Source organism: Ischnura elegans, chromosome 2 (genome assembly GCF_921293095.1).
Source record: "Ischnura elegans chromosome 2, ioIscEleg1.1, whole genome shotgun sequence".
NCBI classification, from domain to species: domain Eukaryota; kingdom Metazoa; phylum Arthropoda; class Insecta; order Odonata; family Coenagrionidae; genus Ischnura; species Ischnura elegans.
Genome location: NC_060247.1, coordinates 106,974,009 through 107,262,366, shown reverse-complemented (window position 1 = coordinate 107,262,366; position 288,358 = coordinate 106,974,009). Strand labels below are relative to the sequence as shown.

At 38.3% G+C, this 288,358-nt stretch overlaps 5 protein-coding genes across 10 annotated transcripts in view; 2 read left to right on the top strand and 3 right to left on the bottom strand.

Moving 5' to 3' along the window:
• LOC124154317 (homeobox protein PKNOX2-like) overlaps positions 1-42,753 on the bottom strand; it is a 559,395-nt gene extending 516,642 nt beyond the window's left edge. Inside the window, exon 1 of one of the 2 annotated variants that reach the window (XM_046527977.1) lies at positions 42,342-42,753. The gene's annotated coding sequence lies outside the window, so the exon portion shown is untranslated. Of the gene's footprint in view, positions 1-36,783; positions 36,958-42,341 lie in introns of those variants that run through there. The other variant, XM_046527978.1, reaches the window with a different exon arrangement.
• Positions 42,754-42,861: 108 nt separating this feature from the next.
• On the top strand, positions 42,862-48,509 carry LOC124154318 (platelet-activating factor acetylhydrolase IB subunit alpha1). The gene is made up of 4 exons (XM_046527979.1): positions 42,862-43,276; positions 45,152-45,358; positions 45,786-45,908; positions 46,769-48,509. The coding sequence occupies exons 1-4, from the start codon at positions 43,211-43,213 to the stop codon at positions 47,132-47,134; spliced, it is 762 nt and encodes a 253-aa protein (XP_046383935.1). The 5' UTR covers positions 42,862-43,210; the 3' UTR covers positions 47,135-48,509.
• Positions 48,510-87,366: 38,857 nt separating this feature from the next.
• LOC124154316 (39S ribosomal protein L9, mitochondrial) lies at positions 87,367-90,948 on the bottom strand. The gene is made up of 5 exons (XM_046527976.1): positions 90,742-90,948; positions 90,377-90,533; positions 89,717-89,883; positions 89,436-89,636; positions 87,367-88,721 (listed from the first exon to the last, which is right to left on the bottom strand). The coding sequence occupies exons 1-5, from the start codon at positions 90,844-90,846 to the stop codon at positions 88,536-88,538; spliced, it is 816 nt and encodes a 271-aa protein (XP_046383932.1). The 5' UTR covers positions 90,847-90,948; the 3' UTR covers positions 87,367-88,535.
• Positions 90,949-91,019: 71 nt separating this feature from the next.
• LOC124154315 (ADP-ribose pyrophosphatase, mitochondrial) lies at positions 91,020-97,040 on the top strand. 5 transcript variants are annotated; one of them, XM_046527970.1, is made up of 5 exons: positions 91,020-91,187; positions 91,265-91,456; positions 91,525-91,767; positions 91,851-92,073; positions 96,725-97,040. In XM_046527970.1, the coding sequence occupies exons 1-5, from the start codon at positions 91,181-91,183 to the stop codon at positions 96,987-96,989; spliced, it is 930 nt and encodes a 309-aa protein (XP_046383926.1). In that variant the 5' UTR covers positions 91,020-91,180; the 3' UTR covers positions 96,990-97,040. The 5 variants fall into 5 exon arrangements, with proteins under 5 accessions (XP_046383926.1, XP_046383927.1, XP_046383929.1 ...); XM_046527971.1 differs by having other exon boundaries at positions 91,021-91,140; XM_046527973.1 differs by having other exon boundaries at positions 91,021-91,140; positions 91,241-91,456.
• Positions 97,041-98,217: 1,177 nt separating this feature from the next.
• On the bottom strand, positions 98,218-243,059 carry LOC124153231 (dopamine D2-like receptor; the record flags this gene model as incomplete). The annotated part of the gene is made up of 8 exons (XM_046526329.1): positions 98,218-102,601; positions 105,017-105,326; positions 118,802-118,981; positions 121,161-121,389; positions 125,520-125,728; positions 136,261-136,530; positions 188,113-188,365; positions 242,944-243,059. Coding segments are annotated over 8 exons (1,782 nt in total), but the record flags the coding sequence as incomplete, so codon positions are not given.
• Between the last annotated feature and the right edge of the window lie 45,299 nt (positions 243,060-288,358).

Genomic DNA, 288,358 nt, shown 5'->3' with positions numbered 1-288,358 from the left:
GGGATGAATGAATTAACCGTTAAAGTTAGGCTGAAGAGCAACCATGTGAAGTTAATACTGTCACTTTAAATAATGACAATTTTATTCTTTTACTTGACTTGCTCATGCACTCCTCCGCAATATATGCGCAATTAATACGCACCCGAAATAGAGATTGTGATTTAAGATATCTTGCATTGTCGCAATAATTAGAAAATGGCAATAGATGAAGATTCCAAAATGATTCCGATTCGATTGGATTTTTCAGTTTTTCTTCGGCCCACACTTCCAGCAATGAAATGCTCCATATTTCATTTCATAACGAAAATGAAACCGAAACAAACAGCCTAACTTTACAGTCACATATGCTCAAAAAATGAAAAAGAGAATGGGTACAGTCCAGGACAATTGTACCTCCTTCGTTTCGCAAACTCGTCACAACAACACCTAACCAAAACCCACTACCGACAAGCGAGACGCATTGCAGAACTACTCAAGTTTTACACGGAGCACAATTCGAACCATTTTACGAGTTTAATCAATGTCACCCTCAACGGGAGCAACATGTCACAACAATAATGTTCTTCCCGATGAAAATATTTTTGGAAAACATTTACGCCCAAGAGAACTGACGAAACCACCTCTCTCCCTCCGCTCCGCCGACAACCCATTCTTTCGCAACCCTTCCGTGCGTGATAGGGCGGAAGAGCGCCGTCAGCTCAACCCGGGGACAATGAGATTACAGACGTCACATTAACCGTAAATATTCCGCAGCGACAACGATCCGGTCGCAGGGGGGACGGACGCTCGGTGAAAAATCTTATTGCCGCCGTGAAATCGTAACCAACCGTGGAAAAAAAACCTCGACAGCGACACCTGGACGCATTCGTTCAGACGGAGGTTGAAAATAGGGGAAACAGTGGGGGGGAAACAAAAGGAGGAAACGAGAGCGATAGAGAGGAGATGGCCAAGAGTTGGAGAAAGGGCAAGACGATTAACGTCACAAAAACTAGCGTCCTTTTTTTAAGAATTTACACGACCAGATTTTGAAGTAGCGGGGCCCGAATACTACTAGTCCGACTATAAAGGAGTTAGAATTATAATAAAGTCTGTACATACTGCACACATTGGATGAAGGGAATATTTTCACTATAACTCACCATATGAACTGAAACCAAAGAGAGAAAAATGCCTCTTTGGCATAGCAAACTTTACGCCCACCATAACCAGTCGCTACATGAAAAAAATTCGCCTCGGCATCGCGTTGCAATTCGCAATTTCAGTAATAAAAATAATTTATACACAAGGCATTGCCAATTATATGAAGTGCAACCTCTCAGTACAATCTCAGAGAGTAATACTGCCTAAAACACAGAAACGAGAGCTGCGAGAAACACGCAAGTCACAGCTTCCGCGTCTAAGCATTGAAGCTCTGATCTCAAAAGGTTTCTGGGAACAGGAGTTAACCATATATTTGAAAGCAATTAATTTCAATTATTCGCTCAAAGTCAAAAGGAACTAGAGTGATAGGAAACAAAAGTAGAACGTGAAATGGGATAGGAGGAGGACAGGCCCAAGTTATAGACACTAAAGGGAGACAAAGGGAGAAGAATTCAGATTGGTACCAGGAGATACAGGAGGGATGACCAGCTGTGCAAAGAGTGGGGGAGTATCTGTAGTATCCCATTTTAAAAAATACCCGCCTCGTATATTTCAGGAGTCCAGGGACTGGAAACCCACCCCACACGAGACTTTAAACGTGGACCATAACATTGAATCAGTGAATGCGAAGCCGCCGCCGCCACCACAATCGACGAAGATTGGAAGGCATCCCGTGTTTTCGAGAGTTAAATGGGAAGTGAAATCTTTCAATCCAGGTTAGACCATTCAATTGAATAACATCCTGCCGAGCATGCTAATTGGCGGATTCAAAACCCATTCAAGGTGTTACGAAGAAAATTGAGTCATAAATATTGCTCAAGGATATTTTATCTCTTAATTTTCAATGCGAATGTTTCTTATTTTATTTTAGACATACCCACATCCCTGTGATCAATGGATTTGATCGACGGAAATATCAATGGGGCAAGACAGAATACCCATTTTTAATACAAACAGGAGTTATAATATAATCTCAAACAATACTCCTAGCGAAGAAAACAATAACTGATACACCAATAGATCAAAAAATATTTAGCCTTCACCACAAAGCTACGAGCCATCGATTAATAAAATAGGTTTATATAATTGATGAAGATTAAATAATATTTATTTTTCATTTATGTTTCTTTTTATATCTATTCAACAGGCGATTGTTTCCGAAGGAATTTGTGCGCCTAAATTCCAAAAAACGTCGCCTACTTCTGCAAAAAAGAGCGAAAACTTTCGCGTTTTTTTATTTCATAACTATAGGAGACTGGCAAAATGGGAGAGAAGAATTTTTAAATCGTCGCAACTTATCTTTTTCTTCCATCTAACGAACTCATTTGATTAATTATGATTTCGGGGAGGGTTGACGACAATGAGCACGACATTTGCTGAGCAATCACGTAAATGAAAAAGCAGGCGTGAGATTAAAAATCCAAAACTATGTATTCCGTGATATATACAAGAAATTCAGGTGAAATAAGTGTACAGGTTTAGAAGAACAATATCAGTAGGTGATAAAAATATACAGCGATTAAACGTTAAATAACCACATGAGTAGATAGTTGATGGAATTAGACAGCAATACGCGGAAGCTGGTACAGACTCGGTACAGATTTGAATATTTATTTAGGGTATATAATAATAATAATAATAATTATACATTTATTGTTCTAGGACCTTGTCCTATGGAACATACCAAATATTACAGTTAAATCTCAGCAGTGAACAACATAGAGAAAGTGAAAATACAATTTAACAGTATTAATGACAAATATATTACAGTATTTTAATTACAATCATATTTTTCGAGTAAATAAACAAACATTTTCATTTTGAATTGATTAACAGTTTTACAATTAACAATATCGTCCGGTATTTCATTCCAAAATCTTATAGCAGAGTTTAAAGTGGACATTTGGAACACCGTAGTTCGGCAATTTGGTATTTTAAAACGCCTTCTAGCTCTTACCATTCTACTGGTTTCACTCTGATTACATATAATCATATTGTAAAGATAGTCAGGTGTTTTGGATGACAATATTTTATAAACAAAAACAGATAGCAGGAATTTAGTTTTCTGTTGGGGTTTCAACCACTGCAGCTTTATGTAGTAAGGAGTGACATGCTCCCGGATATTTATATCATATATATATCTGATCGCAGAATTTAACAGTGTTTGTAACTTCTGATATAATTCACCAGTTAGGTCGGAAAAAACAAGGGAACAATAGTCCATATGTGGGACCAGCAAGGTATTCGCCAATTTTTTTCGTACTTCTATTGGGATTAGGCGTTTGAAATGTTTGATCTGTGCCAATATTTTATGTACCTTGTTAGAAATAGTGGATACATGTTCGTTCCACGTTAGCGTATCGTTCATAATGACCCCTAAGTTTTTTACCGTGCTTGAATAGCCAATATCAACGCCTTCAACTTTTATTTTCGGTATTCTGTCATAGTTGAGTTTCCTGACATACATTGGAGTACCAATAATAATAGCTTGAGTTTTATGGGGATTAAGTTTTAATAAATTCATTCTGGCCCAATCACAAACGTGATTAACATCTTCATTTAATTTTTCAATGGCGTTATCAATGTTTGTTGGGTGACAGTCAAGGTAGATTTGTAAATCATCTGCGTAGAGGTGATATTTCGAATGGGTAATTGAAAGTGGTAGATCTTTTATGAAAATTGAGAATAAGAGGGGACCTAATATTGAACCCTGGGGCACACCACATGATACTACCGAGAAGCTAGACAGGACTCCGTCATCTCCCTTTACTGCTTGAGTTCTCTGGAACAAGTAAGAACGGAACCAATTAATCACTGGGGTGGAAAATCCTAATTGGTTCATTTTATCCAGCAACAAATCGTGATTAACACAATCAAAAGCCTTCGAAAAATCAAAAAGTACAAGAATAGTAACTCTCTTTTGATCTATTGAGAAGCGAATGTTTTCGGTAACCCTAATGAGGGTCGTTTGTGTACTATGTCCCTTACGAAAACCTGACTGATAGTTATCCAGCAAATTATTAACGGATAGGAAATCTAACACAGAGTTGTAGACGAATCTCTCTAGTGGTTTAGAGGCGATAGGCAGCAGTGAAATAGGGCGATAATCAGAGAGTTGTGTAGGGTTTTGGATTTTCTTAATAGGCTTTACAATGGCTCTCTTCCAAGCAACGGGGAAAACAGAGTAGTTCAGTGAGCAATTATAAATATCAAGCAATGCCGGAAATATCACACTCATAACCACTTTCAGTGTTTTATTATTAATCCCATCATTTCCAGCAGCATTAGACTTGATGCATTGGAAACATTTTAGCATGATCTCGGGAGTTAGATTCGGAAAGTAAAACATATCATTTCCAAATTCATTAACTTTGTGCAGGTTGACTCCTAATGCACTATTACGACCTGTGGCTGGACTTACTGTTGTCCCGGGGGTGATAATGGCTGATAAACTGATAAAATAATCATTTAATGTGTCAATTGGAACATCAAGTGTTGTACCCTGATTTCGAGACTTAATCAGTCCAAGTCTTCGAATTTCGTTCCATATTGTTTTAGAATCCCACTTGTCCATAAAACATTGGTTATAATAGTCTTCCTTAACCTTTTTCATAATACTTTGGGCCTCATTTCTCAGTTTTTTATACTCCAGAAAAAGTTTTTTAGATTTACTCCTTGTGTAACTGCGGCGAATTATGTCCCTTTTATTGATAATATTTTTTATTTCCGGGGTTATCCATGGAAGTTGGTTTCGTTTCGGAGTAAAACTTTTTAGTGGCGCATGAATATCTAATAATTGATTTAAATTAATCATAAGGGTTGATACCTTGGTATCTACAGAATTGGTGGACATGAAGTCTGCCCATGGCATATTATCAAATTCTTCTTGAAAATTACGGAGAACAAATTTACTGAAATCGCGGTAGCAAATTACCTTCTCTTTCATTTTTGGCACCTTAAGATTAAATTTTATGTATATTAAATCATGGTCGGATAAGAAAGGAACTGGATATTGGCCATGTTCCTTTATTTTAGAAAGGTCATCTATAATAAATATATCTAATAGAGTACTTGATGTGAGCCGATGATGAGTTGAATGAGATGGTACTAAAGACAGATTGAACCTGAAACATAGGTCTCTTATGTAGTTACTGTCATGCGTAATCTTTAAAAGATCCGAGTTAAAGTCACCACATATAAGTATGTTATTATATGACGGAAGGAAGCCTGCCAGCGTACATTCAAAACATTCACTCAAGTAACCAACCTTAGGAGGTCTGTATACAACACCGAGTAAAATCTTTCCAAGGGGACATGTTATTTCAACAAACATAAATTCAGGCTTGAAGTTTTCATTGACACAGGACAGTATCTTTCCATTGAGATTCTCTTTTATATATACACACACACCTCCACCACTTCGTTCCAACCTGTCGTTTCGTAACAATATATAATTATCCAAATTAACATATTCAGTGGGCACAGATGGTTTCAACCAGGATTCAGAAATTGCTATCACATGATAATCACCACAAGCAAAGTGGTTACGAAATTCATCAATATGAGCTGGTAACGACTGTGCATTAACATGACATATATTCAGGGTTTGGTATACGATATTACCATGAGTATTAGAGGATACAGGAGTCGAGTTGGAATTGTCAACATTATTGCATGCGGGCGCTCTACCTCCTGAACCTTCAATTTTATGTCATTGAAGGGCATGGAGATCGCCTTCGGTGCGTAAAAGAAGTCGCTCACTCCCATCGCATTCTCTTGCAAATATTTTCCCCCCTCTTATCCATAAGTATTTAAGTTTACCGTTCTTTTTGAGCTCTCTCGCCTTAGCATACACTTTACGATTCAAAGCACTGAGTGATTCATTGACATAGATGGGGTAGTTAGGGAAATCACTCAATCCAATATCTCTTGTTGAGAAACTTCTTTTTGCTTTTCGAGCTTCCAGTATTTCTCGTGCTAAATTCGATCTCATGAACCGAACCCGGATGGAAGGGGGTCTGTTGTTAGGTAAGTTTGAACGGGCCTTCAGTCTATATGCATAATCGACATCACTGGCATCTAACTTGACCTCAAGGCCCAGCCCAACTTGACAGACAAGGGTCTCCAATACCTCACCAGACTTAAATGGGATCCCGTGAATTTCTACGACATTCCGTAGAGAGTCCTGCTCCCATGTGTTCAACTGAGCTTCAAGGTTAGCGACTCGCTTCAACAAAATTTCATTTTCAGCCACCATACCGTCGAATTTACCACTTATATTTGATAGTGACTCGCTAATTAGAGAAATAGTTTTGCTATGTTCGTTGATTAAGCTTTCCCAGGTTGATATAACTTTCTTTAGTTCACTTATGTCGTTTTTTATAGAATTCACAAACTCACTTTGGTTTTCTTGGATTACCTTGACACGATCCAATAACTCCTTTAATATGGGATTGGAAACCTCACGTTGACTCTTGTCATAGAGAGATCCAGGGTCCAGGGCTTTGATCGGGGTGTCATCACCGCGGGTGGAGCGACACTTCGCTATGCATGTGGCGCAGTTCCAGGCACGACTAGTGTCCTCCAGCAGCTGCAAATCCGCGTCGTTGAGCGAGGCGCAAGCAGGGTGGAACACTTTTTCACAAGTGCGGCAGGTTACAGTTTTCTGCGTGCGCTTAAGAACTTGGCTGCATTGCGAACAGGCAGGCATGATGAAGATCACCAAATAATACCACCAAAACCACCAGATGAAGATCACCAACAACACCACCTTAAAACCGTCGGCTGGCACCACCTTACACTCAGGCAAATATTCAAGACTTAGAGGCACGACCAAGGCCGGGGAAACGCGTCCGTTCACTGCGAGAGCGCGAAGCAGAATCCAAGCTGGTCAGAGAAAGAACATAATCTTTTGGTTATTTTTTGTTATTATTGATTATAAATACGACGCGTATTAACGCCAATGAATTATAATCAGGTACAAGTACATTCAGGCGCACCAGAATGTGATGCATTGGCAATGAAACGCAACGTACGTAAAAAAAAATAACTGTACAAAACATGCTTTTTGCTCAAACCACATGAGTAGAGATTCAAGAGAGAGCTGTAAGGACTAAAAGCGAACGAGAACAAGTTTGCGAAAGGGCATGATGTACAACAGCTCACACCAACTCCGCTCCGACTCTCGTTACGAAAGGAAACACTCGACTTTGGGGAGAGAAATGGACCCAGTAAGCAAGGTGAAGAGGTGGGGAGGGGAACAGCTGACCGGGGAGCCGGGGAGAGGGATCAATGGTGAGAGGGGCTAGTGCAACTCCCGGCTGCATTCTCAAGCACGCCCGGCAATCCATCAAGGAGATAGCTGGCGCGGTAATGGGGCGATGAACACCGGGGCGCTGGATGCTGCCGTGACGGTGGGGAGGGGGATGGGAAGAGTAGGTCCGCATTTGGTAGGGTTCCACGAGGTCTAAGGAGGTGAGCAGAGGCAGTGGAGGGAATACGGTGATGACCCAGTGGGCAAACCTTCCCCTGACTTACTCCTTTTCCAAGGTCCCCTCTCCACTAGTGGCAAAATCTGCACCCAAACCGCTACTGACAAGAATGGACTTGATACTGAATGGCGAGCGACGCAAAATGGTAGATTTCTAGTTCAAAAATTACTGAAACTTAGTTTGATACACACATTTTTAAATAATAAAGAACTTAATCCTAAATGGCTGGCAACGTAACATGGCAGTCTTCCATTTAAAAGAAATAACGAAAAAATTCCACTTTACACATTTTTTGTATCACCAGTTTCGTTAAACACGATAATTATGAGGGTTGAAATGCTTTACCTATTCACTCGACTGGGGTCACTTTTTCTCGCAGACATTTAGAGTGATGACTTTCAACAACGAAACCAGGGTGATTTGAGTACATACCTTTTGCTGTGGTTTGTACAACTTACAATTAAATAAATCTAATTAAGAGGCATAAGAAGCAGAGAAATAAATAAATTAACTTCTAAACTAACAATTTATCCCAAAGTTTGGGCCTATTTTTTCCTCTAAAAAGTATACCTCAATTTTCTATCCTTCACATTCTATTCATATGAAGTAACCTATATATTCGTGGATGCTTTTACTCACAATTTTTGCCAGATCTTTAGCACGGGATAATGTGAACCATACGCGAGGGATGATTGATTACACTTACCTGAAAATAGAAAGAAAGTATATTAATTACTCAATATAATTGCAATCAGCACATATGATTTACGGATAATAATCACAACAGACAGTGGAGAGAGGAAAAAATACGTCTTAGAGCTCATTTCATTTTCTTAAGAAAACTTAAAATATAAAATACAATAGCGACCTAATTATCATACCTGGAAAGTTCGTGATTTCAAATAATTTCAATTTATAAATTCACCGTAGAATAATCCGAACAAAGTCATTCAGATGAATTGAAAAATGGAGGAGGTATCTACTTCACGCAACCGTATTGAAATAGGCGTCCAATTGTAATCACGAGACGAATCTTAAACAGCATAAGCAAAAGGATTATTGGACCATAGAGGAGTTGTGCGACCGAGCTAACTGACTGCAAAATCCTTCGAAGAATGCCGCTAATTGCGCTTTCGTGCTTTAAGGAAATTCAAAAGCCGAATTTTTGGGTTACTTTAAATCATACTCCGTCTAATAAAAACCATAATTAGGGAAAAAATGAAATACAGAACCCGGGAAAAAGATTTTACATGATAAAGTCAAAGATGAACACCCCAGTAAAGGTATTTTCAAATAATTGCGGAAATTTGCAATACTTTTTTCACGGTTGGCAAATGAAAAATGAAGATATTTTTACGAAATACATATCATATGAACAATTGAAAATAGACGTGGTAACATTTTCTAGAGAATTCGATAAAAGAAATATATTTCCCCATACTCAATCACCAGATTTTTTTAGCAATAGACGAGTCGTTTTCTTGAGGTAAGAATGATATGTTTAGCAACATGAAGGAAACGATTTATCGCCTACAAACTGAGCAACACTAAAACCTGATATTAAATCGAGCTCTTTACGCAGCGTAAACAGATTCAACCTATTCATACGTCACCCACGATTATGATGAAGTGAGCTGCCTACAACCCTAAAAATCACATGCCGCAAACCTCAACAGCCATCGTAAATCACAAAACTGGCTGCAAATCCAAACAGTTCTTTCCGTGTTCCTTTTTCATCCATTCTTTATTGAACAGCGTGCGCTAATGCAGAATTTACTAGGGAATTTGAGGCAATTTTACCAGCTAAGTATGTACTTACCTCGGCGGGGCCAAAGTTAGGGGAAAAAATAACTCAGTACACCACCAATCCTACACTCCATGAGCATTAAATTTTTCTCACACGAGGAATTTTTATTTCAGGATGGATTCACGGCGAAGCGTGACAACAACCTTGCCAGCTAATTCCCCACAGCAGATCATTAAAAGTTATAACCCTCCGTGGCTGCCAAATTATGATAAGCTTTTGATGCTTCAAAAGCTATAAACATCTACATTTACTGAACTGGTTAGTTGCATATTAGGAGAAGGCGACCGAAAAATGACGTCATACTTACAACTGAGTGACTACAGGAGAATGAATGTAGGAAGGAAACATGGTGACGATATATGACGACGGGATATGAATGACAAATATCTAGGAGTTGACTAGATGGAAAAAAACGTCCTTCTCAACGTATGAAGTTCTGGGCACAAGACCATTATCGACCCGAAAAAAACGTCCTGCCCTCAAAAAATGCAGTATGCTCGAATTCGAGACGTCATATTTTTTTAAATATTTAAAAACAGATAATGGAAATTTTAGGTGCGATAAAAATTGAATAAAAATGTTTTCAGCAACAAATGCAAATAAATGTGTTCAAATCTTGGGAAATACATAAAAAATAGAACTAGCGTCTAATATTAAAATAAAGACACCCCTTTGTACGGAATGATTACGTCAATGACTGATGCCAAAAGAAAATCAGCACAAAGCACAATTATAAACGATGAAAATGTGAAATGGGTCCACCTTTGCTAACGTAGAACATGATCGTCCAAAAAACGATGTTAAGCTAATCAAAACAAATAATTATTTATTAAGCTTCGCTTCCTTCATTCTATTATGATCAAGAGATAGAAAAGGATCAGGATAGAAAATAACAATAAACCATTTGCGCAGCAATATGAACGAAAGATTAATATTAATCGGTAATAGAGCGAGGGTTGACCCCCTTGGTCTGTCATAGTGTGGCAAGTTCAACGTGACAAGATAATAATTTACTACAAGGGTCGAAAAGTTGCGGCCATCAGGCTAGATGAGGGCAGGTGCAGATATTTATGACCCGCCAAACCAGGAAAATGTGCCTTGAATCGAGATTACTTTCCCGAAAGCAACTTAAGAATCGTCTCGTATTTCCAGCTTTGACGGCCTGATTACGAGCTTAATATATCGAGTTTTTTTTAATACAGTTGCAATCAATTTCGACTCCTTTCCACTAGATTGAGGAATAAATTTAAACTGAAACCAGGAACCTTCCTTAAAATTTATTCAACACAAATTCTTCAACTGTTTTTTTTTATTTATATATGTTCACTGATTCCATAATAAAATGCAAGTCCTTTCGGAAGGTTTATTTATGCACTAAATCAAGTCTTTTTTACACCGCTCCTGTACGCCAAATTCCGTATCCACAAGTATCATGCCAACCCATAAATATATTTCTTTATCTCCCGTACCCGCAAAATTATTTCCTCGTAGCAGGTATCAATGATATAAGCAATTTAAATGCTAACAATTTAAACTTGGTAATAGTATATTCTTATTTTGTGTGCCTTGGCGCAAATAAAGAATTATTAAAATTCAAACCATAAATCTAAATAAGAAATTTGCCGGCGTCGGTGGCGACGGGGTAAAGTCTTCGCCTGCCAAACCAAGGGTCGCGGGTTAGAATCCCGCCTGGGTAAGTTACCCTTATCCAGGGCATGGTTGTTTGTGTAACTTGATTGTTGAAATGTTATCAACCAGATGTAAAGGCCGAACAGTGCTGTCTTCGGTGGTGTGTGAAATAAAGAAGCGAAGGAAATAAAAATATTCCTTGACGATCGCATTAGAAAAACCCGCGATCTATTTATTTTTAACGCGGCGACAGTTTTGACTAGCCTCTCTTGATATAACTGGTTGTTCCATATAAATAATATCTCGTGAAAATAGTCGAGTCCGAGATCGACCGGTTGTTTTTTTTTAAGAAAACGGGTGACCCCAGGCCCAAAAAAATTGACCACTCCTGACTAAACACATATATATGCACCAGTCACCAAGGCAGAATCACGAAGGAGATTTAGACCGGGGAGAAGACTAAGTCCATCTGGCGAGATAGACACCCGATCTAAAGGACCGCTGCCGTCGGCCCGCGCCGAGTGTCAAAGAGATTATCTCCAGTGGATAAGCGAGAGGAGGGAAGCCGGGAAAGAACGAGTGGATGGGAAAAGGCAGGAGATGTTTGAGGAGTCGAGCCTTGAGATGGGTTCCTCAGAGATTGGGATCAATGGAGACGGTAGAAAGGGGGTTGAGTGATCAAAGGAGATTGAGCGGTCAAGTAAGGAAGGGGTTACGCGGGGCTGAGGGTCAGCGATATAGACGCGTCTGTCCGTGGAAACCACGTTAAAAAACACCACCGCCAGACGTTAAGGCGTGAGAGAATAAAGAAATACAGCAGGGACGACTTCGAGGTTTGTGTTGGCCCAGGATCGAAATTTTACGGCAAGGCGATAATTTTCTTGAAGGATTCACACTATCGATAAATTCTAAAAATATTCCTTGACGATCGCATTAGAAAAACCCGCGATCTATTTATTTTCAACGCGGCGACAGTTTTGACTAGCCTCTCTTGATATAACTGGTTGTTCCATATAAATTATCCGCAATGAAATGAAACAATATCTTCAAAGAAAAAAATCACACATAGGTACATGTAAAGGACAATTTAAAAATTTGTAGGCAAAATTAACAAAATGATACTTAAAACTTGACTCCTACTTGTAACTCACACAAAACCAGAACAGTCGCATTATTTCGGTGACGTGAATGATGATTTCGGTCGCATGAAGTCCATGACGTCAGAGCTGAAAAACTTTCCTCACTTGCCCTATTTTTTACCAACTATTAGACAACGATAATAACTTCAAGAGGTCAACTTGGACGAGATAAATACATAAAATACTGAAGAAGCAATTTTTTTTAAATTCTGGCGGGGTAAGAAGTTTTAAAACGTGTAAATAGAAAAAGCCGAACCGACAAAGGTAACATACGAGATATTGAGTAAAGTTCAAACTCCGAAACTGAGTAATTAATTCTTTGAATTTGAGTTGATTCAATTAAAAGAGCATCTCCACTCAAACGACAGTGGACCACCACTGATGCTTGCAGCATAGGCGAAACATTATTCCGCCAAACTCGTCAGGATCTAGAGGCGCATGGAGAGTCTTCAGCCAAAACCACTCCACCCAGGTCATTCGCTAAGTAATTTGAACTTAATTTGTAAGGACGTTAATATCTCTAACAAAAACCACAACGGAGCTCAACCATAAACATTTAAAAAGGGATGAGGTTATACGAGGTCGGAAAGTAAGGGAAGATGTAGCAAATTAGAGAAAGAAGGGACATCCTCATGCACTTAATTTTACAAAGATGGGCAGACCAGACGAAGGAATGAGGAAAAGAAGATTAAAGAACGTGAGTGAAAGCACTTGATGCATACCTATTTCAAATATCAAAGGCATTTTCCTTCTACACTGGCAGGCAATGGGAGAAAGCAGAGCTTATCTCAACTAATGGTTACGCTTTACTTGTTAATGAAAGAGGAGTCACTCAGCCAAACTTCTACGTCACACTTATTCTAGGAAAAAAAATCTATAGAACTGGGAATAGAACCTTAGGATTTCCTTCAGAATTATAATGGATACAGAGTGAGCAGGATAGCTAGTTTTCTGCGCAGCGTATTAGGATTCAGAAACCCATTGGCACGAAGTTTAACTTCTATTACTTTTCTCGGACTTGTTTCCCAGGGCGAATAATGTGATTTTCTCGTCACTAACACTGCAGTTTCCAACTTCGCCAAAAACAACTTCAAGCTAATTGTAAGGCAGTTAAATCGGCATTTCACTTCAAACAAAAATAGCCATTTTCTCATTCTGCATAGCGCAAGTATGTATATGTATTAGTACAGACATAAATATACGGATAAATCTCCCCTTTGCAAAGAACTGCCCCATAAAATGGAAAACAATTGCAAGCTTCATGGCTATACTTCTAATACGGTATTTAAGTCGCAAATTGTTCTCGAGAAAAATTATTTTAATAGGTAGTAATTCTAATAGGGAAATACTTCACTCAAACTAACTTGATTAGCCATGAATACGCATCAAAACCACACTATTTTTTAGCGCAGAGACGAGCGACTTCACCTCACTGACGTTCAGCTTTGCTAGGGACGGAAGAGAAACGGGGAGAGAAAGAAAACTAGTCCCGCGGCAAAGAAATTGCTTTTAAGGATGAAGGGAGGATCGGGAGAGAATAGGAAGGGAATGAGCTGCCCGAGAAAGGGGAAGACCACCACGAGAGGATTAAGGAGAAAAAGAGTGCGGGCGAGGAAGGGAAGGACAAAAGGTCGAAGAGTTGATTGCTATTATGTCCCTTCCAAACCGCATTACCTGCAAGGGACACGCGAAGGGGTTGACCCCTTGGCTACGCAGGCGGAATGAGAAGGCGAGCGAAAGAATGAAGATGGTCCTAGCGGGAGAAAGGGAACGAAGGGAAAGGAAAAGTACGTATATAAATATATAGGGAGACCAGTGGAGGGAGGAAAGTGGAATGAAGACGGAAGATGGGTAGGAGCATACATCGTATTAGGCACCGCAACGAACGCAGTCGAGAAAGGAATGGCTCTCCGCTGACTCCTAATTCATGGATTACGACAAGAAAAAATGTTACAATTAGGAGTGAGTTGGTTCGTTTCGTTGCAAACCCGATTCAAGGCCAATAATCGGATCTAATAACATCAAAACACGAAATATCGATTCGTTTTTCAAGTATATTTTAAACATAAAATTATTTACATCAACTCATACAGAACATTGTACTCAGCAATAATTCACATTCCACTTCTAGAAACAATGATTCGATTGGTAAAGGAAAATTTACTCCTTTTCATCGTTCCGTAATGCTTACTAGTTGATGGTACTATTACTTCTGCGCGGCACGCGTGATGTGGCTACTCAAATATCACTTGATTACACAGGATAAGCCTATGGAAACACCGAGGACGATTTTGTTTTCAACTTCTGCTGGCCATATCCTATACCACATCTTTGATTTTCATCACACAAGCCCCATATAAATTCTGGTGAGGTTAGAACCTACCTATTTTCCTCAAGAACTACAAACTAGGCAGCGAAACTGAGGGAAAAGAGGGTGATGAAAGACTGAAAGCGATGCGAAAACACTTATCCCTTCTTTCACATCCATACCTGGCGAACCTTTCACCGTATCTCTTTGGATCTTCCACGCCTCCCCTCTAGAGGCCAAACACAACTTCAAAGATGCATTTCCTACAGATTTTCCACGCTCTCCCCGCGACAATTTTCACTCCATCATCCGCCTCGCAATTTCATAACACCATCGACATAAACGATATCCTTCTCCACAGCAACGTATATTGATGATCCGGACTTCTCCATCTCTAGTCATCCGATTCCTCACGGGGGCTATTCCATCATTCCGAATGACCACATACCGAGAATATTTGGATCTTCAAATGAACTGTTCAATGAGTCGTTCATTTACAGAGAAATCAACAATGGCAAAATGGAAATTAACCGTTTCCTTTGAAGTGAGTCGTTAAACGCTAAAATACAAATTAAGCCCCCACAATGAAGACAGAGAGGTGGTATTATAATTTATTCTTCATTGACTGATTCTAAAAAAAGCTTTCCTGACGCTCTTGTCTGGCTCGGAAATTTCTATTAAGCATCATAATTTATCGATAGGCTCCCAGAACGATGCTGTCTTTTGTATTCGAAAATGTTGACTGAAAATATAATATAAATTTCGAGTGACAAAAAATACACACAAAACTCTTCGTGCCGCTATGGTAATCATGATAAAAAATTCTAAGTACACCGACGAGCAGCTTACAGTCTAAAATGAAAATAAATGCTGCAAGTTGACGACTGACGGAGATATCTTACAATCGAAGGTTATATTTTCATAGTGAAACAATTTTTCAATTCAAAACTCGGCCATCAAAAAATCGAATAACACTGGCAAACGACCATATAGGAACTCTAAATGCAATCAAAAATGAAGTATATACTGCACCTCATCGATGTTTAATATCAATCCCCGCGTTTCCATCAAATTTCAAATAGAGGTATCAACTATTTTGTAAGAATTTGCACGTCAAAATAAATTACAAAAGCAGGGATAAACATAACGGTTATAAAGACGTCAATTTTTCTATCATAGTATAGAGAAAGAAATTCGAAAGAGCCAAATGCAATATCTTATTCACAACCATTCATAAAGAGCACTTATTACATACGTTGTCGAGGATACCACAACATCAACTTCAGAGTATCTGCGTGATTTTTCCTCCAATGGCGAACGGCATTTAATACTTCACTTTGCATTAAAAATAACCCCACGTTGACATCCCCCTTTCCGCGTGATTAAGCACGATTTCTGTCATATTTTCTCAAAATCGATTCGTCAACGGTCAAACAACATAAAAAACCGGCATAGTTTATATCATTTCAAGGCCAAAACCTCGGATAAAACCCTTCTATGTCGTGACTTATGATGAAAAATTCGAGAAAGCATTCACTCCCGCCAATTACACGAGTGTTTTCAGCAAAACTCCAGGCAGCTATTCCACTCAGAGGTGTCAAAGTTACACGAGAGTTACTCCCAGCCGGCTGCCAAAGCGTGACACAAGGATAAGTAAGCCAGGTATTTTCACTAATTTGAATAAAAAGGTTTCCTACAAAGCCGCCGAGAGTTAATGCGTACTTTGTCGTGCACACCTCTCAGTCACGAACAGTAAGAGAGAAGGAAATATTCTGGCTTCAATATGAGTGACGGGCTCAAAAGGTCACCAAGCCATACCTAACCAGTTCATCATGTATTTTTACAAAGGGTTTACCTGATTAAAACAAAAGATTAGGGTTTTTCACTGCAAGGCAGGACAATGGAGTGAAGCAAATGCTAAAAATTCAATACTAAGGTCAACTATGTGAACAACGCTACTTCCTTCCAACCAATAATTGAAGAAGATATGGTAACATTAGAAAGATAGTAACTGTGGCTCATAACTCTTATATTCTTTCCATAAAAAAAGACATTTAATGCGAGTAATAGAGGCAACTCATGCAGTACAGGAATGGAATTCTAATATTTCTATAAGCGTAACTTATTGGTACTCCTCGGTACCTTCCTATTGCTTAGATTTATTCCTCAATCATAATTACCAAAATGAAATACCTTGATTCCCTAACATAAAAGCATGCGTTTAAAGTACACCATGTCGAGCAGCACACCATTCCTAAAACATGGAAAATCACTCGGGAAACCAAGAGCTACCAACTATCAACTTTCCCTAACACATCTCAGCTCAAACTCACAGCAGACGACGTTTTTTTCTATTTCTTTCTTCAAATCACGTCGCGAAATAAAATCGGAACGGATAACAAGCAACCGTAAATAACACGATACACTAGTATAATATCCACTCTTTTTATCGCCGCACCTCCGACCTTTTTTTAAATACAAAATACATCCCTGACGCCCTCAAAGGCTTCATTTTTATCTTCAACTATAGAACAAAAACATGATAAATGTAAAAGAGCAGTCAGGCGAATATATTTTCCAAGTTGGCTGATAAAAGAATAACGGGGATAGTCAGGCCTAATCAACCCAAAAATTGCCCACAAAAGATGACGATGATGATGAAAAATAAAACGAAGAATCTGATGTCTAAAATATTTTTTTAATGTAACAACACCAAAATCTGAGAAATAAGAGCGTAAAGTACAATTTGACTGGATTGGGTGAATAGCAGGTACAACCCAATCTCAGGAGGGTAGAACAAAGACAGAATGGCCTCCGGATTACAAGAAAGTCTAAACAGGGTAAATCTGATTTCTATAAGAAAATGTTAGACAGAGCCAAAATCGTAGACGGGACAATGTATGAAATGGTGTAAGAGAATAGCAGTTTCAAACCTATCAAAGTGATGGTGATCCAAAGATGATGATAGCTTAAAAGTAAATCAGGGTAGGATAATTTAGTTAACCAAAACAAAATGTACGCAGGGTCGACATTGGATCCGGTGGAATAAGGCTAAGATGACGACGAAAAATTAAACGGGTGTAACTCCTACGGTGAACCTGATGTCAAAAATTATTTTTTCGGCGAACAGCACCAAAACTATAGAAGTAAGAGAATAAAGAACAGTTGGAGCGAATGGGGTGAGTAGCAGGTTCAAACCAATCCCAGAAATGTAGAACGCTGATAGAATAGCTAATGACCTATGTTAGAAGAAAACAGGGTAAATCTCAACTTGCAATCGGCAGAACCAAAATCGTAGGATATAGGAAATGGTATGAGAGAAGAACAGTTTCAAACCTATCAAAAAGACTGTGGACCAATGATGATGACAGCTTAAAAGTGGATGAGGGTAGGCATAATCTGACTACAAAAAAATCGCAGGGTTGGCATAGGATACAATGGAATAAGGTAAAGTTAGAGAAGAAGAGAGAGAGGTAGAAATCGAAGACAGTGGCGAAGAGGACGTGCGGGGATAATGCATTTGCCGGTGGACGGAAGAGAACACAATGGTGGGATCGGGATGCGAGGAAGGAAGATGCCAGGGGGATGGAGGGGGGGAAGGGGAGAGAGTATCGGAAAAGCATCGACGCCCTGTTCGGAAGAGTGCACCCTCACCTCAACCCCCCCCCCTCTCCGCCCTAAAAGAAATACTATCCAAGATCCAAGCGGCGGCACCCAACCCAGAGAGTTTGGTCCTTCCTTCCGCGGAAAAAGGAGAGAGACCCCCCAATACACTCTCGCGGTATAAATTTGTATGCATGAACGAGGGACTCGGGATAAGCGAAGGGGGTAAGGGGAGAGAGAGAGAAAGAGCGGTGTAATACATATGGGATGGGAGAGGGTACCGAAAACCCTAGGATCAAGGGAAAGAGCGAGGATATCCACAGCAGGAGAGGGGAGAGCAATGGAGACTGCTATGGGTGTGGGGGGAGGGGCAAGGTATATCAGAATGAGTCATCCAAAAAAAACTTCACCCCCTCGAAGATCAAGGGGCAAGAGCCACGGTTTGCGTGGCAGAGGGTCTTTTTAAAAACGACCGGGGGATGAAAAGCAGAGACGAGGAGAGAGAAAAAATACACATTTTTTGGGGGACATATGGCTATGGATGGGGGACGGCAAGACTCTTGAGGAGAGCGGAGGAAAGCGTTGATAAAAGGGTATTTTGCCGGAGTGGGGAAATTCCTCGGGAGGGGGGTTTAAAGGCCTTGGAGAGAAGCATCCGAAGGAAAACGGGGGCGGAGAGGAGAATGAGAAAAGAATCCCCTTGGGTACCCCCGGCGATCAATCCGGTCGGGATAAAAGGAGGAGACCTTCTCCGCACTCACACCAACGCCCTCACACTTCACCGCCTCCGAACTACCCCAACCGCGCAAGCACCAACTCCATCCCAAAACTCTTCCTTTTCCCTCGCTCTAGTTTCTTCTCCTCTATCCTCTTTCTCCGTCTTCCCACCCAAATTTCGCCTTGTCTAACCTAAGGATGTGCTTTTCTCACGTTCAAGTTGAATTAAACAATGTAACCTAGGTCCTTCAACCCAAATTTCGCCTTGTCTTACCTAGGGATATACTTTTTTACAACCATGATGAATCAAACAATGGTAACCTAGGTGACCTAGAAAATAGCATTGAGTAGCCAATATTTGGGCCGGTTTTGAAGTAAACAATGTGGAGCAAAATAAGTGTATCACACGTATGATCAATACTTCCACAAAGTGAAGCTGGAGACTATTTCTTACATTTTCTCGCTCTACTTTCTTCTCCTCTCTTCTCTTTCTCCGTCCTTCCACCCAAATTTGGCCTTGTCTAACCAAAAGATGTACTTTCCTCACGTTGATGACAAATCAAACAATGGTAACCAAGGTGACCTAAAAAATATCATAGAGCAGCCGCAATTCGGGCTTGTTTTGTATTGTACAGTGTAAAGCAATACGAGCTTTTTTAACATATATTTGCAATACTTCCACAAAGTGAGAATAGGAAAACTATTTCCTAAATTTCATCTCGTTTTCAACCAGGTTAGTAAGTCGATGGTTACCAACGTTTAGAAGTACGATTCGTTCCCATTCAAAGAGAGAAATATGAATTATTAACCCGTTTAAAATATAAAATATGTTATCGGATACCCTGGTAACCATAATTGATTGAAACCTCAAAAGGTTGGTTGTCCGTGTTCAACTCATCCCCACGCACTTCAGACATTTCCATTTTCTTAATTCACCAAGGAAGCAAGAGACTGCCTATGTACTTTTCGCTTTGAATATTAGTAGATATTTAAAAAGAGAAAAGACGGAAACCTTCATTATAGTTTACTACTTACTACGGAAAACAAAAATCTCTACACAGGTAAATTCATGTGTAAGCATACTTAAAGAAAAAGTTCCACGCTAGCGAATTCAGGGATAAACTCTAGAATAAGAAAAACATTACAATAGAGCAAGGAAAATAATAAGTAATACCCCTGGGTCTTCAATTTCAATCACGGATAAAACTCAATGAATAAAATTCATAAATCTTCCTTACCCAAAGTATTGCTAAACCCATAACCAATGCCTCTTTTCTTCCACCATTTTGTCCCTTTAAGTGCTTTGGATTCTCCTTCTTGCCTCTCTTTTCCCGTCCTTCCACCTGCATTTGACCCCTGTCTCTGTCCCTCTACCTTCCTCTCATTCCTTCCAATTTCCGGCATCCAAACATTGGTTTCCAATCTCGCAAGAGCTCACCTCCAAATCATCACCATCAAATACTGATTCCGGTTCGGAATGATTTCAAACGCTTATTGCAGACCTATTTAATTATTGGGTAAAATCATGTTAGAAGACGGAGGCATTAGTAGATATGGGCAGCCGTAAAACGCTGATTCCGAAGACATGCACTCAAGTAGAAACCGCACAGAAGTCATTACAGAACGCATCTATAGTTTAAATATGCCAAACTGGTTTGAAGTATTCATTGTGAGTAAATGAGAAATTGAGGTTAATAATTTCGAGATTAAAATAACTAATACCTTGACATAATGGAGTTGACGAAAAAAAACATACGCCCCGAGGGCACTAAGAGAGTTGGGAACCCAACCCACCTCCAACTAACATACAAAACCCTCTTTCTTATTTTTTAAGTTCACAAAGGAAGGTACTCCTTATCCCTCTTTTCCCTTTCCACATAAAATACTATCGGGAGGGTGTAGTGTTGGAAGACAATTCAGATAGACATCCAATGGCAATTGATTAATTTTTATTACTTTATTGAAACCAATTGAAATATTCTCTACCTTCTGGTTGAATGTCCAAATGAAATTCCTTGACTAATTTTGGACTATATTCAAAATTTTCGAGATTGCCCTCAAATATGCATTCCATTGAATACTCACCTAAAAAAGGAAACAAAGAGCATATAAAAATTACACTTACTCCTCCACATATTTACTCTAAAGTGAAATCATGATATAAAAATGACGGCTTTGAGCACAACCAGAATCATATTTTGAGATTGGGATGATAAAATTACCAAAATAACTATTCGTACGAGAAGTGGAAAAATTACCACTAGATATATACAGAATATTTTATTTTCCCAACACTTTTGTAGCCTTAGTCATTCCCCCAAAAATTCCAAGTCTTTCCAAACATAAGGCTTTCATCTCCTTTCAGGATTTCTACAAAGGCTGTGATTTTCTTTTTGCTCCGATCTCATCTTTACCTCGCTCCATCTCAAAACAATGCACTGATTCTTCAACTATCTTTTCAATCCGTCTCTGGATCCGCTACAGCACACGCAAGCAAGGACCCTACAGAAGAACACCACCTACTCGCCAGGACCTTTCCCATACATACCACCTTTCACACCAACACGGAATCACGGTTGGAGGAAGTCACACCACCACGACGGGATTTCTTCCGACTCCCCTGCGCCCTCTCTGAGGATTCGGTCGCCCCGATATACTTGTATGTACCACGTATGACGGGAGAGGAAGGCGGAGAAGTCGATGGGATAAAGGCAGCCTCTCTCTCTCTCTCAGCCGAGAAAAAGGGACGCTCTTTCCCCACACCATGCGCCCTCTGCTCAAATCTCCTCCTTTCACGGAAGAGGGAGCGGATAAAGCGGTAAAACCCCATTCTTCTACAACTCCCCCTCCACAAAGTCAATGAATCGATTGCGGGACCGAATTCCCACACGCCGAAAGAACCGACTTCGCTTCATCCCGACCAGACGAAAGATAGCCGACCGTCGGAGACTAGACATACATTCACCCTCCCCGACATTACTAGACCGCTAATACTATGTGACGTCTGTTCAGGTGCTGTTGTTAGGAAAGAAGATATATTAACATGAAAATTGAGGAGATTCACGCATATATTTTTTGCCTTGGAGTAGTATAACGAACAGCACCTCAACAGATGACAGATATACCGAGACCTCAAAACGAGCGACACGTATAAAACAATCCACGCCTTCACGTTGACACCTCGATATAAATCCTAAATAATTCTGACACCTTCGGATCATCATCATCATCATCTTCACTGGCCAACAATCCTTTTTTGTCGGTTTCACTATCCATTCAATTCTCCTATAAGCTTATATTTTCACGTATTCGTATTTCTTCTCTCCTACAACACTCTTAAACTGCTCCGTACATTTAATTCCTTTCATTCAATTTCTATCCGCCTTTCATTTACTTTTTATCCACTTATCCCTCAATGACTGTATTCATCAAGCCTCACTGTATGGTCAATTATTTTTTCCGCCTTCTAATTAATGGATTCATAAGGCTCTTTTGGATAGGACAGTAACTTCAGCTCTTAAATGGAAGAGCGTAAACAGCAGCCTTCAAACCAGGGAGAAGGAATAGGCACTTTAAACATTTATCACTAAAATCTATCATGCCTTTAACATTATTTTGCTCAAAATTATTTCAAACAATGGCGCCCCTGTTTCTCTAATTTATAGGCAATATACAAGAGATATGCTAACATGAAAATTGCTGATATTCACGACGATATTTTTTACCTTGCGGGAGTATAACGACCACCATTCTAACATCCAAAACATGCAACACACAAAAAAACAATAATAAAATGCAAAATAAGTAGCGATGCATTGAAAATTATTTATTTTTTTCAGTTCATATACTGAATTCAAATGCCCAAGGAAGTAAAAAAATTATATCCAAACGATAAGCGAAACTGGCGTTAATTTATCGGAAAGAATAGAATTCACCAATAAAATTTCCGTAAACAAGTCCACAATTGTTGGACAACGGTTCAAGTAGACATATCCTGTCAAAATCAGTCAACGCAATAAACACGACAGAGAGATATATTCAGACCATGGAAAGAGTTTTAACATGAAGGTAAAGAGCAAAAAAAACATGGAATATGAAGCCTAATTTTCTTTCCGCTAAATTAGAAAAACACGATAGATAACACGAAACGAGGAAAAGGAGAACATTTTGAAGCAAAAACTCGCATCGGAAGCAAACAAAGGAACAGCAATTAGGGGGGGGGGGGCTGATACGATCTCTCCCGAAATGGGAATCCTTTCCCGAAAGAACAATGGAGAGACATATTTCGAGATATTTGACGTCCAAGGAAACAAAACGGGAAAAAGGTGGTGCTAATCCAATCAGGAAAATACTAGCTTTAAGTCTTACACACGATTACCCACTTGGGCGAAATTCGACGGATAAAATTTGGGGCGATATTCCCTTCGGGGGGGTCTAAACACGATGAACAACTTCCCTCGCTCCGGATAACGCCATGGGACAGTTTTAGTTCGACGGAGCTATACGATGAGTTAAAAAAAATGAAAATTAAAAGGACGAGGGAATATATATGGAAGCGACCAATCGGAACAGCGGATATTCCCCGAGAATAAGTGGTAATTTTCCCCCCAGCATAAGTGGTAATTCACGTTTTGGAGATAACAATCATGCATTCTCCCCCGGAACGCACCGAAGGGCCGCACCTGCCTTCCGGCAGAGCTCAATGCTCCTCCAACCTTCTCCACTATCAACCCCGCCTCACTCGCGCTGCCTCTCCCCTCCAAAAATATCCAAGGTTCCTCCACTCCCCTCTCCATTAGCACGCACTTCTCGCGGTGAGTGAATTATCGGTCCGCATGAAGAGGCGTCGACGATCACAGGCTGTTTGAGTTTTCCGGCTTCCGCGACGGACGGCTCCGAGGAAGCGATTCACGAATGTTGGCACGGGAGCTTCGAAACCCGCCCATCTCTAAACTTCCCATTCAAATGACGTGGTAATAGCGATCGCTACGCCGAAACTAGGGTGCTTTCCTACTATTTTTTTATTGCCTAAATCGAAAGATTTTTACTCCTGGAGTAAGTATTTCACGCTTTTAGATTTTTAAAACACGATATCTATTTTCCGCGATTAAACGAAAAGTGAAAATTTTCAAGCGCGCGGAAACGGGACGGCTAAGTAGAAATGCTGGGAAAAGCCCGTGTGACGTCATTCTGGTTCCCGTTGCTGCCGTGTGAGGTGACCTTGGGGCGAGGCTCTGAGCGCTGATACGACGCAGGATGCTAGAAGGTAGCAGAATACCCTGCTAGATGGTAGCGCTTGGCTTAAATAAGGATTATTAATACCTTATCAAACGAAGAAAACTTTCCGACCTTAGCCAGTTTTAATAGGTGATTATTAAGACATGTTTCCCTGAGCTCTGTGCCTCATGCATGCATTGGTAATCTCATACGATCTAAAACTCCTATCTAATTGTATAGAAACTAGGTTCCTGTGACGTCAAGTGGAGTGGCATCGCATGGGCGCCAATCTGGCCTTTTTCAAATGAGGATAAAATTGACCATTGCCATTCGTCTAAACCGGTATTTCTAAAACCAAATAATTTTTTATAATATGAATACACTAATGGTGGGTAACGAATCGCAATCAATGCCTTTCGTTTTCCTTGATGAAGGAAACTACCCTATTTGGTACCTAAAACATCGAACAAGGTATTAAAAATGGCTTCCTTACAAAATTAATTAATTTCAGCAACGATAATTAAGGATATTGAACCAATCTCTTCAATAGACAGACCAGCCACAACCTCTTCGTCTCTTCATTTCGGCTCCGTTTCTACCTTTTCCGCTCGAAAGATTAACGGCTATAAACCTATTTAAATATAGGTACAGCATTTAAATATACATTTTAAAAGGGGAATAAAATAGCTATAATTTTTAAACACACGGTGGGTGGGTGATTTTTGCCAAAGAATTTATAATCCAAGAGTATTTGCCATTCAGTTAAAAATATCAAGACAAATCAAAAAACATCAAACAAATATCAAGGAGGCAAAAGTGAAATCACTTATCGAATTATTCACAAAATTTATACATCCATAAAAATAGCTGCGTTCTGGAAATAATAACCGCATTCCAAAAAAAAGGTCTAACTTCTAAGATCGAACAACGATAATCAGCATTTCATCGAACCAATGAGTCAGGTGATAATCCTGAGCGTGAATTTTTGATTCTCGACCTTATATTACGAAAATGAATCTAAAAGAGGCCGCCACCAAATGTCACAAAAACCATTCGTACCCTAAAGCCTTACCTTCACGCAATAGCCTCGGCCAACGAGTCTCTGCTTGCCCCATAAGCGAGGCGGCATGACGGGAAGAGATTGATTAGCTGAAGGAAGTATGGTCTGCTATTAGCATTACGTGAATGGGACCTAAACGGTCAACACAACAAAAAAAGTCAGCAGAAAAAAAATCCTGAACTTTTGCCGGATGAGTACCGCAAGATTTCCGTCTGCCAACCGACTAATGAATTTCTTTATCCCTAAACGGAAAGGTAATTTGCTTCCAGAAATTCTGATAAAAATCAATAAGCGATGGAAATTCATAGAAATCCCTGCTCGTAAAGAAGGAGATCGAAACCATGTTTAGCCACAATGGAGAAATCTAACGAGAGAGAAACCCGATAAGTTATTTTCTGTACATAAATGAACGTTATGTGAGCATATGCTGAAACATGAGGCCATTTATTGGCCGCAGAAAAGTAATACATTAATCACCTACTAACGTTTAGTAAGGTTTCACATGAACTATATTTTCAACCACTGCCAATCATTTCCGGTTTTACTTTATGGGACTTCGATCGAGTGAAAGAAAACTTGCTTTGTACACTCGACAGTGACAAATGTTACCGAGATGGTTTCGACCCTTACTTTATAATCAACTATACCTTGATAATCAATTAAGTGCCGATGCCAGTACCTGTAAAAGACGGTCATTTTGGAAAGCAAAAAAAGAACTATCTTTTCCTTCAAGAACAAGAATGATAACCTACTCATGGCACATAAAATCATGCACCTGTACTATGAATTGCTTCCGAGCTCAGACAACGAAAGTAATGGTGACGATAATCATGTGTAAAAGAAGCCAAATAAATTACTTAACTAAAAGCATACTTCAACACCTAAAGCAAAGTGCAGTAAAATAAGGCAATAAAAACCGGTATATACCACAATGGAATCGACATCTGTATGAGTTTGTATTTTAAGCCGAGTATTAACATCTGCTCCAAGAAATGAGAAGAATCGAGACGCACGATAACTGGTTTCAATATAAGTATAAATTGTACATGGACTTTCTATAATTTATACGTGGATATGAATGTAGAAGCATATCACAAAAATCCCTGTAATATAGCCTAAAAGCATAATCATCATCCTAACTCAAAAGCATCACACCTAACTATTTGTGATGGAGTATACGTTTTTTATCATCGGTAAACTAAGGGACGATATCATGACAAGCAAAAAGCCTTCATTAAGCGCCATATAACTCGGTCCTGTAGGCAGTACGACGATCCAGTAAACATACGGCAGATTATGAAAATAATCCTGAATGTAAATTGACCAGAATAGTTACGTAATCTTAATCATTGGGTGAAGTCGCAAGTAAGTAGCACCCAGATAACGCTCTAATTACAGCCAATTCCAATCTTATGAATCGCCATGAATATCAAGTATCCGGGATTTAACGTAGCAATCATAATCATGACGAAATTGAAAATGTCAGCATAATATTCACAGATAAATAATGGCACAGATCACATACATACGCCGAATTCGATACATTTTGGATGCAACGGATGCCCAATATTTCACGTCGGGGAATAAGAACGAAATGAAATGGTAGCACGGCTGAGAAAGTATGAGGAAAGAGTAACCACGGGAATAAATAAATAAATTCACTTATAGTTAAAAGAGTCGGAACTCCTTTAGAACGTAGTATTAAATTACAAGGTGTGGTTTGACAATATACCTAAGGGGTAACAACTCATACAACAATAAGAAAAAACTAATTTCTTCTTCCAACACTAAATAAACCTAAAACGTATCAATGAACAAAACAATCAATCAACTCCAGTACCAATTTACTCAGTCAGCATTCATGGGTCACTGGAAATTAAGTAAACGATCGTCTTTCTTTTAAATATTCCAAGTGAAGCACTGTCTTTTGCCTGTTTAGGCAAATTGTCCCACAATGTCGAGGCAAAAACTGTAAAAAGATTTCGACAGTGGTTTCCCGGAAACGATAGTGGAGATAAGCCTTTGAGAGGGAAAAAATTAGTAGTACGATAAAAAAGAAGGAAGTAGAAAGAAGTGGATGATAGGTTGTAGAATAACTCATCATAAAACAGAAAGGGTATGAGAAGATACGATACGGGAAATGAAGGGAAAAGGTAATAAATTGATAAGATAAAGAAATGATGGCCAACATGGATTAAGTAAAAGCAATCAATCATAAAAATGTAACATGAGATTAATTATTCAAATCGTAGCAATAATTAAACGTGAACATTTAACAGATTGCACCCCACTCATGCTCAGTTTTAAAAAATTATAAAGGATTGAGAAGAGGTAATTTGGGGTTTAAAGAATCAGATCAGCGGTCATAAAAAGATGATTAAAAAATAATATATTATATAAGCATAGACTTTATACATTCTAAAATGAGACTGCAGGAGATTCTTTTCATTTTTGGTTTCCCACGCGTTTCATCATTACTTTTTTTACATCCCACAATGACGAAAAAAATCATATCTAACAAAGAGAAAATCTCCTCTCTCCACGACTCATCAAGCGGAATAAAATTGATTCATATTAAATAGGACACCAGCCCCTACCAGTCATCTTCCCATAACATATCAAGCAACCCAACTGAAGAGAAAGGACCCCAACTGCTCCGGAATGAATTTTACAAAATAAAGGGTACTGGAGAACAGGGGGCGAAGAGTTAAGAGAGGAGGACCGAGAAAATGAAGGCAATGTCCCATGCAAATAAAGTCACTTTGGGAAACCACGGAAATGCGAAGGGGAGAGGGGAGTTCCAATGGTTTTAGATCTTTAGCCGGGAGAGGAAGAGTTTAGTGGAGGTTTAAAGAGGAGGGCGGGCAGGGATCTTAGGGCAATGAAGAGCAGGAATAGAGGCGGGGGTGGATGGGGACTCGGGGACAAATAGGTGGATATAAATTCGGCTGGAGGCTGGTACGCGGGGCCTCAGCCCACAAAAATACACCCCCACACCGCATTCTACTCTTCACCCCCCTCTCCCACGAGCTTCCTTTCCACAAATAACGAAAACCCCACCCTCCGAATACCTCCGAGTCAAGAGGATGGAAAAAATAACCTAATCTCTCTTTCTCTCCCCCTTAATCTCTCCTACGCCGTGGATCGACCTTCCGATTGTCAACGGAAGGGGGAGCTCATCACCGTGATCACGGCCATCAACGTGGGCTATCATCATCGTCAACCGCTCCCTCTCTCTCTCTCTCTTCAGCCCATAAAAAAAGATCCGGGCTCGCACGACACAGTTCGTCACGATTGAGTACGCCGCCACGCGAGACTTCGGGATGTTCCGCCAGGGCTTGGCTCTATGTCACGCTGACCGATTCTTCCTCATTGAAAGAGGGAAAAGAATTTTTCAGCGAGAAGCTGATCAATTAATATTTCTTCCCAGTGATTTAATTTCTAGAAGGACCTTGTGCAATTGACAAGGCAGCATTTTTCCAAAGAACGGTGAACGTGAAGGAACGTGAAACATTGGCAGCAAAGGCAACACAAGTGTAGAGCCCGTAAAACCTTCATAGTGTGATAACGGTCATTAAGATTAGTGAAATCAGGATCAATATCGAAACGGATCATTAGATAAAAATAACAAGTATTTTTTTATAATTCACTTGGTAAGAGGCATCCAATTAAGGAAACGATGAATCATCATTATGTAATTAATGGCAGAAAAACATCTTTTGCAATGCTATGCCCTTGTTTTCATTATATATTACTGTGTGTTTGGACTTTCACATGTCATGAAGGAACTACATCGACCATCCAAGACTAGAGAAAGTGATCCCCGCATTAGAGTAATTCGGCAGAACCTTGATGAGTACATTCCTCTATATATCCGATACAAAAATATTATGTGTCAAAACCCTTTATATGTGGTGTAAGTGGCTGAATATATAATCAAGGAAATATGATGTTCAGACAGTTCTACAATGAATACTTTACGTGAAATGACAAAGCACGGCAGAGAAAACTTGTCATGAAAAATGTCATGGACAACAAAGTTGACTTTGGAAAAAATAGGTTGACGGCAAATAAATCATGAGCCAAGATTGAAATACAAGTCATAATAACTCAACAAAAGAATTTACAAGAAGGCTTTATTTAGGCACCGAACGTTGATGAATACATGACTTTGATGAAATAAATCCTAGTTACAAGAAAGGACACTCCACTTTTAAAAAATAACCAGGAACACATCGTCGGAGACAAATTCGTTACGCACCCAACGCAGTCTAAAGAACTATGATAACCTAAAACTTATTGTGAGTTGATATTCTAAAAATGCCAACACGTCAAGACGAAGCAAGAACGAATAATCGTTCCCTGGGAAGTTATTTATCTCACTTCCCAGCAACACCTACCATACTGAAGCCTAGCGAAGGGACACAGTTGTCTAACGATAAGGCTGTGCGTAGGTATGAATAATGACATTTATCAATTGGCGTCAAACCATGGTGATAGGGGAACTAAATAAGTCTTCGACGGCGTTGGCACAGGAAAATTTATGGGCAAAAAGATATTCTTAATTGTTAAAAAGATAGAAAAACATCATCTATCCGTTCACAGAACTCAACAATATATGCCACGGTGAAACTGGATTTCTACCAATCAAGTCGCACCACTTTCACAGCAATACATAAAAACATTCATTATCATATGCTAATTTGCATACACAAATATATTCAAACTAGACAAGGTCTGCCGTATTTTCCATGAAACAAAATAAATTATGAGGCTCTCACGATCAGAAATTACTTTCGTAGAGAACTATATCTAGTTCAAACAATAAAATTCACATCAAAACTATTCTTTCCCTCACGAAATACATCAGATACGTCTTGCATCCCAGAAGAAATGTCCAGAAAGTTAAATATTATCGTCCGACTGAATAGGGGTTCTAATGCCCTAGGAGATAGAATCTAATCAACGAATTTCATAGTTCCAGCTTCAAATCCGTAGGTAGCCTAAGGATCATCATTACCTACATTTTTTTCCAACTCACTGAACAACAAAACCTTGTCGTAGATTCCAGGGGACAATGGTAAGTAAAGTCGTGAATATATGAAAGCAAAGATCCTAAGTATAAGGTACTCTGTTCCCTGAGATTAATGAAGGGTTGAAATACAGAGTGGATCCCCGGACATAAGCTGATTCCCTTGTTTAAATGCTCCCTAGTGGAACTTCTTCAAGTTACACTTTCTTTGGACCACACTTTGAAAACCAATGCTAGAAAATACTTGACAGAAAACGTTGTATGGACCATCAATCCGGATAGCTGCGAACGACATATTTAAGACGTATCACTCGAAAGGTTGTATTTTATATACTTTAGTGACGTATTTCTAGTTGAAAAATTATAGATGAGTCCTGAAACTTCCGGGATACATAGGGTTAATCATCATCATCATTTGTTGCACAAAAAAACTTTTATCATAAGTTACACAAACAAACTTTTACAATCACGAAAATAAAGACATAGGCGAATAAAGACCGACTTCGGGATTTAGAAGTCATTGCCACATCCACTCAGGCTCCTTTAGTGGAACATAACCTCCGTTGACTGATATGTTGGATCGGGTGAAGTACGTTAATTTTTGACGTAAGAGGAACAGAGAATATAACCACATAACAAGTATGATCAAAAACTATGTAAACGACTGCAAACAGCTTTGCCAAGAAGGAATTACCTAAAATAAGTAACAGTACCAAAAACGACAGCAGGGATACTCCAGGGAACTCTAATCCCATTGATCCTATTCAGACTAATAGTAGACGGACGAGTTGGTCGAGATATGGATACCGGACCACACTGAGAGACACCAACATTGCTACCAACGATTCCAATTCACCAGAAAGCAAAGGTGTTCACATCGAACCGAGAACTTTCGCTGTTCGCTTCAGAAGGGCGTTGAGCAAGTAATGGTGCGGACGGTGTCAAAAAATGTTCCCTTTCCTTTTTTTTGTTTTCATTAGGGATGGACGGGATCCAGGATTTTTTTCGGATCCTTGATTTTCGGAGCCGGATCTTTCGGATCGGATATTTTCGGATCCAAATGCATTTTCAAATTCCTGCTATTAAACGAAGTAATCATTCAAGTTTATTCTGGGTAGGTACAATCAAAGGAATGCTTTTTAGATTTTCATACACATTTTAATATTTTTATAAATTTAAAATCATTTTTCTACGCTTTCAAGTTGTTTCTTTTTTAAATATATTAACATGCTCAGGTCCTGAACTGTTACGCTTGGGTTTGAAAATGAACACTGACCAGTGGCGTTGGACAAGAATCGCATGCGACGGCACATTCGAAGAGAGAATCGGAAGTCTCTCCACCCTTATCCATCCACTGAAGCTATGTTGCATCCACTGAAGCTATTATTTAAAATTTCGGATCCAGATCCGATGTATCCGATGAAGGGCAATATCCGCGGACATTTGGATCCGAGGTACCCGGTCCGACCATCCCTAGTTTTCATTCACACGAAACGAAATAATAACAATTTTTCTCAACGTAAATGAAAATCAAAATAAGATGAGCGAAACTTTTCTGTCAACCGCATTGTTATCGAATGAACGGCTGCTTAACGACGTTTCAAGCTCGAGAGTGCATACTTCTCAAGTACATATAACGATTTATGACATGCACTGATCGTTTTCATTAATAACTTAAACTTTGTTTTTCCACAGAATTTTATACTACATATCACCGTGTATTCGACGGTTAACGTCATCTCATGGTGAGGAATAAATTCATCTACATCTGCTTCAACATTATACCCCGTAAGCCACCTAAAAGGCGTGTGGTAGGGGGTGTTAGGACACAAGCCGTTCTTACATAAAAAGGAAGTGCCCTAAGGCAATTACGACAAGCATTTACTTAAGTCCTTTGGGGTTCGAGGGAAAAACGAATTCCCATATGTATCAGTTCGGCAAAACACCTCTCTTAATTTATTGCTTCTGTCGTACCTGGAAATATAGTGCGGCTCTAATATCTGTCTGTACGCCCGTAGCGGTTTTTGACGAACGGCGCAGCCTTCCATATTGATGCAACATCCTAAATTAAACCTAAAAATAGCCTTCTGTAGAGGCTTATCTTAGTTGTATAACAGTCGCACTTAATAAAGTAGGTGGTTTCCAGCGATACTTTGTTGAATTTGCTGAACATTCCCTAGAGGGAGGTAGCTATAGCCACCCCATTCCTCTCTGGATCCGCCTCTGAATGAATGAATAACTTTTTTTTGACTGCCACTAAATAATAAATAACTTTGTTTTTCCACAGAATTTTTTATCAAATCACGACCATGGTCTTGACTATTAACGTCACCATAAAATTTTCACATATTTAAATTTTTATGCACATATTAAATTAAATTTTAAGGACAGCGGCTTCGCTTCCAAGTAAATCCTTCTTAATAGTGAAGAGATTTGGAAGCAGGAATCGAACGGACGGTAGAAGTCAAGTCAGGAGGCGCAAGCAGGTAATTGACAAGTGGAGGTCGGCGGAGTTGGCACAGGGAAGGACAGGGGAGTTATTTCATCGAATCAGTCAGAGCGCGGGCGCGCGCTAAAGCGGCGAAATCACGTCGCAATTTGCAGCGTAAGTCTATCACGTCCACGCCCCGCTCGCTCGCATTTCTCGAGCCCCAGGCACTCCTCAACCAACACCAACGGGACGCCACACCGCCTAAGTCCCTTATGGGAAATATAACAGGTAAAAGAAATGGGGGTCTTCCAATCAGACAAGAAATTTCAAAAATTGATGGATGCACCAGTATTATGAATTACCCAAGCAGCATTCTACGTTGATTCCAAGCCAAAGGCGGACCCAGAGAGGGGCTGGGGTGGCTATTGCTACCTCCCCCTTGGGAATCCAATTTACACTTCATATAGAGGTAATTTTTTCGGACCCCGACTACTGCAGGGAGGTTACCCACCAGTTCTCCCCATTGTACCTGTCCAGGATCCGCTACAGTTCTGAGCCTAGACAACGAGAATCATTGAAGAAGAAAATCATGTCTGAATGAAACAAAAAATCACTTAATTAAAACCATACCTCAGCACCTAAAGCGAAGTGCAGTCAAGACTTTATAAAATATGCATATTATTTTTGTATGCGAAAGGGAATGACAACTCAAAACAGAAAAAAAAACTTCCACATTCAGCCATTCTCTCGTAATGGTAACATATGGAAACACGAAATTTTTCTCCCATTACCTATTCAAGAGTTGAATATGACATTATTAACTGGCTCATTCGCTCGCCACGGTAGAATCTCTCAAGGCGGGAAGGAAACGCTGACAAGAGGATAAACAGCGACGAACCACACGGGGCCCTTGAACTACGCCGCGCCGAAATTGTCCAAAAATTACGTCTAGTTTCTCGGAGGAATGTGCAAAACTTGGACCAGAAACCAATTAGAACATAAAACGCTGAATTGACATGTGAATTCGACAAATCGAAGCTAACATGAAAAATGCGTGATAGATCTTACATATGAATATGTAACTTGCCTTTTTCATTAGGTAAATTAAGAACAGTAGTTGAGGACACAAGAATAAGGTAGGAATTACTCGTTAAATACTTAATACGTTGACATTTTATCAGCTCTTTCCTGGTCCTTTCCTGATTTCAGCTGGATCCTAAGAATTAATCCATCACAATAAGCGCATATACCCACTCGCTCAGTTATTTCACGAGTATCTTCCCTCTGGATGTATTTCGTTATTTCCTAGTTATTCCACTTTCTTCCTCATCGACATAGCTTAGTGTGAAATAATTTGTTATAGAAATGAATTTTTTCACCTTTTGTAACTGATAACTTCAGGTTTGGTTCAGAAGTGTTGCAAGTAGATGGCTTATGCCTCGCGCAATTTATAATTTTCAATTGACTGATGAAATTTCTTTGTTCGGCCTTTCATCATAAATTTGAAATATCTTCACTGTAACATCAAACAAAGATGAAAAATATTGAAAGCAAAAAATAAAACTTTGTGAGGTTCAATAGCCGAGCCCCCTCAAAAATGAGTTATGGGTGTAAGGAAAACATGTGTCAGACTTGTTGATTTTCCCCGGAGTGTTCAGATATCGAGATTCGAGTTATCAGGGTTCGAATGTTGATCATATGACTCTTCCAAAACGCTTAAAAAAAACTAAAAAATCACTACTTATAAAATTTCCCGGGGCAGGATCCCCGGTTTGGGCCCCCCCAATATTTTTTGTAAGTCAGCACCCCGGTTCCACACACTATTTATTAAAAGACTCGAGCGGTTCCGACTTTACCAGGTCATTATCAAGAGGTGAACCAAGGTGAAAGGTAAAAAGGCTCTCATCTTCATGACGACACAAAAGGTCAAAGCCGGTTGAGTCTTATAAAAAAATACTTCGTGGAATTCAACAAAGTTAACGTTTTAATCTATCCATGAAACACAAATTTTGAACGAGACCTGAGCACTGATCTGTCATCAAGGAGGCTATCTGGGCACTCACGGTCATCCATTACACCCTCTCGAGCATTTCCCCGCACCTCGCGAAGCCCGTCTACCATTATAGCCATCCCACACCCCTTTTCTAACCAACCTTCCACAAAGGGCATCGCCGCGCCACAGAGAGGGGAACGAGCAACACAAATCAAGCGCTACTCACCAACACGTGGCCGGGGGGGATTCCCATTGAAGGAGCGGAAAGCCGCCGCCGACACGGCCGGACAGCTACGATAGCTCTTCCCGCCGCGGCGACAGACGGGACAGCGAGTGGAGACAGCCCCGACAGCACACGCCACGGGCAGGTCCGGACCGACCGAGATGATTTCTCCCTCCCTCTTTCTATTCACTCCAAAACAAACTACCCTACCTCTCCAACTCTCTCGCCTTTGTCCTTGCGAAGCGATCAGCGCAGGCGGAGGGGAGGGAGCGCGTGAGACTTTGATGGATGGACGACGGAAAGGAAATAAAGAGGTAAAACAAGATGCGCAGAGCACATGGAAGGGCAGAAAAAAAACTGGTCACCTCAGCTACGTGCTCGGAGGAAAAAAGCGCAAACAAAAATTCCCTCGCAACACTCCGAGAATCACCCGACACGTCGAATTGATTTTTGAAATACAGCAAAACGTGTACTTTTTTTTTAAGAACGATAAAAATACTTTTCTTGTCCACGGTCTGGTTGAGTATCCCTCCCGGCTATGCACTTCCGGCAGGGCCAACAACAAATACACCTGCACAAAGGGAACACACTCTCAAAATTGATCAGGAGACAAATCACAACTAGGCTGAATCGGACGACCTACATATACGAACTACGTAACATATTTTGTACGTACAGGATGTCTCTATCGCGAGCCAATATCAGAACATGAGCTCGGCTCCCAAACTTTCTCGAATTGTCGAAGAGCAAGAAAGTTGGACCACACCAGGCGCGTCAAATACTATGTTGGGAAGGGCAACAATATCTGCCACTCTTTGTAGACAGAAAACTTATACGGTCGTAATAAAAACTTCTCCTAGATACCACGACCTCGCTCCCACTCCATGCCGGTGATATCCACCAGCCGCGAACGCGGGAAAGGACTCTTTGACGTCCGCCGCCGCCTACGACACGCGCCCGAGGAATTCCACAAATTCGCAACCGGATAAGAAAGTCAAGAATTTTCCCCGCTTAACACGCGGGAGTTTTGAAGGAGACGATTTTCTCCTCGACGGAAACTGATGAACTCCGGAAAATAAATAATCTCTCGGACTAGAAATCCTCCGGGCAAAATCCGACGACGTGTCAACGACCGCGAAAACAATTTGAAATGAGGATAAATAAGAAAAGGAGACGAATGGCGAGCGCACGATTTTTCACAGACGTCGATGGAACAGAAGACGGGGGTGAAGACTGGGAGGGCAAAGGAAATGAAAACTCATAGCCACGCAACTAAGCGAGACGATGAGTGGGAGAGAGAAGTTAAAAAATGGAAAAAAAACGAGGGGAGAAGACGAAGAAGGCCCGGGAAGCAATTAAGCGAGTAATGACAGAGCGAGCGCCTGAAAGGGAAACGTTTAAGGCGGCGTGGGGCGAGCGGGCAGTACGGCGCGGGACCGGCGGCGTCCTTCAATGCCAACGGGGGCGGAGAGGCATAAAAATACCGGGCGGCAACCACGAGGGAGCGAAGAAGACAGAAGTGATCACGGAAGCCTAATGCACTGACCCACGAGTTACGCTGACACCCGAGATTCGAACGAAAAGACAAATAAATGGTGGCAGCAAGGAATTATGGGCAGGACGAAATGAATTATGAACATAGAAATACACACGAGATTCTTTTTAACCTATGATTTCACAGCGACACTCGAGTTTTACACCAAAAACAGGCGATAGAATGTATATCAATCATGAAGAGAAAGACGAAACTATGAAGAAAATTAATGCTAGTACACTGTTATAATCAATGACCAATACGCAAAAAAAATATTCACATATAGATAAATATTTTTTTGTAATGCACAAGGTTAGATAAAAGGACCAAGCTGATGAGCACAACAAAAACGAACTCGCAAAACCTATCGCTATCAAAGCACGGACAGAAAAAAATGATTTCGGTATGCGACTCCAAGATAAAACAAGCAAGCTGACGGAGACAGCAAAAAAGTAGTACCTCAAACGAACGAAGAAGCTTTATCCATCGTGATCTAAAGGGCGACACTCGATCGAGATGACACTCCAACTAGATCGAACAGAATCGGAAACAATGGGAGGCAGGTGATGGTGCTATGATGAACCCTGTCGGATTACCCGATGGAAAATCCTCACGCGGAGGCGGCGGGACCGTTGTGGAAGCCGGGAGGGAGGCTTGCCAGAGCCGAGAGACAATATTCGCCGTCTCCGACCGCGGGGAACGGAATGAGAGGGACCGAGGGTGGGCTGACGGGGGAGGGGAGAGAGCCGGCAAGCCACGCCCTCCGCAGCGCGGGGGGAGAACGCGGGACCTGCGCCCAGAGACCACGTGGGCGCAGATGGGATCCAGCGCGAGCGACCACGCGCCCTCCATCACCATACATACAACCTCCCATCTCCCCAGCATGGATCAACCCCCCCCCCCTCTCTCGAGGGCCGGCATCTCTCCCTCCCACAACTGGTGCATTACCTCTCTCAATGGGCAATAAAGCACAAACCCCCTTCCTAACCTGCCCTCCCCTTACGCGACCCTCTATCAAATCCACCCCGACACTCTCGCTTTCTAACACCTACCCCATTCACGTCTCTGAGGGGAGGGTGGTGATGAGGAATATTTACAGAAATCACGGATTTCTCCCGAATCATTGCGACGATCCAACTAAGAAAAATTCCATTGCATTTAGCTTGGAAAATAGTTAGAACAAGAGGCCATAATGAATGTTTGTTCAGTTCATTGACATTTCACATGTCAGAGATATTCACAAACAATAATGATACTGAATTGACTTTTAAATTAGAAACTCGTCCTCTGGACGTTAATGTAAGGGTCCGCAGTCAAAACATTTTATCCGATAAAATCAATGCATTAAATTACGTTACAACATTTACCTAATGACATCAGTCCAAGCTGATTAATTTCGAGAATGTGCATCAAGTCTGTAAACCAAAAATATACTTGGGTTTGGGTGATTGTGGATAGAAGGTAGATTTCGCTGGATGTACAACAAGAGAGGGTCAATTAAGTTCAGCGCTCATCACAAAAATATTTCGGGGATGGAAACAAAAATATTCCTTTTACACAGAAAAAATTTAAGGATTTAGATAGCGGGGTTATTAACGATAGAGTATCGTAGAAAATACAGGCACTTTTCCACGCAGAAATTCGGTTCTAATAATCGACGACTAAATAAAAGTTCGGTGAAATTTAAAATAGGAGGACTTAAACAGTGATAAATATTATTAATGACCGATTTAGTAAGTTGCAATTCAAAAAATTCCGAGAACGAAAATAATCTTTAGGTTGTGAAAAAAAATTGTTCCCAAACACAAATTCAAGCATGGTGCAATGCAAAAGTATAACTGATACGGCTTTATCTTTGCCCAGGCAATTAGATTTATATTTTTCCAGTTCGAACTCACAGGATAGGAGAATAGGAAGAGAAATAAATGCTACTAAATTTAAATCCCAGTCATCAAATCATCTCCAACATGAGCGGACGGAGGGGCACTCATCATCCATGTATAAAGCAAGCACGAAGAATCTTTGCTGAAGTATTGCCAGAATCCACGAAAAGATCGCGAATCGACTGCGATGGGGTGGCTTCCCAAGACGGATGGCCAACTCGCCGAGGACAAGTGATACAAATAATCGTACTATTCACATACCTTTACCACTTGCGTGATTCGGAATCATCTCTCCAAAATTGAGAATCCCACGCATATGCTGCAAAATAAAATGTTTATTATCAAGTGATTCCCAGTAAATTCCGCAAGGAAAATGGAATATGATATAAATATCAATTGAAGAGGTGAGAAGCCAAAGGGTACAAGTAATTTTTTTCCAAACATAGTTCGGGTCAAAAATTGTGTAAATAAAAAAAATAGTATATACTAGATAGATAGTAGTACAATTGATTTTCCACTCGATGCCAGCATAGAGTGGAGACTCAGTCGTACACCTAGGCCACCTAGTTTTTGTATATGACAGCTATCAATTTCTTTACCTAACACTGTTTAGAATAAAGAATACTTATACCCGTGGTCTTCTCACCCTCTCAATTGTTCAGAGGGAATTTTATTTATGCCCCTATAGACCTCAAGGGCAACAATTTGATACCCGATTCTTGAATCGATGGATCCACAAAATTGGTTTTCGCATATGTTACGGCTGATAACACACACACACAACCCATATTACTATGAGTGGACGCCAATTATTCAAACTAAGTAATTTTAATCACCCTACTAGACCTAAATCTATTAGAGATTGAAATTACAATAACCGAGATCAAACACCAACCACCATGACTGCCAGGGTAAAAATATCTAAGCATAGATCAGACGAGATGGAGAGTTATACCTCCATCAATAGGCATAAGGAATGACTGGCCACCAATTAATGGAGAGATGCCGAATGCGGAAATGAGGAAAATGCGCGATGGTTTTTCATTCATACCATTGTAGCTTTTTGCGTCAGACAATTGCAAAGCGAAAAATTTGAAAGCGAAAAAAAAGGAAACTACCCAAGCATTTCAGACTTTCAAACTTGCCGATTACGGTAAGTTAGCTGAATAGTTGGGGCCGGTTTTATAATGTCTAGTTAAGATTTTTCGGAGTAAAAGACTCAGAGTTAACTATGTCATCCACTTAAGGTCATTTGTCTAATTAACCGTTATATTGAACTATTATAATTTTCATTACACAATCTTAAAAGTATTTTAATGTGAAGGTTACGACAGCATCATATTGCGTTTAACACTAACTAGACACAAAACCGGCCCTTAATGTCGCTACATTTAACAAAGGAGTGCATCCGAAACAGATGATACATTGTGTAAACTGATATGATCATCCGCATGAGACCCTACTCCATATTCAGCAACGAAAAATGCCTTCGGTCAAATTGGATGCACCCAGGTTCACAGACGACACTTAAGCCTGAATAACAGAATAATTGTTTCCATCCCTACGAATGATAGCTCCAGCAGTAGGCTTTCAGGGACCTAAAGAGTGTCCCTCGACCAATCATTTCCTGACTCACACGGCCCTACTCACCATCCCATTTTCCATCGCTTATTCAGCCACCTTCCGTTTTTACAACTACCATTTAATTAAAAGCCACGCATGGCGTTACTATAGTTGTTGGCGTTCTGATTAGTCGAAGGCCGGTGTCAGCGACGGAAAAAGGGACGTGCGGAGTAATGGAATTTTCATCCCTCGGTCCCTTGTGAAAATGATCGCGTGAAACGTCATTTTTTCCTCCATCATTTTAGCGATCGCTGCACCAGTTCTTCGGAGGGAAAAGAAAAATTATCGTGTGGGAAGAGCGGTATACCTATGGTTGGCCTTCTCCACACACACTCCTTACGAATCAAAAAAGCATTTCACAGAGAGAGCATTAACAATTATGAATCATCCCCACGAGCTATATCTAAACTGTGACACATAAAATTGCAGTCTTACGGCGACCGGAAAAGCTAAGTCCATTTGATGAAATTCTTTAATAAAAAAATAGTCCTGACTGAGATGATTCATACTCGTAGCGAAAAAATTACTTTAGTAACAACAACATTTGGAAGTAGAAATGAAAATGATAAAATGCAGAAGTGTGAGTTACAGGAGCTACAAAACACCTGGGAATCATGACTAAACCATTGAAAACGGCCCATTACAGAATAATTTAACGTTGAGGCAGAAAGGTACGTAAAGAGTCCACCTCATGAAACCAGCAAACTTTAACATCTAACCTCGGAGGAAGACTGCACAATAAATAGTCAATAGAAATAGTGCTTTACAAAAATGGCAGTAACTCAAACAGGAGTTCATTCACGACTGAAAAAAGATTCTTCACGCATACGGACTTGGGTTAAAATAAAAAAATCCCCTGAAATCAACAAATTGATAGCTACTAGTACTAATTATACTAAATAAACAATTGTCGATAGATACGATTCGTGTAGCACACCCAAAAAATGTGACTACAAAAGAAGCCATAAAACATGAAAAACGCATAGAACGACAGTTAAAAAATGTACTCAATTGTCTATCGGAATAATTAGTAAGGTTCACCTTGGAGTCGTTGAAAATGACGGCGTAGTCATTTACAATTAGTTTAATTAGCCAAGTGTTTATACCTGTGTTTTTACCTTTTTTGGTGCGTTGTATGTAATGGCTCTTTTTTAATGTACATAAATATATTTCATCAAATGTAATTCATATTAGACAACGTTGATTCATATTATCCCCATACAGCAATAAAACGATATGAACCCATGGCAAAGAAATTAACTAGTAAATCTAATCCTCCTCCTGGACCATTTCACGGATTCCCTAATTTCCAGACAAAAGCAGCCCTTAGTAATTTACAGGCAAATAAAAATTTTCATTCGATATAATTTATCTGAAACCCAAACAAAATAATAAACAATAAAACTAGGAGAAAAATATTCGGAAAATATCCAAAGCATATTAATGATGATGATTTCTAAAGAGAAGATGTTCATCAGAGGATATTTACTGCTTGGCATTACAAAAACCTAAAATTAGGTGAATCAAAAACGCAACAACAACATCGGCTGACTAAAATAATCTAACAGCAAATATTATTGACTAATGGCATAAGGTAGCGGAAATTATTCATATTTTTCACTTTCAAACGTGCGTAACTAATAGCTTCACATACAACCATTGCGCAGAAAAATGTTGCATCAAAAAACGGTTTTTTAATTTTTATCGCAGAATGGAATCCCCAGCAGAACACAAAACAACGGGAGTATACGCAAAAAAAAACGATACAGCCTAGAAGGCAAAGACATGACGAGACGCCTGATATCCGAAACAGTACGAAATAGCATGCAGAAAATAAAATCATTACAAAGACATCGTCCTCGCACTCCGAATTAATGAAAATCCGTTCATTTTCATCAATTCATACTACTGGTAATTCATTCGGCATGCACTTAGCACACATCAACTGACATATAAATCTCACAAAAATCCTAACAATTCGATTTCTGTAGCCAGGGAACCAACACTGCGCCGGTAATGTCACTTGCGAAGAGCATAGCTGTCACAGCTGAAAATATATGATACCTGTATATTGACACATGAAATAAAAAACCATCGCGCAGATCTCAAAAAACGACATAAAAAATTCGGACTTAAATGATTACACCTCTCACCCGTATAAACTTCTGACAGAAGCAATTACCTTGGGGAAAAACGCAGCTGACTTCGTCACCGTCAACACATGAAATACTTTCTTATTTAACAAGTTTTAAAAAAGTAGCAAAAAATAGGCAACTGACCGAGAGTCTGCGAAATGCCTATAATTATGTAAAAAGAAGAAGACTCATGCATATTTAGATGATCCCTTAGTCTCTAGTGAGTTTCACGGGATTCTCCAAATAATTCCGCTTCAATCGGCGCGAGGCATATAATATCGAAAACACATCAACGCGCGGGAATGATTCATGAGTCCCGCGCAGACATTTCAAAACATGCGGACAGGCATGCAAGAGAGACACAGGCAATACGCACCACCACGCTCCAGTCTCCCGTTGCTGAGGCAATGAAACTGCGTGCGACAAAACCATTCGTAAAACTTCACAGCACCGATCCACTTCTTTCACAATTAATATTTCCAGACAGCAATATTCAAAATATCAGTAAACGTTTTCTGATCACTATACGCCACTATAGTGTACGGTAACCTTTTAAGAAAAGAAATTGGACCTGCCGACGGCCTCCCTCACAGCTACAGCACACTAAACAACATCAGCGACAGTTGACTGGCAGGTTTCATAGGTGTCACTCATCGTCACTAATGGCGGGCGTTCCCTCCCAGTCTCCTCAGCTATGCAGCTGAAGGAACGAATGGGTTTCGGAAACAAGTAGCCACGATAACTGTCTTAGAAGCATTTCGTTACATTATTTATAAACACTTTTTAGGAATAAAACACCTTTAATCAAACATAATAGTTGAATTTGGGATAGTTGTTTTTAAATGGATCTTCGTGGAATAATATTTTATCTCGATTCCGACAAATCCCTTGTGGAACGAAGATTCCATGAAGGTCGTTCCGTTCGTAATTCCGTTCCTATGTTATTTCTGAACATTTGAGCTGAAATATGATAGTGACATTTGACCGAATTACTTTGTTTTGCGGCAAGTAATTATTACCTATCCATTCAAGTATATATGTAAATGCTTTTGTAATACTGTGGGGAACTATTTCTTTTTTTACGAGAGTACTGCTCGTTCCTTGCCAGAACCATTCCGTTCCCATCGTTAAAGCCGGCAAGCTATCCGCAATATCTTCATCTATTGTCATGTAATCGTTTCTGTCGAGGGGGAAGGTACTATTAATCATTTATTCAATAGTTTAGTCTCCAAGTAATTACTGAGAATGAACCCAGCGTCTACACCTACACAACCTGAAGATATCCAAGGGGATGGAAGATGGATGAGTATGGTATGGCTGACATTTTCTGAATTTTTAACGTTGATCCCTTCAGGAGCCCGTAAATCGTCTATAAGGATAATCATATATATTGCCTTAGGCTGTTATACGTTTAACTCCTCATTATTATATCCAATTTTAAAACATAATCGGTTTTAAATTCTATGAAAATAGAAAACATGAAATGTCACATGCTGGGATAGTGTTCAATGAATCTCAATGAAACCGATATAAATACCCCTCTGCAGAATATGCCCGAATTTTCATTTTCAAAGTCGTTCAATCTTTGAGATATGTGGTAGTCAGTAAGGTTTGCTTAACGCTGATTACGGGAAAGTGTTGGTTTTGCTCCTCTGTTGATGCAATAAAACAGTACCCAATATTGTAGTCTTTTCCATGACCACGGATCAGTTATGTTTTAATGGTTTTTCCTGTTGTGCAAAGTGGACGAATTTTCATCATTTTTCAAAATTTACGACTCGTTTAGACCTAGAATAATTTGTATGTTATTCGGTTTGTGAATGCTGAAGATTATGATCACATGATATCGTATATTGATTGTCCTTTCATGTATGTTTTTCGTCTTTGTATAATGATAATAATTCGATAATATGCTGGGTCTGAAGTGTTCTCACGATTATTTTCTTTTACTTGGAAATCATATTTCTTATGGTATTAAAATGACACAGACCCTTATTTCGGCAAATACTTCTGCTGAATCGTGACATAATTACTCTCTTGTAAGGTTTGTCATGAGTAGTGTTTTCATTTTAATTTTCTATTTTAAGCAATGAAAGTCAACTGAATTTTTATGGCCCATGGTAACTTTGCTGCATGTGTATTTTTTGTTGTAGCGCAGATTAATTAACTTCACGTTTTCTTTGAACTTGTTCATTTTTCTTGTTATATTTATTTTACGTAAAGATGTCATTTTTATGGCAAGAACCTCATTCTGAGATGTTGGGCCATCATAATTCAGAATCTATATCTGGGAATTTATGTTTCTCGTGGTAGGGGAGTGCTATTCTCAATAGAATTCTCGGTAATTGATTAGAAAGTTTTCCTTGATTGATGCTACCCCTATTATTGCTATTTTGGGTTTCAGGTTCATGGTGATTCTGTTTTATTTCAAATGAGTTTCATAAATATGAGGAGTTAGCAAAAACTATGAATAAAACCTTAAGTCAAATTAAATGTTTTACTTGTAGTTAAATGATTTCGATTCATTGTTAGATTAGTCGTAAGTCAACATATTAACCTTCATCTTGATCATCACTCCCAAAATTCATGTATAAATGACTTTTTTGTTTAGACATAGATATAAGCATAGGCCTGGTTACATGAAACATTAGCTCGTACTTATTAATGTCTAAATGTATGAAAACGTGATTGAACATGAAAATGCACCATATAACTGCACAACTTTTGCAAACACATGATCAGAGAATAGAACTGTCCTAATTTCATTCATGCATTTTATATGTTCCACCAAAATCGTTCATGCATTCACACATTAACTTGTATGTGTTAATGTACCATATAACCAGGCCTAAGGAAGTAATATTTCATTCAGTACTTACCATCTGTAGGTAATTTTTGCTTTCACAGATGGGTGAATCATCAGAAATATTTCTGATGAGGAGGGTGAATATTTGTGGTTGACAAGCAGATCTCTGGCTTAGTTAAATGCATAAAAATGATACTCTATTGTAAAATCTGATTTATTGATGTTATTATTGTTGGCATTAAGCTTTATATGGTAGTTTTGACCACAGCTGATTGCTGTTCCAAATACTTCTTTGCTCTAGGTCATGATTTTGTGATCTTTAAAACAGTACCCAATATTGTAAGTCTTGTATTGTAAACTTTAATTTGCCTTCCTTACAGCACAAGAGGTTTTTGGCGGAGACAATGGAGAAGGAACCTGAAATCCTCTTCATTGGGGACTCACTTATAACACATTTATCGCACACAAATGCTTGGAATCGGTGGTTTGCACCTATGCACGCACTTTGTTTTGGAATTGGTGGTGATCAAACTCAGCATGTGCTATGGAGAGTTCAAAATGGAGAGCTGGAAGGCATAAGTCCAAAGGTAATATGAACTTCATGTGAATGAGAAAAGAAATGTTAATTTATATCAGTTGTTTCATTTGTTCAATGTATACCTAGCTGATAAATCTTCTATGTTTTAAATTCAAATGGAGGTAATTCTTTTACTACCATGTACAAGGGTTGTAATTAGAGTATTTGTGACTGAACTCACTTAGTATTGCTAGTGTGTGATTGCAAATGGTTGGTTTCATAGTTTGCCACTGTAATGGCTCTTTTTTGATCAGTCATAGGAAAAGTTAGCTATTCCTTGAATAATGTTTTCCCACTATGAAAATGTCTGTAACTTATAGGCTTATTTACTTACCAAGGCATTTGGAATTGTAAAATTGTGCATCTTTTTTATAGTCTCGATAATATAATAATAATTGTGTGAATCATTTCATGTGGAATGATTGCTTTATTCTCAGATCGTGGTGGTGCTAGTGGGTACAAACAACCATGGACACAATCCAGAACAGATCGCAGAAGGGATCCTAGAAATTGTGAAAGTTATTCGCCAAAAACAACCTCAAGCTCAAGTAGTTGTATGTGTAAGTGTGTCATATGTTTTTCCTCCTACAAAAGCACTTGCTAAACTTCACGTAGTTAATATTTTACTAACACCAATGATACCAAGCTCATATGTTGTCATAAAAGATTTGCAAGCTAAGCTTTGAGCATGCTTGGTCTTGTCAATATATTCACATCCATTCACATTGCTAAATTTTTATTGTCGGTTGCCTAAGTCAATTTCTTGATGTCCTGTCATGTCATTTGTCAAGAATCACATTCCCAATCCTGGAGGCTTTCTTGGGTTGAACTAAGCTTGTATTTCTCTTTGGTTACAAAATTGTTGTAAAATTACTTACATCGGTTTCAAATTGGCTTGAAGTCAAACTGCAACAGAACCCAATGAATGTTCCATAATATTAAAACCCACAGGTACCTGAATGATTTGTTTACTAACAGTAATGATGGTATCTAAGTACATGGCCGGAGTTCCAGAATGCCTGGAATCGTAAAATTTAAAATATCTTACTGACAGTCTTTCTGAATGGCACCTCCATTGTTCGTTTTTACAAGGGTCAAACGACCACGTTGTTAGTTGTGAGAAAAATGATGTAAACCTCATTTCTTTTGTTTTAATATGTCACAACTAATTCAAATTTGAGCATTGTTTTATTGACAGTTTTCCTATTTTTCTCCATTACGTAGAGAAAGTTAGTTTTGTAATTCAAATAATATTTAAATTAGAGTTGTACCACATGGCCTTATCATTGACCAAGTCGTCAGTCATAACCTTGAAAAATTATACAGTGACCTTAAAAATATTATGAAATTTTCTACTTGCAATAAGATGTAAATAGTAATGTATCAATGCCTGGATTTTAATGAATGTCCTTTCCTCCAGTCTCTTTTACCTAGGGGTCAGTTTCCTAATCATTTGCGGGAAAGAAACATAAGGGTGAATCAGATACTGAAGGAAGGTATTTCGGATCTAAGTGATTGCCATTTGGTTGATTCTTCAGAAGGTTTCGTTCAACCTCTTGATGATTCTATTAGTCACCTCGACATGTACGACTACCTGCACCTAACAGAAGCGGGCTACTCCAAGGCCTTTGCTCCTGTCAACACCATTCTGAGAAGGTTACTTGGCTTGGATCAGGAGGAAGAGGAAGAAGTCGAGTATGTGGCCACTGAGGATGAATCTGAGGCAGCTGACGTGGGCAAAGAGGCTGGTGGCAGTGGAGATGGTGCATCTGCTGCATCTAAGTGAAGTTCAGTCGGAAGCCCGTGATATTCTCCTTAAGTCTCCTTGTTATAAATGGCAAAATATTGTGACATACTTCCTTTTACTTTACTGATATTTTCCAAAAGCCTCAAGAAATGATGCTTATTTATTGATTTTCCAAAAACAAGTGGGTCTTATGATCAAGAGATGAAACTCTTGGTTTGGGAACGTCGCAATATTTTTTGTTATGCCTGGCTGGATTATTTTCAATCTGGATTAATACTGGATGTCTTCCTCAGATTATCTGGGGAGTGCATTTTTATGCAGACAAATGGAAAAGCACCTCGATTTTATGGGTCAAGGATAAAGGCCTAAATTCAATATTACTCTTTTCTTCAGTTTGTGAAGTAAATGAATTTTGGAATATCAAATGGTTGAATCTTAAAAGGCAGTAAGAGAAACATAGCTTGATTATTACAGCCTCAATTTGGATCTACAAGTGAATTAAGTTTGCTATCACTGGAAACCTCATGATTTGTGTTCATGGCTGTGTTAGATGTGAGCTCCTAATGCAGCAACAGAACCTTTTTGAAATTTGTGAAATTCAAAGGGAAACTTTGCTCACTACATTTCATAATCACAGTTTGTATTCTCATTTTTGTTCATTTTTCATTCCCATTTTTTGTACCTGTACATACCTTCTGAAGTGGGCTTATCTTAATCTTCCAATGCTTATTTAATAAAGTGCTAACCTAAGGTCTTAATCAATGTAGAAGACTAGCACTTGGGTAAATGCGGAGTGATGCCGATAGACTTGGGCGCTAGGATGGTGAACAAGTGCTAAAGGCAACAGAGCTAACGGTAGATAAGTAATACACAAATTTCAAAATGTTTCTGGGTAATCTATACAAATAATATGCCAAATTGCAGAATGGGTCAAAGAAAAGCTATTTGCATTTAGAACTTCTTACTTGATAAGAGTCGATTCTTTAGAAGTATGATTTAATTGTTTCGTATTTAAATAGCTGATTTTTGAAAAGATAGTGATTATTTGATTTACATTAGACTGAAATGTTTGCTAAGTGCTTTATTATGTACAAGATATTTTTTAAAATAGGGTAAACATTTACATAGATTGCCTGTCTTAGTTTATGAGAAGGCATTTATGAAATTAAAACTTATGGATTTGGCTAAGTGTACTGATAAAGGAAAGTGAACCGATTGAAGCCTTGTGATCCCTACTCTGAAAGCAGAGTGTTGTAAATATTTTTGTAACTTTGACATATGGTGAAGCGAAGAACACTTTTGTTTGTTGTTAATTTTCAGCAAAAGGTAGTTTTGTGATTGGCAAAAGTGTATGATGCAGTAATTGAATGAGAAATATATATTATCTATTGATAAAATAGTTTTGAACTTTAAATTTGCATTTGTTTTTCTTTCACTCTCATTATTTATCCAGAAAATAAATGTGAATGCATTCCAATCAGAGGTGTATTGTCAGGATGCTTCAGAAAGCAATGTGTGTTCCTATTTGATAAAAGAAATATGTACTGTCTTTTAGTTACTATGGAATAGCCGGCGTTGCAGCCTTGTTGGCATCGGGGTTAGGTAGTCGCCTACCAAACAAGAGGTCGCGGGTTCGAGTCCTGCCTGGGTAGATTTTCCCAGTTCCGGGCATGGTTGTTCGTGTACGTTTATATGTTACATTTGTTAAATACCGGTATAAAATGGCCAATAAGAGCTGTATCCGGTGGTTGAAGAATAAAATAAAATATCCACTCAACGCATGCATGCAACTAACTCATCTTGAATCTGTTCACTTTATGTTGGGGTGTGAGCTTTCGTGAGAGCCTGGATTCTCTCGGAGGACTTCGCTGATAGGGAAGGGTTAGTGCCGAGAGAGAGAGCAGGAGTGAACTTTACATTGTCAAATGTACGTAGGCACCCAACTTTGTCACTGAAAACGTGTGAATCATGGGTGGCCACAGGTATTTTGAGTCCGGCACAGAGACACTATACCTACTCATTTGGATTGGGGGTAGTCCTTTCACAAAAGCCCTTGACATTGACAGCTACCACGTTGAATGGGCTACCGTTGGTGCAAGGCATACATAGAAACATACTAGGAGAATGCGTGAGGTTTGGCAACACTTCTCCGCGAGCAGATTCACAATGTTAGCACAACAGAGGTCTGAAAGAGACTGAATTTCTAAAGCTCTAGGCCACACCTGCTGTTAGCTGATTGGCAAAGGGAAATTCATGTGTCGAGAAACTTTCTCTCCTCTCCACCCAACTTGCTTTAGCCACAATAGCCTAGCCCCGAAGTTAAAGTGAACAGAGTCTGTTACCTGGAAGCATTTGAACAATTTGTCTTACTAAGCTAAAAGACTTTTATTTCAGTAGAAGCATGACCATGATAGTTGGTGAAGTTTTGGAGTTTTTTACCTTACTTCATAACTTTTGTGTTAGAGTGTAAGGTTCAAATTTTAACCATTTTAGGCAAAGAAAAGTAGGTAGATTTATATGTAATAAATTTGGAAGCAATGACCATGCACCTAGATTAGTGAAAAAATGAATTCTGAATATTATTTATCTTATTTTACTTCTTTACTTGAACTTGTTTCCAATGATGAAGAAATGAGTCATTTCCGGAAGAAAAATTTTTTTAGAAAAATGAAATTTTAATAATTTTTGCTTTTGAGTTCTAGTGAAAAATCAAAATTTATCCAATGGAGTTCCAATTAAGTCATAGAGAAGTGCATATTTAGCAATCCCAATTCCAAGCTATGAACACTCCTAAAAATTTCAAGTGCCTCTCTTTCCTCGTGTATGAATGAATGCCTAAATGACAATGCTCATTTGCCATGTGAATTTTTCATGAAGTTTAGTATCAATTTGAAGCTTTCGAAGAATTTCTTTTGTGTACTTTTAATTCTAGTAGGACTGATGAGATAGTGAATTTTTACATTTTTCTCCCTTCTAGGGGAGAAATATCTTAAGTTTTAGGGAGTAAAGTCTCTTCCAAGAGCCCATGGAATTCTCACAGAAATCAGCTGATTAAGTAAGCTACGGAGACTAACAATTTAAATGAACTTATGGACATAATTTGTGTTGTTACCTATTAATGTATATTCATTTATGGAGATCGACGTTGTGTGTCACAGATTAGTAAAGATATGCCATAGAAGGAGCCAATAATTTTTAATACAGTGAAGCTGGTTCAAACAGCTGCCTTTTAGTGGCCCCATGCAGGAGGACAGCTAGGAATAGGGTTGCTTCCTTTTTTTTTTTTTAATTGCCTAAATCGAAAGATTATTACTCCTGGAGTACGTATTTCACGCTTTTAGAATTTTTAGTGGCAATATATATCTATTTTTTGCGATTAATTGAAAAGTGAGAATTTTCAAGCGGGTGAAAAAATGACGGCTAAGTATGAATGTTGGAAAAAGCCTGTGTGACGTCATTCTGCTTCCAGCTGCCGGCGTGTGAGGCTATGAGCGCCAATACGATCCTGGCTGCTAGCAAGTAGATGAGTACCCTGCTAGCTGGTATTGCTTGGCTTAAACAAGGATTATTATCGAATACCCTATCAAACGAAGGAAACTTTCCGATCATAGGCAATTTTAATAGGTGATTATTAACAAATGTGTCCCTGAATACACTCATGGTGGTTAACGAATTGCAATCAATTCATTTTCTTTGATAAAGGAAACTACCCTATTAAGGCTAGGGAGGGGGGGGGTTTTGGCACAACTAGACCTGGGGGATGTGGTATACCCACCAGGGTAAGTGGGAGTCGTGGGGGCCTTCCCCGAGGAAGTTTTCTAAATAAATGCTTAGTTTTATGGCTTTCTGAGGGATATTTTATTAATCCTCACTCTCTTCTATAAGTAATATTGATCAAATTAATTAAACTTAAAAGTTTTTATGAGCTTGGGGGGGGGGGGGTGGTTTACCACCAAAACTCCCCCCTTGCTGCGCCACTGGCCCCATATCCTTGAAACCAAACTGCATTAATAAAATATTCCACTGGCAAAGGTAGGTTTACATAGAGCATTTTGCAAATTACCCTACCTTGTCTCCCTTTCCTAATTGGACATCTGTCTTCAATTCACAAAAAAATCTTACTCCTAACATTCTAACTTTTAATTCCGTTCTCTTCCTTCCCTTGCTTGCATAGCATTCTTCACGCTAAGATCGATTTTATTATCCCCACCCCACTCAGTACTAACTCCATCAGAACCATCTGTCCCCTCCGTATTATCTCCAGAAGTTTCCTCCCCTCACCCACCATTTCTGTCTCCTCTGCCACTCCTACTTCTTTCTCCTCTACTCCCACATCTCTAATACCCCCAATCTTATCTAGTTCTCTTTCCTTGAAGTCTACCAAGCATTATACTCCAGATCAGACTCTTCACTTTGTTTTTCTTTAAACTCTTATGCAGAAGTAAAATCAAGGTAAATATGTAATGCATGGTAGTAAAGTCAAGGCTACTGAGAATACTGAGCAGAGGAGTTTGGAAATTGAAAAGGGATAGCAAGGAGAAAAAGTGCAGAAGATAATTAAGCACAATAGAGTAATAATAATAAATAAAAGTCAACAGACTTTAGAAATGTAAGGAAGAAACTCAGTAACATTAAAAGAAATGAACTGTTGAATAAGCATGATTGCTTATCTATTTTATGATTTGAGGAAGGTTAGCATTTTCACATATTTCAAATGCCAATAATAATAACTCTTCCTTGAATATGGTGGTTTCCTATTATTTTTTTATTGCCTACATCAAGAGATTATTACTCCTGGAGTACGCACATTTCACGCTTTTAGATTTTTAAATCACAATATCTATTTTTTGCGATTAAACGAAAAGTGAAACATTTTAAGCGAGCGAAAACACAACCGCTAAGTATGAATGCTGGTAAAAGCCCGTGTGATGTCATTCTGATTCCCACTGTCGCCGTGTGAGGTGACCTTGGGGCGCGGGTATGTGCGCTGCTGCAACGCAGGCTGCTAGTGGGTAGCAGAGTACCCTGCTAGCCAGTAGCGCTTGGCTTAAATAAGGATTATTAATACCCTATCAAACGAAGGAAACTTTCTGACCAAGGGCAGTTTTAATAGGTGATTATTAAGACATGTTTCCCTGAGCTCTGTGCCTCATGCATGCATTGGTAATCTCAGGCGATGTAAAATTCCTACCTACTCGTATAGAAACTAGGTCCCTGTGACGTCACGTTGAGTGGCATCGCATGGGCGCCAATCTGGCCTTTTTCAAGTGAGGTTAAAATTGACCATTGCCATTCGTCTAAACTGGGATTTCTAAAACCAAATAATTTGAATATTATGAATACACTAATGGTGGATAACGAATCACAATGAATGCCTTTCGTTTTCTTTGATGAAGGAAACTACCCTATTGATTCTCAATAAATATCTCACATTAAGAATCAGGAAAGCAGAGAAGGATAAATTTAAATTAAGAATTAAATCAAGGAGAGACTTGCTGCCTTTTTTTGCTTTCTTGAAGAATGTAAAGGTACCCAATCAGGGGCGGTCTGGGGTGACCTACCAAAGGATTCGAGGGTCCTCTCCCAAATAATTTTAGGGAGTTACATGCTCGGAAATGAATTTTGACAGTGTTCTGACTCTTTAAAACGAGATAAAAGTTAACAGAAGCTAGAAATGTTGTGAGAAAAATACTGTGATAAGTGAGAAATTCACAGCTCATACAATTTAACAATGTATAACGATTCTATTATTTCTTCAGTGGTGTAGCCTGGAATTTCATTTGGGAGGGACCAAAACCAGGGGGGAAAATTTTTTTAAAACAAGGTACCAAGTAGAGGGCTTCAAACTAATTTTAGCACTTTTCATTACCTATAAAAAAATCATGATTAATACATTACATGTAATGTATTCTCCATGAAAAAAATCTTCATTTTCCAAACAAATATTTTGTAAATTCATGATTTTTCAAATATTTTGTTTTCTTTCGTGAAGCAAAGTAATTGTGTTTTTATATTTTGAGAGGGGTCCAGACCCCCTGGAACCCCACCCTCCCTATGCCACTGTATCTATTTAATGAACTTCTTCCTTGAAACTGCACTGAAATCTAAATAATCTCTGAAAAAGCATTTCTGAATCACCCGGTCAAACCAGGATTAAGTTCTCTTTAATTTTAATACTTTTATTTTATTTATGTATGTGATATTTTTACACTGACTATGATGATAAATAAAGCAAATTAATGAAAATGTTGAATGAATTTTACTCATTGATTTGAGTTTGCAATTGTGACTTTAGGAAAATGATGGTTAATATGAAATGCTCTCATAATATAGAAAAATCGTCATATTATAGATACAACGCTTCAAACTCGGCTATCTCGACTTTTTGCTAGGAAGTAAGGCGCTCATTTGCGTATTCTATGCAATGGGCTTGGGAGCTTGGATTGACTGGAAGGCTATAGTGAAGCTGTATTTGTTCAAGGCAGTATTTTTTGGGTGCTGTAAATACATCAAAATCAAGAAAGCTTCAGATTAAGTCATTTTAGAAGAATAATTCTCTGTTTTTAAAACTATAGAATTTGCATTTTTACTGCAGTTGTGGGCCAATCAAACTGCTTTCTCATGACTTGCCAAATACGGTAAGTTTACATGTGGCTGAAAGCGGTACCCACACTTTTCCATGAGCTGGAGGAAAAAAGTGAAAGGCCAGGTTGTGCTGTAGGTTGCAGGATCTATTCAAAGACCTCAGTGCCTCTTTTTGATATCATTTTATTATTAAAATAATAACATTTCATTTATTTAGAACTACGGGCTACATATTGCAATATGCAAATCCTTGAGTTTCAAATAAAAGTTGTTGAATGAATATCCACACCAGACATGTAACGAGGAAATTCATCATGGCGGCAGTAAGTATGTAATCTACCGAACTGATGGCAAAATTATTATTTCTTGAAATACATTTTACCCTTAAACATAAAGTAGATTGGGCTTTATCTTTTGATAATAATGAAAAAAATTGCATATTTACATTTCGTTTTCTTAGACATATGTTAGCTAAACACGTCAATGTTAAACTATGGTACCAAATGATTAAAATTAAGCCATTAGCAGCCAATGCCACGGGACGATTACTATTTTAATATTAAATTATTGGACAGCGTAAAAAAGTGTACACGGAGGAAAGAGGTTGAGAAAGGACTGGGGCCCCTCAAGTTGTACGATTGGAGGAGGATAGAGAAGGTGATATGGACACAGAAGAAAGGACAAGGAAATGTGAGGCTTGACAGGAGAGGAGAGGAAACCTCGGCAGGCTGGCTTGTAGTGACGGGAGGAATCCTGGGGGTTTTCACCCCCCATCTCAAATATTTTCTCTTATGGCGACAGGATGCGATACATCAGCTTCAGAGACGACTAGCCCAGGGGCAACTATCCTCTGACCAACAAAACTACAGCCTTGCCTTAGCCACAATGAAAAAAGTACAGATTTTTTTAATGTAAGTTCATTTGAATTGGGAAAGACATAACTTTTTTCACGAATTTCTCAAGGATTTTCTAGCAGGGGATGCATTAAGAATATTTATCTATAATTCGAATATGAGAGTATTTATAAATCGAGCATTTCACAAGGATTTTCAAAATTGGATAGCATGCTGCCGGAGGCCGCAGGTTAAAAATAAAAATGGGCGGATATCCAAGTCAAATGCCTGAGGAGACTATGCCATAAAACTGTAGCTATTTCAGTTGTAACTTTCAAAGGCATTATTTATCTGCATAGTAGCAACGAAAATTATTCCTCATGAAATTACATACTTAAATGGATTTACTATGAGTGCGATTTTGCAGCAAACCAGCATAAGCAATCCACATAACACACAAGCCCTCCACAGAGCAAATTTCTGACTACACGCCTGTCTGCAGGAGATAGGGAAGAGATAGAAGGCGGGATAAAGCTAGTACTAATTAACACTAAAAATATATGCAGAAGATACTGCCAGAGGGTAACAAAATAAATTACCTTAGTTGGGATGGGAGAGGAAGAGAATGGTATTTATAGATAGAATGAAAGGTGATGGAAGTCAAATTTTGGTGGGCTGACAGGCCAGGGTGATTTGCAAAATTCTGTACATAAACCTAATTACCTCAGCAGACTCCCACGCTCCCCAATGGTAGTCCTGAACAGTGGCGTAACTATGGGAGGAGATGGGGATGAGGGGATGGGTCCCCCCCTAAAACTTCAGAGAAATGAAAAAAATATTTAAAACTATTGTCTAGTTTAGGCATATAATATCTGCATCTGATTAGAGTTGAATTTTAAGTGCCAAATTGATGTAAAATGTATTTTCAGGCATGTCATATTTTCAAAAATTTTCCCGTATCGCTTTTGCCCCTAGGCCGCCCAATTCCCTCCCCCCAAAACATATTTCTAGTTACCCCACTGGTCCGGAAGGAAGATATTTTTACAGTATTCTTGATCAAAACGGTCTCCATTGCCTGCCACCGAACTACCTTTCGAAATACAGGGAGGAGTTGGAGAGGGAAAGGCAAACGGTATGTGTTACTGGGGCGGTTTCCTCAGGCAGACAATAGGGGTGGGGTATTAGTGGCTTTCAAGGTGGTGGTGAGAGGTGGTGCAGTGGTGGGAAGTGAGAGGGTGGAGGGGATACGAAGTTCACAGTCAGTTTTTTCGTCGCCATACTTCCTCAGTAATCCTGAGATTGCGACGCGTTTGAGAGAGCGTGATTCAGTTTACCAATCATTTCTCTTACCGATAGGGTAGTTTCCTTCATCAAAGAAAACGGAAGGCATTGATTGCTATGCGTTACCCACCATTAATGTATTCATAATATACAAATTATTTGGTTTTAGAAATCCCATTTTAGACGAATGGCAACAGTCAATGTTAACCGCATTTAAAAAAAGCCAGATTGGCGCCCATGCGATGCCACTCCACGTGACGTCACAGGGGCCTAGTTTCTATACGAGTAGATAGGAGTTTTACATCGTCTGAGATGACCAATGCATGCATTAGGCACAGGGCTCAGGGAAACATGTCTTCATAATCACCTATTAAAACTGCCTATGGTCGGAAAGTTTTCTTCGTTTGATAGGGTATTAATAATCCTTATTTAAGCCAAGCGCTACCGGCTAACGGGGTACTCTGCTACCTGGTAGCATCCTGCATCGTATCAGCGCTAAAAGCCTCGCCCCAAGGTCATCTCACTCGGCGACAGCGGGAACCAGAATGATGTCACACGGGGTTTTCCCAGCATTCATACTTAGCCGTCGCATTTTCGCACGCTTGAAAATTTTCACTTTTCATTTAATCGCTAAAAATAGATACCGTCATTTAAAAATCTAAAAGCATGAAATATGTTCTCGAGGAGTAATAATCTTTCAATTTAGGAAAAAAAATAATAGGAAACCACCATATTATCCTTTCCAGATTTGTGCGCGTTTTTCACGTCTCTCATACACAGGGCTGGAGCTATGAGTTTTGTCAGAGGGGCAAAGATCAGTTTGCTGCCCCCCCCCCTCTCTGATCCCCCTTCGCTCCCCCACTCTCTAAAATATAATACAACTGTAAGCTATTTTTTTGAGATGCGGTAGTTGTAATTACTAGCAATATGTTTTCTATTAACAAGTTTTATTAATTTTATTTTCTTAATATTACATAAATCAATAATTATTGTTAAATAATTTAATGAGAAAAACTGAATAATATTTTGAATAAACGTTTCAAATTTTGCCGCCCCGTGAAATCTGCCGCCTAGGGCCCCCTCCGCCCCACCCTAGTTCCAGGCATGCTCAAAAATTAATTCATCGCCTTTCCTATATACACGCATTAGGTACCTTCCTTCCGCTCTCTAGACTTCTCATGACTTTATCCAAGGGGACTCCATTATATCCAAGGGGACTATTGTAATATTCGTGACTTTATCATTAAGGTCAACTTAATCTTCATTACTGCTCAATATTAAATTTTGTATGCTTCCAGCCTTCACTTATTCGTTGTTACCATCGTCCACAACTCACAACTATAAGTAAACATACTCCAGAGGCACGTTTCTCCTGCATGCATGAATTCCCATACGTAACATAGATTCTTCTTCCTTCTAATACTTAGAATATATGGAATCTGCTCAAATAAACAGTACGCCATCACATATTTTAACAGCTAATTCATCATAAGCCACGTTATTGATTAAGGTGCATAGAATACCTGCAAGTGCACTTGCAGGTACCCTATGCACCCTGTAGATGTATAACTCCTATCCTCTCGTGTAGAAACTAGGTCCCTGTGACGTCACGTGGAGTGGAATCGCATGGGCGCCAATTTGGCCTTTTTCAAATGAGGATAAAATTTGACCCTTGCCATTCGTCTAAACCGGTATTTCAAAAACCAAATAATTTGTGTATTATGAATACACTAATGGTGGGTAACGAATTACAATCAATGCCTTTCGTTTTCTTTGATGAAGGAAACTACCCTATTGTAACTGTTTTATATCATACGATAGCATTGTCTTGAGTATGCGTATAGTCAGTTTAAATAAAACTATCTTAAATTTTGTCTGTAACTTGATTATTTTTCATAGCGATAAAAATATAGGTAGCTCAAAATATCTTTTTCGCACCCACCCCTTGAGTTTTTTCTGTATCCTTACTGCATGTGAGAGACTATGAATGGGAGGTGCCTTGGACCACACAGCCCCCTCCTTACCAAAGCAATTGGTGTGTTCGAAGGAAAGGACTGAATAGAGCATCCCCAACAAGGGAATAACAATCAGAAGCACCTCCCTTGCTGTACAGGTCCTCTCTTTTTCCCTTTTCTACTTTCCCCACCTCATCCCAGAGTCAAGAAAGACTGCCTGAAACCAATAGCACCAACATGGGCGTTTTCTGATTTCTTCACGTAAGCATCAAGGTTGCCTATAAGCGCCAGAAAAGGGCCGATAGGTATAATGTTAAAGACATCACTTCTTAAGTAAATCTTCGATATTGAAGGCAGAGGCGTAACTATGGCGGGGATGAGGCGATGTATCCTCTAAACCAGCGGTTCCCAAACTTTTTCTTTCTGCGACCCATTTTAGCCCGATACGTTTTAGCCGCGACCCCCTAAAAATGGTTGTCAAAGTTTAAGTACATAGTTTACTTTATTATTCGTATACATCTCGCGACCCCTTTCCGAACGGCCCGCGACCCCCCTGGGGGTCGCGACCCCCAGTTTGGGAACCGCTGCTCAAAACCCTTGGAGAAATCAAAAAATCAATTAAAAATCTTGCCTAGCTTAGATATATAATAACTGCATCTGCTTAAATTTTAAATACCAAAATGATGTGAAATGCATTTTCAGGCATTTTATTTTTCAAAAGGTTTTCTGAACTCCCCGTTTCCTGGGGGGTAGCCCCCACTAAGCCCCTTCATCTTCCAAATCATATTCCTAGTTACGCCACTGATTGAAGGCAGGAGGGTTTTCTACATCTGGTTTGGAAGTACTACCTTATGCTAATTTCTCATCTTGAGTTACAAGGATATATTGGACGCTAAGACATTGGGCGAAGCCTCAGTCTAGACTTCGATTTACTCTCGCGTTTCAATGTAGAGCCGAGTACCCTGTTAAAAAGGGCAATTGTCGGGTAGGATTGAAATATTTCTCTAACATGATTTACATAAAGTGATTTCAAAAATACTAACACAACGCTCACATTTTCAAGCGTCGAAGAGTGAATACGGCCTCGTTATCTGCAGACTGGCGATAATTTTCGCAGTCTTTAAAAAGGATTTTTTGATGTGGCCTCTAATCCCCTTAAGGAATAAAGGTTACATTTTTTACGCCGTGTGTAAGTGATTCTGGATTTCAAGACCACTCGTGTGTCCCTTCGAGAAAACGTTTGGGTGCCATAGCACCAAAGAGCAAGACATGAACACCTGATGACGTAACAGAGGTTCCAATATACATATGTAATATACATGTGTAATATACATATGTATATGTAATACCTGTGTGCCTCCGGCACCGCGGAAAACTAGTCCACGTCGCGGGGCTAACGCCTAGTCTGCTGAAAATAAGATCTTAATTATACCAGAGTACATGTATTCAGTACTAGGATACAGAGTCAACATTTAATCTTTTCACTTCTTAATCCTTGGAACTCAATTTTTAATCGTTAGCGACTAATTAGCGCAGTAGAGGCCATCGCCGCAGACGCCAGCGCGCCGCACGCCGCAAAAATTACGTTTGGAAACCGACGCCATCGAATTCTGAAATCGCATACGCTCGCCGAAGCCTGAGAAACGTCATTAGAATTATCTCATCAGCGTTTATAACCATGGATTATAATCATTATTACAACTAAAAAGCCACGGATTAACGCAAGTTTACATGGAAAGATACATCGCAAACTTTATAGGTTGTATAACTTGTCAATGGAACAGTAGTGGATACAGAAAAAAAACTCAAGTGGGGGGCGCAAAAGATACCTTGCGTTACCTTTCCTTTTATCATAATAAAAAATAATCAAGTCACATGCAAAGTTTAAGAAGATTTTCATTAAAGTGATTATGTAAAAATACAAGACAATGCCATCTTATGATATAAAAAATTGTAAAATGTGGTTCTGCAATGTTTGGCAATATAGGCGGTCCAACAGGGGCGGGGGCGCCACCTGCGCCCCCATCTGTACCCTCTACTGCAATTAAAGAAGAAAGCGATAGGATAGGGATAAAATTTGGCCCTGGACACTTGGCTCTGAAATAGATTGAGCAACAGGGCAAATGAAAGCACGGGAGGCGGTGGGAGTAGAAATATTATGGGAATGCTGTTGAAGAAATTAAGATACGATTAAATAACAATGATCCGAATCCAACCGAAACGCTGAACGGAAAAAGGACGTGATAAAGGCAGTCTAAAATGTTCAAATTAGTCTCGTTTCCCGAGTTATCTTGCCACGAACAGACCTCTTAGGTAGAAAATTATGGTTATCGAACTTTAGACGCCACAAGAAACCAGGGGCGGATCCAGGATTTTTTTCTGGGAGGGGCACAAGCAAGGCCGTATCCAGGATTTTGTTCTGGGTGGGGCACAAGGATACCTCGTAATACAAAACGAATGCAATGATAATGGGACCGTATTAAATATCATGTATATTTTTGAGGGTCTGGGGGGGGCACGTGCCCCCGTGCCCCCCCCCTGGATCCGCCTATGCAAGAAACCTTACTATCCCTCAAAGCTAGTAGAAGATTCATGTTCCTCAATAAACAGGCATCTAAAATGCGGAATGAATACAATTAATTGATTTCATTCAAAGTAAAATGCATTTACTGTGCGTTTCATCTTCCGTGAAACACGCCTAGACAATCGGAACCTAATGCGTACTTCAGTATGATATTGGGGCGTGATAAGATCCTCTCAGGTATTGATTACATCGCACCCTACGGTGCTCGAAATTCATTTGCAATGAAAGAAATCTCCCTGGGACTGAGTAATCCTCAGGGCAGATGTGCTTTGCACTTGTCGGAATAATCCCGTTCGGTTTACATTCCAAACGGTTGACTCAGATCGGTTATCAACACGGCCGGAATTTGCTATTTGAAATTGTTTTTAGAGAGAATCCAAGGAGTGAAAAATATAGAACATAGAACGAAGATCATTAGTACGGTCCATAATCCCGATTTCGAAAAAGAGGAATGCATCATATTTCGCAGACTACATAACGATTACACATCGTCTTTCAACAGTTTATCCTACAAATCCAAATTTTCAATTGCAAGTCTCCCGACGCATTGCTTCAGCCTCCTCTGAATCCCATCCCATTTGATCACCTTTTTCCCATTTATACCCTTATTTTTTTCGCCGTTCATTCAGGAAAGGGAAGGCAATGAGAAATGGCATCGTGGTGTCAGGGAAGGACCCTTTACGAAACTTTTCTTCCCGAGTATCCATCCCCTCTGCCCACCTTTCCTCCCCCCCACCCCAATCTGCCCACATTTCTCCTATTTTGAAGAATGTGGGTTGAAACTTGCCGTCGGCAAAGAGAGAGAGCCTCCCTTCAGAAAGATCTGACGCACTCAAAATTCTGATCATCGGAGAGTGCGGAATATATTATACATATCATATGACACAGCTCGGCATTTTTAGAAAGGTATTTGAGAGGGTGTATTTGGAGGAACAAACGAATATAATGAGGGAGTAGGAGCAGATGAGCGGGATTTCTTTACTATATTTAAAATTATCATCAATCAGATTTAGTAGTATCTTTATTTTTTTAATGCAATATTTAATTTTACCAGTTTCGAAAACCATATTGATATTCAGTGGAAGATTTAATTCAGTTGCCACCTCGTAAATTTAGGAAAAGTTGAAAATATTTAAAGTAACTCTTCAAGAAAAGCTTTCATTTCACCATCTTAAGGAACGGTTAAAAAATAATTGAAGAATAGCTAAAATCCACTTGTCAGCGCATATCTGATTTCAGACGCATTATCGCCAAGATGTATTGCACATCACCACATCGTAGCAGAAAGTATTGAGCCGCAACCTCCAAAACCAAGCCCTAAATCTGCCCCAGTTGGCATTAGTAGGAAATCAATCTAAAGGCTATCCTATTTCTCTGCCGGATGGTTCCTCAAAACGGGGATTGGGTTGGTGTAATGGCTAGTGTTGGCTTTCCACTCTGTGGACTCGGTTTCAAATCCCGGCAGTGGCAGAGAATTTTCAGAGACTGCCCGATCCCTGATTGAAAGCAGTGTGGAGGACATTTCAAGTGCAGCACTGTCTGTTGGATTGGACGTTAAGCCGTGGTCCCCTTAGCGCCTTTCGCTAAGAGCAGGCCAAGGCCGACGCCGGGTTTCTCTGCCCCCCGCTGGGTACGCCCATGACGCGATAATTTTTTCCGTCCCTCAGAATGATAGCTTAAGCTATAATACTGTCATGGAACAAACGAGTGATAACTCGGGCCATCATTTTCTGAATCACACGGTCATTTCCCCCGTCCCTATTTCTATCGATTATTCCGTCATTTCCGTACTGACAAATGCCAAATTAAAAGTCAATCGTGGCGTTGCAATCGTGCATTCTGATTGGCTGAAGAACGGTGCTAGCTATGGTTTCAGCGACAGAAAGAGGGACGAGTCGAGTTATCGAAAAAGGGATGGGATTCCCATCCTCGAGCCATCACGGAAAATGATCGAATTAAAACAGCAATTTTTCCGCGATCATTGAAGCGATCGCTGGAGCTATTGATAAGAGCATCAATATGATTAGTTGATAGCAGAGATGGTAATAGATACTAAACGAAAGTCAAAACCAGTAAAATTTCAATAGTATCGTTCCCGCGCGGGCGGTGGCGGATACAGATGGGGGGCGCAGGGGGCGCGCGCCCCCCCCTTGCGGGTCCGCTAGTATTGCCGAACATTGCAAAACCACAATTGTAACTTTTTTATATCATAAGATGGCATTGTATTTTACATGTTTATAATCACTTTAAATAAAATTTTCTTATACTTTGGCTGTGACTTGACTGTGATCTTTTATTACGATAAAAGTAAAGACAACTCAAGATATGTTGCGCTCCTGCGACCATGTGCTTCACCTTCGAACAGTTTAGTTTCCACCTACACACCTAGTACGAATATATGGTTCAATGAAGTAGAGGTTCGGCCTACCGCCATTAGAGGCATGGGGCACTCATATTTTTACCACTGACAGGAGAGCGGTGAACGCAAACTGACCATTTATTTTTCAGCTTAATGTTTTAACCTCTCTACCCGCATGTCAAACGTAATGGGTCGAAACTCTTCCCTCTTATCTCCCTCCACTCAACTTCTGGAATCGAAACGTACCTAACTATGAGCAGCGAGGTTTCGATTAATTTAGTTTTGTTCCTGGGAGTAAAGTTTCGTCCCGGGTCTAAACTAAACTCATTGGTAACTTTAATTTCGTGCGGGAACGAAACTAAACCTAGGCCTCGTATTTTCGTTTCCCTCCGGGTCGAAACGAAACATTTTCATTTCACTTCCCATCCCTGGTTAAGAGTCTGATCTGGAGTGTAGCGCCTTACGGTATGGAAACATGGACAATTAGGAAGGAGGAAGACAGAAATGTTCGAAATGTGGGTCCGGAGAAGAATGGGGAGGGTGAAGTGGACGGAGAGGAGGAAGAAAGACGAAGTGCTTGACATGGTGGGTGAGGAGAGGTAGCTTCTAGATGAGATGCGTAGGAGACAGAGGTTATGGATAGATAGTGGGGAGGGGTTATTGAAAACAGCGTCAGAGGGTAGAGGGATAGGTAAACGAGGGAGAGGAAGGAAGAGAATAGGATTTTTAGATAGATTGAAAGGGAGTAGGCCTTGCTATGAATTGAAGAGGGAAGAACAAGTAGCAAGGCGAGGCTGCCAGACCGCTTGTTTGTGCACTCAATGGAAACCTACTTTAATCGGTAGAATACCTACTTTGAATTATAATTGGAGCTATCGCAGGAGCTGTCCCTCGAAAGGGATGGAAAAAATGATCATGTGACTCAAGCGTTAATCACGGCGAAAAAAATATTCCCTATTCAGCCATTTCATATCCTAACGCGCAAGAAAAAAGTGCTTAAGTTGTCTCCCACATTTCATGATTTACAGACGTCATAGAAATTTGGGCTCATGAACTCGTTCAAAGAGACCTCATCCTTGAAAGAATGATACAATCACCAGAATATTTACACAAACGAACCATGTGAGCCGAATGCGCGAGGCCGAGGAGTAGTGGAGAAGCAATGAGCCGTTCGGCAAGACTCGGTGACGTCATTAGCTGCCAAGGGATTTAGGCCGCCCAAGTAGAACTCAGTTCGAAAAAAGCTTTCGAAATATACCATGATAAAGAATGGCAAACTACACGGTTTGCATTTATTGCTATTTTTTCTATCGACCGGCAATCACCGCACAGTCATTATCATTCAATTAAAAAAGGTTTATTTCCAATGCTGCCAGTTTACAATCGATACATGTACATGTATTTTGTAGTTTAGGCATATCTACAGCATGAACCCTGTTTAGGAAATTTTCTCTTCAAAGCTTGTCAAAATATTATCTCATAGTGCTCAGCTAACGACACGACACGACTCCTCTGGCTGGACCTTCCGTTCGGAATATTTTCTCAGCTGTTTCAGCCCGATATAATCCACCTCTTCAGCGATTATGTTAATGCTCAGAAGCACGATAAAGGGAATGGCATTTCAAGTGTTTATGCGGACCAGTGTGAGTGAAGGAGAAATTGAAACAAAGGCCTCTCGTGAGTGCGTGCAATGCATTCCATATTAGGAAGATTACAACTAATCACATTAAGTAGAAAAACCTTCAGACATTAGCTAGAAATAACCTTTACTAAGTTCTAAAACTAAACTAGTATCAATCGGCAAACATGACGCCGGCATGTGGCCAAAATAACGGTCCACTGCAATTTTAAAATCAATTGGAAGCCGAATCAAAATTACTAGAATAGGATTTTATATTTATTTTGTATCCATTTGGATTATTTTTTTTCCTCTTTCATCTTTTGTTGGTGGCCAAATAGCCTCTTTTCTCATTTTGTATTTTTTATTCAGTTTTTAAAAAAATGTTATTTTTTCAACAATACTTAGTTGCTTTTTCCTATTAAAAAAGAGTGAAGTTCCATTGCGCTGATAGCACGATGACAAGATACTTCACACTTGGTTGGAACAGTGTTCGTAATGCACAGCCGAGTCGAGGTCTCCTCTTACATTTACTCTGAGGTGTCAACTTGTGCCGATGCATAGAAGGCGACCGGGATGGCTGGGGGAAGTGTGGAAGATGGGGGACAGAAAGGGCCGGAGGAAGGGGTCGAAAAGCGAAGGAAGGGGGCGAGTGGTCTCTTCCGTAGGGGAAGGTCCACTATGGTCTCCTTTCTTCTGGAGTTACTCCTCCATCCCCATATCCTCTTTTGCGGAATCGGGAGAAAACAAAGAGTGGGAGCCCATTCGCGAAGATTTGAAGCACTAAAAATAATCCTGATCCTTGGCAAGCTTCGAGACCTCCAGTGGAGACCACCCGTTCACTCTCTTGGAAACGAATACAATTCGCCAAATTTGGTATTTTCGCGGGAAGTGTGGCTTTAAGCTATTTGTTCTGAACATTCCAGTGGATTCGGTGAATACAGAGATGACAACGAGGGTATTTGCGGATCTGTTTTTAACGGTATAAATTGACGGAAGTTGAGGTACTCACAACACGTGGTCAGGGACACGTGACAATTTCTAATTGTATGTAAAGCTTGGTTGAGGAATTAAATTATTTTTCTTAACATTCGTAAATGAAGAAAACAAAATAATATAATTCCACACCAGAGAAAGAATTTATTTAAAAACACTATCTCGAATCATAGTAATTAAAGTTTATTTATGTTTAACTATTTTTGACTTTAATGTTTAAATATTATCCATAATAAAATTTTATAAATTCTTAACATAGCTGTATACGTTTGCACGATTAGGATGAGTTAAATGCAGTAAAATTACATTTTACACACGCATTGTCGTACATTTCTCACGCTAAATGCCTTCTCTGCTTTTTTTTCTTCTCTTAAATGAATAATCCAATTTAAGAAATTTTTAAACGGCGACTTTATATTTTCTTTCGTTCATTGAAAATCCCGTGGATAGATTAGAGCGGTTCCCGAGAGTTCATCCCTTTCTAACGGAAAAACCTGTAACCGATGAAGTCTTCAGCAAATTATACTGCTTAAATTTGTATGTTAATATCTGCTTGTACTCTCTCTGCCCAAGTTCCAAATTTACGCATTGCATTAAGGCCTGTTTACATCAGTGGCGCAGCGAGGGGGGGGGGGGTTTGAGGGATAAAACTCCCCCCAGAGCTATGAGAAATTTTTAACTTTAATCCATTTTTCTGAATTGCATTGATATTACTTATAGAATAGTGTAAAAATTAACAAAATATCCCTCAGAAAGCTGTAAAATTTACCATTTTGAACCATTTATCTAAAAATTCCGCAATTTATTAATCTCGCACCTACCGCTCATCCTGGTGGGTATTCCATACCCCACACACCCCGGTATTATGTTGCATCAAAACCCCTCAGCGTTAATTCCTAGCTGCGCCCCTGGTTTACATGATACATTAACATGCACGAGTTTATGCCGGATTGCATGAACGATTTTTATGGACCGGAACGGAATATGTACGAATGCATGAATCAAATTAGAACAGGTTCTACCTTCTTTTCTTTCGTTCGCACAAGTTGGGTGTTTACACGGTGCAGTTTGGCGTTCATGCATGTAGACATAAACTTGTACTAGCTGAAATACGGTGTAAATAACAAAGGCAAACATAGGATCATAACTAGGGGGGGAGCCATGGTCTATGGGGGTGGGCAAGCCATGGGGTTTATGACATTATTTCCTTGAAAAAATAGTTTTATTTTAGTAACATATCTTATACTAATACATATCATTTTTCATGGGTTTAAAGAAAATTTGCCGAATACTTTCGTTTCAATTCAGTACCATTTTTTCTTAAGGAATTTTGCGATTTTTGCTTCTAAGAGGGGGGGGGGCAGGTGCCCCTCGCTAGATACGCCCGTGTAAACAGACCTTTAGGATCTCAGCCAATCCACCGCGATATTACACATCTCAATCATTTTTGAAATCGGGGACCTCAGTTAAAAATTTTATAATGACAACTTTCGTGAGGATAAAGAGCAAAAAATAATATTTTTTGTTTTCTAAATGCATCTCAATCCGTCCAGAGTAAGGGAACGGAGAAAATAATAGCGACGAGTTTTATTTCGAGTGTTTGAAGAAAAAAAAGTTTGCCGGCCTCGGTGGCGGTGGGGTAAAGTCCTCGCCTGCCAATCCGTAGGTCGTGGGTTCGAATCCCGCCTGGGTAGGTGATCCCTAACCAGGGCATGGATGTTTGTGCTGTGCATTGTTAATGTTGAACACCCGTTATAAAGGCCGCAATGTGCTGTTTACGGGGAAGTGGGAAATAAATAAATAAAGAAACTGAGGAAGAGTAATGAGGAAAAGCTCCCGCTGTTTGAGACGCACATTCGTTGGAGAATATGTGGTGAGGTGTAGGGAGAGGAAAAGAAACGAGGTGTAGTTCGAAACATGGTGAGTGAGGAGAGCAAAAGGGGAGAGAGGGTATGACGTGTGCGAAGGGGATAGGAGGAGGTGAAAAGGTTGATGGAGGGGAAAGATGTGGGGGATATGTGGTAAGCGGAGATGGTGGAGGAATAGAACATCATGTACAGATGAAACGAAAGCCAGTAAGTCTTATTGTGAATCGAAGGGAGAAGAATTTGGGAAAAAAGAATTAAAATGTTAATAAATAAGGCTCTTTTACAGTTACTCTTAAATTTCATATGTTTCCAACAATTGCTACTGTATTTTAATGTAACTACATTTTATAAGCAACGGTTGCCCGTACAAGGTGAATTATGGCCTTGTTTTCATTGACTTATCTTCCCTATCTTTGCACATGCGTCATAAATTGTTCACAAATATGCGTTGATTTTATAACGATTTTTACGCGATTTTAACGATACCATGATCGGCCACATCACTCGACACGATCGTCTGGAGAAGAAAATCATCGAAGGGCAAGTGTACAAGATGAATGGCTAAAGACGGCCTAGATCCAGCAAAACAACAGGAATACCAACCACAAAATTCAAACCTGCTGACGATGAGGGGTAATGGAGCATAGTGGTGGAGGGAGAAAAGTAGGGTTGCGTGCTCCTGCGAATGTCAACTGTGGCCCCCCTGATACACGGCCTTGCACTCCACTCCCCTTGAAGCTTGACGAAAGCTGCTCTATGTTTTGTTGAGAGAGAATGAGTGTGGGTAGGGTGCTGAGTCGGTGACCTCGAAAAAAACGCTAGTTGTTTTTGAGAGGGGCCGCTCTGATATGACGGATGTTAGGTCTTCACGAGTGTTCTCATCCTCACCTTGTACGCACATCACTAACAATAAGATAAACGCTCTCTTTAAGGCCTTAATTAACACATAATTTTAGTGAATTAACTTTAACACCTATCTATTTCACAAAATATCAACCTTAGGTTGTTTTTTTTCTTACGACTATCCTGATAACTATTGTATGAAAAAGAACACATTTCAGGATTTTAAACGTCTTAAGTCATTGCCGAATATTCGAATCGGTACTCTTGGGATCAGTGGCGCAGCGAAGGGGTGGTTTTGGGGGATAAACTGAGGGGCCCTGAGCTCAGAGAAATTTTTAACTCTAATCCATTTTTCTTAATTGCATTGATATTACTAATAGAATAGTGTAAGAATTAACAAAATATCCCTCAGAAAGCTGTAAAATTTACCATTTTGAACCATTTATCTATCACTCAAAAAAAGGATTGGATGAGACATCAAGTTTCAATTGGATAAGTGAAAGTTGGATGCAGTATCCACTGTAACAAACACGGCAACCAACGCGATTAGGTGGCATATCTAATTAAATTGGACAATCATAACTTGGTTCTAGTGTCCAAGTGTTGGTCCCCACACCAATCTCGAACATATCCCTCATCCAATAGTTGGAACCCACAGCCAACTCGATGGATAAGGCGGGGGATAAACCCCCCCAGAGCCCAAAGAAACTTTTAAGTTTAATCCATTTTACTTCATTTGATTAGTATACTTATAGAAGAGTGTAAGGATTAATAAAATATCCCCGAGAAAGCCATAAAACTCACCACTTTAAACCATTTATCTAAAAAAATTCTGGGGGAGGGCCCCTACCATCTCCCGCTTATCCTGGTGGGTATACCACACACCCGAGGTCTAGTTGCGCCCAAACCCCCCCTAGCCTTAATTCCTAGTTGCGCCCCTGCTTGGGGTCAAAATTATACTTTGTCAAAGGAAATCCAGCTTTAAAGAGTGCCTGTTAACGCCCAGGCGAAAAATATGGGAATTTCAAATACACATTCGTTAAGCTGAACGAAATTTAATTACACAGCCTGAGAAAGCCTTTTTAAAGAGGTTTTTCACTAGTCCCAATTATTCTACTAATTACATCCACTCCTCACCTCCAATAAATAATTACATCCGACAAAAGACTTTGCGATATGCGAGAAAACATGTCGTTTTTCAGAATAACTTCTTTAGTTTTTTAAACGGATTTATTACACAAGACAAAAAAATGAAATTTTGGCCCTCAAAAACAATACTTATACGTTATCCACCGGAATAGAATATTTCACCCCCCTAAAAAAATTTGTATCTTAATCACTAAGAACCTTTGGGGCACGGATTCCTTTTATTTTAAATGAACCAAATTTGAACTCGTAAATATACCCTTAATTTTTAGACTAGTAAAATATAACTTTTCCGAATTCTGAAAAATAAGGGCCGGTCAAACGGACATGTATATACCCCCATACCTGCGGAATTTGGGATTGTTACGCGAAGTAATTTTGGAGATGATTATTTTTACCCATCCATTGGTGCGGCAATAAACATAATGCTATCGAGGCCTCAGATTCGTAATGCTCCTTTTCTTCCTAAAATTGTTTACCTCTCCGTTGATTGAGTACCTATTTGTAAATTGAATAAGCCAGCCTATATTGCACACCATGATGTGTCACCATGCCTGTTGCAACAAAGAACATGAACACAACAAAGAATAAATGTGACGACACAAATTCATACTTGGTAAGGACCAATAGCAAGCATCGTTTTTCGATGAAAATACAAGATAAAGATATTAGGAAAGCTTCGATTATGAAACATCTCCATAGATACCCTGATACCGAAGAAAGAAAAGGCAAACTAGGACAGCTTGAGTTCAACCCTCACGAAGCGCTATCTTAATTGCCATAAGTCCAAAATGGCTGACTCCTCATTCTTGTGTGGAGTAGTTCTGCTCCATTGGAAAATCTCCCCACTCCAAATGAAACGCTTTCCCTTGTGCCAGCACCACTTGTTTACGAAATAAAATGATGACGTGAAGTAGAGATGATAAAAAATCGCCCACAGAGCTGATATGTGTATTTGAGAAGATTATGTTTGTGGCTGATGTAGGTATGATCTACAAAGGTCCATCTTTCGTAAGTGATAGAGATTACCCTCAACTCCCTCTACGAACAACAGCATTCGTCGCGGACGTGATTGCAAAAACACCTCCCATTCATGATAACCTAGAAGTCTCCAGTCTCAGAATCACTTCCTCAGTCACCTTCAGCTTTCATACGCACAATAAACATTTTTGAATTGCAACTGGCAACGAAAGTAAATCTATTTACTATAAATACAAAATTATTTTGCAATCGGTGGATAAAGTTTCCGAGAGTCACATACGATGTAGTTGTACTCTTCTGTTGAAATCACCCATAAATAGAGCGCACTTCGCGTATTTAGTACAAAATAACATTTCCGCCTCATATAGTAGAACCATGACGGCTAAATGATAACACGTATTTAAAAAATTATTTTTTTGGCCTAAAAAATGAAAGTTCAATGCATCGACGAAGATATACTGTTAATTCTTCCGGGAAGCAGATGATACTGTCCTAAAAAATAATGGAATTTCTCGGTGAAACGGGAAGAATTTTATTGTTTCTGCAATGGCAAAAGATAACCTACCGACTGTTAGTATGATTCACTGATTTCTTTCTGGGTACAAAATACAATTTTCCATTGAGTTTAGGCAGCAATAGAAATGTCCCTCAGTAGCGAATACAGAAAAAAATCAAGGGGGGCGCAAAAGATAACTTGAGCTACCTTTACTTTTATCGTAATAAAAAATAATCAAGTCACATGCAAAGTTTAAGAATGTTTTAATTAAAGTTATTATGTAAAAATACAAGACAATACCATCTTATGATATAAAAAGTTAAAATTGTATTCTGCAATGTTTGGCAATACGGGCGGCCCCATAAGGGAGGGGGCACCCCCTATCTGTATCCGCCACTGCCCTTAGTCCAATACGACGGAATCTCCAAGAGATCTTATAAAAGCGTGAGCCCGAAATCTAGAGTTACATTAACACCAAAATCTCCGGAACTCAAAAGCACTGAAATAACCAACAACAATTTTTAAACGATTCAAGGCTCTGTAATACATAAAAATTGATATCCATTCAACGAAGATAACCCAAAAAAGTATTATTACGGTTGACTTTACGCAGCCTGCCACTTAAATAATCGGTACGAAAATTTCTTCTTATTCGTATATAACTATTTTTAAATCATTTATGATTAAGCACGCGAGTTCCTTTGTCTAGGTTATCACTACAGCTACATTCACCAATTCTTCGCGGCATCATTGACTTCATTAGGCTCTCAAATCTGCGAAAACGTACCACTTAGCGGAAACAGCATACCATTACATAATTGTAGCTGCCGAATGAATATCTGTCCGAGTGGCCAGACATTAGGCGCCAAAGACACTTTTCGGCCTCCGTTTCAGGATTAAAAGTTAAAATCCCTTTTACACGAGGTATTTTTTTTACGAGCAGGGCCTTTCCGTTTCTTTCTCGGACCCTGGAAAAACCCGCAACAAGCGGGGGTACCCCACTCATCCCTTTTCTCGGGAGAATGAATGGGGTGAACTACGGCCAGTGCGTGGAGGTCTCTAATCCCTTCCCCTCCCTCTTACTTCACGTGTGTCTTCCGAACTCCTTCTCCACTACTCCCTAGGAGGGACCTACCGACCCATAAGAGAAGGCCGGGCGGGAGGCATGACCTCAAAGAGACCGGGTGGGCCCACGGAGGCCTTCGGATAAACCCTCATCCCCTCCACTTGCTAGGCGCCCTCTCTTCCTCCCTCTCCCTGAGGATGGGGTCTCCTCAGCGATTGAGGCGTCAAAAACCTCGGGTCCGCCCCTGAGCATCCACACGTGCCGTTTATTGCCCCCCTTGAGCAAAGACAAGGAGGCAGTCGTGCGACTATCTCGTGCCGGGCAGCACTGGAGCTACTCGTGACCTGGGACACTTGTTTTGGAGACGTTTGGCGGAGACTTCGCTGCGAATTTCATCTGGGAGCTCGTAGGAAAGGAATCGCAACTGGTGAGTGAATTACTAATATTTTATCTCAATAAAGTTGTTCGACACTTATATCATTAATACTGGGACTCCAATTGTTGGCACACCATCAATTTTAGGGCCAACTTAGGCATGACAGAGAAATTACTTCGAGTCATAGCATTCGTTTCATTATTCAAAATTAATTGTCAGATAGATTAATGTGTTATTTGTAGTCCTCAACCACTTCTGAGAGAAAAGATATATTTTTATAGGTATGGATGCGCTTCCAGATTATGCGATGATTTCTTTTTCCTTATTTTTTAAGAAGTGCGTAGGCCATTTTCTTGTCGACTTCAGCCAATGCGATATTCTGCGCATTAGACCGCGAAATAAATCATTTTAACTTGAAGCTACGGAGTCAAAATGAGAGCAATGCAAAACAAAATATTATTTACTTCGGCCCGATGGTGGTTCCACGCAGTGAATTCATTGCACGTGTATTTTCACTTGAGATCGCAAGTTGTTCTCTTGATCTCATTTTTGAATAAGAGAGCGAGTGATGTGTGAGAGAAAACTGCTTTATTAAAACTAAACTTAGTGCCCCTGTAAACTGCATTCGGGTGATCTGATGGCATTGTTTATTTTTTACCACAATATATCTATTAGACTTTCACCGATAAAATCCCAAAAATATTTATGACACACATGAGATAAGTGCGACAATATAACTGCCATCCACTGGGCGCAGACTATGAGAAATGTCATTTACGTAAGCAGGGATATGGTAAATGTTTAACCGTACCGCGATATGATTTTCCTATTAATTTTTTTCAAACTTGTGTTGATATAAGTCAGAACCGCAGTCATCTAAAATTAAATCCACGAATGCTGGCAGTATAAGGAAACAGAAAATGGACATCAATCGGGCTTTAGGTAACCTTGTGTACACGATGCATTTATCTGTGCAATTAGGTGATAGGAAATGATATTTTAAATGTGGACTTTTATGGTTTTTACGCGTCCACCCGCCGGTTACATGCATCGTGTGAACACGCCTCAAATCTCTATCTCGCGGAAGACATGCAAAGCGGAAAAATTGACTCCTTCCAAAACAGTCGCGGATGAAGGGGAGGAGGAACAGCCTCATGGGCGTACCCAGAATCAAAACTGGGGTGGGGGCAAAACTAGCCGTGGTCGTTCAAGTTGTAACTTTTTTGCACAGAAAATATTAATGGAACCAAAATTTTAAGGAAATTATGACAGCAATTTATTAGTTTTCATAATTATTTGCTTGAAAAAAATAATGATTTATATTTTAATTCCATGTGTTATACTTATATCATTTTTCTTCAAAAGGAAAATTTGTTCATAACTTTTGTTTTGAACTAAATTTATTTTCGCTTCTAGGGGCTCTTTCGCTCGTTGCCCTCCCTACCCATTGCTGGGTACGCCCATGAACAGGCTCACTATAATTTATTGAAAAAAATTTCAAAGTTGGATCTCCAATGAAAGATTTAATTTAAATAAGTATCTAAAAGTAACTTATCAACATATGTCAGAACACAAACGCAAAATCGCTGAGAGATATTGCATATCACCAAGGCGCCGCGGAGAACCGCCGCGAAAAGTAAGGAACTATAATCCTCCTCCCCCAAATCAAAGATCTCAATCCGCCTCTGATCTTGTTAGATGCCATTAGACTATTTTGGCCGTGAGCGCCATATTATTACAAGTGAAGTTCATCAAACCTGCTCAGATATTTTTGCATTTTTAATGAGGTAGGCTGCATTAAAGCAAGTCACATTTAATTTCGGCACCTGATAGTCAAAGCGATTCAACAATAGTGCGAGAAAATCAACACTTAAACCGTATATAAATTTTTTCTGATTATTTTTGCACAAATTTTTGCTAATTTGGCAGTGAAAATAACAATTGTAATACATGGCGTGAAAGCGTTAGATTTGCAGCAGTACCCAATGAAAATATCTTCCTCATAGAGAGATTAATCAGAGTTGTTGATGGCCCTAACATTACAGAGTACCTACTAATCTAAAGGCCTGTTTACACAATACATTAACACGTACGAGTTAATGTCTGTTTGCATGAATGATTTACCCAGTGAGAAATGGGTGGTGGAATCCACGTGGAACCCACGTGGAGAATTAACGTGGATACCACGTGTTTTTGGTCGTGGAATCAACGTGGAACCCACGTGGAAATTTGGTGGAAAAATTAAAACAGCAGTAGGTGCTGTCCTAAAACCATTAAAACCTCAACCACTCTATATCTAAACCTTCTATATATGTGTCTACGATTTTTCATGTGCTCTCATGGCTGCCTTTCCACGAATTATATAAAAATAGAATGTGCGATACATTTTCACATAACTAGCGTGGTTTCAGGATGATAAATGACGAAATGTCACCAGAGAGTTAAGTTTCACAAATTAGAAATTCTGTTTAACATTTTATGATAATCACCACAAATCCACTTGAAATCAACGTGGATTCCACGTGGGTCCAACCACTCAATATCCACCACCACCAAATATCCACCACTCAACGTGGATTCCACGTGGGTTCCACGTGGATTCCACCACCCATTTCTCACTGGGTATGTGGACTGGAACAGAACATGTATGAATGCATGAACCAAATTAGAACAGGTTCTATTTTCTGTGCATTCATTTGTGCAAGTTGGTTGGTTACACGGTGCATTTTGGCATTCATTCTCACATTCATAGATTTAGACATTAACCCGTACGTGTTAATGTACTGTGTAAACAGGCCTTAACAAGCAACTTTTGATCAATGTTTTGTGAATCGTGTTCTCAAAATGCAGTTACAACTATATCGTAATGTTTACTCCTTCCAGGATTTTCCGAGCAGTAAAGACCACAACTCTCTGAAAAAACTACCACGACGTGGTTGCTACATCAGTGAGGAAGTTGCATGACTGTTCGGGTATAGAAAAGGAATCTCTCAAACTGATAGGCTGCTGGCTGACATCAAAGGAAAAAATGGAAACATCTGAAAGGTACCTGTCTTAACTGTCCTTAGGTCAATATTCACTTATATTATAAGCTGTGCCGCTAGGGGATTAAATGAAATACATTTCTCATCATATTATTCATTAATCTCTGACCTAACATAATAATTCAATGCTGGTTCTAGCCATTTTTCTAATGTAAGCGGATAACATTTTGCTACCCCTCCTCAAAAATAACGTGAGAGGTAGTAGGGATTATCTTTATATACACTGAAAATAAATACAAATACTTTATAGGAATAGGTCGAGACTTAAATATCAGCATGAACTTAAAACCTGCATGCTCTTAAATATTGAATGTGATATTTTTAGGACTCAAAAACCAATTACATGTATATTTGACTGAGCGCTTAGGCACACCATTTTGCATGTTGCCCTACACAGCCGTGTACTTCGCTTGCCGCGTAAACCAGCCCGGCTTATAATGCAGTCATAAGAACCTTGTCATTATAGGTTCCTATGTTTTAACCTTTTCCTGCTGGTGCCAAGAGGGGAAAATATTTTTCATGCTAAGAGTAGCATGAGAATATTTTAAGCTATTCTCCATTGAGCTATTTTTTGGAGTGGAGTAACCCTAGTATTTTCATAACTCTGATTTGGGAACCAACTCAATGGGGCACTGGCTAATACCATGGCCACTGGACTCAACCCACTTTCTTAGCATAAGTCTGCAGTCATCTTATTGCATTAGCTATGTTTTTCAAAACAAATATTGCATTTGATTTTAAATTATTCACACTTTCACAAGAAAAATTTCATTTCTTAAGCATTGTAGAATTTTAAACCGATTTCTATCATTGATAACAACAAAGTTTGTAAAAACAAGGTACTAAGACTTTAACATAAGAAGCCTGTTAATAGTCATACTAAAATTTTGTTTCAAAATTGCTTACCCACATTAAAAAAACAAAGAATTAATTTCAAAATGTAAAAATTTGTAATATGCAACAAAATTTTTCTTTGCAAACACCATTGACAATATAACCACAACACAATGGATTCCCGCTGTGAGGAGGATCATAGATGAGTAGGAGGGTCGTGCCCAATTGCCAAGGAGTGGCACTAGTGTGGGTCTCAGGCAGGGCCTGAATACCTCCAACCATAGCTATCTCAGTTGTCACTTCCCTTCCTTTACCTCAGTTTTGGCTGAACATATCTTTGTTTGCTTTGAAAAATTCATGCCCTCAATAGCTGACATTAGGTCCCCTGCATATGAAAACGCCTGTCGGCTCCTGCCGACCATCGGTGAGAAAGGGTTAAACACACATCTAAATCCTTGACCGACCACAATAGTAATGTTTACTCTCATTTTTCTTAAGACTTAATTACTCAATTTTTCTTGAGACATTAGCATAACTGAAAACAGTTTTAATTAAGTGAAACGTGAGCCCTAATCACATTTTTAATGCAACTATCAGTTAAAAATTTGATGGTCAGAAAAATAAATCATTCTTCTCGTACCTCCTAATATACGGGAGAATTACGTAATTCACTTTTTAGCTACTTACGATGGAAATATTCAGCAGGAAATTTTGTGACCTGGGAGACGAAATTTCCATAGATTTTCCTGTGCAGGCAAACGAATGCCAAAAATATCAGTGTCCTTGCTCTCCCGCTTTCATGATGGTTGCAAGTATGTGAAGTCTTAGTTTTGGGACCGAACGCAGCGTGACTTACCCTTGAAATACTGGAACAGATACCCGGAGCCCTCGTCTTATATTAGTGTCGTCTCTTTGGCGTAAGGGACCACGGTCATACAATTCTTTTTTCAGTCGTTTTGCAAAAAAATATTTGTTATTTTCTCAAAAAATATAATGTAAGAATTGAACTCTTTGACTTTTGAGTTGCGTTTACATTTTTTAAACGAAATTCCACCATAAACATCAACTTCTATCTCAACTTCAGTATCAAAATCAACATTGATATTGTTGATACATAAAATCTATTAATATTGACGGTGGAGCTTCATTCAAAATTTGAAAATTCTCAGAAAAAAATGAGGAATTCAATAGGGTAGTTTCCTATTTTTTTTGACTAAATTGAAAGATTATTACTCCTGGAGTAGGTATCTCACACTTTTGGATTTTTAAATGACGAAATCTATTTTTCGCGACTAACTCTTAACAGGTGACATGTTGTCTGAGAGACCGCTGCATTTCTAAAATTATGAATATTTTCAAAATTTCTTTTTCAAAATACATATCTATATTTCTTATTAGCGTCGTATTTTTGTGTAAAAAGGACATATCACTCTTAAAATTCAACCTTCTTATTAAGTATATCTTTATTTTGCAATTAAATTCGATTAGCAGTCTGTGATACTGCAGGCCACTAAATTGGAAAAATCAACGAACGGAATGCAGATGGAAATGATTCAAAAAGTTGTTAAAAACAAATCGTAGTGATTTATCAAGCATAAAAATAATTAATGTTTTGTTAGGAAGCATTTTTAGTCGCACAATGTGGATAATTAAGTACTTAAATTTTCCAAAATACATTGTGTAATAATTAACGACTATTGAAGTCGTTTCTATAGGCGAACTCAAAACAAATTAAATGCTGTTTTTATTGGAAATATCACCCATTTTGTTCTTTAAACGTTAAGATTTTTATAGATGTTACCAATAATTAGAATAAAAGAGAGGTCAATTTCTTGTACCCCCAGCAGGCAGTGCACGTATAATGTATTTTGTAATTTGGAACCAATTGGACCCCGAACATTCGCACGCCCACGTCTGGAGGGCAACATTCATTTGCACTTTTTTTTGCAGTCAGTCTCCTTCTAGTATTTGGGAACAGAGCATCGAATCATCGAGTTTTGTCACAAGAAGAAATAAAAAGAGCCTGGGAAACACCGCGAGTAAAACGTAGAAATGTAAGTGATGTTACGTCTACAATTGTCCGAAGCGTATTTTCGGCTATTTTTTGGCTTACATATTTCGAGTGTGTAGTATCTGAAGCAGTGTAAAAATCTGTCGACTCATGCCAACAAATAAAACTGATAGTGAAGGAGGGAGCACAGCGGTGACAGAAGTGATGTAGTAAAAGTTCCTTCCAGGCAAGAACAATTTTTTTACAGGAGAAATCGCTATAAGTTGTCATCAAATAAGCCAAAGAGGAAAATTTGTACAGCCTTCTATAGCCTAGTTACTCAGTAACCTGGTTTGAAGGATAACATTACATCACAAGGAAGGGATATTGAGCCTCTTGGTTATTAGTCTCAGATTTTTCATGAGTGAATGTTGCCATTAATTTTGCATTGGAAAAATACGAAGCTTCAAGCAAAAAGAGAAGTATAAAAGGGATTGCAGGCCGGAGATTTAGAGCCCAACAGGGTGAGAAGTTGAAGCCATTTCCCTAGAGGAAAGGAAAGCCACCCGTTGCAGTAAACGTTGATTTGTTATCATGGAATCAAAAGCATTTCCAGGTCTTTTGGCTTATTCTGTGATTTTCATTTCTAATGATGAAGACATTTGCAGCATATTTGTCACAGATGACACTGTTAGGGAAATTTTCCAATCAGTAATGTCAGGACAGCAGTTCACTTTACTTCTAACGAGTCCTCAATTAAATAGCCCTGCAGTTTGAATCGCATCGGGTCGATTCAAAGCTGACCCAGCGCCTCCAATTTCTGAGCTATTTTGCTCTCTAGTAAGAAGCTTCAAATGCCGCTATTCATTGGGAACGGTTACTTGCATTGATGAAATGTTAACCCTTATAGTGTGGCGTAAGGTAGAGAAGGCCGGTATATCGGCTTCTACCGCTCGGCTGAAATGTGTGGCGCGCCAATATATCAGCTTTTACGTTATTGTTGTTAAATTTGAGGACATTGAAATAAAAAAACTTATATATCAGTAAATATATAAAAATGCTGTGATTATTGTCCAATTTAATCCCATTAATTAAAAAAAACGCTTAAAGATATCTAAAAAATTAACTATATAATGTTTATTTTCAGTGGCGGTGTGTGCGTATACGCATGTTAGCAAGTGCACACCCAAAGATGAATTAATTATAAAAGAAAACTATTCCTTTGCAACGAGAAGGATAAAAATCCTGTCTGCATATGCAAGAAACATGAATCTCCGAACGCTACAGCTATCTCCTTTTCGAATTCACCGCTCTACAAGTGTGCAATCCCGTGGCATCGCGCCGGGCACATTTTCGGTCTATGCGATCGCTTGAGGGTGCTCTGGCGGGACGAAGTAAGCGGGGGGGTATGTACAGTTCAAATGGGTGATGGGAGCAGACTCAAAACAATGCGAGTGCGCACACGCATATTTTTGATGACTGACTCGCTGGTAGTGTAGTGGTGTAGCCGCCACCTACACTACCTGCGCCCAGGATTCTAGTCCGTCTACAGAGCCATCTGTATGGCCATTTTCTACACTACTTCCTCATAGGGGTGTAAGGAAAGGAGAATGAATTTCACCTACCATCACTTATGAAGGTGTTTAGAATAATTATTTTCATGCATGCTAATATTATTTCTGTTCATGCAATTTTAAGAGTAGAATATACCAGTGATATATTTTGCTTGCTATCTATTCTATTACGACGAAAAGTGATGCTACCATTTTGAGATCGTCCACGTGGAGATGAAAGGCCGAAGATTGGACACTTTGGAGAAATTGGAAATTGTGCAAGAAGGAGGCATTTCACTGATGAATGAACAACTATTTTTTGGACATTCCCCACTCCTGGCCATACCATTCCCGAAGCGCTCCACCCAATGACACATACCCTTCCCCAACTTCCCCTTCCACCTGTCACCCATCCGTTCTATATAAATACAACCCCAAATCCAACCATTCATTATTGTAATTGATAATGACCTAACGGTCGAAACGCGTTGTAAGGAAAATAAACCTGTGGAATATTGCCATCTTCGGGTTATTTTTAAAACTTAAAATGTCATTCCACTATATAACGCCTGCTTCTGTTACTTTTATTCTAAAATTTCATTTAAAAATTGCTTACCCACTGAACAAAATGAAGAATTCATTTCAAAGTTTAAAAACATCATAGTATGCACAAATTATATCATTGAAAAACTATTGACAACATTACCACCCAGCAACAGATTCCTGTGATGAGGATGATCATAAATGAGTGGAAGGGTCAGGCTTAATTGCCGAGGAGTGGCCCTAAGGACTTGCTAAGCTGGCTTTCAGGCGGGGCCTGAATGCATCCGGCAATTGCACCTCAGCGGTCACTTCCCTTTCCTCATGTTGGCCAGAGCTGACGTCCACTTGTTTGTGTTGAAAACTCCGCGACAGTTATACCCGACGTCAGATCTTATACTAATGAAAATACCCATTGGCTCCACCCGACGTTTGGCACAAAAGGGTTAACAAACAATTCGAACTACAAGAGTATGTGTTGGAAACCAATATAAGCCCAAAGCATGCTGAGTCTTTCATCTATCCATTTATATCACTGGTGCAATTAAAGTTGGTTTTAAATTAATTTTATTATCAATAATGTGTTCATTCGCACATAGAAAAATTGAACTGGTTTAATACTTTTTAAGTTAACCTCTTAGCTGCCGTGAAAAAGTGGAAAAATTGTGCCTTCATGATTTATTCCTTCTCGATTTCAAAGGGCTTTGAGTAAAAAATGAATTTATTAATAATCGCATTATGTGATTACGTTGAATATAAAATAAAATTTCTTAACCTAAAAGAATTAATCGATAATGAAAAATAAAAAGTCCATCTTCACCACATTAGAGGGAGGACATGGGAGAGAAATTCACAGAACCAAAAGCATTAATTATTGTACCAGTAGTGAGTGTACTTGGAATTTATCATCAATGTCTCTGCTAATTAACATGAAACTGTGCGATGCCCATGTAAATGCATTATTTGTTTCCCACTAGGAAAAAAATTGGAAAATTTCATGATTCCTTTCATATTTTCCAGGAATCCAACAACACAACCAGCTCAACAATCAACATCACTTGACTTGGCAGCTGTCATTAATGGATTCTCACAGGAAAAGAGGGCCAACTCCAATTTCAAGTGCCCAGACCCAAGGTGCATATATTCCACTACACACAGATCAAATTTACGCAGACACATGGCAACCATGCATACCTCTGTCAGCCGCTGTAAAGAGTGCTGCGGAGGATATTTTTTCTCAAAAAAGCATTACTATCAGCACCTGAAAGACGCTCATTCCAATGGATTTCAGTGTAAACTCTGTGATAGGTACTTTAAAAGAAGAAGTATACTTGCTAGACATGTGGATGCCATACACTGCTCCCTACCACACATGCACCAATGCCACTTGTGCTCTTATTCATCGTCTCATAAATCAAACCTGAAGAGACACATTGAATTGAGACATAGAGAGATTTCAGAATCAGAAACAAGCATTGATTCGAGTAGACCCACAGAAAAAGTTAAACTCTGGAGGCCAGTTCCAGATATCTTTGGTACTTCCAGAAAAGGTTCACAGCCACGTAAAGAAATCAAGAGGACAGGCCCAACTACAGCATCAGTGAGGACTTCATCCACAACCTCTTCAGCAAGGCCAGTGACAACTTCCCAGATTCCAGCTCCCAAAGATGAATCAAAGGCACTTTATCTGGACACTTCCATCAGTTCTACTTCAATTATATCCCCTATTAAGTCATCCAGTGATTCTTGTGTAGAGTATCTTCATAAAAAGATAAGATGGTATGCACGTCACTGATGACAAAGTGCAAGCTCAAAAAGTCTGTTTCAGTATTTATCAAATCTGTATTGCTATTAGCACTGGAAATCATTTTAATGTATATTTTTGAGATATTATTTAAAATATAATAATTATTTTATTTATGATAAAATCCATTTATAATACATATAATAAAGGAATCTAAACAAATGGGGTATTTTTCTGTAAGAACAAAGCAGTTATGATAAAGATTATCTAGGAGGTGGTATGAAGCAAAAGAACACAACCACTAAAACCCAAACGAATTTGGTGATACATATGTGATAAAATATCTACTTAAAAGCATTACTGCAGTGTTCGAGAATCCCGGGAGCCTCCCCTTCCATCATGCACTTCCCTTTTCAATCCACAATAAGACCTACTCCCTTTCAGCCTATCTAAAAATGTTATTCTTTTCCTTCCTCTCCCTCATTTACTTAACATTCTTCCCTCTAACACTGTTCTCAACTTCCCCTCCCCGCTAAGTACTTGTTCCATCGATACCTTCTGTCTCCTCCGTATCTCATCTAGAAGCTGCCTCTCCTCACCCACCATGTCCAGCACTTCGTCATTCCTCCTCCTTTCCGTCCACTTCACCTTCCCCATTCTTCGCGACACCCACATCTCGAATACCTCCAGTTTTCTCTCATCCTCCTTCGTAAGTGCCCATGTTTCTGCACTGTGAAGCGCTACACTCCAGATCAGACTCTTCACTAACCTTTTCTTTAAATTCTTACATAGCGAACCTCTCAGAAGCTCCTTCCTGTTCATGAACACCTCCTTTGATAATTCAATTCTCTTCCTAATATCCTTACTACTGTATGGGTTTTCCTCCACCTTACTGCCTAAATAGTTGAACTGCTCAACCTGCTCAAGTTTTTCACCACCCACCTTCATCTTAAGTCTCACATTCCTCGCTTGTGAGGCTTTATGAAACTGCATACCCTTGGTCTTCTTGTAATTAAATCTCATCCCATATTCCTTGCAATGCTCATATAATGCATCCACTAGAGCCTGAAGCCTCCTCACTGACTGGCTAATCAATGCCTGATCATCTACGAATCTCACTGATTTGAACATCATTCCTCCCACTTTTACTCCAGCTTCTAACTCATCCCATGCTACCCTTACCATCTCTTCATCTTACACATTAAAGAGCAGCGGCGATAGAGAACAGCCTTACCTCACTCCTCGGCCCAAGCTTGCCCACTCAGATTCTCCGTCCGCTACCCTCACTTGTGCAGTCTGGGCCATATACAGATTACGAATCAGTCACCTATCCCTCCAATCTATACCTATTTTCTTGAGAATATCCATTAACTTTACCCACTTCCCTGTATCAAATGCTTTCTCAAAATCCACAAAGCAGCCAAACACGTCCTGGTCATATTCTAGGTTCCTCTCCAGGGACCTCATTATCGCTATTGCGTCACGAGTTGACTTCCCTTTTCTAAAACCAAACTGATCATTGCCAAAGTACTTGTTTGCCCTCACCTCCATTCGTCTGTTCAATATCCTCAGTACCACTTTTGCTACAAGAGATATTAGACTAATAGTCCTATAGTCTCCGCATTCAAGAGCTTTCTTCATTTTCTGTAGCGGAGTTAGAACCGTCTTCACGAAATCTCCCAGCCAACACCCCTCCTCATAGATCCTGCAAACTAGTTTGAACAACCTTTTCTTACTATCCCTCCCTAGTTTCTTCAGCAGCTCACATGGGATATTGTCCACGCCCACAGCTTTCCTAGCCTTCATATCACAAAGGGCTCTCTCGATTTCCAAATCCAAGATCCCCGGCCCAAGATTACCCTCCTCCACTTCACTTTCCTCTCTAAAGTCAACTCCTCTGGCCTGTTCCTCCCTTCATACAGATCCTCCACGTATTTCTTCCATCTACTCTGTACCTCTTCTCCCTCAGTTAGCATCCTTCCATCTTTAGCCTTAATTTTAGGCATGGCTTGCCCTCTTTTGCCGCCTGATAGCAACTCAACTTTGGCATATAATGCGCCTACCTCTCCTTCCTTAAAAAATTTTTCATTTCCTCACACTGACTTCTCCACCAAGCCTCCCATGCTATCTTAGTTTCATACCGTAATCGATTATTAATGGCTATTCATTCTTTTGCCCTGTTCTGTGTCCGCGTTCTTCCACTTCCTCCTCTCCTCCATTTCCCTTATCATCTTCTCCATTATCCACGGCTTCTTTATCCTTCTACTGTTAACGTAATAAATTGACTTCTCAGCCGCTTTGACTATTCCAGTTTTAATGCTATCCCATCTTTCCTCAACAGTTTTTGAACTTTCAATTTCCCGGGTGCTATTTTCAACAAGTTCCTGATATTCTCTCCTCATACTCCCCTCCAGAGCTTCTACTTTCCATTTCTTCCCCTTCCTAACTTTCATAAGTCTTTTGAATCTGACGTAGCATTTCATAAGTACTAGGTTGTGATCTGAATCAGCATCTGCTGCTGGGAAGCTGCGCAAGTTTTTCACACTATTCCTAAACCTCTGCATTACCATGATGTAGTCTATCTGATATCTCCCAATATCCCCTGGACTTTTCCATGTGTACCTTCACCCTTTGTGATAATTAAACCAAGTGTTTGTAATGAATAACTTGTTTCTCCTGCAAAATTCTGCTGCTTTCTCTCTCCTGTTGTTCCGAATTCCACATCCAAATTCTCCTACTTCGTTTCCATCCCTCCCTTCCCTGACTGAAGCGTTCCAGTCCCCCATCACTACCAAGTTTTTTTACCTGGAGTTTCACTAATTATTTCTTCGAGCTGCTCATTCACCTCATCTACTTCTTTCCTATGATTGCTTGTGGGCATGTAAACTTGAACTACCACAAGAATTCTATTGCTTGCCTGCTCTATGCCTACCACACGCTTACCCATCTTCCCGTTTAATACTAAAGCTACCCCTCATTGACTTTCCTCTCCACCACTATATATAACCCTGTACCCGTCACTCCAGTAGTCCCCACTGTCCTTCCACCGAACTTCGGATAGACCCAAGATATCTATCCTCCCTTTCTGCATTTCCCTTTTTATATTTTCTAGCTTACCCACCCTCATCATTGCCCTCACATTCCACGTCCCTACATTCATCGATGCCTTCTTCTTCTCCATCCTCTTGGTCTTCTTGTCCTCCTCCTTGGATGCTACTGCTGATGTTGAAAAAGATGATGATGATATGTCTCTGCAAGGATTTCGCATGATAAGGACCCCGAGGGCCTTGCCGACCTCGCTGCCACCTACGACACCCGCCCTTAAGAGCTGGGTCCACGAATACATCCGAGGCTGCCCCCATATTTATCATGGACCCTTTGAATTTTCACATATTTCACCCTTAAAAACTCATTAAGTATGCTAGAGAAAGAAAATAACTGAACCATACAGGGCTCTAGATTTAACGTCAAAATAATTGTTAATTTTCTACACTCACAACAGTTAAATTTGTCTTTGTGGCTAAGCAGCGGTGGTGTAACTAAGGGGGGGGGGGATGAGGGGATAGATCCCCCTCACAAAACTTCAGACAAATAAAAAAATTATTTAACACTAGAACCGCGGACGGGACTTTTTTGTCCCATCGCCCTTTGCAAATGTTTGCCATCCATGTACTAGTGCTTTGGTCCCTTTGAAATTAACTGACTTTAAATAATTTTTTATGCTCTTTTGAATGGTCATATCGAAAATATTGTATTATGTTTGGTTCGTGAGAAAAACGACGATTTACCTAGAACTGCGGGATGGGACTTCTTTGTCCCATATGGGGAAAACATACAATTTCAGTTTTTTTGGTACACATATTTTGTATTTAGCATAATAACAGTTTATTACGAAGGGGATTGATGCACAGATACCGTTATTCTGCCAGTTAGAAGCGCAGAAGAGAACAATCTGTGCACTGTAACTGTGCACTAATCCTACTCACGCAGCGCCGGCCGCGTCACCTCTACCCGGTGCGTCTGCAGGACTGAGCAACCAACACGTCAAAATAAGTTTACTGTATTCCTAGTTATACTTAATAAAAAGTTTTAAACATTACCGAAACAAGTGTTTTGTTCACACAAACCACAAAAAACAGTCAATTATATTTAAACATGACAGGATAAACATATTTTGTCAATGGGACAAAAAAGTCCCATGCCACGGTTTTGGTGGTGTTGGAAAGTTCAGCGGTTCTAGTGTTAAACTATTGTCTAGTTTATATGTATAATAACTGCATCAGATTTAAGTTAGATTTGAAGTGCCAAAATGATGTAAACTGTATTTCCAGGCATGTCGTTTTTTTTAAATTTTCTTGGAACCCCTGTTGCCTGGGAGGGGGAGGTAGCCACCCCACGTAATCCCATCTCCCCCAAAGGATATGCCTAGTTATGCCATTGCTAAGCAGATGTGGCCAAAGCAAGCGGGGGAGGGTACCTTTCATGAGAGATCAGACACTTTTGGTGGGCTTTGCTGATGAGGGTGGGAAGTACCAACAGACACAGTTGATGTGCACTTAAAATCGCCAAATGTGCATCAACAACCTTATTTATCAAAGAAAATACTCGAGTTTACAAGTGGCCACCGGTATTTTGGTCCCAGCGCCAACACAATATACATACTAGAATGGAGGGGATTGATGATAATCCCTTCATAGAGGCCCAGGAAATGGCTCAGGCAACCAAGTTTGGCAACAATGCTGGCAGATTCACAATATTAACATAACAGAGGAGCAAGAGCAACTGATTTTCTGAAATGTCAGGCCATGCCTACTTGATTGGCAAATGTAAATTGCAGTACATACTGAGAAACCTTTACTCTGCTCATCCTCATTTGCTTTAGCCACACCCACTCAGCCAATAATATAATATGGAACTCAAAAGACATCCAGGATAAATGCAATGGGAAACCCAAGAAAAGTTGCTTGCCATCACTTGATTGGAAGGCACTAAATTGTGTAGTCATAGTTTGCTTAGATCTTCAATTTCACCATATATTCTCTCAAGCAGAAGAGATAAAAACTACTCATTAGTTTAGAACCTCTATTGGAATGTAAAACAATCGTTTTATAAATGCACTTAGAAAATCATTTACGAGTCATTTTTTTATAATACCCAGTATTTTGCATAGAGGGGAAAATTCTAATACACAGGTGATTTAATCTTCATTCATTAGATATGAGCAAAGCTATTTATATAAGGAGGAAAAATGAAAATACTAACCAAAAATAAATAACTGTCCTGCGGTAAAGGCAGCAACAAGAATCTCAGCTTTAAAATAGATTACATATAAATAACTCCTACCAAGCAAGTTGGATTCCCAGATGATAAGAATAACTTACATTTAGGACACTTGTCCGATGCATATTCGACAAATTTGACTTTGGATCGGGTGAGAGGTGATCTCTAAATATGGGTAACAAAATAGACTGATAGGATGAATAGCATTATCAAATGGTTTAGTTTCTACAAATGATTTAGCCCAGTAAATTTAATTTCTGCAAGCCCTGGACTAGGGAGTGATAATAAAATAAGATACATATTGATAAAAAAGTTCATTTTAAAAGATGGGGTAAATCAACATTTGATTTCCTTGGAGCTGCAGAGCCAAAATCGTTAACAATTTTAGGCACAATATTCGAGACTGAACTCATTTACAACATGAAAGTAATTACTTTGAAAAATGAATGAATTTTGAAATGCAAACAAGATATGATGACAGAATATTTCTAGGGTCGCATTGAGAAGAATCACCCCTAAATCAGTACTTATGATGGAACTGACTCCGAAGTTCACTGACACAGAACAGAAAATGGAGTGAATGAATATCATTACTGACATCTCCAAAATAAACTCAGCTTTCATTAATTGCACATACATTTGAGATGCTAGTACAAATAGAATGTTCACTTTTGCATACAATGATGACTTTAGTCAACAATTTAAAGCCAATTTTTTGGTGATATTTGGATCTTTCACTTGGAAAAAAAACAAACTTTTACAAGTATCTCTAATTTATTACAGGTTAACTCATTATAATTATGCATATTTTCTTCAAAGCCCACATATCATTTCATAATGATGCTTCCGAGAACAAGGCTCACTCACAAAGATACAACCTTGCAGAATGAAATGATGTACATTCTTTGGCAAGCTTGAATAAATGTGTTATTTGACGAAGAAGGCATAGTGAATATTAAATAAAGGGGATATTAAGGATGACAGGATTATAATCCCCGCATTTCCGAAGAATGAAGGGAGGATTCATAGTCCTTTCCTTCATCCCCTTTGAGGGTTTAAATACAGTGAAAGAGACCTCTGAGGCTGAAGAATTTAATTCCTGGCTGTGAAAAATCATTCTAATAGGACATAAGACATATGTTCCCTGCCGAGGGAAAAAATTTAGCCTGGATTTTCATCAGCATATAAAATTCATCTGTTTCATACTAAATGCCATCACTATGCAAATACAATTAAAAGTAAAATCAAAATGCAAGGCACCTTCAGCACTATACACCAAAGCACATTCTCCACTTTATTAAGGAGATGCTTGGCACATGTGGATCTTCATGGGTAGGTTACGTCAAATCTTAAATTTATAGTGGTATTACTCCTCCATTTAAAACAATGTTAATTCCTCGTTATACCTACAAGATGTTCAAAGCTAAAGTACAGGTGGATATGCACCAATGCACATTCTCTACTTTTTTCATATCTTAGCAGCTTTCCTTGGAGGAGGAACTTCAGGGAGTGACTTCATGACTTCTTCTTCTTCAGGGAAAATGGCCTCTGCCTTTTGTCGCCAATGGGCTTCCACAAATGGCAATCGGTCAGCAAGAGTAGTGCTCCAGTGATGGATTCGGCATCTTACCATAGCAGTTTCTAAACCATTGACCTAGAAATAAGTGCATTGAATCTTCTAACTTGTTCCACAATGCTATACTACGACAAGTCAAAGAATACAGAGCACCGTCTGCTTTCCTGGAGGAAAGTATTTCGAAGGTTCAAGAATTTGATCACCAACTACTGAATAATTTCAAAAATATTGTATGCCACAACTGTTAAACACAATAAATATTGTTGTAAGTTGAAGTAGGTTTAGGCTGAGCACAATTTTTTAAGTAGTTTGCTTGAGAAACTGTAGATAAGCTAGTGAAATAGCCATAGTTTACAATATCACAGTAGCTAAAATAGAGTAGTCTTCAAGTCTACTTATTCAATATCATGCAAAATGTCAATTATTCTCGAGTATAAATAGCATATCCTCAAGGTCTTCATGGTTGTTTGGGTGAATATTAATCCTTTGTCTACGTCAACACAAATCAGTATATGAACACATCATGAATTTGTTTGAAGACATGTGCATGAATGAAAGTAATACACATTCACTATAATATTTGTGAAAATATCATTTGACTTGACCAAAACTGAAGTATTGTTAAAAAATTTAGGTCACAGGCTAGTTTCTACCCTCTAGGCATTAACAAGGACATTTAGGCAAATGTACATCAGGTTGTTCAACCAAAATGGAATCTCCTAAAAATAGCTTAACCACATTAAATCATTTAAGATGCTTAAAAATAAGAAGTATTAAGTGAGATTAGCTTACAGTAACTTTTACCAGGAACTGCTTATTTTCCAAACTTAAATCCGGACCCTTAATGGGATACTGAGGCATTGTAATGGCTTTCTCAGGGACAGCAATGCCTGCTTTCCGAAATGACATGCTGATATGCCATGGTTCCAATGTCCATGGCATGTCTTTGTTCATGACAACAGCGAGTACCAATCTTGAGAGAAATTTTACAGTCTGTAAATTGAAAACAAACCATTTTGAGAGTTGAAACAAGAATTAAGTTGATAAAAACGCATGAATGTATGTGCACTTACTTTCTCAGCATTTGGTGAACTATGCTCATCAACATCTTTAGAGTGAGATCCTGAAGTATACTTTTCAACATTTTCGGGAGTACAGTAAACACCAAGCCCAGGAAGAATCAAATTCTGATACCCAAAAGTTGGTTTCACAGAAACGATATCTCCTCTATTCCCAAGCCCTGTACAAAAATATTACGCTATTAATAGTGGTTAACTTGATTAGGTTTCTATCTTCCACGCATCCCGTTGCATTGGTTGAGTAAGAAGGACAACAGTTCAGACCCCTGCGCTGTGGAAGTTTCCAGGACAGTGGACTGACTGCGGTCACTTCAGAGTCAATCAATGCAATGGGATACCAGGAAGTTGTACTCTTATAAGCCGAGGAAACCAACGGGATAAGTCTTTCTACCTTTACCAAGGAAACGTTCAAGTTCAGGGATGCATTCACTTATGTATTACGGCAGATGTAATTCGGTTCATGCAAAAATTCAAGTTCCATTCCGTTAAAACCGTTCTAGTAACAACGAATTAATAGGAACAAGAACCGTACCACCAAGCACAAGATATAATATGTACCATGCCCAGACCATTAAGGAAGATCAGATGAACGCAATGATTTCATCTTCAACGTGAGAAAATAATAACAAATCCAAAAATATTGTTGAAACTAACCTTCCACATAAGTTGCTAAAACAACACGGATATCCTCATGTTTTCTGCGCGTTGTATCTTCAACCAAGTCGTAAACATAATTCCTAGCCTTTAGCCTGGGGGGTGTATCATTTTTGTGAAGTCCTGGGGGCCACCTCCTTTTCAAGATGAACGTGGTCTATCGGAGTCAAGAGTAAAGTCAATATGTTTTAGGAAAATTGTAAAAACAAAAATAATAATGGATCCTTGTTGGTGCAATTTGATAATATTGCCGACATTACGCATAATCGATTATACGGAAATTACGGCGAAACGTAAACGAACACTCAGATAAAATTTTACAGGGAAGGCAAAGGTAAAAAGCAGAAGTACATGGGTTTCATTACCCGAATTTGTTGCCCACACGCCAAACATGGTAATACGCTAGTTACATTCTTCGCCACAGAAAAGTATGTGTACTTTCCTACAACACTCAGAAATTGACTTAACATATCAAATTAAATAAAGGAAGCCAAAACGACAAAGAATGCATCCAATTCAAGCACATTTGATCACATTCATGGAGCTTCGGCTACCCCTTCCAAAGACTGAAGCGGACTGAAGTAAGCCGAAGCGCAAGGTTTCAAGACAAACGCGAATAGAATATTTTGGAGGCATTCGAGGTAAACAAGTCAAGCATTTGAGGTTATTTGTATAAAAGAAGGCCTATGCAGCTGTGCAAGTGAATGTCAGTGAGCAGAAAGTAAACTTTGAGCTGAATATAACTCGTGAACCCTTCTGAGGCGGTAACTTTGTTTATGGTTGGGTGTTCGAGGGCATAATGTTATGAAATGTTAGCGCTTGCATCCGGTATTTGAATTCAGAAAGAACTTATTTATATTTTAGTTCGAAATCTATTTCACGCTTCAGATCATATGGCCATAAAGCTTGGCCATAATTTATTGAAAGTGATGACTCATATCAAATGTCGAGGAAAATTTTATCCACGGACGGATAATGCCGTGATTCGGACAGCAGTTCCCGATGATAAAGTTCCATGGAATATAGAATGGCCGGAATACAATCCTGTCACATATACAGCGCCACATCTCTTGGGAACCGGTATGTAGCATTCTAGATCTCAAACAAAATTGTTTATTGCTCTGTTCCTAAATGATTGTCTGGTGAAGGTGACCAGCTGCCGAGTTGGGCGGATCCAGAAGACATGGCCGGTGTTTGTCCTAAATGGAATTCCCCTGATGGTAATGTTAATAGAAAAAGTCACATAGGAGATTATGAAGTGCATAACAATAAACCTCGGAACCCTTGTGGTCGAACTGGAGTTCAAGGGAGAGGATGCTTGGGTAGATGGGGACCTAATCATGCTGCTGATCCTATTGTTACACGATGGAAGACAGAGAAAGATGAAAGTGGTTTGTACAGGAATTCTAATTATATTTAGTCATGATAGACTTAAACATATAAATTGATTTTTAATGGAAAAAATAATGTTTAGGGTCTTCAAAAATGGTTACTCATCCCAAAACATCAATGCCCATTCTGCAGTTCGTTGCAATAAAAAGGAAAGACTGTGGAGAGTGGGCAATACCTGGTGGAATGGTCGATCCTGGGGAAGATTCAACATCAACACTTCTGCGTGAATTTTTAGAGGAAGCTCTTAATATTGAGGAGACATCTGTAGCCGAAGAACGGCATTCCATTGTGAACCAAGTGTCGAGGTTTGTGAAAGATATTTTTTCTTCGAAAAAATACTATTTTCAACTCTTTTGAATCATACAGTTTGATTTTAAAACTTGATACCTGTCATTCAGTGGCATCCCCATTGTCTCAAAAGTTCAAGGTGAAGTAAGGTGTAGCCTTCATATATCATAAAACAATCAAAATACGTTTATGGGGAGGTACATTTGAAAAGAGTCTGTCATATACTTCAGAGGAAATTTTGAAAGTATAGTGATGGCATTTGGTGTTAAATTAGATGAAATAGATTCAGTTGTGAATCTTGTTGTGAAGGTTGTAAAGGTTGCAACCCCAAGCCAATCTAAAGGGTGCAACCGTAAAGACAAAAGCCAAGCCTAATGCATCCTCTAAAGGGATTGCCCTCCAGTGGATTTGGTTCTAGTGTAGTGGTTTTCCTGAATTTGTTCATGTTCAGTTTTTTATTGCCAAGTACTAATAAAGCACGAGTACAGACAGTGGAAAGGCAATAAGACAACTTCCTTACGAGTTTGGAGGTGGGATAATCAATCAATCAGAAGGTAAAATTTTTCATTTACAAAGGGTAGAAGCTATTGGGAAAAACTTTTTGATTTCCTCAGGCTAGTACTAGATGTTTATCTGCCTATCATGTTGCCATCATATAAAACTGGATGTTGGGTTGGTGGGCTCAAAAAAAGTTACGCGTCCAAAAACATCAACACCAATCCTGCAGTTTGTTGCTATAAAAAAATAAATTCTGTGGATAGTGGGCAATACGAGGTATCATGGTTTATCCTGGAGAAGATACCGCATCTACAGTTCTGCTTGAATATTATTGGAAGGTCTTAATATTGATGGACACAGAGAAAAGGAAATGAGGGATGAGAACAAAAAGGAAAAGAGCATTTAAGAGAATAGAGAGGAACAAGGGAGCCAACAGCACTATACTTGTCAGCACTACATCTTACTACCACAGCAGAGAATTGAATTCCTTAACTGTGTTGATGATACTACCTTCTGCCTGTAAGGTTTATTGGATGTACTTTAAGAGGCCGTGCTTGAGTGGTGATCATACTGTAAAATGTGATGAGTTCAGGCGCAGTCTGGGTAGGTCAGCTTGTCGTATTTCGTTGAGGGCCCCCCACGAAGCTTTTGCCTATCGTGAAGTGTATTTATTTATTTATTCCACACACCACCGAAAACAGCACTGTTCGGCCTTTACATCGGGGTTGATAACATTTAACAATCACAAACATCCATACCCTGGATAGGGGTAACTTACCCAGGCGGGACTCGAACCCGAGACCTTCGGTTTGGCAGGCGAGGACTTAACCCCGCCGCCACCGAGGTCGGCATGAAAGGTGTTACAAAAAAAGACTCAGATTCCCAGAGCCAAAGGTTTTTTTTGTAATTATAAAGTTCTATGTTTTCATTAGTCACTTTATTCTTGCTATTTGAGAAAACGTAAAAAAAATAAATGAAATAAAGGTGTTAGAAGATTAAAGAGAAGGTGAGGCTTATTTGAAAGGGCTTTTCGAAAAGGTCATTCAGAGATTTTATAGTTTACAGTGCAATTACATAGAACAAATTCACTAAATAGACAATAAAACCATAATACATATAATGTTACAGTTTATGAGCTGTGAAATAGTATTTTTCATGACTTTAATCTAGTTTTTAAGAGCTAGAATAGCGTCACAAACCATTTCCGGGCCTGCAATTTCCTAAAATTATCCGGATTGGGATCAGGATGAGGAGGAGGGCCCCATGTGTCCCAGCCAAGGGCCTCCTATCACCCCAGACCGCCCCTGGATGAGTCGGGTAGTTTAATCGATGAGAATACTGTAATGTAGCACTCAGATGGTCATGTATACCGTATTCCTCCGAATATAGTCCCCCTCTGAATATAGTCCCCCCCCCCCCCCCCATAATTTTGAGGCTTGAGTTTCGGGAAAAAAATTAAAAAAATGGGTTTGAATATAGTCCCGTCTTAACTTTTATCGTGGGCATTTTTGGAAAAAAATATATGAATGGACTATATTCAGACATATACGGTACCGTATGGTCTGGCTTGCCCTCTTCCTCATGGTTGATTGGGTGCATTCAGCTGCACTGTGCCTAGTACAGCTGAATGTTGTGCAGCAGGACTGTCACTTGTTTTCCTCCCTTCTGCTCCATAGTGATAGAAGCCAAAAAAGGTTTCTTTAGCTCAATAACTGGTGAGTGATAGGAGCCATATGTCATTTCGCTCAGTTCCATTAACATCATATTGCTCAGTTGCATGAAATCCTGGCACTCACTTTCTCATGGGTCAGAGGTGGTTACTCAGTGTGTCTGTATGAGTCATTGGATTTATATGGGGATAAATGAACTACAACGAAGAACCTTGGCTGAACTTGCTGCATCAGGGAAACATGATGATTGTAATTCACAGTGTCCGGCGATATCTGGTGGAAATGTTTTATATCCATGAGAATAAAATAAAAACAAAATAAAAATAAAACAAAAGTGGTGTATACTTGCTGAAGTGTAATAATTGTGATATTTGTTATGTAGGACAGACTGGGAGGAGATTTAAAGATCGAGTGATTGAATACAGGAATAGTTTTATCAATAATGAAGAAAAATCATGTTTTGCTAAACATTTGAATCATTGTAAACATTTTAGTAACTTTGATTTTGATATTTTACATTACATAGACAAAGGGCAAAAGCTGGATTTTTACGAGAAATTTGAAATTGTCAATAGCCCGCATAATCTTTGTAGCGATGAAGTGTATTTTACCCAATCGCCTCTTTTATCCCTGAACATTCCTGCTTGCTCTTAGATGTTTTTAATTTTTGACCTTCGCCAACACCCGCTCCTCTCCTGGTTGTCATGACTTCTCTTTCTTCCTCACCGATTCACTGATTTACGTAATCCCTAGTCCCACCCCCTCCTTCAAAGACCTTCCCTATTACACTTCTTTTTGGTCAAACTGTCTCCCCCTTCCCTTGCTAGCCTTTCCACCCCCACCTTTCTCTTGCTGGAGGGTATATATAGAAGTTGGAAAGCCAAAATTAGTACCTTGATAATGACACTACGTGTCGAAACCGGGTCGGTATTTTGTAAATAAAATGGTGTGGAAATTTACCAATTTATTTTATTCTCATGAACATGATGATTGTTCAATAGGGTGGGCTGAAAAAGGTTTTTTTTCCTGATCAAATTTGCCTTGTGCGGGAAAGTTGGGAAATGATATCAGGATCTCGCACACAAAATTTTTTTCAAATCGGATGATATTAACTACTGCCGCCCGAGCTCTAAAGTTTATAATTTTGCAAAAAATCAGGCTGATTTCAGAATCAAACGGTTATGAAGACTAATTTTATGCAAATATGGGATAATGAATAGTATTACAGAGTGGATACATGTTTATAGTTTACAAAAATGAAATTTGAAGTTTGTTTGACAAAATCGATGGCTCAAACAATGTCTATGAATTAACAACAAAATTATAGTATAGACCACTTGAAAAATACAACGCATTTTTCCCCACGTAGGGCATCGTTTCGGAAATTCCATTTTGGGGGCTAAATTGCAGATAAAATAATACATATTTATTTTGATTGAATTTCATTTTTTCGTAAATAAGTCATTATATGGTGTAAATAATCCCACAAAAAGTAATAATAAGGTAAATTATTTTAAATTAACATCAATCATAATGATGATCAATCATAATGTACCTGTGGAGCTATTTTCAACAAGAAATTCAGCCAAGGCTGTGGTGAGTTCTGGGTAGTTTCTTCACTTAACTATCAGAGAGGTATTTAGTAATATGCTTGGTGTTCAGGTTCTGCTCTTTCTCAGTCTTGGCTGAATTTCTTGTTGAAAATAGCTCCACAGGTACCTTATTCATCATTATGATTGATGCTAATTTAAAATGATTTACCATATTATTTCTTTTTGTGGGATTATTTACTACCATATGATGACTTATTTACTAAAAAATAAAAATAAATGTTATTTTATCTGCAATTTAGCCCCCAAAATGGAATTTTCGAAACGATGCCATACGTGGGAAAAATGTGTTGTGTTTTGCGGGTGGTCTATACTATAATTTTGTTATTAATTCATAGACAGTTTGAGCCATAGATTTTGTCAAATAAACTTCAAATTTCATTTTTGTGGACTATAAACAAGTATCCACTCTTTAATATTATTCATTATTCCATATTTGCATAAAATTAGTCTTCATAACTGTTTGATTCTGAAATCAGCCTGATTTTTTGCAAAATTATAAAATTTGGAGCTCGGGCGGCAGTGGTTAATATCATCTGATTTGAAAAAAATTTTATGTGTGAGATCCTGATATCATTTCGCAACTTTCCCGCACAGGGCAAATTTGATCAGAAAAAAAAACTTTTTTCAGCCCACCCTATTGTTCAACCTATGCCTTCTTTATGATGGAGCTCTGTTCATCAGTTTATCCTTCGAGAAATTCATCAAGTAAAATTCTCAAGGTCAAAGTAATACAATGGAATAACTTTTCAGAAGCCTCATTTAAAGTACTATGCTTAAAAGTTCTACATATATTTTATTTTCTTATTTAGTATTGTTGAAATGGGAAAGAGATAATCCACATAGGATTTTTGTTTATATATTCATTTCATTAGCTTCTTTTATTTCAGATTTTTCCGTGATATTGCTATCAGGCAGCTAATCCACAGTGGTTATGTCGATGACCCAAGAAATACTGACAATGCCTGGATGGAAACTATGGCAGTTAATTTTCATCAACCTTCGGAGATTGCAGACAGCTGTTTACCATCCCTCAATGCTGGAAGTGATGCTGCTGAAGCTGTTTGGGTGGACATTTGCAGCTCAAATTCCCTGTATGCTAGTCACTCAGACTTTCTCAAAGCAGTGACAATGCTGAGAGGTGCACATTGGTAAATGATGTAGTGTGATTTAATTTGTCAATAAATACTTTCAATGCAACTAGGAGATCATTGTCTGAAGTCACATTTCTTTTTATAGAGCAGGATTTTGGCTAGGTTGATGATATTCTTGAATGTTTCCATAATTAGATAATAAGATGAGCATTATATGCCGTCATTTCTGAAAATTTACTTGGTACATATGTAGCTATGGCATAACCAGATTATCGAAAACTTCTGATTATTGGAAATGTACTGGAAAAAAACACAATGCACATAAAACTTTTCGAGGAATAATTTTTCAATGAAATACACATAGTGACACCAAATCTCCGTACTACTTAGCATGCAAGTCTAGGCTGATCACCAAATTAATAAAATCGATTATGATCGATAAAGGTGGAATAAACTTTAGATATCCCTATGACTCTTCAAAGAACATTTCTTTTCCCTTTTCAGTGGATTGCGTAACCAAAACTTCATGTAAATTAATATACTGACGTACGCCTACATACATAAAAATAGAACAAATACTTACTAACAAGTAAGTATTGTAAATCTTTTATTTTATACTGACAAAATTGTTATAAGTAAAGGGAGGCTGCCAGCCCTGCACACCAGATTACTGGATGTGTCGGAGTGCTTTTCTAATATTCTTTAAAATGTCTTCTCTTTTCTACAGTTTTTAAGAAAAGGCAACTTATATTAATTCTCTTTCTGAACTCATTTTAGGTTGGCTTCTGAATGTATGTAGGGTTGTTCTTTACATTCTATACTAATTATGCATGAAACATGTATTTGGGAATAAATTTTTTATGCTTCTGAAAAAAATTGTGCTCGTAGAAGAAAAGCATCAGATATATATGTATTAAGTTCAGATTTGTTGGAATTTATAGCGAAACTTTGCAAAATAGTAGATTATTAGCAAAATTTTTCTTTGAATGCTTCTAACATGGTATGAGACTGGCATGAGAAGATGATAGTGGCTACAGCTGAAATCCCCATCAAATGCTGATAGGTTATTCCTTAGCCTAGCTTATCAAATGCTGATAGGTTATAGCTGATTCCTTCAGTTAAGGCAGTGTTCATCAAATCCTAGCTCATAATCGAGAGCAAACAGTTTGTGGAACTATTTGCTGGGATTTGATTTTTATACAATACATATTTTCAAGATAATTCAGATTATAACCCATACATGCTTGTAAATTTGGTGGCACTTGGCAAAATAAATTTACAAGATTTGCTCATCTCAAATAAATTTATTATAAAATACACATTCCTTGGACAACAATGTTACGGCTATATCAGTTAAACATATTCATGAACTTTGGTGGGTTTGAGCTTACTATAGAGACAAAAAGTGGCTTTCATTTTCAGGTTAACATGACACCTATTAGCTCTCCTATTCAGTTGCAATCATCAACTTTTCAATGACCATTGGAAACATTAAGAGATGTGTCGCAGCCCATTTGTCTTTATTATGGGATTATTATCAGATGTATGTCTACCTAGACAATTGTCCCATAAAAATACACAGGTCATATCAATAACACAATTATTTCTAATGGTCCGTACAGTTTTCAACTCAATTTTCAGTGATAAAATTTTCTGAGTCGAAAAGATCCAGTTACAGTGCCTGGCATCCAAATATCCAGTGAAATAGATATGAATGAAAGTACAAATATGATTAATTCCTCAATTGATTCTTTTCCACAAGATTATCAAAATAGGTTTCCCATGAAGATCAATTCATGATTTTTGAGAGATCTACTTATAGTTAATGTATTCCATGTAATTAATATGTTCGTATATTGTTAGTTTGGAAAAGATGAGCAGGTTTTCATTCCATTTTTATCAACATATTATAAAGCTGACTATTCTTCCTAAATCATCAGGCATTTCCACTGTGTTAACTATGCTGTAAAAAAGGTACCACATAATTACATTTCTACAGTAGAAACAGTGTAGCCAAAAAAAAGAATGGAATTATGTATATATTTTACAGGTTTAACTGAAGCCAAGTACATACTCATTGATTCTGGCTTTCCGTTTTTTTGGGAAAAAGTTGAAGAGAATTTGCCCAAACATTTGCGCATAAATAATAGTTTCATCTAGTTATTGGAAGGAGTGACTTGTATCAAGGTGTTGAGGAACAGATTTTTCAATGAGAAACATGTAAGAATTTCAAAAGGTTTCATGGCAGATGGTCACCTATATCACTACATATATAATGTTGGTTATCATTCTTCACAGAGGATTTATAAGATGGCTGGCAACCCATGTACTCCTCTTGTCATTTCGAGATGCAAGTGAAAATAATTTTTATCAAGATGTGCAGATTTATGGGGTTATGTTTAAAATTGTGTCAATCTTATTTCAACTATGAATAATTTCTTTTTGTAAATTTCTCAAAGTATCAGCTTTGCATCCATTTTCACCCTTGCTATGTACTGTTTCCTTCAAAGCTTAAAAAGTGTTAGCCTAAATTTTGATTGGGAATGAACTTCATCTCTTAACTGTGAAATATTTCAACGCTAGCATTTGAAATATTATTAACACATACTCTCTGCTATCACATTCAACGTGGGGGTTTATAAAAATCTCGTACTTTTTTGATGTATACACAACAAATTATCCTGTTTACCAGCTGGGAGAGGAAATGTTTGACCAATTACACTCTTTGAATACATAGTACTTGCTTTATTGTTAAGAAAAATGAATTGTTATGATCCATAGAAATTACAAGTTTTGTATTTAAATTCTTACTTAAGCATTGAAACAGTTAATGAGCGGGAAAGAAATATTGAAGCAACTTAACTCCTATATGCAGTGCATCGCAAAAATTTTGAAATTTTGCTGTGCATGAATATGGATGTCCACCCCCTTAAGTCCTAGCCAGATTATAGTTTTTTATGTATCTATCCAAGTGTCGTCAATGATTTGTCAGGTGTGAGGACATCAGGCAGGCAAGCCCTCAATAAGTTCTTATCCAATGGCCACCCCAGGGCCCAGGGGGGCTCATCTCCCGAGCCCTGGGGAATGGAGGCATTGAAAGAGAACAGCGTGAGGAGAGTCACGTTGACTTAATGCCTCCAGCTTACCTCACAGCTAGTTACTCTCACACACATTGAGATGAAAGAGATAATAAATGATATTCACCATCGGTTGGCTTAAAATAGGAATAATGAATGAACAAAGTAGATTTCCCTCCAACAACGATGAGGTTAAGAATTATAATGCATCATTAAAATGATTACCATATGTTTTGATGTGAGCATGAAATGGACTCCTATAGTGATATGTTTCATTTTGCATGATTTCTAAAATGGTATGATAACGTGGTTAGTAATAGGGTAAGAAGGTAACAATTCTGAGCTTTGAATATTACACCATAAATTTTACATTTTGTCTCTCACTTTGTTTAAAGTACATAGTAACTTTTCCTATACGTTGCACAAAGAAAATAAGGAGTAATTTACTCCTGGGAGTGTTTAACAAATGAAGCCTCAATTGTCTGCAGAAGAAGTAAGCTTAATGAAATCATGAATTATTCAGTGGACAGTGAAGATAATAGAAAACAATAATGATACACAATTATTGAGGTAAAATTGCTGGGTAACTTACGTGACTCTATAACCATTCATGCACAAGAAAGATTACAGGTTATTGAAATATCTTTCACAAAATGTTTTTTTTCCCTTAACTGAAAATTTCAATGGCATTGGTGAGAGTGTTGTGTGCTAGGAGGTTAAAAATATCAAGTAAAAAGAACTCTCATAAATGATGATTACTTTTGAAGCCTCAGAACATGGGTCACACCAGCCATTTAGTCTTTTTGACAAACTGTAGGCCAGCCAAAGTATATTTAGGCCGTGAACCCCATATAGCTGGGGAAGGAGCAAGATGTAAATGCACAATATATGCACAAAAGAAAGAAAGTGGGCCACCATGTTTGGAAAGCATCTATCATGAAAGTGCACAAGGTAGAGGTTTTCCAAAGACTTAGTCATAAAATATACCTCCACATTTAAGGTGACTGAATTCTGCAAAGATCACAGCATTAAAGGTATCAAGGAACAATTGATGAAAAGGTAAAAATAAATTGCTCTTGATGAAAAATGCTGGCATACATCAATCCTTATTTGGTCATTGTTGATTTAAGATTACTTATTGTCTATTGGTACCTAAAAGAACACAATAAATCTCCCAACTCGTGATAAAATAAAACAGATACTCTTTAAACGTCAAGTTCTTGTAGGAGATTTTTTTGGCTGATATTGGGGGTAGTTGTTCAGATATACATAGTTGTCAATGCTGGATGCTGCTATTGAAGCTATCGTGGGACATCATACCAATGGACACTTGAAGACCATGTCACTTCTATGTGAAACCTAAATGGGTCGAACGAAAGGCGGCTGTATTTCAGGAAAGGTGAAGTAGGGAAATACAGGACATTTGCGATATTTTAATTCTCCAAATGAAAATGTAATCGTTGTGGTGACTCCACCATAATTAGTAGCACTCACAGATGCACTCACACTTATACACGCCAGCAGGTGGAGACGTTGATTACACTCGGGGAATACTGGGATGTGCTCTCAAGCACCGAGGATTCACTTAAAACAGACACTTTGATCACTATTAAAGTCACGTGCGTACACAAGAAGACTCCATTATATCACAACCACACTATTTATTCTTTTTATTATAATATTGCCATTATTGCACTGATGGACTCAATCCAAATCCTTTCAAAAACATTCATTCATATGAGCAGCTGCCCTGTTGTGAGCGGCCATTTGGGCAGGCGGACTTGATGTTGTTCACGTTCTTTTCAAAACCACCCCTATTTCGAAAATGTGCACAAATCACTTGATATTTTATCCGTGGCAAAGTCCCTGTTCACCGTATAAATGTATCTTATACTTATGGATTATAAACAGCTTTTGAAACTATACATATGTACTGATGTGGTGTTGAACAGTGTTGCAACTGATCACAATTTCCTGCTACTTACATAATTTACAAAGGATTTCTTCCCCGACTATCAGCGGCCGCTTCTGTATTTTCCATATCCTTATATATACAAGTCAAATGTAGTCAATACCAAGTCCAACTTTCCATCTTGAAAAAGGTAATTACTTCCCCAAGTCATAGTCACCAGTGGAGTCGTGGAAAAGAGGAACACACGGAGATGAGAAATAAGTACATTGAGGACCATTCAAAACCAGTTTTCTCATTTTTTTAAATAATCCTTTCCTCTAGGTGGGACGGTGGCATGGCATGTATTTCAGGGATTGAAGCTGTGGTTGTCTTTGAGGAAGAAACCCTATAATCAGTGCTTTTTCTTTAATCTCAAGTGAGATACAATAGGAATGAACCCTGTGTTAGGAGAGAAGATGAGGCACATTGCCTACGTTCCTACAGACATTAGTTTCTTAAATGCTTTCCGAAATTCAGGATTGAAAATGGTGTAGATCACGGGGTTGACAAAGCTGTTCATGTATCCTAGCCATGTTGTCAGAATGAATGCAGTGACACCAGGTTGGCAATCAGAGCCAATCTTGGTGCATATTGCATCCATTATGTTGCATGTGAAGAACGGAACCCAGCAGAACAGGAACACACCTTAAGGATAAAGCACAGAGGATGTGAATCATTTTGGCATTACTTATTATTTTCTAATGTTCTAAACATATAGTTATGTTTCTTCAGATCAAAAGAAGAGCAGGAATAGCTATATAGCAGTAGGAATAGTAGTAGTAGCATAGGAATAGTTATATAGCAGTAAAAATTATCTTAATTTTCTGAAGAAAATATGACCTACAATTGGTAACTAACAAGTGTACAACCAATCTCAAATAGCTGGTTTGCATATAAATGGAAGATAATGAATGTTAGAGAGAGACTGATAAAATTTAACTTGACAGTGCTTTAAATCAAAGTTATGGACATTGAAGTAGGCAGCCATTAGGTATTCAATAAGAATAAATGCACCATTGAATTTTAACAAATGATCATATCATAACATGCATCATGCGTCATCAGAGTCCCTGATCAAAAAAATTATCATAGTTAAAATGTATGTGGAATTGAAATTATGAAAATTTGAGACTTTATCTAGCTAAATTCTTAAGGCTTATTATGGTAGACTGAATTCATCTCCTGATGTCAATGATATTTCAATTCATAATTTGTATCTTGAAACCAAGACAGGGTCCCTGCATACTATGACATCCCTAACATTGGATGATTTTTCTATTTTATGACCTTGATTCATTAACATTCATGGCTTAAATTTTCCCATTACATGACGTCTTTTTTTAAATTTGATCAATGCAAATCTTCAGTTTAATGAATTACATTTATTTTACGGGATATTTTAAAATATTAATAATACACGATAATAATTACATGGTTAATACTATGATTTACTAGTATTTATTATGGGTTGAGATGCGTCATCAGTTACTTAATTTAATCAATTTGAATTGAAAGGTCAAATAAAATATTCAGATGCAACACAATGTATGTAATTATTTCAAAATCTAGAAATGGCTAGTATGAATTCAGGGTGCTTACAGCAATACATATTTAGCAGTATCATTTTAGGCTGTCCAACTATATACATATAGCTGATTATGTAATTTTGGGAGTCCAGAAGAATGAATAATCAATATTTATGGAAGTTTTACCACCCCTCAACATTAGAGCATTGATGCACTGTTGAAGAAAGCTAAAAATGAACTCCCTTCTCCCTTACCACAAATTTAATACCATTGGAGCTATGGTAGGAGGATTTAGCATGCTCTCTCCTGACTACTGAATACACCACTCCCAAGGGTAAATAGCCTTTAAAGAGTGCAAGAGTGTCCTGAAAAACCTAGGAGAACATTTTATTTTTATACAATATTGAAAAGATAAATCAGGGAATTTCGATAAAATATTCTATTTGTTTTACATCGAGACACCCTGAAATTATGCCACCCATATCAACATTTTGAATAAATTGCATTGTTGTTCCTCTAAATTCTAACTCTGTCTGGTGAAACATAATTCATCAGCGTAACAGTGAAATATATTGAAGCCCTAAGTTTTATGGAATACATATTGCATTGAAAACCTGGAAAAGTCTTTGAATTTAAGATCTCAGCTTCAGCGAGCACCTTGTTAATGAACCATCTTTGAAAAATTCTGTCGCTATCCCTAATGATGTAACATATATGCATGTGTAAAATAATTCATCTTGCTATGGTATCTTCTATTAAGTACACACATACATCATTCGTGCATGTGGATATGCTGTATCTGAGAATGAAATCAAGGGTAATACAAAATAGATGTACTACATACTATTAGCATTAAGTACTTAGTGTGAGCAAGATGATTAACAGTAGTTCGTTCATGATGAGAGGATACCAAATAATAGGTGTATAAATAATGGTAAATCTATGAGAAATGGACAGCGGTGAAAACTGACTTAATCAGATGTATTAAGACAAAAGGCACCAGAGACTAATATTTTAAGGAGAGCAGCAGCATATAGAGACCCAAAAGGTGGATAAATAAATCATGACATAAGCCATGAGTTCATCACTTAAGATAAATGAAAGAAATCAGGTAACAGCGCTGAAGTAATTGGGTAGACCTGGAAAAATCTTGAAAAACACTGGTGACTGAACTTTTGCTTTGGCCAGTCACTGCCAGAAATTTTTATGTTTAATCCATTTTACTTTATTGAATTTATATTACTAATAGAATAGTGTAAGGATTAATAAAATATACCTCAGAAAGCCGTAAAACTCACCATTTTGAACCATTTATCTTAAAATTCCGCAATTTATTAATCTCGCACCTATCCTGGTGGGTATTCCATATCCCCTCACACGCCGGTATTAGTTGCACCTAAACCCCCCCAGTCTCAATTCCCAGCTGCGCCCCTGCCCCTTTTACCTATCCTGGATCCGTCACTGGGCATGATATGTGTAGACAGGTGGTTTTTACATTTATATACCCACGTTAAAGCATTGATTAATTATTTACCTAGCACTATGGCGAGCGTCTTGGTGGCCTTTCTCTCCTTCTTCGCCGATGACTTCTCCCTCTTCTTGCGGCTGGCTTTGTGCACCTTGTAGATGGTGAACCGACTGCCGCTCTTACGCTCCTTCTTGGAGGCCACGGCCGCCGAGAGGCCGACGCCCGCCGCCGAGGCAGCCGCCGCCGCCGCACCCATGCCCTGGGACGGCAGCACGGCACCCGCCAGCCCAAGGCCCTTCTTGGCCCCCTTGCCGTCCGCCGCGTCCCGACCCGCCGACTGCGGCTTCGCCTCCAGCAGCACTCCGTTTTTCTTCGCCTGCCGTGGACAACAAAGAGGAATCGGGGGTAAGACATATTTTGGGTGTTAAGACGGTCAGAGGCGATCTCTAAATTTTCTCGTGTGTGAGCGAATAGCACCGTAGTTTATCTTGTATACATTTAAGATATGAACTTTATCTTAAAGAGCTCCCTGCCGTAGACAATAAAAAAGAATCGGCGGTAAGACATATTTTGACTGTTGAGACGGTCATAGGCGATCCGTGAATTTTATCGTGTGTGAACGAATAACAGCGCAGTATTTTTTATTTACATTTAAGATATGAGCTTAATCTTAAAGAGCTACCTGCCGTAAACAACAAAGAAGAATCGGCGGCAAGACCTATTTTGGATGTTGAAACGATTAAAGGCGATCCCTGAATTTTCTCAAGTGTGAGCAAATAACACAGCTGTTTATCTTATTTTTTAATATATGAGCTTAATCTTAAAGAGCTGCCCGCAGTGGACGACAAGGAAGAATCGGAAGTACGACATATTTTGAGTGTTGAGACGGTCAGAGGCAATCCCTGAGTTTTCTCGCGTGCGAGATAATAACACCGCAATTTATCTTATGTATTTTTAAGATATGAGCTTATTCTGAGAGAGCTTAGCTTCTATGCACGCTTTGTAGATTTAGTGAGTATACTTCGAGGAGATCATCAGAAGATTAAGGAAATTAATGATAGATATCCTAAGAAGAACTTGCGGCTAAGCATAAAGCCACCAATAAATCCACTGGGTTGCGGATGGTGGATCGACCTCCAGATATATAGGTTAAAAAATAGGTTAATAAATAGGTTATTGCTACTAATCCATCCATTATTTTATAGGCATGGTAGCATTCTCTCACGTAAAATATTCCGGAGGTATTCATCTCAAGAGGGTACGTCGGTCAAAGGTGGTAAAATGTTGAAGATAGGAATATGGAACGTTAGATTGCTTATCACCTGCGATAAATACATTAGGAAATGAAGGTAAAAATGCGAAGAATATGATTCTCGATGTGCTAGGAATAGGCGAAATTAAGTGGCCAGAAGAGGAAGACTTTTGGAGTGGAAATTACAGGATTACAAACTCAGGACCACTATACTTCAATGCTAGAGATGGGATAATTCTGAGGAAGGGCGCCGGAATGCGGGTGAAAAGCTTATTGCATAATGATGAAGGGATAATAATGGCTAGGATCGAGACCAAATCCATGGATACCATTGTAGTGCAGGTTTACAAGCCCACGACAGACTACGAAGATGATGAGGAATAGGATGTCTACGGGTATATTGCGGTGGTAATCAAGCATGTAAAAGGGGAAGAGAAGCTTATTATTTTTGGAGATAGGAACGATGTCGTCAGAATATATTTAGATAGCATTTCAGGAGAAATATATTAAAATTAGAACCCTTCATTACTGAAAGGTGCAAGAATACCATCAACGGAAGAGAGAAGGCGTTTATTTGGATTATTTATAGGAAGCAGAAATGAAGTACTTTGTAAGTTGTTCAACGGAGATATGTAACGGAAGAGCATTTACACGAAGCCGAATGAGAGCAAGGTTCCTAAGTTCAAGCCAGGTTTGGGTTACGTCACTTATGCCGGAGAAAATTAGCGAGTAATAGAGGCGCTCGGCCTCCAAAACCCGTGCATTAACTAAGTTTCGGAGATTCTTGAATAACTGAAATACCTTAGGATCTCTTGACCTTAGGAATGCCCAATAGCTCACCATCATCTGAAATTAAGCATTGCAAAATTGAGGCACTTGCCATTAATTCTAGTATAGAACAAAAAGGCAAAATTATATCACCAATTTATTAACCATCGAGTTCATAATGGTGACTATTGAGTAATATATTTACAACGAAAATCTGAAAAAGCTTGGATAAAACGACTTTAGAGATGCATAAACATGTGAAGAGTTAGAAAAGGGAATTATGGCCAGTAGTAATAGGCGAATATAGCTGTTTCAACACTGCCAGCGACATAATTTGATGCTTAAATATATCTTTGCATGCATGCAATTGAAACAGCTCTGATTTGCGGTTGCATAAATGGATAGTGACTTTGACTGCATATAATGCAATTAAATAAGTATATGGAAGCAAATTGCCTCTTTAGCACTCGACTTCTGAGGAAGGCTGTGACACCAATTTGAAAGCATAAATACCTAAGTAGTAGGTACCTAAAACCATAGGTAAAACAGATTTTACTAAAAGAAATAAGTCACTAATATTTCACCTCGCGTTGAAAAATTAAAGCAAGGATTGGGGGGCAAATGACATTTACATTCAAAACAACGTATTTTAGAAAAATGTTAGTTATTTCCACGTCGATTCCAGGGATATCGCATTTATATACCCCATTCACAAATCAATAACATTTAGCGACGACTCTGATCAGTCTCGTATTTTGCATTATTTTCATTAAATTTTTTGCTTCGTAGATTAGTGCTGCAGAAATAGAATATTTATCGTGCATGACAAAATAGGATGCGTGCTCAGTGTGATATCCACTGAATAATATTGACAAAACAGGCATCAGAAATAAAAAAATCGCTATTTGAATTAGTTCGATATTTAATTTTTCCTGAGGATTTTCCGCAGGTTTTTCGAAAAGTAATTCAGTTATAGAAAAAGTCGAGAGATATGCGCTCAACGTTCCAAAAAATAATATGTAATCATCAATGGTATGAAAGCAATGAATTATCGCTATTTCATTCTTAATACCATTATTTAAAATGGAATTGGTTGAATTTCCAGTATTTTTCTATTCCACTCTCCTATAATTAGGCAATGATCCACTTTAAATAAAAGAATGTCCATTAAATTAATTGAATTAGCGAGTTTTTCAAATGGCCAGAATCATTACTGGTAAATTTTTCATACGTACGCAGGTATTCTCAATTCATAGCCTAGATTTACGTTTATTTTTATTTCGTTAAGCATTCCATGTGAATGGTAACATAAAAATTAATTCGAAAATTGTTTTTTCATGCTGAGTTACAATTTTATTTGCCAGTTCAGAGGATTAGCAATAAAAATAATGGAATAATATAATAAGCATTACATTTGGCCACATATTCATTGGCTACTGCAATGATGTAAATATTAGCACATAAAAGAGACAGATTTAATTGTAACGGAAATGCTCTAGGATATTTTTGTCAACGAGGTAAAAAGATATGCACAAAGAAGTATAATTCCTCCCAAAAAAACGTGATATTGCGATTCTATTCCTTTATTTTAATTCAAGCGATAACGCAAAAAATGAAAATACTGTACATCTTTTCAGTTAGAATGAGGGAACCATTTGATTAATAATCGAAAGAATTAATCCGATTTAATATTGGAAGAGTCCTTTCGTTAAGTCGTTGCTGGTAATATGTGTAGTCCTATGTTCCATCAAATTGCGATAGTCAAAAATCCTTACTGGCAACAATATACGTAAGTTTTTCAAAATTAAATTTATTTTAAAGCTGTTCGCTCATCAAGAATCAATAGCATACTTGTTTGACTCGGAAAAGGTATTCATATTTTAAGTTACCATAAATAATCATTGTCACTGGCTGCTGCTTGTTGAAGGTATTTTTCTCATTGAATCTAAACGAATTTTATATATTTTTAATCTCACTTTTGTTATTATATTTTCTAGATGAGGAAAAAATAAAAAAAATCATCCATTTAACATTCCTCACATAGATATTTTAATATCAGAAAATAACTAATAAACCAATAGGCGAACGTAATCAACTCGTGATATATAACAGATATATTAAATAATAGCCCTCGAGCACAACTTTATAATAATTTAATCCAATTCCACCCATCCTATCCTTTTTTATTCTTGATCCCCTTAAATTAGTGAGAATATTTGCAATACCCACCGAAAAATATATTTTCCAGCTTTGAATTCATTGACACTTCAAATAGTTGGATAGCGTATCATACTTGGCTTATACACTAGCCAACTATTTGAAGTAAAATGTTGTGAAAATAGTAAAATAATTACATCGATAAAAAGTTGGGTACTTCTATTTAATGCCATTTTCGAAAAGAAAAACGATTTTCGAGCATAGGTGCCGATGGCACTGATGTCTGTCGTTTTTATTCCAATGCTCAATGGTCAAAATCGACGAACATTCATTGTAAGGTCAACTTTCTTAGGAGAGATGTCGTGGAATATAATTAATGGTAAAGATAGACGGAGATATCGTATTGTCCACAATTTATTAACCGAGTGCAACACGTATAGCAATCGAAACACGTGTCGTACTCGGTTAATTAATTATGGACATTCATTATGTTCACATTGAATAAATAATTTTTCTTCGTGATAAGAACAAGTAAGAACCTAAGAAAACAATTTGAAAAAAAAAATCATTCTATCGTCAGGAAAGTGGCTATGGATTTTAAAATCCCCCTAAACACTGTCCCCTACCCCCCAAATTTTTTCTGCGGCGCAACTTTCCCCAAGAATCCTCACTCAACGGTGTCTCAGTATTGTTACCATCTCGATGAGGCATTAATGACTTTAGTACATGGGAAGCATTATGAGTTGCTTGAGAGATTATTCGGAGTCGGGACGAAGTTCGCCACAGTTGGCCATTGGATGCGTAATAATCTCAAATTTGGTGTAATGTTCATATTTTTATGACACAAATTGCTCCTCGACTCGACTTTAAATTTAGTTACATCAGAAACCAATTGGTATGTGAGTAAAGTTTCAATTTTGGTACAAGAATAAAAAAAACCACCTCGTACGCTTTAATAGGCACAACTCTCAACTTTGACATTTCGGATATGGGTACAGCCTTTCTAACTGTTCCCATATTATATAAAACCTTTTGTCATCTTCAGTGGAGGCTTTCGATAAGTTCAACCATCTGAGCAGTAAATTAATGTGCTCATCAATATTGTAAATGTTAAACATTTTTCTCAATACCTACTTGGTGACACCGAAAAAATGGAAAATACGAAAGGATTTGTATTGACGCACGATTAATGCATCATTATCAATGATGAAAGTTGTACCCATCACATACCATCTCCGTGATCTTCAGCCGTGTTTACCGAGTGCGTCTAACCCTCTTACATCGTACGAAGCAGTCCTTTTGTTAGGCAAATATAGTCACCACGGTGAGCACGGACAAAACCATGGCCAACAATGCTCTGGCTGCCTCAGCGATGAAAATGTTACAATGACTCAGTTGGAATGAAGTGGGCCACAGATGCACGCGCCATCCCAATCGCTCCCAGCGAAATGGACTTCGATGTAATCGAAGTAGTATGTGAAATTCTGTGGAGATGGATGGAGAAGGATAACAACGGAATACATCTCAATGGACACAGCATCATCCTAACTCTCATGCATACACGGCGGCATGCGGGGGTTTTCCCGGTTTCCCTCACGTCTAGGGCGAAAGCCAGGCTAAGAAGCCATCCCGAAGGAAGGGATTTCCAACACAATAATATATATGTCTCTCCTAACGCTGCTGCCTTCTCAAGGGCTACTCATCCTCGCACACATTTGCAAAATTTGGAGATGAAAGCATGTACCAAAAAAATTGCCGTGTATGTTTATAGATCACAATGACCTTTACATTTAAATATGTACTCGTGTACAATGGCAATATAGGAAGTGTAATGGCAGTATATATAGTGTACAGTATAGGAAGCAAACGCTTTTCCGTCAAATTTGATAAATATCATTAAATTAATTAAAAATTTATCACTATATTTAAAACACATCGTGCGTGATCTCTCCAGGATTAATACTTACACCATCCATTTTCTTTAATGGCAAAGGGGTTATTGAAAAGGTGCGCATTATGAATTGTTCTCAGAAAGTTTGAGTATTTATTTTTATAAAGTGTGAGATAAATCATTACTTTTGAAAATGTTCAGGGTATTGAAAGTTTATTCGTTTTTGACTTAGAATCATTGTATTTGCCCGAATGATGTTTGTCGAAGATTGTTGAATCGGAAATGAGTATAATTGGTACCACAGCTAGAAATTAATTTCGTTTGCAGAATAAAGCATATAAATTCAGTAATGTGATTATATTTAAGGCAAAAATAAATAGATTGCACTCACTGTAGTGCTTTCTTAGTAAGTATATCAATGCTGACGCAAAGTAATTTGGTTTAATGGAAAGGCGCCACATAGTCGCCCCAAACAACCGGGAAAATAATTTGCTTTAAATATATTTATTGGCTAATGTAATGCACTGTAAAGTTTTAACCATTCCTTTCAACGTATGATGTCACTTGTGAACGTGGTATTATATAAATATATTTATCAAACGTTTGAAAGTAGCTTTTGTTTTAGTAATGCGTAATGATGAACATATTCAAGCGATTTCCTCGACGAAAGTTCCGTCATTCGTAATAAATTTACTACTTAGTCGTCGCAACTTTGTCAGCTTTACGTCTATCAATAATTCATTATATTATATTATTCATAAAAATTATTTATTAACAAATAATATAAACATAAAATTATATGTAAACAAAGTCGCGGAGACTGAAAAATTACAAAAATCGACCAGTCGGACCGCTTCAATAGAGAGGAATCATTTTTTTTAATTATTAGTTTGCGATAAAAAGTAAGCTATTGATAAAAAAATTATTTTATTTAAATAGGACCCCGACGCGTCGGGAGGAGAGGATTTCGTTGCTATGGAAGGGGAATGCGCTATTAGGATTAGTGGGATGATAGGTTGACAATAATGATGACATAAAAAAGACATTGACTTTGTTTCCGAAAAGAACCTCTTAGTAAGGTTTAAAAACTGTACATCCAACCAAGCAAGTATGAATTCACGGTAGAAGTAACTGGAGCGAGCTTTGTATCGAATGACGCATCGTCCGGCCAAAGTTGATCAAATTTTCCCCTCTGCAGTGTCAACATCCTCACGCACACCGTCTCTCACGCTGCCGCACCGTCTTTTTTTTTCCCGCGAAGAAATTTTTCACGAGAGGGAGGGAGAGATATGAGCGCGCCGCGTATATAAAACATTAACGCGGTCCCGAACGGGGGCAAGCGGCGCGAAACTTTTTCTCATTAGCAACTCGGTTGGCGGAACTCGGCCGCGTCGGACGGCGCGCGGATTGCGAATATCAATCTGGACTGATATATGCCTGACGCTCGCCGAAGGGTAGCATGTGCTCACGCGCGTTCGCTTTCATAATCCTCGTCATGGCGAGCAAACAGCGGCGGTTCGTTTACCGACGATGGGCTTAATTAGGAACGGACGATAACGAGATGCCACGACGCTCGGATAACGTAAGACTGGAGAGATGCGAGAATTGTTATAGGTATGTTGCCAATTTTTCTACTCCCTGCATCAATTTATATTTTTTACTTCCCATTCAATTCACTGTAAATTTGATACAACTTAATTATGTGCCACGCTTACGCTATGTAATTGTCAAAATTTCCCTTTCATACCTTCAATTCTGGCCATTTTACGGCCATTTTCTCGTTCAACTTTCAAATTTTTCTCTCTGTTGGGTATCGGTCATTTCAAAGCATGTGATATGCTGTTCCGAGAGCTTATTTTCTGACTTTGTTCATCATTGAGCATCAAACCATGGCATTGTTTTTAAATTGCCACTTCAGTTCACACAGTATCAGCAGCGCTAAAAACATCATTGAAGAAAGCACCCGATTCACTCATTAGAGACCTTCCAAATAAAAATAATGGATATTTAAACTTATTTCTCCAAAAGCAATTACATGCAAGTAGATTACTTGGGATGAAAAAGTCATATTTAGCTCTCATTTTTCATGTCAGATTTTTCGGTTTTGAAAAATAAGGGGATAAGTGGGTCATCTTTTTCTATTCATAGATACTAAAATAAATCGAACCATTAAAGCTAAGTCCCTAAAAGTAGGCTTTTTAAGGGATTTCTGCTCATAAAATATTAAGTTTATTCAGGATTTCTTAGGTGAAGCTAGTTGCCCCAAAGTTGGCACACGAAAGGAGGTTTCTGTTCGCGAAACGATGTAGATACAGCTTGATTTCAAATCTTGATCGGTTAGGAAGTCAATATCGAGGGACATCCTCGTCACTAATATGCCAATATTAGTTCTATATAAAAAGAGGACTGGAGATAAGTCACCCAATAATAGCCGTAATCGGTTATTCATTTGATGAAAATAATGTTATAAAAATTAAGTAAATATTACGAATTTAGCGCTCAAAAATAGGAGATAATGACATATAAACTACATATATTCTATAACTCTGCCTAAAAGCATTTTGGCATAAAACGAATAGTATGAAATTAGTTTTATAAACAATGCGGAATGTGAAGTTCTGCTAGAAAGAGCAAAAAATATAATAAGAACGTAAAAATAAAGAACCATAAAGAAGTACATAATTTGGCATGAAATAGGAAAAATATGGTAAAAATGTTCAAAATGTTAATGTTAATCGCAAGGAAATTGCAGCAAAGCGAAAATAAATCATTGAAGCAAAGAAAGGAACCCAAGAAGAGAAACGGCAGCGTGAAATTTTATGGGAATAGTTACGGCTCTTGTACGCTACCTCAAAAACTGTTTGCATTAAAGCAAGAAAATGTTAACGCAGAGTATGAGCAAAGCTTCAAAGCATCGGTTAAAAAGTCGTCTTTGCAAGAACGAAATTCACTGCGAAAGAAATAAAATTGCATCACCGGTATTCGTACCATGGTTTCCCGATTGCCTTTAGATATAGCGGTGTAACTGGTACTAAACCTTATCGGCTACTGAGATATCAAGGTTCACATTCCGGTAAGTTGCTCAAGCAGTGATGCAACCTTTTTGGTGGGTCAAGAAGGGTGAGGGTGGAACTCACCCCCGGAACATGTGTGAATTTAACACATTCTGAGTATGGGGGCCATTTCCTTAACCTAGAATAACTAGCACTTCGTGGATTTTCATTTGAGGGTGTCCCAAAGCTTCGATCGGGATTCGAACCCGGATCCCTTCGATTAGCCAAGCTCTTTACCCACTGGGATACCACTTTCCCTCATCTGGGTTAAGCCAAATGATATTGGCTAGATAAATTTCATCGGCGCTCATAACTTTTTGCACCCGCGCGCGTGACTTGTCACGAAGTTACCGAAGTTTCACGCACTACTTGGATCAAAACATGGATGGGATGCGAATTGGTGCGATGGCTAGTGTGTTAAATTAGCACCCTGCGGGCCTGGGTTCAAATCCCGGCGGTGGCGGAGATTTTCAGTGACTGCCTGATCCCCACTTGAATGCCTCGTTGAGGGTACTTTAAGTGAAGCACTCCGTTTGTAGGATGGAACGTTAAGCCGCGGTTCCTCGCCTTCTTTCGTGAAGAGCAGGCAAATGACGACGCAGGGTTTCTTTCGCTTCCTTCCTTCCATTCATTTCCATATGATGCAAATAACTTTAGATGGTGATCGCCCCCTCCAAATTCCATTCTATTAAGCAGTGTTTAAAGCACAGTGTAGCCAATCAACTTGTGCGAACGCATGTACAGAAAATAGAGCCTGCTCTAATTTCGTTCATGCATTCGTACATTTTCCGTTCCTGTTCATCAAAGTCATTCATGTAATCAGAAATTATATCCTACGTTTTCATGTATCATGTTACCAGGCCATAATAAATGTACATGCATTCAATTATTATGCACTGCCTTTCGCTAAAGGTACGATCAGACCTGCGGAACATTCATGCAATGGAACATGGATGGATCCAATACACGGATCCCATGGATGGGATTGTTACACAGCTAACGAACTAACTTATAGCAAAGCAAACTTTAAACGGGGAATGAAAGGAATAATTAGAAAGAGAAAAAAACGAAACTTTCCAAATAGCATTTGCCCCCGACAAAAAATTGGAGCAAAGTCGACTTAGGGTTTGAGGCGATTTTTCATCGAACTTTTCATGTTGCCTGACAACTCAGAGGATCCCGTACCTGGCTCTCAAGGGAAAGAGATACGAAAAAAAACAAGACTGAATGGGGGGATGAAGGAGGTCGCACAAGAACATCTGCGAGCGAGAGAGATAAATTTACGGGGCAAATAAGCATTACTGAGAAAGTTGGCACGCATGCCCCGCGTAAGGCAAGCCCCCCCAGAGGCTATGGAGACCGCGGATTTTTTCCCTCATCGTTCGTTCATTAGTATGATTGCTCATTATTTGCGCATTATATTTGAGTTTATTTATATTGTTTGCGTTCCATTCATGAAAGTTCTACATGAGCATTAAGAAGGACCATCCGTCACTCGATATACCCGTTTAATTTTCATTTCAAAGAAATATGTATTTACGTCAGAACACTTCAACTGTGTTTGCCATTTTCTGAGTAAAAATGTTGAGGAATATTTCTCGTATTTGAGATACAGGTTCTACTCTTTACAGAGCATAATATATACAGGGTGTAATCTATACAGGGTATATTCCTTACAGGGTCTACTGTATCTGTCCTGTAAATTTACAGTTAGAATCTTATCTTTTTATGCGTCAGGAAATCAGACCAGTCGCGCGGGAGTATTGTGGACTATTAATGTTTAAAATACAAGCCGTCAAATCTAAAATCACCGTAAGTCCCAATATTGCCTGCTGGTAGTTTGGCAGTCTAAAATTCTCACCAGCATTTCTGAAGATTTTCATTTCACTCGTAAACAAATATTAATCTAGAATTTTAGATAACTCCCGGAAGTATATGAACTTATAGACTTGAAATCTTCTTTTCCATGAAAATAAATATGTATATTATGCAGAATAAATAAATAATTAAATTATGCAGATAAAAAAATAGCTTCGAAACAAAAACATTTTAAATGTAAAAAAGGTCTGAGATAACCAACGACTGATATTGAAATCAAGTACTGATAAAAAAAAAATATTATCTGCGACTAAAATTTCCCACGTCTACCATTGAATGGTTATTCACGCATTTTAACTCTTAAAGTATGTTTTTTCTTTGAAATTAGCTGAGTATTTTTACTTAAATAATTCTATGTCTCAGCGACTCAACCCGAAGGTTGGGTTTGATTTAGTTCTACTAACATAAACAGGGATAAAAAAAACGTCTTTTTATTTAATAGAAGAAAACCGCTATAATAACGTCTCTGAAAGTGATAAAAATAAGTTTCACGGACGAATACAGATAATTAATAGTTACGAAAAATAATTGCACCTGAAGTTACGGGTTTGTGGGAGATTGGTGACGAAATTTTATAGGCTATCATGAAAAATATCAGACACTAACATTTAGATGGAGAGGCATTGGATCATTCTGTGTGCACAGCTATTCAACTAAAAATACTAAAAAGCCAGTTTCCGCTGTCAATACAGGTTGCGTTTTCAGACTTATGCAACCTGTACTATATTTAAAAAACAAATTTTATTATAAGGATTATTCCGACTCATCATTATACATCAGACGGGTGAAATAATTTAATAAGTCAGTGGACTTTTCTCCGAATCATTATTTTCAGTAGTAATAAGTTGGACGAAAATTGGATCACCATATTCGTGATATATGATGGAAAATATATGACTTGCAAATATATTGATCAACATTATTTTTGTTTCGTAAATTATTCCATCCATATAATATTAGATCAATGTTACCATTGGTGGGTAGAAAATAATCGAGATAGATAAACATCACGCCTATGCGTGACAACGAAAAGTTTTTAGGCAAAAAAGTCTCCTTATGACGATGATTAATGGTACTGAAAGTGAAATCGTCGATTTCACCAAGGGTTCTTAAGAACCACTATTAAAACTAGTCTGCGAAGAATATTTACATGATGGCGCGAAATAGCATACAATTGCCTTCCTAATCGACGCCGTAATGATGCACTCTTGGACTTATCTGTCAATAAAACCAAGCCACTTAACGTGCAGGCAAGAACAGAACTCCTTCGCGTGCTTTCCTACGATACGACTTCACGATAAGTCCATGCACTGTAATTATGAGCGCAATTACTCCTACTTCACTCGTGGTTTGTCCCAATGAAAGCTTCACCCTTCCCATGATTACAGGGTAATGATTGTGGTACTTGAGTAGACGGTGATAAAACTCTCTTTCGTTCCTTTATTGTGCACGACCTTCACTCCGACAATGTCGTATCAGCAGCTTGCATGTAAAAAATTAAATTCCTACCACCTGCCTTATCTGTAAGGTGGGAAAATGTGATTATGGTTATCCCTTCCGATTTAAAAGTCGATGAATTACCTTCAACTACCTGACATGAGTACTTCTAAATCAATAATCTATGTTATGAAAGCGAAAATAACAATGAATATTATATAGGAAATGGGAATTTTTAATGGTTCCCACCCCGTGGGCCCGGGTTCATATATCGGCGGTAGCAGAGGCTTATCAGACTGCTTTAAAGAAATTATTCATCAAATCCCCAAGATTCGAGGATTCGAATACTCGAATGTGAATTCGATGATATTCGAAACAGAAAATGAAGATAACTAAATAACACCATTAAGATTTGTACCAAAAGAATTAAGAATTTGCAGAATCCTTTGAATTTTGTGTTCCCTTTGAGCGTGTTAAGAAGTGTGCCTACCCGTCAGGATGTCCAACCACAGAAGTTGCATGACGTGACGTAACAAACGGTAATGAGAAAACCAGGGATGGCAATCGAAACTAAACGGAAGTAAAAACCAGATAAATTTCAATTGTTTCGTTCCCAGGAGCAAAATGTAGAAACGAAACGGATTAAACTCCGGGGAGCTAAACTCGGGGTCGAAACGAAATCGGAGTCAAAAGTACTTCGAGTCAAAACTTAACTAAAACTCCTGAGACGAAACGAAACGCAGATAATGATTCGAACCGGAGCGACCACGTGCTTCACCTTCGAGCAGTTTAGTTTCGATCCACTCACCGAGTACGAAGTGTGGTTGAATGAAAAAGAGGTTCGGCCTACCGCCATTAGATGCATGGGGCACTCATATTTTCACTACCAATAGGAGAACGGTGAACGCAAACTGGCCATTCGAATTTTAAGCTCAATAATTTACCCTCTCTACACGCATGTCAAACGTAATGGGTCGAAACTATTCCCTCATATCCCCCTCCACTCAACGTCTGGGATCGAAGCATAAGTATGAACGACGGAGTTTCGATTTATTTAGTTTAGTTCCTGGGAGTAAAGTTTCGTCCCAGGTCGAAATGAACTGTTTGGTGATTTTAATTTCGTGCGGGAACGAAGCTAAATCAAGGCCTAGTATTTTCGATTTCAACCGGGTCGAAAGGAGCCATTTTCTTTTCATTTCACTTGCCATTCCTGGAGAAAACGAAGCAAAGGACACAACCAGAAGTAGCACTACGGGCTTAGGGAGCTTGCTCCTACTCACTAACTTTGGTTGCAATCTGTGCAGCCATATGGAAATGCATAGAAGACAGACAAACAAGGAATCCTCTTTAACATACTCCATTGATTCAAAGCGCTTTGTTATTGCTAATTGAAAGTGCCATTCGGGGCGCCAAACCTTTGATTTGGACTTGTCGTCGTCCGAGTGGCGGTGCAGGGCGAGGAGGCCCGGCCTCTTCTTCTTGCTCTTCTTGGGTCCGCTGCCGTCCTCCGCCTCCGACTCGGTCGTCGTGCCCGCCTCGCCCCCCGCCTTCACAGCCGCCACCGGGGTCGCCGAAGCCGGGTGCGCACCACCCTCCTTAGGGACAATCAAAGTACGAGTGAGAATAAATTTATTCCGCCTTGATTAAATTAAAAATTAAATTTATTCCGCCACAATCTTGAAATTTTCTGAGCATACAGAGCAGACTCTGGGATTACTTTAAAATCCAATCTGGTTTTGACTGTGACATTTTTAAAGTTTTAAAACATTTGAGGAGCAAAAAATATTATTATCATTAGAGTAAATTACTTAGGTACCCATAGTTCAATAAGAATGCAAATTTGGTATCAGTAAATTTGGTTTTCTGAAGGTGATCTAATCAACAGGCGAAAGCTTCCGTGATCACCTTAATCTGTACTTACATCTGTCTTTGTAAACATTTTTATGGCGCAATTAATATTATTAATTCTCATCAACATTTACCTGAGCTTCAATTATAAAAAAATATGCTCAATAAAATACAGAGTTAATATTTTAAAATTTGAAATACAGACATATAAAATTGTTACGCCATGGAGAAAGACAGTTCGAGCATGAACAGGAGTCATGCGTACTCTTTCGCTCATTAGTGTTTTTGGTACGGTTCACACACTTCAATGATGCCCACAGTGTACGTAATGCCTCTCATCAAAAGATGATTCTGGAGAGAGACCTTTGAAACAACAATAAGAATGATAAGCATTGATTAAATACATAATAATTAAATATTGAACTAGCAAAGAAAAACTTGCATAAGAAAACCGTGTATGTCAGCACTTTTTTCGATTTCCCTAGAAATTACAAGGTGAGGTAGTGGAGACGTTTCTTCTTTGATCTGCCACTGGAATAAAAATTATCACATCTATAGCTAGAAATAAAAAAAATAAGTACAAAACAGCAACGATTCCACTTGAATCAAACAAGGATTTAATTTTTTTACCGGTTTCAATGAAGGTTCTTCGATAGAATTTTATATGATAACGGTGAAGCTGCAATAAGCTCCCTAGAAATCAATTTCTGAAAAAAAGGTCTTCTCTCCACCATATCACATTTCTTTCTAGTTTTACCTTCCTTCACAGCTCAAAAATCCCTTCAGTATTCCATTCACTGCAACTCAATCATTTTTCATCCAATTCACAACATCTAGCTGGCCGTGCCTAGATAAGGCCTACAGCCTTCACTACAGCGGAGTTACGTCTAGTGAGTACACAGTGGGTTGGTCATGTTATGAGGGACAGAAATTACGTAATGGAGGAGAAAGTAAAAGCAGTGTTTTCTTGATCTGTCGGGATGAAAACGTACTAAATCAAGAGATTGCAAATTTTCCACAACAACGACTTCATTTATTATACCGGTTTCAATGCGATTGTTCCATTGCCAGGTGACGATAATTAGAACTCTATCGACGTGTCCTTCGCATCACCTGAAAATGATTCGCATGGAATGAAAACCGGCCAAAAGTAAATCGTTTTTGTGTAAAATTGCCAGTTTCTTGTATTAACTTAAGGGAAGGAACTCCGAGGACGCAGTAGAGAGAAGTGAAGGCTGTTAGTGAAGAAGGATATGGAGAATAAGAAACCTAGGGAAATAAAAGAGCTGGCTTGGGGTACGGAGAAATACAGGGCAATAAGTACATCAATCTTAGCACACCACGAGTTTACTCGTGGTTCACGAACCATTTATTAAGAACGGGTAACGAGTTAACTGTTTTTTCTACATTCTTCTTTTATATGCCACCTGTAATTATACAACGTAACTATTTTTTCTAAGCCTTGATTTCATCAGTGGGCAATGAATTAAACTCACTTGCCTTAATGTTTTCGTTAGTTATTGAATTTTTTAGTAGTTCAATTAATTATAGCTGGCTGCAATCATCAAGCCTGCTGGGATGCATAGTATGGACTGCATACTCGGTTACAGGGATAAGTTCGAAAGAAACATCCGATTTAATGTGCTACGAGGTAAATGTCGATAGGCCTGCGTTCGTTTTCACTCTGTCTATAATAACTTCCTCTTTATTCTTTACTTCAATAGCTCGAAAATTTGAAATTCATTATGAACATCCTCCCGCTGGGTCAACATATCTGGACCATGAAATGCAAATCAATATTGCCAAAGTCATGATCAGAAGCTAAAGGTCAGGGATAGGGAGGAAAAACCACAGAAAAATTGTTTATCGCATTGTTAAAAAGTCTAAAACCATTAGACTGCCTATATTGCAGGATCCGGTGCCCACCTCGTCCACTACGTTGGAGGCCGCGTATCCCGAGTCGTGGTTGCCGGCGACGGGCACTCCATCGTCGGCGACGCCTGTCGTGGCGACCACGATACCGCAGGCGACGACGGGCGCGGCGGCCGACGCGGTGACCACGGGCGGAGCCGGGTGGCCCGTGGGCGACGGCGTGGGCAACCGACGCCCGCCGTTGGCGCCGCCCAGCGCCGCGCTGCCCACCATCACTCCGGCGCTGCGGGGTCATGCGGGAAGGGAAGAGAAATACAATTGGATTAGTGCCAGGGGAATCAATGGAATGAAAAAAAAAACTCTGGGACAATTATTTTATGGGATGGGTCTCTATTTCTCTTCATTATATACAACAAGGGACTTCATTATTTAAAACAATTGGGCTTTAAAACCATTGTATAAGAACACAATTATTTAAGCATAGTTCCTCTTAGTATGCTATCAGAATAAAAAATCTTTAACCATAGTACTCAACCATTTACTTCACCAAATGTAGTAAATAATTGTGTTCTCATACAACGGTTTTATAGCATTCTTTTAATATGGAACAAATTAAAACCATCATAAGATGAAATCGTAGAAGTTCTCCAACGCAAATAATTGGGTATGAAATTGGAGTAAAAAAACTGGAGATGGTTAATAAATATAATTTTATCTTCTGAACGACCTCAATGGTAATTTAAGGTAGAATACAGCATATCTTATGTGAAAGCCTGGGGTTTTCAGAAATGGACTATAATCATAAAACGATAGACAAGAAGAGAAGAGCTCAAATAGGTAGCTAAGCAGGATGAATCTCCAAGTTATTTTTATGAAAATACTTTACCAAGACTTTATTTATTATAATAAATAGTCCATTTTTTGCAAAGAATATTATGGGAATAAAGAAAAGAGTAAATTGCCTAACATTTCAACTATTTTCTGGAATTTGTATTGATAGGTAAGGCGCTTTGCTCATAAAATCCGCCGAATTTTGCAAGATACCTTTCGTCTTAAAAATAGTACATCTTATTTTTAAGCATAAAATTTATGGACATCTTCAGAACAAATAAGTTTTGCTAAGTATCTAAACTCATTTTCAGGCACACGAGGGAGATTTTGGTAAGAAAAACTTTTGGATCTAAAAAGTAAATTCTTGCAGAGGAGGCTTTTGTTTATCAAATAAGATTCCTTTTCCCATCTTAAAAAGAATAAAGTAAGAAAAATACATAACTATGAACTTTCTAAAATGCATGAAATCTTACATATGTAAACATTGATATTTCGTAAAGGGACTTACATATTGCCAAGAAGACTTCGAAAGTAAAATTTAAACGGCCAGCAGGAGTAAAAAGCTTATGATTTTCAGACAAATCTTATGAAATAAAATTCATCTTCGTTTTATTGCAGAAGCATTTTCTTGATAGCAAAATGAAATGACTGGCAAAGATGGAAGTTTTATATCATGAACTTATTTCAGGTTTTATGTTACCACTATAAATGCAAAGTAGTGCCTGAAAATACGCAATGGAAACTCATATAGGGATTTTGAGAGGACCTACAATAATGCTTTTTTTACTCAAACTCCATACGTTTTTTTTAAATTATGGCTACTAAAATTTCCATAAAAATTAGAAATTGTCTTCAAATTAGAATTTAGGTCTGATAAAAAAATCTGATGCATATTTTCCTTCAAAGCTATTAAAAAATTTCAAATTAAAACGAGTACCTACACCTTATCAATCCCGTTATTACCTCAATTTAATAAAAAATAAATGTACTTAATAATTCATTTCGTAAGTTTAAGTTACACTACTTATATTATATATCGTCATAATATTTTGTAAATTTCTTTCAAACGCTGGATCTAATTAAATACTTCGCATTGAAATGGAAGTCTTAAGGTGCTGACAACGAACTTTTTTCCAGAGAAAATTTTATTTATGGCCAAGTGGACCAATTGATAGACCTTCCAAAAAATGTAATTTCAAAGCTATATATTAAAAATAAAATATGAAATATAGTTTTAGAAAAGAGAAAAACTGATAAAATCTAAAGATATGAATGAGGTTTATTATTTCACATTCGCATTTAAATATAATTATTTAGTCAATGACTGAAAAATTTTCCGGAGAAAATTTTATTTATGGCCAATTGAACTAATTGACAGTGCCTTTGAAAGAAAGTAATTTAAAAAATATTCATAAAAATAAAAAATAAAATAAAAAAAATAAAATATAAAATACAGTTTTGGAAAAGAGAATAATTTATAAACTTTAAAGATATGAATGAGGTTAGTTATTTCACAGATAGGAAAATCACGAGGAAATTAGTTTGGTATTCAGCTGAAGATTGGCGCGCCTATTTCAAAGTTCCATGAACGTCTTAACCAACTTCTTGCCCTTACAGACTTCTTTAACTCTCCATGACATTCAAAATTCATTTCCTCCTTCCTTTCCCCAATATTTCCTCGCTTCCTCACCCTAAAAATCTATATTCAAATATCCTCCACATCCAAGTTTTCCCGAGTCCTTTTGAATTCCCCTAAGAAATCCCCTCTCTTCCTTCTTTCCTGGCCCACAACTTTGCGGATTATTATTAAAGAAATGTAGAGCGTCCCCATATTTCCAGAATGGCTCAATCATTACCACTAATTGCCGCCCCAGCAACTTCACAGAGAGAAAGCTAACTTTATTCTCGGGCGAAGCAGCAGCCCTTTCGGTTTCGTAATTATCCCCGCCAAGTGAGCGAGGCAATTAGGGGAACCCACAGAAGCGTTTTGCCCGCCCAAGAGGAAGGAGTCCTTTAAGAATATTTCCATGCTCAGACGTGCATTCCTCCTCCTTCTTGAGTACATGCAAGTCATCGTCTTGGACTTCGGCGGTCCATTTCCATTCTCAGCGACATCGGTGCGACATCTAATGGAAATACGGCTGAGGCACTTCTACCCTTCTTTTCACGCGATTGCCAAAAAAAATCCCCATCTTTCCGTCCCTGGAGATATTAATTTATGCCTGTCCACCGTAGCAGATTAAGTGGTTGGAACACTGATTTCTTTTTAATGGCTATTTCTTAAAAAAAAAGAATTCCCTGCCTGAAAAAAACTTGCAGAACTATTATTATTTTACGGAGTGCTTTGACGTGATTGGTTATTTCGCATCACCTTTCTCTCATTGTTAATGTTTCCATTTTTCCACCTTCTGTTAATCATAGCTTAACTTTTTATGTCACGGAGTACATTTAGATGTACAAAGTCTTTCATAAATCTCTCTACGTCAAAATATACTCATTATAATTTGATTCTTTTGGGCGGCAACAGATAACCCGTAAGAGTTCCAACCATATTAGCATCAAACGCCTGATCTACCGCTAAAATTATAATTCGCTGAGAATATAATTGCTCAAGATTTCATTGCTAACACCAAAAGTAGAGCAAGTGCGACCATCAACGTTAAAAACCTTTTTTATTGGCCTTAACGCCCAACTTCGAACAAGCTGTATGCTTTCATGATCAATGTAACCATCAATGATGATATTATTGGATTGGATCAATAAATCATCGACCCAAATTATAAGCTCAATATTTTTCGGAATAATATTCATCACGCCATTATGGAATACCCAAGTGTATGTGACCATTAGTTCTTACAGAATTGTCTCTGCTCCGTGAAGTGCCGGTTGAAAAACAAACAACATCCAGTTGGGCATAACTTGGCTGAAAGAATGTTATGTGGATAAAGGCCAACATAAGTCTATTTTCTAAGAAGTCCCGGCACACCATAACAGTCCCAAAATGTCTTCAACTTTGTCATTGAAATACATCTTCCTAAGAGAACTTGTGAAGACTTCCAGTAAACATCCCTAAAATACCCATTTTAAAAATTTCAATACTTTTTCAGCGTTCTATGGGAGCATTGGGAGAATAAAGCGTGAAGTAGTCTGGAGGAACTACGAAAAGCTGGATATAGTGGGCGAGGAGAGGAAACTTCTAGATGACACATGGAGGTGACTGAGGTTTGGATGGAGGAAGTACTGAACGGGGAGGGGATTTTAAAAGCCGAGTAAGGCGAAAGAATTTTAGGTGCGCGAAACGCGAATACAAGGTGGGGAAGGGAGAGAATAGGATAAAATACGGTAAAAACTGTAAACTGAAAATGAAAATACAATTGAAAGGGAAAGTAGTCTGGGATACTTCGCAAAATGGTCCAACTAAACCTACCTCAAAAGATAGATTCATAATGGTGAGCAAAAGACATTAACCGATTTTGAAAAAAAAATCATATCTGCAATACCCATACGGATACGCATTTTTTGTCGGGTATTACGATTCGCTCCTAAAAAAAAAGGGGCAAAACGAGGCACCCTAGCACTCACGCGGCGAGCGTTTGCTGTTGCTGCCGCTGTCGTCGCCTCCTCCGCTCGGCGGTGACCGTGGCCAGGATGAACTCGGTGGACTTGTCGTTGGGGATGACGTGGCATCCGTCGCAGTCGTCCTCCTCCTCGTCGAAGGGCAGCGAGTGCTCCCGCTCCTCCTCCTCCTCTTCCTCCTCCTCATCGTCCTCCTCCTCCTCGTCCTCCTCCTCCTGAAATACAATCAATCACAATCATAATGAAAGTACTTGTCTATTTCCACAAATCTTCATTTCAACCGACCCAGGTTTCGGCACATAATGCCATTTTCAAGCCTTGAAAGTGCGTGAATATACAGGATGAAAGAAAGAGAAGAAGAAAGAAAGAAATAGAGAATGAAATAACGAAGTGTAGGCATTGACAAGAACTTTCATTATGTTAAGTATAAAAGATTTTTTTACGAATTGTGCCGGTAACTGTATCTTTTAATTACACTAATCACAATAAAAACAAGAATTTTGCATTATTAACACCACCTTCATCATCATCATAATGAAAAGAGGAACTACCTAACATAAAACTGTATTTGCAATAATATCATAATATTTATGGAGCCGCTGACAAGTGACAGCCCCTTAAAGGTTTCAGGATTGAAGTATCTCCAGATTTGTATTCGAATGTGAAGCTAAACAAAGTTTTAATAATAATTTAATAATCGTCCTCCTCTTTTCTTGGCTTTCAACACCGATTTCACTGTCATTACGCAATGAATGCATGGACTGATCGCTGTTTTGGAATTTCCTATCGGAATGAGTATACGTTTTTGTATGTAGCTAAATTTTGGTGGCAGTAATTCATTCAGATTCACAAGTATGTGTTTTTAGTATTATGCCAGAACATGGTACTGTAATTGACAAAATGGTGAGTCAAGTCATATACCACATTAATTTTGTTTTGATCAGCTATATTCTGATATTTTTTAATTTTTTATTCGTGTATTTTTCGTAAGGTGTGGGTTGTTTTAACTTCTACAGCTTTTAAATATGGTGAAGTTTTGGGTCTCAAGGCCAGTCGATTAAAAGGTTGCTCGCTTTGATTATGTATTTGGTAAACGGTACATAGAATATAGCACGAATATTAATCACAAGAAGACCAAAGTTACGCGGTTTTGTAAAGAGGAGCAAGTTACGGACGTAACAATTATAATAAAAGTAGACGAGCACGAACTAGAACAGGTAAGATTGCCTAAACATTTGGAAAACACGTAAGAGAAAAACGAACAAACCAGTTAGCAAATACAGAAGAGAATTTCGCTGTCAAAGCTGAAGCTTCCAATGAGAATAAATAAAAAAATGTGAGGATCGTAACATAAGAGTACTGAGAATAAGTTAGTGATGAGTCGTATCTGGAGTGTGGCGCTTTACCACGTAGAAGCGTGGACACTGAGGGAAGAGGACGAGAGAAGATTGGACAGACGTTCGAGAATTGGACCTGGAGGATAAAGAGGTGCTAAAAAGGACGGAGGGAAAGAAGGACGACGAGGTGGGAAACGACGGAAAGGAAAAGGAATAAGCAAATACTAGACATGAAAGAAGAGGAGAAGAAAATTCAATGGAATATACGGAGGAGACAAACGGGTACTGATTGAGAGAGCACTATGATGCGAAGAGATGTTAAAAGCCGTGTTAGAGGGAAAAATGCTAGACAAGCGAGGAAGAATAAGATTTATAGATAGAATAATAAGCAGCAGGCCTTACCAGAACCAGAAGAGGAAAGTGTCATTCGGGGAGGCTGATAGGTAGAATGATTCGCAAAATGCACCATTTGAACCGACCGTAACTAGTAGGATACTTTTAATAATTATGACTACTAGATTAGACTATTAGATTTTAGTAAATAGCCTAAGCACCAGATAAGAAAAGGCGGTCCAGAGAAAAATTGAACGGCAGTTCATGACCCAAGCAACAAGCTGTTTCAGGGTAATTATTTAGGTTAACAGGTCTTCCAGCCAAGCCAATTTTTTGATCAAAAATAAGATGATGATAATACTTAAATAGCAATACTTTTATCTGAAAACGTGCATTTCCTCTTCGTAGTAATGAACTAATTTTATAAACAAAAAACATGAGTTGCATCATGTGAGTAAGACGTTTTATAAGGATAATTACGAAAAGAATTGATGGTATTGATGACATAGTACTTCCGCCAATGTACCCTGCTGTCATGGTAACAGAACAAATCGTAATTAGCCATTATGTACGGCAACAATAGTGGCCGCGGTTATCACGGCTGAGGCTATGCCCAACAATGCTCTAGCTGCCTTGGTGATGAAAATTCACGAATGAGTCAGTTGCAACGAAGTGGACCACAGACGCACACTCCAATACAAAAGCTTCCGACAAATGGGCCTAGATGAAATCAAAGTGCGTGAAAATACCAAGGAAATCGAGGAAAGGACGACGAAGAAGAACTACGAGAGACATCTCAATGGACGCTACATCATCCTGCCAATCGTACACACAACGTACACGGCGGCCTGCGTGAGGTTTTGCCGGTTTCCCTCATGCCTCGGGTGAATACCAGGCCATAAAGTCATCCCGGAAGAAAAGAGTTCCAGCATTATAAGTTTCTCCTATCTATGTACAATGGCAGCAAAGGAAATAAACGCTTTTATATAAATTATATTGAATTTTCATTCCTGCGAAACATTGTGTGCCATCGAACATCTTATAACACAAGAACAGTTGTTTTGGCTTGTTTCCTATATGATACTCATTTTAATAATCCGGTTATTAACTAATTTTTAACTGATTTCTTCAGTCTCTTACCTACTGATCCCATTCTATTCCACTTACTAATAGTATAAGAGCTGAATTACTTTAATGTAAGAATAAAGAAAATGGGTAACCGTCGAGAGCGAATGAACTAATTAAGAGTAACATCATTATCGTTATAAGTTTTGGCCAATCGATAAAGAAAGTCGGTGTCCGATGCAGTGGTAACTTCATAATATTACGCAAATCCCCGGTCGGTAAACCGCGTATCGTGGAAGCAAGAGCTTGAGACACAACCCGCACAACATACATGTATCACCCTGTTGTGTACAACCCAGGATAGTAAGCCATAGAATATCTTTTTCTGGCGACAAGTAAAACTGCTGCTGGCGATAGATCACAAGACCTCGGATGACGAGTTAACAAGCGAAAGAGAATGGAACGTCAGGTCAGATAAGTACTGAGGTCCAAGAGAATGCATGAAAGTCTTCGCCAACCTCGCCTACGACCGTGGTCAACGTGGTTGCGCAAATGGCAAAACCTTTTGACTGTGAACTTACAAGTGATTTCGGCGGAAGATTTTGAGAATAAAACCTACAATAGCGACATAAGATTAAAGCAGCATGATTATTAGTCAATATTAGTCCCAAATTTACTCAATATAAATTTTATACTCAAAGTTCACGAAGACACTGCTGCAGAAACGGATAGAAGAGGCTAATCTGCGGTCACGATCAGTTAAAAAAGGCAAAGTTACGTGGATTCCATTTTTCAATCCTAGGCTCATGCTCAGAAGTAGAAAATAACTCTTTATTGTTCTTAATCTGAAGAAGATGAGGAAGTTCCGATCAAGTGGACAGCAGTTAAGTATCTAGGGCAAAATATTGGTTCAAACATAATAATTTTTTATCAGAAGTCATGAAGAGCTTATTTTGTACCACGAGCGTCACACATTTCATGAGTTTTTCCGTGTAACCATAAATATCTAACTGCAAATCATGAAGTGAAAGAACTCTTCGGGAGATATTAAGTGTGACGGCGGCAGTGGTTCAGGTTGATGTTGAGGTCAACTGCATCAATGCTGAAGAGAGTATAATATGTCACAGTTTTGGCACATGATCTAAAAGACGAAAAAAATATAAAAAAACGCACAGGGACGTTGAGGTGAATCGACGTTCAAATGAGAGCTCTGCTCGTTCGCTCCCTGGGCTAGGCTTTCTAGGAAAAAAAGCATCACACACTTAACATGTCTCCCCCAGCCAGCGCTGGCGCGTAAAACTGCAACCAAATAATAATGAAAATGAGAGAAAGTGGCACCTCAGTCGGCGAGATGGAGAGTTAAAAATTACGATTTTCATCAATGGTCGTCCTAGAAACGAAAGAGAAAAGAAATAGTAGCTGCATTCTATTCATTAAGACCTGAATCCATCAACATGGATCCGCAGAAGAGAAAGACAAGGAAAATCGTGAGCAGTAAACGTGAAAAAACCCAGTCAAAAACTTTTTCATCGAAAACGAGCTCGATGAGTTCCGAATGGAAGGAAAAATTAGGCGTTTCATGTCCATGCATGGAAAATTTGGTAAAAGCTCACGAAACTGCATTATCGTTTGAAAAGCGTAAAGGAGACTATTTCGAACCACGAAATCTTCGCCTCAATCGGGAAAGTTTCATCGCACAGCAATAAAATCACAGGCAATCGTCGACGTTTTAATAAATCCATAAAATAACTTTGATAAAAACTTTCTGGGAAAAGGTAATGACTCTGGATTGTATATTTTTGGCTTCCTTATAAGGCTTCTCACCAAAAAATATAGCTTTTATCTCCTTTTCACCATAAGCCAAATCAATCATCATCATTCAATCCTATTCCCAAAAAGATCAAACGAACAGAACGAGTCACGCATACTATACTGCAATAGCTAGCATTAAGTGAGAATTATTTAAATGCGAACATCTCTAAAACAACTGGGAGAGAGTTTACGATTCACAAATTACTTTTGGGGCCTCGAAGCATCTAGAGGGTGACGCTCCACTTTTATATATTCTCCCTCACATCACGTCGGGACCTTCAGATAGTCACTATTTTATGGTGGAGGAGATACTTGAGTGCTTGAATTGATGTACCATTGAGTTTAAAGTAAACTAATATAATACCAAATAGAGTATCACTATTCCAGTAAAGTACCACCAGATGATATTTTACAGTCATTTTATGCTGAAATGCAATAAAGACCAAAGTCACCGCCAATGTAAAGCCAAGTACCGTTTCCCATTCGAGTCAACTAGAATCGCGATAACGGCGGTTTCTAAGAGCACGAAACTGGTGACAGCTCCAATAAGGGTTCTGAAGTAATTTTTCATCATTGAAACATATTTAGAGAGAAATTTTAGTTTGATTTAGGCTTAAAGAAAATTAAAATTCCTATTTGACCAGCATATAATCAGAGACAACAAACAGTTGAATTTTCAGGCGATATTAAAGCAATGTTTATCATTCACCTTTAAAAAAATGGAATTAAAGAAAATACGACGTGAGATGCAAACACGAGGAATAAATAAAGCAGAAAGAGAATTTAATATTCTATAACATCTCTCAAGCTACTTTACGAGAGGTTCCGTTTGTGCTGGTGACTTAGATAGAGCTTCGCAGAGTGACGGCTAAAAGGATCTGTGTAGATCTTCTATCTCATGTCAGCTGTACTCGAAGTGCAACCTTTTTGTACGCGGAATGAATATGTTGAACCTTTGCTAAAATATTTTCCTCCACTTACTTATCTACTAAAAACAGAGGTAGAAACAAAAGAATAAAAAACTCTTCGACCACGGTGAGTTAGACACAGTAACGGACCGTAGCCATGGTAGGATTTGCGCATTAAAAGTCAGCCGCTACGAACGTGACGGACCGTCGAGAGACAGGTACGAGGATTACTCTTATCACTGGCAACCTCTCACTTCATTTCAACGGCAGTGACGACGCGTGTACATCGAGGAAAACACGCACGGCGTCGCTAAACGGCAAGCGCACAGCCAACTTAAGGGTCGAGAATTTCTCCTTCACGTCAAAGTCATAAGACCCAATGAGCAGTGGTTACGATACGAGGAAAGACAGGTACATACCTCAATGACTCCCACGAGCTATCAAAATAATTTCGTCTTTATTTTCCAAGCGACTTAAGTACAATATTGTCCTCTCTTAGAATTAACTTGATTGACAATCACAAACATCAAAATGTCATAGGAGAAGACAAAAAATGTAATATTTAATGCGGAAATCGGGAAAATTAGCGAGAAAAAATAGCCTTACAACTGGAGAAAATAATAATGAATGGTAGAATGTAGTGATGGGTGTAATTAATGATAAATTAAGGGGTTATTCTTTGCTGAAAATTCACTACTTAAAATAAACCATCGCAAAATAGAATTACTTAGTTGTGAATCCTAGTGACTTCCAAGTAACTCCGATGAGTTATCAAAATGCCATAGGAGAAGATAGAAGCAAAAAAATCTTTAATACGGGAATCGTGGAATTAAGCACGAAAAAATAGACTTGAAACTGGAGAATATAATAACTAATGGTAGGAGGGAGTGAGGGATAAAGTAACTAGTTAAGCGGCCGAAAATTTATAGCTTTTACATTATAGTGTTACGCAGTTATATCCTGAGATAAAAATGAAAACAGTCACCCTCTAATTTTATAGTTTATCAAAATTTTTTTGGCGTAGAGAGTACTGCATGCCTGATGGCAGCTTATTCCCGCTGTAAAGGAGCCTATTTAAATTCTTGTTCTTACATTAGTATCAAATAAAATATGCAGTCGAACAATCAATCTCAAAATGGGTGAGATTGCACAGTCGTACTGCTGATACACGCTCAAAGCTCTCGTTTAATTAAAATCAATGATTAATTGTTCCTGGTAATTATAATAGCACATTTTCTTCCAATCTTTATTATTTAATGCCCTTCACATATCCAGATAATTAAGTAAAACGTCGGAAACGGAAATGCTGGATACCCAAGAAAAACATTTTCATGGTAACTACAAAGTGCATCAAATTTATTTTTTGCGTTGCCATAGCTCAATAACTAAGGAGCTGCGACCCCATGTATATGGACAAAAAAATTCTAAAAACTTTCTCCCCTACCAAAACTCCTGAAGTATTGCAGATTCCTCCTGAAAACCCCCGAGTAATCGCCGTTGGGGACACTGCCTCTACGAATTGCGCGGTGAACTTGAATCGCATGAGATAATGCCAGAGGGCGAAGGGTGTGCCATCATTCCCGACGTCTCCGCGTTTCTCCGGGGGGAGAGAGCTTACTCGTGACGCGACTCACCTCCGGTTTCGTTCCAGGGTCAATGGGAGGGAGGCGCCGGCAGTTGCGCTATCATGCGCCGCTGACAGGCGCTCGCCCCGCGAGGGAAAAGGACTGGACGAGGGAGGAGGAAACCACGGAGAGGTGACCTCGCGTTCGAGGCTCATTTCGCGAAACCATATTGGCATCAAATTTACGTGGTTAGAAATGTTTCAAACAAAATAAGTCAATAATACTAGGGGAAAGACTGCTTGGTTACTGATCATAGGGCCCCGAGTTAAAAATCCATTGTGAAGTCTTCGTCTATCGCCACATGCAAAATCCATGATGCATGAGGTGGATTAGTAAGGCGTGAGCTCCACCCTCTCCTATCCATACCAATTTTCAAGTTGAAAATTGAGTGGCCAGATAGCAAGGCAGGCAAAGCCGAAGTCCGCAGTGAGTGGGAGATGTCTGAGGTTTAAATTCCCCATCCCCGAGATATTTGGGAGATACGTCCCTCTGCAAATAACCCCCCAAAATGTACTCCACCACTAAAGTAATCCTCAGAAAATGTTAGTTGGCTACAAATTGGGGTCAAGTTACCACTGGGACCGCCTTTGGTTAAGGCCAGCGGCAAAATAATAAGCTAATCCCATGAAAATATATACTCAAGTATTATCATTTCATCATATTGATTGCAAGTCGTCAAAATAAGTGTTAAAACTGATAGGGAGCAATACATTCCAGAGCCCATTCTTCATCTAAGTAATCTTTTTATTATTAAAAATATGGAATATTAAAAATTTATGAAATAAATTTAAAACAACCAGACACGGTAAACAAATTTATTATAATAATGAATTCATATTATTATAAAATTAGGACGACATTTTTTTTACATATTCGACTCGAAATGGTCAAACTCCATTGCATGCAAAAGAGATAAGCTTTCTGGGCATTATCCTCTGCCGCTGACAGGTGGTCGCGCCCCCTCTCCTTCCGTCGCAGGGGAATAAAAGGACGGGCGGCAAAAGGTCGGACCCCCACCGCAGGAGCACGAAGCTGACGACCATCCCGCGCCTCGTCGTAAACCCGCGGCTTGAGATCGCAATCCGACTACCCAGTGGCATCCGGCTGCGAGTATTGACAGGCGATAACCCCAAGTGAACCCACCGCACGCCGTCAAGCGAAAGGTGGATAGCATTCCTCCAACGCGGACATACACTCGACAACGCAAGGCCACCAAGTTTTCTCTCTTTAGGAAAGTACGCAGAAATACGGTTATCTATAAGCTATAAATTTCACTGTGGTTCTTGAGCCTTCACTGAGAATAAACGAGATATCTTTACAGCGAAGGATTTGTTGGGAAAATTCTTTCATCCCACCAAAAAACAATACCCCATTGAAGATTTAGGTAATGGAAACTTCTAAAATGTAATGAAAAATTCCTTAAAAGGTAATACTAACGCTAGTAACTTCGCGAAAAGCCGCGTTTGTGCTCACAGTGCGAGAGCTTAGATTAATGCACACACTTGGCTGTTTCCATGGCATACTTTATTTACATTGCTACGCGGTGAATTACTCATCTTACGTCAATTATTCTCCACAAGCATATCTCAAATACCTCCTCCCTATTATGATTCTCTTTCGCGTGTGGTCAAATAAATTTATTCTGTTAATTTCTACTTATAATTTCACTCATACATTTATTGGTTTCAGATTGAGCCTTTGATTTTAATTGAAGAAATTTTCTTCACTCAGTACTACTGAATACTTGAAACTGAACTTGAAAATTTCAATCAGAAACAAGAAAATATTAAATGGAATCATAAGTAGAGCTACCTGAAGAAATTTATTCAACCACTCATACAGTGAAGATTTATAGGGTGGGCATTCCAACATGAAATGGAGAAAAACAATGTTGTTGATGTACGGTTTAAGTTAACATGATCCTGGTTGAGACGTCTGCTTATATTTTTACATGGAAAGGATGCAGAGATAGTGAATCAATTATACACGAAGAGAAGCCTGTATATTTTTGCTTATACGAAACCTATCTGCTAGAATATTCCGTAAAAAGCTAATCAACAAAAATTTGTTCAGTGAGGACTGCATTTATTTTAAAATCCAGATGGAAATTTTCACGCTTTGAATGAGCTAATACCATGAAAGAGGTTCCCCGAATAAGCGGAGTAGAATGTCAGGTTAAAAGTTTCGAATATTGTCTTCTTTTTGTACTTCACCGACTGTCGCTCAATATTTTTTGAATTTACAAGAACTTAAAATTTTTTGGAACAGTACTCAGAAATCAAAAATTGTATTTACGTTCTCATATGAGCATTAGCTTGAGGTTTAAAAAAAATCCATCCTAAAATAAGAATTTAAATGCCGTTTAGACGCACAGCTCATTTAATCTACACTACTACATGAGATTTATAATAAACGAAATACGGAGACTGCTTTCATATGGCTGTATTTACTAAGACTGCTTTCAGAGGAATTAGTAAATGAGCTACAACTGTCTAAGCAAATGGGAACGGTGTATCGAATAGTATTATTATCTAGTTCGATACATACTCGATAAATTACTCTGGTTAATGGAACCGAGCTCGGCTGTGATAAAGGAACTGAAAAATTAGTGCGCGAACATTGACTCACTCAGAGTTGCAACCCGACGATTGGTTTTAAAAGGTAATGGAAGGACTCTCCTCTGGGATACAGGCGCATGAATAGCACACATACATCGGAGCAGGGGAGCTAATTCTGTTATCGCAGTTGGAGGATTAATGTTTGGGGTGACCGCGGGCTTCAATCTGGATTTGAACCCGGTTTTGAAGCCAAGCACACTACCCAATATTAAACGACGCTCACTCAAAAATTTTAATAATCTTTTCAAATTCAAATTTCGATATGCGCGGGAAATATTTCCGAATAAGATTCGAAACACATTTAAAATATTCACCTGTAAAATTATTTAAACTCTTACCTTGTAACTTACTGAAATTCAAAAATAATTATGATGAATGATGAAGATAAAATGGATCGCCTGAGTGAGTAATGAGGAAGTGTAAAGAAGAGTGGGTGAAAAGAGTGATCTCCTAAAAATCCTAAGGAGAATAGGGGACTTGGTCGGCCACATCAGGAGACAAAATGGCCTGTAAGGCGTAGCCTGATGGAGACAAGCGTCGAGGCACGGGTGGACGGAAAGAAGGGATGGGCACGTCCCCAAATGAGTTACATAGCACAGATTATTAAGGATGAATAAGAGAAGAGCTTCGTCGCTATGGAAAGGCTAGCAAATAAGGAAATTGAGCGAATGGATAGCTGAGTCTAATCAATCTCGCGTTTGTTGACTTACGATGATGATGACGATGTAATGAATGCATAGCCATCAATAAGCACCATGTACGAAATATTTAACGGCGATATTAACGTTTTTTGTGCCATGAAGTATTCTTTGTTTGTGTTTAATGGTATTTTTAATTTCCTTCCATTTAACCAGATATGCCAGTTCGCGGGAGGCAAAGCTGTTTGTTGTACCAGGGAAGGCGTGCAAGTCCATTGAGCCTGCTTCGAACGCGGATCAAAGAAAGACAACGTACTGTACCCATTTCCTGTACATATAAAGTATTCTTTTAGGCCCATGGCTCTAATTGTGAGAGTGTTAATAATTAACTGTGAGGAGCGTGAAACGTACTTGGCTGCCGCTGCCCGTGTTCGTGGGTTTGTCGTCGTCGAAGGCGGAAGACTGTGCGATGGAGCCGGGGCCACTGCCCCCGCCGCTGCCCGCCCCCGATAGGGGCAGCGGCAGGGGCAGGGGCAGTGGCCCCCCGGCCCCGCCCAGCGCCGTCTCCGCCAAGCGCCGCGTTTGCGCCATGTTCTCGATCACCGTGCCCTGCTTCAGCGTCGACGACGCCGTGTTGGGCCGACGCGCCGCCTTCGCTCGCCGCGCCCGCGTCCTCAGCGCCTGCACCGGAAGAGATAGGGAGAAACAGAATGGATTAATAAATATACGCCACAGTATTAATGACACTTGACCAGCGTTTTATAGATGAAGGTAAATATGTGCAACATTATAACAGATTTGAATATTTTTCTCGTAAATAACTAATTGTCGGCAATTCAGGCTGTGACCAAGGAGCTAGTTATGGAATACAATTATTACCAGCTAAGTATACAATAGCGGTTGCTGTATCAAAGAAGCTACCATTTTTACTCAATTTTACATATTAACAGCTGCTTTCAGGTAATTCGATTTGAGATTAGACATACTATTTCTTGTTTTGCTAAGTTTTACCGTATAACAGGTCGTTAAAGGATTATAGCTCGTTGGTCAAATATCCATACATGACGCACGGAAGGAAGACATAGTAGGTTGGGGATTTAAGGTATGTTATACTCTTTTGGGAAATAGGTATCACGAATTTACCGAGAGGTTCAATTTTGAAATTTAACAGCTATAGATTTATGACGACTCTATTTATCTACACTTTCCTGATGTTTTACAAGAGGTTTTTCGACTGATTTTACATCTACCATACGATGTTTACCAAGTTTACTGAACGCTTGTATAACATCGGAATTTAAAATAAAAACATCATTCCATTTTTTATACTTCGTTGGCAGATAAGGTTCATATTCATAAAGCTTAGAGTTTTATTGCACTGTTATACCAAAAATATAATGCTTAAATTAAAAAAGATTTCTGGCATTTGGGCCAAGGATAGCACAATAGTCATTTAGCAAATATTGATCAGCCACAATAGAGAATATATACGTTAATTACTGAACAATACTTTGGTGAGGTGCTGTAGTTTTTTATCAACGTATTTGCCGGCCTCGGTGGCGGCGGGGTAAAGTCCTCGCCTGCCAAACCGAAGGTCGCGGGTTCGAGTCCCGCCTGGGTAAGTTACCCTTATCCAGGGCATGGATGTTAGTGATTGTTAAATGTTATCAGCCCCGATGTAAAGGCCGAACAGTGCTGTTTTCGGTGGTGTAGGAAATAAATAAATAAATAAACAAGGTTTTATTAAAAGGAGTACCTTTTACTTCTATGTTGATCTTGGAATTTTATGGATTATGGAAATTTTAAAGGCAGATGGCAGCACTAAATTATAGGAGAAATATCCACACAGTCGATTTTTTGTAACCAACGCAGGAATGAGTACCGACAACATGAGCTAGCAAAGAAGCAAGTCATCTATAAAAAAAGCTTGCCATAAAATGCTTAATATATTAGAAATATATGCCTACATCTTTTCACAACTTAGAGATGAATTGAAGATATTTGTGGATATTCGAATAGAATTTGAGAAATAAATATCACACGGGGAGCCAGATATCTTAAAAGATAGTCTGTGGAAGTCAATTGATGGATTAAAATTTTTTTATATCACAAAAACGGCATTGGATTCCGGTTTTTAGAGGAATCACCTAAAAGATTGATACCACCTTAAAATCGAAGGATATAAAATTAAGATTTAAACCCGAGAAAGTATGTGTACCTAACAGGTGAGATTAGGGAGACATTTCATTCCTATGAGATAACATTTATACACATGAGAAAATACTGTTGCAAGGAATATGCGAGCATATTTACGCAATCTACAAAGCATTTTAGCACCGAAGGGTGTGTCTAAAATATAGTGCGTGGGATATTAGGGATAACTATTTAACTTTGTGATTAAATAAATTAACAATCATAATAATTCATTTTTAAAAACCCCCGAGCTTGAAGTTTGGAACGGTATTGAAATAAATACTTTTTCACGATGGTGTCACTTCATCACCTTAAACATGAGAGGCAGAGAAAAAAAATTCGCTCGGTTAAGGCTTAAAAAGCCATGCAGGAATGTGTACCCACCAGCCTCATGCGTTGAGGGAGAGATGGAAAGTCATTTCCATAAAATGGCTTCGCCTTGATAGAGCGTGTGGGAAGGCAGGCTTGGTTTGGTAGGTAGCGGAAGGCCGCAGAACACGGTGAGGGAGCGGTAGGCCCATTTTACGACTTGTCTTCATGGGATTAGGGTCGCGACTGTTAGGTTTGCCGAGCCGAGGCAATCAAGCCGGAATTAACGCCGAACAAGATTTATCCGGATGCTTCCCGAAACCTCACTCACACAACCTCCGCCTATTTTGCGTAACCGAATAACGCATGAATCATTCAGGATATGAGAAATCTCCCCGGCCACGAAGCTAAACCCATTCGATCATCTTCCACCCCTCCTCGGTACATATAATCCTACACACACACACACGCACTCTTCGTATCCATCCACCGACAGCCTTAAACTCCGCAAATAAATCTAAGTGGGACCCTCCCCTTCCTGGCTTCGTTACTTGCTCCCACAATTCTGCCGAAGTCAGTGTACGAAGTGTGGTAAGGTGCGACACATCCCTTTCTATTCTACGAGCACTCACTTTCTGCTTTCCACGACGTCAAGTTGAAAGGGAATGAGGATTAAGCTTAAACCTCTTTTTCGCGGATTAAACTGCGAAGAGTCAAACGGTAAAAAAGTGTCAACTCGTATGAATACCAGAGATGTGGTCTTTTCCAAATGGATTCTAATTTTTTAAATAAATTTGTGGCTGAAAGTTTCAAAATTATGACAAAAACTTAAGTTTTTTTAGTCGCAATTTCTACGTATTTATCTAAAGAGACACCAATAATATGTTGGATATAGACATCAAAGCTCAGCATGACAATCAAATAGCCATTTATCACGGGCCAGTTAACTTGATACGGCGTTTGGCGAGGCTATCTTTGTAGGTATATTGAAGACAATTCGTCACTCATGAACGGTTTGATCTCTATTACTGAAGAACTAGATTATATGACGACAAATTGTCTATCATTGACAAAAATAATTCAGACCAGTACAGCCTGTGATAAAGTAATTTCATTATGAATAATGACACTGCTGTACCTGAAATATAAAAAAAAAAATTGGTAAACATGGGCAGGATATCAGCGGTATTTGTAAGAAGCTTTTAAACCCTTAGACTTTCTTCTGCAATTTACCATGAATGTCATGGCTATAACGGGAAAACATTACTTCATCCTTCGCTTAGTAACGGCAGAAATTGAGGTCCACTTTAAGTATTTAAAATATGAAAAATAGGGAAATAACAAAAGAAGAATTTTGTTCCGACAATTATCACGAATGGTTACTCATCACCTCTAGTTCTGATTGCTCTGACTAGAAAAATAAAATGAAAATTTCATTGCATTTAATCAAGCTTTGTAAACCTGGAGCCAAAAGTTTGAGCATTAGATAATCTCCGATTTGGAAAAAAATTCATTCGTAAGGAAAAAGCGGGTTATTAGCTTCAAATGTTAGCCTCATTCCACTCTATCCTTACTGGGAAGAAATTTGCGGAGCGAGGCACTCGAAAAATCTTTCGTCACATCCTTAGAAATCTGTGATTAAAGAGTTGGCAAATTCAGGAGCCGCACCGCATCAGCTGCTTCTCTTTCCGCTCCTCATTCGCGTTTTCTCCTCCGCATCAATTCTCCGCAGGAGGTATTAACGTAATCAAGGAGATAACAGAAGTTTAAATTCTCGTGGGAACACTGGGACGGATTATACAAGTTTCCGTTACTTAAATGGTTGAAATTGCCTTCAAAGATTTGTTAACTTGAAAGGGATTAAGTGATGGATTAAGTTCGGATTCCAAAACATGTCTCTGTATGTTTTATCGTGATAAAGACCACAACCCACGCTTATTTTACCAGAAAGTGATTCATTTACGAAGGTTAAGCCTGAAAGACCTTACACAAGTTCAAGAAACCTGGCAAGCACACGTATTCCATTATCGAGTGATTTAGACCTGGAACGAAAGAAATCCTCCAACATAACTTGGGTCCTTGCTGGGATATTTGCTCTCATTACTGATGCACTATTCTCATGTCACTTAGGTGCTTCACGTTTGACAAAGAGACCTGCGACAAATAAAGGCTACTCTAGTGATGGGCACTGTGCGAGTGAGTCAGTTCAAATGTGCGACTCAGCAGATTGAGCTGTGAGGCGAGAGAGTCTCATTTGGTGAGTCACGACTCGTTCCGCGCACACTATGCGCTGGAGATGTTCGAGGTGAAGTCAGACAGCCGGCGCGTGAGCGGTGGAAGTCGGACTCCATGCGCACACGACTCTCTCCGCACACATTGTGCATGTTGGTGTGTGAAACTCATCGCACAAATGTTAGAAGAGGCCCTCAAATGTCAGACCCTTGTGCCCTCCACCCCAGAAAAAAATCCTGGATCCGCCCCTGAGATAGACCATAGCATTCTAAATGTTTTCATCGAAATAATTATGATGAATATAAGCTGCATCATCCATTTAATGTTTCTGAAAAAGTAGGGCAAAGCGAAATTTTTCCTAAATGCCCGATTAGCGCGTTATGCTTCCGTTACACTTCCAAAGGACAAGATAACAAATGCACCAACGCCCATCTACCGCACCGTACTAATATCTGACATGATGCAATTCCTGCGAGGCTAGAGACTTCTTGAGCGGGGAAGAATATCGGCGAATGACCGTGGGAATGCGAGACAATGCGGGGAAATAAACAAGCTGATTAAAATCTAATGAAAAAGTGTCGCTTACGGTGAGCAGATACAAGAGTAATTAAAGAACATTATCACAATTAGACGGTCATTATTTTCCACACATCACGATCGACTTTGTGGGCTATTTTTAAGGGCCCAACGTGCTATAATACCCTGTTTCTTTCCTTTTAAGTCTCCACTCGTATTTACACCTGCCGTAATGAATTACCGGGGTAATATACATGTATGAATACCCTTGCCGATGGTAGTTATGGCATTATTTTAATTCTTTGTGATATTTATTACAATTAACTGACAGCAACTCAAAGAGCTACTCAAACATTTTTGTTTGTTAACAGCAACGGGCTTGTTCACCCAATATTTCTGCCGCCATCCTTCAGAATGCTCTAGTGGCAAAGATGGCGACTAGTGAATAGAAAGATTTTTCTGATTTACAGTTTGCCAAGACGGAATCTGTAGTTAATGTGCAACGTGCATTCCGTATCGATACCTCCACTGCACAAGCGTTCAACAATCGCCCACCAATCAAATCCGCTCATCTAGGAGCTCAACAATACGAATGCGCTCAGCTGGCAGTGGCCAAAGGATAAATGCTCACCTCCAACTCTCCAAGCTCCGGAGGTGAGCGTTTGTGCTCCGGTTATTGCCAGCTGTGCGTAAGCATATTGTTGGGCTCCTAGATAAGCGGATTTGATTCGGTGGGTGATTGTTGAGCGTTTGCGCAAATGGGGGTAACGGTATAAAGTTCGGTTGTGACCCTTCAGGTGATAATAACATCCGTGCCTCCACTATCGGATTATCCTTTATGAATCAGGATTAAAGCAGCTGTTGCAACAATTTCTCGAGAGACACTAATCAACGTTTGGGATGAACTCTCATAACGTCTTGATGTGTGCCGTATGATGTTTGGCGCCCACATTGAACACTTTTAAGCCTTCATGTAAATTATTCGAGTTGCTCTTTCATTTGATGGATGATTTACAACTGCAAGTTTATTGTAATAAATATCAGAGACACCCCGGTATTCATCTTGAAACATCCGCTATATTCTTAACTCGATCATATTAATATTTGGAACTTTGTTAAGCCCTCCTTTAACTTTCCACGTGTCTACCAGGGTGCTAAATATACCTCCAGTCGAGGCAATACTCCGACGCTAGTCGCCCACCTTGTTTGCCCGCGTGTCGCTGTACTTGCCTGAGTGTGGGTGAGAAGGGAGCAAGGGACTCCCCCAAGTGTTCAAAGAGAGGAGGGTAAAAGGGGAGGCCTCGAGTGTTCACAGAAGAAGTCAAGCCCTTTCGGTTAGGCAAAGAACATTCTGCGGGGTTACAACGGTGGAGAGGATCGACGCTAGAGGCATCTGGCGGAAGAGGCGGAAGTAAAATTGGTATGGCGGGAGAAGGAGGGTTTTTCCGGTGCTGCGATGGAGGAGGCAGACTTGAGGAGGAGTGGAGACATCTGCCGGCAAAGAGGAAGAAAATCGAGGTTGAGCGCGTCTCGGCGTGCGTGTTACGCCCACGTGGTCGTCGCCGGAGTGAGATGAGGGCAACATCTGGTGCTGGTGGTGAGCACAGTAGTCTAGAGCTAGGGTGCCGGAGATAACGAGGTACCCGCCCTCGGCTGGGCGAGAAAGCCATAAGGTGGAGCCTACAAGGAGTTGAGAACTCTTGTAAAACGTCTCCTCTTGTATCCCAGCGACTATCTGAGGGAAAATGTGCACCGCGACAAGTCGGTGGGTATAGAAAAAAATCGTTCTCCCTGGCTGCCATGTCCACATTTCGTAAGAATGTATCAAAGAGAGATCAGTCACATGCACTGAGTACTTCAATACGAAGGTTAGGTTTAGAAACACCAAGGGAGATGCAGGTAAAGTGGCGAGCCGGAGAGGGGGGCGGCTGTCCCCCTAGAAATGCTATAAATATTAAAAAATAGGTATATTATAAGGTGATCTATCCAATGATTGTCTTTATTTAACCAACCAAACGAACTATGTTTAAAAATACGAAGGCGTTTTTTTTTCCAACCTCCGATCGTTGATCAAAAACACCATACAAGCGATATGCGGGTATTGCGCGGATAGGATAACTGCGCGCCCTCCGCACCATACGCTTAAGTCATTTCTGACCGTAAGTTGTTAGTTTTAGGTTAGTGGCAATCTCATTAGTTACACTTCCTCAATTGATTCTTCCGCCAAGTGGCCAAACTCCATGATTGGTATTCGGAGCCAGTTCCTTCCCGTGAACCGCCTCGTATAGTGAGAAGCTAAATTAGGGTTATCTCATGTATTTATTCGGTATTGGAATCCAGGCCATTCAGTCCGTAACCTAAAGCTCTTCACAATAGCACCACCACGCTCCCACTTATTTAATAGCCACGAAAATGATGTATTATCACTCGTTCATTCTAAAGAATTTCTGAGTTAATAAATATTCTCAATTAATTAATTCGTTTTGCAGGCGGATAAAGGCAACATAAATTTGGGTGAAAAAGTAATGAGAAAAGTGAGAAACGTACAGTTAATAAAAGGGAATATGCAATAAATGGTAATATATGACTAATACATAATGGAGGGATACAGGAAATAATAAAGATATTTTTGCCCCCCCCCCATCCTGGTGGACAAGCTCTGCCTTATAAAATAATTTTTTACTTCATTTCTTTGAAGAGAGACTCCATCTGGAAGTATGGGAGGCGTCTTATCTGTTTATGAAGAACGTTCCAAAGAGTAAAATTATTAGAATCATAATAAAATTCTCATTGACTTGGGGATAAAATTTATCCCCCACTGTGATTAATGCACCCACATCCAAAAAACCTTTAATTGTATTATTGAGTCAAATGCCCCATGAGTTTCATTCCACCTCTCAGGTGTGCCCTAATTTTCAATAAGGAGTGATTATCTTAGATTTTGAGAAAAGTAGCGCCGACGGAGAAGTAGAGAAGCGAGGTTTGGAGAAGAGGGAAGATGTACTTATGAGGCGACTACTAATGAAACGGGGTGAGCTGGGTCGACTAATTGATTATGGCTTCCGTTGAAGCGTGGTCCTGATTGAAGAGGAGTTAACCCTTCGGAGGGAGAGAGGGTGAGAGAATTATAGGCATGAGAAGGATAAGGAATTGCGTGACGAAAATGCACCTTAATTTAATGCGTCAAAGATCGTTACGGGCGTACAGTTAAAATCAAAGGACGGGTAACAGCGCAGTAGAAATGCTTGATGACGTTCATTAAAGACTCCATAAGTCTAAAAGTAAGCAAGTAGGTCTGAACTTCGATTTTACAAGGTTAAAACAAGTTTATCTAATCAATGCACTTAACTTAATAACATACATAACGCTTAGTTACTTTTATAACTTTGACTTGAAAAAAATACTGCTGGCGCCAGTAGTTATACCGTCACTGAAATAATAGAAGAGAAGAACATGAAACAGATCGCGTTGGAAGTATCTGGTTACATAAATCTTCAGGAACCAGGTATGGGTGAGGAAAGGAAAGATGAAAATGTTTGCGGAATAATCTCTCACAGATTTTCCGTCACTTTTCAAAGGGAATGAGTAGTACGTAGACGGTTAAGTAATGGTGAAGAATGGAAAGGTATTATCTGATTGAGAAGGGTATAGCTGGAAGTTTTTAAATGTCACAAAAAATTCAACATTTTCCGTAGGATTTTATTTGCATTCCTTACTCATTCCTTCCTAAAAAAATATTTCATTAATAACCTGGCTCTACGCGTTGAAACCAAAGTCATGATGAAAGACAATATGGATTAACTGAGGGATTTTCTTTATTCGTATATCGCCTAAACCAAGTTATGAGAGAAACTATTTCACAGAAAAGTAAGAATCTATGAGACAATAGATAGGTTAGGATAAATACCTAATTTTGCACAGACCGCCACAAATACGAGCCTAAGAATAATGCTGCTAATGATGACATCATTTAGCGGAAAATTGATTCAAGTATCGGAAGCTCGATCACGAAAACGCCTAAATACTTTTATATTTAGGCTGAAATGCCCTCTGGAGCACGATGTTTTAGATGATGGAGGAGATACGAAAAAAATAGCGATAGCCACATAGATCGTCGCGACGCCAAGTGCTTCTCCCGCCTTCGATCCAATGAAATGATGAGTTTGCGCAATCAAAAAAGTCTGGGTGACGGTCCATCGAATAGAGAACAGCAGTGCTACCGTAAATTCGTTCATACTTAGCACTCCTGCATGAGATGTAATAGGGATGTAATGAAAATATGTTCATAATCAGTTAAAGCCCACGTTTTCCTGCTGTAAGTCCTCCAAGAATGACGAATGAAATTAACTTTGTTTGGCAGTAGATCATCCTACCTAGGTGAGTGACGGTGAAAATTCTAGGATGTCAAATTTGGATTGTCCATCCTATACTGTTGGGGGAACGTTGTAGACTAATGGGTAGAGCGCTTAATTAGGCACTGATCTTGGCCCGTTTCGCATTGACGCGGACGGTCCGCGCTACGCGCGCGGATAAGATTCCATTAACGTTAATGGCAGCTTACACATGAGTGAGGGCCGTCCGCAAGCGGAGGACCCATCCGCGTGACCCCTCCGCCACGCGGATCATCCGCGCGCGTACGGGCCACAGTGACAGGTTTATGCTTGCACATGAACGCGGACGGCTGATGCGGACCAAGCAGATTTGTCAGTAGAATTAGTGCGAGATTTGAGATAACAGAGCGAGTGCGTCTTTTCTCCCAGGATAGTCTAATTGACACTGGGAAAATAATAAAAAAGCACATTCATCAGCGCGTAGTTCAGTAAATATGGTCACTAAAGGGGCTTTTAATGTTCTTCGTGCCACAATAGGGTGTACCCAAAACTTCCTTTGAGGGGAAATTTTTTCCCGTTTTGTCTAACCTGGAATACGGCAATAGCTTGAATTGCACTTGACAGTATGGCGTTCTTCAACCTTGGCAAGCTATACACAGCTGACTTAATGCCACACGCGGACGGATTTCGTCCTCGCCGACGTGAACAACGGTGACGGATGTCCGCGCTCCGCGCGCGTAGCGCGGCACGCGGACCGTCCGCGTTCATTTGAAACGGGCCGAGGGCCCGGGGCTCAACTACAAGGTGAAGCCTTTGGACACTACCAAGGAAAATCCTCTTCGTGTGATGTGACTCAGGGAGAGGAAATGACCCCATTACCCTGAATGTGATTTATTCACCTACCTCTGGTTTAGAGTAGAGTGAGCTCGGCCGTCACTTATCCAACACTAACCTCTGGTTGAGTCACTGAGTGATTGAAACTCCAATTTAGTATGCACGTTCAAATAAAAAATAATGGGGACGAAATTGTGCTAATAGTTAAAGACCGGAAGGATGCTGCCGGGGATCGGGTTGGTGTGGTGGCTAGAGTATAAGGTTCCCATCCCATGGGCTCGGGTTCAAAAGCCGAGGGTGGCAGGGTTTTTTCAGGGACTGCCCGATCCTTGCTTGAACGTTGTGCGGAGGACATTTCAAGCGCAACACTCCGTCCGTCGGATGGGACTTTAAGCCGTGGTCCCCTTGGCTATTCGTTAAAGAGCAGGCTAATGCCACGCGGGTTTCTCTCCCCCCTTCCACTTAATGCTCCCGGCGAAAAATTTATGACAAGATTAGCATTTCAGTGGTTAAATTGCAGAGATATAATACAGCGCTGGATTTATTTGTAGGGCACGGAACACCAGCAGATGTAAGGTAGGTGAAAAAACGGACATTGCCAAGCTGCACGTCGCTAAGTGCTTCCTGATCCTTCGATGCAATTGGAGGCGGGGTAGCTCAGTCAAAGGAGTCTGGGAGAAGGGATGGATATAGGTGAGAGGACATCAGTGTCTGTGTTAACCCACTCTGGTGGAGAGAGAGATTCACCAGTGCAGTGGAACGACTTCAGCCTTATCCAATCGGGCCGGAGAGCACACAAGAAGAGCTCTGCAAACCACGGAGCTAAAACTGGGAATGGGGAGAGAGCCAATGGGAGACGCCTCTCAGTCGAGGAAGTAGCACGTGAGGCGTCGGGAAGAGAGGGGAGGACATTAACCCACGAGGTACAACGCAGCGGTCTATAATTAAAATTTTAATTTTGTACTTCCCGTTGGATTCGAGACCAAACCGAACCTTGCCTCTCCGTGGCAATGGTAGGCAAAATGCATTTGGAGTTTAGACCATTTACATAGAAGAAACTCTTATGGTCGAAAAAAAATTGTCAACGGGGCAAGGTACTAAAAGAGTTACGTCATAGTGGAGGCACCTTTCGAATGCACAGAAACAAGTAATTTGGGTAAAAGTACTGAGAAAAAGTAATTGGGCTCAATTACATTCACGAATTCGTACAAAAAGTGATCAATTACGAGTAAAAATTACTGATTTTAAAAAGCAATTAGTAAAATTACAGTTTCAACTTCTTGTGAGAATGTCCATTATAGAGACCACCCGGCGATTGTCGAATAGGTAGGTAGTGCTGTAAAAAATTCGTAATAATTGAGTCATAGAAATTGCTAATTTAAATTTCACTCACGATGCGTTCAGTTACTTATAGCTGATTTAAAACCACAAGGTGTATTATATTTTGAACCCATCGTAAGCTGGCTACAATATAAGAGTGGTTGAATCTGAACAAGCAAGTTATGTTTTGAGGGACTCGAAGTTATATATAGGCCCAGGTAAATCAGTGAAATCAGCCAAGTAACCGTCGATTACTAGTAAGTAACGATTACAGCGAAAATAATGATTCCTATTTCACTGTAAGGAGTTAATTACAAATAAAAGTTACAATTCGTGAAAAGGAATCGTTTCAAATAAAAATTATCCAAAAGTAATCGTTTCACGTAATCCGATTACTTTCACTCGATTATTTACAAACACTCGATACAAGAAAGGCTTTTGTAGTGATTTCAAACCAAGAAGGAGGAGTAAATTTGTGTATACTAACTTAAAATTAAGGGAACAAAATGTAGACTTGAGTAACCAACTTGATACACAACGGACGTGGCCAAACTTATTTAAGCTCGGAACAAATTATCTATCCAGAGAGATGCAATAAATGTGGACGCTATGGTAAACCGCCAAAGGGGTATGAGGCATAATGTGCATACGCACGAATGCGTATAAACTAGGATAATATCAGTCAGTATCTAACAAGGCAATAATTACCTCTAGGCACGGAAAATACGATCTAGATATGTGTAACTCTTACATATCACCTACCATATCACACAATACCACATACTTGAAAGATAACTGAAGAGAAGTTATTAATTATTTAAAGCACTACATGAACCAAGTGACTTTGTAACGGGCACGGGTGCAATGCTATCTAAGATACATCAAGGATAAAGTTTGCAATGAAAAACTATTTTGCTTTACCGGGATTCGAACCCGGATCTCCCAATTGCTGGTCCCGACTGGCGATCGTGAGATCCGCGAAATTTATCCTTGGTAGTAATAATTCTTGGCAAGTATCAGTGACGGCTTTTTTAAGACCAGTTTCAGTCATTCTTTATCCTTTTATCTATAAGGGTGCGCCCATTAATGACGTGAGATGATTTTGGCGGCGATTTTTGGCTTCCCCCTCCCCCTTAGTGAGATATCGTGAGATTTGGCTCGACCATCTCCCTCTAATCTCACGTGAGATGGTTCAAAATGCGTATTTTCACTATAAATACGTCAATATATGCTTTATTGGGTTGGATTTATTAAAAAATATTTGTTCAATTATTTTTATTTAAGATTAGTATTGAAAATTAATAATTACGTGCTCAATTCAACTCACTTTTCTCGCAATTTTACCCCGTTGTTTGGGGAAAAAATTACGTGATACCTACCAGGACCTTCCACGTGAGATTGGGTGAGAATTGGTTTCACTCTCTCCCCCCCTAAACGCCTCACGTAATTAATGGATTTCCCTGAAGACCATTAAAAAAATTTAGGGTTTTATCCTCCACATATTTGGTATGTGCACAATTTTTCAGTGGTCAAATGATATATTCGCACAAAGAATTTCACAGATATCCTTTCCTTCACTTTGAGAGCGGACTCCAGACTACAAAAAAAGGGAATCTTTTCTCTCGTTTTCACCGTCCAGTATACCTTTTCGGAACGGCCCGCCGACCAACCACAAGTACAAAATTCAAACCGGCGCTGCGGCGGGAGACATATTCATCTAACAACAATGAAAACGCAAATGAGTGCGATGACCAATATGTTCAGCATAACTGTATCCCCCTCCGCTTCTCTGACGATCCTACTTTCTCCCTCTTTTACTCCGTTAACTCAAGATTTTCTTTTCAATCAAATGAAAACATGACGCTTCTCTCACACCTGTTTCACACGCTCTCCAGGCCCGACATTTTCACGCGCGCTTTGAAAGGATCCGAGGATTTGTTTTAATCTCAAAGAGCGAGAGGATGGTATAATTTTGTCACCATGAATGAGGAGCAGACTTTATCCCGTTCGCCGACTCGCGAAGGAAAAATAATTCTCTCACGAGGATTAAGTGTACTCAATCCTTGAAAGAGGAGACACCCTCCGGTGCCCCTGTGCTCCCACAGCAGTCCACAATAACATTAGTTTTCACTTAATAAGTTTTCGCAGGTTTTTCACGCTCCTCTTCTTGTGTGGGCGATGTTCTGCAGAGGGTTTTTTTTGCTGAAGGATATTACTCTCTCATCCTCATATTGTATCCCACGAACAGAAACTTTTTTAAACTTAATTTCTTAATAATAAGATAGGAAAAGCTGTAGTAATTTTCCACATTATTTTTTCACTCAACCGGTTTCAGCGTTCACACGTCATTATCATCAGCTTCCATGTGTGGAAAATTACCACAGCTGTTGCTATCTTTATACAATGAATTTCCACAAAGTTAACTCGTCAACAATCGATCTGCTTAATATCTTGCTTATCAGGTTTCACATAACTCTAATATTGAATGATGTAATTGTATATTTTTCTATTGTTAATGTTATTATACCCCTCTATACTTTATACTGCTTTGTCCTTAACGCAAACGGGACAAGTTAATTGGCCTCATTATTAGACATGATGACCAGATGAAAACAATCGTAGACGAACAGGTTGAATGGGAAGAAGGGCAAGGGACGTCCCCGAATGAGTTACGTAGGACAAGTCATGAGGCATGTTAAAGAGAAGGAATACGTCGCTATGTAAAGGCTAGTGGTTGGGAGAGAGGAATGGAGAGCTGCGTCAAACTAATTTTAGGATAGTTGACTAATGATATGTATGTATGTATATGTATGAAATGATGCTAACGAGGGGTGGAAGGAAGGAATTTTAGTCTCAACCTCGTCCGAATAAAGACATCTATCAATCTATCCTTTCATGAGAGAGAGAGGTACGGTAAGTAGGTGGGTAAGCAGCACTGGAACGGCCGAGAAAAAAATTAGGATTAATGAAGCCGAGGTAAATGGCAAAGTTGGGAAACGAGAGCAAGGAAAGAGAGAAAAGGGAGAACCAGGGGGAAAGCAGGGCGTTTGAAGGATGCTGAAGGCGTTTGTTGATCACGGAGGCGCGGGGTATATGGAGCAGGGGGAATTAGGTGAAAGCCCTTAACGCAGTCTCGGGAGCAAAGCAAAGGGGACACTGCACCGTACTTCCGGCACTGACGCCTCGAGCACCTTGCTTGCATTCCCAGAGGCTCACGTGAAAAAATATATATGTATAAAAAGGAAGCAGGAGAAAAGAGATATCATTTGGGATTGGGGCAAAGGGCCCAGTAGACTCATTACGAGGTTCACCTCTCTTATCTCTACCACACATACAAACGCTTTGTGTATCCTTTCGCGAGATGAATCTTTTACCACAAGAAATCCGGATTGCCATCCGCGACCCACCTCACTGTACCCATTCTCCAATTCACGTACATCTGGACCAGGTATTTGGGTCAATGTGTTCGAGAAAGTTCCGTACAGAAAGGAAGTCAATGCCAGGGAAAGATGTTGAAAATTTTCCATAGTTGGGCCAAAGTATTATATATTGAATTTCTCCAAAAAATTGTGCTTTTCAAACTGCATCTCCTGAGATTTGAATCTGAAAATTTTTAAAGTAATATTTGCTCTGGCGGACGTTGTCGATTATAATTTAAATAACAACTAGAGATTTTGTTTTGAAAATAAGCTCATAAGGTATATATACAAAATAAGACCTAAAATTCTAATATTATTTATTTCGGGCTTACGGTTAAACATATTTTTCCTGGCCATAAATTTGTACGATCGTAAGAACTAACTGAATAAAATTAAGAATTAGCAGAAAAGAACATTTTTCTGTAACAACGAAAATGTGTCGACTTTACAATTGAGCCATAATGGTAAGACCTTTTCTAACCAAGGATCATTTGCAAGAGCAAATAAGGTCCGTTCAATTGTCTATGCAAAGGCTTTCCAATAAACATATGAATATCAGATGCACCATCCTATACCAACAAGACACCTCACCACACTACTTCTTAAGTCATTTGCATATTGATGTGGAATCGAAGTCAATATTCTTACAGGTTGCTTGGCGAAACTGTTTTCTCAAACTGCTTCAAGAACTTTGCAATTAATAACATAGAAAATTTATAGCCTTAAACTTATTTTTTACGTTTAAGTATTGTGATATACTTGAAAAGCTAGCTTTTAGGGGTTGTGATTCGGCATTTGTTTTGAATCTCGAGGTCAAGGTGAACCTTCTTAAGGTATCCACTAAAAGGACCTTAGGAAACATGCTCTGATATTTTCATGTATTGCAGAGAAATTCTGCTTTAGTCGGAGTGTAAAAAATTATTGAGAGTCACAGGTCATTTAGCGCTGATAAAAGGATTTGAAAATCGTTGCATTCAGCCTCAAATTACATTGCTGTTATGGTGGAATATAGTCGTCCCTCACTTCAACATTCTATTTCTCAAGATTTTCCTCGACATAGCTACCAAAAAACGATAGTAATTAAATAATCAACGGGTACCATTAATTGTTTCGGGTTGCCTTATTATCCATTTAATTAAAATATTTATGATTGAAAAGCGATGAAGAGTTTTACTTCCGCTCTGTAGCCGCCATATTGAAACAAACTTAGCAACCATGTTTGAGTAGTAAACAAAAACATTGCCCCATCCGTGCTTCACGTAACGATTTCAGACGATTACTATGCATCGAAATATGTAATTTATCTTTTGTGGCTACTTGAAGAATACCTATAAGCGCCCACATTTTATTAAACGTGTGAATTATCATAACTGGAATATTGTACACACTAGAAAAATGTTTTCACTTCCCAGGATCGGTGTACCACGTTTGGCTTGTGTTACGTGAGCAGCAATGGAGGTAAATTAGTATGTTGCCTAATTAATTAAACCCAAAGTATCATTGGATTCAATTTCAGAGGAATAAAGCCCTGCCATGCAATGGATTTGAAAAATATGGCATATTCCGTGCTCAAAGAGATCATTAACATACAGTGTGTCGATTAAACGGAAAACAAAAATAAAATCGACAAAATTGAGTATAGCTTATCGGCAGTCGGAAGAATAGAGCGATGCCAATATCATTATGGTAGCAAAATAACACATGACTAAGTTTTACATACCCCAATTATGTCCCAAAAAATGAGAAATAGAAGCGTCACTTAAAAAGGAAAACGTATTGGGTTAAGTTATTCGGAGCATTTCCCATCATTATTAGACAACGGGAGTAAATTAAACACCCCAAGATTTTTGTCAAACTTAGTTATAGTGTGTATTGACTACTTTAGGCGGGACGAAGCATCATGAAGTCTAATTTCAACACACGATGGCTTTATCCACTTCTTTCGCACCGAGGACAGAAATATTTCTGACGACTAAAAAGGTTACTTCAGCGTGAAAAATGAAGCACCGGAGGTAACAAAAAAGTTGCTTTCTGGAAACCATATTCATAAACCCTCTCTATCGATACACACTTCATCACCGTCGGACACACCGAAGCGTAGCGAACGGCGGGCTGCGGATTAACGGCAGGTGTGCCATAAACCTTAACAAAAAATAAAACGGAGACGTGTGGGAGGACAGCAAGGCAATCCTCTCTCTCTCTCTGATTCCAGCGACCTCCCTGAAACCTTCACGCCACACTTAAATCGTCCCGAGACAAACCACTCCTGGATGCAAAGAGGATTATAGAGAAAGCCATACACACACCACATGCACGCACACGATACATATAACGAGAGAACCCTTCTCCCGCGCTTAATTTCAGGAAACATAGACCGAGCCTTCGTCGTAGGACGTGGGGGAAAGGATACGGTTAGTTACCATGGTGTCCAACCAATCAAAGCTGAAAAACTCATGTATAATTCTTGGGAAAATGTACTGAAATCTACTTTAAACTTACGTGATTGCTGCGATAGATAAGAATTTTCAAACACTCAAAATTACTTCAATACTTTTAAATAATATTATATTTACGTGTATTCATACGTTCCTAATATATAGACTAACACTTTATAACAGAAACATTAGACGTCGCCTAGCATACTCTTCTTCGTGTTTTTGAATCTTACTGGAGTCAAGAGTGGAAGACATTTGGATCCTGCAGTCTTGTCTGACATTCCGCGTTTTGATGCGGCTGTCAAAATCATTCTAAGCTACTGTACTTGAAGTAACGACAAACATATTTTTGTCCAGAAAATGAACTGTTTGTTTTGAACTGATAATATTTTATGAAAAATGAATTTGAAATAAAAGATTTTGAAATTCAAGTTTGGAACAAAAATTCATGAATAATTCACGCATAGTTCCCGATTAGTCCGTTGTTTTTCCTGTAACCACCAGTGACTATCACTTGTCAGCGGTTCCAAAAATACATACTACCCCGCAAGCCTAAAAAGTCGTGTGGCAGGGGGTGTTTATGGAACTACCCATCAACAATATCAGCGTTTCACATAAAAAGCAAACGCTCAAAAATGATTACGACTATCATTTATTAAAGCCCTTTGCGGTTCGGGGGAAAAAAGAATTACCATGCCTATCCGTTCACCAAAATATCTTTCTTAATTTATCGCTTCTGTCGGGCCTGGAAATATAGTGGGGCTCTTAGATGATGTTCTCCGTGTCGCTCCTAAAGATATCTATTTTTAATTGTTCAAGTAATCTAAGCCTAGCGCCCAGCCTCCGGGTCTCTAGCGGCTCCTAGCCTAATTCGCTTACCATCTGGGTAACGCTGTCTGTACGGCCGTAGCAGTTACTGACGAATCGCGCAGATAGTTAGTTATCACGCAGAGAGCAGTTAGCTACCGACATATAAATCCCCATTCTATCCAGCCAGCTAGGCTTCCCCCCTTACGGGATGTGGGACGGGTTCTTCGACCCTCCAAAAATATACATACGTATTCGCACAAGAGGGACACATCGCACGGGGCGATACAGAAGGGGCTCAGATTAAGTCTTTGGTTCACGGCCGGCCGGTTCATCGCTATGTGGGAATATGAATACGGAATCTCCATGCGGAAGATGGTGTCCTCTCTCCGGAGATGGGATGTTTAATCTCGCGGAGCGTACTCATGTGCCAAGGCACGATGATCCTTGAAATATATCCAATCTTCCCGGAAGGAAATAAAAGTTCCTGTGAAAATCAGCACCTGCTGTGTAACTGGTTGTGGAGGTGAATTTTTTTATAGCCTTCTAGCTTTTGAAAGCACGTGCAGATGCATGGCAAGAGCAAGGAGGTGATATTGGGCAGATCTCGTCACCATTTCGCGACCAAAACTTAAGGATGTTTTCCACAGGGCACGCAATTACACAATCTGACGAGTGTACTAAGGCGCAGTCAAAATTACCTCATTTAAATCGGTGAATTGCAAGAATGCACGGGCGTGAGATGGCAAAATAGCCCCTGTTATAATTTCGTTCATGCATTCGCGCAATCGCGAGCCATAATGATAAATTAAAGTAGTTACAGCCTGCAAAATTAAGTGCTCAGTGTAAAACGGCCTTTAGAATCAAACACATGCGGAGTATAGTGTTAACAGACAGAGTGCGAACGGTTACGAAACTTGGCCATTAGATCTAGTGGCACGACAAATGAAGAGTGGGAAAGAAAATAAATATATATTTGATATTTTCAAAAACAATTTCTGATCAAAATGAAAGTTTAAAACGATGAGATATCATCCTTCTTAGATTATCTAAAATAAGCCAAAACTTATTGAGGCATGACAATTAGTATTCTCTTATTTTCATTATAATTTTTCCCAACATTTCGCCTTTGCCAGTTGAATTCCTTCGGGCGCACTTCTGTGCTGACCTCCGAGGTCCTTTAAGGCAAGGAAATATGAGAGCAATGAAAAATATGTGCTGAACTCATTTCTTTTTCTGACCAACGTTTGCATGCACCTTTGTAAATTGCCCGATGCATGACATTATTTATTATTATCTGTAACCATGGAAAGATCTACCGATAATGATATTTGACTGAATATTCTCCTAAATTTTTGATAATCTATGTACAGAGATAGTTCTATACATCTACTTTTTCAGTATATTAAAGATCAATTGAAAAATCTCCAATGATCTTAATAGGGCATGCAGTTAATACTTCGCCTTAAACCACTTCGGTTCAAATTTTTAACCATGCAATGATTGGTATTATATTTTTCTTTTCACAAGTTATTTTCCCAAAGACTTTCTTTTCACAGTAAATTTCTTATTTTGGGTAAGTTTTTCGTGCCCGAAAATCTATCGAAGAGCAATTTCTTGCACAACGCTGTTAATTAGCACAAGTATTCGCAATATTGTTCTCCTGCCAACCACGGGCCACTTCAAACGTAATTTCTTTCCGAATTTTCCGATTAATTCTTTGCGTCTTAACTCCCAAGTGTTCACAACATATGTATTGAGTTATTCATATTTTTTAGATAAAAGCAATCAGAGACGAGAGATAATAACTACAAGGCAAAGTTGTACAAAATTAAAGCACAGGTATTGAAAGGGCAGCACAATCGTCGGATCGGATCAGGAACCCAGAATCAGTATTATATATTGGTGGAATACCTCAGAGGTAATTTGAGGAAAAATTAATATCGGAAGAGGTCAACTAATTATCATTATACAAATAAATGAACAAGGAATAAGGAATGTACATTTTAGGAAATAAAACTACACCCCTCTTAAGACAAATTATTAATGCAATCGGTCAAATTTTCTCCATAGTAAATTGATACTTATAAAGAATCCTCATATAACTCTTAGAAGTTTCTGAAGAAATTGGAGGAATTTTAGGAACCTTAGAGTGATGTGTATACGAAGCAACAGAATCGCATAAGCAGTGGGTACATCTTTATTTTTGTTCCGGTTGAGACACACCGGAGCGGATACTGGCGTAGCGGTGAGACGATGGGAAATGCAGATTGAAACTTGGGAATGAATTATGCATGCCGGTCGCCCTGGTCCGTCTCCTTCCGCCGGTCCCAGCACCTGACCGCGGCAAGGAGAAGGATTATGGCGGGGGAAATAAAACTTGCCCCACCCCCCACACTGGGAAGAACAGCGATCCATTACTCTCAATCTGCATGGTGGAGACAGCGCTACACATCTATTTCTACTTGTGTAGGATTAGACAGATGAGTAAATATTTGCAAGCAGTCGGGTTTAGAATAAAATTCATATGGGCCCCCAACATTAATGAACTGAAGTGAAACATTTGATATTATTGATTTGCCTTAGTTCAAATCTCCATTGAAGCCTATGGACACCCTGAAGAAATTTCCGAAGTGTAGGGTTGGCCAAAGATAGAAACTGGACCCCCTACTATGAATGCGTGATATTACACGCGTTTTTATTAAATTGGGGTGAGCTCTACCGGTACCTATCCAAATCAACTGAAAATTAAGGCCAGACATGCAATTACAATTAGAATTGAAGGTTTTTAGAAAGTATCCTAAATACGCAAAAGCAGGATAATTACCTGAGAATTAATGCGTATGAATATAATTAAACTAATATGCTTGAAATTAGTTGCGAGACATATGGACAAGATACTTAGAGCAACAGAATAACCGAAAAGATGCATCTCCAAAGTTTCAAAAACCGGAGAAATCGAGGAAGGCAAAAGCAGTTGGACACGACCAAGTTTTGGAACGGCTTGAAGTGAAATGGTCAGTTAAATCAAATTCACCCCGATAAGATTTATCATTATTTGACCCAATAGACTCACAGATTGCCTTCACTCACTTGACCCATTACCTCACAGGAATACATTAAAATAGCACACTCAGATGTTACAGAAACTGTACTTAGTTAAGTATTGCGTTTTACCCATTGAGATCGTCATATTAGCAACAAGATATACATAGTTCCTCTTTTTTAAACGCACCCTATCACCCTCACAGGTAGAAAAGATAGATAAATACATCTTCAACTTAATACTCTTTACAAAGACACCCTCTTTTCTTTTACAAAAATGTATTTCATGGTACACAGCTTTAAGAATATATTTTGATTGAATACACAGTACAAAACTTCGATAGGGCTAGGATTTTAAATTTCCCAAAGTATGTTTTAGGTAACCACCTTATTAAGGGCTAAGGGGGTGATGAGAATTAAACCAGTAATACGATGGATCCCGAGAAATGAAAGGAAGATGAAAAATATAATAAAGGAAAGAGATCATAAAATGAGGCTTTCATGAATAAAATACGGAAATGTTTCAGTGAAAGCGGTCCCGAGCAGATTAGATAATTTAATGGCAACCATAAAAAGAGGGACTAATATAAACTTTACCAAAGCCCAAGAAAGACTGTTCGGGAAGTGATACTAGGGATAAACTTTGCGCATAAGTGTGTACCATATTCCTGTATCATAAATTTTAACCCAAAACTCAACGGAATCCTTTACATGACGTACACTGTTAGGTACTCTGGTTGAAAAATGTGTGAAACGAACAATAGCCACGGTCATTTTTGATTTGGAAATAGGGTAGAATTTTAAGGCAAAATTAATTTTTTTAGTCATTTTTAATAATAATATAATTTAAGGCGATCTTTGGATAATCATCAGTCATCTGATCCCATTAATTTTCGAGAGAAGCCCATAAAAAATGGCATGTGAATGCGATTACGAGTAACCCGAATCCATTTAATTAGCGTTGTCCCACCAACCAACCAACTAGAAACGGAGTACTCTACCACATTCCTCTTGGCGATAACTCAAAAATTAGAGAAGATATTCCATAAAGTTGAGGTATTTGTTTGTTAACTTGTAGGGGTAGAACCACGGTTTAATTATTCGAATTAATGCAGAAAATCTGGGAGGTGGAAACCTACCACCTACATGCCAGGTGTCCCAACTCATTATGGTGGGTTTATATGAAATGGATCGCTAGTGTATACATATTTCTTATTCCAGAAGGTTCTATGATTTTACTTAGAATTAAGTGATTCAAACCCGAAGTTTGACTTGAATAGTTACTACTATAACCAAAAAGCAATAATGTTTACAAAGAATTTGAAAATCAAATTAGCGTGGATAATAGAGTTGAAAGTTAACCTGATGTCAATGTCTATTATTTTTTCTTATTGGCAAGCAAAATTTACTCACATTTCCCCTTATTCCATTTTTGCACTATAATTAACGTAGGAGACCGTAGGAGAAAATGATTGCGAAATATTATACTGCTGAGAGAACCAGATAATTTAAGATAGCTATGAAATACGTCACAGCATCAAAGGCAACTTAAATCTCATAGGTGAAGCAATAAAAAGATGGGATTTTAATATTATATTGGATCGACCGAGTAGATTATGAGGAAGTATTAAGAAGAGTAAGAGAAAAGGGAAGTCTTCTAAAAAAACTTAACGAGAAGAAGGGAATATCTTGGCTGGCCACATTATACATTATGAGGCATGATGATCTGATGAAAACAATCGTATAAGGACAGGTGGACTTGAAGAAGTGCAAGGGATGGCCCCGAATGAATTTCATAGGGTAGATTATAAATAATGTATAAAAGAAAAAATACGTCACTATGAAAAGGCTAGCAGTTATGAGAGCGGCGTCAAACCAATCTTACTTGACTTAAGATGATTTACTTCTGTAGCCTCTTCATAACACAAAATTAACTATCAATTTGGGTAAGAACAAAAATATTCATTGTTTGTATAATGTATCGTTGCTTAAATTATTAAATAGTAGGTTATTTTTTAATGCAGGATTAAAAATAAATTAAAATAGAGAGCATGCTAGTGCTTGCAAGTTCATCTTAAAGATAGCCTCAACAATCGTAAAAAAATCGCAGGAACTTATTTTCATTTAAGTGGTCAGAAATAAGAGACAAAATGCATCATAAAATGATAGCCTGAGTTATCTGCATCTTTATTGAATGAATTTCCTTTATTTCTATGATGCAGAAGTTCAAAATCTTACACCAACTAAGAGATATGTCGGTGGATAATTTTTTAATAGAAAATAAGTCCATACCAAAATGATAAAAGTGAAATAAGTATTTCATACACTATCATCAAACATTAAACTAGAATAAATTTATAATTATTTCATATTTAGATATTAATTATAATTTGAATATTATATTTCTCATCACACTACTGTCACACTAATTATTGTTGGTAGCATTATGGCTCGCTTACAAACAGTGCTAATAAGTAACCATAGCGTATCAACAGTTCGGCGAGCGCCCCAAGTCTGCCTAGAGTAACCCACCACTGAAACTTGCTCCCCAAACTTCATTCGTCTTTGTCTCAGTTTTGGGGAGCCCATTGGCCATTTGAGAACCACTTGCGCTTACTTCAACCTTTTCTTCTATGCCTCACTTTCACTCGCATGAAACTTGAGCGAGATAATCGCTCCTTCACCGGAAACTTCTAGTTTCTCTTCTAGCAGAAGTGTAATCTTCCGAGGTGTCGAAAATTCTTGGTGGTAGAATTTAGCGTACATTACAAAAGGGGTTTAACCTTGAAAATAGTTTCTCGACCGGCCAGTGCCCCCTTTTTGCCTCTGCTTTAACACCCATGAACTCTTATAACTGCCCGGAACGAGGCCTTTGTAGATTATCTTCACAAATATTCTTGCGACGAAATTAATTAAAACGTGGTCATTTTGTGTGAGCCGTCAGAGAGAAGAGGGGTCATGGATGCGTCAATTTGTTCATCTTAATTAGAATAGCGAAATAGGGATAAAAAATCTAAAAATAAAGATAATGCGTAAGTAGGGCTTGGGAGATTTTTAAAGTTATAATTACTAATACCTTTGATACTTCAATTATTTACGTTTGCTCCAACTTTCACGATTATATCTATAAAGTAATGAAGTTTCTTGCCTCAGTATTTTATTTTCGCACACATAATGTTTTCCCTGTAAATATCATACATTTGTCTCTCCAATTACAAGCGCATTTACCAAGGAAGTACGGATTTTGGATACATGGATCGGGATTTAAGCAATTGCAGCAGCCGCAAACAATGAGATGGGCATTATTTTAGGCCTTTATGGGCTTTGAATTGAATCGCCGGTCCTTGAAAAAGATTGAACTACCTACATTGAATTAATTACGTCGAAAAAATATAGAAGCAGCTTATAAAGCGCTGCATTTTTGGTGTATCGCTAAGGAAGGAGTATTTATGTAATCACCAAAGTTTAAAAAACCAATTTTGTCACAAATTTTATCACTCAGTGATTAAAACCGAAAGTTGGTTTAGATATGTACGGGTAGAGCTCAGCCAACACTAAGCCACAGGCATGTGAATAGTATACACTCAGGATAGGATGACCCTTTCCATACTCTGGGCTCGCAGTACGAATACATATTTTTGTTTTTATTGGTGTCCGAAGGAATAATTTGTTGATTTAATCAAAGATTAGAGTGGGCACAATATTTATCTCTTTAAATCGTTTTAAAATCACATCAACACACCAAATTAAGAGAACAGAAGATGCCTTATAGCTGAATGTTCAATGAACTGGGTGACGGTTGCTAGATCGAAAGAAACATGCGGCGATATCCGTTGTAAGTATCATACAGCCTTATAATAGCACATTTATTCATCATGGAAACTAGACAACTTTGCTTATAAAAAATGGTACATATTCTCTTTTTGAAGTGGCGTAATAAACAGGTGTCTAGGGTGCTGTAGCTATCGACAGGGGTCCGCGTAAGATGGGATGCGAGGAAAATTGTAGGTTTCGGCAAAGTAGCGTGATCAAGTCCAAAGCACTGCGGACGCTTGTCTGTGCGGAGACGATTCTAATTAGCACTCGGTGGATTGGAGCTCCTGGGAACATTTCACGCAAACGACGTGGGGCCGACCTTGAAGGCCAGAGGGATTTGTAATGGTCCCCGTTTGGATGAGAAGTACAGACTATCTAGTCTAGTCATTCCAAACTCAGCCGCTTGTTGGGGATGGTCAGCTAAATGATGATATGCGGTTCTAAAACAGTGGGTGACAGAGTGTACGATGAACTAATCCGATCTGCCTACGGTAGGAAAATATTATAATTATTAATAACGAAATAAAGTGATGAGTAACTGGTCAAGCCAAAAGTAATCATAAATATCGTCGAATTTTTCGCTCGCGACTGTCGCCTAAATATCTTTATTTCTAATGAATGAAAATTGAACTTTGTTTTTCCACATAAATATTTATGCGATCACGATCGCGGTTTCGACGCACTGCGTCATCCTCAGGCGAGGAGTACATTGATAGATCGATTGAAATGCTTCGACACCGCAGTCATGATCGAATAGATATTTATGTGGAAAAACAAAGTTCAATTTTCATTCATTATGAATAAATTATTCTGGTTAATATGGGTAGGGTAATGAGTAGATATCAACTGAAAATAAGCACGAAGAAAACCAAGATCTTAGTATGCAGCAGAAGAGAAGAAGTCAAGACCAACATTAAAATAGGGAGGCAAAAACTGATAGAGGTGGATGAATTCTGTTATTTGGGAAGCAAGATAACTAGTGACGGGAGAAGCAAGAAAGAAATTATAGCAGAATAGCCCAGGCGAAGAGAGCATTCCACCGAAAGAGAGACCTGCTTACAGCGGGAAACTTAAATATGGAAGTAAAGAAACAATTTATAAGAACCTACATCTGGAGTATGCTCCTATACGGAAGTGAGGCATGGACAATGACCGCAGCGGAGAAAGCAAGGATAGAGGCCTTTGAAATGTGGTGCTACAGAAGAATGATGAAAATCAAATGGATCGACCGAGTTAGTAACGAGGAAGTCCTAAGAAGGGTAGGAGAGAAGAGAAGCCTCATGAAAACCTTAATAAGAAGACGGAACAACCTTATAGGCCACATCTTGATACATGATGGCCTGATGAAGACAATCGTCGACGGACAAGTGGAAGGCAAGACTGGAAAAGGAAGACGTCGAACAAAATATATGGAACAAGCAAAGAGAGATGTGAAAGAGAAGAAATACGTAGGTGTGAAAATATTAGCTGATAGGAGAACTGAGTGGAGAGCTGCGTCAAACCAATCCTAGGATTGTTGACCAGTGATGATGATGATGAATAAATTCCACAAAGTAACGCCTCAAACCATCAAATCTTTATTTCACCATATGACATATTATATTATATGAAATTGGTCGATAAATTCCTGGGTCATGTCTGTTTCGGGTATTCCCTCCGAACCCAGAGATTTGTTATATTTTATCGATTGCGCCTCTTTAGTTATCCCATCGCGTTAAATAGTGATTTATTTAATAAGTTCCTCGGTGAATGGAATGCCTCAATTAAACGCAGTATCGTCTGCAGTGTATATACTTGCAAAGGAGGAGCTTAACGTGTTAGCTTTGTCAAAATTTATGGAGATAAGTTTACCAACGAATCTACGGTTGAAGATTTTCCCTGAAGTTCTCTCGCATATGACCAAAAAACTTCGGATTTTCTTCGAGCAATTACCGAGTAATATTTTTCTGGAGATTTCTCAGTACAGGTCGACTTTGACGGTTTTTGAGCTTGTGCAATTTTTTTTTGCTACAAGTTCCTTCGATGTTTTCACTAACTAACTTTTTGAAAAAGTTGAATAGGCTACTATGATTGTTAAGGTCTCTCCCAGCGTCAAAACAGGGCCTGTCCGGGATTTGAACCCAGGATCTCTCACATCCGCAGCGAGATTCATACCCCTAGACCATCAAGCCATATTGAAATACCTGTTTGTTACGTATTACATTGGAGCATCCTCGTAGAACACGATGTATGTACTAGCTTTTCATCTCCTGCGACCTATATTAAGTTTGCGCTGCGAACCATCACCAGAGTTATTAATCATAGCGAGGCATCTTTTGGACTTCATTAGTCACCAATACTTTAGAAATCAATTGCACCAGTAAATATATGTTATTCATCGAATCGATGGGCAGTAAGTACTAGAATTTTCCTGAAACAAGCGGGGTGAGAAAAGCGCAATGATAAACTCAGTGCATTATTCCCACGTGCTTGGTTCCCTTAGCGTGAGAGCGAACGATGAAATGATATGCATTAAAATGGCCATGGGACGATTTTAATTTTTACATTTCCGATTTTGGGAACAACGGCAGGTTGACATGGGAGATTCTCTCGGAGATAATTAAGAATGCCACGTTTAATTAAAATGGAATATTATTCCTCCGCTAAGCTTCTCAATCTGTTGCCGGGTGTTTGCAATCATATCCATTTGTATTTTTTTAATTTTGAGGCTTTAGATTGAACTCCATTACGTAAATAACGCAAAAAAACAATTTTCGGATGACAAGAAAAAACATTAAATCGACTGTTATTTTCTATCATAACAGCAATAAAATTAGTTATTGGTTATATAATACGGCAGGTACTTAATTTTTATGGGAAATACAAAAAATCAAAAATTTCATTCATATAATTTCCTTGCATTTAGAGTCACATAATATTTAGATAATTATTTATTTTCCAAATGGTATAATTATAATTTAATTGATATGTTTGAATGCATAACAAAGTTTTGTTGAGAACTATTCGCGTATGTGTTCGCGTGTAGATGATCAGGTTAAATTAAAAAAAAAACTCAAAGAAAAATTTACAGCCAAGATTATCGGATTCCCAAAACTTGAAGCTTACCGTATCCCAAGGACATTAAGTATTTGCATCAGAGCTAACAGAAGCTATTGGCATCGAGGCGAATTATGTTTTACCCTAATATTTTCATATCAGTCGCCTTTTATTTAGAGAAGAGGAATCAATATGCAGACAATCCAGTGAAGGCTTAATAAAGCATCTTCAATTGCTGAAGAAGATATCAAGCGTAATCTTGACTGCTATGAAAATTTTCACTCATGTAATCAGCCTTATTTAGTAACAGCGTCTTCAGACTATCGAAAACGATTCAAATGTAATGTATTATTTTTCTTCAAAGATCCCATTCCATGGAAGCCTTACAGGTTACTGAGATGAAAAATAGAGTATGAAAAACATAAATCGAATAGTTGCTCTTCACTTAGCTTATTCAATATCCTGAAAAGAATTCATATGCCCGAATAAGGATTACCCTCCTCAAACTAGGTCGATGTAGGACTAAAGCCCATGTTTTGAGTATAAGAAGAGGCAGTATAATCCCAAATGAATGCCATATACGGATATCTTCATGAATAGGGTCTATCCATTCCGTCTTTGTATCCTTTCTTGTTATTATAAAGTAGGGTTTGTGATTCATTTGAAATGTAATGATCCCATAATCTTGATATGCGGTGCTTAATTTTAAACTCTTCAGCAAGAAAATTTTCTTCGTATATTAATTTATAAATCATCTCAAAATACCTACTTACACGTTAAGACATTTATGCGACAGGAAATCAAAAAATTCAAAAAGACACGTAAAATGGGTTGACCTCTTTTAAAAGAAACCTATGCTCGTCAATGATTGTGTTCAATTGAAAATAAACAAAATTGAAATGATTGCAATTAATGAAGAGCTATTGATTTCAAATGAGATACATGATGCGTATATTATATTTTTTAATCAATTGCAGAAAAACGTACTAAAATAAGGGTGACCTGTTGTTATTTTTTGCGATCGAGGCAATTTATTTGGCATTTATTATTCAAAATAATATATTAATGACTGGCCATTTAGCCTAATTTAATTTTTTTAACGTAACATTGCATTTAACGACTATTTAGCATAATTGGATTTTTAATTATTTTCTGGGGCCTGAAACAATTTTTCACCCAACGAATACCCTCAGGGAACACTCCGGGACCACATTTGAATCACTTGCTCTTCAACCAATATTCCACATTTATAATGACGAGGAATAACAGGATACCTTGTAATAATATCACATTGGTGATTTAAAAATTTCTTCACATTACTTTGACTTTGGGCATTTAATGCCAGCTTCTCAAATCCTGCCCTTTCCTTCAAAACGTTGAACTCAAATAAATCAAACGGAACCAATACACTCGACGTTCTTGCAAAAAATCGTTCTAGGGTCCTATTGGAAACATTTACCCTCTCAGCTGCTTCCTTTTCTAAAAGAGATATATCAGACAAAATTTTCAAGATGAAGGTGAAGACAAATATTAAAAGTGGAATATCACTTTTAAATAGCTCACTAATGGTTAAAAATATAAAATATCTCGCACTTTCAGGTGCATTAAATGGATTCAACTCGGGTATTCAAACGGATGGATTGGTCCATAGCTTATTAAGCTTCCAGGATTTAAATATTTCCCGTCATTTCCCGTCAGTGAATAAGAACCTTGATTGAGTGCAAATCGGCTATCGAAGCATCAGTATCACGAAACAACAACCTCAATAGAAATTAGAGAGAAAAACTTTCTCAGTAGATTCATTAGAAAAAGGGGTGCCTACTTCCAGTCCGAATGTATTGGAAAATTCAGCTCGAAATACCCACTCCAGCCCCTTACGGTAGTGAAGGCAGACGAAAATGAGTTACAGAACATAAGGGCCAAAGAACTGCTTTAGGCCATTCTTTCTATTCTAATTTCCCACCCTCCATCAATCTGGGCCCCGTAAAGAGAAGCGAGGAATGTCTAAAGCTTGAAAGATTGTTCTCTTGACCTTAAAAATATCCAGCAAAAACACAGAAGATGTTCCATTAAAGCCCTGAGCTATAAATTTGCGAGATTCCGAAGTATAAAAATTTCCGAAATTATAAAATTTTAAAAATTTCCGCCCGTTTAAAGGAAACCTCAGCAGTTCCAGTAAAAGTAACATCTTTTTGAGGGCAACTGACGAAAAATTATGAAGTGCAATTCTAAATACCGAAAACAATGACTGTTTCAGAGGTATTTTTTAAAGGAGAAATGAGTTTGCACTAATAGGAAATACTCTTTAAACGAATATAATAGTGGGAACTACCTCCAGGACAGCAGCACGGATGGAAGGAGACTAAAAAAAGAACACGGTTAGTGAGAGAGACATAGCTAACAACATACGCTTCGGTATAGTCATTGGAAAAATGAAAAAAAAGAATGACAGCATCCATTGTAATAGCAAAGGTCTCGCCGCTGGACTTCGGGGACGTGCGCGCTGAGGTCACGAGATATATTTGCAAGAACTAGTCTAGATATTCACGTAGTAGGCACAGAAGGCGGAAACCCCACGGCTGGCCCCGTTTCCGTCGTACCCGGGGACAATAAAAACGGCAGAGGAAAAATACCTTTGTCGCAATGTGCACGTACCCCTGACCCACCGGAGTGCATTATAAGAGTACAGCCGGCGAATGCACGAAATAAGGGACGCAAAACAGTTTTTTTTTCATTTTATTTTACGAAACAAATCAGTCGAAAAAGTGCGCGGAAATTCACTTACATTAGTCCTCGAACGTTAAAGCATGCACAGACTGAAAACGGGGTGATTATCTTCCCCTGAACTAGGACTCTGAAAACATCTGAGACGAAGAAAAAACTAACCTTGTGGTTAAGACCGGTGAATTTTTCCCGCATAAATGTGCAACAGTGGCTGTTTTGTAAACAACTCACGATCTCTGTACAGCAGTAAAAGGGTGTGTGCCCGTCGAAATAACTTCGGGATCTCTTGGGAATGCTGTACAAGGGAATACTATGCTATGGAATACTGTGCAGGGGAATATTATACAGGGGAATAATGCACAGGGGTACACTGTATGATGGAATACTTAGGGAGGGAGACTAGTAATAAATTAAATAGCTGAGGAATACATTTGCTGCCCATATTATTTTTTCTAAAAGGTAATTCCTCATCGAGCAATTGAGGGTGAGATAACAAAAATGACGATTTTAAGGATACGTACTATGAAATTGAGGCTGAAGCACTATTGCTAGCTCTGACCATGCTAATATCATTACTAGAACCATTACCAAAAATTGAGAAATGATGTAAGAGGGCTAAAAACATAAATGATAAAGATTATATTAGAAGTTAATTCAATCGTTTTTTATGAATTCGCTCCCTGTCGCATCAGAATGACCATGTAATTTAGTGAGATACTAACATTTTAAATCTGAAGTTATGTTATCTCTTTGTGCAAAAGAAACAAAGACATGGTTTTGATCAACCGAAGAAAATCAAATTGTTTAAAAAGTATATGTATTTGGCTCTTCGACCCCAGAAATTAGTTTGCTGATATGGCTAGCAATAATCATTACTTCATTATCATCCAAATTTGCAATGGCTTTTAATTTAGACTTCCTAATAAAATTTACAGTGTAGTTAAACTCAAAAGGCCGATTGCTCCACGAGGCAATGGTTAACGATAAAATTATCGTCGTAAATATGTGTTTGATTCATAGGTCACGAGCAACTTGCGTATGAAATTTGTGTCAATGATATCACGCAAAGATTCAAGAGGCAAGCATATCCAGCGTAAATGTGTAAACTCCAAAAGATGTTATTGATCACGCAAGGGAGCATATGAAAAATAAGAACATACTGAATTTCTGAATCGCATATTTTAATGAGTATAATGAAGTATACTCCTAAGAAAACCAATAAACTTAATCGAACTGCACTCAATGTTCACCTTAGATCTCTTCTGTATGGAATTTGGAAATGAATTTTAATTAATCATATTGTTTTGATGTGCAAAGTCTCATTTTTCTGTCACACTTAGAAAGCAACGAAAAAAGCATACGCGAGTACGAATGAGCTATTATTTAAGCGATAATGATTAGTTTTAAATTATCCTCAGGGGAGCATTTTGTCTTGTGATAGCAAAAACGATATCATAAAAAATTCTTACCAAATACCTACCATTATTACATTATCATGTCTTGATAACGATTATGATAATTATTTGCTACGGTTATTTTCATAGTTTCACTGACATCATCACATTTCCATACCTTTAACTATACATAAATGTGGCTCATAAGGTGCGAATATCTTATTGATGGTATCACATATTGCTGCCCTATTTTCACATAATGCAAAAAATTACGCACATTCATAAATATCCACATTCTGTTTCGAGGGTCACATTGTGAAAATGACATTTGGAGTCGAAATGTCACTTTCACCTTGAAAATTACATAAAAGTGCCGAAACCATGGTTGGTAATGGAGCTATATGTTAAAGTGTGGAAATTACCTCTTGTTGTTTATAGTTTATCACGGATATATCGCATTTTCACCACGTCAGGCCTGTAACGACTTCATAGTTTATATTGTAAAACTGAGAAAAAATCATCCACGTATTAACAAGTACAATTTCACGCTACACGGGAGCAATTGCTCAAAGGGAAAATAGATTTAAAAAAACCCTTTTCTATCCCTCCATCAAGTTGTTTTACATCTCCTCGACTGCGTAAAAGAGGCTCTACAGTAGGCACGGTGAGATTTGACGAGGGTTGAGGGAGTGATGGGTGCTTTAGGAGAGGGAGGACGGCATCCACTCCTTGTACGAAGAGGAGGTTGCCCCGGCAACAAACGCGAAAATTCACCGTCCTAACCACCGCCTCGGCCACTACCGCTTTTTTCGGACGAGGAACCCGTCCCTGCGGCGCACCGTACACCTCCCTCGGCCGCAGCGGTCGGAGTAAAAGGGCCAATGCCCCCTTGAGCATCCCAAACCACCCTCCACCCTCAAATACTCGGACCGGCCCACCTCTGCCAGAGTTACATCCCGGATTTATGCGGTGGGAAATAAATACAAGAGGATAAGAAAATTGTAGGGGAAGGGAGTTCGCTTCGGAGGTGGGTTCTCTTGGGGGTTAAGAGGGTTGTCGGGGAAGGTGGTTGTTGCATGCACATGAGTGGGATGTAGAAAGTCTCATTCGAGGAAGGTGGAACGGGTAAGGACTGCTAGAGGTGTATCAAGATAGGGCGGGACAAATGGATTCGGATTTCTTTTCCCCCGGTTAAAGGGCGATAAAAAATAAAAATAGGAAGAAATCCTACACTATATGCTACGATATGTCGTAAATGTGTATTTTGGAGTGAAAGCATCGAAAAAATAGTTAGATGACCACAAAGGCTTGAATCTATAATACTTATTTGACACACTCTTACTAGTACAAAATATCTCAGTAAAATTTCTCAGGCAAAAGATATCGAGTAGGAAACGAACAGTTTACGTAAAAAACATTAAGTCAAATGAATGATTTTTATATAAGGAGAGAACTATTTTCCTAAATTGGTGGGATGAGTAATGGCTGCAAGAGTTGAGGAAAATGTTTTACAAATACCCCTTTCTCATTGTTGAAAGGGAGTTGGAAAGACGTATGGCACAGTTTATCAGTGAGAAACACATAATAAATTTTACCCACAAATATTTACTTCAGTATATAATTTCCTGGGCCCTAACTACTCTGCAAGCATATAATTTTATTTTTTGTAAAAATATACACCCTTAGGGAATGTATTCTGAGGTTTGGTTGAACAAATGGTAGTTTCCAGACGTGGAATATTTTTCCGGAATTAGTTGGATGGATGATTACTGCAAGAGTTGGGATAGGACGAATTGTTGGCTACATTAGCTAGAATTGGGCAACATTCTGCGCAATCGTTAAGAGAATAAAGAGAAATAAATACATGCAAAATATAGGATGACTTTTTACTTGAAAGCCTGGTCACACTACCATATGGGGTTAACGAATTCACCAAATTGCCGGAATGTTGGGTTATTCACTAATATGTTTTCAAGGTATACCTGCCTAAAGGAAAAATACTCGATGCTAGAAAATCCTCACAAATTTTATGTAGAAAATTGTTCGCACTAAATGAAAATTGAAAGGATTTTACGGGATTCAGGAGTTTTATGTAATAAATTCGAAACATATGCTACTTTGAACGTAAAAAAACTACTTACATACTCCAAGAAAACAACTTAATTTCATTATTAAATACTAAAAGAATCTTTTCCTCAATAACTTTAAATTATTTCTTCACTTATCTTTACTTTAAAATAGGCACTTTATGGGAAATATTTTAAAGAAATATGAGAGACTATTACTTCATCTACGCACATTTTGGAGTGAATAAATTAAATTATATCCATCAGTTGCAATTCTCTGACTGCACAATGAATTTAAGAGTAAAGAGAACATTGAACTTGCCTCCGATGAAAAGAACAGCGTGTCAAATTGCGTTAGCACCCTTTATCATGTAATCTAATTAAGGATTTAGCTAAACAAAAATTAGGTAAATTTATCAGGGAAAAGTTACAGAGGCCGACCTTAAAGTGACTTCCTTGACACGATTTGCGCATGCCCTATGTCCGGGGACCATCCTATTCACGGTAACAATGGTCTAACGTAATATAAATTAAGCCTGTATTGTCAGTAATTATAGTACTGACTCCAACAGTAATTACGATTTAATGAAACTAGCACAAACAACGTTAATGAGTTCGTTTTAGCTAAAAGAACAGTAATAACCCAGACATAAGAGTTAATTTACTATTTCGTGTCTGAAAAGACATAACCCAAGGCAAATTAATCAATGATTTTAAATTTTTTCACCCGTAAATCACTGCGTCTAAATTTGCTATTATTAGAATGTTATGCTATTTTCCCACAACCGCCTTTAGGCCAAGCTAACTTGAAAATTATGGAGTCACGGGATTAATTGAACTTATAATCATGATCTTGTTTGTATATATCTAAATTAATTTTTTATCAAATAGGCTATATATGGTGCCAGAAACGCTGGTGGTAAACAATCGATTGAATGCATGCGGTAACATAAGTGAAAAGAGAAAGAAACAAGTATGGGTTTCTGAGATGAATATCTATTACTTATACAACTTCTTTTTTTTAATAAAGCCGGTTTTCGCTAAATTATATTCACCATCAGCCATAAATTACTGTCAATTTTCAACTGCAAAATTTAAATAAAGTGGTATAAGTGATAGTTATTCATCAAAAAACCCTGAAATGGAATACCAGGGAGTTAAAAATGAGCTAGTGAAAGAAACATGAATAGGGTAGTTTCCTTCATCAAACAAAACGAAAGGCATTGATTGTGATTCGTTACCCACCATTAGTGTATTCATAATATACAAATTATTTGGTTCTAGAAATACCGGTTTAGACGAATGGCAAGGGTCAATTTTATCCTCATTTGAAAAAGGCCAGATTGGCGCCCATGCGATGCCACTCCACGTGATGTCACAGGGACCTAGTTTCTATATGAGTAGATAGGAGTTTTACATCGTCTGAGGTTACCAATGTATGCATGAGGCACAGAGCTCAGGGAAACATGTCTTAATAATCACCTATTAAAACTGGCTAAGGTCGGAAAGTTTCCTTCGTTTGATAAGGTAGCAATAATCCATATTTAAGCCAAAAGCTATCTTCTAGCAGGGTACTCAGCTACCTGCAAGCAGCCTGCGTCGTATCAGCGCCCAGAGCCTCGCCCCAAGGTCAACTCACTTGCGGCAGCAGGAACCAGAACGACGTCACACGGAGTTTTCCCGGCATTCATACTTTCCCGTCGCGTTTACGCGCGCTTGAAAATTTTCACTTTTCATTTAATCGCGAAAAATAGATATCGTCATTTAAAAATCTAAAAGCGTGAAATACGTACTCCAGGAGTAATAATCTTTCGATTTAGGCAATAAAAAAATAATAGGAAATCACCCTATTAGCAGTACTGAGGACGGAGTCAAACAAATTTATTCAAAGTTGGGAACGTATCAAAGTCCCAGTTTTCCAGAAACTGAACCTTTATCTCACTCTCCGAAAATGGTTTCCCATTTTCGTCTCACCGATTGCGGACCACGCATTTCTCCCCCCCTTGTTTGAACCTGGGACCGTAACCTAAATCCCACCTCCTTTCAACCCCAACCATCTCACTCCCACACACAGGAAAACCTACGTCAGTCCTACGCAACGGCACCGAGTACAAAGCCTTGTTATTCTTCATTGTTGTCTTTTTACAGTCAAGTCTCCTAATTGCTCTGTTCCAACTCGTTCGAGAAAATACGCGCAGAAGGAGGTGAACAATGAAAGGGGGAGAATGCGAAATGACTGCAGTGATGTGGGACCGTAATGAGGCCCTGAGCTAACCCCAATGGATTGCTCAGACCGAGGGAGGACGGGGATAAAAAGATACCACTGGGTTTTCGGTAGGGACCCACGAAATCTAATCGCTCGAGAACTCGTAGGAGGTTCGGTGTACTCGAGCGCATCCAATGTGAATACCAATACCCTTGTTCCCTTTTTTATCAGATATATCCCTCCGCTCCAAAGAAATGTGTGCCGTTCCTTCAGTTACTGCATTACCAAAGGGAGGAGGTTATCGACAGCTTTCTGGCAAATTCCGGAAAGATATCTACTATGACAGCCATGCAATAACATATTTTCAATAATGAATATAGATTATTATTTATTACAGCAGTAACTTTTACAATCCACCGTTGTCAGAGAAAAAAATATCTCAATTTGGATTTTAGTTCTGTAGCGTCATCAACAGATGCTTTATTTCAAATGACATGTTGTTGCAGCCTTGAAATCAGGATTGCGCAAGGTTTTTCTTGGATAATAGTTGATTCTAAAAGTTATTGTTATAATAAATAAAATTCCACAAAATGAGCACTATTACCATATCATTTGTGATGAATATGCAACCTTTAAGAGCTCAGTATATAATTGCATAGTAAAAGAGAGGTTGTGCGATAAAGGTGAAAATAATCAAGAAATGAGTAACTTTCCTTCACTCTTCCTGCATTAATAAAGAGAAGAAAATATAGACAGCTTTTTGATAAATCATGGAAAATATCTACTGTGCTAGCTATACAATTAGGTATTTACAATAAGGAAAATGCAATCTTGAACAGTTTAGGATGTAATTGCATTGCAATAGGTAAAAAAGACCACGCGGGTGACTCAGTAAAGCTATCACCGTGGCTGGTCCAGTCCCGATATCATTAAGTTAGTAAAAAAGAAGTAATGCGATGACGGGGAAAATGATCATTATAAGTGAAAAATGCATGAAGAGTAAATGTCAGTTGTATGATAGATGTTGCTGCATATCTTTAGACGCCTAAAATTTTTTTTCTTTTCTGTGGCGTTGCAATGTTGAATAAAATTGTAAAATAATACCATTTTGAAGATATCTCCTCGAATAATATGTGGGATTCTGTAGAATTCCAGATTTACAACTGCAGCGTTTTTTGTGAGGCATTCGACTATTTTTCAGTATGCGTTCCGCAGTTAGAAAATAATTCATAGGTTTAGTAAGCTTGATATCTTTCAAATTCCCACGTTCTATATTTTCCTATCAAAGTTTATATCCATGTGTACACAAAATTGCTCTTTCAGAAATGTGTTCTGACAGAACTAGTTTCTGAAAACCATGATAGGGACAGCTACTGGATTTTTTATAATATTATTTTCTAATTATATCCATGAGGGATCGCATTAAAAAAAATAGAGTTTAAGTATAGACCAAAAAATATATAAAGAATACTAGAAGAGAAAAGACAGCTCTCCAATCAATCTATGATGGAAGGGATTAAACCGAAATGTACATACAAAAGAATTCATGAGAATATTTTCACTATTCTGCTGATTATCACAATAATATTGCAAAATAACAGTTTTCTGGGACTTCCTGGTCCAAGAAATCCCATTTTCCCCAATGTTGCCAAATTGATACATATTAACAACTTTCTGATGAATGCCCTTGCTTATCCTCAATAATGGTATGGTATGGCATTTGGAGAAGGCGACCGACAGCCGAGGTCATATGCGCCACGAGGGAAGGGTAGGTAAGGAAGGGTGGAGAGAAACGGGGCGTCGGCATTAGTCTACTATTAACGAAAGGCACCAAGGGGACCACGGCTTCACGTCCTATCCGACGGACGGAGTGTTGCGCTTGAAATGTCCTCCACACAACACTCAAGCAGGGATCGGGCAGTCTCTGAAAATTCTCTGCCACCGCCGGGATTTGAACCCGAGCCCACGGGGTGGGAAGCAAACACTTCAGCCACCACACCAACCCATTCCCCATCTCCAATAATTTTGATAATATAATTTATCTTTCTGGTTTCGACGTCTGAGATAAAAGCTACTGATAATGAAGAGTTCTTTGTAATACGAAGCGATATACAATTGAACTAATATTATATGAGAACAAATGAATCAAGAGTGGCACAAAAAGCGTAAAAAACCTGTTTAAAATTAATTAGAAGCATCCAAGGTACTGTTCTCCTATTCATTAAATAATAATTTTCTAAATGGTGTTGCTTGGTAAGCCCAACGCTGTATTCGCTAGCGTTGGATAAAATAAATTCAGTTCACAGTCACTCAAATTACTCTTGTGCCTATTTTAATTTAATTCCGCCAATTACAGGAAATAATTGAGCAATATAAGCGTTAATAGCTTCAAGGATCCACGTTTAAAAAATGAAATTAAAGTGGACGGCGATAAAACCATTAACGGCCGATAAAGTAATTTACTGCAGAATGGAATAGCTATAATGATTTGTGCTCTACCATTGAGGCAATTTAAGTTAGCCATAAACGTTAAATAAGGCCATTGAAAACGGGAAACGGGAAGGAAATTGCTTTTAAACAAGTGGAGGAAGGAAATATGGGCACAGGATGAGGGTTAGCCGTTTCCAGGCGCCCACATGGTTATCCTGTTTTCTTTTTTAAATGGAAAATCTACAATTCAAATCACCCAAGGTGCTCTTTTAGAACAGGTGTCTAGAGATTAACAAGGGATGAGTCATGAGAGATGGGTAGCGCTGGCACTCTTCGACCTTTCTTGCGCACTGCTCTTGGGCAAACATTCCATGTCGCGAACAGTCAAATCTTAGCGTCCAATTAGAAACGGTGATAATTTAAAATTGAATGGTAAGACTCTTTCCAAGGGAATCACTATATTGAGGACGAATTTGCTATTTTTTACGTAAGTTATGATATAACAATCAAGAGGTTCTAGGCAACATGTAAAAGACTTCAGGCACAGTAGTATTTTATTGCGTTGCTACAACAATTCATAATTATTAAAAGAAGCTACTAATCACCACAGGAAGAAATATGAGATCGGGGTACATCAAATTAAAATGGAAATAATTACTTAAATAAAAAATTGTAGCAGTTGCTACGCACACAGAAAACATATTTCACCCTGAAATAAAATATTCAGGTTCCATTTTCATAAAAAAGAGTCACCGCTAATGCAATTAATTAATTATAGGCATTTTCATTTCGTGCACGAATTTACTTATTCATCTTCATCACCTCGAAAAAAGCTCATTTAAGGCCTTTCACATCGAAGGAAATAAGTTGTAACAACGACTACCACACACAATCATGCCCTGGGTAGGGACACAATACCCAGACGGGATTCGAACCCGCGGCCTTCGGTTTAGTAGGTGAGGATTTAACCCCGCCGCTACCGAGGCTGCTCTACATCCGCTAATGTGCTTAAAAACTGTACAAATCCATGCATTATGATATTTTCACGCACATTTCAATCAAATCCGTATCATTCGTTTTTGCTATCATATTATGTACATATAACAGGAGAACATATGATACACGTCATCGATATGATCTTCGAATGTGTCACGTAAGCTGTATCATCGCAGGCCCGTCAAAACGATGGAGTCGCCTTCTTTCGCATTCTAACAATTAACAATCGAATTAACAAAACTGAGCGGAGTCAAATGAAGCACTACGTCGAGATTTATGAAAAATCTAGGCACACTTGCAATATACAAATGTAATGCTCGTTACCGACAATCACGGCGCCGTCAAATCGAGTGAGGAGAGGTCTTTATTGCCTAGAGCAGATGTTTTTTTAAATCTTTTCAGGCCAGTTTATAAACGGTTCTAAATCCCCTTATAAAGTATTTTTTTTAGATAAAATATTTTTACTTCATATTTATAATTTCCGCAGATGGAAATGTTCAACAAAAAAAACGTCGAAGAAAAACTTTTTGATAGCATTCATATACCATTAATTTGCAAACGTAATTTCTTTTAACATTTCTATATTGCCATAAAGCTGCCAAAGCCAATGATTGAAATGAACAGGAATAAAAACATAACATTTTATTAAGGCAAAAAACAGTTGATTCATTGTATAACTAAGATGAAAAGAGTATAGCATCTGTGTACCTAACCTTAGTAAAAGCCTTAATCGATCACTTCACAATATTTTATAAGGCAACGGCTTTCAATATTTATTTCACAAAACATTAATACCTTAAAATACTTGAAAACTTTGACGTTAATGAAGAGACCTACCGTAAGTTTAACGAGCGAATATATCTCCAAAGCAAAGTCGAGATGGATATTTTTGCTCCTCGGGAGGTGCCAACAGAAATTCCGTTCGAAGAAATATGGCGAATACAAAAATGTCTAGGAATGTAAAGATCAAATATTCCAATCGTTTTATACACTTTATTAGGAATGCTACAAAATCACGGTTTATTTTAATGTCTTACGAATTTTTCTTAAAGGAAAATTAGTAAGACATTAAAATAAGACATATGGGTTGCTTAAAGTCGAATGTGAGGAGTAGTTTTCACTGTTCCGTTTTTTTCTGATCCTTTAAAATCCCGCGCATAAAGTATTTATTTTAGGAAAAACTGAATTGACTTTATTTTTATAATACCCACAGAGGGTAAAAAAGTTCACCAATAAAAACGACACAGAAAAGCTACGTGAAAGTATTTCTTCTATACCATTCATTTGCTAATGGCAGGTCTTTTAAAATGTATACATGGCTATAGAGCTGCCATATAAAACCCTAAGAAAGAAAAATAATGCACTTAGCAAGTTCACTCAGCGAAATATTTCATCTTTCGATTATGCTCGAGAGGATATTCCTTTCCCTCGTTCTGACCGGTATATCGGGCCAGCCAAATTCCATGACGCGCAACGTAAGCACCACTGGGGAACCGCAGGGTGTGAAGGAGGTCATTTAAGGAAGGGCAATAGGTTAGAAGGTCATATACGCAGCGATGCTAAGGTAATGTGCGCTACTAATTAATCAGGGGGCTCGATCTATGGATATAGAGGACCGACCCCCGAACATTGTTAAGTCGAGGGTGATTGAGCATCCCGTGGGCTGGTTTCGACAAGCTCCCATCAAGGCAGTGGAAGGCACCGGGTGATTACCCACAGTAGCTTTCCGGGTGGAGTTCTTTGACGTCTATGAAAAGACCTTCCGCGAGTTTAACGAGCGAGTATGTTTACAAAGCGAAGTAGAGATGGACATTTTTTCACCTTAATAGGCGCCAATAGAATATCCGTTCGAGGGAAGATGACGCATAAAAAGCCGAATAGCGATTTGAATAACTAAAAGTTAAATCGTGTTTTTCATTTCATACACTCGAATAGGAATGGTAAAAAATTACGGTAAATACTTGCTAGCAATTCTGTATGGGATAATAATAAAAGAGTTTAATAGAATAATAATAATGAGATGCATAGGAAATACACAGGAAATAATATAATATACAGGAAAATAATAAAACAGGTAGATGCAAACAACCAAAATCACTTGGACAAAGAGCATGCAAAACAAAGTTAAATAGAATTTTAAATCCAAATGTCATTAAGATTCGATTAAGGCCAAAATTAAGGTTCACATGTAATTTTTAACAACATGAATATACAAACACGTGTTCCGCAAAATTAAATTGACTTAAAAATTTATTATTTTATCAACAATACCACTCAAAGTACGGTGATACTAATGGAATAATCATAAAACATATCCCAAATCATTTAATTTCCATACCTGAATACCAAAATATTATAAACTCCATTCTTCCAACGAAACATGTCACCAAAAAAAGTTTAACATACTTTGGAAAGGCCAGATTCTACTAAGTTTTTTGCTCTAGGGGGTGACTGATGCGATTTCATCTCTTTTCGTTGAAGAAAGAGATTATCATATGATGGCCATGAGATTAACTTTCTCAAATTAAGAAATTAAACGGTACATAAAATCCATCATTAATTTGTCATGTCGAGTGCCATAGAATATTAAACAATGAAATAGTTTGATTTAATAGGCAGTACAAATTGAGAGAAGAGAAATATTTATTTAATAATCTTCCCCTTTGGTCAAGGAAATAACTTCGAATAGGTAACTTACGATGGAAATAAAAAGAATACCTCAAATAATTCTCATATTTAGAAAATGACCATTTACATCTTTGAAAAAAATATTTAATCAATTTAACAAAATAACCAAATTTTTGTAATTTTTTATTGTATTGAAGCCAATTTAAGTGAGAATTGATCCATAAGGGAATCGAGACGGTATCTTGACCGCAATATTTACGAATAAGGTTTAGGTACTCCAAGTTCCGGAAAAATTGCGAAAGCATTACTATCCCTGCCTGAGAACGTTTGGACGGTAATTCAACTAACTTAATTTCTGTTTTATGAGACATTACGATCTCATCACGGAAGAAATTTTTGTTTAAGGTACGATTATGTTGAGCTTCCTTCCACATATGTCTAAGTGATTTAATAATAATGGGAAGGACTGTGTGTAAAACCCCAGTTGCCCAGCGACTCTAGATGTTGCATCTTACCTGAACCAACATCGTGGATGATGAAATATTAGATGTGATAGGCTATTTGAAACCACCATAAAAATGTAGAAATATTCTGTAATATAAGTTATGGTACCTCTAAAACGATCAAGCATTCCGCGTGGTATATAGCATAGTAAACTATTGCAACATACAGAGAAAGCTATCCTATCATCTCCAGCCTGGGAACATAAATGTAAGCAATATTCACCGAAAGATTAGAAAGCATAAAATCTTGAGTTTAAACCGCAACTTGAGTGCAGAGCCGTATTTCATCAAATGAGACGGAAAAATAGGTGTATACCGCAACTGCAGGTGCCACAGGCGCTCCTGGTGAAAGGATACAAATCTAACGGACCATTCACCCTTTCACGCCGTGCACTTTTTTCACCAACAATAATGTTCTTTATACGTGGCGTAATAAAACGATTGTTCACCATTACGTTTTTCAACACTCACACAGCTATAATTCTCTCCGGAAGGCCACTTATATTCCCGTGACCCGTAAGGGAGATTCGCGCCCATGCATCCGTAAAACAAAGATCATTTACCGAATTACCCGGCGCCACATTTGGCTCGTGTGTGCAAAAATGTGGAAATTTCGCCGCACATAAGAGTTCTAATCCTCACACTCACGGCCCCTCTCGCCCCTTTCCCACTTTAGCACGCTCTGAGCATGAAATACAACGCTGCGCAGTCGTAAACAAGTTCAACGCCAGCGTTACTCCGACCTTTACACTTATCTGCACTTTTATTTATCAATGCTGCCATCTCATTTCTTCACGATAAATATCATGCTAAATAGTACACTATGCTGCACACAGTGTTATACGGAATCCTTGGATTACTACGGAATCGTTGGAAAAATTAAAAAATGCTAGAAATCAATTCAACGATTTTCCATTCGGTACTTTTTCTAGAAATTTGACTGTGCTACGCTGCCATTATTATGGAAATTCCGTATTCTCACTTATTTAACCCCATTGGTGTACCAATCGCTAAGGAAGTAATATGCTATCGTTGAAATTTGTTATTTAAATTGTAATTTCATTGTTAGAAAGCACACCAAATTATTTTTTCATTTCTAAATTTATATTCCAGAGCGTTTTCAACACTAATTGACAAAAATGAATTACAAATACGTTTAAGCTACAACAAATGACATACTGATTATGTTTTTACGATTAGCATACACAAAAAACCAGCTTCCCAAGTCACATTTTGTGCAGATAGCATAGAAAAATGTCTGTAACGTCATACAAGTCTCATGTATTTATAACCAGAATACAAATTTAGGAACGAAAAAAGGATTTAATGAACATGATTAATATGGAGTCACGTATGCATCACTATGAAATACTAATCGCACAGTCACTGGGCGGGATAACATCCATACTAGCCAAGCTACAACTCTGGAATCTGAGTGGTGATTTATATACCATATACAATTAAATGCTTAGCACATAAGTATAAATTCATGTAAAAGGGAGCGTAGATAATGGCTGCATTACGGCGTTTAGAATCCCTCCGCAAACAAGCACTTCTCTCGTGTTGCTTAATTTTAATTAATCTAAATCGCTCCGAATACCCCTTGAGTTTGCAAGATAAAAAATATATTTTAGTTCTAAGTTCATTTTACCTGATTTTAATTAGTTTTGTGAATAATTAATTACAACATCGTTATTTATCATTTAAAAATGTTTTCATTCATGCTAACTAAATCTCCATCAGACATTTTCTTCATAAATTTATGTATCTTGCTTTAGAATTATAAAAATTTCACTCCTCTCCACTAATTGAATATTTATTTCCACCCTACTCCGTATAATCTTGAGTTGAATTGGATTCCGAGGCGTGGATACTTTCTCTTGAATTTTCTTTCTTTCTAAGGGAAACCTGATTAATCTAAATATTCATGTTCAATATCCAGGAAAACAAGTTGAAAGCTTTGGAATACCCAGTAGGCACATTCTCTGGAACGCCAGTGATATATAGTTTTTTGGATATCGCACACAATGGTTCATCCACCACTCGTGGAAGCGCTATAAAAACCTAATGAAAGAAGCAACTTCGTATGCACGATACCGCACCCTAAAAGGCTTTTTTTTTAAGCTGTCTTTTAAAGCGTGTTCCGCATGATCATATCCCACCGTGAATTCAATGGCACATGGCAGGTCGTATGAATACAACATGTAGGTTAAAGCAATATTCTGAATAATAATGAAGATTAACTTTGATGAGAGGTATCTATGTAAAGGTGGTAAGATCTACATCTTCCCACAGTACCAAGTAAAGCTGTGAGGTATTATTATTCGAGAAAATAGGCAACCTTTCGATAAATGATGTTTCGCTCCTGCAAATCATTTGATAGTCAACTCAATTATATTTAAGGTAGTTATCAGGGAGCTATCATCATTGCTGCTCAGTGGATAACGAAAAAGAAATATCAACTGTCATTGTGGAGAAAATCTTCAATTATTGTATAAAAAGTAAATGCTCAACGCAATTAAATAAAAATACTAGGCATGACAGAAGAGAAAAATCATAAATGTAAATATGTAGTCAATATTCATGTACTGTGAATGATGGATGCTAGAAAAGCTCTCATTAACATTTCAAACTATCATAAGTTCTTGATGGCGACACTTTAAAAATCTATGCCAATTACTGTGCTTTGGGTGAAAATAAGATTTTGAAATTTGAGAAAAATCATCTGTAGGCCAAAAAAATATCAAACACAACCTCACAAAAATGTCAGTGCTTTGTACTTGACCATCTTGATTTTATACACCCTCCAGAAGATAAAATTATATTATTAATAATGATTATTTTAATTATTATGCATATTAGCTCAATGCACCTTAGAGGAATTTATACAGCAGCAATTAGACTTAGCTTGAGAAACATCTTTTAGGAAGGAAATTCAGGAAGAGTAAAACAACTTACTCTACCCCCAAGTCGGGGACCACATGTTTGAGGAATATAAAACATTACCACAGGACTCAACCACGTGCGGCCAAACCTTCACGAAATCTTATGCAGTTACAGTACCTATGATCCGTCACTGCCAAGCACTTTTAAGCACTAAAACATCAAACAAAAGCAACGCGATACATCCTTTAGAATTCAACCCGACTGAAAGGAGAGCGTATCTCAAAACTCTTATGCATACATGAGTACGAAACACGTGGGGGTTGCTCATCAATTTTTTCCTCGGAGAAGCACAATACAAAAAAGAGAGCAACGAGAGATGGCACCAGAATTGATAAAATCGGCCCGGTACAAGAATGTCCGGGCGGGATGACGTGGATTGACTCAACAATGAGGGTAACCTTGGGAAACGCAGTGTGCCCACTTCTAAGTTAATCATTGGGACGGAACGCGGGTGGCAACAGTCTGGCTAGAGACAGAGAGGATTGAGAGAGAGAGAGAGAAAAAAAGCAGTAAAGGGGGTATAATCTTTTTTTGCCTACCTCCCTTGCAAAATTTAGGGGGGGAGGGGGAAGAAGGGGACGCACATACATGCGCTAGCAAAGTTGCAAGTCTCCGGGGCGTAACAATCCAGAGGTCTCTCCGACGTCGTTCCCCCTTGGCCCAAATTCTCATTAGTCCGTGCGGATGGTATGAGGGGGGGGGGGGGGGAAGCGAGGGCAAACGTTAAAGAAGGGGTATTGCGGCCTTCCCCCCATGGGCGCAACCTCGGGGCCACAGATACAACGACGACAATTATGGCGGATCTGCTCGGGCGAGGTTAAAATTTGCGGCGTCCAATGGGATTGGGGCGAGAGAGTGTGACATGGGAGGTTTTAAGCAACGGTCGCTTTTACTCGGTTGGAAGGGGAAAAAAAGATACGACAGTAGCGAACTACGTCGCTGCAAGATCGTCCAGAATGAAGAGACACGACGCGAACTGGGAATATTTCGGCCTGGCCAAATCATTATTCGGGAAATGAAATAATTAAGCCGAACCAAATCCCCCTCTTGATTAGGCTCCTGGATTATTCAAATTCCTCCTCTGACCTCCACCTCGTTGGAGGAAAAGTTGAATTTATCATTCCCTTCATTTAATTTTTTCATCAAAGATTTTTTTTTTGGTTTCTTGCGGTCTGAAAAAAGTATTTTTGGTATTATAAATTTTGTATTGCCGTTTCATTCGGCCTGAATATAATTCCGTTTTTTATTTTTTATTCACTAAGCGCAAGGGATTTTGACGCTTCTGACTGACTCCTCATCCACTCTTTATTCGACGACTACCGGAATAAATATTTTTTTACGTGCCCTTGAGAATCAGGACGTCAACATGTTGAATTCCATTATTATCTGTCTGCGAAATGAAGTTCTCGGTCGCGGGTAATTTAAAGAATGAAAAATGGATTCTAAAATCGTATTCAGCCAATCCGTTTCCTCAAAGCAAAGGAGCAATGCGTGATGAAGTACAAGATTTAGTTTTCGAAACAAAGTGGAAATTTAGAATAATAATTTGACAATTGATGACCAATATGATTGCTAACAAAATTGTGCAACAACACTTGTTACTAACAAACTAGTAATTTGGCATGAAAGTCAAATAAATTAATCTTATATTTTTGACATGAATACGTATTACTCACTAAAAACCTGGTAGCTCAATACGGAATATAATTCCGATAATTCTTGAACAAATGAATCTAAAGATACATATCTGTTTAACTAATAAACTTAAAGTTGTATCATTGTACTTAGGGGTTGAGTTTAAATACTTAGCACTGGAAGAATAAATCAAACAATACGTGTGAAGTATATGGTTACTTTTGTAATAGCAACTTATAAACAGCAGAAAATATACATATATAACGAATCGTCTTGCTACATTACCAGGCTATTTTTATTATGAAAACTACTTATTAATTCTGCCATTTACCAGTTTTTATATCGTAATGAAGTTCATAAAAAGTACGAACTATAAAGCAAGAGGAGATTCCAATTTTTCACATTTATTTTTATACTAGTTTGCGACACGTACGATCAGCGTTTTGATCAACACAACCTCAAATTACACTCAAAGTTTCTTTACTGGCAGCATGAATTTTTTACATTTTAGTGCTGGTTAGAAAAATATTATTTTTTAAGACACTCGGTATTAGTGTAACAAGGGAACGTTTTGATATCATGCATGTATGCAGGGAGATTAAATAAAGTGGTTGATTGTTGAAAAAATAACTTTTTAAATATTTCATTGGGAATTAATTGAATGTATAAAAACAGCCATTTCGAATAAAAAACGAGGGAAATTATTTTCTTAATACTATTTCTACAAAATGTCCTCAATGTGCATTTAAGGCATTCTAGCAGCCTGGCCTGGGAATTTTGCATAACCTTTCGCAGCATGTTGACAGGTATTGTCGCTCTCACATATGCAAATCTTTGTATGTGAGTTGGGATGGTTCTAATTGGATAGCTTTGAAATACCTCGGTTTTTAGGTAGCCTTACACCATCTTTCACTACCTCGATAAGATTTCACCATTTTTATAAGCGCTTTTCTCTCCAGGCCAACGATCCATGGCAACTTAAATGGCGGAGTGTGCAGTTGGAAACGCATCATTAGCCTTGCCCCCCACCACTTCCAAAACTCCGTCTCAAGGCTACCTGCAATCATCCGGTTTCCCTGGCGGACCTAGTATATGCTCCAAAAAATACGGTGAATTTATATATTTCTTTCTATCATTGTGCATGTTTTCCGACGGGAATTGCGTATCCTAAAAACGTGCACTCCACTTTAGTTACCTCATGACTTATCGACAAAATTTAAATATATCGATGACTAAGTTCTAACAACACGTATCTTAAATTCGGCCAGTTTGAGACAGGTATCTTAAACAAAGTGTAATAACATTGAATAAATAAAATACAAGCAAAAAAACTATTTTTTGCAAATAAATGCTTCTTTATCAGTTTTATGAACTTTTGGTTTTTAATTTCAGTTTACAAGTAAAAATATATTCTTCTTTCTCTCGCCTGAACAGTTGCTATTTTTGAGATATGTGTTGTTAGAACGCAGCCACCGATATAAGAAATTTGAGAAAATCAATTGAGTGTGCCTGCTTCATTGATACAAATTTTAACATTGTTAAAAGTACTTTGCCGAATAGATTGCTGAAAAAACAAATGCTATTGACAAAATTATCTTTCATAATCATCATTAGTCAACAATCCTAAGATTGGTTTGACGCAGCTCTCCTTTTCTCTCTCCTATCCGCTAGCCTTTTCATAGCGACGTACTTATTCTCTTTTACATCCTTTATAATCTGTCCTATGTAACTCATTCGGGGCCGTCCATTGCCCTTCTGCCCTTCCACTTGTCCTTCTACAATTGTTTTAATCAAGCCATCATGTTTCATAATGCGGCCCACTAAGTCTGCTCCTTAAGGTATTTAGAAGACTTCTCTTTTCTCCCACTGTTCTTAGCACTTCCTCGTTACTTACACAGTCGATCCAATTATCTTCATCACCCTAAGGTAACAACACATTTGGAATGCTTCCACTCTGGACTTCGCTGCTGCTGTCAACTTTAAGTGATTGAAATTCCAAGATTTGAATGGAGTAGACCGGATATTAAAATGGTATTATAAATATATACTTGACGACTGGGCGACAATTTCATCCATACACCTGAAACTTGTCTTGAATTTAACTGACAACTACTGGTAGGAATCAAAGTAACCAATTGCCATGGCACAAAAAGAATAACGATTTCAAATTCTTTGTTAATTCAAAGACCTCCGATAGTAAAACTGGAGACTTTTCCTCCATGTATAGAGCCATAAAAATGCGACAGAGTGTGTCACAAGCGATAATTGCTCAGAGAAACGATTAAATGTTTTGAAAAAATCAAAAAGGCCCTCACAGATGATTCTAATAAATTTTTGGCGATGCAAAATGGTATCAAAAGTGAAAGTTCCAGCTCTGATTACCATAATTACATAAAAAAATGAAATTTTCAAAAATTCACATTTTTCATTCTCTTTTTAGCTTTTAATCCCGCAGAGTTGGTTAATCCTGCTTACAATCTCCAGGGATGAGACAAATTACCTTTTATTCCTGGGAATTAGCATGCCTCAAAAGACCAATAGGCCATTAAATGCCTCAGTTATTATCTTCATAGGTTAACTGGAATGAATTGTGAGAGTTTTAATGTTCAATTACGTTCATGATAATATCGCTACAATGAGCACTGAAGTCAGATATCCACTAGAGGTTATATAGGATGATGAATACACATGTATTTTACTTCGGTGTGAAATCTCGAATGGCCTGATTACATTGGAAAATAAAAGTGAGCCCTTTGGTGCAAAATTTTATTAATCCTCTTTGATTGTATAGAGCTGCAATTTCCTTAAGAGTGAAAGTTTGGGTTGCAGAATTAAAAGTTTCGCGCGCGTTGCTTACACGGAGGAGATATCGCTGATATATATGATAGCTTAAATATCACTATTTAAAGTCACACATAATAAAGCAAATATTTTATGCCTGTTCAGATTAATAGCTCAGGTTAATTTTAGGGGAGTTAAATTTCGCTAGACCTACGTATGGGAACGACTACATTTTTTGCACTGATATCTACAGTTTCAATACATTTGATTAATTTACTTAACGATCGCTATCGTGTCGAGAACGTGTCAAAAACGTGTACAACAGTGGCTTCCAAAGATAAGCTGGTAAACTGAGGAATCACTGATCAGTCAAGGATACCAATTCTTCTTATAATGTACTGAACAAAATTAAGGTAAATATTTTCCCCGAGAAACCCGGTTTACTCTCTCTACCAAATGTGCCAACCTACTCACATACACCAAACGCTTCTCCCTATACTAACATGGAAGTCTTCTCCTGAATATCCGGACCCAAATGCAAATTGCCTCACCATAAGACTAGGCAGAGTGGAGGAAAATATCAAAAGACCCAAGTATTTAATGACTCAACCGGTTTTGCATTTTGTGGAAGCCACGAATGATAAAACGCCGCACTTTCTTTCAAGTGAATCTCTGATAGAAAAATCTTTTTTTTTTGGACAGTTATGACTCAAATACAGCACACCAAAGACAGTTTACGCAGGATAGGCCATTTTATAAGTTAGAGTGATTTCGTCCTAAATATAATAGAGGGAAAAATTGAAGATGCACTTCCTAGAGGAAAGCATACCGATTAGGTACTTAGGGCAGCGAAAAAAGGACACTGAGAAGAGGAAAACCGGGTCTGCATGCCTAGGCACTAACTAGGGAAAGGAATAATTGAACAGCTGCAACGGAATTACTTCAGGATTAAAATACTATGTAAATAATGTGGAAATAGCCGAGGCTGCCTCAATTAAGTCTAAGGACTAGCCTATTTTACCAATGACAACTTCTTATTGCTGATACCCTTTTCCAGCTTTTTTCCTTATAGTTTAAAATTCATAAAAAACTCACTTGTAGAGATTTATTTTTCTAGTTTTTTAATATAATAAGATCAGCGATACGTACAATCAACATTTTGATCAACCCAACGCCAAATTTCACTTATAGCGCCTTTTTTTAATGACATAATAAAAAAAAATTTCAGTCCTTGCGAGAAAAATGCTATTTTTACAAAGTATTTGGTAATAGGGTATCAAGTGTAGGTGCATTTAGAAGTGACTCATTTATATGCTCCAAAACTTTAGTACAATAATGATGCGCGTATAACTATACAACAGGGTAACAGCAAGGGTAATAAGGCGCAACAGGGTATCACTAGAGCCAAATAAAAGACACGTTAAAAGAAACACTCACTTGGGAAAATTTTCCGGTGGGAATTTTTCTTTTAAGTGTTTTTTATTTAGTGCTAGTGACTTGCTATTGTATCATTAAACGTATGAATATACTCCTTCATTCATTCACACGACGCCGTAAGCGCAAACATACAAATAAATCCTCGGGATGGTTCGCAGTGGTATGTAAATAATGAGACAAGAGCCGAGATTGCTTCATTGAAGTGCGTCTCAATTGTCACTTACCTTGAATATGTTGTAGTAAAGGAAGACCATGATGATGCAGGGGATGTAGAAAGACGAGAGGGACGAGTAAATGATGAAGTCGCTGTTGTAGAAGAGGCACAAATCAGGGAGGCGCTCGGGCGTGTTGTTCAGGCCGAGGACAATGGGCGAGCCTATCGCAGCTGAGATGACCCAAACCAGAGCGATGGTCAGCCACACTCTCCGCTGGCTCTTGTGCTTGGCGTACTTAATGGGCTGCGTCACCGCTATATACCTGAAAAAAAAAATAGAAAACAATAAATAAGAAAAGCTTTCAAAAGATTTTTTTTCTTTCGAACACTAGAGGAGAAAGATATAGGCATGTGCATTTCGGTAGGGGTACATACCGGGGATGAAATACGAGCTTAAAGGTTTCACCGTTAACAATGGGAGCACCGTGGTGATTTATTGGATGGCAGAGGCAAAGTTTACGGTTGGGATATCAGCGTCTTATTTTTCGCGCATTTCAATAGGGAGACGAGCAAAGAGAGAATGCGGGGTCTGCATTTTTATTCACCGATACTCTTATTAGTTTTCCCAAGCTATTACTGCGCTAGAGTTGAGATGGAATATGAAGTATCAAGTTGAGGAATACGAGATGCATATTAACACGACAGTCAGGAATTTGCTTCAAGTGCGATGCTAAATTAGCTCATGGCTTCATGTGAGTCGACGATCCGTAAAGACGGATAAAGCATTATCTGGTCCCATGCACATTCTCCCGTTTTGCGTGCACGCTGCTGATATATATGGAAGAATAATAAGCATTCGGCAACTCACAGTCTTTAACTCTCAAGCATAGACATGAGCACATAACAATATGATTGAAAAACTAGAATAAAATAGCTTAGATTAGCTCCATCAACTGTGTATTACAAATGACTCTGCAAAATAAAAGAAATATGACAAGGAAACTGACAACGGAGAAATAATATACACGCAATATAATTTATAGGCACAGACAATCATTTTTAAAAGAGCCCAATGAAGTTATTATAAACGCTATTTCTACAATACAAAGAATAGTTGAAGCCATTTTTTTCAACAACACCAAGAGAGTACTGTTAGAATAGCGTGCTTAGTCGTTGAAAGATACCCAAGCCTTCCTGTCTAGCTCATAAATATGGGTAATAAAGCGGGTTGCCATATGGGCAGTTGATCGACACTGAAGCGTTACTAGATTGCAGAGAATATAATGGGCAATAATGAGGCAATGGAGAGAGTGGTGGAGATAAGAAAAACATACACTTTGCACGCAAGCGCTCACGTATTCGTACGCAGAATTAAAATGCAGTCGGCAATGAATGCAAAAGAGCAGTACTTTGAAAGATAAAAAGAGAAGTCGAAGGAATGATGGCGCAAGTGAAGCAAGCACGTGCGAGAGGTTCAAGACGAGTGTCTTGCCAAGACCCTCATTGAGGCAATTTTAAGAAGGAGTAACGTGCTCTTCGCAGTACGGAGACTCGCTCATTGAAGAGGTTCTTTCGAGGTTATTAGTGAGGTTCGAGCATTGTTTTCAAAAGAGCCTTTATGGCACTTGCACCCGTGCAAGAATCGAGCGTACTCAGTTTTTTAAGGAGCTTAAGATCTCTCTCTCTCAAACACGTTCCTTATAAGGTACAGTTAAACAGGCGAGGCGTTGAATTACCACTCAGCATCTCAATACGACCGGCAGAAGGAGCTGCATTCGTCGGAGAGACATATTTTTTATGGTTACTGCACGGCAAAACTTGGTTGAAATAAACTTTTCTCTCGTTAAAATAGAGGTGAATCATTCAATTAGCAATATGGTATTGATACTTCTCAGCATATGTGATCTCATGTTATCTATTTACTGAGAGATATTTAAGATGCAAAAATGCAAATTTGTGGTGTGACTAGTATATTGCATAAAATTTTAAAATATGGTAGCTTCCACACTGGTGTTTTGACCACTTAGGCTACCTAAAGCTCTTTCATTTTTGTTGTGTTCAAATTGTGCATTTAAGATACTTGGAGTAATACATTTAAGTAGTACTATTATTTTCTTTTTCCCTCTTGCTATCTTGCAAGGTTTGTTCACAGCGAACGAACTAGGTCAAGTTCAACCATGTTTTGTTATCAGTTCAGTTATTATTCTATTGAAAGGAACTGTCGGACAATATGACAGGTGTCCCGGATGACTGCTTTTTGTATTATTGGTGGAGTTTTCTCCAAGTTTAGCTTCTTTAGCTGGTGTAAAACTTCGCACGGTGTGATTCCTGTTGTTGTTATCACTATTGGGCATATATCTACTGACTGCATCATCCACAAGGCTTAGACCTCTGCTGCAAGTTCTGCATATTTATTCATTTTGGTGGAGTGTGCTTTCTGTTCATTATGGTTTGTGGGAATTGTCACGTCTATGAGGGTAGTGTGCCGTTTTATTTTGTCTATTATAACTATGTCCGTTCTATTGTTTTTAATTGCTCGGTCAGTTCTGATTTCTGCATTCCAGTTTGGTTGATGCGTGCATTTGGATGAGTGCAATAGGTTGCACTCATCGTTTTCCATAACATCAGGTGGATGATATTTGTAGTATGGGACATCGGTGTCCAGGATTCTATTTTTTCTTGCCAGTTCTTGGTGCGTGATTTTGGCTACATTGTCATGTCTACTGGTATATTCATATGCAGCTAGGGCCCTGCAACTTCCCATAATATGCTCTATTGTTTCGGATTAGTTCTTACATCTTCTGCATTGATCGCTGGTTACATTTTCTTTTAATATGAACTTTCTGTAGTTCTTTGTCAATATTATACGATCTTAAATGGCCCTCCTAAATGCTACTGTTTCCCCATAAATATTTCTTGTTTCAACCATATATTTGAAGCCTCTTTATCTATGTGTGGCATGTTTATATGATGAGGATGGTGCTCATGAAGTTTTTACTTTTCCATTGATCGATTAGTTTTTATTTAGTTTGAACAATTCTCATTTATTACTACTATTATTGTTATTATTATTATTATATCATTCAATAAAACCATTATCGCTTTTGCAGAACTTACTAAAAATGTTGTAAAAATAGTTTTGAATCAACAAAGAGACGGCATAGTAAGGAGTGAAAATAAAGGTAAACTCTTATTTTACTGGAGGAAGATCAATCAATAATGATTTCCCCGTAAAGAATCTCATCAGGTCATAAGCAGATGAATTATTTGAAAATGATTTTAAAGTGTAATGGTTGCAATAAAAGGAAATATCAGTGCGTCAAGTGAGAGGAAAACATTTGCTTGCATTTAATAGACATATTTATCTTAAAGGGTGTATTGAGTCTGATCGCGGCTTAACCTTCGATTAAACTTTCTATGCCAGTAAATGGGCTGGAAAATTAGAGAGGTAGTTACTATAGCATGAAAGGCTTTGAAGGTTAACTGAATAAGGACGAGCCGAAACAGGAGGAGGAGGAAGAGGAGATAAATTGGGAGTAGAAGGAGAGAGAGAGGATGAATAGGCGGTAAGATGGAGGAAGGCAATAAGCCCGAGAATGAATTAACAGGGGACATGAAAACAGAACTAAAAGCAGTGAGAGAGAGTGAGAGAGAGAGAAGGCAAGTTAATGGTTGAATTCGGCTGGGAGGATTTCTCGAGGCATTCCGTATTTATATTAATCGCAAGAGTGTTTAAGTTTCTGTGGGGACTAATGACTTGGACCCCGTAATTAACCGTTGGTTCTCGATATCCCGAAGTGGTCTCGACGGCTGCTGCGTTTGAGTGGCACGTTGAAAGCGGGTTTTTGGAACAGGAACAGCAAACGACATGGGAAGGTGTAGGGAGGAGTAGATGAAGAAGAAAGATCGTCAAAGAGAGGGGAGAAAATGAAAGAAGAGCCGAATTCAAACGTCGATTCTCGCTTGCACCGATTTTTCGGATCACAATCGATACAACGAATCGAGAGCCTGGAGCAGGATGCTGATCTCAGCGGATCCTATCTCCTTGACAGGGCCTCTGCTGTGAAAGTCACTCCAGATCGTAACTGAAAAACTACGCACCAGAAATTTAATTATTTTCGTATTTCGATCCTCTTTTCCTCTGTCATAAATTATTTTTCTTGATTTGTTCGGTGTTTTTAAAGTTTCCTTTTATACGAATTGGAGGAAAATTTCGTAACGATTAGAAGATAGATCAGTTAATGTCAACTGAGTCAGCGAAATGCCTTGAATGCATCTCGATAAGCGGCAGGCAAAGAATTCGAGATCATATGTTGTTTAGATCATCCGGCAACAGGGCAAATTCGCGGCCAATCGGAGCGCTTGGTGCGAAGTTTCTTTATTTTAAAAATGGTGCGTTGTCCACCTAGACGTCATTGATAATTTTGGTTCCTACTGGCAATTAATATCCTGTATTAAAATCTCGAGAGATATTTGTCTCCACCCTGTACATCTGATTGATACGATGTCAAGCAACGTACTTTTCCGCGCCAATCAGCTACTAACTATAAAAAATAATAGTAACTATATGTGTAACATGAATTTCGAAGACAAGGAGAAGCGAATGTGCGATTAAAATAATTTGTTCAAAATTCAGGGGAAGTAATGTAAAAATCGTGCATTGTTTACGAAATATATGGAGACGTATGAAATATATTGTTTATTACCGAGAGTTTAAATGATACCCTTATGCCTTAGCTATAATGGTGTTCCATCTGTTGTCAGGAATAAGAATCGATTTTTTTTAGCATTGAAAATCGGAAATAGATACGAAAGCATCGGATTCGGAAATAATTAGGAATCGGCAAGAGAAAACGGAGGACGTAAAAAGAGAGAGAAAAAGGGAAAAAATGGAGGATGTAGTGAAAAGGGAATAGGTTAAAGGGAGGTCACAGAGGGAGCCAAAGTCAAGAGGCTGGGTGGGAGAAGGGAAGAAATTAGGCGTGCAGGAAGGGGTGCCGAGATGTTCGCCCTAATGATTTTCGCCCTCCCGCGAGAAACTGTCTGTCGCTGTCGCATAAAAGCGACAGGCTGGAAATGCGGAACTCATCATGGCCCAGAAAGAGATGGGCGATCGTTTGCCCAGAAGTCATTATAGATGCCGTTCCGTAGTCATCAGTTGGTTATTTGGAGATGCGGCCGACAACCTGGGTAGTTTTGCAACACAAAGAGCACGTGGATTTGTCGTTTAAGATGGATTGAGAGGGTGATGGAGGAAAATTCCAAGAAGACCCGGCTTCACCATCCGAGAAATTTCCACTCTGACGCTCCCTCGCAAAATAAGTCAACAAGGGGCGGAAGCGGAGCTAAAGACTCGGGATAAATACCCTCGATCATCCCTCTAACACCCTTTGTAAGTCATATATATGCGCGTTTCTAATGTAAAATATTTTTCACAAGTTCAGAGGAGGCGAGTTATGACTTCTGAACGTACTGACCTTATCGCCACGCAGAGGATCGATTATGTAACTCCGTTCATAGTATTTTTTAATCTTGTAGTGGTGAACTTCTAAATGAACTGAAGAAATCCAAAGAAGAATGGGGTGGAAGGTGAGGCTCGTGAAAACCTTGATTAGAAAATGGAAAAACCTTATAGGCCCTATCCTAAGTCATAATGGCCTGATGAAGACAATCGTCGTGGGACAAGGAGATGGCAAGAACTGAAAAACAAGACTTCCAATAAAATACATGGAACAGCTAAGGAATAATGCGGAATAGAAAAAAAATAGTTGTGAAAATATTAGCTGATGGGAGAATTGAGTGTAGAGCTGTGTCGAACTTTTAGGCTGTTGACTAGGGATGATGATGAGCGGTGAGCTTCAGTGAGTTAATTAATTTCGATGGAAAATATTCTCTTTTAAGCCGGAAGATTTCGTGAAGACGGTTTTAATTCCGCTTCCGAAAAAGAAGAAAGCTGTGGAATGCGGAGATTATAGGACTATCAGCCTAATATCGCATGCGGCGAAAGTGGTACTGAGGATATTGAACAGACGGATGGAGGCGAGGGCAAACGAATATTTGGGCGAAGATCAGTTCGGTTTCAGAAAAGGGAAGTCAACTCGTGATGCAATAGCAATAATGAGGTCCCTCGTGGAGAGGAACCTAGAATATGACCAGGACGTATATGCGTGTGTCGTGGATTTTGAAAAAGCGTTTGATAGGGTGAACTGGGTGAAGTTAATGGATATTCTCAAGAGAATGGGTGTAGATTGGAGGGATAGACGACTGATTCGTAATCTGTATATGGCCCAGACTGCGCAAGTGAGGATAGCGGACGGAGAATCTGGGTGGGCAAGCATTGGCCGAGGTGTGAGGCAAGGCTGTTCTCTATCGCCGCTGCTCTTTAACGTGTACGCTGAAGAGATGGTAAGGGAAGCGTGGGATGAGTTAGAAGCTGGGATAAAAGTGGGAGGAATGATGTTCAAATCAGTGAGATTCGCGGATGACCAGGCGCTGATTAGCCAGTCAGCGAGGGGGCTTCAGGCTCTAGTGGATGCGTTATACGAACGTTGCGAGGAGTATGGGATGAGGATAAATCAGAAGAAAACTAAGGTAATGCGGTCTTGTAAAGCATCACGAGCGAGGAATGTGAGACTCAAGATAAAGGTGGGTGGTGAAAAACTTGAGCAGGTTGAGCAATTCAACTATTTAGGTAGTACGTTAGAGGAAAACGGATACAGTAGTAAGGACATCAGAAAGAGAATAGCATTAGCGAAGGAGGCGTTCATGAACAGGAAGGAGCTTCTAAGAGGATCGTTGTGTAAGAGTTTAAAGAAAAGGCTGGTGAAGAGTTTGATTTGGAGTGTAGCTCTCTACGGTGCGGAAACGTGGACACTGAGGAAAGAAGACGAGAGAAGATTGGAGGCATTCGAGATGTGGGTATGGAGAAAAATGGAGAGGGTGAAATGGACGGAGAGGAAAAGGAACGACGAAGTGCTGGATATGGTTGGCGAGGAGAGGCAGCTTTTAGATGAGATACGCAGGAGACAGAAGGTATGGATGGAGCGAGTAATTAGCGGGGAGGGGATGTTGAAAATGGTGTTGGAGAGTAGAATGTTAGGGAAACGAGGGAGGGGAAGGAAAAGAATAGGATTTTTGGATAGATTGAAAGAGAGTAGGCCTTACAGTGAATTAAAAAAGGCAGTGCTGGAAGGAAAGGGAGGCTCCCAGATCGCTTCTCGAATTCTCCATGGAAACCTACCTTAATCGGTAGAAAACTATAATAATAATAATAATAAATATATATCACTTATGAAGAAGAAAAGGTACCAGAATTTGAATAAAACGACGTTCCTTTCAGTTGATTTTGTTTATAAAAATTTAAATGTTTAAAAATATATTTTTTTTAGCATCAATTATTGTAACGATATCTTACATGGGTCACGTAATTTAACGTTTGCCTCTGCATCTGGTCACTCATTGAGCGTTCTATCTATTACCTGAGGCTCCGACACTGCATAACCGTATGTTAAGGCTTAGTTGTACGATGCAATAACACGTAAGTGATAATCGTATTGTGCATAAATTATTTGTCGTTAAATTAGTTGTTACCTATCTTAAACTTAACATCAATAAAAAAATTGATCGTGTTAGCTATTTCTACAAGTCATATCAGAAATTTAGGCGAGAAAATTTTCCAATCATCAATTGGAATTGCCAATTTTTGAGAGCCTCATTGTATAAACTTCCTAGGGCTTGAATTGTGTAATGCTCTATGTATTCTTGAAACCTAAAGGAAAAGATGCCTTAATTCCACACTGGCATTGGTTTACCTTTTTGCCTAATGTATAAAATAAATCTGATCGTTATTCAAAGGGTTGTTTTGAGAGGTTTTATGCTCAAACAAATGGAAAACAGAAACTTCTAACTGCGACCTAGATGATGATGTTAGAATTTTACAGCTCTCGGCTAAGATCCAAACGAAATTTTCTTCGAAACAATTAAATTATAGCAAACTATTAAAGAACTAGGTCACCACTTTAATGAAAGGTATTGTTTGGATATGTATGTACTCACGTACTGAGCATCAGATGGATTAACCTGTTGTGCGCTGGAAGAGAAGTGATAAGCCCTTTTATTTTCTCCCTTGGTGAACGTGTTGTAAAAGGCTGTGGAGAAATTATCGCGGTCATCATCAGCATGCTAAATTCTTAACACGCAAACAAAGAAAATGTATTATTCTCATTAACATTACCCACTGTAACTATCCGTACAGACTTATTTTAGTAATAACAACTACAGGGCACACCTAGCCCACACTGAGAAAGCTAATTATTTCTTTTTTTCGGATGATTTTCATGTGATGATGCTATGGGAATCCTATCGGACACTCATAAAAAATCTAATGATGAAGATTGCATCCTTATTCCGATGCTTATAATTTTTATTCGATAATACTGTAGTAATACACATGATCCATTTTAAGGGCATTGCCTGCATTAAAAAAAAATGTTTCACAAAAATAATACATGTTGACCCGGTATTTTGAGTAAAAGAATTTTAAAAGGGCCAAAGAAAAACTCAAATGATGCTAATGGCAATATTTTGCAAGCAAAAAGTAGCATTAATTGGATAGAAGCAACTCAAAATATTATTTCGGCAAAAGTACTTCTTATGCATGTCATTACTTCACTGTAAGGATAAATTCCCAAATTACAACTCATCTATGGTGAACAGAAGCATCAGCAGGGCTCTGATAAATCATAGGTACACGCAGTAAAACGTATCATTAAAAAAAAATCTTTAAGGCGCTTTTAATTTTAAACCACAATCAAAAGGCGTGGAATAGAAGTTTTGAATATAGCCTTATATTCAATTATAAAATTCGAAAGTTTCATATTTATGATGCTAAAAATTAATGAATAACTTTAAAGAAACATGGTTAAACGGGAAGGCAGCTGTTTTAAAGGTGCTGTAAAGTCTCATACTCGAATTTTTGGAAACTTAGGGAGACGTGTAGACAGCAGTTTTATGAGTACCTACTGGAAAGTGTTGTACTTGAACGTAAGTTTGAACGCAGTAATGGGTAAAAGTTTCATTTTGAGAAATTCAACGTTGTCAATAGTTGTCACATTGATACTGTGACACTCTGGTGACACTGCTTTTGATTACATTAAACGTGGATTCTTTCATCACTCTGGGTTGGAAAAAGTATCATCATTCTTCAACTTTACACAGGAAGAATCTGAGGATACTCAGCAATGTTTCTTAAAGCAGGTCCAATTCGCTTCCGTACCGTTTCAACGACCGAACTGAACAAACAACGATCATGCGAAAAAATTCTTTCCAAGGACCGAAAACGCATTCGTTATTTCCAAGACAGACAACATTTCCCACGAGACTTAGATAAACAACGGTTTATCCCATAAAGGGGCACAAATTTAGACCCGTATTCAAGTATTAAGTTCTGTGATGCGATAAGAGATTTCATGAATAGGTGACGTTAAAAAAAAGAGCTGCAAAAAAAAATAGCGTACTCCGCTGGAAACGTGTAACAAAACTCGTTAAGCCTCACTTAACCAGAAGCTTCACGCTCCGTCCGCGAAAGCGGGGGAGGAAGCACCATCGCTCCTCGCACACTTTTCCGGCGGATTCATTAATCCTTCTAATTGGAAAGCGGAAAATCGGATTCGTGCTAGCGAGGAGTGCAAGGATAGCGCAGCGAGAAGAGAGATAGGAGATAGAGTACGCAAGGGAGCTGGAGACGTGCGTGTAGACGAATGTCTCGGGTGTGAGGGAAGGCCATCGTCCGGTGTAAGGAGGCCAATTGAATGGGGCGAGAATCCAATCCGAGGAAATGGTGACCCCATTCGATCGAAAGATCACGGCCACGACCCACGGGAAATGTCGGACGGTCGACTAGGATCGTTGCGAGGCGAGAAAGAAATTTAAGGCGGGAGTAATAAGTCTGGACAGCGTCCTCACAGATTATCAGTTGGACAGTGACGATCACGTAGCATATAAAAACCTATATTACAAAAGAGAATCCTCAAGACGGCCTCTAAATGTGTTGTCACCGACCGAGCGTTTAAATGGGTTTAAAGAAGTCGCCAATCGCGTCTCCTGGCGGACAAAGTGATACGAGTTTCACGGGTAAACAAGGTATAATTAGGGGTGTTATCCGAAATATATATAAATGATGATGTAATTTATCAAATTCATAACTCTAAAATGCTATTCTTCGAAATTGCAAAGATCATACTGCAAAGTAATGGAAAGAAGTTGATCGCATTGCATTCATCACCGCGCCGCGAACATTTTTGAAAGCCGTTTAAAATGCGACCGAAGTGGCAACAGAAATCAGCCATCTATGGGATGGAATTGGGCCTCCTCTATGCAGTCCCCTTGCATGATTAGTAGTCTATTCAGCAGTCTATTGTTCTCAAACAAGTGGTAAACACAAACTTCTAGCTGTGACCTAGTTGATGATGCTAGAATGTTATAGTCCTCGGCTGAGATCCAAAACTACTGTTCATCGAAACAAGAGGTTTGTTGCAAGCTATTACAAAACGAGGTCATTACTGTAAAGAAAGGTAAGTATTACTCAAATATGTACGCACTTACGCACAACTACGGATTGATCAACTTAGAGTGCGCTGGAAAAGAATCGATAAGGCATTTTATTTTCTCTCTTGACGATCGTGCTGCAAAAGGCTGAGGAGAAATAATCGCGGTCACAAACAGCATGTAAAATTCACAATCTAAAAATTGAAAGTTATATTTGCCACAATTACACTCACCGCAATCATAAAGCCAATTTATCTATGTACCAGTTATATTTAAGTAGTGCAATGCAATCTAGAACCATGGTAAAAAAATTAGAATATTATTTTTCATAGTGAAAAAGTAGAATATTCAAGGGTCCCTGGATAACTCTCCTTCAAAATATTAATGGATTCCACATTGTATTGTAAAAAGTTAAAAAGTAAAACGTTAAATTGTTGATAAAAATTCCTACACAATATAATTTTTATTTTTTCTTTTCTTTGTAGGGGAGACTGGGGTAATGGCGGTCACTATGATTTCTCGCAAAGTGGACAACGCAGAGTCAAACTGATTGGTGCTGTCTACTCATGACAGCTTATGGATATATGTACTTCTGCAGTGCTCGCCGTTTTGCCAATCGTAAATTGCCTATTGTGTAAGAAAGACTGTTTTGACGTTTCGCCTTAGAAGAAAGACAATTGTGTAATCCACTATCAGCTCTTACTGTTTACTCTTCAAAAGACGAGACCGATGTCATAATAACAAGGTAAGCCATATTGTTCTATCACATATCATTCTATTAAGGTTTTAAGCACTGATATTTATTTTTTAGCCGTTCAATGAAAAAATGCAGTTGGGGTAATGGCAGTCGCTTTGGAAACTGACCGGCATTGCCCCTTTAGTACTCATATATTTTTTATTCTATGCTTAAGAAAATAAATGATTAAATTGTAAGGAAACAAATAGAGCTAATAGCGTGTAGCAGATATCTTCAATAAAAATCATAATAAAACGGCTGCTTTTGCTAAAAGAAAAACACAAAAAGAGAAGCAAAATAAAATGAGCAGGAAACTCTTTGAATCTGACTTAGACACTTGTATTGATGAGAAAAAGATTTGTGAAGACGAATCAGATAGTGAGTTACTTTTAACGGAAATGGGTTAAGAAACCTCTTTCCATTGCGAAGACACCGGAAAAGATGGATCAATGAGTATTGTGCATTATGGGCACAACAAGAAAGTTCTAGATGGAACACTCCTGAGGGGTGTTTAAGTTACGTGTGCTGCGGAATGTAAAATTAACTTGAGCTTCTAAAAGCTCATCAACTTATGTAAGCATATTGGCAGTGCCCTTAAAATTTTCAGCCCTTTTTTTACCATGGAAAGATATTTTTTTTAATCATTGACTTCACATTATATCAATACTTCCATTTATTTTTTGTAATTTCTTAAATGCGAAATTATTTAATATAATAAACACAAATATTTCAGTTTAACGTGCCTATATCCTCGAAAACCCTCATATTTCTTATTTTACAACCATTTAGTAGAAAATTACGTTACCGACTGCCATTACCCCATGGTAGGGGTAATACCGCTAATTTTGCAATATTTTTAATTTTATTAAAGCTAAGGTTAATCAGGGCTCAATTGAGGTCTGCAATAGGTAAAATATACTATATGTGCGCGATTCCACACGGTTGCGTTCCTCATTTAAAACAAAATGAAGCTTTATACTTATTTCCCTTAGGTGACCGTCATTACCCCAGTCTCACCGACATATACTTAATTTCCATTTTTGTGCACTATATTCTTAATATCTTTTGCCTTTTTTTTAGTCTTCAGTAGTTCAATGAAAGTGTATAAAATAGGAAAATATGCATGCAGTAACGGACAAATTTAAAATTTGGAATTATTTGTTGATGAGTGAGCCGGCTACTCTACTCGGCGAAAGTCTCATAGGGTGTCCCATTCCAAATATTTGTTTATTTTTATTTCATGTAATATTGTATTATGAGGAATTAAAATAATAATTGTTATTATTATTATATTATATGTGAGAGTAGTAGATTTGAACGGAAAGTTAGCATCAAGTTTTTCTATCGCGAAATCGCAGCAGAGTTTCTTGAATTAATTTTTTTAATGCAGTAAGTACATGAGCGACGCAGTCAGTCCTTTTCGTTGGCCGAGTGCCTAATAGACTGATCGCGCTCAATGCACCTTGTGCCAGCCCACTTACTTACATTCTATGCCTGTAATGTCCTCAGCTGTTGACTTGCTCAAAATGACCAATCAAATTACAATGCAGCCAAGCTCACAAAAGGCGATCATTAGTATCATGAGATTTTTAGCTCCTTCATATTTTTATCAGTCACAGTTCATTAACGGATTCCGATAACTTGGCAAATTAGTGGAACCAATACATACTTTCGTTTACAACAGAATGCGAATCACCAGTTTTGTTAATAGAAGGGCTTAATTATATCTTTTGTATGTAAATGGTCAGAGGATCTCTGGAATTAGATGAATTTAGAGAGAAATGAACTGAGCCTCTAACTATTAATGTGCGACAGTCATCAGGTTTGCTCTGATTTACTTATGGCGCAATGTTTTCGAACCGCAGGTTAGGGGGTATCCATTAATTGCGTGAGGCGTTTAGGGAGGGGTTGGGGTCAAGCCGATTCTCGGTGGGGGAAGAGGGGAATCCAGGCAAGTATCACGCAATTTTTTTCCGCAAGAAACAGTAGAAAATTGCGATCTTAGTAATCTTAAATACTAGCCTTTACTAATCCTAAATAAAAATAATAATTAAAGAATTTTTTTTTCAACCAATCGAACGCGATGAAGCATAAAATAACGCACGTTCACGGAAAATACGCGTGAAATTACAGGAAGTGGTGAGGAGGACGATCCAAATCTCACGATATCTCACTAAAGGGGGAGGAGAGAAGGGGGCGGGGGGCAAATATCGCCAAAATCAACAACTCACGTAATTAACTAACACGCCCTAACCAATGTACTTCTGAAATGCAATCTCATACATTACCAAAAGTACTCGCGACGCAATGAATCTTCAATGACGTATTCACGGAACGTATTCTTCGCATCTTACTCGACTTCCGAACACAAAGCTTCCACCTCGACAAAAAATCCCGCTCGCCCGTCCGCCTGCTAGGGATCGAGAGTGAGGAAATGGACTTCGCAAGGGTTTGGAGAAACTGGTCAGCGACAGGGCGGACTTCACAAAAAACTACCACGACACCGACAGCTCTTGGGACAAGGGACTCAACCACCCACACACCGACTCCAACGCTCCTGATACCAGCAAAAAATGCAGTTAAGATTCCAAAGCCGAATACGGCACGTAAATGGTGCAAGTTATCCCATACATTTGGAAAACTATAAGTACCTACATACAGACCCGGAACTAAGGAGGGGCAGAAGGGGCACGTGCCCTGGGTGGCAAATTTCAGGGGGCGGCCATATTTAAAAGGTGAATTCCAATGTTTGCGTTGTGACAATTGAGTTACCATGCAAACAAATTATTGGTAATAGTCATGTATAAATGTTTTGTTATGCAATAATAGAATTTTTTTCAATGAGAGTGAAATGCATGCATCACCATGCATTAGTGTATTCATATAAGTGTTATGAAAACGTGTTTTCCATAACGAAAACTTCTTAATAGCATAAATCCAGTGTGTAATTTCAACTACCAGATCTAAAAAAATAGCTTACTTAAAAATAGCGAAATAGTTATATTTTAGTGGTGGAGGAGGGAGGAGGGAGATCAGGGGAGAAGGGTGGCAAACTTGTCTTTGCCCTCACTGACAAAACTCCTAGTTCCGGCCCTGACTACGTACATACCTAACATTGCAATCCTAAGATTGGTAAACCCCTTAGCCCTCCATTTCTCCCCATCAAGAGCAAGTTCCTTTAACTCACTTCGGCTCTTATTACCCATAACCTTCGTGATCTGACCAAGGTACGTGTCCCTTAGCCTTCCTCCGAGGACATTTTCAACAGTTTTTTCTTCCATTATGTTTTTTTTCTTCCATTATTTTTTTTATTTTATTCCATATCCACGTAACTGATGTCTCATGAAGTGACCAATCCGCAATGCTCTTCTTCTCGTACAGTGATCCATTGTGCCATTCCTTCTCATAATCATCTATATTCCTCCAACTTTCTCACACTATCTGTCGATTTTATCTTCTGCACTCTCCTCCACCACCAGGTTTTGAAGACTTCCCACTTCAAGCTTCCGAACTACTGAGCACCACTGCGCACTCTAATGTTTTCACGTACTTTTTCTTGGTCTCCATTCTTATAGGTACTCTTCGAGCAACTGCGGCCTCTTTGCCATGAACGCCGCCTTGGCTGGGACTATTCCACGCTAGATCCCTGTCGCACCACGGAATGGCGCTCCCAAGGAAGGCGAATGACTCCATTTCTTCCAAACTATCTCCTCCCGTTCCCCTATTGGACATACCTACCCTCACAGATTTCCTACATCGTTGTAGGACACCATTTCGGACCAAAATTGATTCCAATGGATCCATTTCCATTACCATTTTTGAAAATTAATTATCCGTCCATGTGGAAAAGACGTTGGCTATGACAGAAGCAGGGTAGAGAAGATCAGAAACCTCACCACTACTTTAGTAATAAAGACATATCCAAGTGCAAGATAAAGAAAGAGTACATAAATGGGTAATTTAATATATTTAGAATATTTATGTAATTGGGCACTTTAAAATGGATAAAAATTCTCTCGGTTAAGCATCAGAAAAATCAATGAATGGATTAGCAACACCAGCGACACGGAAGTAATATTTTGAGAAATCATTGCCAATATGTTAGAAATCACACTGAATACCGTAAAGTATTACAAGTCAAATGGAGAAAGCGCCAGTAGAGCAATGAATGAGCCGAAACATCGATAAAATAACTTAGTCCTGAATAAATATTTTTCAAATTATTTGAGAAAGTCTTAGGGTAAGAGAATAACATCAAATACGCCATTGCTAATAATATTATGGCAAATTGACCTGGGCAGAGTAATTAAAGTAGTATCAGATATCTGATTATGAGTAAAAATACGGTTACAACGCCCCTCTTCAGCCATTTTAAGTCGTAAATGGTGCAAGGAATTTCATATAAGTATTTGAAAAACTGTCAGTGTCAAAGCCAGGGGAAGGAGTTTGGGTAGTAAAAATTCTCATTAAAACAGAATGGATTACAAAAAAGTTTTAAAGATGAAGTTTGAAAGAAAAAGAGATTAGATGTCTTCAAAAGACATTAAGTGCTGATATTCAAATATCCGATGAAATTCTAGAATAAAACTGTTCACAAATTTATTATTGGCGATCCAATTTAAGGATTAATTTAATTAAATTCTGTCTGCGGCTACTAAGCTGCTGGCGAGATTGAGGAAGGACGTAAGACAGGCACTGCCATGCATAATGTCTCTGTTTTTCTATCTCTGTTTTTGTAATAACTAGGGGGGAATGAACTGGAAGTTAAAAACAGTAACCCACTCAGAGACCCCATGCTGAATTGGATAAAATGAAAAAAAAAGCTTAAGATCATGAATACATGAAAGGTGGAAGAAAAATAGCACAACAAAATGAAGGAAATTGAGTTCAAATAAAAATACTTTCTATGGACTCTGGAGGACCTTAAATTTATAAAATTTAGCCACAGTTTACTTAAGGTTCAGATAAAAAAGTAATAAAGGACAAAATCCTCAGTTCCTCCAGGTACGGCCGCCAAAAACTGCGCCTCTGCATTGGATTGAACCGCATAATGGAGTAAGCACGCATGTATGACCTGCCTCAGCTCACCATCAACTACACCTTAATGATGAATCGTACCAGGAAATTGCTCCCACACACACCTCTTTTTGCCGCGCGGAACAGAGCACACAATGCGAGCGAGAATAAGACCGCAGGGACGACTCCATCTTACACTGGAGTGGGTAAGAAGAGAATCTTGTCTCCCACTTCCGATGGAGAGAAGAGGGGGACTACATGAGAGGTCTTTGAACGGCGGAAGAAGAAGAAGAAGCGGTAAGGGAGGGAGGGAAAGAAATATACGGACCAGAACGGGAGGATCCCTTGTGTGAAAGGGACTCAGTAGGTATAATATGACATACGATCCGGCTCACGACTTGAGCGTTGCGATGGAGTAATAATGGGGGCAAGGAAGGAGTGCTGAGGAGTCGCGGGAGGTCGAGACGAACAATTCCTTGGGCAGAGCGAAGGGAATATAAGGAGAGGGCGCGTGAGTTTTCGGGAATAGGGAACAGAAATGGAAAGGTCTTCAGGAAGTTTCCCCACCACCTCAAAAGCCTCAACCGCCCACGTTTTTTCACCCCTACATATATATCTCTCTCCCTTCCCTATCCCCTCTCAACCAGGGGTAAACTTCTTAAACTCCCTCCGCTTGTTCCGCGAGTGAAAAAGTTTTCTTTTGTTGTGCAAGGGCCGTAAATGGGCGGGAGGTGCGAACGCTGATCTTAAGAGGAGAGGGAGGTAGATTTCCGACTTCCTCTCATCGCCTTCCCAATCCCATTGGAGCGGTGGTCGAATAGGTTTCGGATTTACGTGAAGATTCTGACTGCTTATCAGGCCAAGAGATTCTCTCCTCTAGAGGAGGAAAATCTCTGTTGAGGTTTATATAGTTACGAACCAGAACTATTAATGAGGGGATCACTACAATGCAATTTTGAATTTTTTAACATTCCCAGTTTTACTTTTTCCTTGATAAATATTTTCAGACTTTCCTCGTGACATCAGTGGGTGAATTTACATTGGGAATCCCACCGGTATAGAGAAGAAGCCACGCCAAAAGTACAAGCAAAAACATTGGCCTAATTACATAGTTGCAAAATATGGAAAACGCAAAGAAATTAATGAATCAACTAATAAATAAATAAATGATTTCAAGATTCCCCGGGAATACCACGGTCGATTCTTCATCGGAAATTCAACTCGCTTATAGCAGGCTCCATACCAATATTTCGAAAAAATTTCCATGCACACTTAGTTGGAAAAAATATTGGAGCAGGAAAATTTTTCGGAATGGGACGCTTTACAATGCATGTCAGTACGGCATAAATTTGGTTTTTTATATAAAAAAAACCGGAAAAAGTTAGAGGTTACCCTAAATAACGATTGGAATTCCCAAATTTAAATAAAACGGGCAATATTTTAGCATGGTATATTTTTCTAAGAAAAATTATACAATTTACGATTCCAAATTCATGAAATTCAAATTCAATTCAAAAGTCATGAAATACCCTACTTCAGAGTCCTGCTGAATGAAAACCAAGCAATTTAATCAAAGAACCTCCCGTAGTTTGTGCAAGATGCCCAGTACAAAGTTAAGAAAATTGTAGTTTTGGGAGTATTTATTTTCAGCTGTTTCAGCGAAATTTCTAGCTTGACCCATGAAGTTTATAGGAATGCCCTTTAACGGAGGTAATTAAAAAAAAAGACTGCCAGAAGTGAGGAGGAAAACATATTGTGAAAGCCATAATATGCTCCTAATTCTTTGGTTAAATACTTATGGCTTCATACCATACATCTACGGAGGAAAAACGTTCTATAGCACGTTCAAACCAAGGACATGTTGATAGGTAAACGATATTTACTAAACAGCCGGCCGGTATTAAACTATTAATTTCAGTAAGTTATGTAACTCGAAGAAATTTTTAGGTTTAAATGCTTTTATTTAGAATTAATGCGACTTTTTATTAATAAGGACATTCAGAATTTTATCCTGGATGAAATTGCAATAAATAGGTAGGCGCGGGATTGTTTGGACGTCTGCTATGGTTGGCAATTATCCTACTTGGAGCGTTCTCCGTCGGAATACTCTTTGGAGAGGTTTTAAGAGTTTCAAACTATTGCAAGTGTCACGAAATGTATCGGATGTGGACTACGCCAACTAGGTTATGAAATTTGAGCATTAAAAGTGCGGATCATTTGGAGAAGCGTGACCCACCTAAATGCCTCTAGGGAATATCTTCCTTTACAATTAGCAATGCGAAAACGGAAATTATAATGAAGGAAAATCTATTAAGCGCTAGAAATAGAAAATACTAAATATACACTCAGGCAACAGCGATCAACACTCTTTTGTTGGGCACACCGTTTTCGATCTCTCAATCTTAAAATCAATCTCAATCTTAAAAAAATCAAAAAATAAGAAATTCGCTGCAGGTCGTGAAAGAATGTTACACCAGGATGATCTTATTTTTCGGGTAACATATTTTCTCACGTGACAACCTCTCAGTTTGTTTTATCTAGTGCATATACAATCGAAGAATCGATTGAGATTTGAATCGGCACTTCCACAGATTCAAGGAGAGCGGCAGTATTCTATGCATTGCTCCATAAAAAAATTATGTAAAATGAATGAAACACGCGACGGAGCGATAAATACGGGAAGACACGGGATAAAGTACGCTCGTGTATAAATAATGGGTTCGGTTTCCCAGGAGGGTGTGCCAAGCTCATTCTTACCATGATATACGGCCTATGCATTATGCATTGCATCTGGTAAGGAATTCCAAGGAACACATTTCCAGAGTTCTGCTAGATTTTGTGATCCACCGATCGGAAACGGAAAGCAGGTACTGAATTCAATTGATATCTTCGGTGTAAAAACATCAATGTGCAGTCCCTGAATAGCGTTTAATTCATGCAGGATTTTTTTGGCAATCTTAGTCTCCAGATCAAGAAATTACCGTTTCTAAAAAAACGATCTCATTCCATGAATAAAAGAACCATTCCTGGGACCATGATGATCAACTGATTTCTATCCTTTGAGGTTAACTACGGCCATTTAGACTAAAATTGACAGCTATAAAATTTTAGGCTAGCATTACATGGAAAATAAAAAATATCAACGCTTCCATTTAGGCTTCCGCGAAGATTTCATTCACAATAAATGATAAATGATATAAAAGTTTAATAACGAGGTGCCAAGTCTCCTAGGTTCTCTTACACGATGCTCCTCCATTGTTAGCGAAAAAGGCTGTAATAGATACCATCAGGAAAACACATGGAAGAGTAACTGAGAGGCCTGAACGTCAAATACGCAGTCTCTGAGGTAGAAGGCATTCCAAGGAAGCCTACCGTCCGAGATAATTAATAATCGTTTGAATTAAAAGCAAAGGGAACACGATATAGCAAAAAATTCACAAAGAAAACTCTTTTCAGTCAAATTATATTTTTACACTTGGAAAATGAGAGCTATAAAACCACATATTCAATATATATAACCATGTTTTTTTTTTAAATTACTAAAATAAACTGTGATCAGTGGATTCGGTGGCGCAGAAAAGGGGGTTTTGGGGAATAACCCCCCCCCCCCCAGGGCTGTGGGAAATTTTTAAGTTTAATTCATTTTACCTAATTGGATTAATAACACTTATAGAATAGTGAAATGATTAATAAAATTTCCTTCAGGAAGCCGTAAAACTCGCCATTTTGAACCATTTATCTTAAATTTTTTTCTGGGGCACGGACCCCGCACCTTCCGCTTACCCTGGCGGGTATTCCATACCCCCCAGACTCTTAGTTACGCCTAAACCCCCCCCCCCTAGCCTTAATTCCTAGCTGCGCCCCTGAGTGGATATATTTAGTTTTCCTGGCATGCATAGGAGTTATTTACGATAGTAATTTCCCAGCTTAAGAAAAAGCAGAATGCTTATAGCCAGCGTTAATGGATAGTTGGGTAAATAAACTATCACTCCAGGGTCGTAATTGAGACCATAGATTCCTTTCCTACATTTTAGCCAGCATTTCGGTGCCAGATGGCGGGAAAAGAATGCCTCCCTGTCAATATGGATTGACGTCCGAGGGTGTGTTTGTGAATGGCCTTACCCGTTAGGAAAACCCATGGGGGAAAAGCGGGGGCAAAGACTTGAGTCCATGGGCTGGTGGACTGGGGTGGTCTGCGCTCCTCGGAGGGTCCCAAGACGTTGATGAATTGGTCTCACCGCTTCCGGCGCTTTCCGGGGCCGGTGTTCCGCGGTGGCCGGCGGGTGGGAAGGGTTTGCGCGGGGAAAAACACGATGGCAGTGGGGAAACACCAAAAGGTGAGATTTTTCACCGTCACCCGTCGCATCGCCACCGACCGTCGCCATTGACCTTATTGCTTGTCCTTTTTTTTTCCCGAATCACACGAACGCACACAAAGAGTGTGAGGAAGTCCTATACCCCTTCTGGAACGCCCTCCTTGCCCGGCCTATCCTTGTTGAGGACGAATCGCTTCCGCTAATCTGGGCAATTCAGTCACGATTTCCTTACATATTTCTCGTTTAAAAATCAGCTCAATAATCTCGAAGATTTCAGGATATATAATATTGTACACCTTTTCACAATTTTCCTGCATCTGAAATACTAAAATACTACACCGAAAAAAATAGGAAAAAGATTAGAATGAAGATTCAGGTAAATATTTACAAGTCTCTCTGTATACCCTACTGATTTCAAGCTGATAGCTTAGCTTCACTAAAGTTGATGAAGAATAAATGGATCGACCAAGTAAGTAATGAGGAAGTCCAAAGAGTTTGAGAGAAGAAAAACTTCATGAAAACCTTGATAAGAAGACGGAAATACCTTTTAGGCCGTATTTTGAGTCTGAAGAAGACAATCATCGAGGGACAAGTAGATAGAAAAAATGGGAAATGAAGACCTCGGACAAAATATATTGAGCAGGTAAAGAGAGAAGAAATATGTAGATGTGAAAAGATTAGCTGATAGAAGAATTGAGTGGGCGTCAAACCAATCTTGGGTGATGAGGATGATGAGCATAGACTTTAAACTGGTAATACGTTATGGAAAACGGTTTGCCCAGCGTATTTATTTACGATTTCCTGACGTTTTTCTCGTTTACAACTTCCGCTATAATCTTGAAAATTTCAGGAGAGTGAAACTTAGTTAACATTACCATAATCTCAAATTAGGAAATTTTACCTTAAGGAAAATAATTTGTTTTAATATGATTTGAGGTACAATTAACAAGAAGCAAGGTTGATATTTAAAATGAAAAATCCATGACGTTGGCGTAACTTGTAGAAATAAGGTCTTTACTTCCTTGACTGGAAGTAAAGACTCTTCTCAAGGGGTTTCATATTGAAATAAAGGCTATTTAATTTTCATTAAATCCCCAAAGTACTTCACTAGTCGTACTCCCCCTAACATTAAAGACGCTTGAGATTTCCATGACGTATCATATAAAAATGAATTAAATAATCCAGCAATTCAGTAATACTTGTTTTAGAACTTGTTGATAGGAAAAACGTTGATCGAGGCTTACGCATAAACGTCGCTGATAAAGACTCGTGTATGGAACATCATCATATGGCAATCATGAATAAATAAAAATTGGGATAGCCACTGAAACACCTATTCAGTCAATAGCAATATGCTCTCTTATTTCCGTAAAATCTCATTATTGAAGTAAAAATAAACAAAGCAAAGTTCACCTCATTTTATTAGCATATCTAATTCCTCTGGGATATTACACATCTGTCCTTTTCATTTCAATATTTTAGAACACAAATCATTATCATATAAGACAATAGTTTAAAAATCACGCTATTTAAATGAATATGAGTTGATACTTGTTAAAATCTTGAACTATTATCTTGTTATTTCCTAGATTTATTATTTTTTGTGAAGCTTCACGCGATACCAAGGAAAAAATGGCGTAGAATATAAGGATCGAGTTGTCCACTACCTATGGACATTGCTGTAAAATGGAAACTTCAAAGGATGAGATAAATTGCTGATTTCGTAGAGATGATTGTTTTTCTGAGTACTTCATTGCCTTGAAGTGGCTGTATCTTGGCTCCCGGAGAAACTTCATGGGGTCTTTTCTGTACTCTCTCTTTCAAACTCATATTCCTGAATACCTCTACAACCTATTCACCCTCAGAACTAATGTTTTCGTCATAAAAACTCGGACACTCGGACTTCCCCACATGCCCTCAGCCCGTACCAACCAGTACCTAAATTTTTCCCGACTATAGCGTCTAAGTTTTGAAATTCATTGCCCACCTCGATAAAATGCGCCTCCACCATGGAATCTTTTAAGAGAAAATTTTCTGAATATTTAAAACAGTAGTATTATTGTTTTGAAATTTTAAGAATATTTGTACTGATAAATTAGATTTTCTTAACATTTGTATTCAATTACCTACTCTTGTGTTTGCGTTATACTTATTTCATTATTACTGTATTCTGAACAGAATGTTATGTGGACTTATGGTTTTTACTCTTATTGGTTTCCCAGAGCATAAATAACACCGTTCATTCCTTCGTGAGTTTATGATAGCAAACTTGTTATAAATAGCACACGGGAGAAGTATTTCTATTCAACCTCGTAGAGGCGGGAATTCCTTCTTAACTTACAATCCCCATCTCCTCGATCGGCTTTTCTGATGCGTCAGGGGCCTATATTGAGCGTGGGAGAGCTGGAACTTTCCGGGCGCGGAGATTAATTTATCTTTCGTATATAGAAAGACAGAGGGAGAGAATTCATTTATTTGAGGGGAGGAGGGCTTTCGCAGGAAATAATTGTGAATCTGGAGAGAGGGTTTAGTGCATTGATTTTTGTTAAAGACGCGCAGCCGATGTCAGTTCGCGTCAAACCACCATTTATTTTATTTCCCGTGCGTCACGCGCTTTGATTGGCTGAATGTGTTATTTGACAGTTTGCGTATAAAAGATGAAAGAAGGAAATGTACAAGGGAGCATGCTGGCATGACTTGAACAGATGGGCACATTCAGGAATTAGATTGTTCCAATGACGAGTGCATACACAAGAAATCGAACTTCTCAACCAAAGCTCAAAGCGACATTTACAACATCGGTAAGGGATCGTTCTCACATTGAAATCATCAGAATAAAAGCTTACAATATTAAATATATATTTTTCACATTTAAATTTTTAGTGACACAAATGATTATTTAATATTACTGATAACTTCAGGCTTGAATTTGTGAAACCTATCCATATTGGTAATACAGGAATAAAGCTTTGTAGGGTTCAATATTATATCAATATGGGCACCACCCGGGTTTGCAAGATGTAACTACGTTACGAAACCCCGGTCGCGCCCGTATTAATGTAAGAGTGAACCTTACAAAGATTTATTTCTTTATTTCCAAAAAACGATTAAGATGTGACAGTCATCAAACTTACGAATAATGGGGAGATAAATTTTCAAGTACCTTCCCTTATACGTGCCAAGGAGGCACGTATAAGGGAAGAATTAACTGGCAGGAACGAGATATTTGTATTTGCAGCCAATAATAATGATTTAAGATATTAAACGCTGATTTTCAAGATATAAATGAGAAAATATACCTACATAACTATATGCATATGCATATTATCGAGATCCCGGAATTGTATAATCGCACTACGATATGTACGCATTACTCTCAGCATTGCATCGATGCTTAAGAGATAGAGTGACTGCATAACACACGGTAAATTCCCTTATTCCCTTGAAAATTCGCACTATATATGAGTAATTTGCTTTAATAACGTTAAATGCCCTCAGTAACAGATTGTCTCATTTTGCGTAAACAATAACAGGATTGTTTGCGATTGCCTAGGTATAATTCGTGCCAAATTTATATAATTAACCTCTTTTGTAGAACTACCGCGTTTTATCATCTTTCTATCGCATTATACTCAAGGAAACCAATGATTATGAATTAAACGCAGGAAAAATGTAAGTAATCGAGAAAGAAATTTTTGCATTCTACGATTGCAGACTAAGCGCCACACGAAGTTTTCAAGTCAATTCTCCCATGAATTTTGGAGTAGATGATAAGATTATGACAAAGGTCGGTGGATGAAGCACGAGATTCGCTCCCTTTCTTAAATTTAGGGATAGATGGGAACTTAGGAATAGATGCGAAAAGGCCATCTCACAGCTTATTCTTTTTTTAAGTTTCAGCTCTGATTTGAATTTAAGCCTCAGATTAATTATGAATCGGCCGATTCTATTACAAGTAGACTTCCCAGAAATTTTCACTGAATATATATAAGCTTGGTTAAATAATAGTCTGAAAAAATATGGAGAGTTACGATAACTATGAGCGAGGGTATAAAGTGACAATAACCTGCAAGTGAGATACCTTTGAATAAATATTGAGAATTATGGACAAGAGAAATTCATTAAAACGCAATAAATCCTTACATGCCTGGAACCAGGAATGTTAAAAGTTTGCACTTCGTTAAATTTCATCGTACATGCATCAGTTCGGACGAATTTTATCCAGGTTTAAGAGAATAAGCACTATAATCTCGAGCAATATTTTAATGGGAATATTTTCGGATTGGCACATTTGAACATCGTGAGCAGACAATGATGAATTAGAAGCAGAAACTCATTAGTTTCATTATAGCTATATCGGTAGCAAGTTTTATGCTGGTACATCGGTGCTAGGAAAATTCCCAGCCGCTATATATAACAAGCTAAGAGGAAAGCAAGAGAAGTGTGGACGAATAAAATAACCATTCACAACCGTGAATGTAAAAATCATTAATTAGTATATTGTATAGTAAAAATTCATTCTCCATGATTGGACCCGACCAAGAAGGGCAGTAAAAGGTATTCAGTTAACTAGAAGATATTAGGAAAATAAACAGCTCACAAATTTGAAAGTGGGAGTATTTCAGCATCGCTGTAAATTTTTTTGGAAAGAATTTAACAAAGAGATTAGATGTGCATATAATTATCGCGGAAATAACACCGCAAGTTTGGAAATCCAGGAAATGCCAGCGACAATGAGGACATTTACGTACCAATTCATTGACTACCTCAAAAGACAACTTGGGTAAAACAGAACAATGAACTTTCGCAGTCCGACAAAAAAATTCGTGACCTGAACATCGTTTACATAAACGTGGTTTTTTTTGCCTCAGTGTATGCACAAAATTTACTCTCGACATACCTTAATCTGAAAAGCATTCTTGTTTTGATTTCAATCCCCGATTAAATTGACTGCCGTATTTAATTGTCAGGAGGACCGCTCTGGTCTGAAAACATAGCCTCGACTTTTGTATGCGTAATTGGAGAAAGTTATGCAAATAGCCGTTCCGAAGCCTTTTTAACGGAGTGTTTGGAGAACCTGCACAGGGGAAAGATGAATATGGTATTTAATGAGAATTCCTAGCGGGATCGGGAGAGCTTTCGCAATTCGAAAATGAGCTTTCGACTCTTGACAAGCTCCAATATGGGAGCACTTATTTCAACGCCCGCTCTTACCTGAAATATCTGATAGAAGTACAAATTGGAGCAGAACCCTGAGCTTAGCTATAAGTGGAGGTGATTAATTAAATTTTGGAATAATGAAACAGATCAACAAGCAGGAATTCGAGCACTGCAGCTTAAGTTTATCGCCGGAATAATCACAAAATTTTTAATAATGTTGCGCGATAAGTAAGAGAGTTAAGTTCGAAAACTATACTTTACGCATGGAAAGTTAGTGAATGTGATAAAACTACAGTAATAACACTAGTTAAAAATACTAAGTATTTACGATTTTAACACGAAATTTTTATTGATGTTTTTGATTTGTTATTGTTTGATACTGTGAGGATGAAGCAGCTGAACAGTGTTAAAAACATGAATTTTAAAAGAAAGAAGTGTTCATGACGCCGAGTGCCCATTATAAAACATATTATTATTTGTATCTGCATTTGGTGAATAACGAAACTATCACATACTACTCTAACGCCAATATTTGCTATTTCATAAAAGTAAAAATATATACGAGAAGGAAACGATGAAACAAAACCTTACCATCGAAAGAGAATATCTCGAAAGTTTACGATTAAATCTAAGTTACGTTTATATATAATATCATTCATGTGAAAAGATGAATTTAATTGATAATTAACGATACGATGAACCTAACCCTGTTACTACCTACAAAATTATAAATAGTTTTTTCTAATGAGCTCGGTGAGATTTTTACGTGTAGGTACGGAAATGATTCCTCTTCATGAAACGGGTATTTAACGAGCTAAATCTCTTCTTAATGAATTAAAGTTAAGGCGAGATAGCCCATTTGATATTTATTTCGCTCCTTGGGAGAAAAGTAATTACGCCCTCCTCGTAGCTGAAACCGTCCGGAGGAATTAACCAATTAATTCCCATCCATACCCTTCTGCTTGCCTGAATTTCGAAACAACTGGATCAAATAAACGAGAGAGAATGTAATACTTGAGCATCTCAAGGTATCCTTATTCGAAAACGGCAATCGTAACATTCCTTGCACGTAGAAAAGTGGTCATTCATCTTCGGCAAAATAATAGGGTGAACTGAAAATATGGTCCACGGATGTAAATCCCCTTCATCTGTTCGCTCCCAATTCGCACATCTTTTTACCCTCATTCCGAATATTAAAACAACAGAGCATCCAATTAGCTCACTCTGCCCATACTTTCCAATTCCTCTTTTGAAAGGAAAGTCCCCTAAATCTATTTGCAGCGTCTCGGAGATACTCTCAAGGCATCCAAACTTATTATTCTCCCTTTAATTTGGTCTTTACTTTATACTGCCGGCCGGCAACATCAATTTCAACCGTCTTCAACTGCGTGCCATTACAGCTCCGCCACCTTAATCACTCTCAGCTTCGCTGCGAGGAAATACTTCTGGGAGGGAAGATTCGTCAAAAAATTCGTCAAAGATTCTTTCGTACCGCTCGATTTTTTTTTTACGGGAGTTGGCATAATTAGGTTAAAGCGCACAATTTTCGGAGTACAAAATTTCAAAAAAACTCCAGCCTGAGTCTCAGCCATTTTCCTCTTTGTCGTTAAATGGAGGTTATTAGGATAGCGAGGTTTTATGAGAAGAAAAGCACCGGAAAATTGGAACACGTGAAGTTCGGTTATAATGATGAAAAGCTAAGAGTCGCAGATAGTCCCAAATCCTACCAGTTCTGCAACAGTGCAAGACTACCTCACTCAAATATTAATTGAAAACCAAAATTACGAAAAATTACTACATTTTTGATGCATTAAAGGCAACGGAGCTTGTTTACGGAGTGAAAAATTTCAGTTGGATAAAGGTTTTTCTTCATGCCGCATGAAGCTGTCCCATATAAACTTATTCCACCATATTTGCTGATAAAATATTAATGCTAATACATTATACAACTAATCATAATAGTGTATGATTTAACACTTTCCCTACAAATAAAATAAATGAACTTCTCTCGGGTTTGCGCTCGGGTCGGAAAAATTATGCTACCATAGTAACATAAATAATTACAGTAACATTTTACCAATCAAGGAAGATAACCAGCAAAATATTTCATGAAAGCTATTATGAAACTTTCAAACTTTCAAGAAGGTCGAACTAGTTTATGACTAACCCATCAGAAAAATTAGTTCACTTTCTTACGAATTTGACGTCATTTGTTAGATTACTATGACGGCTCGAGATGGCCTTGGGGAAGTGAAGATGACCCTGGCTAAGGAGTTGAAGAAATTAACGAAACAATAATAACCCACCAACGCTTGTTATGCTCGTGAAGCTCTTCTTCCCGCGAACTTCCGTATTTCTCACATTTTCAGGCGTTGAGATCAGTTGCTTTGGGAATGTACCTTTTTAGAGATCAATCAGATTGGCTTTCAACAGGTGCCCTGTCAACCACACCTTTTTCTAGAACCATTTTTCCAGCTCTGTCGTTACCTTATACAAGCAGTAATTGGAAAGCAGAATTACATATAAGGTATAAATGATCGCTTGTCCAATCTTAGTTAGGATCTTACATTGCTTAACCATTACTTGGAAATCGAACGGGAGCCTATGAGCCAATGTGACTGGGTCCTTGACCAACCGTCACGTAGACAATAGCGCAATTTAAAAAAAAAAGATGAAAAAAAACACTACCGTTAAATTACTTGCAAAAACACCCTAGTTTTAATCAATATTTACAGAAACGTAGAATTTTCAGTAGTAAATATCAAATTCTAAACCTTAAGCAGCGGTTTTACTATTCAAATCTTTTCGGTATTGTAACATAACATAAACAAGCCACCATGTTGTTTGTATGTAATTTCAAACTAGCAATGGTAGTGAGGGACGGGGAGATTGTTGTGAGGGGAAAAAGGGCAGTCGTGTATGGAGAGAAGGAGGAGACAGACGTGTTTAAAAGAAAGATCGGGAGAAAGACTAAAGTAGCGGTGTATTGAGAGAGCAGAGGAAGAGATACGGCAGAATTCAAGATCGGCAGGGAGAAGAGGAGAACGCAGAGAAAAGGAGGCGCCTACGAGAATAGAAGAGAACGGGAGGAAAGGGATACGAAGAACTCAAGATCCACAATGGTGCAGTACATGGCGGTGGTTCAGTGAGTGGTAGTACAAAATATAAATGGGATTGTGATAATCATGGTGGCTTTTTGATGTTGCTTTTTTTGCTCCAAAGTTTTAAAATATAGAGCTGGTTTTTGAATTGTACTAAAATTATTCGTTTAGCTAGTAGTGGATATTCTCAAAACGTTACAGTATCTTAATAGAAAACAATATTACGTTGGTTATCCGACAAGTTCCCAAGCATTATAAGGGTATGTAATTCAGTTAATCATTGAATCCTCCAACTCATAGCACGACAGTTCAACATAGAAGGCGTTCCTGCAAGGTCAACATTCCATCTATCATTTTGTAACTACCCGCTTTTAAATCTTTTCGCTCCATGGCGGCGGTTTGAACACGGAATTTCATCTAAGCAAGGACTCGCAATTCTTTTGATTCACCCCAATTACTCCTCCTCATCACGTCTAGCACAACGTTCAACGGGTAAGCGTTTTTATTTTTTTGCGGGCACTAAAATGCTAGGATCTAAAACTGCCACTTCCGGGCTTGGCTATTTCCAGAGATTTTTATTCCCGGAATGCTAATTACCACGCTCAGGGACGTGGCATATCGTGGGAACGACTCACCCTCTTTGCAGCTCCAGCGACCACGGCAACGAAGTGGCCTTCTTTCACAAATTAGCCACTTCAGAAAAAAATTCCCTTCGGATGGAGGGTCTGGGTTTAAAACGGAGGATATGGGTGAAAAGTGTATACCAGTGAGAGGATAGCGGTAAAGCTCGGCAGAAAGATACGACGTGGTGATTGCAACTGGTCGACCTCGCTTAAAAAGTTCCTGATGACGTGACCTATGACGTGCTCCTACTTTTCCCACGTCACCAACTCGGTAACGACGAAAATAATCCTTCGCGAACATCTCTTTGCCAGCGATATCAAGGGTGGTGTCCCTTAAAAAAAAAAACCGCATCTCCTCCACAGAATAACATCTCCCAGATCTCGTCGAATGCCTTACAGCCCCGAGTGGTTTTCACTGATGCAACTTGGCCTCTCTTCACTTTCTCTGGATTGATAGAATCTCTCCGCTGCGACATGCGATGCTCCACTTCCTCGCTTACCATGATCTTATCTCATTGCAGCTACATTTCCTGCTTGCAATGACTCACTCAGCCAAGATAGCTGCAGTTCATTTTTTTCTCGTGTCGAAGAGAGTAAAAAAAATATTCTTCACTTTCCGAAAGCGAGGCATATTAAAACTTCGGAAATATTAAACTTAAGAAATTTAAAAAGCTTCGAAAACCTCGGCATATTAAAAAGCTTCGGATTGTACAGTAGCGTTGCCAGTTTTTTTTGCCACTAAATAGGTTTTAAAGCTCCATAAAACCCTGCCTATTAGCATTTTACTTGCACCCGCTTCCTAATCCTATTATTTTCTAATAAAACAATTCTGTAAACAAATCTTGAGCCAAAATAGTAAGCAATTTTAATATGGGATAATGTGGATTTATGACAGTAGAGATTTATTTTTTCTCAAGATTATACGTATACGTATATAAATATGATAAATGCTCATAAATCTAATAAATTACGGATTATAAGACAATTTTATAGTTTAGTTCTATTTAGAGAGCAACCGTACACGTGGATCAAGAATTTTTCGTGAAAATGAAAACGGAATTTAGGTAGCAACATTACGCCATATCGTGCACGTTACGAGATGATACCCCTCTATCGTTCAACCGTAGATACAATTGGCGATTGAACCCTTAGCCGCACAGGAATTCATGGCATATGCATTGCCAATCATTCTAAAGGATACTTTCTCGCATTTCTAGTCTTCAAAGATACGAACCATGGCAACCGAGCAAGATTTCAACGTAGCTATTGACTGAACATGATACGGTACCAATGCTCATTGTGCATTGCGCATTGCGCAACAGCATTCTACGATCAAATATCGTCGATTCATTGCACATCCATCATTGTAAACATAACGTTTTCTACGAAACGATTAAAACGCTATCTTAATTTTACAAACTTTCATGCATATACGGAAATACAAAGTCGGAATACCAAGCATTCAAGCAAGCAAATTATACTAATTCACGATAAATTAGCACATATTTAACTCGCCATAGATCACTAGATATGAATTAAATTTCATAAGAAGACATCATTAGCAATAGGAACACCAACTAAAAACGAATTCATTGCTCAAGGGTTGAAAAAATTATAAGAGATCATTAATAAATGAAAAAAGGTGACGGATCTGACACATCTCTCTGAACGCCTTTCATCCAAGTATGCCGTGATATTCCAAAACGTATTCCCCAACAACTCAATGACTAATATGAAAATAATAAGTCCAATACAATGGAAAATATATTATATTTATTAAAATAAACGGAATCGAGGAACTATTTTATTACGACGGAAATATAAGCTGACCTTAGCTTCATATGTGACACACTTCGTAAGTATCCCATTACCTAGAAACTGAAAGGTCTTATAAACAAAAGTGTTACTAGAGTAGCAGTGAATTAATGATCACTGTGCATCATATTTAACATTCTTTTTACTTCTTATTGCGAAGGATATGATAATGGAAGGCAAAATATATCTTGACGACACTTGTGAAAAGCATTTGTTTTGAATTGCAGAGTCATGGAGGAGCCGCATGCTAATGCAATACACACCGTTAACGTTTTGTAGCCTCAAGGTGTATCATGTATGAAGTTTGTAAAAACTTTTAAACGTTGAAATGCTGCATTTCCTTCAAAGTTGGCCACCATGGTGGAATTCCCTCACGTGCACAACTAAAATTGCTTTTTGATATTTTAAATTAGGATTGGCGTAGAGTAATGTAAGATTCAAGTATGGGCAGTAAAATACGAACAATCATAAGAAATATGAGGGAAGGACCTTAATATATGACCCTAAGGTATTACTAGGTACTTAATGATATAGGAATAATGGTACCTATGATAGGAAGGATTCGGAAGATCCCCTGAGGATGATCAGCAAGTCGCGGATCGAAACGTCGGGAGACATGGACGACATCAACCGGTGGAAAACCCGAAAAACTTTTCTGCAACTAATACGCCGGGAAAATCTAAGATCATTCCTATATGGCCCTAGATTGTAGACGAGGAGAGCCTTCCTTGGAATCCAATGATTTGACCAAGCAGAGGGATTAGGGGTATCTTTGATCTTTAGTCAAGTTCCGGCCACCCACAGCGGCATTTTACTCGCAGGGGTGTAGATATCATCGAAAAATTCCAGGATCCTAGATCGTTACCGAAGGACAATGACTCGTATAATGCTATCAGGTTTCAAGGAGGTCGCAGTACACAGAACGGTAGGTAGTGCAGCCGATGCCATACATACTTAATTCGAAAAGTCACCGTTTCCTCAGAAAAGAAGATAATCATACCATAAGACACTAGGTTGATCGAAAAAATATTAACACTTAAATAATCGCATATTTCCGTCAAAATTCATTCATAATCACATTGAAAAGGAAGTAGGTAAATGAGAAATGAGAAAGAAGAGTTCATCAGGGCTACAGTAAAATAATTATCCAAATTTTAATACTGTTGCGATGGCTTTAAGATGAAAATATCGAAGTTACCGAAATTTTAACAATGCTATGAATGGTGAAATAAAGTGTGTATTTTATCAGGGTATCCGCGAAATTAAAATAACTGCACAAATAAAATTCAAACAGGAGTAAAGATTTTCAAGGCTGAAATATAAAACTGGCTAAATATCATTGTCACTATTTTATTGTAAGTTCTGTGTGAGCCAAGGATTTTCATAATTGGACCAATAAAGTTTCATAAATAAGCGAAAAGCGATCAAACAAAGCAATGGGTTGAGTTGTCAAAGCAATTGCTTGTGATTAATAAATGTTATTGGGGGAGAATTTTTGTGTGGCGTTTTAAAGAGATAAAATCAGAAGATCATTTAAGCAATCGCATAATAGTATATCATAGGAAGATGACTCTATTTTAGGGATAAGTGGGCCCAAAAACATTGGGCAACGATTTCACATAAGTAATAGGGAAATATTGACGACATGCAAGGTTTTAATCCATTAGGGCTGGTTGGCACGATTATTTTTGCTCCCGCAGCTGGGGGATTCTCAAGAGTAATATTAAATTGAACTCAACGGCTGAAAATAGAAATGTACCGCCTTTTTCCCTTGTTCATGACGTGATTCCATGCATCCAAGTATTTGCATCTTTTATCAACTATAAAAGAAGTACCTATACCTGAGAATGAGTAGTATAAAAATTCTGAACGTAAACCAGAAGTTCACGAATACTACACGCGCGTTCCTCGCTTATGAAATTTTATTAATAATTCACGAATGTTTAGTTTTTCCAGGATCAGTGGCCATTCTTTTAGATTTTATGCTGTAGTTCTTCTTTTCCTCCCAGAAAAACGTCAATGATAATACTGCGGTGGTCAAACCACGCCACTCCATCACCGTAACCTTAAATGATAGACACCGACCTGTGGTGACGCCGATAGAAATTCATGAGAAAGACCCCAGAAAATGGTATAACGCGACAAAGAGAGGAATATAAATTTGGATACATGATTTAGTACTAGTTTTCAGGTTACGCAGCCTTTTGCTCTGTCCTTTCATTGTTTGAAACAGTATTCTGTAGTTTTTACGCTGCTGTGGAAGAGGAAGAAAATGTCTTTTCATCTCTTCATGGGGGATAATTTGCATTTTTAAAAATTTTCACCGCGTGAAAGGTGTGCGGTTTGACTTGTTACTTGAGCTTGTACTTTTTCTTTATTCACATTCTATTGGCATCTTTATTCACGTTGTTTACATTTGACAAAGCGGTTAATATTAAGTTACATTAGTCATGACTATGCTCAAGGGCATTCTCTAACCCTGTTCCTAAATTAATGCGATAGTCTCTTCAATGAAGCGTTTGAAAATGAAATAAAAATATGTATCAGACGCTGAAAATGCCTTAAAAATTAAGTACCTCGTAATATTTAACTTTTATTTGTACACTCAAACTAGTAAATTAAGGGAATATCTATCGAATCAAGATTTCTCCAATGTCTCACTCATAGTGCCCTCTAACCGAGGAAATAACCAACAATTGCCAGTAAACGCCTCCCAATTCATCTACGGTCGTACCATTCTTACTAAGCCCAGGTCTGCAATGTTTTTTTGCGAATAAAAAATAAATAGGGCCCTAGGATGTACTCTTGGCACTTTTTAAGTTAAAAAACAAAATATTATAAAAGTTAAAATTTATTTAAAAAACGGCTTCCTTTATTCCTTAAATTTTTTTTCTACTTTTCTTCAGATTTACATCCGTCGGAAGGCGAAAGAAGTAAACCTTGCCGTTGTTTATTTTATTAAGAAGAAAGCAACCGTAAGTCGTACTACGGGAGGCGTCCGGTGGGCTAACATCATTTGCTTCCGACGTCAGCTTCGTTCCAGTTCCGCCTCTTTGACTCGTCAGTTCCAATAACGACCACCAGGAGCACCAAAGCGATTCTTCTCGTCAGCAATGGAGTAATCAAGTGATCTAAACAGTATTTATAAAGTACATATGTATTGAATCAATATAGCAAAACCGGATTCTATGGGGGAAAGCAGTGGTGGCGGCATCCTTGACTACAACACTACGTAGCAAAAATTTAAATTACGTAGACATTTCCGACAACAATGGGTTGAGGAGGACCGAAAGGACAATGAGGCGAGAAATGAGATTATTGGTTGGAAGCATCTCGTTTTTCACACACCGATTCACAGACTATGTCCGTAAATAAAACTAAAGTAAGTACTTATACAGGAAACATTGTAACTACTTTCGGTGAATTCCTGAAGACAGAATGCGACAACGCAACCACATTTTGACGTAGAAACAATTCGAAAAATGTGCAGCGATTCTGTAGCTGCTTTTTTATATATCGGCACAAAAAAGAAAATTCCATAGAGAACGTTACATTTCTCTGAGGTTTCTCTGATGTTTTCAGCGAAATAATTTGATTGCCGGTCCTCCCTTTTTTTCAGAGTGCAGGACAACCTAAATATTGGCCGTACGAACACAGTAAAATATGCTCGTCGCCAGAATAATAATAATTTAATTATTCTACCGGTCAAGGCTGGTTTGGAGCATTTTGTAGATTACCCTGGCCTGTCCACACTTCTGACTCGGACTTCCCTCTTCAGTTCAAAGTATGTCCTACTCCCTTTAATTCTATCTAAAAATCCTCTTCTCTCCCTACCCTGCCTCGCTTAACTGACATTCTTACTTCAATGAATAAAACTGTTTTTAACATTCCGTCTCCGCTCAGAGCCCGTTCTATTCAAACCACCAATAAACTCCGTACCTCATATAGAAGGAAACATGATCACAGAAACAAATTGCATGTTTCACAAATTTTTTAATGGTCCGACAATGTGCACCATATCATTTTCAAAGGGGAATGTACACAATTTTCGAGCTTATTTATACCGTTCTGGAAGGTGGAGAGGGGTTAAGACAGGTCGTTTGAAGGCGAGAGGTGGAAATAACAAGGATATGGCTTTCTCAAGGTCAATAGGCTGACGTGTTTAGCATTAAATTTAGGATGTCGCATTTAGCATGGATTCGAGGAAACATGACGGTTAAGGAGAGCAGTGGGAGGGGTAAGAATTGGCCGTTTACCGCACACATATTTTTGTTTTGGAAAATTTCCAAAACAAAAATATTGCTTTGGTCTTATAGAAGCTTCCTCTCCTCATCCTCCTTGTCTAGCACTTCGTCAGCCCACTCGGCTCTCGACTCCCGCATCTTGAACGACCCTAAAAGTAATGTAAACCGAACTTAAAGAACTTGTAATAATAAAGCATCGTAAGTTCAGATCCTCAGGGGTAAAGTCACGAATTTTACAGGAGAGGATCCTCAATATGGGCTCTAAATGTGTTGCCGTCCACCGTGCCTTTATGTGAGTTTGCGAATGTCGCCACTCGCGTCGCTGACGACAAATTGACCGAGTTTCACGGGGAAATAAGGCATAAATAGGTGAGTCAACCAAAATTTACACACAAGATGATGTTATCCATCAAATTCATAAGTTTTCAATGCTATTACTGGCAATTACAAACATTATACTGCAAAATAATGGATCGCATTGCACTCATCACCGCGCCGCGGACATTTTTGAAAAACGATTAATGATTTCTTGACAAGAAATGACCTAAGTGGCAACAGAAATGAGCCTTCAATGGGATGGAATTGTGCCTCCTCTATGAATGTCCCCTTACGTAAAGTATACGTGGCGGAATCCTGAACTACAAGGTCGTATAATAAAATTTTCATCACAAAAGAAAATTCTGGCAAGTGTGTTAGGAGGGATGAGGAGGAGGAACAGGCTATGAGGACAATGAAGCGAGAAATGAGATTATTGGTCGGAAGCGGGAGCGAAGATGCGAGGCCAACAAGGTTGAGCGGAGCGGCCGAGAGGGTGGGAGTGGAGGCGGGCGAATAAACGCCTGGTTGAAAAGGAGGAAGGGAAGTTGATTAGACAGCGTCTTTATTAAGGTTAGATTGGATTTAGCTAGAGGCTTCCCTGATTTGAGTGGAAGGCCTGAACCAAGGTCATAGTGGATGAGGATGTAGGATTGCTGGGAGCAGACAGAAAATGTATTGACAAGAAATGACGAAAGGGAACGAAGGGATACAAATAGTGAGGGAAGGAAATCAATGGTATTACCTTGCACATGGTATATCACCAGATTTAATTCATGCCTGTTACTAATGATAATATTTTTTGAGAGAAAGTTTCATATCTCCGTTCAAAACAATTTGAATTCAAACATGTCTCCCTGTAAAGCCATTTAAAAAATATCACCAAATATTTATTTTGTACTTGCATTGCTGTAATTTATGATTCTAAAATTTTCTTTTCTTTATTCCACTCTTTTACAGCACACATTATGTATTTGAATACCCAAATTTCTTTTTTGCCATTGGATTAAAAGTAAATGTTCATAAATCATCGCCAGCCGCTGCTTAAAGGAAATATATAATGGTTACCCCAATTCAGGTGCTTAACTTACGGGGAACCTATATTCTACTGTACTATTTATTTTATTGCATATATACTTTTTGAAATTTGAAAAGGTGGAATAAACATTATTATACCAACGTGCAGCAATGTAACCTATTCCAAACTCCAATAAAATCTAAGGAAATAAGTGCGTACCAGCCAGATGCGAACGTTTACACCTACGACACCAGCAAAGTAGTTTCTATGGAGGAGCATTTGAAGCGAATTCGGCGTATCCGAATACCTTTCAAGGTAAATGAATTTTTCCGCATGAAAATTTTCTATCAACATTCCATGAGCTTTCCATCCAATTCAATACTTTTCACCAATTCGCTACCATAGCAACGAGATGAGTAACCACCTAAAATTTAGGCTTTGTATTTAGGCTTTAGTCAACATCTGAAAATTTGTCATAGAGCACACGGAAATGAACAAGTATTTGCCAATCCGCATTGCCAATCCTATTCAGTTGATTTTTGAAACTATGAAAATATTGAATTATAAGAAGAAGAATGGAAGAATTTTGAAGAGTATACCCTAGTTTAAAATGAAAGAAAAATAAGAAAAACTTCATTGTCAATTTCAATCGATAAAAACTCAAAAGCAGAAAATAATTTAATGTGAAAAACATTCGCAAAATTTCAACTGGGCGCCTGATGCGATGATGTCATTCCCGTTTATTTGTCTTCGCACTTTTTTTTGGACCGCTATTGGTTTTCAATAATTTTTTAGCATCTCAAACAATTCTCTCGTCAAAATTTAAGGCTGGTATCGTCGACTTCATTCTCTACAGCAGAATAACCTCTGAATCTTAGTCAATCAGAAAAATAGAATTACTGATGATATGACAAATCGGTGCTCCACCAGAAAGAGCGTTACAACCCTTTACTAGTTAGTTTCATGGTGCTTCCCTACATGATTAAGCATAATTAAAATGAAATTCGTCATAGATAGACAGAAGAGTAGACTAATCTACACACAATAGAATTTTCATATACTTTTTACGATCACATCTTGCTTTGTCTTCCAAAGAGGCTTAAAGGCCAGATTGAAAACGATTTTTTTCTCACCAACAGTTATTCCCCTTAAAATACAGTAAATAGGTAAAGACTATTTTTGTATTGGTCCAAATTCTCAGCTTCAACTTCATCAGATCTTATGCATTCTATAAATAAATTTATATGACATATATTTACCAACCTATGGCCCTATTTATAGGTAACAACAAATTTTGACCAACGCAATAAGTTTTATCCCCGCACTGTACTAGTACTGCACGAACTTATTGAATCTTCCATGGATCATCACCATTATTATATCGTAATACTAGCTATATCATTAGTGATGTTATGATCTCTACCTAATGTTTCAGGTATTCACCGGCTTCATAGGCCTAATTTGTTCATAGCATGTTATTCGCCGGATTCACATCCAGAAAAAGTCGTCTGTCATCATTAACTAAAACAGCACTGGATATTCCCTTTATTGTCCATCACACACAAAATATCCGACCAATGCACCTCAATGTAGGTAAACTTCGCTATAATTATTTTTAAGTATTTAATGGAAAAATTCGATATGAAACTCTATCACATTTGAAAAAGTTGGATATTCTGTCAAGTTAGCTGTTACCCATCAATACTTTTCATAGATGAAGGCAAGGAAATACAGGTAAAAACCAATCAAATAGTGATAGAGGCAAATTCATATGCGCACAAGGAGAAAATGTGGAAAAAACATATATTTTGACCGTCCAGGAAAATTAATCTCAAGCGACTGTTCTGCTCCTGGTTACACGTGCGGGTTGGATGGACGCTCACCACCACGATGGGGACTCACCAGGGAAAAATCGGTCGGCATAATTTCACCTCAACAGCTGCCATGGAAATAAATCCCTACCCGACTTATCCCTCAACCGATAGCCAACATTCCTCCACCCAATGTCTGCCCCCAGCCCTTTCATATAAGCCCACGTCAGTAGTTCGGTAGTACGCAGTGATTAAAAATAAACGGCTCAGTGGGAAAGTTTTTCTGTTTTTTTTTCCTCTCTCTGCCAGACCGCAGGTTTACAGTTCTAAAACGGTCGGCTATTTGATCAAATCCACCATTCGATCTCGGCTTCATGCGGCCAAAGGGCATTTTATCTTGCAGAATCTGAAGTTTCCCTATTTTTTATCGGCATATTAAAATTTAAAACAAAAAAAAAATCAAAATTACAATTTTATACAATTAAGCAATAGAACATTTTTACGCGAGTTTCTCAAATGACTGTACTTACCTACATTATCATTTATACTAAGGTTTAATCTTTCAAGATCACCTTTTGCAAATTCACTGTCTTCATTCTTCTATTACGTTTCCATTCTATTGAGACAAGTCAAAATCTACTGTCATACTTTACCTGGTAAATTTGAGGGTGCAAATGTAAATCAACAATCGTAAAACTAGTAATAAATGAAATATTTATGATGAGAGTATGTAGACAAGATAATTTGCAGCCTATCTTAAGATATACTTCTTTTGACTGATTTAGTACATTGCTACACGTTCGCTATCGTAGATTGTATAACAAAGAAATTTTGTGACACAGGTTTAATGCTTAAAATATATTGAAACGTCTGATCATCAAAATAAGCACACTTACGACCTCGAGGACTAAAAAAATGAAAAAAAAACAAACGCTGGAGATTCCACTTCGTGGAAACTGGTATATTCCCATTATTTGAAATAAAATTAAAAATATGCGTGAATTTCAAACTTCATATCGAATTAACGACTGAACTTGCAGGTACATGTGCAAATGACCCTATTGCCGACGAACCCCTACATCATATTACTACTACGCATTGCAGGTTAAGTTATAACGTAACTAATTACCAATGATCTAGTATTACTCCTTTTGAATGCAATAGCACCAGTTTGAGGGTTATTTGAAAATCAACAAGACGATAAGGTTTAGTTTGTCGTACCTCTGTTGGGACAAAATTCTCAGGTTATCGCGCAAATTTTTTATTCTTTATCACAATACATCCTCATCGCGCACAGCCTTGTAACAAAATGGTATGCGGTTATAACAAATAATACACCGAATAGAGGTAATAGTGGGAATTATTATTTACGGAAGAAATTCACTTGCGGTGAGGCAGAGAAGGTATCAAACAATTATGTTTGCCTTGTTCAACTTCTCTGCCTTGAAAAGAGCCCTTTACAAAACGCTGACGTTATTTCGTTCATTATTGCAGCAGAGCATGGAGCCCTGTGTCCACATGACTGTTCATACTCACTCTGCGTTCATGCCTATGACAATGTTTGGTTTTCTGCATTCAATTTCAGGGCCGGACCCGCGTATTCATTCGACCCTCGCGCCACCGGTGGCCGCAGCCTTAACGAAAAGGAGAGGCGGAAGATCTGAGACGCCTTGGTGCCTCGAGGGAACGCTTCTTGTCGACCCTATTAAAGGGCGGAGTGGACGCCGTCGCCGCAACCGACTCCCGTGCGCAAACAGCAGCGGGAGAAGACGCGACACTGGCCGCGTTGCGAGAGAACGCGGCGCGTAATGGAATTTGTCCGGAGAAGACCCGCTTTGAGATTTTCGGCCGTGCACAAAGCGTAGGGAGTCCTTGGCTATTCGCCGACTTGACTGTTTCCGCTCTCTTGTCCGAGTTAAGTCGTCTCGGGTCATGTTTACAAGTAAAATGAGACTCTTTGCCACGAAACGGTACACAACCGTGCGAAGAGACACGCGCGCTAAGACAACAAACTAAAGGTCACGGAACGATATTTATACTGTTGGTCAGGATGACTTTTTATCGTGATATTTCGTAAGAATACATGTATACACAAATAAAAATTTTGTACATTTAATATTATATAAAATAATGTAAATGAAAATATACTGGCAATTTCACACAAACATTCCGTTCGAACGACAGGTTTCAATACACTTTGGATCATCGTATTATCGACAACTGGCGATAATACAAGATGTATTTAAACCGGTCGTGTTTTTAACGTGTGTTTTTTAAAAGTAAAGTATTATTTAAAGTAACGTCGTGTTTTTTAAAAAGTTTGCCAAAAATTGCCAGTAAGTACTGTTTACAATAAGTTATTATTCCACCAGATTACGCCTGGACAGCTATGTATGAATATTAAAATGAAGGGTTGACATTTTCTGCGAAAACATCATTTGATACGACCAAGATTCGAGACCAAACTCTACATTATATGTCAGGTAAGTTAAAAGTACGTACTCACGTAGCAATTTCAGAAGTAATATTACTTGTCTGTTGACATGACTGGCAGCATGCATGTCCGGTATTATAGAGTCTTTAGAATCCTAGTGAAGTCAAGTGATTTTTTTACAGAGCGTTTCCTCCATGTATATAAAACTGCATGATTTCGATTGAATGTGTAACAAGTAACTATTTTATGAAGTGCTTTTAGACTTCCATACTCATTACTTTACTTTACAAGTTTTCGAAATTTTGATTCAATGATGAGTAATTCGGTAAAACGTATTTAAAAAAGACATACATGGTATTTGAAAAATTAACAAACTCTATAATTTGGCGGAGAAAAGCTAATATTTGCACTACAATGCCACCTTCTTTTATATTTGGGAGATTTTAATTAATATAGTTATTAATTTTATTGACGCTGGAATGTTTCACTTTTGCCAAAATTTATAATTACTTTTTTAAAAATTTGCCTTGAAATACTTTCAGGCTTATTTTTCAAATGGTGCAATATCTTCAGGAGTGCATAAAAAATTCTACGAATATGGAAAGTTATGTAAATTAACCTCAGAGAGAGAAAGACGGATAGTTATTTTTCTTCGTCATATTTGTAATTCCACTGAGGCAAAGGGATAATTTTGTGGCGTAAAACAAACCTGTCAATATGAAAGATAAACAAAAACGGGATGGATACAGACTGCATAGCTTGGTCATATGGAGAAATAATAAGGAATATAAAATCGTACGTAAAATTTTAGGTTTTCCCGGCGTATAGATTGATGAAATATTTCTCGGGATTCCCACCGGGAGAATTAACCCAATACTACACTCGGTGGTAATCCCGAGAAATTTTTCATCAATATTAAATCGTATCCACGGTATTTTAGATGTGTCGCATTATTAAAAAAAAGGGATATGAGAAAGCCGCATTTATGCTCGAATAAATATTTTTTATCTGGATGTATAATGGCATCAAACCGACTTTCCCCTGTTAAGCAGCCATTTTTTTCCAGAACTCCGAACTCAGTGAATCTGAATCTGAGTATTTTTAAATCTGTCTTTCAGTGCAGACACTCTTTTGCTCCCGCAACGGCATTTTAGCTTTTTTTTTAAATGGAGATCTTCACCGTAATTCAAAAATATTTAGGAACGAATGAGTGAAAAAAAAATTGCCACCTTTCCGTGAAAGCCCTTCTTCGTGGAATTCGCTTGTAATTCGTGGCGTCCACTTTACCGCCAAAAAACATTATCTTTTTCCTCTCCTCGTTAAGCCGTCCCTATTAAGAAACAATAGAGTAAAAGAGCACGAGAGGAAAGGAGATCTTGATGAATCAAAAGGGAAAGTAAAAAAAAGGTTTGACAAGGGGGGTTAAGTGGAGGAGGGAGACTAAGAAGTGAAAAGGCGGCTGTGTGAGGATGACTATCTGTCCAGAGGAATTATTTCAGTCACTTGAGTTTCTCAGAATGGCTAATTCTCATAGGATACACGAAAAGAAACTCTGAGATTTCTGCTTAAAATTGCGACATGATTTACGAGTACGAAAATAATACTTGAATGGGAATAATACAACTGCCCTAAAGTTCCTCTAGGATAACTTTATCTAAAAAAATCATAGCCTAGCGTCAACTAATAAAAGATACCACATAATTGGTACTATTTCCGAAATATATAATATTTTGATTTACATAGCTAGAAAAGTAAAATACACGAACTTTTATATTTAAACATTTACAAATTCATTAAATATCAAATAATTCAACTAACGATGACATTATTTTGCAGTAGCGTTGGAACAAAATAAAACAGCGCAACAACTGAAACAGGTTTTGGGAATATTTATCTGCAGAGTTTTTATATTATGATAATTTCACTAATAAAACTTTGCACCTATTGAAAAACTCTATTAAATAACATGAATAATTAATATATTTGAGAGAGGGAATTGATTTTAAGACTTCAAAACACAATCAATGTAGCAGGGATCATCATTAAACGGAAAGGAACTCATTGTAGATATGTAACCGGGCTCCATAAAAATTATTCTGTCAACTTTGAAATGAATTACAATTAATATAACTCTTTAAAGAAGTAGGATTACCATTAAGAATAAAAATAGATTTAAGTTTGCTCGAAGACATGATGCAATCGCAGTCAATATTTTCTTGAAGAGGGAGTACTTAGCATTGTCAAAGTACATTGAATCCAGGATTTTAATAATTATTAAATGCCATTGAATTTAATAATAATAATTAAATTAATAATTAAACATTCAACTAAAATTTTACAACTGCGGGTGAGGATAACTAGAGTATGTAGCTGGAACCGCCTTTTGATCTGCGCGCACAGAATTAAAATTTTTCCTTTTCATTACAAAAATGCAACGATCACTCGCACGAGCTTTGGAGTAGATTATAAGTAATAATTACTTCTTTCAAAAATGCATCGATTACAAGAATAAATTACCAAAGACGTAATCGTAAACAGCAATTCGTTAACTTCTACTCCATTACATCACATTAATGGGGGTAATAGACATTTTTGATTGCAACAATGAAACAGTTAAGAAACTGAACATCAATTCACCACGGGCCACTCGGCCTCCACACTCACACCTCCCAATATCTAGATTCCTTCTTTCATTTAATCTACGACGGCTGGCCATTACCTCGGCACAGTTGATAATATTTAAGTTAAATAGTTTATACTACAAACAAATTCTGATTTTAAGTCACTAAGAGAATCTGGACTTTTAAGACCCAACTCTCGATACGCCAAAGTCCTACTGAATGCGCAACCGATCTCTGCTACCATTTCCATCGTAATACGCATAAAGAAGATGGCATACGAAAATATATAATCAGTAGCAAAAAATGCGAACATGAGCTACCCAGCAAGTTCTAATTAACTCCGGCGATTAAAAATACACGAAATTAAACGCGGAGGTACCTTCCGACATTCCTCTCTGAGTGACGGCGTTAAAATTTCAGCGGAGAGACGGCAGAGAGGGTCCGAAACGTCCGTACAAGGTTTCCCCCGTCACTCATCGATAAACATGAAAAAAATAAAAATAAAGGGGCCAGAGGGAGGTTGGAAAAGTTTGCCATGAGTGAAGGGAGCACGTGGACCGGGCAGGATGCAATGGTAAGGCCTGGAAATCTACGCGGAAAAAGAAGGACGGAGATATGGCCTTTCATTTTGTACCACGCTTCTCTCAAGGTCAGAATCGAAACTCTCTTTCCGTTCCACTCCCAATAACGTGTAGCAACAGTCCTTGACGCGAGAGTGCGTCTCAACAGAAAAACGTTAATGAATGCCCAAAGGTATCAAACATCTCTCCGATCTCCTTTTTGAGAGGAGTGGTGGTCCACGAAATACTCCCCGTGGATAGAAATAAAATCGGAATGCTGGAAGCGTCACGTTGGATCGTTGACTTGAGGCAAACAGAAAAAAAATAAACTCTCTTTGACTGAACGACTGGGGATGAATTAAAAATCGTCCAAAATAGAGCCTTTTGGTTTCTCTGCCGTCGAAGTTAAGTGAATTGGAGCCGTTATTGGCATCATTGTGATATCATAGCGGCACACGGAAAGTATCGTAGAAGGTATTTCAGTCATAGAAAAAATAGAGATAATTAGTCATAAGAGCAGGGGTAATTTATATTAGACCAAAAATTAAAAATACTTTCTAATGCGCAAGTTATTGCCAACTTTACTAAAAGTATGTAAATGTGATACTTATTTTTACCTTAATTATTGAAAATATTATACACTGAATACAAGGGTTTACAACAGTTTGACACTAATGGATAACTCATGACACTTAGATTCCATTTTAAATCGGAAACCTAACATATGAAATAGACATGAAATGTTCCAATTTCTCTCCATTGTCTACTTTTTGCAATTGCCAAATAATTATTGATTGATTTCAAGTTTCCTTTGGCACTTTGAACAGGAATAAGGAAAATATTTACTTCATTGAATTAATCGAGAATTATAAATTATCCCCTAGTTGACCCAAAAAGGCTGTCTTAATGAAATTCTAAAGCATATTTTACATTCACTTATGGAGGAATTAAGTCCCATTTCGTGAAGACATAAAATCAACATCAGCCAATCAGTCCAGTTGTACTTCACTCTCACCAGGACTTGGTTTAACAATCTGCCTCTTCCTACGCACAGACAAGAACACTATTGATGCATATTTTATGCTCGTAAGAATGCATATCTTGAAATTAAAAAAACTATGGATATTAATTAATTTAATTAAGTGAAACCCAAAAAGGTTAAGACGGTGTGTTATATTTTTATTCACGTCCTTAATTTGATTTTTTTAAGAGATGCTACTCTTACGAGTTTTTGTCTTAAGAGTTGAAAAAACATCGGTATGCAGCAAAGCATGCATGGCATTTTTGATTTATTTTTGTTTAGCCCTAGAATGAAGAGGACTTCACTTTGGTAACATTCCATTGCAGACACTGCGTCCGAGTTTGAATTCTTTCCTTTTCTACAGCTCTAAAAAATAGAGTGAGTATTTTATTTACCCGCACAGCATTCATTATTCTGCATAAAGAAATGCTCTATAGATCTCTTCACCAAATATGCGTCCACCAGATCTATCTTCCTCGGTGTCACATTCCTCCTCTACGACTGATGCTCAAAGGCATATATCACAGCCATGAATCTATTCAGCATCTCTCTTCCGTATCTATCCAGGTTCTGGAACCGCATACCTTGCCTATTCTTTCATCTAAGGAATTTTATTCCCCTCCTATTGTCAGGAATCTCCTTCCCCTTCCCATACACTGCTTGTCCCGCGATTTTGATCTCTCTCCCGCGCAGCGGTCTGTTCTCTAAGGAATTCTCTATTGGTAATTTCTTCCTTTTCGTATCTGTCAATTCCCCCTCGGTAGTTCATTTGGATATTTTTGATCTTCCTTAATCTTGCTCCATTCTACTAATATACAAGCCACTTTTTTTTCATTTGATTCATACGTAATTTGGCCAATTCGGCTCACAGTCACTTTTTTCAAACCAATGTACCAAATTCTCATTGACCAAATTTTTCATTAAATTTAATTATTCGTATTAGTTGAAATCGAGCCACAAAAACTCCTTAATATGCATATGCATGTAGCAGAACAAACAAATACAGTGTAGAGATGAATATGCACCAATAATATTATTTTTTAATTATTAAACGTTTCTGATAGAGGCTTTCGCACTTTTCAGAGCACCAGGGAGGAATGGACGCCTTTAACGTCACAAATCAAAACTGAGGCAAGCACTGAAAACACACTTGTTTAACACTTGGAAATAAATATGGATGAAAGCAGTTGGCTAACCCTAATAATTTTATATCGTTTTTTTAACAACCGTGATTTTTTTAAACATTTTTTATTTTATTTTTATAGGCACTCTAGCAATGTTACGTGACCACATGAAGTAGTGTCTAGATTTTTCCAAGCACGAACTATTACTACTGCTGCAAAATCTGTAAAAGCTATCCACAAGTACTTTAAAAACGCACATTATCCCAATTCTCCCGTGAACTAGGGGTTACGGAAGGTTTTACATTGCACAGGTCTGGGTAAACAGCTCCACGAAGGTCAAGAAGGTGCACTTATACGAAAGAGTATGTAAATCTGTATCGCGCGGTTAGCGGGTTAAAACTCACCCAGCCAAGCGAGCTGAAAAGGGATTTGGATGCAAGCGCAATGGAGGAGTAATTGCGAGAGGGCTGGAATGGGGTTCGGACGTGTGCAGAGGAGTGCGAGGTGGGAGGAGAAACTACAAGCGGGAGTGCGCACGCCACGCTTCTGTAGACGGAAGGTACGCCAAGTGGCCACGAGAGGGTAGGGCGGCAGTTTCGGGTGTATCTCTGCCTCAGGAATAAACCCCACAGTGAAAATATATACACGTGCAACTTTTGTGGTAATTATAAGACTTAATAACATTTATTACTTCATATTAATTAAAAACAAAGACACACAAAATGTAAGGAGGATTGTGTAACCTAAAAAATGGACCTATATTTACCATCATTATACGCATAATAATTTTACAGGAATTGGTTCATAAATAGTGGAAAAAAGGACACGTTCCAAAATTAACTAAACTTATATTTTTGACTAAATAAAGAATTATAATTATTTTACTTGATATGACTAAGTATTTCTTCAATTTTACGATTAGTAAAAAGCCATTATTTTACATTTTATAGAAAATATATGAAGATTTACTGCCCTTTTGTACTCAAAGGTAATAAGCTGTCTACTTTTGATTATATTTTAATTAGATTAAGATGGGTAAATATAAAGGATGCTGGAGGCAACTTTGTAGCGAGGCTATTGAAGCAAAACATAATTTCCAAATCTACAATTTCTTATGTGTCCAAAGAATTGAAGACGTTACCTCATTAGCATTTAAATAAAGCATCTCGTTAATAATAACCTCGGATGTGAAAAGTTGCAGTTCAAATTAAACTTGTGGCTTCCAGAATCAATAGAATTACATTACTAACTGAGATTTTTTACAAGAAAAAGGCAAATAATATGTAGCAAAAATGCTTCCACAAATCTAAACGAACAATAATACTTAATTATAAATTCTATTATTGTCTTATATCCGCTACTCCTCGGACTGATGAATCCATTTTGCTTGAATCTTAGCCTTTAATGCTCTAATAGGCCATTCGTCAAGGAACGGGTCTGTTATAACAAGTTGAACCAAAGTTCAAAGACACCACCTATTCGTAAAAGGCGAGCGGTTTCTCATTTTTTCCTTCGAAAGGCATGAGAAAGCGGCTGAATCGAGAAAATTATTTTCATCGCCACTTATTTTTTCCTTCAATCTCCCGAATTCTTAAAATAAATTGAGATTTTGGGTCTGAACAAACGACCCCATTCCTCACAACCAAATCGTGCATTGGCAGTAACTCGATGGTAAACAAATTGACATGGGACGCTCGGGAAAGTTCAAAAAAGTGTGTCAAGGCGCATTTTTAGTTCAATTCAACTTAAAACCTAAGGCGTGTTCCATGTCGGAAAACTATTCCTATATAATGCCTCTGCTTTATAATATCGAAATTTTGACGGATGAACATCCTTCAATGAACTGGTAAATAGCGCATACGAAAACCGCCTCTTCAATACCCATTTTTCAAATTTCCCAGGATACGTTAGACGCCATAGATTCCGAAAGAAGCAAAGATTAGTCAAGCCTGTTTTGGGAAGGCCCGCTGACGAAAAAGTGCAACTTTCCGCTAGTATTGACTACGTCCAATACATATAGGAGTGTGCGGCAAAGAAAGTCAGAATGCGTGGCAAAAATACGAAGTATTCGCCATAAACGGCTATGAGCAAACAGACGGCGACGCACAGCTTTTATTTGGATTAGGCTGGGAGCCACTAGAGACCAGGAGGCTTCATGCTAGGCTTAGATTTCTTCATCAATTAAGAACAGGCATCTTTTAGAGTTATAGGGAAAATGCATAATAAACCAGGAATATATTTCCAGTTCACCGAAACGGTAATGGATGAAATTTATGAGCGGATAGGGATATAAAATTGATTCGTTTTTCAATAAGACGATTAAAGACCTTAATAAATGGCAGGTTTTACTATCGCAGTCTCAAGCCAAAATGCTCACCAAAATCATTCATTATTCTCTTACAGGTCAACGGCCGGTGTCCTAGCAACGCCTGCCACACCTCAAATGTGAGGGTTGGGGGAAATTATAGAGGCTCCCTTACACTTCCGCCCTCACAACCCCTTAATCCGTCGCTGCAAACTAGCCCATTCCCCGGCACAGCTGTCCCTCGGTAAATCCTCATCTAGCAATGAATCCTTCCGGCTCCAAGTTCACATATTTGCTTTGATATCCAACCGTCGTGTTCCTTCTAGGATGAGCAAAGCGCCTATGACCATTTAATGACATTCTTAAGCGCATCGCATCGAAAAAAATATGACGGAAAGCATGACTATGAAGCATGACCATTACACAACTCAAGGAAATGGTTTATAAAGCAGATGTTTCCTTAACGTAAGGTCTTATAGAATTTTATTTTAATAACATCAAAGTAATGGAGTTAAAAATTACATAAGCTTTTCTAATCTTAAAATTTTTCATAATCAGCCATCCCAACGCACAGAGCTTGGGGAGGGCACTTATTTCATAATTGAATAAAGAAGAAAAATTTAAAGGCAAGGTTAGTTCATAGCCTTAACTACTTACCAAATTTTAGGAAAAACGTGGATTGCATGTGCGATGCATAAAAATTAACAAGCTTAATATTTTATCGATAACGTAGTAATTTGAATATTCTTCTACTTATCATTTATTGCGGGTTTTGAAAAGAAATTTTTTCCAACTTAAGCATATATTTATAATTTTGGACAACCGGTTTCGTCGCGTGGTGACATCATCTGAACGTTGTTACTGAACGTTCTCATTATTCAACTTCTGGGCAACAACGCTGAGCAATACACTTCAATGTATTTCATTGCTTACCTCATAAATACGGGAAAAGACGACAGATTTCATGAATTTATTTTCTTCAATTGATCCACCGGAAATAGATTTGGTAAAAAGAGATTCACTCTCTCTTGCGCCTTATAAACGTCAAGTGTCCCCCTCTGTAGCCACTTCGGCGCACCAGGGAATCTCTCCTCCCTTTCCTCTCTGCTTTCTCTAGATTTCTTTTTTCGACACATTCTCCACTCGAACGCCTTCGCAACCGTAATCGTCGGCTTATTTCAGAAATCGCTCCTTTCAGACTCAGTGACCGAGAAACTTTGGCAGAGTTTATCTTTTTCCTTGGCCAGTCCCTTCACTCCCGAGAGATCCTCCATACGGACTAATCTGACTTCGTTTCAGCAATCGAAACGTCGCTTTTTTGCTTCTCTGAAGAGGAGACGTTGATGCCCTTAGAGATAGATACTGTGCGATCGATGGCAATTTTTTGGGTGGCTACTCATTCCTTGCAAATATCGTCGTCAAGAAAAAAAAACCTCTGCCGATGACGTATTCCATTCCATCAATCATAAATATAACCCTGAGATTTTATTTCTCAACAATATCGAAAGGAGAAAGGTTTTAAGCAAAAACATATTCCACTCTTTTTGCCTTGAAAAAAATATAATTTTGATTCCAATAGATTTTATCAATCGTGATGCGGTTGAATTTTAAATGGTAAATTGTTTTTTTCGACGTCTTCATCTACATAGAACTATATATATTTAAAAAATGCCGTATCCGAAGTCAGGTACGATTTTATAATTATCTGCGAAGAAATATTTATTTATAGCATTAATGACATTTAATTTAAAACCAATGATCTCACTCATAGCTTAATTTCCTAAATAAGAAACATTTTAATAATAGAAACTAATTTAAACAAATAATATTTAAAGCTCGTTTGAATGACGAACTTACATCATTAAAAGATCGCATAATAGGTGTGTATATATTTTTGTAAATGCTAAATGGTAAATCATTCACCTTATTAACCACTAGTGTAACCACAAAGTATGATGTATTACTAAAGGAAGGCACAGCTGCATCCTCTGTTTATTCCAAGGAAAATGAAAAAAGCAACAATATGATTAAAATAAAGATTACGATTAGCTTTCATAGGCAGAAATTATAAACTTATCTTCCAAAGCAGAAATAGTTTTATTAAGGTAGGAACTAAAGATATTTGGAAGAGCATGCGCAGCTTTCTATAACAAAGGAAAGAGTCTAAAGCGCTATATCAAGTAATCGCCTTATTTTAGGATTCCGTCCCATCAAAAGATGATACAAACGCCGCGCCTCTACCTTTTCCCAGCTCCTGTATCAAAACCCACGCATGTCCCTATCAAGCGGCTCTTTGTTTCAGAGACCAAAACCCAAAGCCTTCTTAAGATTAATTCATGCGGAAATTAAATGGAAACCAATGCGATGAAAGATTAAGGAACCCGTTTTTGGGGCAGTAAATCTAAATCACTGAGGAAGAGAGGGCTTTTGAGTAAAGAACCATCATAAAACGTTAGCCCTTCCACAAAAAAAAGTAGTTTGGACACGACACGTATACGCATGAGAGTTTCGCGTCTTTTACTTCTTTTGTTTTCCGAGCAATCCTTTATTGCCTCGTCTCCACCAATCCTCTTACCGATTCCAAATCGCTTTTCTCCCTAGTTCCTCCATTCACGGAATCATTCATTTCTCCGCTGTAATACATGAAATCGCATCTTTTCCGCCACGTCCATCTTCACCCGTCTTGGCGAAAGACCATGGAAAAATTCAAAAGCCGCGCCCACGATTATTTGGGACGAGGAAAGGATTCACATGAATGTTCATCAAAAGAAAATAACAAATTTGATTTACGTGGCTACGCATCCTAGAGCTGAGAATCATTGCTTTTATTCATGATGAAGGGATTGAAATATTAGCTTTGTATTCGCAAATAGGATGGAAACGGACTTTCAAAGAGCAAATTTGTTATAAGAGGCTTGCATACATAACGAGGAATATCATGAAAACGATGAAAAGGCAAGATCAAAGGTACGGTTTGTAAATATCAGAACCGAAGATTTAAGAGAGATGGAGAAGAATTTTCCCATGTTGGAATAATAAGGGGCAGTTAACCATAAAAATAACTTACCAGTCGACCCCGGTTTTGATGTTACGGGTGTATAATTTGACCTTATTTTCTAATGTTTGAAAATATTTTTTTGAAAGAAAAATTCAATCTATGAGTCAAACTGACTTAAAAATGGCTAGAGTAAACCCTATAAATGGTTTGTACCCCTATTTTTCTAATCAGTAAGTGACAGGCCCTTATGACCTCGAAACCATAAAATACCAACAGTTTTGAGTGTGTGGTAACATTTTCCAGATAAAATATTTATGAAAAAATTGAATACATACTTCACTGTTGGTAATTTTTACCAAAAGAGAATGCATCAACATTAGAGCATACTTTGTACCAATAAACAAAATATTGTAAAAGTTTTGAAACTTTTATGTAGCGGCACCTAAGGTGAGGACAGCTCAAAGGTTAGGTTAGACTATAGTTATAGCTAGAGTAGGATAGTTTAACTACGGTTTCACTCATAAGTTCTCAAAGTCAAGAACATTTATCTTTTTCTAACACATATTGATTAGTTGATTCTCCGGAACCAAGCTTTGCTATAAGAAATTACACATCAGCATCACCAGTTAATCAAACGTATCTCCATAAGAGGAGATGGATAAATAGAAAATTTTACAGGAATTTAATTTTTTGGCACAAATGTCTCTTTTTTCCTACCAGTTCTTAATGATGCACAGACAAATGGAAATACTAGCAAATGAATGATCACCGTAAACCCTACATTTTTTCTTTTCTCTTTGTTTCAATCTCTTATTTTTCACTCTGTCTGACCATTCCTACGGCACTGGTCTCTTTCTAAGCCCTACAAAGAAGGTAATTTGAAAAAAATAACTGCTTCCCGTCCATTATTTTTTATTTTAGGGCCGCACCGCAATGGTAAAGTCTCTCTGAAATTATGAAAAGTCGACCCTGTTCGTCTCCAAGGGATTAGAGCTCTAGAAGAACTGGGCATTCAGATAATGTAGAGATATGGGGAAGATTCAGGAGAGATTTGAATGTAGGCGGAAGAAAGAGGAGGTATTACGTCGTTTCAAATTCGACCACGTCGAACAGTTTGAATGTGGGATTAAATGAATGGGCCTTTCACACTTGCAGAAAAGAGTTTTGGACAGCCATGAGGCGGCTTAGGTTTCCCAGGACTCATATGCAGTTACTTCGGGCGCGGCGAAGATAAACTCAGAAAAGCTTTAAAAATCAGGTTCGAAATTAAAGACTGTTTCAAAAGGAATATTTCAATTCTCCACTCAAAACTCAAAAAATGACAAGAAATTCAGCTTCTAGCTCTACCATTCAGACCAATGGCGAATATATTAATATTGGCGTTAGTCCGCTAGATCTCTTCCTTATAGACTGAATTAATTAAATCCACATCTTATTCAAAGTAAAAATACAAAATAAAATGTCTATTGTCATAAATATTTTACGAGATGTATTAAAATTTTACGAACACTAATCAAAGTTTTTGGTATTGCCATTACTGAAAGCAGATATATGAAATCAAACAGTAGGTACACGTTCTGCAGAGCTTGACATGTAAAAATGAAATGACTACGTCCGTGTTTAGCGTCGCATGAAAAAATGCTAAGCCTGGCGTATCCCCTTTGACGTGATTTTAATCGCATGACCCCAGAATATCTGCATTTCGAAAAGTTAGTCAAAGCCCAAGAGTAACACGGTATTGGAAAATATTTATCCGTAATTTTATTCTGACAAAAATCTTCATTACGGAGAATAACGGAGCACCGAACGTATTTGAACCAGATATGTCACAAGTTCGTGAAAGGGTAAAGCTGACCTATATTAGTGGATGAATCACGCTTATGATTAAATCCAAGTTAAAAAAGTCTATGCTAAATTCTATGGAAGCCTGCTTTAATTTAGGCTCTCTGTACACAGTTTCACATACTACATGAAAATGACCGAGAATATGACGAAAAAATAATTGATTCCAATCCATGTTTGCAGAATGATTTTCTACTATGTAAAAATCTATCATACAAATAGATTTCTTCAGGCAAATAAAACAATTACTATCTATCTCTAAGTTTTCCAGAAATAAATTAATGCCTACCCTTTACCTTGTACTCCCTAATTGCACAAAAAAAACTTTCCTTGTCGATCAAATTAAGAAATCGCCAAACCACAAAGTCTATATAAGTTTCCATCAAATAAAGATCGTTCTTTTCTCGATAATAACCTGTATTTGAAGAAAAAACGACAAAAGAACGAGAGAACCGCAGTGGTAAGATGCTCAACATAAATCGTTACATGGCGTAAGAGGATACATACAAATCTTCGGCAAACTGTACATACATCGTTAACAACAGATAATACTCGAAGGGAGAGCAATTTATTATTAATAGATACGATTAGAATATATAGAATACGTTTCAATCTTTTATTAGTAACATTTAAAAATTCTATCTAGGTTCAAATTCTCTCAATTTGATTTCGACGAATTGTATGACATGAATGAAAAGTGTCAAATGGAAATTGAATTCATGAAAAGAGCAGACAAAATTGTGCAATTGACACGAAATAAAATGTTAACATTTGTAAATATTTAAAACATAAAAACACTCGCTCTAAATTTCATCTATATCATTTCATTTATTCCGTTGTACCAATATAAACATAAGAACGTATATTCCACAAAATTTACCATTTAATTTGATGCTGGCTACTTTAGCGTTAACAAAGACTAACTGCTCAAGTCATATTCCTCATGAAAATTTTAAAACCACCTAGAATAAGTAAAGAATTATATAATTTCTATATACCTTAATTAAATAATGTAGTTTTCTGTTTTGATCAATGAAGACCCTCACAAAAATATTACTATAAGGACGTCAATGTCATGTGAAACAATAAAACGATGTATTCGTTGAAATCTATAACACAATCTGCAATATAAATAAAATAAATTATATTAATAAAAAAAATTATTTGTGAGCTGGCATCTGGAAAGGCATTTTAAGCAACCAATTATGCTTACCTACCGTTTATTTCTGATGCCGAAGTTCATTTAATAGAGCATGCGTCTACCAATAAATAGCAGAAAAAGGCTTCCATACTCACCTATCGATACTGATGGCCACCAAATTGAAGATCGAAGACGTCGAACATGTGACATCCATTGCGATATAAAAATCGCACACGAACGTTGGTAGTCCCCATGTACCGTTTACCTGTAAGTGAAGAAAGAGATATTTCAGATTAATATTTATGAAAACATGAAAAAAGTATTAACATCAAAGTAATGTAGCCTGCTGCATTCAACTTAAATCAAATTCTTCGATACTATCAGATGAAATAGCACAATATGACGCATGGGGATGAAAAATTTATATCTTACAACTAGACCTTGAATCTCATGCTACCGATTTCACTACGAGTTCTATTGCCAATTGAACAATCGAACCATCCTCATTTCTAAATCTCTCTCCTCCAAAATAAAAACTTTTTCTGAAGATAACCACCTCCCGAAGTGCACTTTTAAAACTTATTTAGGCAAAAATATAATAACAACGTTGAATGAAACATAGAACCAACATCGGAACAGAGAAAATTTCATTGAAATCGTGTGTTAGTACAATAATTTATTTTATTTCACTGATTACAGACGTAGACGACTCAGTTGAAGAAACTATAAAAAAAATTAGCCAAAGATTTAAGATCCACCGAATTAAATACCGTAGAAGTCGAATAGTGATAACCATTACGATATAAAATATCGCACAAGAACGTTGTAAGCTCCCATGTAGCGTTCACCTGTTGATGACGAAAGAAATATTGCAGATAAATACTTGAGAATTCAAGAAAAAATTACTAACGCCTAAGTAATTCATATAATTAACCTCTTCGTCTGTAATCATACGGCCAGAATTAATTACCCCTTTATAAATTCAGACAACTCTACCTAGTCCGGTTTCCAACATTCTTGTCGTCGTCATAAACAATTTGTTTTGCAGTCATGTCAAAATTTCTCTCAAATTTCACCGCCCACCGTAAAAATTCTCACGGATCTACTGACTCATATTTATTGCGTACGAACTTGCTGTTGATACACCATTCACGTAATGGAGCTGGTGATTGAGGATTAGGAAGCTTGATGGATAGTTGTATTCGTTATGGATCAAGTCTTGAAATCCACTTGGGTGATGAACCCTTTATAGGGTAATGCGGCTCGTTGAGTTGGATTAGGCCGAAATGAGAAGACCCATTCGCTTTGGGAATGGGAATGTAAAGGAATGACTGGAAACGAGAGGCTAGCGTGGGAAGCCATCACTTCTACGGGAGTGTCTATTAATCTTTACGCCTTCCGTCGTTACCAGTCACTCTCCCAGTGTTCACGTTGGAATGGTCCTATCTGGATGATTGGATTGGGTTCATCTCATGGGCCGAGCGTAGTTCAGTAAGCCCTAGGGTCACGGTCCCCCTAAAGTGAAAGGAGAGAGTCAATCTCACCTAACACTAGACTTGCAAGACAGGCTAAAAGCATATTTAATCACGTGCGTCACACATTAAAATTGGTACAGGAACCCGAGAAATATTTTAGAGAGCCGCTTACTTAGAAATATTCACGGTCACATTGATATTTAGTAATTATAATATAAATACATTAATATACTCTGAAGAATAATTAAAATATAGTAAATAAGCAACAAAAAGACGAGTGATGAAATAAGTGTTGGGAATCGCATCATTGGAGTTATTTATTACAGTATTCTACCGATTAAGGTAGGTTTCCATGGAGTACTAAAGAAGTGATCTGGGAGCCTCCCTTTCCATCCAGCACTACCTTGTTCAATTCACTGTAAGGCCTACTCCCTTTCAATCTATCTAAAAATCCTATTCTTTTCCTTCCCCTCCCTCGTTTCCCTAACATTCTACCCTCTAACACCTTTTTCAACATCCCCTCCCCGCTAAGTATTCGCTCGATCCATACATTCTGTCTCCTCCGTACCTCACGTAAAAGCTGCCTCTCCTCGCCAACCATATCCAGCACTTCCTCGTTCCTTTTCCTCTCCGTCCATTTAACCCTCTCCATTCTCCTCCATGCCCACATCTCGAATGCCTCCAATCTTCTCTCGTCGTCTTTCCTCAATGTCCACGTTTCCGCACCGTAGAGAGCTACACTCCAGGCCAAACTCTTCACTAAGCTTTTCTTTAAAGTCTTACATCGCGAAAAACAATTGCACGCGACCATAACTTCAGAGTGATCATTCGAAAATGACGAATAAAGTGATAGGCTAACTACACCCGCTTTATGATCTTTGATTGTGTTTGGGAATGGGAATGTAAAGGCATGACTGGTGAAGTCCAATCCAAATTTCATTTCTTTTTGACAAATCTTTACACCTCAATAAAGCCTTCTTTAGGGACAGTTAGTTATTGACGCTAGTCTATCTCGCAGTGTTCACGTGGATGTCTGAATTAGGTTCATCTTGACTCGATATATGACGATTGGCAGATTCTGGGTTCCTCAAGAGCGCTTGTTGATTTATAGGGAAGTTGCTGTCGGGTTTGCGACTGGGTCGATATCTCCATTGCCGCCGACGCGTTAATAATATTCAATTATTATATTCAATTCAAATATACTCGTAATATTCAATTATACTCGTAGGCGCATTATAATTTCAATGGATAACTCGATCATGGAAACGTTGTCTACAATGTAGATCCTGACCCGACTATAAACCTAACAGCAATTTATGGAGGGAATTCGCATTTTGGTGAAACTTTCAGATGAACAGCCTGAAGAGTAATTGAAGATACAATATCCGACAAGATTATACTTTACAATTGGTCTATAATTGCAAATACGTTGCGTTGCACCTGTTCAATAAAAATTCCCATTATTTATGGAAAGGAGATTGAGAAAATCAGCACGCAGTAGCTGAAAAAAGCGTCCAGGTACTAAAGCCGTTGAAAATCCATTCCTCTCAACTTCAACCTAATTATCAGCTCTATGATTTTGCTCAGATTATTTATTACCTCCCCAGGTTTTATCTACTTCACAGTCATTGAGAAGGGAATTAAAATCTGTGCAAAACGAAGCCGATTATTTCATTTATCCATCAATGAGGTTTACCGAGTTATGCCTGCCAACATCATGTCTAATCGACCTGGAGATTAAAGTAGGATAGCTTTTGAAACCAACATTCCGATAAGTCGACGAACTTGGAGAACTTTGAGAGAAATGTGAATAACAGGGAATTTTACACATTTATTGTGTAAAATAGGATAGGGCGTCATCATTAACCTTTCACTGTTGGGCTTATGTTCCGTATTTAGTGAGGGCAAGAAACGCTGATTGATGTTCAGTAATTATTTAGGCCGTATTTTAGAATGGCCAAAGAGAGAATGTGAAAAATTGTAAAGGGAAAAATAGTGATTAGAAAAAAAAATTAAACTCACTCGATTACCTTTATCGCTAAGAATGTAAGACATTTTGATAAGAAGAAAAATCTTGTGTGTCATTTTGGAATATGATTTTAGTATCGTGATTTTATAGTAATTCTATAACTTTTAGCAAATTAAGAATTGATTTTGAACACACTTTTGATCCATATACCCCAGAGAGAAGTTTATTATTCCCAGACATTTGAAAAGAAAAGCAACAGATAATCGTCCTAGAAGGATGACACAAAGCATACACAGCATACTTAATATCCATGGAACTTCTTATTTATGGGACAGCACAACCTAAGAGCGCGAATAGCCTGTGCTCCAGATTCCACACAATCCTCTACAGAGGTCAGCACCTCCGATCCCTGGCGATTAACCTATGCCGTCAGGGGTGCCGACTTACAAAAAATATTGTGGGGGCCCAAACCGGGGATCTTACCCCGGAAAATATTTTAAGTTGCGAGTTTCAAGTTTTTTAAGCATTTTAGAAGAGTCATATGATCAACATTAGAGCCCTGATAACTATAATCTCGATATCTGGACACTCCGGATAAAATCAACAAGCCTAACACATTTTTTCCTCACACCGCTCACACCCATAACGAACTTTTGAGGGGGCTCGGGCCCCCTCAAGCCCATGGAGTCGGCGCCACTGCATGCCGTGTAATGACGAGATATGAGGTCGGGAAAAAGTTCATTTCCACTTTTTGCGATATTTATTGCTTTCTTTCCTAAAATAAAACCCGCTTTTTTCCCTTACCTGAGATGGAATTGACTCAAATATTATTTTACCAACGACGCACTAAAAAGCTTCAAGCAATCAGTGAAAATAAACATTTGTTTTCGAATGTAAACGAACGATGAATGCTACAGAATTTACAATGTCATTAAATTGTGACTAAGTACTTATGCGTTTTATGTTGTTTTGATGATAGTATTATACACGATATGCAAACATTGGTAATTACTCATACCTACATAACGAGCTAATGATTAATACAAATTAGTAAAATATAACTAATAACTTCGGGCTTTACTTTGTGAAACCTCTCCATGTTGGAAGTAAGGAAAAAAAAACTTTGTAAGGTTCACTGTTATTTAATTATGGGTACGACCCGGGTTTCGTAACTTGGTTACATCGTCAGGTGACTGATCTTGCATGCATCATACATTTATACACAAAGTACACAAGTGACAGTGAGGACATCTATTGGAAAGGAAAAGGACTGGTTGAAAAGGCGGGGGTGAGGGTTAAACACGGAATGGAATAGTGAAAGGGGGGGTAAGGGGGAAAGAGGCAGCCTCCCCCTTACCCCCCTCTCACTATTCCATTCCGTGTTTAACCCTAACCCCCGCCCTTTCAACCAGTCCTTTTCCTTTCCAATAGATGTCCTCACTGTCACTTGTGTACTTTGTGTATAAATGTATGATGCATGCAAGATCAGTCACCTGACGATGTAACCAAGTTACGAAACCCGGGTCGTGCCCATAATTAAATAACCGTGAACAAATTATTAAAATAATATATTTAGTAATTACCTGTCATAAACCATCTGAAACCCATCTGGTTGTCATCAAACACTCTAAGAGTCTAGCTGATCATTAAAAACTACCAGTCCAATTGCAAACCACAATTTTCAATGTCGAATCGAATTTGCAATATATGTTCTTTCACTAAATGAAAACGTATTTCGATTTATAAAATCGAAAACTGCTACAATATAATTATATTAATTTACTCTCGATATTTCCAGAGTGGATTTGACCAGCAAAAAATGCTGTAGTGATAAATATTGGCCTGTAGAAGTTTAATTCAGAATAGTTCAGGATCAAATCATGAATAGAGAATTACATCTAAGCATAACTTCATAGCATGATGGTAAATTATTTATAGTTAAATGAATTAAAGCTAAAAATATTTAATATTGAGTGAGGTATACTTAAAAATGGCATTAATATCTACCCTTGCCGTAGAATTACGAATACTGCTAATGATGAGTTGTATTGAAATACAGATTTCAATATAACTCATCTAAATATTTTTACGTGTTCTTATACGTTAATATTCTCATTCAAGCACCATTGAGCGTGCATGACTTCAGCGAAAAACTGATATTTATTCCAAATTAATCCCTTCGAAAGCTAGTAAAAATAAATTTTCGCCTTTTTGCTGAAAAAAGGTCTTCAATGACCTCGGAAGCAGTCATACGAATGAAAAAAATTGCTGCTGGTCCCAGAAGAGAAAAAATGCATGAGGAACAAAATGCTTCCAGCAATTCACATCAAACATGCATCGTATCCTCGATATTTATTCCTTTTGCTGCTGGCGTCCAAGCAACACAGTCAAATTTAACTTTTTCCCCGAGTTTGAACCGCATCGAACAAACTCATGGTCTTATTTTCCCCTTTACCGTTCCCTCATCGAGTTGACTCGGATTTTTTTTCGCGAATTTTCGCCTAACGCAAAAACTACTTCGGAACGAACCGTTCTTTCTACTACGCAGTTGATTTCATGGGAACTGCTCCTGCTTTTCGGAGACATTTTAGTTCACCCGCTGGGCCAGTAATGGATCTTGTAAAGTAAGGTTTCCCGGGTGAACTCCCGGGAATCTGCCACGTCGTATTCTATGATTCCGACAGCCCAAACTTCATATGCAAGCTCTTTATTATGAAGTCTGTACATGAGATCAATTTGTATGAGTGTTAATAATTGTATTCTATGAGAGAAGAATTGTCTGATAACAACTTCAGTGCTTTGGTTGTCGAAAAATTAGGAGAAGATGGAGCACATGACCCACAAGATTATCCGAAAAACTGAGAAACAACTTTCTGAATCTTCCTGAAATTTTTGTGTCCTTTAACAAAGGATTCGAGGCCATATGCTACGCTATTTAGTTGCTGAGGGGGAGCAATTTTTTCCACCAAAAGTCAAGTAATATGCAAATCTCCATATGCCGATGGAGAGTTAAGAAATAGAGTAATGCTGCATTGTAGTGGCATCTTGGAGCCAGTTAGCCACTCCAATATGCCACATTGCTACAACATGGGAAGTACTTTATATCGCGGTTATCATGCAAAGTGATTGGTTACTATTAATCGTTAGACTCCAAAAAAAAAGACTTCACATTTAAAAGTTAACAATTTTCCCACACTGTTTGATAACAGAAAATTTCTGGTGGAAAAAAAAATTTCCCATACCCGCCAGCTAGACAATTACGTAATTGTTCAATGGATAATATTGGTACAATGCTAATATGATACATTTTGTATTAGCTTATTAGATAAATTTAAAGGATTTTATGGTGGATCAAATTTTCTAGATTGTAAGTGATCATCCTTAATCGATTAATTTAATCACTTGGGTTTAACGAATAAAATGATATTGAGAACCAATTGTGATAAATACAGCAATTAAATTATTCATAACTTAACATAAACAACCTCAGCTAATTCACGTTAAATGCAACAAAGCTAAGAAGAAAAATATACTGTTTCCTTTACAGTATATTTTTCTTATTTGCTTTGATTTAAAAACATTCGCTTGGCAAGTAAAAATTAATGTTTAGTTATCCTAATATAATTTTTTTACGTTTATTTATTTCTAACTTCCCCGCAAACAGCTTATATAGGCCGTTACTGCGGAGGATTAACGAACCAAGACACAAAAATCCATGCCGTGGAAAGGGACCACCACCCAGGCGGGATTCGAACCCCGAACTACGATATGGCAGACGAGGACTTTACCGTCACCGCCGCCAACAACTTCAACTTCATGGAAACTGCTAATTTCATCAGCAAACACTGATGCACTTTCTTTACAAAATCCTACTTTATCATTACATACTCTCAACTCATCTCATGATACTTATCGATAGCCATTAAATATGAAAATTTTGAAATCAATAGACGCGCTACAATTCTGTGAAAATTCAAGTTGAATGAATATAAAGAGATTTTGTACATTCAGTGAAAATTTACAAAGTGCGTTTATATTCATTCAAATTGAATATTTTAATATTCACACAAACATATAAAAACTACAAAATATTTCTGGAAAATAAACAACAAGGTAATATTGAAAAAACCTAATTATCCATAAGAAAAGAGCCAATAAGATTAAAAATAAAGAAATTGACAAATTGACATTTTTAATAAAAAGGAATTCCACCATCAAACAATAAATGATCACTTCTCCGACTAAAAAATTAATTTGAATTATACCAGTCAATTTTGACAAGCGTTACAAATCCCAAATTGATTCATTGAAAACGGAAGAAGGATATGGAAGATGTTCATTCTCTGCAGGTGCTCATGAGAATTTCTCAGGAAGTACTTCTCGTGTGCCGAGGTCTTGGTGGGCGCCCAGCGCTTAATGGTGAATGAAAACCGAGCTGAGGTTGATCGTGAGGCCTAGATTGAGAGGGCAGAGGCTTTGCCGTTCGTCTGCCGCTCCTAATTGCCTCCAATAAAGAATCTCTCCGCAGCCAACATCCACTGGAGTAATTTCTCTTCCCAGCTCACCCAAGTTAATTCCAACTAAGCCAGTCGGACAGAGCATTCTGATAGGAGCGCGTAGCGTGGCCTTGAATGGCGATGGGATGCAAGAAATTAGACTAGAGCAGATGCGAATGAATAGAACTGGGAGAGGAAGATATAAGAGCTGGATTACGGAAACAGAAAATTAGTTGGTAGTTACATTAAATTAATCGCCCACGTCCCTCATGATGGAAGGGCTCAACCGCCTCAGGCATTAATGCATGCTGACGGAAAAATATTTTTTATTCAAACTTCAGGTAACTGCAGGCTTATTTACAAATAAAATGAGCTTTAAAAATAAAACTTTTTCGAAAATAGTTAAAAATACACTACCAAGTACAAAAATAAGCTGATGGTAAATAAAAATGATGGTCAAACTGTCGATCTTATTGTAGCCTTTCAGAATTCCAGCCATTATCTTATCTTAGTCACCTCTGTATCTATTATCCTTGCGCAGCAAGGAAAATAACTTAATCGATCCGTCACCTTGATTTTGGACCCCCTCGAACACAATTTATGGCTACGCCACTGTATCTACGCTAAACACACTGTATAATTGTCGATTAAAGGCTATATCACTCAAATTAAACGAAAGACAGGATAATGATGGTTATAATATAAATAAGGTTTTAAATTACTGACGAAGTATCAAAAGAATTGCGAAAAGCTTAGTAAGTAACAATGATTTGATAACAATGACTGAAGAACTAAATTTAAGTTCGATTCATAAGAAAGTATTTGACAACATGGGTAAAAGCGTAATGGACAAGATTTTTTAAAAGTACGCCCTAAACACTTTAATCGCCGTGAGCGCAAAAACGAGGGAATGCAGTATACCTGACAGCATATTTATATATTCTTTCCTAATAAACTTGGCCTTGATTTAATCATAGGCTGGGGGGAATTTTATCTATATACATGGTAGAAAATTACTGACATCTCATTAAGAAGTAACTTGGTAAATAAAGTAATTTACAGTTCAAGCGCAACCGTGGTAATAGGAAAGTACAAAGTCAATCGAGCGAATTTGCCAGCCTGTCATCTGTGTCCTTAACTTCATTGGCCACCCGAGATAAATATTTTCCTAAGTAAATTTTCCTTTACAAATACAAACGATATGTAAGTCAATAAATACTAGGAGATGGAAATACCAACTATAGGTATTTTTATTTTTATAAGCAAGAGAGTAAATAACATATATACTAATTAAAAATGAAAATTTAGCACGTCAGTGTTCCGATTTATCTCCAGAATGGTAAGCTGTTAAGTTACGATAATTTTATAGAATAAAATCGAAAATTTTACAGCAAAAATAACAAAGATTTCAATACACATATATTTTCATCCTATCGATTACAAGTAATTTAAATAATTCCCTCCGATATAAAAGATAACACAATATTCAGTACCAATCTTTTCATATGGTCTTCATTCATTCCCTTGCTCATTTCCTGAATCCATGGTAGAATTCCCAATTTCCACATCGAGAGGAAATTATCATCATGTCTTAAAAACTAGATCACCATTCACAAGATCAAATTGAAGAGTGTAAATTAAAGAAGACCTCAAGCAAAAAAGAGCTCAATAATTTATTTGCTAGTCCTTGATAAGCAGCCTTAATTTTACCCAAAAATGTTTTGGGAGGGACATTTGTAAGAAGGGCCGGAAAAGAATGGAAAATTTGGAAAAAAATTGTAAGTTAACAAATTTGAAAAATAACAAAGCAAAATTTTGCAGCAGCAAGCGGATGATTATTAGGGATCTCAAAATTATTTAGATTTTTTTATTTTTTCGAATATTGAGTCAAAAATTTTAGATTTCCGCTCATTATTGGAATTTGCAGCCGTGTGAATCACATCCAAAAAAACAGGAAAGAAAGGTGCTTCATTCATGTAGACGAATGGAAATGTGGCTATATAAAGTTTGGGGCAAGGCCAACAGGTTTTTGAAGAATTACTGTCACATTGATTTTGTACATCATCCATTCTCATTCTTTAATAGCAATGCGGAAATTTCAAAGCACTCTATGTTACTGAATACCAATTTTCGGCATAAAAAAGCTTTATTTCACGCATTTCAGGTGAAATGGTTGCTCAAGAAAAGAATTTTTCAGAGATTCAAATTAACGCATAATCTTCCGTTAAGTACCTATTTTTACACCATGTCAATGCATTTTAATTCATTGAATAGATATCTTTGCCTCGTGGTTTTGTGAAGGATATTCAAAATATATATGTATCATTTTCTGCTTAACTAGGCCTAGTGATTTAGTTTAGCAGAAAATCCGCGAGGGAAATAGTAAACATGTTAATACTCTTTAAATCTTAAAAATTCTTTACTTAAGGTAAGTACCTACAATCCGTTCAACTTGAAAAAAAAACAAAGTGAGCCATAAATTCTACATTTCAATGCTTGTAGCCGGGTCCAGGACACAAGTTTTATAAGTGATACATATTTTATATAGTTTTATAAGTATCGGCGTTGTAATCGAAATTCTTTAAGATTTTTATGGATTTATGATTTAATATCCGATGAAAAATAAACTCCGCCACAAAGAAATACAACTAACGTTCTGATGTGAATGGCATGAAATGCCCCTCCCATGGATGTTTGTTCTAAATGGAAAAATTGCGTGAAATTAACATCCTAAATTTAGAAGCGTAATAAACTCGAATTGTGTTCACAAATAGTGTAACTAAGCTACGGCAACGCGTCATATGAGAGATGATGTCATTTTTTATTCCATTCATTTATTCCAGAGACATCCTTGGTCACTTTCACTCATTACGAATATAAATTTCAATTTTGATCCCGAATTATAACTTATTTCTCTGTGAAATACGCATTAGTCGCCTTCAGCAACGCTAGTGTCGACTTGAGTAAGTGAATTTAAATGAACAGTGGTTGATAACGCATATAATCAATTTATAAATGTCGTTTTTATTTCAAGTGATTTTAGGACAAGGTAGTCCTTTCTTACTATTTAATTGTTTGAGAATTATAAGCATCCATTCCCTGAATGGTGGTATATTCACCCAGGCGGGATTCGAATCCGTGGAATTTAGATTGGCAGACCCAAAAATTAGCCCGACTGCACGGAGGTCGGCAAGCATCTAGAGGGCGGACTCGAGAACCTACTAGTGCAATATTCCTGTGCGCGACGAACAATCTTAGAGATTGCACAAAAGGTGCCTCCCTCAAGGTACCGCGTAAAGTGAGACTGAGACTGTAAGCTTCAAATCCTCGCCTTACCTGTGTCGGAGTGGAATTGGTCCAACCCACCCCAACATTTGCTCTCTCAATGAGTCGGCGCCTTCCCAACCTATCACGACATCGCCTCACGACTCCCCACCTCAGGTGATAACGGCTCGCCCCTTTTCATTTCTCTGAAAGCTCGTCGCCCTGTTCTTCCCGAACAAGCTCTCTGGGTCTCGCCTTCATTATTTTTACTCCCGCTCCTCCCCCGCGTATCAGCGATGCCGGGCCGCGCTGACGGGCTGGTCGCGCTTGAAGCACGCCTTTCTCCATCTCCACGCTTTAGTTGACATCCGCCACCCCCTAGATCTCCCCTACTGGGGTTCCCTATCAGTGGCGGATCCAGGATAGGAACAAGACAAGGAGGGAGGCTAGACGAGGGGTCTGGGGGGTAACCTCCCAGCAGTAGTAGGGTCCGAGCAAAATACCATTTAATATATTGTAAATTGGATAGCCCGTTTCCGAATGCGGCATTGTTCACTATGATTCACTTACTCTCTGACTTCGTCAATTCAAAAGTTGGTTTGGATGGGTGAGGTTACAGTTCGCCTCGTACTAAGCCAAGCGTATGTAAATTCACGGTCGAAGTTGATGATCACTCCCACCCTCTGAAGGAATGAACGAGGTTTTAGGGTTGGTGTGAAGGTTAGAGTGCTGGACTTCAACTCAGTGAGCTCGGGTTCAAATTCCGGCGGTGGAAGAGGTTTTTCACAGATTGCCGGATCCCTGATTGGGTATTTATTGGGGGGTACTTTAAGTGCAGAAAAACTTCCGTCAGATGGGACGTTTATAGCCCCTTATGCGCCTTTTTTAAGAGCGGGATAATGCTGACGATTGGTTTCCCTCCACCCTTCCTCTTCTCACCTCCCCTAAGGCGGAATTGAACGTATCTTTCGGCAGCCTCATCCAAACACCATACCATGCCATTAATGTAGGCTAGAGAAGTAAGGGCAGTCCAATGCCGACGTTTAAAGGGTTTCTCTCCTCTTTCTTCCTTCCAAACCCTCCTCTATGGCCCAAATGAACGTATCTGTTGATCGCCTCCACCAAACCCCATACCATGCCATAAATGTGTATGAGAGAAGTAAGAATTGTAAGGGTATACAACATCACCCGAATGCACTAGCTGCGCAGTTGCGGAATGCCGAAGCCAACATTCAAACCTCAACCTAAGGATTTTAATAAGAAATTGACATAGTTTGCGAAGTAAATACTTATAAACACATTATATTAAAATCGCGACACTTTCCCTTCTTCGCGAGCATAAAATTGAATGGAAATAAATATCCAATTGAAATTTAAAAAAATACACGAAACTAAATTCTTGCGTAGTAGACAGTCAATCAGATCCATCGAGTTACCAAAGTTTCTTCCATTTTGATCTCAGTCCCGTGAGCAGAAGTCAATGCGCGCCCTTAATGATATTTTCCATGAGGTCCTGGTGAAATCCCCTTAGATTAAAGAATTTACGTCAATGCAAAGGTTTCATGGGATAGGTGAGGGTAGAGAACACCCCGTACTAAGCCAAAGGTATGGAATTTCAAAATTTGGCTAGTAAACCTCGTATAGCGCGAAAAAACCAGGATCCTGGTCAAGGTGAAAGATTTTTTCTCTGTGGATTTTTCACACAACTTGTGCATTGCGGGTGACTACCGTAAAATCTTACGTCGTGGCTAGTCCCGGAATGCTTCAAATTAAACCTCGTATAGGCTAAGGATTCCCCTTGATTCCCCTCTGTTCACCACGTACCAAGCGTACCGAGATGTGTGAATTCACAATTTCAGTTGAAAACCACTCTTTTGATTCCCTCTTCTATTTTCATTATGATTCAACCTCCAAAAATGGTTGTTCTGATTGGAATTGTGCTTAGTTACTCTTTTCTCTGCATGAAATCGTAGGCATTAATTGTCACTAATTCCTTCTTTCTTTAATGAAACTTGAACGATAATAACCATCCACAGCTCGTAGAAACCTCATTTCGGCAGATATTAATTTTGGTGTCTTTTTGAGAGACAGCATAAAGCAGCAAAGGAGTTGATGGTTTTGTATACATCAAGTCCAATTTGCAAGGCAAAGTATAATTTTGTATTTCATGAATTTCCACGAGCGTGTTACTAAAACTAATTGCTCCATTTTCGATACCTAGTTCTGCTTTACGACGCATTGCACAAAGAAAAAGTATTTGATGCTCTTTGGAGCGAGATATATGAAAACAGATACGCCCCCCACAATAATGATTACAACGCGTAACACGTCATGGTGAAACTTTCGGTGGGAGCGGAGAATATTATGAGTATCTCCCACCAGGTTGCTGCTTTTTCTCCAAAACTCTCGTCACGCTCAATTGTTTTTTACGCCCGATCCCGCGGTACAGCGTCATGATAATGAGGTGCAAACAAAAGAGACACACGGGGATCAGGTCGGTTTGGAAGGTGAAGGGAATAGCGGCGTAAACCACGTCGTCGGAGGCGGGCAAACGAAGCCGGCACGCATATACCATTTTTACGTGATTAAAAAAAAATAATATCTCACCAATAACAGCAACGCATGTCACACTGCTGAGAGTGATAATATTCAAGCGTGGAAGAAATATCTTTTATTGCTGATATGAAATGTATCTTTTTTTTCCTTTTCCTGACCTCAATATTAACGGGTAACCGTGTATTGTAATCCCTTAGTTACCATCAATAAACATTTCGGAAAGGTATGCCAAAATTCTAGTCTCATCTTTTTTATTCATTTATGACTGAATGTCATTTTTTATTTTATTTTTGTAAAAAAATTTTGTAACCCTTTGCTTTGTCTATGCTTCAAATTATATGCTCATTTTTATTTAAAGCCCTGGTGATGGTTAATAAACAAAACGAAACGTCGGCAAAAGTTGCATTTGAATTTAAAGACCAACTATCCAAAACTCAACCCTAAAAATAAAAATGCAATAATGTGTGAGTACAATTTACCAGACCAAAAAATCGTTCACAATAATTATCACAAGCCTCCCATCATAGTTTTTGAATTTTTATCGATTGAAACTTTATGGCGGTGAGATTTGATTTGGAGTTTCCCCGTGTAGGTGTATATAGCAAAATTTCACACTGAAACAGTGGAGGATCCAGCATAGGGGCAAGGGGAGGACTCGTTGAGGGATCAGCGTGATAATCTCCCGGCAAAAATGGGGATTAGAACAAAATTATCGTTATATTTATAGTTTAGCTTGAATACCCAAGGGGGCTATAGACCCCCTAGACCCTCTCTAGATCTGCCACTGATGTTACTGCATTCACATAATTTCATACCGTAGACCCTAAGATTTTTATTTAAGGATCTATGTTGTTTACAAAAATATTAAAATTGGGATATACTACCGCAAATAGTTAATGATATTTTTCATCGATTGGCATTGTTTTTCTCGTTTTCAAAACGTTATGAGTGCAGAAGCCTCACTCATTAAGAAAATATATACTTAAAAATAAAATGTGTCATTATTCCATTTTTTTGTAAACATCATGCAAATACACATGCGACTTTCCAAGAATTCGAAACTAAGAGGGCTTGATGCAGCTTGATGTGTCAAACAAAGATTTTGCACCATGGTAACAAGCGCAATGACTCAACGCCTACCTATGTCATTCACCCCAAAAGGAAGCTAATGAACTCTCCTCAGGCGAGAGAGATTCGAGTATTCAACGGTATAAGTGGCAGGCTCTTCCTTTCAAAGAGAAGTTGCTGAATGTCTGAGAATATAATTTATTCCTTGTATTTTTCGAAGTAGGTGCAGGCTCATTATGGATATTTTGAACCAAGAGACTTGAATAACATTTAAATGGTCTCAAACTAGGAAACGACTTTGCAAATTTACAGCGTACAGCTATTAAAAAAAAAACTTCAACACACCATAAGAATCGGGCCTTAAGGAAGAAGAAATCTCAATGCTGTGTCGCACAAAGGAAGACGCTTGCTTATGAGCTGGCGTAATAAATGGAGAGAACTGGGAATATCACACTGATGATACAGCTTCTGCATTCAAAAGCACACACACAACAAGATTTAGGAATTTGAGAACCAATTTGGATGAAGGCATTTTTGAACTTTTGAACCGAGAAATTCGTTATAAATATCTAGTTGTTCACAAACTATAATAGAAAATAAAAAATATAAAGATCAAATTCATAAAACAAACAAAAGATATAATTAATTGAGGAAAATACACACCAAAACGAAAAAACTTTTTTTTCGGGATATCCCTCCATCTTTTCACTATTGAGCATACTGTTAACCATATTCGTCAAATTTGTTGTAACTATAATCATCATTTCTACTCTGCATTTGATATTTATTTCCACGGCTGACATTATAATGCATGCATTTGCATACAGTCTTTCCGGAGACAATCAATAAATCAGCTTAAATTACGAAGAGATTTACAAAATATGGTGTCATAACTAATGATTGAGGGAAACCTATGACGTACGTGGATTCTCAACAATATTCGTTCGTTTAACTTGAGGTAGCGCAAATTTGGAAGGTCATTCCCACTCTGCTTGTACAAAAATACTCGAATATACCGAAAGAAACTCCGGAAAATATGCGAGGAGATGTTGTGGGGTTTGTTTATGAAAGCTCTTCTATTCACATTATCGCGTTGTATCATCAATGGTCCGCTAAAAGCCTCTTTTATAAACTCCCATAAACGAAAACGAGAGTTAAAAAGAAATGTCAGGTAAGGAAACAATAATGAAATAATCTCTTTTTTGCATCCAGCATAAGCCAAGAGGGCAAGAAGAAATTAATTGTAGATCTACTATAAAAATATAATTTTATCCAAGTGATCATATCTTACCCGTTGGAATTCAATAACTTTCGTTATTATTGAAGCTTAAAAGCATTTTGCCCAGTCGCAACTCAATTTTTTTGTATAATCTTTCCCTTTTCGTCCGTGGAAAATATTGGTGGAACACAATTCCATTTATTTATACCCTTAATTTGTAAAAAAATAAAATGCTAAAGGAAATAATTTGATGCCTTTGCTTATTCACAAGGGACTTTCCCGGCGTGCGGAACAAAATAAAAAACGGATCTGCCCCCGGGGTTGGGGAATATCTTCCGATCCAAAATTAAAGGATTGAAGAAAAAAAGAAGATGGACTTGCGCTCCACTCTCTCTTTCTCTCTCTTTGGGCGTATCTCTTTCTTTCTCCTTTTCTCTCTCCCAACCCTCATTAATTCTGGGAATTAAAAAAAAGAAAGGGGATGTGCGCCAGCGCTAAACATTTTACTCGATCCCTTTAACATCCGTCGGACACGAATTTTTTCCGAGCATTGAGTTATTTCTGCGACGCATCCGTGCCAAGCCCCGAAAATCCTCCTATTCACTCTTGCCCTGAGCTTTTTTTCTCATCCCACCTCTACCGAACCCCAACTCATTTCACTCCATCTCGTACACTTCCTCAACCTTCACCTCCCTGCCCCCATTGAGTTTTATCTTCTTTTACTCACCTCAAAAACGGGCATGAACCCGTTAGTTTAATAGAAGAAGCTGCATGAAACAAGTGACTTTGTACGAAGTCACTGCTGTAAAGTTACATACACCAAGGATGAATTTCGCCATGAAAAATTATTTGGCTTAAACGGAATTCGAACCCGGATTTCCTGACCTATCTTCTCAGAGCGAACTTCAGGATGGGTTTTACCGAACAAAATGTTGCCGTCACAAGTCCACAAAGTGTCACTTGCGACGGAAGTCGAGCTTATTGAGCCAATGTCGGACATATGTAAAACCTACTTACATCCAAAATACATCCATAAGTTTGCACTGAGAGGATGGCTTTGAGCAATGCCAATTTTGAAGTGTTTATTTCTCACGGATGAAAACAGGTATGATTAGTCATGGCCTCAATCACTAACATGAATCGCATGCGATTTTAAAACGTTTGAAGTTGAGGGAATCGCTACCTCGGCGGAAATAGTCGCTGCAGTCACAACAATATTTTTGATATCTTAATTTGGGCACAGAGTGATCTCAAAATTTTTATGAAAGGATGAAACTAAGACGAAATTAATTGCTCCATTTAACGGCGATTAGGAGGAGATACATATTTATTCATACAAAAACTTAATTTTTTAAGGATGCTTTTATGTAGATATACATCCCAAAAAATAGTTGGCGTCATATTTGCATATTCCTGTCATCGTTAAAAAACGGACACATATAAATTGATGAAAATAGAGCAATTTATTTCGGAAAAAAATGAAAACGGACATTCATACATTACATAAACATTGAATTTACACTAATAAATGCAGTGTGGCCGACTGTTACTAAGGTAGTAAGGTACCAACGGCTTTCATGAATTTTCTAGCTTCACGCTTTCCGCCAAGCTAATTGGTGCTACTAATATAATTACTTATTGGCCTAGAATCGAAAAGTCGAGTCAATAAACCACTGATAAATTACATAAAAAATTTATGGATGGGGAGAAAGATGAAGAAATGAATAAGGAATAATGCATGTATCGGAAATTCTGCCGCCAGCGATAGCTCTCACATACGGTCCTACAGAACGCACGTTCAGTTATCGAAAGAGCTCGCTCCATCCTTCGCGTCTTTCACTCGCTTTACCCTTCCATCTTTCCCTGTCGGTGGCCTTTCCTCTCCTTCCCCTCTCAAGCGGAAGGAGAATTTTGGCGAACGAACCGGCGCGTGGATGAATTAAAAATGGATGCGGAGGGTAAAGGTTAGTGGATGCACCGCCAGGTGGTGGATGGGAATAACTTGGAGGCTGCCTCCACCGTCCTGCTGCTTATCCAACCGTCTTCCACACTCATATACCTTCATGTTTCCTTGCACCCCCGGCTTCATTTTTTTAGTTAGTCCTTTATTCCATCAACCTTCCCTCTCAGAGCGTAATTAAAGCCGGAGGCAATATGGCTAACTCGACGGATCTGGCGTTTCTTCAGTGCATGATGCTGATGAAATCTTCACGGGTTCTCCTCCAACTCAGTGAGAAAACGGCTACCGACGTTTCAACGCCTAACTCTGGCATACTATCATCGTCATTTACCATCCCAGGCCAAACATATACCAAGGCATATATACCAAGCCCATTATACTTACATCGTCATTAGTTAGCAATACTAAGATTAGTTTGACGCAGCTCTCCTCTCAAGATGTTATGGTTGGATTGAGGTCGATATTTGGTTACTTCTCAACCCTCTCCCAGACTGGCGTTAGGCGTTGTAACGTTTTTAATCACCGTATTACTTACCCGGTGTAGAAATAGAGAAGATTTAATGAGTGATTTTTACTTTTTCTTTTCGACGGGAAAAGTCTTAAAGGAATCGGGAAATAAATCTTGAATTTATTTCCTTGAAACTATATGGAATAGAGATTACGTATTGAAAATCATAAAAAATGCAGTTATACACACTATAAATATTCATACGCAATAAGTTTATCGAAAATACCGTCACGTTAACCGTGGTTATCTTCGGTGTTACGCTTGAGGTCGGTTACGCTTCATGAAGAACGCTCGTCGTGTTATCCAACACCTCTAAACATTTAAGAGTTTTTTTAGTAGAAAATAAGTATTATTCATATATATTCTCATATAAGGTTTGCCAATTTACTCTGATGACGAGAAAAAATATTAGAATTCAGAAACATTGAATAAGAAAAACATAGTAACCCGTTTTAAATCCAAAGGGAAAAATTATCCAATCACCAGGAAAACATGATTTCTTTCTTGGACCAGGCATTACGCTTCTCCCACGTAAACTCACTGATTATTAAACTCAATTTTCTTTTTTCCTTGTCACCCTCAGTCACACTGAGATAACTACCTGTCTGGACGATCTTATTTTCCACGTTTACCCATTTTACCTAGGCTTTATTTTGCACGCGCAAATGGAATGGTGTCTCCTCGTTCCAAAATAACCAAGGTTTGCATGCGAGAGTACGACAGCGGCGACTCGAAGGAATTCCGCTTGCACACGAGATTCCGCGCGCTCCTCAGCTCTTGTGTTGCAGTCCTTCGTAGGTTTGCAATTGACCTCACCACAGACCGAGGTGTCCATAATAAGCCTCGACCTCAGTACGCAACGGGAATAGAAGACACGAATACGCGCAGTTCCCCAGAGGAGCGCGAAAGGAGACACGCGCGGTTGGATGGGGTCAGTCGCCATTCCCGTTTTCCATAAATAAACGTTTTACATTCCTCGTTACTGCTCACGGCTATAACACGGGTATCAAGTTTATAGGCAGAATAATAAGAAAAGAGTCCGCTGAGCTGCCTAACCTCAAAGTAACTGTTAAAAATTATTACAAAATGGCCGTAACTTTTGTTTTCAAAATTGTCCACTTTTAATACCTTTCTCACTTGATTTCTAACAATATCAATGTATTTGTTACAAATATTTTGCAGATAACCCTCTATCGCGTATTTAAATAATTAAATTTTCTAAAAAGTAAAGTAAGACCATTCGCATATGGGCAAGGTCAAAAATAAGACGCTCAAACTTAGCGGCGTACTTAAAAGACCCTCAATAGAAAGCTTCCTATCGTATAAACATTTTTAGAGTTAGCGATTGGTAATAAAAAATTGCAAAATACTTTAAGATGGACACCAAAAGTCGCTATGTACGTAAATTCATGCATAGCTCACTCAAAATTTGCAAATAAGTCATAAATAGTATCATTTGTATCATAAAATAATAATCTTAAGGTAATGATATAATGAGGTCATTAATTCATACCCGGATTTGCAATCCGTTACAAAAATTCGGTAGATGGAAAGGAAACATTAGTTACGACGATAAAGACTTCTCCACGTAGCTATTCGCGGAAATGTCGTTCACTTTTCATGAGTTGGTGACTTTATTAGGTATCAGTTTCATTAATTCGTTCATGGAGAACCCTTACCTCACTCAAAGAGAAGGAATCGGTCCAGAAAATGTAAGCAGAAACGAACCGAGTGGGATCGAAGCGCAAGTCGGAGGAGCAGGGGAAATATGATGGAAATTTGCCGTTCCGCTCAGCAGGAGTTCAAGACGTCATAAAATTAACAACGAAAGTGCAATCGCCGTCGATTTTTCACCACGAATGTCCCACGAAGGTGGATGACGGATTGAGAAACGGAAAATACTCCTCTTTTATATTTTTAACTCTATCACCATCTAAAATAATAACGCGCCCAATATACCGTCATCAGCACTGGTCAGAAATCTTAAGATTGGTTTGACGTAGGTCTCCACTCAATTCTATCAGCTTATCTTTTCACACCTTCTTATTTCCTCTCTTTTTCACCCTTCCCGACCATTTGCATATACTGTATTCGAGGCCTTCCTTTTCCGTTCTTGCCATCTACGATTGTCTTCATTAGGTCATCATATCTCAAGATATGACCGATAACATTGTTCCGTCTTCTTCTCGAGGTTTTCAAGAGGGTTCCCTTTTTTCCTCCTCTCCTTAGGACTTTGACATTACTTTCTCGTTCGATCTATTTGTTCATCACCATTCTTACGTAGCATCTAGAAAGCCTCTACCACTTACTTCTCCGATACTGTCATTGTCCATACTTGAGTACATAATATTACCCTTAAATTGAACAACAAATACGTATTTTCGATCGATCCACCTTTTGTCAAATACCTACAAGAAACTGAGTAAAACAGTCAGAGTGAAAGGCCTTGTAACGCACTGGAATCAAATTTTGGGTGCCACCTCTCCCGGTTGATGGCGAGGGAGGAATATGATCCCGAACTGAAAAGATGAACAGCGAGAGAGCGCGTTTGTTTGGTTGTTTACGGTCCCGCGGAGCGCTCATAAATTACTGCTGTCTCCTGATTAAAGACCCTCGCGGCATGGGCGGGACGAGAGAGCGACGATATGGCGGAGACCAGCGGACAAAGATGCTCTCGAAGATGTTTACGACAAGCTCTGACACATCGCAGGCGGCAACCATGGGTCGCCGTAATCAAAGAGGTTTGACAATGTGCTCTGGTAGCCTTTGAAAACGAGTGGGCACGGCGATTCAATTGCTGGGAACGAGGTCAAGTGGGAGGGAGAGAGAGGACGCGAGAGGGCTTGAATATACTAGTAGTCTTTGCCACAAGGGATGAATAATTTAATTTCAAATGAATTCAACAGTGTGTGCGGCGTGATATTGTGGAACGCACTGAAATAAAAGTCATATCATCCGCACGCAGATATTAAAACTGAATGTTGGTTTGGATAGGTGAGGGTTGAGCTCACCCCCGAATAAGATACAGGCGTGTTAATTTCACACATTCAGGGCAGAGGGGCCAGATCGTTACCCTGAGTCACAGCGCATTTAGAGGATTTAGTTTTGGATTGTCCGAGGATTTCCTAAGAGTGCCTCACCTGGGGTTAGTTCCCAAGATCAATTGGACTTTACAAAGGAAGACCAATTATATACCATACAAGGCTGATTTATATTGCCACTTTGGTCGCATTTTAATCGGTTTTCAAAAATGTCCGCGGAACGGTGATAAGTGCAATGTGATCCACTTTTTCCCCAATATTTTTCAGTATATCGCTTTAAAATGCGAGGAACAGCATTGAAAAGCTATGAATTTAATAGATCACATCATCGTGTACATAAATATCGGTTAAAAACCTTAATTATACCATATTTCCTCGTGAAACTCGGATCACCTTGTCCGTCAGCGACACGAGAGGCGACTTTTATAAACTCATTTAAATGCGCTTCGGATGACAACACATTTAGAGGCCACTTGAGAATCCTCTTTTGTAATGTTCGTGCTCAAGGTCCTCTGATCAGCAGGCCAACGATCTATCCACGGGACTACCACGCTCCCATGAACTTATTGGCATTCTCTAAACTAACCTCGCCTATCAAAGTTTTTGTTTGGGGATGTGTGAAGGTTTCAACCGATACTTGAACTCTTCGATCAGCAGTCATGCTCTCTACCCACTGAGCTACCACGCTTCCCGGTAATCACAATAAATATTATAATATGAACCATGTGTCCATTAAATCGGCATACAGTTACTTGATTTAGCGGGATAGGGCTCTTTCTGGGGATATCAGAGAACTATTGAGACCTTTAATCTAGGTTTTTGGTTCACTCTTTCATTGGGACTCAGTCTTTTTCCCTCTTTGTTCGGAATGCGTCTCGTACGTTTAATTTCCATTTACAACTGCGTATTTTCTCGCAGCTATGCGGCATCACGTGACCTCCCCGTTAATCACTGTCTATTCGTCGCCTTCATGTCACCTCAGGTAAGTACATAGTTCACTTGCTGACAGTGCTGGGGAGTCAGGGGGGAGAGAAAAGGTGATATTTTTATCATTAGAAAAAAGTTATGAGATGGCACATTGCCGCGACGTTACAGATAATATTTCACTAAAAGAGAGACGCTAAATTCTAGTTTACTTCGTCATTATTATAAAAAAAACATTTGAATTTTCGGGAACGGCTGGAAGAGTTTGGTTGGTACATCGTTCCAGTCAAGTTTTGCTGTATTTCAGTATTGGAATGCTTTTTCATGTTTGTCCTTTGTGACCGGCATTTTATCTTGTACTACTGGTGGTTGTTTTTTCCAATTAAGTTTGGTGTTGTAAATTTCTATCCAGTTTCTACCTGTATTTTTCTCACGCTGACTATCTGATACACTCCACACAATGTGCTCCTTTTCCCCCTATGTTTTCAGATTTCCTACCCGAGTGCGTTGATCATCTCAATCAATCCCTCTCTTCATATTTCATTAGCACATATCTTTCCGCTTTTATTTACAATTTATCTATTTTTCTCATCTGCTCTTTCCTGCATGCGTCTCGTACCTACTCAAGGATTGGCCAAATAAGGGTTTCGTCGAGGAAAAAACGGTGGGCGGAGGAGGAAATGGAAAGACAGGAGCCAGGTCACAGGGAACAGTTGAAGGTTGCTTCCTATAATAATTCCACTTAATTTATCCTTTTTCAATAAGGGCCCAAGCTTTCAGTTCCGAGAACTTCCTACCACTCCCAAATATTCCAAACCCTCCCAACCGCCCATCTTCTCTGCCTCTCTTTCGGTCACTCGTAAATTATGGGCTGAATTGCTTGGATTTGTAGCAGGAGATGATGAAAAATCATTGAAATTAGAGGTTTAGGAATCCATAAGGTAGAAATGATTATGTAATTAAAAAATTTAAAATTTAAATATGAAACATACAAAAAAATTTAGAGCTTCAGGTGACGCCGGAGGCTATTACCTATTGGCGGGATCAACTTCCGAAATTCAATCATAATACTGAGCAATTTGTTGCATAACATGAAAAGTCTTCCAGATGAACTTTCGATACATAAGTCATGAACAATAAAGGTACACAAAAAACAAACAATGTAACGGTAATAAAATAACAAAATGGAAAAATAAAAAAAGGAATGTGGTTTGAAGACGCTTCCATGAGATATACCCTACAATATTTTTTTTACCTTTCCCCTGCACTTTTTCATCTAGATCATCACCGTAATTTTTGTTTTTTTTTAGCACGCTTAACACCTTCATATTTATCCTTGTTGTCACATAAAATGGAAACAGTGATAAAATAAATACTTTAAATTAATTCTTCGCTTATTGAAAGATAAGGAATGCAGGGATGTATTAAAAGAATTTGTTGTACGGACAGCTCAAAATGTACTGCATCGGCCTTATTAAATTATCAAGGTAAATATTTCCAAACAGAGCAATACATTAAAAGAACTGTATTTGTTGGCACAAACTACCACATCTTGCAACATTAATGAGAATATCAAAGGAGGGAATTCATTTCACCCTCTGCCAATTCCAGATATTAGCGGAAATTGTTGAATTGAGATTGATATCTTGGTTGGCGAACGAATGGCAGTTAAGGAATGAATACGTTTTCGCATGAGCATTCACATTTGTAGTCTCTAAGAATACTAAGATTGTTCGAATGATGAGAAAAGTCGACTTTCAGAGTAGCTTAAACGCGACTGAGAATTCATGAAAGCGCAACGGGAAAACCAACGATATCAGAATAATATACTGCTGCATAAAAGGAAAAACTTACATAACATTAAAACTGTAAAAACGTACGGTCAAAGTATTTAGAGATTACTGCCAAAAAATATGTAATGCAATTATGGGAAAATTTAATATAAAAATATGATGACGCCGAGAAATACACTTTTTTCAAATGAGATAAACCGAAGCAATGATTGGAACATAATTTGAACTCATTTCATGGAGCCCGTGTAATTAATTGACCTTTTGGTTTAACTGGCACGGGACATAAATTCAGTTCGCTCTTAAAAGGATTTTAATTCCGCCCGTATTGATGCATTAGGCATGCTTTCGAAGCAAATCTGGCGATATTCCTTTTTAGTTGATTGCACATGAATGAATTATACGCCAGCAGCTATTTTTGCGGACAAATGCATAAATGAAAACACGAAAAACATTCTATTAACGCGAAAAAGACAGATTAATAAGCGCATACAATTAATAGCATTTTTTGAAATAAAAAAAATACTTGCTGGTCACGAGAAAATTTAACGGAAATTGTAAAACATATTTAGCTGACATGATAACCAAACCGTGAACTCATATCATTGGATAATATCATTAAGCTATTCAGTTGGGAAGGGAGTTGATTTTCTTATTTACCCCGAACTATATATTTTCCTAAATTCATAAAATAATCATCGTCGTTTGATCTACTTTTCAGAGTACACGAAGTTATGATGCTTCGGTCTGAGTCACCGTTGACACGAATGGCATATATTCCGCAAATTACAGGAGTGATAATGTTCAAAAACTCCAGTCGAAACTCACGACTCAACTACTTTAGATATGGCCTAGTCTCTACCAAAGAAATCGTAGGCATACTTTAGGACAAGTTACCGAAGTAATGATAGTAAATAAGCACGCCCGCCTGGAATATGTTCAATAAAATTTGGGGTTGACCCAATAATGAGGTTAGATAAATTCTTGCGGCATATCTGACGAAAGATCTTCTAATGCAATTAATAGATGGAAAATAAGATAAATAGTTGTTTGAAAATTTTAAAACCACTGGACTATATTGAAAAAATGACTAAAAATTCCTGAAATAATTTTTGTCCTTTGCCTTTTTAGGAGGAATGAATTTGATAGCAATAACCATCACACTGAAAAATTACATCAAATTTCAGCAGGCCGTTTTTTTTTCCAAAAAATTCATGAATTGAAATAAAAGACTTAAACATCAAGCTGAACGAGAGAATTTACGGGTAACGTGATGCATATCTTTCGAAAGAGAAAATCCAATCACTACATCAGGTCTAGGAATGTACGAACACATGAGTGTTTTCACAGATGGGGAGGATAAAGTAATTAAAAACAGGAATAATTCATTCCTATGTCCCTAATATGTGGCAGCTTTACTTTCATCATCATATAAGTAATGGAATATTTTTACATTCGAATATAACGGACCAATATATGCAGCCAATGCGAAATATCCTTCTTGGGTGGATTAAAAAATAATCACTGTTATGACATGAGGTGACAAAACAGTTTCCTCTTGATATACAGAACTGTTACCTCCTAATAATAACCTGGAAAGGTCGAAACCAGATTTTTCAATAAATACAGCGTGGAACATAACCAAGTTTGTTTTTTAAGTCTATCATTTCACCATTCCATTAAGTGAACTTGCGAACCATTCATTCGATCTTTCTTAGGGCAATGAACTGCGTGAAAACCGCTGTTTTTAAGGTATTTTTTCCTAATTATCCGTGCAAAAAATGACCAATACTACGCAATTAATGCATGTATGTACCCATTCCAAAAATTGCATTAAAAAATTTAAATGGCACCACCACTACGTACTACATGTAGGGAAATTTTGACGATCTACAGCGACGCTCACCGCCGAGGTGGCGCAGCTCCTAAAATAAAAAAAAAACTCTAAAAAAAGACTTTCAGGAGGAGCAAGGAATCATGAATTCACAGAGGCTGAGGGTATTTTCCAGTCCCTTTCCTGGTTATCCTCCCGCGTGCAATAACATCTCTCCCGTGCGTTGCGTCCTCAACGCCTTCTCTTTTGCACTCGATTCCGAACGAATAGCGCCTCATCGCGCGCGCCTACACCAGATATACGACGCTCCGCTGAACTATTGAACGATGCGAGTGTCAGTTGATGGAACGGTTAAGTGTTCGGAGTGAGGGTTTTAATTGAAGTCCCGTTTTTTTTGCTTCACTTGTCCAGGCGTAGATTCTGCTCGGAGCATCAATTTTATCATTTCTTTTTTTTCATCCCGTGAGCAGAAAGTGAAACAGGGGGTTTAATGAAAAGTCTTGAGGCTCGGTCATTGAACACGGCGCGTCGAGGGCACTCGATGCAAAAGCAAAATGAATGCAGGAATGTGTATTCAGGGGCATTCTGGCGAAGGGAAAAATTATTCCGAGTGATTTACCTTCGATCGCACCAGGGAAAGGAACAAATCAAGAGCAGAAGACGGCCTCATTTTCTCAGATGATTTTTTTCTCTCTAATGCATCGGTGATGAACTTTCTGGCAATACTAGCTGCTCAGGTATCAGATCACATGGCCCAATTTTAGCGTATTTTAGCAAAACGAGTACACAGCTAAAGGACCATGGGAATTTTCGCTTTCACTTAGAAGAACTTAACCTTATCTTTAACAAACTTACCAAACTTGAGTCTGAATTCCTCAATGCATTTTGAGACGAATAAGTAGCGTTAAATTAAATTTCCACTTTTGACGATGTGGAAGAACAGTGATTGACTTCCCTTATTATTTTCACGAAATTCAAATTTCTTTTGATGCGCTGGAGATTAAAATTAATAAAATTGGTTATGGGATTAAATCCCCTGAGTAGACTCGATGAAATCATTACAGAATGAATAATATTAAAATTATTGGATAAAGAGTAGTACATATGTAGAAGCTACACATTTATATATCGTAAATAGCGAATAAATTAAAAATGTGCCAAAAATTGAAGAATAAGAGTGGAAATGGAGGACATAAAAGAGGAGAAAAGGAGGGCAGAAATTGTTGAATAGAAAAAGAAAGGATATTAATGTATTTTGATGGAAGCGTGAGTTTTTAAGGAAATAATTTTACACCATAATATGAGTTGTTTTTTCCAAAAACGATTGCAACATGGACGACAAAGTGCTGGACATAGTGGGTGAGGATTGGCAGCTTGTAGATGAGATACGGAGGAGTCATATGGTACGGTTAGGGGGAGCATTTAGATGGAAGGGGATGTTGAAAAGTGTTGGATGATAGAATGTTGAGTAAACGAGGGAGAGGAAGGAGGAGGACATGATATTTTAGATATAATGAAAGGGAGTAGGCCTTATGGTGAATTTAAGAGGGAAGTCCATGAATGGAGGGAGGACTGCAAGAATAATTCTAAAAGTACTCCATGGTAATCTACTTAAGTCGGTAGAATACAGAAATAATAATGCTAAATGAGGGACATGTTCAGCGTGCTCCGTGACTAATTTTTGATTTAAAGCTTATGAACCAAGAAATATTAATGAAGATAATCAATTGGAATCTTGCAAGAGCTAAATTTCTCAAATCTATAAGATAAGAAATCCCTCTTTCTCACAGAGGGAAACGGGTTCAAATCCAGGCCGTGGCAGAAAATTTTCAGAGATTACTCCATACCTGCTTGAATGTTTTGAGGAAGACATTTCAAGCGCAGTCCGTCCCTCGGATAGGACGTTAAGCGGTGGTCTCCTTTACGACTTTAGTTAAGAGCAGACTAATGCCGACGCCGGGTTTCTCTCCACCCTTCCTTCCGTACCCTTCCCTCATTGTGCAAATGAACTCAGCTGTCGGTCGCCTCATCCAAATACACTACCATCAGTGGTGGTTCCATTTAGGGGCTAGGGGGAATCCCCCGTGGTATCCCCTGGTGCTATCCTCCCTCGTGGTATCCAATTTACACTATGAAAAATGAAAAAGAAGAAACTTTGTGTTTTCATATGAAGTATTTATTCACACATTTACAAGACCATGGTTTCAACGGAAGACGTCATCATCACCTGATTATGTCGAAACCATGATCGTGTAAATGTATGAATAAATATTTTATGTGAAAGCACAAAGTTTCTTCTTTTTAATTTCTCATAATGAATCGCTTTCACAAAGTTACGCCTCAAACCATCAATTTACACTAGATAAAATGGTAATTTTGTTGAGACTCCGACTCTTGCTGGGAGGTTTCCCCTTGTCTCTAACCTGGATCCGCCACTACCTACCATTTAATGTAGAGGGTCGCGGGTAGCCAACCTCAAATATGCAGAATATAGGTTCTGCTGACACGCTTAGCTGTATACCATACGCACATTCCATGAAGAAATCGCTCACAGTATTCTCCTCGTAGGAGACACTGCAATTGAACGAGGGCGGACCGAGATCGATCCCACGTCAACGCCTTTCGCTCCAGTCGCGTCGGGGCGTTCCGCTTTCTCTATCTCCCTTTCAATCCATCCAGTGCGCCTCGCACACTCACGCCCATACCACACACTCTCACTCGAGGCGGAGGGCGAGTGAAAAACTTCTCCGGCTGAGTGCTCTCTGGATCATCATCAGCTGGAGGCCGCGTCGAAGGGCGGAGAGGCACTCGCGTTGCGCCGCACTTCAATCACACGGACAGGGAAAGTGGGAGAGAGAGAGAGAGAGAGAGAGAGAGAGAGAGAGAGAGAGAGAGAGGATGCTCGTGACTTGGAACGCGAATAAAAGACGCGACTGATTCGCAAGAGGGAAAGAACGGGTGGAGAGCGAGGCGAAAAATAATCGCGGCTCCGAAACGCGAACTTTCCACGCGGAGCGGATTATTTTTTTATTTATTTTTTTAGTACATGCGGAGTGATCGTGCGAGCTGATCGTCGCCAATGGATGCTTTCGGGCTCTGCAACGTCGTGCGTTTCCATTTTCACGACGAAAGAGACGTTCCTCCTATAAAAATGCTATTTCCCGGGTATTTCCTGAAGCAGCTAGACCGCCAGAGAGCATGAAAGGGCCCCCGTGTTATGGAAAGTTCAAAAAACACATCTATGTTTCTATTACATATCAAACAAAAAATCATGGTCATGACGAGCAGGAGACTTTATGGCGTCAAGACCTTGCTCAAAATGTTGGTAAGTCAAGTCATGGTACATAAGTATAACCCCACCAAATGAATCCCCCTCAAAATGATTGTGAGCGAAGAATGTGAGCGACTTACACTAATAATGCATACATGGTATAAAAACACATAATATGTAAATATAATACTATATCCAGAAAATTTGGGGTTGACTCCCCGCGGCCAGTTCTTCGCACGATGCTTTTGAAACAATCTCATGCGTACTTCAAAACTATCTACTCTACCAAGTCACTCATACACCTCATCCCCAAAATATTATTCCTGCTATGGACTTGGTGAATATCTACACATAAATGGAACGAAGACACTATGAAAAGACACTTATCTTTTCATGTAGGTACATATAAAGTTAAGGTATATTAACATAAATGGTGGTTGCACTTTCCCACAATTATTTCATGCGTACGACACGTTTCGGCTCACAGAGTCATCAACTGATACAAGAAAGTCTTAACTTGGAGTTGCCCAGAGGATTAAACTGGGATTCGAAGCCTATATCCGTTAGTGAGTAGCACAATCCTTTAATCATTGACCTTCCTCTGTGAGCAGAAACGCGTCAAACGCATTAAATAATTGCGGAAAAGTTCAAGTACTTTTATATTAATAAGTCGAACTTCCACTATACTTATCTTTCTTGAATGATTGGACTTAATCGGATAGTTACAGTGTTCCCTCTTGCCTCGCGTAAATAAAAAAAATCGGATGTTAATTCTCTTTAGAAACCTTTGTACGATCGAAATATCGAGGAAGATTGTTGTCGGGTGACTCTAACTCTTGTTTTTTTTTTCAAAATTTACATCATATATATTACTTTTCCACAGCTTTTACAAGGTAAGACGCCCTTCACCGCACTTCAATACGCGGGAAAACTTTACCACAACCAAATATCTACACATAAATGAGGCTTGAAATAGTGTTATGTAATAATTATTATGTATCTGGAGCAGAAATAGAGCACACTTATTGAAGTGTGATATTTAAAAATATTGAGGATGCTTTCAATCGATTGAATACATGCCATATATCAATTACATGAAGAGCAATGGGATTCCGTAAAACACGGCGTGAAACCAAGAGATTGTAAGCACATTGAGTAAATATTTAACAATATGAGTTAATCTTGAGTAATTAAGGGAACCCTGAACAAGAAACATAAAGATAAAATGTAAAGTATTTATGAGAGAAAATTGAGATAAAAAATAAATTTATCCTTATTCCATACTTTTGCATTGACTCAAATAAAATATTTCCAGCAATTTTTCTTTTCTTGTAAGCGGCATGATGAAATTTTGGCTAAATCGAAGTTAAGTAGGTAGTTAAAAAATATCTTTAGTTACAACCGTACCGTGTAGATTTTATATTGCTACCACTCCACATCATTCTCGAAGGACTTTTTTTCCAACGCGTCTTACTCTTTCTTGACGTGCCGCAATTTAGGATAGCACACTTAAAGACGTCGAGAAATTGTTCGCACGGAGAGAATCAATTCTTCCCGCTGACAACTGGATCAAGGATAGAGGCGAGGGAGAAGGTTCGCGATCTGCAAGGCGGAGATACGAGTGACAGGCCATGAAAGAGGGTGAAGGGGAGGCAGAGAGATGCTGAGGATTGAGCGAGATGATGTCTATTGATGCGATAGGCATACAAATGACACCATCCTTGCTTACAAGAGATCATACAATACATATCTTGGCGCCAAATTTCACCGCGGTTATTGACAAACCAAGGGGTTAGGTCAGTGAGTAGAGAAATTGGCTACTCACAAACGGATATAGGGGTCGAATCCAAGGCAAAGCCTCTGGGGCAACCCCAATAAAAATATTCGTTGTGAGAAGGGGTCCAGGAAAGTCAATGGTCCCCTTGTCCTGAATGCGTGGATTTCACACCCATGTGGCTTATTATTGGATGAGCTTTACCCTCTACCTACCTCATTCATGCTAACCTCTGGGATGATTCACTGAAAGTGTTGGAATTGAATGGCTTAAAAACATTGTTCGGATTGTCACTGAGGTATTCAAACGATTGTTGCTTTAAAGGTTGAAATTGGGCCTCAACGTTAATAACTGGAATTTAAAACAAAAGAGAAGATATTATTAATGAATAAAATGAGTTAATTATATCTACCATCATTTTTAGAACGCAGTTTGCGGGCCTGGGTGAAACTTTTACGCCACCTTACTTAGGAGTGAGGGGTTCGTAAAACTGCAAAAGTCATATTAAGAGGACTTTATACTCCCACTGGACCAATATTCACCTACCACGTTTGAAACTCATAAAATCACCTGTAACTTAAGAGAATTAAAGTTGTTTTTCGCAAACATTGTCTTCTAACTTACTCATGAAAATTTTATGTCAGTAAATTTTATCTTGGAGGCTAAATATTGACAAGTTAAAACCCTGAATTTTACATATGTTAGTTTCATTTTTTTTTAAAATTATTCCTCACTCAATCAGTGATTTACCTCGAAGGCTGATTTGGATCGGCGACGTTAGAGATCACCCCGAAATAAGCCACAAGAGAAACTACTCTAAACTCTAAGGATTTTGGTCGGGGTGTGTATGAAGGCTTAACTAAATTGGCTTGAAACCGAGAGCCTATGATCACCAGCAAAGAACTTTGTCCACGAGACTACCATGCTCCTCTGTAATACAAAAAGAAAGAAAAAACAAGGCGTACCTGGTGGAGCAGTGGATGGGTTATGTTAAGTAGCCCTTAAAAGCCCCTATTGATATCACATCTTGGCGACTATCTTTCTGACCTTATACTTAGTACCTAGTCCTTACATCTGCCCTCTATTCTCTTTCGCGTGAAAAACATGACTTCATTATTTCACTTGAGTACACATTTAGTTCGCATGTAATCATTCCCTGTGCACCAAACGTTACACTTATCACTCCTTAACATCTTCGTTCCAAGTTGAGCATCGTTAGTCCTCTCCCGCTCGCAAACACCCCATTGAGATGCCTCCAGAGTAAAAACTCCAAAATCGGGAAGGATTTCGTGTGACAAATGGCATGCCACCGAGAGAAAAACCTCCTCGAGACTTCTTGCAAGCATTCCTTAGAGAGATGAGTTTCATCTTCCAAATCCTGTGTGTAGGAGAGAGAAAAGCGATGCTTCCCAAATGCAACCTTTTTGATCGTGATTTCTCTGCAAATTGAAAAATAAGGACTTCGCAGAAATTGCGCTTCAATTACACTTTCTGATCTCTTTGATTACGTTTAAAAATAAGCTAAAAAATTACATAATCACAGCCCACGAAACAGTCATCAGCGATCAACTAGCTTGAGTGAAAAATGTTTACAATTGTGATATCCCTAATTCTTCTTCATTATTCTTCTATATTAAACAATTGGTCATGAATTGATAATTATTGATCTGAACGCATGAGGTATTTAACCTGTTCCTGAAGTTTAAGGTCGTGCTAGGAAATTATAGGAAATAATGCGATCATTCACCGTCTTTATATATATTTGAGCCCGCAAGTCTTCCTATGACAAGAGACACAAGGTATATTAAAAAAAACGTTTTATCTCAATTAAACTTACCCAATTTCATGGAATTTAATGAAAGTTCTTAAATTATTACCAATTCCATCCGCATATGTCTCATATCTGCATTCCGATTACTAGCCAGGAATGAAAGATACTTTCGTAATGTTAAGACTTAAAAGAAAAAAATTATTTTCTGGAAAATAATCAGTTGCATGCATAATTAAAATACGTATAAAAATGACTGATTCATTTTGGCTTCTATTTGATCAAAATAATGATGTAGTTTTCTAATGACCGCTGGCAGTTCTTACGATGCTTTTTTACTGATTGAAAATAAACGAAAGAACCATGAAATTTTCTTCCTTTTGATATCGAAGTAACAGCTGCATCAAAACACTTCAGAAAAAATACTTTTTTTACTCGAAAAGCCATGGTAGATCTCAGTACAACGTTTTTCCTAAAAATTCAAAAAGGAAGACCGAAGCCTGCTGAATATAGATTTAGGAGAAAAATTTCTTTGCACATCCAAAACAACTGTTGAACTCGATGCTTTCGGGCTCAACTTTGAGGAATTTTTCATCATAAGAACTTTTGAGCTTTAACATCCTTCACCATATCCTTGTCTATACTTTATTATTTAACTAAGCGCAGAACACTAAAAATCACCCAAGTTTTCATAAGAATTCAGCTTCGAGCCACCTTAAATAAGCCAAGTTCTAATTAATATGCAATACATTGGGCTTTCAATAAATTTTTATGAGAAGTACCGTATTGAAGCCGACTAGAGAGTACCTTTGCCATGATTAAATGACTAGAATGATGAGTAAATTCTGGAAGTGCTCAACTTTAAAATTGAAGAGTAGCGAAGAATAAACAGCGCCAACTCGCAAAATAAGATGAAAAAGCAAGAAAAAACTCGAAACTCGAGAATCATTAATATGATGACGGAGGAGAAAAGCGCGGACAACAATGCCGGTAAAATATTTCCAAAGGTCACAAGAATAAAAAGGAGAGGCTAATGCATGCGCTGATAATTAAAACGAAAATCCTGAGATACAAAGGGATGAAACTGGTGATGATACGAGGCGAGTGATTGAAGGAGCGATTTTATTTCGTTCGTATGAGCGTCGGATAGAAAACACGAGTAAAAAGAGGGAAAATATTTTTTATCTTTCGAAAGAGTGAGCTTAATATTATAGATCGTCGCTTTGTACTTACTTCAATAAAAGACATCGAAGAGTAATAGAAATGGAAAAGAATAATAAAATCATAGGAATCGCATATAAACAAGAACTTCTAAGAATCCTAGACAAACGGATGGCATATTAGAAATGAAATATTCAAATGTATTTTATGAGTTTCATTTCTTTCAATAGGCTTTTACATTTTTTATCCACCTTAGTATTAAGAATTAATTATTTCCACAACAAATATCATATCTGGATATGATATTTAAATAACTTATAAAAGATTACACCCACGCAACACAAATACTGAAGGATATTGACACCTCACACCTGCTAATTTATTTATAATTATGAAACTTCAAAGATATAAAATTACAATAAGATTGAAACAATTTATTTACGTATGGTAGCCAATTATATATGGTGTAATAGAAGAATGCTAGTGATGAGACAGAGAATCATAAAGAGTTATGATATGGGGTATGAACGCTTAAGAACATCACTGTAGAGTCAAAGGGATGAACTAAGTATAAGTATCATAATAAATACGTATTTTTTTTAAATGTATGCCATAAATTATGCAAGGAATAATCAGAAAATAAGAAAATCTGGTACGGGAGTATATCAAATCTGGAATGGCATCAAATCCTACCAACTTTATAAGGAAAATTTATTCCGTTCCACTCTCGGTGCAAATAACTACATGGGTAGGTGGTGTGTTTTCTAAATGGTTGGCTTCCAACCTCATGGGACCGGATTCAAACCATGACGGCGGTGGAGATTTTTCTGATACTATCGGCTCCCTACCTGAGTGCTTTATGGAGGGCACTTCAAGTACAGCACTCCTGTGGACGTTAAGCTATGATCCCCTACGCGCCCTTCGTTAATAATAAAAGCAGGATAATTCGGGCGCTGGGTTTCTCTCCAACCTACCCTTTCTTATTGCGAAAATGGCCTTAAATGTAGCTCGCCTCCTTCAAATACCATACCACAACCAATCCCCTCCATTACAAAGCACGATGCGTGATTTTATTGGCGGCGCCATAATCGTTGGACAACTGGTATAGTATCTGGAGGAGGAGACCGAAAGCTAAGGTCCTTTGCGCCATGGGGGAAGGGTAGGAAAGAAAGGATGGAGAGAAACCCGGCGTACGAATTATCCCACTTCTATTGCTTATAACGAAAGGCGCCAAGGTTACCACGGCTTAACGTCTCATTCGGCGGACGGAGTGTTGCGCTTTAAATGTCCTATACACAATATTAAAGCAGGAATCGGGCAGTCCATGGGGACCCGAGTGAACCCTACGGGGCGGGGAGCCAACACTAGGTCGATTAGGTAGGTCGATTTCTACGACAATATGATCTCCAACTCCAAATGACGAGTTTTTTTTTTACGAGGTAGGTCGATTTCTACGACAATATGATTTTTCAATTTAATTTTTCATTTTTATCAATTTAAAATGTGAATAGGATACACCTCGGCTTGCGTCAGCGAAGTATCTTCATTCCACCTTAACGTCCGGAGAGCAGTGAGTAAACTGAACCTCGAGCACGACCAGACAGAAGTTTAGTTGAAGCTCGCGAGAAAAAACGCGGTGACCCTATCTAATTTTTTCTTCTTTTCCCACGCATTCCTGGGTGTGTTTACTCAAGCCGACCCACCTTTTGCACGGTAGCATTGCTCGTATCTCCTCTACTTGAGGATGTACACTTTTTTTTTCTAATTTCGGCGGACGAGTTCATTACTATGAAGCTTGTTTGCGTGTTAGGCTGAAAGCAGATGGGACCGTCCCTGGCATTCTCTTGGCGGACAATAAATGACACGCTGTGACTCGATACGAAAACACATACGAAGTTGTTGAAACAGGTATCTCTTTTCTGTATTTATTATTTCACCATGTGTTCGTGTATTCTGCAAAAAGTACGTAGTGGTTGGGTGATCCAAGATAGGTGAATTCAGAAAACGTTACGGAAGAAATCTAGAAAATGAAAATTTTGATGGTACGCTATTTTGAAACATAACTTCATGGTAACTAAACCAGAACCAGAGATATAAAGCAAAATTCATCCAGAAACCATTCCCTAAGATGGGCTTCAACGCACAACTAAAATGATGAAATACAAATAATAGGAACTGGTGAAGTTGAAGAAGAATGTTCTCGGAGTTTCCACCATTTCAATTGGTACCTCTGCCATCACCATTAGGGTATGACGATGGCAGAAGTAGATAACGAAACGTTGGCCTACAAGCCACTCATCCGGCGGAAAACCCAAGAAGATTTAAACAGCATCAAACTCCGTGAAAGAAGAAAATCATATATCCAGAATTGGTAGTTCATGAAGAGAAGTTTTCCATGTTTTACATCAAAGTTAAATTTAAGACCAAGATCTTGCAAAGGAGGACAAAAACATATTAGACTCAAGTCAAAAACAGTTATTCATAGACATGACATTCCTTCCTTCATTTGACGTCAAACGTTCACATTATTTCCACCGTAAAATTCCTTAAGATAACTTAAAAAAATTATTCTATGTAAAAATCCGATACGAATGAGGGAAACTAAACCCTTTCTGTATTTTAACTCACAAGTGTTTGCATGATAAAACGCAAAAACTTGACAGTTTTCCTTAGAAAACTTATCCACGCAGAAAAAAACAAAATATTTAGATCAGGCGCATTTGATCGTATGCAAAGAGGTAACATAAATAACTGATAACTATGCAAGGGAGTAAATCACGCTAAGTTTTTGTTCAGCAAAACAAATCTGTTTCACGCCAAAAGATACTTAAAACTATAAAGAAAATAATGCCATCATGATATGTAAAAGGCAAACATAAAAATTCAAACTATTCAGAGCAAATAAAATTGTTTAAAATAATCTCCTTTTACAGTAAACGCACTCATATCTTGTTAATTATGGAGCTTGGAAAACTAAAACATTATCCACGGTTTGCGGACCGAAAAAAATAATTACTAGTATTCAAAATATAAGCAAAATAGGTAGTAGAAGAAAGCATTAGAAAGCGTGCAATAATAACAAATCAGAATTAGTCCTGCTATATTTAATTTACAACTTAATAAACTACCGTTCAAGGATGACCGTGAGGAGTTTTCTCCCTTGCAAACTCAGCTCAGCGAATTTGTTAGACCATCACTCCTTCTCACGCTTTTGAAGAACTCGACTATTGAATGACGTAACAACAGTGTAAAAAAATTCAGTCAATCGTTGTACTCTGTTCAATCTAATCAACAATACAAAGATTTATTTGGCACTTACCGAGAAAAGGAATTTGTACTGTGTGACTTGGTAATGTAGTACGAAATGGCTGTCATTCCTAATTCTTGTTGCTGTGAATAGGGCAGAAGACAACTCAGCCAAGCTTTCTCGTGCGCTGCCACTTGACTCTTTTGATATCCCCATACCTTGTTTTGGGCTTCTTTCTCTATTTTAATGAGGTCTCCGTCTGACTTGACGTGAAATTGTCCTCGAACGGGATGAAGTTTACGAAGCGCGATCTCTTGGTGGAGAGGCCGTGTCGACGATTCTCTCGCCTTCAATGTCGGGACCTTGTTAATTCCACTGTAGTTCTATTTAATTGAATCGGGATGATTAGTTCCCCTGCGTCAAAGATGAAGAGAGCGTTGAGTACACAAACGGGTTTTGAACGACAGGTGACGAAGTGAAGCTAATAGTTACGTTTTTTTTGGTGAAAATAAATATCTACACCAAATTCCCTGTTCACTTTGTCGAGTGAATGTAATATCAGTTATAGCCTTTAAAACTGAAACATTCAGAATGATTCATTTGAATTAAAACAAAGATAAAGGGGAAAACTTGTTATTAATGGCAGAAGTAATAAGAATTCAAAATCAGGAATCAACACAATATTCATTTTTACAGTAATACTTCAGATTTTCAGTTTATGTTGTCTATTTTGTTATATTGTATTATTTTGTATTGTTATATTGTCAGTTTTATCTACAAAACTGCAATATTTCAGAATATTGCAGTTTTGCAGTTTTAATATGTAATTACTTCAATACATAAAAAATAGGCCAACCTCACGACGAGTTCATGTACATTCCATGAGAAGAGGAGGAAAGCAAAGAGTCTTTGGATAACCTTGTCAGAGTAAATATAAAGGCTAAAATGCTAAAATATGTCACGAATATATTTAAGGCCAAATAAAACGAGAAAATAAGACAGTTAAAAATTGGAAATGAATGGTATAAGAAAAATCTTTTTGTTTTAATAAAAATTCACAAACCTATTTCTACAGTCCAAAGAATTCTAAACCCACCGCTGGAGTGAAAAGCTAATTTTTTTTTATGATTGGTGTCCTGAAACAATACCCAACAATCGAGGTGGAATGCGGTAGATGTTGATGCAGAGCCTTCATTTTCAACGCCAAGAGCCGAACATTAGACTAAAAAACCCCAATAGACCTACGACCATCAATGCCGTAAACGTACGTGTGATATTGGAGGCGTGCCTAGACGTTCTCAGTCATCTTGGCCTACTTAACATCCCATCTGCACGTTCTCATTTAGCCCCAACTTATCTTCCTTTCATACGCGTATACTGCCTAAGGATGCTCGCGAGGTCGCAAGACGAGAACAATGCATCAGGTCAGGCGTGACGTGCAAGCCGAGTCACACGTAGGCACGAATGCTGGGAGAATCACACCCATTTACTCTCCCTCATCATCTTCTAGTCTCCCAACGGGCGCGTAAAACTTTTCCCTCTCGAAGCTCTCGCTCAGTGCAGATTCACCCTTCACCGCAATTCCCTGAGCTTACCACTATTTGCCACTATATTATAGGGGCTACACGACCTTAGTCACTTTCTCGAACAAAAGTCTTCTACACTTGTTAAAAGGTTCCACTAGAAACCAAGTAAATACCATAAATAAATACCATACCAAAGTAATAACCATATGAAACAATTATAAAATCTACCCTCTTAATTTCAACTCATAGGTAGACTCTATAGCAGTAGAGAATATCCTAGGGTAATCTATTGTCATTAAAACAAGTAGTACTGAAATTTAGGGTGCGTCAAGTCATTTCGCATCATTAAAACAACGCATAAAATGTGCACGAAAACTAAAATATTAGCTTAAAAAATACCCCACGTCTACATAACTAATTGACAAAAGGGAGGAAATGATGTTTAAAGTAACTTAATGTAGCTTTAGCCTTCGCTGGAGTTAAAAGCTATTGGTTATATCTCTAGCTGGCGATTGGTGTTCTAAAACCCCCGGCCACACACCAATTGGGGTGGAATGAGGTAGATTTCCTTTAACTGCCGAGCCCTGCCGAGGGTAGCATTAACCCTTCTGAAAGCGTTGGAGAGGCTCAAGAGAATTCACACAGCTTGCTAATTTAAAATAGATTTCATCGTTTAGTGTCTAAGTCTTTTTCTCGGCCTTCAAAAAAGTATTAAAAAATTAAGGATAGTGATTTGATAACTCTTGAAGACTTCTCGGTGACTGCATTGCTTTTCCCGGCACTGCACTGCAAATGAGCAATTTCAATGCTGCCGAAATTTTGGGCAATGAGCGGCTAGTTAGTCGACGGCAACGGAAATAATCCATTGGCTCAAAATTATTTTGTAGACTTACAAGTTTATATCGCTAGAAAAGCAAAAAAGGCTCTTTCCGCAATTAATATGTCCGTTCAGTTAACCATAGGTATCTATATAAAAATAAGCTGATTCTAATATACCTCATTCTAGCTAGGTATATAAAAATAAGCTAAGAGGTTCAGAAGAAAACTGATTCGGGGTAAATCAAAATATAAGACTCATGATATAAAAATCAAGCGTAGGCTCCTCACCATACAATCACATACAGTGGAACTTGGTTATAACGTCATCAAAGGGACCAGAAGATTTTTAACGTTATATCCGAGTGACGTTATAAAAAAAACAGCCTTAAATCTAAGTGAAAGGACAAAGTAAAAACGCAAATTTTCTGCTATATACAACACTGTTTATTGAAATCTACTCGTACATTGGAATATGTATAATAAAAAACGTTAATATAAAAAACGATATTCACAATTAAATATTTTATAGCCTAATAAGAGTTGCATCCCGTCACCAGCTCAACGTCCAGCTTGTGACCTGTTTTTGCTTTTGATGTTTCTACACTTGGTGTCTATAAACTTTGGGACATAATACAATCACACTACCACTTTTGCAACCTAAAATTCTAAAATGTTTGACGCTATACCCGAGTGTCGCAATATTTGTTGACGATATAAACGGGTTTTCGTACAACATAAAATGTTCAATTTTGGCTGGTCTGTAAAAAATGTGACGTTAAACCCGAGTTGACGTTGCAGCCGATGCCGTTATAACCAAGTTCCACTGTATTCACTGACTTATAGGCACGCTAAGAAACAAAACTATTTTTTGACAAGAAAGGCCATCTTTGTAGGCAACTAAAAATATTTATGAAGTACTATTAACGAATTCAGCGCTCTTCTAACGTACAATTGACGGTCCTCACTTCAGGAACATGGAGTTCTATCTTCATTGCTGAAACATCAGAGAAACACCACTGCGAGTAGTCTGTTTCGTACCCCAATTTTAGCAGATATTCAGATCCGATCAATGGTGAAAAAAATAAACAGCTTAAGACTAGTATGTGAGAGGATTTTTCATGCCATTTCTTGCACATAATGTGTTACTGAACGAAAATATTTGATAACATACCTCCAAATTCGTGGTGGAGATTTCGTCATTCTATCACAAATCAGTATCGGCACCTTACTCCTTCAAAAGGTTACTGAGGATAGATTACGACCAGTTGTATTTCGGAGCGATATTCTTAGGCCATTTACGAGGGCTTAATATAAAATATCGAGAGAAGAGTATTTATTCAGCGTTTGAAGGCGTGATTTTTTAAAGGATACTGGCGGACATTTAAGACTCACCGTCGCATTGACTTCGTTAAGAGTTGTTCTTCTCACAAGGTACAACTAATCCCCAAGTCTGGTCATAAATCATTTTCTTAAAATCACTTTAAACTACAAATATCATAAACAACAAACTTTAAAACTTTCGACGAAAACTATTCATAAATAAGGTAACGTAAAATACCATGAAACCGTGATAACACTTCATTATGAGGCTAAAGTATTTATAGAATTGAAAAGATATATTTAATTCCACCGAGAACATAAAAATTGTTTTTATACTAAACCACCGTCAAAAAGACACATTAATTGCTGAACGCTGAGCGATAAAATATAATACCATTTGTAAATAATTTAACGCACAATGAAAGGGCTGAATGTTAAGATCCTTCGAAGCGGAGGGTGGAAAGCATCCACCTGCCACAGCAATATTTTATTCATCTTCCTTTACATTACGCTCTTCCCGCTAACGATGACAGAAATACAAAATTTCTTGGGCCTGAGGAAACGGTGTTTGGAATCATGGAAGCTCCACGGGCGTGGAAAAAATAATTTCTTCCGCAAAGATAGAGGTTCCTCGCCTCAAGTCAAACAGGGCGCATAAGAAGTGCTTGCTCCTGGGTGTCAAGAAGAAGACGGGCGTGTTCGAAAAGGCGGTGGTAGGGAGAGAATGGTAAAGGGGAAATGGTTGGAATAACTCGTGGGAGATTTATCACCCTATGTAATTCATGGAACGGCAGCAAAAATATGGAAAAAATTTTTCTTTAATAGTGAGAGAGATTGGAAAGCATTGAGTTCAAGGATCTATCACATCCAGAGTATCTAGGGACAATTATGGTGTCCAATTAGACCCAGGTAAAGGCTTTGGTCCACCTAAATATGGATGACTAAGCTCTAACAACGCGTATCTCAAAAAAGGCAACTTTACCGCAGAGAAATTTAAGATTTCTTTTTTAAATTGTACATAATTTTAATTGAAATTAAAAATCAATTTATGTATTATTTCAGACCGGCCAAATTCTGAGATACGTGTTGCTAGATCTAAGCCATCGAAATATCCTTACTCTTCACAGGTCAAGAAGCAATCAATAATCAAAAGCCTAAATGGCGCAAGAGAAAGATAAATTTTAATTAAAAGAAAAAGAAAACAACAGTTTTCGTCTGTCAGCTCATGGTAATTTCACTTAAGGTTATGTTTATCATTCTATGAAAATATGTAATGTGATTATAAGGTTCACTTTCTTTCCAATTCATGGATGAAAAGATGATAAGTAGAGGTTTTATATATAACGAGTTTAGTGACTGCATTTAAAAAACCAAAATATGTTCACTACAGAAATACGATGCGCAGTAACTTCATTACAAAAAACGATTAAATAAGGATAATAAAACCAAGAGGATCTTGCTTATGTCTTCTTGGTGCTCATTGGTGAATTCCATTCAATGAATACAAGTTGAGGGTTATACTTAACAGCGAATATTCAATCCGATAACTTCAAATTTAGCGAGACGTCAAGACATCCTTCAAGGCTAAATAGCTTTTTCGACGTCAAGACGCATTTATTTATTTAAAATAAATATGTTAATTATCTACATCATTCTTGGAATATGGTTGACTATTCACACACGCCAGGAAAGGCTGAAGGTATTAACTGGTGACAGAAAGAAGGCAAATCCGATTACGACATCGAGCCGCAAGTGAATGATGAAAGGGAAAAAAATGAACCCAAGAAAAAACTGGACGAAATTTTGCCTTCATAATCAAATTAATTTTTCTTGCAATCATCAAGGTGTTGTCTACTCATCAGCTTAACCTTGTTTACCTGCCGCTTGTATACAAATTTTGCATCGGACTGAATTCAATTCACCGTCACTCATGGCACCGATGATTTAGAGCATTTTAGATTTCATAATGAGGCCCTTAGAGGATCCTTAACGCATATTTAAACTGAATAAAAAAACGTTTGCAAACGTGGCCAGTCCGTAGTACGAAAAAACGCAATTATGGTCCAGCATAATAAAAACATCTAAGCATCAAATATTTAAAATACATTGACGAAAATTCGACTCGCAAAATCAAGAACACATCAAGTTTTCCTGAATTAATGCGCCACATGGATATTTTTTAAAAATCGAAGTTCACATGAAAACTCCTCCACCCCCGAAACACAATGCACAAAAAGAAAGTGCAACGGGCCACATTTCAACTCGCGTCAAAATATATGCACATTCTAAAGCGACGTTTAAGGCATTCAACAGCAATGAAATTACTTCGACGATTTAAAGAAGGATACAATTTATTTCCATCCATGTCCACACAGGAATTCCTCCGGAGTCAAGGCCAAAAGATCAAAATAACCATGTAACGATCTATGCTTCAAATGTTGGAATATATTTAAAATAATGCTCGAAAATATTATTGAAAGATTTGTTTTTATCAATTATAAAGATGAAATAACGCTGACTAGTCAAAAAAAGAAACATTACATATAGTTTCTTTGCATGCAAGCAAATCACTCTAAACTCAAGGCCTAATGTACGCGCATTTCAAATCTGGACGTAATAGTTCTCTAGTACAAATATGCTAATATTCAAATGACGCATTTAAGGAAAGCCACAACGATGGCATGAAGCTAGGTCCTCCTTCCTCCGACGAACTCTGCATTTTATCGGCCGGGCACAGTTTTATTGCGTTTCAAGCAGGAATTTCCTCTGTCGCAGGGACTCAGGCATGCAAAACTTGTCGGCACGTGGCAGGAGTATGGGGCGTAGGCACGAAGGGAGGGGCTTAGATAAATACCAAATATTGCCATGGCACATTCTCGCTGCACACCCTCCTTGTGAAGTTTTCCCTTGAGGAAATCATACCCAAACGGATGGAACTCGAGCTATTTGCAACGAACAGGCCCTCTGATAACGACGCAGCCGTGAAGTAACTGGCAACGGTAAATTACATTTCTGGAAGAAGTGGGTTAAGATTTATAACACGCGAATTATTCCACTATCATTTGTGACAAACGGGGTCTTCACTCGGTTGCAAGAATAGAAGGAGGGATTTACCGACACAAGGGTGCCGCCTTTATGAGGTCGGGAGATTTTTATTTGCGAGGTTCAACGCGGAAAAAAGGATTTTTAAAATTTTGGTGCTTCCGAAATGAACTTGACGTTATTCATTCATCAGTCGTATGACGGAACAAAAAGAATTTTCCAATATATTTCCATGAGATACAGATTTAATCCTTTATTTTCGTAAAAACAAAAAAAAAACGTACATACCTGACAATAGTCATGCACGAATAGTAATTCCGGCCAAAATAATTTTGATACAGCGCGCAACAACGCAGTGCAAGTAAAAAAAAGTAGCCGTACCAAATGAAATATGTGAGAAGGAAATGAAATATCCTTCAACACAAGATTATTTTTCATGAAAATGAAAAAAAACCTGCCATAATACACAATATGTATCCTTTTATATACCACAATCTAGTTTATAAATGGGAATTTTCCTTATATTTCTAAATAATGTAACATTTAATATCAAATAATATACGTAGTACCTCATTGATAACCTTTCAATTCGTGAATGACACTACGGATGAATTATGAGCTCAGGTTTTCCCGGTGCATCTGGTGCAGAAAAGTTTCTCGGGTTTTCCACCGGTTGATGTTTCCCATGTCTCCCGACGTTTCCATGTTTCCCGATGGGGAAAACGTAACACGCGTGAACCAATCAGTTTACACCTGACCATGGATGGGGTGTATATATACTTTTCCAATTTTGAAGAACAGCATTCGGAAGATCCCCTAAGCATGAACAACAAGTCACAGCTCCAAACGTCGGAAGACATGAAAAACATCAACCGGTGGAAAACCCAAGAAACTTTTCTGTACTACGGTTGAAGTTAGAATGTACCATTTCGTCAAAAAATCCGGTACTTTTTCGCTGTAATATTATTATATCGATCAAAATGAAACATTGGCAAAACATATTTCTCCATTTGTGCCGCTAGCCAAGTGGGTAACATAAAATTGAAAAAATAAATTCCAGTCTATGCGAATGATTTTTTCTGTGTGGATTTTTTGCATAAAGTTGAAGTTGAAATAAGTTGATTCAATAAATTTAATTACCAATTGGGCCAAAGAGGCTGAAATAGAGTTAATTTAAGTAAAGAAACAGTAATGGCTAACATAATTATGCGCCTGAATTTTACGCAATAACATTACTGATTGTCGATTGTAAAGCCAGCATAAAAAAATTAGATTATAATTTTTGGAATTGGGTATGAAACGCTAAACGTTAGTTAACGGAAATTGAGTCTGGTAAAATTACTCCAACATGGCATAATAATATGTAAATGACTGGCCAAGCAGAAAGACCATTCGGTAGAGGCATTCCTGTAGGGGGTTTATAACAACAGTTCATCGAATTTTACTCACTCCCTCATTTCAATATGATTTTATAGTTGATAAACACCATATGAGTAGCTTACAGGTGTCATTCAATTTTATTTCACGCACACTTTCCT

Excerpts from the sequence above, each read along its gene's own strand:
- LOC124154316 (XM_046527976.1), bottom strand. The coding sequence starts at position 90,846 with ATGTTAAGTCAATTTCTGAGTGTTGTAGGAAAGTACACATACTTTTCT. Across the intron at positions 89,884-90,376 it reads TTTAGCAACTTATGTGGAAG|GGCTTGGGAATAGAGGAGAT; the intron begins GTTAGTTTCAAC and ends ATTTTTGTACAG. Across the intron at positions 88,722-89,435 it reads AGTTCCTGGTAAAAGTTACT|GTCAATGGTTTAGAAACTGC; the intron begins GTAAGCTAATCT and ends ACTTATTTCTAG.
- LOC124154315 (XM_046527970.1), top strand. Across the intron at positions 91,457-91,524 it reads GCCACATCTCTTGGGAACCG|GTGACCAGCTGCCGAGTTGG; the intron begins GTATGTAGCATT and ends TGTCTGGTGAAG. Across the intron at positions 91,768-91,850 it reads GACAGAGAAAGATGAAAGTG|GGTCTTCAAAAATGGTTACT; the intron begins GTTTGTACAGGA and ends AATAATGTTTAG.
- LOC124154318 (XM_046527979.1), top strand. The coding sequence starts at position 43,211 with ATGAACCCAGCGTCTACACCTACACAACCTGAAGATATCCAAGGGGAT. Across the intron at positions 43,277-45,151 it reads ATGGAAGATGGATGAGTATG|CACAAGAGGTTTTTGGCGGA; the intron begins GTATGGCTGACA and ends CCTTCCTTACAG. Across the intron at positions 45,359-45,785 it reads TGGAAGGCATAAGTCCAAAG|ATCGTGGTGGTGCTAGTGGG; the intron begins GTAATATGAACT and ends CTTTATTCTCAG.